The sequence below is a fragment of the Urocampus carinirostris genome, chromosome 8, assembly GCF_059441175.1.
Source record: "Urocampus carinirostris isolate Australia breed hairy pipefish chromosome 8, RoL_Ucar_1.0, whole genome shotgun sequence".
Lineage (NCBI taxonomy): Eukaryota > Metazoa > Chordata > Actinopteri > Syngnathiformes > Syngnathidae > Urocampus > Urocampus carinirostris.
In genome coordinates this window covers 34,021,429-34,261,593 of record NC_142356.1, presented here as the reverse complement: position 1 = coordinate 34,261,593, position 240,165 = coordinate 34,021,429, and the positions used below count along the sequence as shown (strand labels likewise).

At 39.3% G+C, this 240,165-nt stretch overlaps 3 protein-coding genes, 1 non-coding gene and 3 pseudogenes across 7 annotated transcripts; 2 read left to right on the top strand and 5 right to left on the bottom strand.

Moving 5' to 3' along the window:
- Positions 1–40,327: 40,327 nt before the first annotated feature.
- Positions 40,328–59,819, bottom strand: LOC148361739 (HAUS augmin-like complex subunit 8; annotated as a pseudogene).
- Positions 43,504–43,593, bottom strand: LOC148361742 (U2 spliceosomal RNA; annotated as a pseudogene).
- Positions 43,865–43,991, bottom strand: LOC148361741 (U2 spliceosomal RNA; annotated as a pseudogene).
- trnar-ucg (transfer RNA arginine (anticodon UCG)) lies at positions 45,990–46,062 on the bottom strand. The gene has a single exon. It is a non-coding gene; the product is annotated as a tRNA-Arg (tRNA).
- An 865-nt stretch (positions 59,820–60,684) lies between the features above and the next one.
- c8h4orf33 (chromosome 8 C4orf33 homolog) lies at positions 60,685–85,267 on the bottom strand. 3 transcript variants are annotated; one of them, XM_088342503.1, is made up of 7 exons: positions 84,816–85,267; positions 82,918–83,111; positions 80,682–80,742; positions 79,345–79,396; positions 79,059–79,258; positions 78,115–78,211; positions 73,175–73,864 (listed from the first exon to the last, which is right to left on the bottom strand). In XM_088342503.1, exons 2-6 carry the CDS (start codon positions 83,102–83,104, stop codon positions 78,115–78,117), a joined length of 597 nt encoding a protein of 198 aa, XP_088198629.1. In that variant the 5' UTR covers positions 83,105–83,111; positions 84,816–85,267; the 3' UTR covers positions 73,175–73,864. The 3 variants fall into 3 exon arrangements, with proteins under 3 accessions (XP_088198631.1, XP_088198629.1, XP_088198630.1); XM_088342504.1 differs by having other exon boundaries at positions 73,742–73,774; XM_088342505.1 differs by lacking the exons at positions 73,175–73,864; positions 78,115–78,211 and adding an exon at positions 60,685–62,369.
- sclt1 (sodium channel and clathrin linker 1) lies at positions 84,864–122,423 on the top strand. Of its 2 annotated transcripts, XM_088342501.1 has the most exons (22): positions 84,864–85,134; positions 85,295–85,333; positions 90,822–90,889; positions 92,056–92,108; positions 92,254–92,326; positions 92,662–92,717; positions 93,890–94,025; positions 94,280–94,402; positions 94,522–94,587; positions 97,703–97,773; positions 98,701–98,791; positions 101,081–101,172; positions 101,290–101,467; positions 102,716–102,814; positions 105,715–105,786; positions 105,892–105,966; positions 107,946–108,088; positions 108,183–108,375; positions 108,438–108,634; positions 113,731–113,809; positions 114,818–114,913; positions 120,052–122,423. In XM_088342501.1, exons 2-22 carry the CDS (start codon positions 85,300–85,302, stop codon positions 120,109–120,111), a joined length of 2,055 nt encoding a protein of 684 aa, XP_088198627.1. In that variant the 5' UTR covers positions 84,864–85,134; positions 85,295–85,299; the 3' UTR covers positions 120,112–122,423. The 2 variants fall into 2 exon arrangements, with proteins under 2 accessions (XP_088198627.1, XP_088198628.1); XM_088342502.1 differs by lacking the exons at positions 84,864–85,134; positions 85,295–85,333 and adding an exon at positions 86,664–87,346.
- An 879-nt stretch (positions 122,424–123,302) lies between these two features.
- Positions 123,303–231,626, top strand: dnah6 (dynein, axonemal, heavy chain 6). The gene is made up of 81 exons (XM_088342500.1): positions 123,303–123,464; positions 128,086–128,150; positions 129,138–129,317; positions 131,338–131,694; positions 133,791–133,925; positions 134,028–134,106; positions 134,188–134,260; positions 134,336–134,522; positions 139,623–139,724; positions 139,808–139,915; positions 141,572–141,652; positions 141,732–141,852; positions 141,940–142,091; positions 142,179–142,331; positions 143,578–143,826; positions 143,901–144,029; positions 144,845–144,958; positions 145,052–145,195; positions 146,706–146,858; positions 149,147–149,197; positions 149,285–149,377; positions 149,449–149,568; positions 150,799–150,979; positions 151,706–151,802; positions 151,905–152,130; positions 155,883–156,047; positions 157,886–157,996; positions 159,396–159,521; positions 159,641–159,796; positions 160,577–160,738; positions 162,900–163,037; positions 163,102–163,269; positions 163,413–163,561; positions 165,348–165,455; positions 166,510–166,636; positions 167,706–167,918; positions 167,997–168,218; positions 168,298–168,420; positions 169,707–169,889; positions 172,590–172,733; positions 173,002–173,223; positions 173,645–173,792; positions 173,905–174,062; positions 174,204–174,335; positions 174,412–174,583; positions 175,187–175,333; positions 175,437–175,510; positions 176,789–176,943; positions 177,807–178,038; positions 178,106–178,258; positions 179,516–179,656; positions 180,630–180,872; positions 182,040–182,207; positions 183,388–183,623; positions 187,114–187,258; positions 187,408–187,524; positions 189,609–189,732; positions 189,814–190,010; positions 191,693–191,896; positions 192,087–192,212; positions 192,623–192,787; positions 192,919–192,986; positions 193,082–193,262; positions 198,439–198,618; positions 198,721–198,954; positions 205,764–205,899; positions 206,008–206,180; positions 207,920–208,110; positions 210,627–210,787; positions 210,897–210,985; positions 212,519–212,665; positions 212,732–212,870; positions 212,990–213,109; positions 214,258–214,379; positions 216,733–216,862; positions 218,652–218,779; positions 221,494–221,679; positions 223,970–224,042; positions 224,207–224,358; positions 226,944–227,166; positions 230,936–231,626. The coding sequence occupies exons 1-81, from the start codon at positions 123,407–123,409 to the stop codon at positions 231,037–231,039; spliced, it is 12,099 nt and encodes a 4,032-aa protein (XP_088198626.1). The 5' UTR covers positions 123,303–123,406; the 3' UTR covers positions 231,040–231,626.
- The last annotated feature ends 8,539 nt before the right edge of the window (positions 231,627–240,165 follow it).

The window sequence follows — 240,165 nt, the reverse complement described above, 5'->3', positions numbered from 1 at the left end:
TAAAGAGTGCGTGACCTTGTTTAGGGCAAATTGAGTCCTGAGGAGAAAATGATGCAAACTGCCAATGCTGGTTGTTGAGTAAATAATTTAATGTTTATTATTCTGTTTGTTGGCCAGTAAAACAGCTTATAATATATTTCCCCCAATTGCATAACAACGGAAGAATGATAAATAAATCATTGATTCTATTTTCTTACTAACAGACACCTGCAAAGAACTTCGCTTAAGGCCCTGTCACACAGCCTTTCACGGGCGTATCGAGGCTGAATCACGGCCAGAAATTTCTGCCCGTGAAGCAGACGCTGTTGGACGCTTTGAGATCGCGATACAGACGAGATACAGCCGTGCTTTACACGCGGTAAGAAATTCACACGCGGTTGGCCACGCAAAAAAGTTTTGCGCTGCTCAAAACTTTAGACCATGGATAACCGCGGGCTGCACACGTGGTACACACGAGGTAAAGACGCGCTACGAACGTGCTAGGCCGTGCTACGGCCGCGGCTAAGACGTGGTTACACGCGGGTAGGACGCGAAATTTTAGCGGGTGGAGCACGGTCATAGCACGTTTGTTCTGCGCCTGTATCGCGGTGTTATCACGTGCATTAGCGTGTGTACCGTGGGTAAGCACGGTCAAACGCAATGCAGCCGCGGTTACCCGCGATAAGGACACGGAACAGTCACCGCCATCTGTTTCGCGGGCATACCACGGGTAAACAGCGGGTTTAGCCAATTTTGCACATTTTCCACTGCTTCACGGGCAGAAACTTCTGGCCGTGATTTAGCCGCGATACACCCGTGGAAGGCTGTGTGACCGGGCCTTTAGAATGCAAGGGTTGTTCATTTTTTTGACCGTGGTTTTGCACTGTTACTTTGGACTTTTTTTAAAAACAATAGTCACTTTGGGCAATCATGATTCTGTTCTATGATTAAAATATCCCCAAGGGCTAATAAGCTTTTTTTAACCCAGTTTATTTACTACAACGGTACAGGGCGGGGGAAGACCTTTTAGAATTGGTCATCATTTTCTTTTGTGAGGTTTTTGATAGTTTATCCTGTTTTCAATATTTGACCCCCGCAAAGGAGATTGCATAGGATGCCAGCTTTTATTTTGAGTATAATTACACATTCTTGTTAGTTTATGTGACTATTGCGAACTTCCTTCCATCAATGTCACCATCGCCCAACCATGTTGCTGTTCTTTGATTTTCACACCCATTGGGGGGGGGATCTGCCTTTGTAACCCAGAAGATTTAATAAAAAGAAATTCCAACCCTGAGCAAATTTCCTATCTGGCAGATCACTGCCTTATTGTCCTAAGTTTAAAATCCACAATTGTATTAACTCTTTATTTTGAGGGTCTACTAAAGTTAAAACATACAATTTTTATATGGTCCTCTCCTATTTTCCTTGCAAGTTCAAAATGCATTGATGTCTTCTCTCCTTATTTTAAGTGTCGACTAAACGATTAACATATCACTGGTATATAAACCAAGCTCTTATTTTGTAAACAGCAGGAAGATATAAGTGTCACAGACCAGAACGGACACAGGACTCAATAGCGTATATTTCTCAGTTTTTATTGAAAAAGAGAGGGAGAGTAAGGCTTGCTTGCTTGATCCGAGGACAACAGGAGAGAGCGAGGCGGGAGTGACACTCCGGACGAAGACAGGCGGGAATAGTAAGTCGTTTGGCCGAGGCTGGAGATCAGAGGTGATGTCAACAACGGGTCAGGTAACAGGAGCAGGCAGAACGGGCGTAGTCAGGTCCAGAAACGGGTCAAAAACGAAGATCAGGCAGGAGGAAAGTTTAGCAGGAACGGAGTCGGACAGGAATGCTCACTGAGAGGAATACAACAGCTCGCAACGATCTGACAAAGACTGAGAGGAAGCCGGGGGTTTAAAAAGGGAGTGTCCACCAATCAGCTGTCCGGGCTGTTAGCGCCAATCAAGCCGCCGCAGGTGCACCAGATTGGCAATCACAACACGAAGCTGTGTTATGTTGCCTTTTTGAAGGTATAAATTAGGGCTGTTCGATACGGTCCAAAAATGTAATCCCAATCTTAACATTTACTTTGCACGATTAAGATTTGATTTATTGATTTTGAACAATAAACCCTAACCAACATGTTTTTTTCATCAAAAACAAATTATATTGATTAAATTGAAATGACATTCCTGTGTGAAATGTTCAGATAACAATTACTGACTTTAAACCGGTATCAATACAAATTTAACTCTATTTTTTACAAAAAAATATCTACTCATAGCATTTTACTGACTTGCCTATATGCTATTCCTAACTGGTTAGTAACCATCATTAAATGATCATATCCAGCTTCAGGTAATTTATATTCAACTCATGAATGCCTACCATTTCAATCACTATTGAACACGTTTTCAAATTATCAATTTTTCTAAAATGACATACGTTAATTTGAGTATTGCTCTGCCCTAGTATAAGTAAATAAATCATTATACATACCAGCCCCGCCCCTTTACATACACATACCTCCAAGAATTACAATGCTCTTTATTGCATAATTTAATTTGCTAAAATGAACACTGTGAGAGTTGAGTTTCTTTTAGTCTGAGACAACAGGCATAAAACAACCCTGTTATTATAGTAGTAAACGTGTCATTGTATTTGATGTATTGCCATATTTCAGTCCTAGTAAACTCTAAAAGTTCTGAACAAAGAGCCCATGAAGTCACCACAGTGACACAAAAATAGCAATAGTTGATTTTTAAACTGTTTTTACATTGGATTATTTCAAATTGTAATTTTCTTTTCCCTAAAAATGTCAACTATAAATTTATGTTTTTTTAAGAAAAAAAAAACATGTGAAATGGGTTTAAGCTACTGTGCCTCCCCTGCTAGTAAAACAACAATCTAGAAAAGGGTATTTTTTGATTGACAAAATTGCATTAACCAGGTGTACCGAGAAAAGCTTGCACTGTTCGTCTCCTCCTGCCCTTGACGGTTGTTGGTTTAATAACATTCAAACCTTCTATTTCTTTGTACTTATTTGAGAAAAGACAGCTATAAATAGTGTCGTGTTTGACATCCCCTCTTAGTTCACTGGTATGTCCTGTTTTAAGACCAAAATTTGTCGCTGCATATATATATATATATATATATATATATATATATATATATATATATATATATATATATATATATATATATATATATATATATATATATATATATATATATATATATATATACATGCTTTGGGTGTAACAGACTATATGTAACGGCTTTACATAACCAGGATACAGGTATAATTGTGTTGTTAGATAAAAAAGACAGAATCAAATTACAGGTATATATTTTTTTTAGAAATAAAGATTACTTTGCAGGGATAACACTTTATTTAAAAGCAGTTTTATGTTGCACAATATTGAGGTTCAGTGTGCATTTGATTTAACTCTATTTTTCTTTTTTTCCTCGTTCGCAATAGCTTTGTTTAAATTCACCATGTCCTGTCACGCTGCTCCCTCTGTGCCGTCCCACCCACAGGCAACTTGTGCTGCACTCTCAGGAAATCCCCCAACCCCTTCGACCTGCTGAACTGCCCAAGGTGTGACTACAAAACATGACTATATGACCGAAAACATTGCAAAACTAACAGAAAAACCCATGTAATTAAAGTGCAAAATACGAGTGAAATAACAAATGAAATAACACAAAATGTAATAAAGAATGTTAATTAATTCCTGGGAGCATGTCCTCTCTTTTACAGCATCCTTTCAAGCATCCATTCATTTACTTCATTCGCTCATTTCCATGTGTCTGTCATGATTACTCATTACACTCACCTGTGCCTGCTTGTTTGGCGCCAGCTGCTGCAGGTTACCTGATTGGTTCCACGTCCTATTTAAGCTCAGTCCTTTCGCTCGCCTGTTGTCAGTCCGTTAGCAAACCTCTGTTTACACAAGGCAAGCATTTTTTAAATCTCACTCCCCTCGGTCCTGTTTTGTCACCTGTTTCAACTCGTCCGTTCCATATTTCCCCGTTTGACTCTGGCTACGACCCGTTTTTTTGACCCAGACCACGTTTTGATCTCCCGTCCTGCTTTACGACCTGTTTTCCCGTCTAACCATGCTTTGATCCCCCACTCCGGAAGATCCACTTCCGCATTCAGAAAACCCTTCGATCCCGTGAGCGGCTTGCTTCCCTCGTCCAGCGAGCACCGGATCGCTGACGCTGATTTCCGCTATAACTTAATAAACTTGTGAGTAACGTTACGCATCTGGGTCCTCCTTCAGTTCTGGTCTCGACACTGTAACATTTACATATACATAATGTACTAATAGATGAATTTTGTCTATCATAATTTCAATTAGTAACACAGAGATGAAAAGAAGTTCCAGAGTGTGTTTTGAAGTTTAGGAAGTGGAAACTGTGTGGTTTTCATATGGAATAACAATACTGGAGTCAGGCATACCAACACAATAGTATAAACTAGCTTATACAACTCATTGTATTCTATAACTAACACCATTCTTCTGAGGTGGTAGCATGTGTTTGTTTAAACATTTTTTTCTGGGGCTTGCTCCTATTACTATTAATTGTACTCGTAAGCTGTCAAATAACTATTTAATTATTTAGGTAATAACCTCCTGAGGCGCTTATAGTTGCTAGAGTACAATACTGGATCCAGGCAACGCTATCTTATTAATATTGCGGCGACAGATCCTGTAAGGGGAAACAGCAAATAACGATTACAAAACTGTATTGACTATCACGCTCATAAATATTAGATCACTCTCCTCTAAAGGCTTTGAAGTTAATGACCTCATCAGGAAAAATAGTCTGAATAACATTAGTCTTTGTGATACTTATTTACCAATGATTTTTTCCCCAGTATCAGTATTCTCACATGCCTCTGCCCGTCAATGCTGAGATTCTGCTTATCTTTCAAGAGTGAGATGACACTTTACACCAAAAACACATAGCAACCAGATAATGAAGATGCAGATCAGGAGGTTTCTCCTGCAAACACATACCACTAAAAAAACGGCCTGGAGGGACTATACTTGCCCAAGACACACCAAAGGAAGTCGTGAACCAATGACCCTCAGTAAATAACATCAGTGAATAACATAGTAACACCATAGTCATAACCTGATGAGATATTTTAGAAATGCATATCAAACTTGCTCTAATCATTGACAAAAAGTAGCTCTCAGCTTAAAAAATGTTGCTTTACAGGCACTATACACTCACTTCTTAATCAATTAGCAAAGTTTAGCAGCTAGGTATTATGGTTTACTAATCCTTTGTTCAACCATTACTTTGTAAATACATCAAAAATATTTGGGTTTAATAGCATTGGTTCAATCGGTGTGCTACTCACAAATGATTTAAATGTTCTTCCTGTTTCACAATGAACTAAAGGCATCTAAGAGCATTTTGTTGACTTTCTGAGGCTGAATGAAAATGTGACCAATAAAAAGGGTGGCTCACAAAGTGATATTGAACAATATCAATTAAATACTGTAGATACTTAATAGGGCTCATGAGATTTATAACTGTTTCATCACACCCTCTAGCCCACACGTTGCACCATTTTTCGTTCACATTCATTTAGAGGTTTTTTTTGGTATTTTAACTAGAACCTTTTAAGAAATATCAGATTTTTACAGCTGTAAATTGTTCCAGAGTATGGGTCGACTTTGACCAATTATACATTTAAAATATAGAAGTGACGATTGTATTTAATCTGGAATGCTGTAATCTGACCAGCTCTCCAGCCTGTTTATTACAAAATTCACTTAGGTGTAGATGCACAGTTGTCATACTGTGTTTGGTTAGGTTATTCTATATATGGGTATACAGTAAATTTACCAGACTAAAATATACATTCTCAAAGTGTTCCTCCAACATTTGACGGAGTAAAAAAAAAAAGATACAATAACTTTTAGTGGTTTCACACTCTCACACATTCATTTTAGAGTGAATGCAACATCGACAGAAGTAAAATACGTAATACATTTACTAAATTATAATCGAATATGCATTGTTAAAGCATTTTATCTCCTCTGGTGTTTTTCCAAGAATAGACAAAGTCAAAGAAAACACAAAAGTCTCTCGTGTTAGTGAAATAAAAATACTGTTTACATTAGTTTTACACTGTCACTTTCACGTTTAAAATGAATGCAACATGGGTAGGAGTAAAACACCTATCCAGAGCAGAAACCTATAGACTATTAAAAGTGCCACCCACTTTCTTCCTCGTTCCCCCGTAACTAGGAACAAGTATGACTCTGCCAATGCCCTTGTCTTTTTACAAAAGGTTTAAGGAAAGTTGTGACAATCAAGTCATCCGTCAATGCTTTTTTTGCACAAGGTCGAAAGTATGCTACCATTTGCACTTCATTCAATGTTGTGTGCATGTTTTCAATTATGAGTTTGAAATGGTTAGCATGATATTGTGTTGGCAGCTAGGTTAAATATGAGTTTCACATGAAAAACAGGGAATGACAAATTTAACAAGAATGCCGTGACCTGTAAAAATTTAATTGTGGTATATGGCAAATGCTAAAACGGCATGAAGTAGAGGCAACACGGTAAAATGGCCCTCACGTCGACTGATGATCAATTTACATGTGGCAGATATAAGAAGCATTGGTCTGAAAACGTTTTCATTTTTTTGTCTATGGATTCATTGATTTTTAACTGTATGAAGCGCATTGTGTTTTCCCTTTTTAAGGCAGCCCCATCTCTTAATGTGAGAGGGATGTGCACTTGATATAGTTGCTATAGATATAGAGCTGTTCTTAGTTTTGACTTAACTTTATGTTCACTGGACATTTTACAATTTACTCTCTGCAGCTAAAGACCATATCATAACTACTATTCTGGTGTTGATAAGCTTAAATTTCAGGAAACAATTTGGAACTTGCAAGGGAAACAGGGGTAGAGACCCAACTTCAGATAAGAAATTCTAACCTGTTCTAAAGGCACTCCTCTAAATTCCTTATTTTTATTAAATCTCCTAGATTATGAAATCAGATGCTCCCAAAAGGGTTTGCAAGTCAAAGAACAGCCACATGATAGTGTCAATTATGTCAACAGCTCAAATTAGTTGATACAGCAAAAACCAGTGCGCAATAATAGTCAAAATGATAAACTAGGACCTTATTTTGCTTACAACTTTTTAAATTGTATTTTTTCATTGTCTGTACAGTGTCCTTGGGTGGCCTGAAACAGACTTATGTCTGTGATGTAGGGATAATTTGGACCAGCCAATTAACCTGACATGCTTGTTTTCGGAATGTGGGAGGAAACCGGAGTGCCCGGGGGAAACCCATGCAGGCACAGGGAAAACATGCAAACTCCTCACAGGAAGGTTTTGAGCTTACAGCTTCAGAACTGCTCCGCACACGCGCTAACCACTGCCCCACCGTGGTGCCCTACCTGGCCATCCAGTTCCAGTAATATTTAAAAAGTAATATTCACAGTCTCATATTTTTGTTTTGTTTCTCAACAAAAAATATTTGGGTTACGGCACAGAATAGACAGCAACCGCTGCTGTGGAATCCCAGCCTCAAACGCGTGTACGATTGTATCGTCCTCTTGTGTCTGTAAAATTATATGTATTTTTTAACAATGAATCAGTCTGGCATGAGCTGTCACAGGAACCTATAAAATCTATAACTTGTCCTAAAAAAAACCCATCAAGTCTTATTTATTGCCTGGAAATACAGTAAGTGAAGAGAATGGTTAGCTGGAACCATTCTTATCAAGGTCACCCCTCCCCCCAAAACATGTTCTGCTTCTTGATTTTGTTTTTCAGGTTCCCTGGCTCCCACCCAACAATGGCTATGCTGGCTTAATTGACAGTTCCTAATTGCCTGCGGTTAATTGGCCATTTTATGTGTGACTGACAGGTGAGCCTTCTTTTCTCTATCACAATTGTCTGAGATTCTTTTTGGCCACTTGGGTTCAATTTAAAAAAGGAGGATGTGACTATTCCAACCCTCCTAGGATAGCACACAAATAGAGAAAGAGAGGAAAGCATGTGTAATTCTGTCAGAGAAAGATGGGACTCAAAAACAAAACATGTGAAAAAAACTAACTGTATTGCAAATGTTTTGAAGGTTTTATTAAACTGGGAAAAATATAGATCACTATCTTGAAAGCTTTGATATAAAAATAATTTCGCTTCAAGACATTTGAGAAAGTAATATTAGACTCAAAACACATTGGAAATGATTTCTTGATTCAGTCTAGCAGCCGGTTCAAATGTTTTTTAGGTTATTCTCAATGAATACACAGGTCAAATGATTTATTTCTCTCTTGCACAAAAATCCAACCTTCAAGTTACAAGATCATGTCCCCTTTTTGCACTGATGTGATGAGAGTGTGGGTTGGCTGCAAGTTAATTAAGAACAAGTCATGCCCTCGCTGCTAATAAGAATACTGAGAATTGTTTTCTATTCCAAGACACGAAGCTTGTCAACAAAAGGAATTTATCTGTATTGGCTATTTGCCAATCACATTGTGATGTAGCAAACACCCAAACGCTTGAGTAAACACGATTGTATGCTGTGGTTAGTGGCAAAACTTCTAAAAAGGAAAAGCATATAACTCAGGTACAACTTAGAATAACTCTTAATGGATCCAACTCAGTCAGGTAATTACAAAACCATGCATTGTAAGAATGACACAAATTTAGCTAATTCTAATAATGGGTATTTTTCAGTCAGGCATAATAAAAATGCATTGTTGTTTCCCTAGATGGGCAGCACGGCGGCGCAGTGGTTAGCGCGTGTGTGCCACAGTTCTGATGTCATGAGATTGAACCTCCTTTGTGGAGTTTGCATGTTCTTCCCGTGCTTGCATGGGTTTCCTCCGGGCACTCTGGTTTCGTCCCACATTCCAAAAGCATGCATGTCAGATTAATTGGCCAGTCCAAATTGTCCCTAGGTCTGAATGAGTGAGCGAATGGTCTGTCCCTGTGTGCCCTGCGACTGGCTGGCAACTAGTTCAAGGTGTCCCCTGCACACTGCCCGAAGACAACTGGGATGGGCTCCAGTACCCCTGCAACCCTACTTAGGATAAGCGGTGCAGATAATGGATGAATGGATAGACATGATAATAAACAATGAAATATTTAAACATATTTTGCTGTGTACAGACCACAAGCTTCCCGGATAACTTTGCTATTTAAGGGATTGACTGAAGCGAGATAAAGAGAAAAAAATACAGAGAGAAAAAGAATGAGAATGATTGAGAAATACAAAGAGACAAAGGAGAGAGAGAGAAAGACATGAGGGAAAGGGGCAAGGATTGGGAAACAAGAGGAATATGTCAAAGTTAAAGGAAAGAGATGGGTGAAAAGGGAAATTGATTGAGAAGGGGTGTGGTGGAGGTGCAATAGTGGAGTAACACTGGTAAGGAGGGACTATGTGAGAGAGGCAGAGGTAGGCAGAGGGGGTCATGGATGCAGGGAATGGGGCAGTGATAGAAGTAAAATGAGAGAGTTTGGGAGAAAGGGGGAGGGATTTAGGGACTGGAAAATATGTTGAGATAAAGAAGGAGAAAATAAGGGACATGAAGGGAAAGTGAGGGAGATAAACAAAAATACAAAATATGAAGAGGTGTTTTGGAGCTGGGGTTGGGGATTTACAACAAGAGCAAGGGAGAAAGAGAAAGATTGAGGGAGAAAAAACAGAATGAGGGAGAAATAAATATATATAGGGATAGGAAAAATGACAGATTGACAAAAAGAAAAAAGGGGAGAAGGAAATTTGCATTGTCAATGAAAGATAGAAGGAAAGGGGAAATGTGAATGGAAAAGGAGATAGAGAAAACATAAAAGGGATAGAGGAAACAAGAGAGAAACGTTAAGGCAAAGAGAGAGAGCTTGGATGAAATAGCGAGGCGTTATGGGGTGTGATAGAGCTGAGTGACAAATGGAGGGAGGGCGGGAGAGAGAGTGTGTAAAGAGCTCTGACCTCAACACCCATATTGAACTGGATTCACGATTGGGGAAGAAAAAAAAAATGAAAGCGCGAATAAGACGGACCAAGAGAGGCACAGACAGAGAAGGCGGACGGAAATGTAGAGTGAGTGGGTGAGTAAGTGAGTGAGCGAGCAGGCAAGTGAGCGAGAGTGAGCAGGCGAGTGAGAGAGAGAGAGTGAGCGGGAGAGTTAGACTGAGCGGGCGAGTGAGAGAGAGTGAGCGGGCGAGTGAGAGAGAGTGAGCGGGCAAGTGAGAGAGAAAGGGAGTGAGCGGGAGAGTGAGTGAGCGAGTCAGTGAGTGAGCCAGCATGCAAGTGAGTGAGTGAGTGAGTGAGTCAGTGGGTGAGTGAGTGAGTGAGTGATCGAGTAAGTAAGCCAGCGAGTGAGTGAGCCAGCGAGTGAGTGAGCGAGTGACTGAGTGAGTGAGCGAGAGAGTGAGCGGGGAAGTGAGAGAGAGAGCGAGATCAAAAGAATGAGCAGGCGAGTGAGAGAGAAATAGCGAGTGAGCGAGCCAGTGAGTGAGCCAGTGAGCGAGCCAGTGAGCGAGCCAGCATGCGAGCGAGTGAGTGAGTGAGTGAGGTAGGGAGGGAGGGAGGGAGGGAGAGGCTGAGTGGGAGAGTGAGTGAGTGAGAGAGTGAGAGAGTGAGCGGGAGTGAGCGGGCTAATGAGAGAGTGAGCGAGTGAGAGTGAGCGGGCGAGTGAGATAAAGTGAGGGGGCAAGCGAGAGAGAGAGAGAGACAGAATGAGCGGGAGAGTGAGCGAGCGAGTCAGTGAGTGAGCCAGCATGCAAGTGAGTGAGTGAGTGAGTGAGTGAGTGAGTGAGTGAGTGAGTGAGTGAGTGAGTGAGTGAGTGAGTGAGTGAGTGAGTGAGCCAGCATGCAAGTGAGTGAGTGAGTGAGTGAGTGAGTGACTGACTGAGTGAGTGAGAGAGAGAGAGAGAGAGCGGGCGATTGAGCAACAGAGTGAGCGAGAGAGTGAGCAAGAGAGTGAGCGAGTCAGCAAGCGAGCGAGTCAGCGAGTGAGTCAGCGAGCGAGTGAGTGAGTAAGTAAGTGAGTGAGTGAGAGAGTGAATGAGTGAGAGAGAGAGCAGGCAAGTGAGAGAGCGAGAAAAATATTAACAAAATAATCTCACTGAGTTAAATACGTTCCACCAGAGGACTCGGGAGCATCGAGACCTCAGACCACAGGAAACGACAAGTCTCAGCCCAAAGCATCGCCTTATACCTGAAGGACAAAGTCTTCTGTGGATATAAAAACAATATGAGAATGGGTTAAAGCCTTGACCTTAACACCCTCAAATACTTGTTCAGTATTTTCTTTCTTTTGTAATTCAGAAAAATGAAAGTGTAGTCAAGACAGAAAGAGAGTGAGGAGAGAAAGTAAGAAAAAGCACATGGTGCATTGAGAGAGCATAAGTAAGAAAGGGATTGAAAAAAATGAAAAACGGAAAGAGAGAGTCAAACACTGATTTACATGTATGAATAAATGGAGCCACCAGCTTAGTCACGGACCAAATTCAACTTGTAAGTCAGGGCTGCTCTTTGAAAGGCAGTGGCACACACATTCCAGCGACACCGCGCAACAATTCAATGACAGGCTGTCCGCACAAAAACCTCAAAAGTGAAGCTCTACCCCAGGGGTCCCTAATTTTTTTCTTGTGATGGCCACATAACTTTTCTTGACTGATGAGCGGTGGGGTCAGTTTGTAACAGATATATAACAGATCAAATGTATTGTTTTATTATCATGGGGAGAAAAGGAAATAAAAGCAACAAAATCACAATGAAGTGAGATGTGGTCTCTCACAAATGTGCCGATTGACTGAACAGGAAGATCTGTAAACTTCTTTTTGAATTGATTTAAAAGATCGAGCAAAGCATAATTGCCATTTACTGTTGAGGAGTGTCATCGTTCCTCCATTTTTTTCTTATTCTTCCTTTTATTTTGCCAAGGGAAAGCCCAGTAACCCTCTCAAAACGGGTCTATGATCCTTCAGTTAAGAACTACTGATTGTTATCACTGGCACTCCAGTAGTGTGACTCCAGAGCGCTCACCATTGTGACCCGGAGTTGAATCCTGTCACTACCAAAAACGATACGTTTTAGGAACAAAAAGAAATGCGTCTCAAAATACTTGTTCATCTGGCCGGACCAAATGTGGAAGCAGGTCACATCTGGCCTGCGGCCCATAGTTTGGGGACCGCTGCTCTACCATACCGGTAGAAAACCGTCATGGTTACCTACCCTACGGCGACTTGTGAGGCGTGCGGTATGAATGATGAGGCTTCGAACGAGCTTCTTGGAAACGTCCGCTATATTGAATTGCCTCTGCGCTGATTGTAAATCCAGAATGCGGGCCAAGCAGGTGTGAGAACGTGAGACTTTTTGAATTCACGACAGTGTCAACGATTCTCAGCCTATGAAAGCAGACTTGCATATTCAATAACCCCCTCCTCCCCGATGCCCTTGTGTTACGCTGTGACTATAAAACATCGAGCCGGGCTGCATTAGACGATTCCTTTTCTATGTCAACTAGCTCATAAAAATGCACTCCACTAGTTTTAATAATGAGGATTGTGTGCAAATACTGCCACCAATGTTGATAATTGTTGAGGGGGTGGAAATAATTCGCCCCGTGAGCTGAGGCAGTGGTCCGTAACCCTTTCTTTACCCTGGACGGGTTTAATGTCTGACAATATTGTTGCGGCCCCGCCCAGTAATTACATTAGTAATAAAATCGATTAAAAAAAATTATTGTAATAATAATTATGATTATAAGCCTGGACCACAAGGGATCTAGATGAAATATGAAAAGGCATTATATTTGACCTCATTATCGCACGGTTTTTACTCACGGTACCAAGTTGTACAATATGGATTCAGCTGAACTATTTCCCATAATGCTCTGTTGTACAATGTGACACAGTGAGTAAAAATAGTGATGATAAGATAAAATCAAATGCCCCTTTCCTATTTCACATAGGCTGCTTCTCAACTGGTTGGTCAGGACGTAAATGTGAGTTGAACACCCGTGTTCATTGGGTGACGGGCCTGCACCATGGCTAAATAAATAAAGAAGAAATAAATGGAGTGTCGATCACCTTCTTTAACAGGATATGGCGTTAATGCACTGCTCGATCTGTTCTAACTGTTCAGTCAGAAAAGGATAATATCTCATTTTATTGGTTTTTGTTACTTTTATTTCCTTTTTCTGCCTGTTATAACAAAGAACAAGTTAAAGGATATTGCTAAATATGGAAATAGTGTCTGCCATGGAAGCGCTGCTGAAAGGTAAATGATCTATTTAAGGTTATACGTTTAGCTTTTTATCAGTAAGCATTATTAATTATCCATGTTAAAGTAAATGCCCGTTATATCAAAGAACAAGTTAAAGGAAAATTGCTAAATATGGAAATAGTGTCTGCCATTGAAGCGCTGCTGAAAGGTAAATGGTCTATTAAAGGTTATACCTTTAGCTTTTTATCAGTGAGCTTTATTAATTATCCATGTTAAGGTAAATGCTTTATTGATATTTTGGATTTCTTTTGGTGTGTGGCTATTTTAAAGCAGTCCAAGGGGGTCACTTATTTGTAGGCTTACCGTATATGCGACTGTTAAAGGCACTTGAAGTCACTTTGGTTTTGCTGCTTATTTTGTTTTTTTGAAAAAAAAAAAAAAAAATAATATTAATATATTTTTTTTTCTGCTTTAAACTGCACAATCCTCTCATTGGATATATTTGAGAAGTGTAAACGTTTTATTCTTTGGGTAGCAGCTTGTCATTAGGGTGAAGTGTTGGATCCTGAAGTCAGACTAGTCTAGTGGTTAGTATCAGACTCTCTCATTGCAGCAATCTGGGTTAGATTCCCAATGTATTCAAGGCGGAGAAAGAATGGTCAGCAGTTATTGTCGACCGATCAATCTATGCTCAAATACTGTCAAATATTACCGTAAAATATTGTGTGTAACGCGCACCAAAGCTTTGAGTTTTGGGGGGGGGGTAAAAATAATGTGTACATGTAGAAATGTGGTACAAGCAAAAAAAAAAAGGCAACTTTTTTTTCTCTCTGTGCAGCCCAATACCAAACATCCTACGGCCCGGTACAGGTCCATGGCCTGGTGCGTGTGTAAGGTAAATACTTAAATCCTCAGTCTGACAATTCCATTATGAAATCATTGAAAGATAATAAATTGGAGAACAAAAATGCACACAAGGATGTGAACAGAAGTTTGTGTTCTTTTAATAATCCACTGGCATCCATTGGACACTTTGTTTTCCTTAAATTGAGTGTCATTTCCATCAAATTCCTTTTTTGTGCATTCTTCATCCTACAGTACATCCTATGTTTCTGTTTTTGTTTTCTTTGTTTTTTTCATGCTTCTTTTGATTTAAATCCATTTACCCCACTCTGCTGAATTTGTTCCTGTCCTGTCATTAAATGCAAGTTATTTCCTATTCATTTCAAATTCACCCCCCCCCCCTTCTTTGTTTACATAGCTCAAATCCCCTTCCATTCTTGGCTCTCATCTCTCTCGCCTCATTTTTGGAGCATCAGATCAAGCAGATTAACATTCAGCACTGGGGACAGTTCCCGGTGCGATAAAAACGTGGAGTGGCTTTGCCACCTGTTGGTCATCATGAGCACTGCAGAGTGATCCGAGAATTTCAAGTTATTTTTTATTTTTTTTATCAAATGTTTTTATCTAAATTTTCTCTTTAATGGTTATTCGTCTGTTTGTTTGGTCATGCCATTTTACCATCACCAATCACATCCACGTGGACATACTGTATGTCTCACAGTTCAATTTATGCAGGTGAGGCTTTGAGAACATGCCACTGGATGAGCAATTCAATTGATGTCCAAATTATAGCCCAAGGGCCATTTGCAGCCCACCGCTAACTGCCCTAAAAACACTTGCGTCAAAAACAATCTTAACCCAGTCTGGGTCGAGATTTAACTGAATTTTTGATCTGAGTTGCACAAACATCCTCCAAATTAGGGTTGGAGTAGACTACAACGACAACAAAAACTGGGTCAATGATGGTTAAGTATTTTTTTTAATGCACCTATGTATTACAGTTCATGTAGTTTTGCATATGGTTTAAAATATTATTGTATGTTTGATGAATTAGTTTTTTTCCACCTGGAGGCCTTGAGTATACACATTGTCCCTTTAAACCAGGTAGTCCCGGTGGCAGGTAAGGATAATAGCTCATAAGTGATGGCTAATTGTGAGTTCCTAGGAAATTTGATTTCTAACTATTGTAATATGTTTGTGGTTAACTGGATATATTTATTTTTAATAAGTATAACCTGTTAATATCATAGTAACAACATGGTAATAGCATGAGTCATTTTACGAATGTGCATCAAATTGGTAGCCCTTCAAGCTAGTCAGTTACAAAACTCGCCCTCAGCTTCAAAGGGTTTGGTGATTCCTGCTTGAAACTATATGACTTAGTCAAAAAAAGGACACCTTTTGCATGTATAAGTGTGTAAGACCGTATAAATGTTTGATTTTTAGGTAAATCATATTAATACAAATAAATAAATATTGGATCATTTTATCTTTTGATATTGCCAAGGAAATAAGTTTGGTTGCCCCTAGTTTAAATGCAATACAAGTGAGGTGCAGCTGAGCCAAAATAAAGACAGCGTGTCTCATTCCGATCATGGCTGCCAAAGGGAGGAAAGGAAAGCATCTGCGCTCCTCGGAGACCGAGAATTTAATCGCAACCACAGCCGACATAAGATTTGAATATAAAGTAGCCTAGCTGATGTTTGTGTGTGTCTGTCTGAAAGGCTAAGAGATATTCGTGTTGACATTTAACGAGCAAATATCAACAGGGCTGCATGATATAGATACCTGTGTTGCAAGTGTATTGTGTATGTTTACTCATATGTAAACGGTGATCAGAATGAAATCGCACGCGCACGCACACACACACACACTCACACACACACACACACACACACACACACACACACTAAAGCAATCCCTCACTGTATCACAGTTTACTTTTTGCTGTTCGGACTTTCATTGTGCATTGTGGTCTGCATTCTGATGGGTGGAACAGTCGCACCAACCCTTGTCTGCCTTAGTGTCAATAATGATGCAGTCTTAGTTGTACATGTAAGTGAAACAGCGTAACGTACCAACATTACATACTCGCAAATCTTTTTTTAATTTTGAGTATCATGTCAACAAAAGGCTTTGGGCCGATAAGCTCACCAAAAGGCAGAGGAAGATGCTTTCTACACCAACAGAGTTGGACCTTTCGACATGCTAATGGAAGATAAAAGCATTTTTACGCCACATTTTGTTGTTTTCCAATAACTTCCGCATTAATGTGCCAAAATGTATCCTAAAATTATTTCCACTCATTTTTTGAATCAATAGTGCAGCAAGATTATTTTATAAACTAACCTTAATAAATTACAATACTTTTGTTTCTTAAACAAGACCAGCTGGCCGGGGTCTTCGTCAACATCTTCAACCGGTCCCTGTCACAAGCCACCCTTCCATTCTGCCTAATGACATCCGCCATTGTCCCTATCCCAAATAAGTCTTCAGTGGTTGGCCTAAATGACTACAGTACTGTTGCACTCAAACATGTGGTCATGAAGGGCTTTAAGAGGTTGGTGTTCCAGCACTTTAAAGGTTTCCTACCCCTAATACTGGAGTTTGCGTAGAAGAGAAAACACTCCTCTAAAGATGCGATAAACGTCGCTCTTCATGCTGCGCTGAGCCAAGTAGAGAAACAAGAGCTTTGTAGGAATGCTCTTCCTAAACTTCAACTCAACTCTCAACAGCAACATCCAGGAGATCCTGTTTGGTGAAACTGTCCAAACAGGGGCTCTCCATCTGCAAATGGATTATGGACTTTCTTACCAACCACCCGCAGGCTGTGAAACTGTCGGCATGTTTCTTCCTCCCAGAGGACCGGATCCCCCCCAAAGATGTGTGGTGAACCCTCCACTTTTCACCTGTATACCTTTAAATTGTTCACCAACCCACCATTCAAACTTAACTGTGATGTTCAAAAAATAAACTAATGTTCAACACCAAACGAGTAATTCATACTTGACTTGAGGAGGGCAAAGACAAACCCAGCCCCACACATCATAAATGGAGACTGTGTCGAGAGTCTACTTCCCGGTACCAAATGACTCGTGGCCCGGTACTGGTACATGCCCTAGTGTTTGCCTACCGCTGAGCTAAGGTTACTCCTCAGTCTGACAATCACACAATGAGGTAGTTAAGAAAGTACGAAGCAAAAATGCACACAAGGATGATAAGAGAAGTTTGTGTCCTTTTAAGGATGCACTCGCATCCATTGGACACTTTGATTTCCCTAAAAGGAATGTTATACTCCCATCAAATTCCTTTCATCCTACAGTCCACCCTATGTTTCTTTTTTGCATTCTTCTATTGACTACCTGTGGTAGGGAGGGCCCAGCAATGACTTTACTTCTTGAGGGTTCTCAGGAGGAACAACCTGGAACAGAAGTTGCTAATGTCCTTCAACAAAGTCACAGTGGAAAGCATTCTGCTATACGGCATCACTGTGTCGTTTGCTAGAAATACGGCAGCAGACAGAAAAAAAAAAACATACGAAGATTAATTTTTTGCTGCTTTCTCCCCAGTCTAGAAGACATTGTTGGCTTGCGATACAGTAACAGATCCATTTACGTGAGACAAGACAATTCTCAACCCAGCCACCACCTCTTTGACCTGTTTCCCTCTACAGGTCCCTCAAAACTAGGACAAACAGTTTCAGAGACTGATTCTTTCTAGTGCCATCACCACCCTTAGCGAATGCACAAAACTGTGAAAACATATCTTGCGACCTATCTTTTTGTCTTTCTCTCGTTTGTGTTGCTAAATGAAACTGTGAAAAAAAATATTCTATTGCACAGAACTGTATACATGTTTACCTTGTGAATTATGGTGAATTGCTGCTGCTAAATGGTATTGCACCTTTTTCATTGCATTATGTTTCACTTGGGACAGTTTTCTAAGCACCTTGTTGTAATAACTGTATCTGTATAATAAACAGTGCTCCCGATAGACTGCACACCCTCCTTGACGTTGCATTCTTGCACATTACTGTACTGGCCATTTTACTTTAACTATTTTGCACAGCTGCCATTAGAAATAATCTGGTTTTAATTGTTTTAATTTTTATATTTCTAAATACTTGTATATAATTTACATATTCTAGCTGTTATTCATTATTCACTGTTATACTGCTGTAACAAGAAATATCCTCATTGTGGGATGAATAAAGGACTATCTTATCTTAGCTTAACTTTTTTTTTCCTTGTTATCTTGATAATAATTTATCTCTTTTCTCTTCAAAGTTTTTATTACATGTTTCAGCCTAGAGTGCCGTGTCTAATTTTGCTGATGTGTTACGACGTCGATATCAATGACAATAAAGACTTTTCTATTCTATTCTATTCTATTCTAAATGTTTGTGTCTGTAAATAGGTGTTTTTGTTTTTAAATTTGTAATATAATATTTAATAGATAAAAAAATAATATCGCGAGTACAGACGCTGCCTGACTTACGAACGAGATGGGTTCCGGACAATTGTTCGTAAGTTGAATTTGTAAATTGCTTCAGTGCTACATTTTGTTTGTTTAAGGTTTATATAAGTATGTTTAAGGCTTGTATAAGTAACCTATATTTTTTGTACTAAAAAATAAAAATTTCATAAAATAATATGCTCTATAAACATAAATAAAGTTAAGTGTAGCTTACTTTTGGAAGATGTGCTTCATGAGGTCCTCCTCAGTGGTAAAAGGTGGCCAAAAAAAAGCGTTTTGACCATTTTCTCAAATACATGAAGCTTTCTTATTCCACTTTCGTTTCAATGAAACGGCTCACCTCTTCTTTACACTTTACATCAACCATTTTGAATGGATGCACGAGATATTAAAGCAAAAAAGCGCGCTGGAGATTCAGTACACGTAGTATGTTTACACACAAACTAAGTAGAGGAAGCGGATTTCTTCTTCAGGGTGGATGCTGGGTGACCTCTTGCACGCCATACTCCAGTAGCGGTGGAAAGAAGCACTACAGTACTCGGAAAAAGGGGTACACAATAAAAAAATCTAAGTGATAGCAATGTCAGGATATTTTTCGACATCCCGAAGAAAATGTTCATATTTACCATTTTACGTAAGTCGAATGGTCATAAGTATGGGAGTGTCTGTACTTTTTGGAACAAAACCCCTGCCAAAAACAATGGATAACTTTAAAGCGAGAGTGTGCATTATTTCACCACTAGATGTTGCTGTATTTTGTAGTAAAACCAAAAACGAGTGCTACAAAGCATAAGGAAGAATACAAATTACAGAGACTCGAAGTGACCAAACCGTTCATTTTTTCTTCTCATTTTATGCCTAGTTTTCAAAGGTTTTTTTGGATACTGGTAGCAGCTAGATGACTGACAATTACTGTATGTCAGCTCGCTTTAGGTAGGGCTCATGTTACCTAAATCATAATGTTTTTTTTTTTTTTTTTTACCTCTAGTATTGGTATTTTGAAAAATGCTTGTTCATATGATAGTTCATGTGTTTTTCTTTTTTAGTGATTGTTTTTACCAATAGGAGGCGCTAATAAATACACAAAGCCCTTTTTGATAAAGGGGCATCGTGTGTGCGTGTTGTACACAATTTAGCTTAGGCGCGTCAAGATTAGCGTCCAAGTTCCACTTTAATCCAAAACAGAATACAACTAAAAGATACAATGAAAATACAGTGAATCTTAAATCACACCACAAACGGTTGACAAAATCTACAAAGTAATTAGAAGGTTAATACTAATAATAACAAGAATAACAATAATTATAATAACTAAGGTAATAATTATAATGATGATAATAATACAGTGTCTCTTTGCGTTCTAGGAGAGAAAGAAAGAGACGAAGTGAGAAGAAGTCCTCAAAGTTGATCCCCGGCAAAGTTTTGCAAATAATGAAAGTCACATTATCTTTCTGCTAACCCCTTCCCCCTTCTTCCCAAAGCCATCGAAGCAGCAATGTGATGATTACAGAGGTGATTTCAAAGCGTCACAAGTAAAAGGCAGCAAACTAAAATGAGCCGGGCAAGAAAAATAATGGCGCTTCAAACAGCCCGACAGCTTTGGTTTACTGTTCTTTTGGTCTGCACGCTCATGGAGCAATTTATTAATGAGCGTGACCATCACTAACACATAGATGAACACGTGTCACGTATGTAAATCACAACTCTCTGTAGTTTGCTTCCTCTTTTTTGATGCGTTTTCTATTTCATTGATTTTGCCAGTTGATTACCTCCGAAGCGACTTTGAGTTTCTCGTTGGCTATTAAGCATGCCGCCACGAAGGGGTAAAATCAATAACCATTTTAAGCTGCATTTTATGCCATCATACTGCATAAAAAGGAAGAGGAAATTGCAGGTCATCCATATGTACATCAACCAATTAAGGCTGTCCCCTGCCCACTGCCCGAGGTCAACTGGAATGGGCTCCAGCAACACCCCCGAAGAGATCACCCCCCCATCCCCAATCCATTTATCGGATTTATTTTTCACAGAAACTACAAAAAATAACGATGGATTTCTAAGAATGAAATAATGAGGTTTGCGATATTTCTATAGTTGAAAGAACAGAAAGGTAAGAGTTCACAGACATTTTTTCTGTGAATTAAAAAGGAGCCTATTACATTTCAATGCTAACGCAGGGAAATTCAACTCGTTAAGATGCCAACAGGTATCACAGTAGATGTTAAAGGATTTTATATATTTGACTATAAAGGATTTTGTACGATTGACTACAGTATTTTTATTCAGTTCAATAAAAATATTCACTGACTGTGTTTTTATTCAAGGTACATTAGAAGGTTAGGCTGTGTGGAATGCATCAGACGTATTTCTGATAACAGAATTCCTGTAAGTGCTGACGGAGAAGGCCAGACGCACAAGGGCAGATGTCGGGCGCCACTGGTATGCGAAGATTGTGGAGCCCAGCCGACACGCCCTCATGCGAGGGGAAGACCAATAAGAGAAAGCTAACGTTACTTACAGATGACACATAGCTCATAGCCAATGGGATGTCTTTTCTTTGTTTGTGAAATGTATAAATGATCCGGGGCAACTGGGAGAGACACGCGCGGTCTCCTGTTGATACACTTAGGTCTTCTCCTGGTCATTTTTCTCTCAAGAAACGAGCGCGCATAACTTGTTGGATGAATGTAGGTTGTGTTTGGTTAATGGAGTCAGATAACTAATTCGAACAATTAGGTAAACGGTACATTTTAATAAATAATTCCCAACACTGTGCAAACAAGCATTTTGGCAAAACACAGCGATTTGTGTCATTAGACATAGCTAACATGAGTGGCTGGCAAGAGATGGTCATTGAAGGGACAGTGTGTATAACTTGACCACTAGATGTTGCCGTGTATTCTCTCTCTCCCCCCCCCTCTCTCTTTCACTCGCTCTCGTTGCTAAATGAAACTGTGAAAAAAATGTTTTATTGCACAGAACTGTATAAATGTATACCTTGTGAATTATTGTGAATTGCTGCTGCTAAATGGTATTGCACTTTTTTCATTGCATTATGTTAGACTTGAATCGTTTATCTCTTCTCTTCAAAATCTTTATTACATGTTTTAGCCTAGAGGGCCATGTCTAATTTTGCTGTATACAATGATGCATACATTAAAATGGAAGATCACTATCAAATGCTTTAGCTTAGAATTTGTGAGAAAAATAATATAACATTGTGGGTTAATCATTAGTTTAATTGAACATGACCAAATTTGAAATAGTTTTTTAAGATTAGCACATAAGGAAACATTTATCTATCCATCCATCCATCCATTATCTGCACCTCTTATTCTCAGTTGGGTCGCGGAGGTGCTGGAGACCATCCCAGCTGTTTTCAGGCAGTGGGAAGGAGACACCCTGAACTGGTTACCAGCGAGTCGCAGGGTATGAAACATTGAGAAACAGTCAATTTCCATAAGTGATTGGTTTAAACTTTACCAGACACTCAAATTGTAGAGAGAACACTTGGAACAATGGAATTTGAACTTGAGTTTCTTTACTATTTGTTTTCGCTATTGTATCATGTGGGGGAGCAAACTACAACTGAAAACAACGACCTGAGAAGGATGGGCACCACCAGGCTGTACTTGCCTAAGGCACACCGCAAGAAGTGGTGACCTGACGACTAATGTGGTTAAGGGATCATTACGTTCATTGAACAGTGAACACTTTAACACATGCAGTCTCATAAGAATTTCTTGATTTCCAAACTATATTTTTAGCTATGCTCAGCAGCTAATAAAGAACCTCCATAGGATGCAATAGAAAATCACCAGGAAAAGGGAAAAAAGGTTTGAAAATCCATTTAGCCACCTTGGTGCACACTTTACACACCCAGATGTGAAACCTGCTCAGAGGGCAAAAGAACTCGGGGTTTTTTGGTTAGACGGGCATGACCACATTGGCGTTTTGCACAAACACACACACACACGGGCACAAACCCACAAACTCGCACTCACATCAACGCACAGCTTGACCACCCATCACTGCCCTCTGATTACCAGCGGCTTCTACAGCCACCCGCATGCCGTCTCTCCTCCACACCCCACTGATTTGCTCTCTCCTCGCAAATTCCTCCCCTTTATTCCTCCTTCTATCATTTTCCGTCTTCCTTCGTTCTCTCCTACACCCTCCCCGCACCAGCTTCCGCTTTTTGTCACCATAGCTTGCTTTTTTATTTCTTGTCGCAGCACATTCAGTTCTACCTTCCCACATTAACATATAAAACACCTCTGCCGCTTTTTAAGGCTTAAGTACTTGGTGGCTTAATCAGTCAGGTGCAGAGTCACTTATGAGTTCATTTACTCACTGGATTAGTCAGCTGCTTACTCACCTTCTCCTTTATTTCTTTACTTTCTTGTGACTTTGTGTTTGACTCGCCATCCCATTGTCATAAGTCTGAAATGCCTTTAGGCATCGCATCTCTTCCTTACCATTTTACTTTTTGTTCAATCCAACATATCAGTTTTTCAAGTACGAAATTATAAAAAAGCTACCATATTTTCCCAGCTTTAAGATGTCTTAAAAACCCCAACTTGGCCAGAAATTTGAACATGCACATTATGATCTGGTGCGTCTTAGGTACGAAAAAAATTGCGAATGCCGACTGGTGTATTATATTTTTGCAGTTATTGGTCAGTCGATAGTGATTATTGCCCATAATTGCATGCCAACAGTGGCAATGGAGATTGAGCCCAAACAGCAGCAGTAATAGCGCCAAATCGTAACCACCAGGCCACTAGGGACGCAGATGTCATTGAAAAAATCTCACTGGGGTACAAAATCCATCGCGCGGATCCTCCACCATTCAACACTTAAGTCCAAGACTGAATGAACAGTTGCATATTTTAAATGTCGGCTGATGTGACATTAACATTAGATGTTTCCATCATTGAGGATTTTCTTTCAAGAGTTGACGAGAACATGTAAGGCTGTCTGTAATTTTGACGGCTTGGTAAACCACATAACCGGTGTCCACAAGACAGTGGTTCTCAAATAGTAGGGTTCGCCCCTTTCGTCAAGTGGGGCATGGGTGTTTGGCCTTGGGTAACCTTTTCTTTTTAACTTTTTAAGTGCAATTTCACCTCCACTACACAAGGGAGTAGTAACGCTCTCATTGGCAAAGTCCTTTGTTTACATGTAGCCTCCACGCTAGAGGTAAGAACGGGCCTAAAAAATCTGACCCTGCCTGAGCCGTGGGTATGTAAACCAGAACCAGCCCGAATCCAAACTTGATTTAAGGGACTCGGCCCAAAGTAAACCCGAAGCTTTAATCCGACACCCTGTGTACTTCGACTCCAAATTTACACTTTGGTGCCCATTTCGGCAAAGTGTTGCAAAATGAAACGAAATGGCACCAAAGAGAAAATCCTATTCTGCAGAAAACAAGATGCAAATAGTGAAGTATTTGTCCATTAACTAGAAAGAAAGTTTGTAAAGCTTGTAAGCTATTGGCGAGGAACAGAAATTACATCTGATGTGAGGGATGTAGAGGTGGAAAGAGGAAGTGGTGCATCTTCAACCGTGACAAAGATGAAAATGTATTTGGATTTAGTAATTTGGAGTTAAACTAATAGTTTTTGGAGCATGTTCTTTATGATAGGATTATCTGAATGATATATCTTTGGCGCCGTAGTGCGCATTTCGGGGTCAAACTCCAGCGCCAAAGTCTGTTACTTTAGAAAAAAAATATCGTCTAAATAATCACTTGAGTAAAAGTAAGTGCATGCAGTGCAGATCCTCCACGAAGGAAAAAAAACACAAGAGAGAGACAGATGTTTTAGCTCGAGCCCTGCCTGAATTTTGAGCCAGGTTTGGGCCCAGGCCAAGGCCCAGGTCAAGACCCAGTATCTTACCAGTACTCCACTCACTGCAAACAGCAGAATAAGTGTAGCCGATCCTTAACTGACCCCGTGAAAAAAACATTTAACACAGATGAGGAGACAGGGAAGAAAGACAGGGTTAGGAGGAAAAAAAGGCTCCTCTCAAACACTAAGACAAGGAAGTTTCAAGTAGCGTACTGTGCGCTCCATTGCGACCACTGAGGTGGAGATGGGGAAGGACCGTATTGCTTGCTTTGTTAAAACTATTCGAAGCGGACAGCATAAAGCCAAATAAATTAAGCTGTCACTCAGAGATATGCAACAGAAAATAATTGAGAAGCCCTGCCTTAAGACTAAGAAAAAAAAACAAAGAACAAGGATAGGTTAAAAAAAAAGGCAGCAAAAGCAGCGCGGCCAAAACCCGAACTTAATGATTGACATTTAGGGCCAAATCCGTCTCTATAACAGCTGTCAGAGAAAATAAAATAAAAAAACGCTAATGTTGAAATGTTAATGAAATTTTGTTTTACTTTTTTCTATGTAAAACTAAGTATTGTAAGGACAGACGTTGTGGAATCTGTGCAGCCATGTTTTTGTTTATATTGTTTAGAGTGACAAAATCACTGCCCACAATGAATTCATTTTCATTCAGTTTGGATTGACCAAAAAAGATACAAATTTCATGACCTACAGATTCTTATTTTTAGAATGCCGTGGTATATATATATATACAAAGCATGCAATGTATTTGATACTTTTCTCCAGGCAGCAGGGAAGCGCAGTGGTTAGCGCATTTGCGACACAGTTCTGAGGTCATGAGATCGAACCTTCCTGTGTGGAGTTTGCATGTTTTCCCCGTACTTCCGTTGGTTTCCTCCGGGCACTCCGGTTTTGTCCCACATTCCAAAAACATGCTCGTCAGGTTAATTGGCTGGTCCAAATTGTCCCTAGGTGTGAATGAGCGAGTGAATTGTCTGTCCCTGTGTGCCCTGCAACTGGCTGGCAACCAGTTCAGGGTGTCCCCTGCCCACTGCCCGAAGATGGCTGGGATGGGATCCTGCACCCGCGTGACCCTACTGAGGATAAGCGGTGCATATAATGGATGGATGATATCCGAAATTTTGGTAGCAGCTACCCTGAGTAACTGTTATCTCCTTGAACATATACCATTGTTCGCCCGCAGACAATACAATGTTTTATTTGCTGAGCTGATTTGAATTTGATTGCGATCCAAAGAAAAAGCTCAGTAAATGCTCTCTCAGATGATGAAAGTGTGGAGATAAACTGCATGTTGTAAATAACTCCCCTGTGTGGTACCAGCATATGATCTGAGGTTTAATGGATATGCCAACTTTTTTCCCAATGAAAATTTGTATTATAACTGCTCCATATTGTTCAGTGCATTTTAGATAAAATCGAGTGCAGTATTAGCAGGTACCAGCAACCTGTTTTTCTACAGTGTCCTACCAGGAAACACATTCAAGTTCATATATCGATTGTTGATGTCATTTGACCCAGGAAGATTGATGTTTCATGTGTTTATGTTCAGTGGAGCATCCATTTGTGGTCAGTGTAAGGGTTCATATTTGTTGTTTATTGAAGTGTAGAGAATTCAGCTGGTTACATTATACAGCATCCATCCATCCATTGTCTGCACCGCTTATCCTCAGTATGGTCGCACAGCAATAAAACAAAAAAGTATTACCGTAATTACTGCACTATAGAGGCATCACATTTAATGATAGAGGCAATTTAACAAATCAGAATGCACTATGCAAATCTTTAAATTATATTCATTTGGTTTAGAATCTAATTCGGTGCTTTCATATTTGGCCAGCAGATGGTGCTCACCATTTCCCACCCTAATTAGGTGCCAAAATAGCCCTTTTTTTCTCTCTGTAGTATCAAGAAGGAAGCAATCCTCACAACATCTCATCTCTCATCTCATTAGCCGTACCGCTTATCCTCATTAGGGTCGCGGGGGGGCTGGAGCCCATCCCAGCCATCTTCGGGCAGTGGGCAGGGGACACCCTGAACTGGTTGCCAGCCAGTCGCAGGGCACACGGGGACAGACAACTCATTCGCTCATTCACACCTAAGGACAATTTGGACCAGCCAATTCACCTGAAATGCATGTTTTTGGAAAGTGGGAGGAAACCGGAGTGCCCGGAGGAAACCCACGCAAGCACGGGGAGAACATACAAACTCCGCACAGAAAGTCTGGAGCTGGATTTGAACCCACGACAGGTTCCCATGACATGAACTGTGCCGCACAAGCGCTAACCACTGCGCCGCCGTGCTCACAACATATTGTATTTAATTTAGTATCGATTTTGCAGTTCACTTACATTTATAATGATTGATCAGTCCAAAAGAAAAATATCTGGAGAAATAAATAAGTACTGCAACACAGTTTGAGCCTAAGAAACTAGGATTTTTTTACATGACAAGGAAAATGAATTGAAAGCAAAAACAAAGGACATTGTTGAAACAAGAACTCGTGGTATTAGCAAGGGAGAGGAATGGTGGGCAAAATTCTGTGGCAGGAATGAAAGTACCGATGAAAAAGCCCGGTTTTAAGGTAAACAATTCATTCAAATGATCAGGAATTGTTCCATAACGAGTCAAAAGGAAGTATTTATGCCCAGCAACAAGAACAGTTTGTTGTGTTATCTTTTGTTGCATTATCTTTGGTTTGTATTACCATAGGGTCGGACAAAGCATCATGCGGGGGCAGGGGAGACCACTTGGTCCATGAAGAAAGCCGGATCTTTCTCCCCTATTGGAAACTGATCTTGTGAACAGGGAGAGACAGGCAGAGAATGATCCATGGGCGATCCAGGCCTCATGGTTGCCGTGCCCCAGCCTTCCTACCAGAGGGGCCTGTTATGGGTTTTGGCTTTCTTTGTGCCCATTGTCCATGGGCCAAAGGCCAGGCAAGCCCCTATTTTTGGGTTCAGTGTCCAGGGGGAAATGGAAGGGCAGGTGGTCACGCCTGGCCTTTTAAAAGCTGATTATGTCATCAGTCACTGGAGGCGTGTCCTGTGACCTGTTGGAGTTCCTGTCAATGCTTTTCAAATAAACACAATTTTGACCCTGCGGCTTATGTAAAGATGCGACAAATGTACTCATTTTATTTTTTGGGGCGCTGTAATTGTTGCGTTACTGATTTTGGGGTTTTTTTTTTTTTTTGCTGTGTTACAGTACTTGTGTTGCTGCATCACAGTAATTTTCACTCGTGGGTGTTTTTTTAATTAGCCTTGTTCGCACTGTGTTACTTCTGTGGCTGCTTTAATTTTTTTTTGTAGTACGTGTGTTGCTATGCCTTTTCAACGTGTGCGTTTGTTATTTAAACTTTAAAAACTCTTTCTGTGTACGACCCACCTGAAAACATAAAGTCTATATACCTGGTCTATAATCTTTCTCTGTAAATGTCTCATGTTGCAATGTAGGCACGTGTATCTTATAGTCAGGTGCAGGCTATGTATGTGCAAAATGTTTTTCTCCTTAAAAATTGGAGTGGGTGCGGCTTATACTCCTGTGTGGCTTGTAGTCCTCTGTTGCTAAAAGGTCGGAAATTATCAGAATACAACTTTATCCACAAATGCTATGGTTTGGCCCACTTTTAAAGACCACCTTAATTGAACTCTTTGAAGAAAATACAAAACTTCAAACTGTGCCACAGCACAAAACAGCAAAATGTTCATCCCATGTATTTTTGCTCTCAAGTAAAAACTAAACTAAATCAAAACGTAGCTCAAAGTTTGACTATCTGAAAGGGACAGCGGTGTAATATTAGAATCACAATACTACTTCTCCAATTGAACTTTTGCTAATCATTAAAAAAACATTTCAACATTATTCTTCATATGGTAGTGAAAGCTGCAAATAAGAAGCTGTCACATTTTGTTTTAAATACGTACTCTTTGTGTGACTACTATCAAAAAATCTATTTATTATTAAAGATCAAAAATGTCTTCAAGGATTTTGGTGGTGTAGTTAAAATTAACCAATACAAGATACCTGAGTTAAACATCAAAATATGTTCTGACTTACCTTAGCAAAGCACATGTTAGAGCAGGGATGAGCAATCTATGGCTCACGAGCCACATGTGGTCCGTCAGGCTTTTTAATCCGCCCCGCCAAAGGTTAAAAATATAATTATAATATGTACTAAATGGTTTAAAAATGTTAAATGGTAAATGGTCTGCATTTTTATAGTTTTTTTTTAAGTCACTAATAAAAATGGGCTTATTACATTCCACTCTTCTCCCTGGTGTCCCCAACATTCAAATAGCTGGCTACATTTTTCTTTACATTCTATTTTTTAAATCTGATATTTATTTTATATATCAAATTTAATGGAAGAAAACTCAAGTCATGTTGCATTTTGAGTTTTTTAGTGCATATTCTTAAATTGAGTGATTAAAGGGGTCATAATTTATTACCGTATTTTCTGCACTATAGGGCGCACCGGGTTATAGGGCGCAACCCCAAAAACTAGTTTTTGGTCCTATATCATCCATATATAAGGCGCACCGGATTATAAGGCGCTACAATGGGAACGTCCACAAAACAGTCAGATGATTCAGTCCAACTTATTACCCCCTTAACATTCCTCCTTAACATTTGCAAAGAAGCCAATACGTGTCGTAGACACGTGTGGATGCGGTGTCCGTACGATGTCACTCAAATGCATCGTTTCAAATATCATTCGGAAGGTTAAAGTCTTGGAATTTAAGAAATGCCAACCATTCCTTAGTTTCTATTTTCTTTTTCGCTCGCAACTTTACTGTGCATATGACAATAAACACTTGGAATTGAGTTTAATTCACTCAACTCATCACAGCCACATCAAGATCGTTCTAAAACAAGATACCGGGAAAATATAAAGCCGCATAGCTCACCTAAGTTCTCACGTTCAATAATGATACGCAACTATGGTCTTCTTACAACCGTGAGTGAAGTAAATCCAGGAGAGTAAAATATTTACAAATACAGACTAATGAAACATGTTTGTTTATGGCGTACTTTAGCAAGCTTGCTATTCAGAGTCATCTTTTTCGGCCAATTGCGGGGTTTGTTTTGGCCCTCTAGCCTATCCGAGGCTCCGAATAACTTCAGCCAATAGCGATCGATTTAACTGATGATCGACACATCTTTTTCGGCCAATTGCAGGGTTTGTTTTGGCCCTCTACCCTATCCGAGACTCCGAATAACTTCAGCCAATAGTGATCGATTCAAATGATGATTGACACATTGGTTAGCCAATAAAAACGCCGGTATATAAATCCCAGCACATACCGCGGACTTCTCCACGTTCGGGGGAAAATCGAGTCGGCGGCTGTTGCGTAAGTTGCGAGACCTTGCGACTTAATATCGAGCCATATATAAGGCGCACTGTATTATAAGGCGCATGGTCAGCTTTTGAAAAAAATTAAGACTTTTAGGTGCGCCTTTTAGTGCGGAAAATACGATACTTTGTTTGAATTCTGAGGGTTTCAAACACAATTTGATTAAATGGTCTATTTATGTATTTAAGAATGAAATATACATTTTACGTGTTGATGTCTGCATGTTCATTTATCGCTGCTTTTCTGAAAAGACACGAATCTCCATCCATCAATCCATCCATCCATCCATCCATCCATTATCTGCACCGCTTATCCTCAGTAGGGTCACGGGTGTGCTGGAGCCCATCCCAGCTATCTTCGGGCAGTGGACTGCCAGCCAATCACACGGCACACAGAGACAGACAACTCACTCGTTCATTCACACCTAGGGACAATTTGGACCGGCTGCGAGACTTTTGACAAAGACGAAGTTTGACCATATTGCTCCTGGATTAGCTAACTTGCACTGACTCCCAGTCCGCTTATGATGTGACTTCAACATCTGCAACCTCAAAGGAAGTTTTTTAATCTATACATTTGAGACTCCTTGTGATAGAGGGCTATATAAATAAACATGACTTGACTTGACTTAACTATACTTAAGACCCACTTCTACTCAATAGCTTATAATTTATACCTACCTCATTCTTTTCTTTTTCTGTTCTTTTAGGCTTGTCAGTAAGATGAGGGAGAAGGACGTATTGAGACGAGTCAGCAGACCAGCGCCTGGACCTCCATGAAGCATCTCAACGTCTGCATCGACAAGCCTGCAAAGATGGGAAGTTGCGTCGTTGCTGTTATAGACTTTTTTGACTATTTTACAGGCTTGAGGTGTCGTTGCTGTCATGCAGTTTCTGGACAATTTTTTACATCTTACCTGGTTTTCTTGTTGATGTTCACTATGTTTTGTGTATTGTTTCCCAATGCATCTATTGCACACTTATATTACTTGTTCCTTATTTTCCTCATGTTGAGGTTGTTTTCCCATGCCCGCATATTGGTTTAAGATCAGGGGATGGTGTAATTGTAACCTGTACAGTCTTTTGAAACATTTTGTGATTCGGGGCTATACAGATAAATCTGACTTGACTTGATGAAGGGTACACCAGCCTGCAAACTTTGCATTTGCCGCACAGAGGAGAAAAACTGTTTTTTGAACCATCACTTAAAAAAGCAAAATAAAAGGAGCAGAGATGAGGCTAGAACACAGTGAATAATGGGATTAAAAAATAACTGCTTTATTTTATCTTTTTTTTTTTTACTAAAAACAACTCATTCATGTAAAAAATATGATAAGATGTTTGTTAATATTCATGTTATACATTAGATTGTTATGGGGGCCAAGTAGGCAATCAACCCTGCATACAAACACTTGGTTGTTTCTTATATTTTTTAAGACAAGGTAAGTACAGGTACAGAAACCCTGCTCACATCAAAGCCTGATAATGCCATATAGCAAAAAAATTTTAAATGTTCTAAAACAGTCAGGACCAGAACGCAAACAGGACTCAATCGCGATACGTTTTTACAAGTTTTATTGAAGAAACGAGGGAGGGCTGCGGCCACGAGCCGGTGTTCACTGGACGCGGGAAGCGAGTCGCTCTCGTACTGCGGCTTGTGATCCGAACACGGAAGTGGATCTTCCGTAGCGAGCGATGGCGGTGTCAGGGACGGGAAAACTGGTCGGTAGCCGGGACTGGAAAGCAAAAACGTGGTTAGGGTGAGAAACGGGTTGTAAGCCGGGACGGGTGAGCAGACGTGGTCGGGATCGAAAACGGGTCGTAAGTCGGGACGGGAGAGCAGACGTGGTCGAGATCAAAACGGGTCGTAGCTGGAGACAAACGGGAGCAAAAACCCGACAGGCGGGAGTCGGGGTCGAAAAGGGCTTGCCCTGTCAAAACAGAGGTTCGTAGACGGACTGACAAAAGGGGACGGACAGGACTGGGTTCAGATACTGACAGGGAGCCAATCCGAACCCGCGGCAGTTGGCGCCAAATGAGCGGAAACAGCAGAGTCACATCAGTAATCATGACAAAACACTATTTAAAGACTCATTTCTGCATCAGAGGTCTCCTACAAATTCATGTGCAACGTCAAAATAAATGTTGCAAGTTATTTTCTATATCTGAGCTATACAGGGTTAAAACAGCTTAAAGTAAACTCATTTTCTACCTTAGATCGCAACTTCTGTGTGTTTTCACATTTTTCATATAGTATGTCATTTTTTTAACTCTTTTTCTTTCCTCCCTCTTTGTTTGGAGGAACTACTTTCTAGTTCAGTAAAATCTGTAATTTGGATTTACAGTAATCTTTCAACTCTTTTTAATGTCATCAGTACAGCATTAAAATGAGTTGTCGACAATAATACTGTGATAGCCTCACTCTACATGTTATTATAAATATTATTTTTATTTTTATTGTTGTTATTATCATTGGTGCCGCAGTGATGTTTGGTAGCTAGTGGCATTATGACGTTGAGGGATAGGTATTACGAAGATTAGTGTATAAAATATGTGATTATTGTAATTATTAGAATTATTGATATCCGACCTATGTATTAAGTATATCCATGATATTTTGTTATATTAGACACAAGAGAAGAAGTGGATTTGTAAATGTATTTAGTAGGGAAGATAAAGGGGTAGGGAAAATAAACATCTGCTTCTCACTATCCCTTTTCGAAAATGTTATGTAACATTATTTTGTTGTTGACTCATTGTTTTTGTTCTGTTTTTATTTTAGTGTTCGGAATAAAGCTTTCATTTATTCATACATGTTGCCAAACATCAAAATTACATTAACTATTTTTTTGTTAACATCACAAATCATGTTATAGGAATTGAATGAAAACAATGAAGTTTTATATTTTTTTGGCCTTTACAACTATTTAATTTTCTCTTGTATCCTATTGATCCTAGAGTGATACTAGTCATCAATAACCATTAATATCAGTCCATTCTCTTCTAATCAATTTTATAACTTCACTCTTTGTTTAACAGATAACAAGAAGGTACAAACTTGTTGATATAGTTTTGCGGAATTTTTACGCCGTGAGGAGCTTGATAACCAGAACACTGCAAGTATTGTGCAGCCTGGCTCACATTTGAGGTGCGAGCAAAACAGCATATTTTAGCAAGTGGAAAAGTAGAAAACTAAAATGAATGACAGGATCTGCTGGCCTGAGCATCAAAGTAACTGGAACAGCCACAAGGAAAAGTGATGACAGCTCGTATTCAAAATGGCCCTATCAAAATCCGTGTGTGTGTGTGCGTATGTGTGAGTGTGTGTGTGTGTCACTACTGCACACCTGATGCTTTTATGTGTGTATGTATAGCATATGAGCAAATCTCTTTTCAATTCTGCCGTATGGTTGTCCTATCCTATTGAAGCAGGGGTGCCAACCCTATTTGAGCTTCAGGGTCATGTGTTAGGGAGAAAAACAAACTTTCGGGGGCGTACAAGTAGATTAGCAAGAGAGAGAGAGGAAGAGATAAAGAGAGAAAAGAGAGAGAGAGGATGGGATAAAGAGAGAAAGGGAGAGAGAGATATATAATTGGATAGAAAGAGAAAAGAGAGAGAGTGGAATAAACAGAGAAAAAAGAGAAAGACAGACAGATGGGTGGACAGACGGACACACAGAGATGTAGAGCAAGGGAGACCAATAGAGAGAAATTGAGCAAGGGAGAGCAAAGAAAGAAAGAAAGAAAGAAAAATAGAGCTAGAAATAAAGAAAAAGAGAGACAAAGAGGGAGGAAAGAGAGGAAAAAAAAGAGATAGTGACAATAAAACCGAACGAATAACAGTGCACAATAATAGTCACAATAACGAACTGGCATCCTATAAACTCTCCTTCGCAGGTGTCTAGTATTAAAAACGGAATAAACTTATTAGTGTCTCTAATCTGTGAAAATAAATTGGTTTATCTGGAAGGACTAATAAACAATATTTTCCCCTCATAATACAATCTGTTGATTTTTTTAAATTCAACACTGACTCATGTTAAAAGAATCAGAGTTTCCATAGTTCCGTTTGAGTTTCTACAGTTTGGATGTCGTGGTAAACCCTGTTGTGGTGCACCAACTTTAAGTAAGCCTCACAAGGAGTAGGATCAAGACGATGGTATGTTTCTCTGGTATCATTTTATATATACTAAACCAACTTCCAAGTGTTAATTATTATTGTTTAGCAAAGTTGGATTAATGGCACCATTTCTACATTTTTGTTTGAACTTTGATAAATTAATCAGGGTATCCTTTGCAAGGGTTTGCGCTTTCAATTTGCTACTTCAATGGAATCGGGAATTGCTTTTCTGTTCTTATGTGTAAGATTCACAGCGGTGGAACTCTACGCTATCAAAACGTGTGGCTGTTTAAAAAAAAAACTTCAAATGAATACGAAATTAAATGTGTTATGAGACGGCACAACTGACACAAAAAGTATCATTTAACAGTACTTGTGACCATTTGAGGGAGAAGTGGTGAAATTGAGAAGGTACAATATCCTTCAAAAGTTTGGGGTTGCTTAGAAAGCACTGTATTTTCAATGGAGATAACATAAAACCATTCAGAAATACAGCGCTATCGTATAATATAATTGTGTTTTTCAAGAAGGGGAGGAAGTAAAACCAAGATGAATTACAAAAAACAAAGTTTGAGATATTGCGTATCATCTTATCATATAGAGTTCATCCCCCTCAGGTTATTATAACTGAAACAAATCTCAGCAGAAAATGAACAGTGTGACCTGATAAGTGAAATAACAAGTCTGTGAGTCTAGATCAACAGATGAATGGTTGACATATACTGTATATCTGATAGAGGAAAGGACACCTCATTTGTTCCGAAAGATATATAAAGGAAAAAGATAATTAACCCTTCTCGAGTGTTAGTTTTCAGGTAGCAGCCCATTGTCAGCGACCTGTGTTTTAAATCAGCTGTAAAATGCACCAAAAAAATAATACATCATCCATTTTTTCCTCATCTCTTGCCTACATTGGTAGACCTACTTTTCCATGAAAATATTGTTGTTTTTTTTCTATTTCTGCCGATGGTCTCTGGACCTTTTGTCTGCCAGATGCCAGTTTACCATTGTAATCTAAAACATCTGCTAAAAATGTTTTTAATCTTAATATTAACTTTAAGAATTTATAGTGTTGGGGTCGGTTTCGGCTTATAAATATTTACTTCAAAAACAAGGCTAAAAATGCTTTTATTTAGCAATAAAACGATGATACTAACATAAAAGGAAAAGCATAACAGGTCAAAACAGAAATATGTATTTGCAAGACCAAACAAGCAACAGCCCAAAAGGACCAAGATTGATTACTAGTTCCAAGACAAATAAATATCAAAATAAGAGTCGCTGTGTGGAAAAACTTGCATTTGCATGCAAGTATGAGTTAAGATTATTGTGTGGCAAAAAGGTGACATTTTTAGTGTCTTTTTTGCAACAATGTTACTTGCCGTACGATATGTCCAGTCTACGTATGATTTCAGATTAGCTAGTGTTTTATGATCTTGTTTATAAAGCTAAGCTGAAACTGACCCTTGAAGGCGAAAGGACATTCCAATGTCTCGCTGCGTGTTCTTTACCAGGACCAGACCGAGTATTCGGACTTTGGAAATAGAGCAGGAGAGAAGCAACATAGTTGAGGACATTTATTACAAAGTTTCAAAATAAAGATAAAACAGTACTCTGGGCCGATCTGTTTAGGAGTCTGTTCTCAAAAGGCATTGAAAATTATTGACCACAGTTTTTATAGGAAAGGCGTGTTGATTTTCAAAATGGATCATAAAACTTCAACAGGTAAGAAAAAAGGAACTCACATCTTATTCAAGAGCGCTTTGTTAAAACTGGTCGCAGCTGTATTTTGAAGGTTGTATGATTAGATAGCAGCGGCACGGCGGCGCAGTGGTTAGCACCAGTTTCGGGTCTCCCCTGCCCACTACCCGAAGATAGCTGAGATGGGCTCCAGCACCCCCGCGACCCTACTGAGGATAAGCGGCGCAGCTAATGAATGGATGGATGGATGATAAGATAAGGACTGAAGACCATTGCTGGGTTAGTACTGATATGAAAGGAAACAGCAAGTAAATACTTAATTCAAATATGTGGGTTAACATAAGTGCATTCATAACAACTAAATGGGTAACATTATTATTGAAGTAATTCTGTGATGACTAAATAATAAACCTAATATAGTTGGAAAACTTACGTTACAGTGATAGTAAACTCAATGACCCATTTTAATAATCTAACACCCTCCATCCATCCATTCATTCATCTATTCTCTTCCACTTTTTCGGGGTCAGGTCGCAGGGGCAGCAACCCCAGTAGGGAAGCCCAGACCTCCCTATCCCCAACTACTTCATCCAGCTCATCCGACGGGATCCCAAGGCATTCCCTGGCCAGCTTAAAGATGCAGTGTGTACTTGGTCGTCCCTGGGGCCTCCTGCCATTGGGACATGCCCGGCACACCTCCTGCGGGAGGCATCCAATAGGCATCCTTAACAGATGCCGAACCACTTCAGCTGGTTCATCTCAATGTGACTCTTCAATAAGTCTCTCCCAGATGACCAAGCTTCTATCCCTAACTCTAAAGGAGAACCCAGCCAGCCACCCTGCAGAGGAATTTAATTTTAGTTGCTTGTATCCGGGATATTGTTCTTTCGGTCATGACCCACAGTTCATGAACATACATAAAGGTTAATTGAGAGCTTTGCCTTTTGGTTCAGTCCCTTCTTCCCCACGACGGACCGGTACAAAGGCCGCATGACAACAGATGCTCACCATGTCGATCTCCTACCCTCGTTCATGAACAAGACCCTAAGATACTTGAACTCCTCCACTAGTGGAATTATCTCATGTCCGACCCAGAAAGAGCATGCCACCCTTTTACGGCTGAGAAACATGGCCTCGGACTTGGTGCTGATCTTCATCCCGACATCAAGCATACAAATGTAACACTTTCAATAATGTAGTGTTTTTTTATTTTCATCTTCCTAATGTAGACAATGGTGATGTCAAGAAGCCTTCATACAATAAACAAATGTATGTGCTTTTTCTATGCATTTTAAATCCAAAATGAGTAGGTGGTGACCCTAACACAAGTGAAGAGTTTAAAAAAATTGAAGATTCGGTGAAGAACGGATTCATAAAGATATTCCACCAGCTTGTTAATACTATGTTGCAGACACTAGATTAGAGAAGACCAAGAAGTTGAAATGTCAGATTTGGGATGAACGTGCTTGGCTTGTAATTCTTCACGATCCCTTTTAATCACTGGCTCATGTCACCCAGCACGGAACACTGCAGAAGTGTGTACATACGGGTGTGTGCGTGTACTTTTGTGTGTATCTTGATGAGGGAGATGTACCTTTAATGGAACCCCACATCTTTTTCAGCGCCGCTTTAGATTTAAATGAGACATTTTCTCTTCTTGCCTTTTAGCGATGAGGCATATTAATAAGATGGGAAATATGTGCTGAAAGGTGAGACAACCTTTTGCACATGATGTGAAAACGGTGCGTGCATGAGAGCGTGCACGTGCCTGGTGTTTGTGCTGGGAGGCATCAAATGAATGCGCTTTCGGGGAAAAGTGCATCAAAGATGATAGCATGGTCTGGATCAAAGCGAGAAAGGTTGATCAAACATTAGTTAGTGCTTATTTTCCGTTACAACCCCAGACCAACTGATGAGTTATGTCACCTGTCACCAGTAGTGTGTTGAATTTGCCAGGGACGACATTGGCCATAGAATGTCCAAGCCATTTTCAGCAGCATCATTTTCAACCCTGCTCCAAGTGTGCCCGCTTTGAGACTGGGAGGTCGCTGGTTCGCGCCTCGACCGAGACATACCTAATTGGTATAATGGCGGCGCCCTCTGGCTGCGGCTGCATCGACTCGCTACAACGGGTCAGGTGTATCGACATTTCGTTCTGTGTACATTGTTACAAAGAATGACAATACAAAGGAAATTATTATTATTATTATTATTATTAAGTTGTTTATGTCACATATTTTCAGATCATGTGACCTTTCATGATCGTGATTACGGATGTTAGATAAAATAATACTGGAGGTGATTTGCTACAAGGAGAGACTGTCAGAGACCAGAACAAGCACTCGGATCCAATAGCGTCAGTTTTATAATTTATTTGGACAAGGGTCGGTGGAGCAGGCTTGGGACGTCGTCTCTTGGTGGCAGAAAGTCTCTTTGGACGGAATGGCAGCTCCGTGGTGAAACGCGTGACGAGTAACGTAGCAGGTAAGTCGGTGGCCGGGGCGGGAGAGTAGGTCGTAAACTTGTAACAGAAAAGGGTCAGGCAACGAGAAGCAGGCTTGGAATACACAAAGGGATCGTGGGTACCTTGAATGTTGGAGGCTCACTCATGGAAACGAGGAGTACACTCGAACGTCCATCTCTGGACGCTGACAGCTTAAGTAGAAAGCTTCCACCAATCAGGAAAGCGCGTTCCAGCACGCCAGCTGATTACCTCAGGTGGCTCCAGTTAGGTAATCACGACAGAGACTGCAGGAGAAACTACTGATGTGGATGTTAAGGTTTTAACTGGTGAAGTTTCGTGGCGTTCCTACGGACCCCTTCCGCATCCCCAGCAGGTATTTCAGGGTCACAGGTGTCTCGTCCCTTAACCTGTACACCTCTCCTGAGTGGAGCAGCAAGGGCTGAGTTAGGCTTCACCAGCAGAAGGGGACCAGCTACAACTTCTTGACAGCCACAGCCACCTGAAACTGCTTTCAGCTACTGTGGCTATTTCCTTGACAGCCATCCGTACTACTTTGTAATTAAGTACGATCTGTTGCAGGAACTTGTGCATAGATCTGGCAAGGAAACCCCGAGCGCCACCCTCGATTGGGTGGAGGATGGCATGCCATCCAGCCATGGTCACCTCACCCACTATATCCTGGTACCTAGCTCTCTTTTCCTGATGAGATATGGCTATCCCGTCTTCCCAGGGAACAGTGAGTTCGGCTAAAATACGGACTTTGAGCTACTAGAAAGAACTATAGTATCCGGTTAGAGGGTAGTTGCCATTACCTGCTGATATTTTATATTTTGTACTGTGCCAAAAGAAAATGCAAATGAGGGATGTGACACATAAAACATGTGCCCTATACTTCTATAGCTCCATCTATATGTGCCAAGGCAACTACACTGTGGAAAATAGTGCATTGTAACGAAGGCGTGGAGGCTATCTCTGTGTTGTCATTGGTGACGGACCAAATTGCATTCACTTGTCATTGTTCCTCAAAGATTAAAGGAAACACCAGCGACCTGACCAGCTGCCAATTCGAGTAAAATGGAAATATGGCCTATGTAGCCGTCAATTGTATTGAATAAATTATTAAACAGGGAGAAGTAAAATTCTGAATGTTTTTCTTCAATATTTACATAGTAAAATAAACCCAACCCAACATACAAGTATGGCCTTTACTCAAGTTTCATTGGTTAACAAAAAGCATTCTCCACAAAAGCTCCAGGCAAAATTAAGTTATTCTAAATCATTCATATCTTGTACAAAAAGTTAATGATAGCATACGACCAGCCACAATTAGGCATCTACTACTCAAAAAAATACTTGTAAAGTAACCAAATCAGCATTATGCCATTTAGTTCAGTGATTCATCTTCAAATCTCAAACTCCTACCTCACTTTTTTTAATAAAATAATTTAATAAGTTGATATATGGAATGGTGAATAATTTAATTATTTTCTTTACTGTCTATCCCTACCACATAGGTGAATCATAAAAACAAAAGCAGTTCTTATGATCCCCTTACACATGGAAAGGACCGATTGGATTTTTAACTGCCTTAAAAAGATCCTCGTTGCCCAAAAAACACAATCTAACATAGAACATAACACCTAACATACTGTTAAATATGATGTAAACAAACTACAACAATGAATTAACAATGAACGATAGTGGGAGTGTTTTAATCAATTGAATTGTCACTGCTTGTCCCCTCTAGGGGTCATAATTCTGTTGGGTTTAAATTCAGAATAAGTATTGTCATTGTCAAAAAGCAACGAAATTTCATTTAGAGCATCCAGTCATTTTTTTATAGTTAAGACGAAATGCAAAAATCCACAGAATGTATATCGTGACTAAATATTTATAAAAACCCAATACCCATAAATAACTCAATACAAACATAAAGGTAAAAGTGCAGCCATGGTACCATAAAAACTCAATAGCAGTATAATTTAATAAGTCAATGTTAAAGTGCAATTGTGTCCTACCATCATCATCGTTTACTCGGGAAGTGTGATTGAAAAAAGGTGGAGAGTAATGATTGTATGCTGCAGTAGTGCAACCAGTTTAGTTATTGTCAGTTAGTGGGTGTGATTGATGTTCTAAGTGTGTGTGTGGGTGATGGTGGCGGCCTAAGAGAGAAAATGTGGGGGTTCGGGGGGGGTTGGCAAAATTCAATAACTTTACACCCAGTAGATATAGGCTGTTGGCTAGTCTAGATTTTTTGGCCTGCATTAACTGGTATCTCCTTTCTGAGCGCAGTCAGTGAAAGAGGTTGGGAGCCAGATGGAGCTGGTCCCACAGGATGTTGTTGACTCTTCTCAAACAGCCAGTGGTGTAGGCGGTGCTGATCTCAGGGAGAGTTGTTACCATAATTCTCACCGCAGTTTTCACCACCCGCTGTAGCACCTGCTGGTCAGCCTTACTGCAGCTGGAGAACCACACTAAGCATTCGTATGTCAGTACACCGCTTATGGCAAAGTTGTAGACGTTTAACATCAGACATCTGGAGATGTGAGTGATCCTCAGCTTCCTCAGGAAGTAGAGGCGCTGTTGTGCTTTTCCTAGTGCTAAAAATGTATGGTTCCTCCAGGACAGGTCTTAAGTCACTGCTACCCCCAGGAATTTAAAACTTATCACCCTCTCCACGTCCTCATTGTTAATAGTAAGAAGCTGATGTTTGATGTTCTTCTACCTAAATTCCACTACGATCTCATTGGTCTTTTGGGTGTTTAGAACCAGGTTGTTGTGTTTACACCATGTCTCCAGATATTGCACCTCTTTCCTGGAGTTCGTCTCATCATCAGTCGAGATTAGCCCTAAGCACCAATGTTCCCTCTAAGCTGCGCGTGTGCGCAATCGCGCACTGCCTGCACATTCTCAGCCCACAATAAAATCTAGCCAGCGCACAAAAATCAGGGCTTGAAATTGCTAATTAAGAAGCGAATTAAGTCAAAGTTACAGTGCATGAAGGTAAAAATACACGGGTTACCCTGACAATGTTTTCTAAATGCGATATTTTGAAGTCAATGTCGAACGAAGTTGAAAAGTAAAATCAGTAGAGTTTTTCGAGAACCGGCTTCTTCGGCTAGAACAAAAAGAAAAAAGTAACATCTAGGAAAAAATAAACACAATGAGATTTTTTTAAAGGAATTAAAAAAAATATAGAAAAAAAGACAGGGAAAAAGAAGATCAAGTTTGTGTTGCATTCACATAATTTCCAATTATATCAAGGCAATCTTGTTGCCAACATTGTACTTCCACTAAAAAATGTGATTAAATACAGTTCTGTATCTTGCAACCGACTAAATAAGCCCCCAAAAATGTTAGTCAAGTCAAGTCATTTTTATTTGTATAGCCCTTAATCACAAAGTCTCAAAGGGCTGCACAGGTTATTGCACAGACTATTATTTCGGACTATTATTACATCATCCCCTGATCTGAAACCAACATGCGTCAAAAGATACCAGAAAAAAAAAAGGAAATTCTTGTAAAAGAACGTTTGTAGGCAGTAAAACCCTTTGCAATAATACATTAGTCAATTCATTCAAAAGTTAATTTTTTTTTTTTTGCATTGCCGGAAACTCAGAAAAATGTAACGTGATGTCAAGTTTTGGATATGTTTGATAAGGATTTAGTTGCCACACTTGGGATTGCCATTGCTCACTGTTGTTTCAAGCATTGCTCACCGACTTTGTGTGAACGGTCAGACCCGTGAACAATTAGAGGGAACATTGCCGAGCACTATGGTGTCGTCAGCAAATTTGATGATGAGTTTGGCCCTGGAGGAGGTGAGTGAGTCATGGGTGCACAACGTGTAGAGTAGCGGACTTAGAACGCACCCTTGGGGAACACCGGTGTTGGTGACCAGGGTGAAAGAGGTATTTGTCCCCACCCTGACCTGCGGTGTGCCATCTGTCAGGAAGTCCAAAGTCCAATTCCGCAGAGCAGTGTTGAGCCCCAGTTGTTATAGTTTAGACCAGAACGGCCGAAAGGTGTCAAAAGCCAATTTGAAATCCACAAAGAGGTTTACAGGTTTTTCTGTGCTCCATGTGCTCCGGTAATTTGTGCAGCATTGTTTGGTTTTATAATTGTAAAACCAAATAGAAATACAGTTATACATTTTCTCAAACAGCGAATGGTTCTGTGACGGGTAGTTTATTACAAGACCTTCATGACCACAAATATCAGAAAAAGTGGTCTGCAGACTGTCCCTTCTAAAAGTTTCTTATGCCTTTTCGTGTTAGTTTTCTTGTACTTCTTCCTTGAGCTTATTTGGGTTTATGATTTTCATATCAGTCAACTGTAAGTATGTGAAGCCATTTTGTATTTGTTTTGTTTTAGTTTGTTGTTGTTGTAGGTTTTAAGGTAAAGGAGTACTGCCTAAAAGGTATAACACAACTCCACGGGTCTGTCAAAAAACTGAACAAAGACCGGAGCCAGCTGATCAGCGAGGGAGAGTTTAGAATGTGAAAAAAGCTTTCTCACATCTTGTTTGTATACAGCTAAAGAGGGAAGAAGGTCAGTCAGAAGATTGAAGGGGCAGATGTGAAATGCTTAAGTCCTCTTTAGAGATCCAAAGTAGAAGATTCTTGAATCAACAGCTAGTCCTTTGTTGTTCTTTGCTTTGGGGCAATGCATGGGCCATCATCTACACAGATGCATAGTCATTAGTACATTTATTTTTGGCGTGTCTCTGCAAATCATCTTTTGATGTTGTTAGTTTTTGTCAGCTTTTTTCGGGCCTCCATGTTTAGGAGTACTTTGTTTACGTGTTGTTGTTTTTTTAATGAAACCTTTCTTTGCAATGTTTTTCTCATATTGTTTTTCTGTTGTTAGTGGTTTCCTACAGTTACAAGCCACCCTCAATTTTTACTCGCTTCAATGTTGTTGGATAATAATGGTTAGTCATGCATAACTTAGCTGCCCATACTGTACAGCAGGTCAGAAATTAAGATGCCATTTTGAATATGGTCATGTTAAATCCTGTCAAAAGAGGTGTGCTCAAAAGAGGGTTGGTATTAAATAACAAAAAGAGGTACAACGTAACAAAGTGGTCACAAAACAACGAGTTGTCTAAATAAAATCTGACATGACTGCAGAAATATCATGGATATAGCAAGCAGGAATACAATGGCAATGACCCAACACAGTGTGCTGTCAGAGCAGTAAATGTAAAGTCGTGTGATGATTAGGAACAGGTGCAGGGAGATCGGGCACAGGCATGTACAGTTCCACACCTGAGAGAATGTGGTGAGCCAGATACTGACACTTTGATTTTTTAAGGGTTATTGTTCTATCTTCTTTATTCATTATCCATTATCCGTTATCGGTCAGTTCATAACACGCTACATAGCCTAGGAGCCGGAACTCTTACTCTCAGCTAAAAGGCCAAGCTAAGGTCTTAGCCTTAAAGCCTTGCTGCGATCATTGCGAATGAACCGTTCCCGGAGGTACTGCAATACCGGGCCGATGCATGGAGTGGACAGAGCGAGCTCTTATTCCATCTCCGGATTGCAAAAATCAATGATCATGGCTGCGATTGGTCAAGTAGACATAGCCTACTGTACTTCTTGTACAGCCGGACCAGCACATGCTGCCGAAACTGGTTCAAAGTCGATTAATCTAGATTCTCAGAATTTGGGGTTTTTAAGGGTTATTGTTCTATCTTCGTTATTCATTATCCATTATCCGTTATCGGTCAGTTCATAATACGCTACAAAGCCTAGGAGCCGGGACACTTACTCTCAGCCAAAAGGCCAAGCTAAGGTCCATGCCCTAAAGCTTTGCTGCGATCATTGCGAATGCACCGTTCCCGGAGGTACTGCAATACCGGGCCGATGCGTGGAGTGGACAGAGCAAGCTCTTATTCCATCTCCGGAATGCAAAAATCAAAGATCATGGCAAAGGCCAAAGGCCAAGCTAAGGACCTAGCATCAAAGGCCAAGCTAAGGACCTAGCATCAAAGGGCCAAGCTAAGGACCTAGCATTATCCATCTATCTATCTAGTTTAAAAATCACAGTTTTTTTTTTTTTCTAGGGAATTTATTATTTTTATTTCTTTTTTGGTTTGAACAAATTTATTGACACTAAAAACAGAAAACAATCATGACAATCTCAACAGCAATTAAGCACATTCACAATATTTTATTCCAATATTACGTTTTTAACAGCAAACACAAAGTGAGGTTTGAACAAACCTTCTCGAAAATCAAACATATTCACAATTTCATTATATAACATCTTTGTTAGTGTCAATAGATCCGTCCAGGCCAAAGTCGATTGTCCTCGGTCTGAACAAATCCACCGACACCAACAGCAGCAAAACACAGCCATCAAGCATATTCACAATTTTTTTATATTTGACAATATGACGTGACGATATGACTTTTTATCATTTTTTCCCGACATTTTCAACATTAATTAAACAATTTCAGAGTTATTTTCTTTTAACAGTAGTTAACCAGCGTGTAAAAGGCTAGGACAAAGTATTCAGTTCAACAACCACAGCCGGCAAAATGAACAGAAAATGATACCGGAAGTTAATATATGATGAAGACCTGCAGAGTCCAGGTCCCGTTAAAAGTAATCCAAGGAAAAAAAGTGTATATTTCCAAAGGTAAGGGTGGGAAAAATATATATCCACTTTTGTCTGCCGTGTCCACAAACAATCACCTTTACCGGTCCCCACTTCCCGCCATCCCCCGCGTCTGTTACGCCCCTTCTTTTTAATTGGTCAGTGCAAGACTTATCAGAATAAGTGTCCAAAATAAATACAAATAAATACATTACAAAAATATACAGTTGCAAATACATATTATAAATGGTTACACATATTTACAAAGAAAGACGGTACACCGAGAGAGTTTTCAAAGCTTTAATAATAATATTATAACTTTCATCCCAAACTGTTTCTGTGAAGGGCACGGTTAACGGGTGTGTTAAAAAAAAACATACTGTGCATGTAGAAATCACGGTAAGCTTTTCTCATCTTCCTCCCTATAACTGTCGTCATCAACGTTGTCCTCCTTTAGTATGGGAAAGAGACTTTGTCATATAGACGTCATCCCACGCTCCCTTATTCAAAAACACGCTCGCAAGGTAAAGTGAGTGCAGTAGCTCTGTTTCCTTCTTTATGGGACTGTTCGATTGCGTTTAGCTTGTAAGCTGCGTCATGTGCCTTGAACTCGAGCGCCGCTGGCGGCTGTTAGAAAAATTACATAAATTGGCCGCATCACTGAATAAGCTGCAGGGTTGAACGTTTGGGAAAAAAGTAGCGGCTTATAGTCCGGAATTTACGGTACATATAAGGCAAACTGGAAAACCCTAACCAGTGTTGTCAAATACCATCTTTCATGTCCAACATTACTTGCATAGCATTATGATAGACCATAAAGCGACTTGAATTCTCAATCTGAATTCAGAAGTGTAATCCATGAGGAACATGGTTGTTGGAATTCAATTTAAAAGCAAAAGACTTGACTTTTTGCAAAACACGAAACAGTGTTGAAGGAAATCACGTTTCACTGGTAGAAATGGTTGATTTCTTTGAAGACTTGAACCCTTAATCTTCTGATCTGAAGTCAGACGCCTTGTCCATTAGGCCACATGATCAAATGCTTTCAAACTTTAAAGGCTGGAATACAAACATAAGGCAAACTGGAAAAGCTTAACCTGTGTTGTAATATACCTTTTTTTTTGATGCACAGCATCACTTGCATAGCGCTATGATAGACCATAAAGGGACTTGAATTCTCAATCCAAAGTCAGAATCGTAATCCATGAGGAACATGGTTGCGTGTTGGGAAAAATTCAATGATTGGTATTCAATTTAAAAGTAAAATAGTTGACTTTGTGCAAAACATAAAGAAGTGTCGAAAAACCTTGTGTTTCACTGTTTGAAATGTTTCATTTTCTTAAACGCAAACCATGAAGGGATTTGAACCCTTGATCTTCTGATTCGAAGTCAGACGCCTTGTCCATTAGGCCACATGGTCAGATACACTTATACTTCAAAGGCTGGAATTCGAATTAGGCAAACTGGAAAAGCCCAACCAGTGTTGTAAAACAACATTTTTTAACGCAGAATATTCTTGCATAGCGCTTTGATAGACCATATAGGGACGTGAATTCTCAATCCGAAGTCAGAATCAGAATCCATGAGGAACATGATTGCGTGTTGGGCAGAATTCAATTTAAAATCTAAATAGTTGACTTTTTGCAAAACATCAAGCGGTGTTGAAAAACGCAACATTTCACTCACAGCACTATATGACTAGCTTCAAGGAAAACCATGAAGGGACTCAGACCCTTAATCTTCTGATCAGAAGTCAGACGCTAGTCCATTAGCCCAAATCATCTGATTAGGTCAACATTTAAATGTTGGAATGTAAATATAAGGCAAATTGGAAAACAGTAACCAGTGTTGTCATATACCATCTTTCACATTCACATCACGGTTCATTGGTAGAAATGTCTGATTTGCCTGAAGACAGACCATGAAGGAACTTGACTTCCTAATCTTCTGTCAGAAGTCTTACGCCTTGTCCAGTAGGCCACATGATTAGATGCTTTCAATGTTTAAAAGATGGAATACAAACATAAGGCAAACTGGAAATGCTTAACCTGTGTTATAATCAACATTTTTTTTACGCATAACATTCTTGCATAGCACGATGATAAATATAAATAAAATAAAGGGACTTGAATTCTCAATCCGAAGTCAGAATTGTAATCCATGAGGAACATGGTTGCGTGTTGGGCAAAATTCAATGATTGGAATTCAATTTAAAAGCAAAATAGTTGACTTTGTGCAAAATACAAAGAAGTGTTGAAGGACATCGGGTTTTACTGCTAGAAATGTTTGATTTTCTAGAACATAGACTACAAAGCGACTTGAACCCTTAATCTTCTGATATGAAGTCAGACGCCTTGTCCATTAGCCCACATGGTCGGATACACTTTCATTTCAAAGGCTGCAATACGAACAAGGCAAACTGGAAAAGCCTAACCAGTGTTGTAAAATCAATTTTTTCACGCACAGCATTACTTGCATAGTGCTATGATAGACCATAGGAGGACTTGAATTCTCAATCCGAAGTCAGAATCGTAATCCATGAGGAACATGGTTGCATGTTTGGCAAAATCAAAGATTAGAATTCAATCTATAATCATAATAGTTGACATTTGGCACAATATCAAGCAGCACTGAAGGACACCACAATTCACTCGCAGAAATAATTGAGTTGCTTTAAGATAGACCATGAAAGTGTGAAATTATAATTAGTTAATGTTCCTTTTAACCGTTTCTTAATCTTGCTGTCTTTGTTTTAATACATCAGTACTTTTCCACAAGGGTGATCCTTTGTCTTTGTTTAGAAATACCAGTACTTTTCCTGTCTTGTGCTTTCAAATTTGTTTTGGTATAAAAGTACCCCAATATGAAACGGAGGGATTTAATCACAGTCCTATCAGCAAGGTAACAACATCAGCATCTCTTCACTCTCTTCACACGCACTGTTGACTCCAAGCAGTTCCTAGATCCACAAAGTTTCCTCCTGAATGGGGATGTGAAAGGTGTTCCAGCCCATTCCACCTTGCATCTTAGTCTAATGCTCTGGTCTTGTGGAAAGTGCTTGTTACTTTATTATCACTTGGGTGAGCGGATGAATGTGCGCTTAGCTCATAAAGTAAATGTCCCCAAAATACACACACACCACATTAGAACAGAACCATCAAATGTCACAGTGAACGATTTTCACAACCACCAAGAAACAAGTCAGTCACAGCAGGATATCACAGCAAGGCCACACTTCAGACATCAATGCTCTTGACCCACTCAAGTCGAGTTTATTTCGATTCAATTGACAGGATCCATCAATTCAATAAAATTTTGATGAATCATGTAGTACTCGAAGAAGAAAGAGGTGTACCCACAACCGAGTGAGTTAGTTGCCATGATCGTCCGGAAGTTTTAAGCTGAGGGAGGTCACTGCAGTTATATATGACAAACCAGTACCTACCCAGTTCTCCTCGAAATTAATCATGAGGCTGATGTTGGCAGGTCACTCGTATAGCTATCTTCCCTGGATCTAGTGCAGGGGTTTGCAACCCCCAAAAAATTTTAAAAGAGCCATATTGGAACAGAAAAAAATATTTTTAAATAACAAATGTTTAGAGCTGCAAAATATTAAAAGCTTTATATAATCAATATAAGGAAGGCAAGACATACTGTACATAAGTACTGTACTGTATGGTTCTATACTCATTGGAAAATATTAGGAATATTTGTCCTCCTACAGAAACCATACAATTTTCTATTATCAAAGCCAGAGGAAGCCACAAGGGAGCGCCAAAGAGCCACATGCTGCTCCAGAGCAGTGTTGTTGACTCATGATGTGGTGCAAAGTAATTAATAATTAATAATGGTGACGGATTACCAGAGGTTGAAGTTGGTCAGGCAATAAAGACATTGAGTAATTTAACATTTGACAAAAAGGAGCCCACATTCCAGGGATGGGTATTTATACATCAATATTTGTATAGATGAACAACAATTGTTTTATTTAAAAATAAATATACAAAATTTGGAAATAAATTCAAACATAGATTTAAAGTTTCCACGTTTTGATAATAAAAGCATACCTATAAACGTATACGTTTTCAGAGTATTTCCTACGTTTTTGATCATTTCAAATTTGTGTAAATTGTATGACCATTTTTGTACGGAGGATTTATTTATTTATTTATTTTTACTTTTTTTGTTGGACCAATCTTGTCTTGCCAGTTTTGCTTGTATTCTGGATCATTGGCATTTGGCTTTCTGTGAGATTTCTAGCTCATCCAATATCTGAAATAACAACTGTAAATAAAAAAAAGGAAAGTTGATTGTGATGGCCGCCGCTCCTAGGACAAGGGGAAATTGGAGTATTCTTTTTTATCAAAATCAGAAATAACTGTGTCTCACCATTTGCCAGGAGACTGTGGTTGTTTTCAAAGAACATAATATCAATATCAATATGCTGACTACAAAAATCTAACAGGAAACAAATGCTGTGAAAAGGTGAAGTAACTGTAAACTGTTTTAAGGGCACAGCAGCGCTTTTTTTACAAGACCCAGCAGGTCGAATGAAAATGCAACAAAGGTGAGCTACGAAATCGCGACGCTAATTTCCAAGCACTGCAAACATTTCAATGAGGGTAAATTTATTAAATAGTGTTAAAAGAATGCCAGGCTGAATGGTTGGCCTTCAAACATTTACAACTTTCTTTGGACATTTTGGACACCTCTGTAGTAAGGTTTATCATTTTAATTACATGTCCATGTACAGAAGTTCCTATGTTTTACACAACATTGTTCTATTTAATATTTTATGCACTATAGCTGATATTGGTGTATAGCCAACAGGATATTACCATCAATGTTTCAGTCCTCCTTTATAGTATTTATTTTATTGCGTAGAGTTTTGAACTGGTAAATCGGGTATTTCAAATTATGAAATCTCAATAACAGATTGAGCGGGACAAAACAAGTATAGTAATCCCTCTCTACAACACGGTTTACTAATTGCTACTTCACAGATTTGCATCGTCCATTGTATTCTGCATTGTACATTGTATTCTTCACTATGATTGGCTAAACAGTTTCTATGTGTATCATTAATATTTGACGATACAGAAAAAATAAAAAGATTAACAAAAAATATTTTTCAAAATACTGTACTTGTATTTGTTAAGCAAATGTTTGAGCATTGTAAGAGGATTTGTTCTTTGGTTTCAGTGTATGATTATTTCATTGCATAGTCATTGTAAACAATAAAGGCTTCTACTTCACAGTTTTGGCCTATCACAGGTTTATTTTTTAACCTACCCCCCACAATAACAGAGTGATCACTGTATTGTAATTTTAACGTTTCGATTTGAGAAGTGCTTGAAAACTACAGAATAGGTACTGTTATTGAATTATAACAAACTTAGGTGCCTCGACTGCTTTGTGCTATTTTTCAGTTCCAAAATACAAATTCCAAATACAACTTCAGAAGGCGCATGGTATTTTTCAGACAAAAACAAAGCCCCATACATGGAACAGTCTATATAAATACAAAATATAAACAGCATACATTGAAATGCAATTAAAATCTTCGTGTGATGTCATTTTAATGAGAGATAGGTCTTAAGTGAGTGTTTGTTTGAATTCATGGGTTGATAAACATGACGAAATCTGCTCTTCCCACGGGTGAGGATAAATGTGTTGCATATGAAACTATGGACCTTTCAGCTTACGAAAAAAAATATGAAGTTGTTGGGCAGTTGAACAAGTTCTGGTGATGGCAAAAAATATGTTCTGACCCAATCAACAGACAATTATTTATATTATGTTTACCGTAAAATTCAGAATGCAAGTGGCAACTTTTCCCCCAAGCTTTCAACCCTGCGGTTTATGCAATGATGATGCTGATTTATGCATTTTTCTAATGGCCGCCAGGGGCGCCCGACCAGTAAAGGTGAGAGTGAGTGAGGTTTTTTTCAATCAGAAATTGCACTTAAAGTAAATAAACAAAAATTACTGCCCATGCCCTTGCTTTATTTATTTATGTATTTATTTATGTATTTATGTATTTTTTTTTTATTCATTTATTTATTTGTTTATTTATTTATGTATTTATTTATTATCGCATAGGCCAAAGTGACCACCTGATTAACGTGAATAAAAAAAAGAAAGGGCATGCACAAGTGTTTTAACCAAATACACATTTGGGACCTTCTTTTATCTGAAAAACATTTGGGATTAGGGGTATCTGGCATAGTAGGCAGGATCATATTGATTTTTTCGATAGTTCCTCTGTTTATTGGGCAGTTCTAGACTTCTAAAAATGTATTGCAAAACATTGTGTTATGTAAATTCTAAGGGAAAAAAATTCTCCAGTATAAGATTAATATTCAGTTGGACTGTTTGGAATAAAATGAAACAACCGAATCACAAGCATTATCTCCTAAACAAGAGCGTGTTTATATAATATTCCCAGTGCTTGGTCCTGTTAAATTTATGGTTTGAAAACATTCCTTTGCACTGCTTCCCCTTTCTTCTGTCCTCCTCACTGGCAAACTGTTTATCTGGAGGAAGATGAAAAGCTGACTTTTTGCTCATTGATATAAATAAATGGAGCTAGAGAGAGTGATGCGATGGAGCCATGTAGGAGGGCAGATATCCTTGGGGCAACACAACCAGTAGGATAACTTTATGGATCTTACATATGAAAGGAGAAGAAAGTGAATTTTGTTAAAGGACAAGAAAGAAATGGAGAGGGAGTTAAGCAATGAAATGCAGGAATATGAACACGGGTTCAAGACGGCTCAACCAATTTTCATGAAGATTTGCACAGTTGTACTTTAGGCCTACGCAAGTGTCTTCAGCTAGTTTGTGTAAAGGCACCCCCAATTAGTACCAACATAATATATAAACATCTGCTTTATACCTATGGACATAAATATGTTTATTCCTGATGTGGACTACGTTTCAGATACCGGGATGTTGTAATTGGGGCCTGTGCAGTCCTCTGAGACTTTTTGTGATTAAGGGCTATTCAAATCAATTTGATTGACTTAACTTCGGTTTCTTGGGGTGTACTTTTGTGGGATCTTTCACAACTTCTGGCGGCCAAATTACCTACTGCAGCTCCTGAGCAGCTACTACTCCAAGCAGCCGAATCCAAAATAATATGGTAACCAACCGCTTTATTGATGCAATTGTTTCTTACGCACAGGTTTCAACAAACCATGACCCACAACGCCAGGCCAATCTGCTTGTTATTGTATAAACCGCATAGTTCAAAATCTAGGGGAGAAGTATTGTCTTATGGTTCGTTTCTATACAGGATCTCCTGATGGACTTGTATGACGCAGTGGGTCTACTTAACCTAAAAATGCGAAATGTTATCGATGTGATGGTTGCAAGGAACATGTGTGCAATGTACTGTACACTTGATCTCTTACACCTGCGGTAGTTGAAATTCATTCCTTCCAAACACCAGTTAACCTTTCTTCTTCGTCTAAGGCTGACGCGTCATGGCGTTTTATTAACTGTGGCAGGTGATGTATTACCACACTTCCCCTGCAAGATTACATTACCTCTTAACTTTCTCCCCATATTCCTCTTCGCTTCCACTCTCCCTTATCTCTGCTCCTTCTGACTCACTCCCTCCTACCCGTTTCTGGACTCTTACCACCTGTAATAACATGAAAGGGTGGGGGAGGTGACAGAAAAAGAGAAGACACGGGAGCAGCCATATGTTGCACATGAGAATGTTCTCAGGGGTGAGAAGAGAAGATGTCTAAAGATGAACCGGATAGAGAGTGACGCAAGGAAATAGAGAGGGATTGCCTGTATTGACACGTTCTTAAAGCAGTCATTTGGCAGCTCGTAATGGATGCCATGGGACTCCAAGGAAAAGGACGTTCATAACAAGCTTCCAAAATGGAACACAATTAGGGATACATGGCTGAAACCATGAAATTTGGCAGAAAAAGCTCAAAAGCAGGCTTCATGCACGTAATCTTCTACTTTACACGTTTGTTTTTTCTTTCCCTAGTTTAGAAACATGGCATTAAATAGGGATTGCTTGAGCTATCCTTTACAGGTCTAGAGTCTTTGTTTTATCCACCTTTAAAATAACTGTGATCAGTGGCAGACAGTGCAGTCCACACCTAGGTCTATAGTAGTGCTACGTATGATTCAGTCCAACCCTTATCTATGTATGGCTCTAAAACGTTTACCACTGTTACAACTACGACACATATAAAAAAAGTATCAGTAATAACGACATAAACATTCAATACTATTTAAGAATTTAAGCGCATTTTGCTCACCCAAAATCACTTTTATTTTTGCACAAAATCCATCCTCTTTTCTTTCCTAAAGAAGATTTAAATTACTCTGTCGTACATATTCTGTTTGTGTTACAGTTTCATCAAGAAGTTATTTTCTATAGCCATCGAAGCTAATGCTGTCAAATTTGTGGCATAAGGTTTCATTCATTTCAAGGCTGGAAAAGTCAGTTCGATGGAAGCAGTGGACACTGCAATTTTTTCTAGTCATTTTTGTTGTGATACTTGCATTTCCGCTTCCCGCTAGCAGGCTCAAGCTCCCATACTCATAATCTAATCGACTAAACCAACAACTTTATCGTCACTTATTTTAAGTCTAAGGTCCTGCAAAGCTGATTGTGAAGGCGTCCATGTAGACTTCTGACAAGTGAGGGCTTGAATGTGATAGGTTAAAAGCTTAAAATGAAAGCACACATCTGGATGCCGCACAACCAGTTAAAAAAAGTAAGTAAGCTGAAAAACTATTTTGAATTATTTAATAAGTATTCATGGAAAAAATATAATTACCATCACATGATTCGAATATTTTTTAAGCCAGCAAAGAAGGCCTTTCCCTGACTTCCCACCACTGTTTGGGATTCAAAAAACCTCTACATTAGGGTGTGATTTAAGGGAACTTGAACGACTCATGTCCAGAGGACAAATCAAAACCATCCACTTAGAAGGATAGCGACATGTGTATCTAATTGTCTTTTGCTGACACAATATTTATTAGAACAGTGGTTCTCAATTGATCTGACTTCAGGGCCCACCATTCCACTCTATTTACAAGCTTGGTCAGCTTGTGACCAAACAGAGAAAACAATTCCTTTTCTCAAAATTGTTTAATGAAAGGATTGTTCAATTAAAACCGTAGATGGCAGAAATGGCGGGTGTCAACTTGGATTTTCAGGGCATTATCGCCATCTACTCTTATGGATTGTTATTGACCCTAAGTTTTGTTTTTTTCTTAGCAAAATATTGGCTAGGCAAGAACCTGCGACCCACAGGTAAAGGGTCTATGGCCCAAAAATAATTGTGACTCACCAGTTGAGAAACACTGTCTTAAGATATTCTTAGATAATAGAAAGTTATTCAAATACATTGGTACATCTTTGTATTAAATTAATTAAATTCTAGAGACGTTTCAAAAGCAAAAACTTTTTGTCAGTAGAAACTCATTTGAACCTATGACTGGCTAATGCAGGGGCAGGTACCTATGGCCCATGTGGGGCAAACACAGACAATGAGCCTACCGAACAAAAATGGTAAAAATATAATGATAGTATATCATCACACTAATATCATACATGTATCAGTTCCTATCTTGGTCATGTAATCATATTGCAGGTAAAAAATACAGCATTTCTACCTGACTAAAATGTGATTCTTTTGATATTAGCATTTTCTTCTCCAATGTCCTAAAACTCCATCCATCCATCATCCATTATCTGCACCGCTTATCCTCAGTAGGGTCGCTGGGGTCTGGAGCCCATCCCAGCTGTCTTCGGGCAGTGGGCAGGCGACACGCTGAACTGGTTGTCGGCCAGTCACCGGGCACACAGAGACATACGACTCACTCGGTCATTCAAACCTAGGGACAATTTGGAGCTGCCAATTAACCTGAAATGCTCGTTTTTGGAATGTGAGAGAAAACCGGAGTGCCCGCAGGAAACCCGCTCAAGCACAGGGAGAACATGCAAACTCCGCACATGAGGATTCGATCCCATGACCTCAGAACTGTGCCGCCGATGTGCTAACTACTCAAATGCCATGCCACCCTTGTCCTAAAACTGACTTTGGCAGTTAGGTCATTAGTGTGACGATATGGGAAAAAAATTAAATAATAGTTGTTCTGGTGTCAGTCTTGACCCAAGTCTCCATTCAAGTAGGCCTTGTAAAAAAAATCATTTAGCATTTTTCCATATTTGCTAATATTTTTATGATGTATTTATCATATTTATCAAGATATTGATTTAATTTATGCGACTTAGTGAGTTAGGCTATGGTGTTCAAAGCAGCAGATAAAAAAATGACGTACAAGGGAATCCCATCACATATTTTTTCCCTCTCTCACATTTTGTGTCTTTTATATCAGTTCTTCTTATTTCTATCATGATTTTCATGCTTTATGATATTATCCTATAAATTTTGTTTCATTTTCTCAACTGCAATCCAATTTTGATAACATTCTAAAATGAGATAACACTCACAGAGCGTACTAGTACTTTTATGTGGAAAATACATTTTATGTGGGGGAGTTCTTTAATGATAGCGGAAATTATAATTGAATATCATTAGTCTTACACAAAGCTCTTACACAAAACACCGTTGCATCAAAAGTTAGCTCGGGATAAAAATAATTTCAGTACAATGTTGCCATATTTTTTTTTCCAATTCTTGACACATTTGCAGCAACATTATTATTATTATTAAAAACTTGTTCTTATAAAGATGTATTTTTTTATTCTAATGTGGGCAATTTTGCATTTTGAATAACATCAACCTGACAAAGTCAGTGTGGTCATTGCTATACCGTGACGCAGTTGAGTTTGTTGTCTTCCAATTAGGGAAGCATTTTTTTTCTCGCCATGTTTTGTTGTTGCAGCAATTAATGTATGACATGTTTTTGTTATCTCGTCCACAGTATTTATTGACTAGGGATGATTTCTTCCACCCTTTTAATAGCCGACAAAACCAGCGCTGGGGTTGAGCAGTTCCATTGAGGTTATTACTACACAGAATATTCCGGATTTTCATTCTTGGATTTTCATATTTCCCAAATTTTAATTGAGAATCGGCCAGATGCTAATGCTTGTTGTTGATACTAATTTCTAATGCTAATACAGATTGTAACAGAGAGTGATTTCAGCTGCTTGAAAAAAGTTAGTTGTTAGTATTGGGCTAATCGCAGCTAGTGACTATAAAGCAATGAAAATACAGCAAAAACTAATGGCTAAACCTAAATATGTTCTTACTATTTAAAATAATTTATCATTTTTGCGGTTTATTGTGTGCATTCATTTTCAAATTTCAAAAATATTTTTCTAAACGACATGGCGCCAAAGGAGGCCTGACAGCTTCCCACAGGGTCCTTTTATGATTCTATCATGTTTTGCGATAGAAAAAGGAAGGCGGAATAGAGTCAAATGCAATGACCTGTTGCAGTGTATGCGAAGATTGGGATTTATGTGTCCAGTTCCAAACCCAGTTGGCGCTCTCTGGGGGAAGTTGGCGGACCAGATCCTGACAGTTGGTAAAGAAGTTTGTATTTTTTTTTTTACATAGCGTGAAATTCACCTAGAGGGAGCTAACTGACATGATTACTCATTGCACTCACCTGTGCCCACTCGCTTGGCGCCAGCTGCTGCAAGTTGCCTGATTGATTTCCCTCCTATTTATAACCAGTACTCCAGTCACTCCTTGTCAGTTTGTCAGCGACCCTCCGCATACGCAAGGCAAGCACTTTGACTCTGGCTCCTGTCTGTACCATCTTCATCCGTATGCCACTCGTCTGTTCCTGATTTCCCGTTTGTCTTCGGGTTTTACCCATTGACCACGCTCTGATCTCCCGCTCCTGCTGACGACCCGTTTTTGACCATTTGACCACGCTCCGATCTCTCGCTCCGGCAAATCCACTTCCGCATCCCGATCACGCTCCGATCCCGTGAGCTGCTTGCTCCCCCTGTCCAGCGAGCACCAGATCGCTGGCGTTTGTTTCCTCGATATCCCAATAAACCTTTGTGTGAAACGTATCGCGTTTGGGTCTACCATTTGTTCTGGTTCTGACACTAACAGGATTATCCACCATCTTGCTGCTACATGTACCAAAACCAAAAACAATGCGAGAGGGTGTGTAAAATAGTAAGAAGAAAAAAATGGTGCGGTTTGGTCATTTTGAGTCTATGTAGTTTGTGTAATTTCTTGGAATTTGTAGTACTCATTTTCAGTTGCACTTTACAATACAGCAACGTCTCACAGTTAAATATTAAACATTGGCCCTTTAACATTATAACGCACATAACCCAATGTTTTAACTTATATGCGAAATGTGAAAATCTCTGTGGTTCTTTGATTTATTCTACTTCTCACTCCAACGCATTGCATCCAGTGCCTCCCTCAATGTTTATTGGCTCAAACTGCAAGGCGGCAAAGTCTGATAAAATCCGTAATGCGAGATGAATGCGGAGATGCATGTTAATAGCCTGATTGAACGGCCTCTCAACACAACTTCTGAGCGGCAAGCCTGAGCCTGGAAGATTCCGATGGTCTCCTGCATCCAAATGTGTTTTCATCCCTCCTCTTTCAAGAGAGGATGTAATGTGTCACAAGTGATGGAAGGCAGCGAAAGACATTATAGCTTTTTATCTGTTTATATTGCAGCATAAGGAGCCGTGACACCTAACGCAGATAAATACTATCATTATCAGTTCTGCCTCTCACAACTCACCCGTCTGTCGATTATCCGTCATATCCATCATGCCCATACTTTTGACTCCTCCTACCGACACATATCCACACCCACAATCTTTAAAAAAAAAAAAAGTCATATCAGTATCCATCATATTCCGTGCTATCAAGTCAAAGTAAGATTTAGTACTGTGGTTTGGATGAATAAGTGCACCGTGGGTGAGTTTATATTAAATTGCCGACTGATGTGAGCCAGATTGCGTTTGGCCAGTCGATCCATTCATCTACGCTAATGCTCTTTTTGCATTCATCCATTTCAAGAGGAGAGACACAGAGAGAGGACGACATGGCTGGGGCTGGGAAAAAAGGGCAATTTTTTTTCCGTTTGGTGCAAAAGGTGCCTTTTAACAGGCCAAAGGGAAATATCTTGTGCACTTTTATCAGTGGGTATTTTTTGTTTTTTATGTACATCAAATTATCTCTTTTTTTCAAACTGGTTTGGGACCCTGCCTTTATTATGATTTTATAATGCACCCACATCAAAAATGACACAACATCAACAAAAATAAGGTATTGAGAGGGTCATGGTGGTGATCAAAAGTGCTTGTTCTACGTATTCCAACTGTAAGTGACATAATTTTCCAGGGAAGAAGAGCTCCCGGAGTATAGCAGAGCCCATTTCCTCCATAGTTTGCAGTGCGAGAACCGTGTGACAGGAAATCGTCTTTTAGTCGTAGTTTGGTAACCAACCCAGACAACTGCTGACTCATGTCTCACGAAGACTTCTTCACATCTTTGAGGCACTCCAAGATGACACTGTTATTCCTGTGATTTCCTCCGTGCACCTTTTCAAATGTCACTCGCTTTCCTTTCAATACACCTCAGCTTTATTGACAAATTCCAAGCCGTTGCTGGCAATTTGAGGGTTTTGACGGGCAGCTCATGACCGGTATTGTCCACAACTGATGCCAAAGTTGTATGATTCTGTAAACTGGTTAGGGGCTTTAGCCAAAGGAGTGAAAGCAGCAATCTGCAGATCAAAGAGCTCATTGGCCTGCCTCCGCTTCTCCAGCAGGAGATACTTGCGCTTCTTCTTGGCCACCTGACGGCCCAGCGCCCCCTCTCTCTCCATCAGCAGCCTAGACTCTACTTGTGGATTCTGCTGGGCCATGTTATGCTGAATTTTTGCAATGAGGTAGGCCAGGAGCAATGTTTTCCTTTCAATGTGCAGCTTGTCATCTTTTTGGCTAGTCTCTGTGTTTTAAGGCCCGGTCACACAGCCTTTCGCGTCTGTATCGCGGGTAAAATTTTGAGATTTTTTTTTTTGCCCGTGGTTGCCCGCGGTGGAAAATGTGCAAAATTGGCCGGCGACTGTTTCGCGTCCTAATCACGGGTAACCGCGGCTGCATCGCTGTGCCGCCCGCGGTTACCCGTGGTCTAAATTTTTGAGCAGCGCAAAACTTTTTCGCTGAATTTCTTACCGCGTGTAAAGCACGGCTGTATCGTGTCTGTATCGCGATCTCAAAGCGTCCTACAGCGTCCGCTTCACTGGCAGAAATTTCTGTCCATGATTTAGCCTCGATACGCCCGTGAAAGGCTGTGTGACCGGGCCTTTAGCCCCAATGTCCAAAATATCTAAATCTGGCTGTAGGCGGTGTCTGTCGGAGAAGGTTGATTACAGGACCGTCCTTTGTAAGATTGATGGCTTATCGTGATGCTTTGGATAGTCAGAAAGTTGGTGGTACGCGTAGAGTGCACTTAGCATGGTTGGGTATAGGTGACAATAACTTTTGCTGGAAACTGCCAGAATTTCTTTGAGGGGGGTTTAGTCTCAGATAGACATGACCTCTCAGCTGCTTGAAGGACAATTGTTGCATTTGTGGTTTTGAAAGCTGCCGAGCCCTTGGAGCATCATGAGGAGGTGCCGGCTTGCACCTTTCACTGTTTTAGCTGAGGAGGATTTCAGTTATGAACTAACTGAATCGTTTTTCAGTGAGTTACTCTTTTTAGCTCTGTTAAATTTACACAAATTGTAAATGATGTGAAAATATGTCTTTGGCATTGAGTCTGCACACTGTAGGTAAGCTCTACTTACTGTTATGGTTTATATACTGTATATTGAAGTACTTACGTATTAAGTATCAAAGTATTTAAATAAAGTATATTTGTTGGGTGTCGATAATCATGACAATTTAAGAATACGTTTTGGGGAAATGTATTGTATTGGAAAGTTTTATGTCTGTGTGAGATAGCAAAACTTTATATGTAACTTTAACATCAACAAAGTTTGTCAGTTTCAATTGTCTTGTCATTATTTATTTATTTACTTCTACTTAAAACATGGGTATGGATGAATTTGTTTACGACAAATTGATGTATTTTCCGGACGATTAGGTGGCCCCCAAATTGGCCAGAAATTGCGCCTTGGATGTGGATGAAATTGGAAATTGGCATTACCTGTCTTGTCCTGCACGGTTGTCATGGCGCCCAGCTGGCCCCACCCCTTGACACCGGCTGAGATGCATTGGACTGATTGCTTTTGGAGTACTTAAACTCTCCTTTTGGGACTGCCCGTTGCCAGACCATTGCTTTACCTTGTTGAAGACCAGTTTATGCCTGTTTGATCAGTGTAGTGCCTAGTTTGTAATTTTGATTGCCTTTGAACCTGTTTTGTTTTGTCTTTGGTCCGTTCGTGTGTTGGACAACTTTTATTTCCTAATTAAAGTGACAGATCGTCTACGCATATGAGTTCCGACTTCCCGCTTCCCGGTCCGTTTTGTAACATTACCATGTTCGTGAAATTACAGTTTAGTCAATTAATTGTATTGCTGCCAACAATTGGATCTATGGTGGCACCGGGTCGTCAGGCTGTACTTGCCCATTACACACCACATGAAGTGGTGCCCAAACGACCCAGGCAGTCAAGTGATCTCTAAATGTGAAGTTAAATGTTATTTGATATGTAAAGCCAAAATGGTAACTAATGTGTGTAAAGAAATGCAGCGTTAAAGAAACAAATTATGTTGGGAGAAAATATCTGTCTTTTTTATAGATGAAGGGTAGTTTTTGTGTAGTAATGGTATTGGTATGTGGTATCAACATTGAGGACTACTCCTGATTTGGGTGTCACTGTGAGTGTTGAAAAACTCTCCATGTTTTAACCGTGCAGGGCACACGGAAAAAATAATGAACACAGCGGATTTAAATAGGTATTCTTTTCCAATTCAGTCTACGTAAATCTGATTTGTTGCAACAAATTTCAAGAGCATGAGCATACATTATTCACAAAATTACTTCATTCGTTTAACCCAAAATCACAATTTGTAAGTCACCCAATTTTTTTTATTTTTATTCTATTTTTTAAAATAGCTTGATTTTAGCTTTGTGTGCTACAAATAATTAGTTTAAATAGATTAATCCTCTAATCTCAGCCTTTTTTTATTCATTATCCATAGCATTAGAAATACTGGATGGCGTAAGACTCATACGGCAGGTGAGAATACAAAGGAATCACTCAGTACACTCATGATTGGTGGCAATGAAAGTTAGTTTTTCTTCATTGTATCATTTGTTTACTATCTTCTAAATTTTGTGCAGGAGTAACATTCATCATACGTTATTTGTGGCACATTAATAAATCATCTAACATACAAAATGTAGGTTGATTTGTTTTTATGTGCAGACGTTATGGATTTATGTTCGGTTAAAAAGTTAAAATACATTAAGAAGTTGAAATACTTCTGCTCAGCCTTTTTGAGGAGAACTGATGTTATAATTTAAGATATCTGGTTGCGATGAAAAACTATAATTTCTACACCACATGATCTTACTGAGGCTTTAAATCAGTGAACTTGCTTGAAAAATATTTTCTCATGGGTAAAAACTATAAAAGCACATCAAAAAAGCATTATCTAAAAATAACTGCACATATTATATCAATGTTTTATGTTCTTTGTCCGTAGTATTTCAAAGAATCAAAAAGAATCCATGCTCATCATGCATTGCTGAAAGTGCCCAGGTCAAAATATAAATGATGGGATGGCCGAGCCTTTTCTGTTGCCGCCCCCATGCCCTGGAATCAGCTCACAGTCTTGATGTGTCTTATATCTGACCTGTGCCTCTGTAAATGCGGGCTAAAACACACTTCTTCAGAAGAGTTTTGAATACTCGGTAGTATGACGACACGTTTACCTTATATCATTTTATTTGATACTGTTGTATTTTATTGTTTCTACTGTCTTTTATTGTTTTTATTTATTTGTCTGGTTTTGCTTCTCTTTTGTTACTCTAAAGCACATTAGTACACCAAAAGGATTGTTGTAAGGGCTGTATAAAAAAAGTACATGTATGTATTATGTTTTGTTTTTCCTGTTTTTGCTGACAAATAAATAATGTAGCACAAATGAATAGATATTTGCTACATAACATGAAGTCAAAATGGTCATATTAATACTAAAAATTAATGCAGTCTGTTTCCAATGTATCCACTACATTCCAAATCAGTTTAAGAGGGTTATCAAATGAGGTTGACCAGATTTTCCAACCCACAAACTGCTTCAACTTTAACTTTGTTGTGAAATGTTCTACCTGCACAACATACAGCACAGAAGAAACTTAATTTTCCTCATGTGCAAACATGGAAGAAATAGGGCAGATTACAAATAACAAATAGTAGCAAGCTCAAAAAAATAAAAAATAAAGTATACGTATAAAAATAGGTTTCCAATAGAAATCATGCAAAGAATAGTCGAAATCTAAACAAAACAGTTTTGCATTGGTTTGTCAGAAGGCGAAGGGTGGGAGGGAGTAGGTTAGGGAAGAGTTCAGAGTCCAGGCAGTCTGATGGAAGAAGCTGTTCTTGAGCCTGCTTATTCCGGACCCTGCAGTCTTTTCCCTGATGGCAGCAGGTTGAAGAGGCTGTGAGATGGGTGGGTGCGGTCACCCGCAATCTTGGAGGCTTTGTGGGTGAGGCTGGAGTTGTAGATGTCCAGGAGAGGCAAACTAATGTGATAATTTCTTATGTTGCCCCCACCTAAAAAAGCAACTCTTGAGTCAATCCAGTCAGATGCTGTGTTATTCCTTTATCGAATGCTAAATGATATTTCAACCAGCGCTAAATAAGTCCCTTTCGCTCACAAATTAAAACTGTAAAGCTGCTTTCAAACTTGAGTTAAAGCTATAAAACTGCTATAACACTCAAGGTACCTTTTGACAGGAAATTATGACATTATTTTAATAATAACTATAACTTTAATACTTAATGTTAACTGTTAGGGTTTGGTGCACCTAGTGGGGCACCAAGTGGGTTTGGAACTGGGCAAAGGTCAAGTCATGTTTATTTCTATAGCCCTTAATCACAAATAGTCTTGAAGGGCTGCACAGATCAAAGACTATTGCAAACTACTATTATGACACCACTCCCTGATCTGAAACCTACATGAGGGCAAATAATACACACAACTGTCCCCAATAATCCTGACCCTTTAAAAGGACATTTCGGAGAGCACACGTTTTCATTTGCTCTGTCATTGCTGCCTTAGGTTTGGGCTCTGTTTGTTTTATGGGCATCTTCTTAGTTTGTCTGTGCCCACTTGTTTATTACTTTTGTCCTGGTATTTATTATTTATACAATCTTCATTTTGACCACCTCTGCCTCCAGTTCCTGACTCCCACAGTATGGGTCCACCCCAAAAATTTAACAAAACGACCCGACCACCAAAGGACCCAGAGGGAGGCTTCCACATCTGTGACCCGGCGGCGGCGTTTAAATTCCTATGTCAGCAGCGAGGAAAAATGAAAAATGCGAGGACCATCAAGGTTGTTTCACTTTCATTGCCTTACTAATAATGGGGTTAAGTGATAAATCATGTAAATTTTCTTGAAGCTCTTGAAGGATGATCACGATATTACTGATTTTCTTTTTCTATTTTATATTAAAGCCGGTTTCATTATTGGTTTAGATAAGAGCAAGCATCACATTGACTCTCATGTTGCGTTTGTTAGCATTGCTTGCTAACAAATCCATCCATCCATCCATCCATCCATTATCTGCAACGCTTATCCTCAGTAGGGTCGCGGGGGAGCTGGAGCCCATCCCAGCCATCTCCGGGCAATGGGCAGGGGACACCCTGAACTGGTTCCTAGCCAATCACAGGGCACACAGGGACACACAACTCATTCGCTCATTCACACCTAGGGACAATTTGGACCGGCCAATTCACCTGAAATGCATGTTTTTGGAACGTGGGAGGAAACCGGAGTGCCCAGAGGAAACCCAGGCAAGCACGGGGAGAACATACATACTCCGCACAGGAATCTGTTCTGTCAATTGTTTATCAAAGCTGTTGATTTCCTGTTCGTTGTAACCTTGTGTCTGATGATAATTTAACAAAAAACAAAATGTGAATCAATCAATCAAGCTAAATTAAGATATGTTAAAGTATCCACACTTTAGACATAACCATTGCTTTGCAACCTAGGTCATTATCACGATGGACCGTTACCCCAAGAAAACTGGTCCAGTCTGGCAAAAATAAGCCAAGCTAATAGTTTTTCCATGCATTCATGGAATGTGTGGGTTGATGTATTCCTCCCTGCTATCTCATTTTGCTGATAACATACATACAACAGTAACCCTAGGTGAAATATAACTTCGCGATGGTTTTAGTCCAGGCTGTTTCAGTAATGATATAGTGCTTTGGAAGATTAAGTCCCACATTCACACGGATCCAAGTTTACTTTTGTTTGTGGAACAAATCATGTTGGACTCAAGCCAAGTTGGGCTTGTGTTTGTGTTGATAAATCCAATCACTGTGTTCAATCTCGTACTCTCTGCAAAGGCTACACAATGTCCCAGTATCTTACAGGTTCCAGCATGAATCATTTATATGGGACAATATCAAAGAACTTAAAAAATGAAACAAAGTCACATCTTGTTCTGCATTTCGGTTTCCTAGTTTCATGTACTGAGACCACACCTTAATCCCTCTTGTGATATTTCTCACAACTTGATCTTCATCCCCCAGCTTCAAACACTTCAAATTTACAGAAATGAGACCCACAAAACCTCAAACACAAGAGCGAGGTCTGGGCCAATGCCAGGAAGTTTCTAAAAAGCCAAATCGCCCCTAAGCTGATTGTGAATGTTTTAGAGGAGGCAGGGGGTTTCTGCGGAGGATGAGAGCATTCTCGTTCCTGCCCGTCTACCACGGATTTGGAATTAGACTAGCGGCTACCTGTTCTAGCACAACCTTCTCATCTCCTCAAACTAATTAGAATTTGAATTATTCCGGGGGAGACACATCGGCTTTATGTTCATGCGTTTCCAGATGTTATGTGTGTGCGGAGACAAAAAAGGATGATCAGGAGTGGGATTTTTTTCACCTCTTCGCTCCATGTATTTCTAAGCCAACGTGTCAATTAAAACTGATCAGACTCAATCTGAGCTTTTGGGCTGTAACAAAAAAGAAAAGCACACATCCAATATCAGAATCAATCGGAATTTCCTTGTTTCGGTGAAGTCTGACGGAAACTCACTCAACTACAAGGACAGGTGGGAGTGGATTTTGCGGGATTGTGAAAAGAAAACAACAGATATTTGTCAATCAGTAATCCTAACTTTTATTGTGTTTTTCTAACTGTCCTTGCCAGCTGTATTTTGGCAGGATAAACGTCTAACTTAATTGGCTTTAACTCTAAAAGCAAATAAAAACAAAAACATTCACACGTGTAAAATTTAAATGAGCAATGCATAAAGCTAAACCAGAGCGGATACAATGGCTAGCAAAAATACTGTAAAGCACCACTCAAAGTTACACACTGAAACTGTATCTTAAATGACTTGTATCTTTTGATTTTAAGCCTTCTCACATAAAACTATGGTCATGAATACAAATATATCACTAGTTAGTTTTTTCTGACAATACAAACCATTTTGGTTTAGATAACTCCTGTGACGTGGTGAGGTTTGAGTCTGGTAAGGCACAGACAGATTTAAAAATAAATCATTGTTTGATCGGTAGAGCAACAAAGCGAAGTATAAACAGGAAAAAAAAAGTTGAACTGCCTTACGTTACCGTAACTTACCTAACCTTATTAAATAAGTCTATACACTGCTCCTTTTGAATACATAAATAATCCCTCATTATGAAAAAAAGACCATGCAACAAGGAAAAAATACTAAATAGCTTTACTTATTATTACAGTAGCTTGCTAATTCTACCACCTAGTCCAAGGGTCGGGAACCTTTTTGACTCAAAGTGCCATAAAAGCAAAAAATATTAATTTTATTTTGGGAAAGAGCCACACCATATATTATGAGACAAATTTACTAAATTGCTAAACCCGCGCCCCAGACAAAAGCTTAGTTTTCAGCACATTTATTTTTGATGATTTGATAAAAATTATGAAAAGAGAATAATGCCAGAGCCCCTGTCCCAAAATCAACAAACATACCACTTTAAACTTGTCTCTTTCTTGCAATTACTCAAGATCGCTTAAACTCCTTTTGACCCTTTTTTTCATACATATTGGTTTCAAAACCAGATGCAAGCAGTTATTGTGTAAAAACGTCACAACATTCTGCAAATAGGGAGCCTGATGAGCTCACTTTTGGCGCAGACGGCGTAGGGCGAGAGATGGGAGGGAGTGCTTGCACTTTTTGCATAGCTACACCCATCCCTCCCACTTACCCAATCAAATGACTAAGTTCTCTTCCGGTGTTTTGGCGTATTTACAGTTCTGTGGATTCATCATAAGGTATCTGAACACTGAACACAGATTATAAAGTGAACTTTTATATAAAGGATTCTTTAGCGTTGTACAGCCAAAATGAGTATTTTTTTCCCCCTTTTTTTGTGTGACACCTTGACTGTAAATTGTAGTGAAAAACGTGCCCTATATATACTGCCAAGTAATATCGTAGTATTCAGCTTTGGTTTGGCTTTGCGTGTACCTGAATAGGATAGACTACTCAAGTTTTGAACAAGATGGAGAAATTTTGCATGCAATCAAATTTGTCTCTGAGCCACAGATACTCATAGAAAGAGCCATATATGGCTCCCGAGCCATAGGTTCCCGACCCCTGACCTAGTCTATTGTTTGTGGCTGAGGTGTGATGTAATTTGAAAATTTTGCAATTTTAAAAAGAAAATACACAAATTGTGACGTTCAATGAGAAATAACTTTAACACTGAATAAATTTAAACATTTGATGTATTTTTAACTTATTTTTAACTTATTTCAATGATGATCACGGCAGCGCAGTGGTTAGCGCGTGTGCGGCACAGTTCTGAGGTCATGGGATCAAACCTTCCTGTGTGGAGTTTGCATGTTCTCCCCGTGCTTGCGTGGGTTTACTCCGGTTTTGTCCCACATTCCAAAAACATGCATTTCAGGTTAATTGGCCTGAAATATATATATATATATATATATATATATATATATATATATATATATATATATATATATATATATATATATATATATATATGTATGTATATATGAAATGAAATGATCTGCATTTACCGTAAATTCCGAACTATAAGCCGCTACTTTTTTCCCAAACCTTCAACCCTGCGGCTTATTCGTGATGCGGCCAATTTATGTAATTTTTCTAACAGCCGCCAGTGGCGCTCGAGTACAAAAGGTAAGGTTTAGACCGGTGGAATATATGCGCCGAGGAAGACTGCAATTTCTTAGCTTGTGCACAAATTAAATTAGCGTAGACATGTCCTCATCATGCAAATTGCAAAAAGAAAGGCACATGACGTAGCTTTCAAGCTAAAAGCAAACAAGCAATCCGATAAAGAAGGAAACAGAGCTACTGCACGTAAACTTCACTTAGCGAGCGTGTTGCTAGCGTGTTGTTGAATAAGGGAGCGTGGGACGATGTCTATATGACAAAGTTTCTTTCCCATATTGGAGGAAGATGACTTTGATGACGTCAGTTATAAGGAGGAAGATGAGTACGGTTTACCTGGTTTCTACAAGTACGGTATGTTTTTTTTAACATACCCGTTCACTGTGTTGCGAGCGTGTTGCTAGTAGCGTTTTGCTACCCTTCACAGGCACGGTTTGGGATGAAAGTTATAATATTATAATTAAAGCTTTGAAAACTCTCTCGGTGTACCGTCTTTCTTTGTAAATATGTGTAACCGATGTATAATATGTATTTGTCATGATTGCCGAAGTGAAGACACCTGCGGCAGTCGTGTGGCGCGCTGGAGCGTGCTCCCTGATTGGCCGACGTTTTGTTCTTAAGCGGTCAGCGCCCAGACGAGTTTGTCCGAGCGTACCTCTGTGTTCCTGTGTGTTTATGCCAGATTATCAAGTACTAAAGACTACTCTCTGTTTTGATTCCTGCCTTCGGTTCCGACCTGTTTTCTACCCCACGTTACGACCTTCTCTCCTGCCCTGGCCATCGACCTGTCCGCTAAGATTGATTCTGCTTACTTGTCACGGAACGCCCAACGCTGCTAGCGACATACGTCCGCCAGCTTCCTAAGCCAGCTCTGTCAACTAGTCAATAAAGATTCCTTTCAAACGTACGCATTTGAGTCCGAGATTCTATTCTGGGTTCTGACAGTATTTGCACCTGTATATTTTTGTAATGTATTAATTTGAGACACTTATTCTGATATGTTTTGCGAATTAAAAAAGAGGGGCGGAGCAAACGCGGGCTGACAGGAAGTGGGGTAAAGGTGAGTGAGACCTGTTGTCGCGGCGGACAATAATGGATATATATTTTTCCCACCCTTACTTTTGGAAATATAGACTTTTTTTTCCTTGGATTAGTTTCAACGGGTACCCGGACTCTGCAGGTCTGCATCAAACCTTAACTACGGTATAATTTTCTATTCATTTTGCCGGCTGTAGTTTTTGGACTGTGTACTTTATATTCAGCTACAATCGCGGGACTCAAAGCCGGGTTTGGGCTAATTTTGTGATTGTGTTACATGCTTTAATGTGGGCGCATGCGGCTTATATACAAGTGCGGATTGTGTAAGTACAAAATCGGTTATCCTCTTAAAATGTGGTGGGTGGGTGCGGCTTATAATCAGGTGCGCTCTATGGTCCGGAATTTACGGTATATGGTGCTTTTCAAGTCAAGACTTCCCAAAGCGCTTTACAGTGTGCTTCACATTTCCCAATAGCGGCCGTGCAGCCATGTAAGGCGCTAACCTGCTTATTGGGGGTATTCGGGGTTCAGTGTCTTACCCAAGGGCACTTCGACATGTAACACTGCGATCTCTTGATTCCAAGACGGGCGCTCTACCTCTTTTTTCTTTTTGATTACATCGCAATTCAACATACAGACAATTCCCGACCTACGAAAGTGTTCCGGACGATCGTTCGTAAGTTTAATTTGTTTGTAAGTTGGTTCAGTGCTATAATTTTTTATCTTTATGGTTTATATAAGTATGTTTGAGGCTTGTATAATTAGCCAGTATTGTGTTTTTTTTAAACTAAAAAATAACATTTAATTAAATAATTTGCTCTATAAAGATAAATCAAGTTAGGTTTTACTTACTTTTGGGACTCGCGCTTCAAGAGGTCCTCCGCTGTTCCGACCATTTTCTCAAATGCATCAAGCTTTTTTATTCCATTTTTGTTTCAAAAGAAATGGCTCGCCTCTTCCTTACACTTTACACCAACCATATTGAATGGATGCAAGAGATAATAAACAATACAAACGTCAAAGTTCTTAACATGCTAGCGATACAGTACATTTTGTTATGATTACACACGAACCAGAAAGTAGAAGCCGAATTTCTTCTTTGGTGTGGATGCTGGGTGAACTATCACAGCGCCAAACGGAGGAAAGAAGCGCCACAGTACTGTCCTCTACTCGGAAAAAGGTGCAAACAATACAAAATCTAACTCTAAGCAATTTCCTGGTATTTTCCGACATCCCGAAAAAAATGATCGTATCTGCCGGAATCCGTAAGTTGAATGTTTGTAAGTCGGGGAGCGTCTGTAATCACACCCAAAATTAGATTAAACTATTTCAATAAATGGTTATATGTGTGTTCCAGGCAAGCTTTTTCATTATTTTCAACATTCTAATAGAATAAATTATATAAATTGCTGTATGCGGAATTTTGGAATTCTATTTTGGCAGTGTTCACTTCTTGTTGGAGAAAGACGGTAGCAAGGAAGTAGGGCTAAATAGACTTAGTTAACCACAAAAAAAAAATAAAAAAGAATACAAAATCACAATGACTCAGCACTGGTGAGCGTTTTACAGAACAAGTCTGCGGGCACCTCAGCTGCCCTCTCGGGGGCACGCTGGAGACCCCTGACCTACAGTCACTGGGAACTTACTGACCAAAGATTGAGGCTGGAATCAAACTTATTTGATGATTACTATGACAAGCACGAAATCCTAACAGACATCCAGAGGTCCCCAGGATCTCTTTGGGTCGCCGGCCTGCCGTATAACCAACGAGGACAGTGGAAGAAAGACGGGGCTGCCAGTCGGGAATAGAAAAATATGATAGAATGGGGGGAACTTCGCTGATGACACAACCTTGCTTGGACTCGTCTCCGATGGGGAGGAGATAGCCTTGAAGATGGAGGTGGAGATGCTGACTAACCAAACTCAACACCACAAAATCCAAGGGGGATCACAAACCCAACCCTAATCATCATAAATGAAGACTGAGTGGACAGAGACCACTTCTTCAAACTTCTGGACGTGTGCATCTCCTACGACCTCCCCTGGTCCGCCAACACCAGAGCTGTGGTAGGGAAGTTCCATGAAGCAATTACACTTCCTGACGGTACTAAGGATGGCAACAGACAGTAAAAAAAAGATACAAATAGTAATCAACATAGCATAAAAGATAATTGGCTGCTAACTACCCAGTCTAGGAGACATTGCTGGCTTGAGATGGTGTAGCAGAGCCATTAACATAATAAAACACAATTCCCTGTCCTGGCCAAAACCTCTTTGACCTGTTGCCCTCTTGTAAAGGCCCGGTCACACAGCCTTTTAAGGGCGTATTGCGGCTGAATCGCGGCCAAAAATTTCTGCCCGTGAAGCAGACGCTGTTGGACGCTTTGAGATCGCGATACAGACGAGATACAGCCGTGCTTTACACGCGGTAAGAAATTCGTGAAAGGCTGTGTGACCGGGCCTTAAGCGCTAAAAAACCCCTCAAAACTAGGACTAACAAGCCCAGGGACAGCTTTTTCCCTATGGCTAAAAGCACCAAACGCACATAACTGTGAAAACATATATGGGACTTATTTGGGGTTTTTTTCTCATTCTGCTGGTGCTAAATGAAACTGCGAAAAATATACTATTGCACGAAAATGTGAAATTATATACATAGTGAATTATATTAGTTTTCTTAAGTTATTGCTGCTAAATGTTATTGCACTTTTTCATTGCACTACTGTTACGAATGCACTATTATTTTTCATTTCAAATTTTTTATATCTTTGTCCCGTTTTTTAAGTACTAGGTTGTACTTATTTTCTATTATTTTTTGCCTATTTATTCTGATGGTCAACTCAAGTTATGCTCATCTGTAAAGCCCTTAATAACAAGGAGTCTCAAAGGGCTTCACAAACCACAGAATGTCAGCACCTAATGTGTAGCTTTGCTTTTCAATACTATGCTTCATTATTCATCCTTCTTTGTAAAGTTATAAAGCATAATATTTTATTAAATGATTATTTTTCAGTTTCAAAACAATACAGGTTACTCATACAAGCCTTAAACATACTTATGGCTATAATCATAACGTAAATTCCATACAAAATATAGCACTGAAGCAACTTACGAACAAATTCAACTGTATATAATTTAAAAAAGTAGCAATGTATCTAAACTGTCCTTTACTGTAGAGTCATGGAAAGGAATCTAATATTGTTCTTTCAAATACAGTTCTTTTGCAGGACTTGGTGAAAAATTGAATATTTAATCTCAATCATAAATAACTTTTCGATTCCTTTTCAAAATGTTCTGTATGTTCGTGACGTCCCATGCAAATGTCCTTATCTCAACGGATGCCCCCTGACTGCTCCTTTATCTTTTTCTCTTCAAAGTCTCTATTAGGCTACATTTTTTTTACCTTGGATCGCCTTGTCTAATCTCGTTCAATACAATAAAACGTTGATATCAATGACAATAAAGATAAATCAATTATAATTAATTTGCAGATACCCTTAATTTGAAAAACTCTATTAGTGTCAGATGTGAGAGTCAGAAAACTAAATCACAATGAATGGTTCTGAAATGTCAACCTACAAAATGCACCCAAGCCGTTTTCACAAAAAGGAAGTGAGCACAAGAATGTGCAGCAATTCTCACAGATTGAAGTGCTTTTAGTGAATAACTGACATTTTAGAAAATACAGATCTGTCAATCAATATGTCGTGGAGAATGTTCTTTAATTCTATTTATTTTTTTGACACATGCGTGGACTTTCCACCTCAAGCAAGGAAAATCCCCTTCTCATAAAAATCCTTAATCAGCAAGTATTTGCCGCCCTCTAGTGTACACAATGGAACAATTCTGCAATACAGTACCCAATTTTAAGACTATTAGATCGTGTCTCATAAAAATATATGCAGAAAATAAGATTGAGTATGTGAGGTTTCAAATTATTTCTATTATTGTTGTTGCTATTGGAATGTCACTTGACAAGATCACAATGTCAAAGACGTTTTCTTTTGCAATCTCTCAAAGTGTAATCCATGTCAGAAAATGGACTACCTGAAATATGTGAAACTAACACCCGATGGTGTGTCTGAATGGAGACGAGTTCATGGCAAATTTGATTTGTTATCATTGCCATCATTAATTAACATAACTGGCTTGCTCTTTGCTCTGTGCCAGTGAGCAATTTCAACTATTGCCCTGTTAATGTGAGCGTGTGTCTGGTAGCAAGAAAGAGGCAGCTCAGTGTTTTTGAATGGCTTATGCAATTGAGCTATTAACTGACCCAGAGCTTTAGCACACATATCCACCCAGCTTTGCATAACTATCACAGCTTCTTCTGAATAGATGAAGATTTCGAGGTAATTAAGGCTCTTCATTGTTTAATATTGCCAGGGTTCTGCACTTCCCTGGTCTCGTTATGAAATTGTATGCAGAGTAGATGCATTTGAATGTTTATATCTCTAGATGAATTTGAATAAAGAGCAAATTTAGGCAGTGGGAAATATTGTAGTGTAGAGATTCAGTTGTGTATGCCTTTATTCACTACTGAATTAAGTCATTGTGCGTCATCCATTTTTAAGATGGTGAAGTAAATTTGACTCCATTCTACATCCATTATCTGCACCGCTTATCCTCAGTAGGGTCGCGGGGGTGCTGGAGCCCATCTCAGTGGGCAGGGGACACCCTGAACTGGTTGCCAGCCAGTCGCAGGGCACACAGAGACAAACAACTCGCTCATTCACACCTAGGGACAATTCAGACCGACAAATTAACCTGACATACATGTTTTTGAAATGCGGGAGGAAACCCACGCAGGCACGGGGAGAACATGCAAACTCCACACGGGGAGGATGCGGTAGTTGGGACTTGCACCCTGACCCTCTGCATCGTGGTGCTGCGCGCTGACCACCCACTCCCCGTGCCGCCCTCTATTCTACATAAGATAAAAAAAAATCATTGTGTCATTTTTTTATTGATAATTGCAATATGCTAATCCCAAGAAAAATCCAAGTCCATGCACACTTTAAAAAAACTACATTTTAGTTCTGAATGCTGTCTCAAAAGGTTCGAATCAACTTCTCAAAAACCTTTAATATATGACAATAGTGAGTTAAAAACTTTACAAACATTATATCTAATTGTAGAAAAATGCGGGTGGTTACAAATGTTTTTGAACAAATAGTTTATTAAACAATTCAACTAAAGAGCCAAGTTTATACTTTTCAAGACTCATTTTGCCTTTTTGAGCACCACATTTGTTTTTTCAGATAATTATAACAGGGAAACAGAATGAAAAATGTTTTCAGTCTCATAATTTGAAGAAACAGCTACATAGCAATTATAAGGGAATTACTTTTTAGAGATTTTGATAGTTCAATATACTTTGATCTGACGCACATACTCTCCGATTAATGGGATTTTATTTTACTAACACTACCGAAGACACTTGAACACCAAATTAACGAAGACAGCAAAATGAAACAAAACAATAGGATTTAGGATCTTCCCTGCTACCATGAATAGGTAAGGCAATTAGTTTAAAACATAATTATCTATTTTGCGGTCCATAAAATCGATCTATCAGTCCAAATGCAAAATGTGCAGGTACGCAAACGAATGAAGAACTCGCAGTGTTAAATCATAAACTTATTTAGAGGACCTAGAATTCTTCCATAGCATGTCAGAAGTGACATATCATTTGCCCCTGCCCCAAAACGGTCTGCTGCATTTACTTCTCTTGGTTAACCTCACAGGAAGAAAGGCATCTTGTTGGAAGAGTTGAGAAAAACGGTGGAACAGAAGATGCAGACCTTATTCTTCCAGTCCTTGGCCGCATGGCTTCAGCCTTCTGGAGACTCTTTGTGATTAAGGGCTATACAAATAAACTTGACTTGACTTAACAAAGACCAGACCGGGGCTTGCGTTTCAAAGAGGTCCCGCGATAATCAAAACCCACAGAGTGGATACCTTTATTTATTAATTTATTCATTCATTACATAATATATTGTACATTGAAATTGAAGAAGAAACTCAATTTACAGACTCGAGAATTTGTTCCATAATTTATACACACTGACAAATTGTAACTTTAAAACTAATCTTGCTCCATGTATTGCATTAAAGGGCGGAAATGAGGACACCACCTTTTAAGTCCAGATGATATTTTGTCCCCATCATATGGACATTATGAAATACTGCTTTTACCTTAATTAAGGCAGTGGTTGACAACCCTAAATGTTGAAAGAGCCATATATCTAAAATTTCTGGAACAGCAAAAAAAAAATAAAAGGCTTATATATATATATATATATATATATATATATATATATATATATATATATATATATATATATATATATATATATATAAGCCTTATGTAAAAGGAAACACATTCTGTATCTATCTTAAACCAGTGTCTGAAACTAATGACAAAACGTTACCAGACAACTCTGAAAATTTGCCAGCCCCATTTTTTTACAACTTGAAACACAATAAGACGACTAATTGCAAAAAAAAAAAAAAACAATTGCTGCAAAGTATATCCCTGTATTTATTCATCTTCATTCATGCGTTCCGTCGTCTGCTACAAGCCACGCGGACTCCTCTTTCCACACTGCTTTTAATGTTCGTTTACATTTTGTAGCTTCATAAATGTTGCTTCTTTTGAATCTTTCTTCTGGGGCTGAGGTTTAGGCTTGATTAACCACTTATCGATTTTTCTTGTGTTCTCTGTGCGTCTACTTTGGAAAATGGTGTGCAAATGCACGACCTAATAATGCTCGAGAAAGTCCGGAAGCACGAAGTTATTCGATGCGGGCTTCTGATCAGCTGCTGAGTATGCAAATTGCTAAACTAACCGGAATTCCAAAATTCCAAGATTTCGAAATTGAAATAAAGCAAACGTTTGATTTGAAAAATAAACTTTTTTTTTTTTCCTTGAAAAACTTGTAGGCCACCCGGGCGGAAACGTTTTGTATGTTGTACGCCCGACGTAAAAGATGCACGAAGTTATTTCAGACACTGCTTATATTTTTTTCCATTATCAATTATTTTTGAAAAGACACCAAAGAGCCACCAGGGAGCACCAAAGAGCCTGATGCAGGTCCTCAGTGACTTTGGTGGGTCAAGAAGTCTGACTATGTTGGCAATAGAGATAGTCTTCCTCAGCCTTTTTGCCCTGGCCGCCAGTGCTTTTGTTGGTCCTGAGCATTTTGTTGACATGATGGCTTTTAGAGAAACTTGAGATTGAAAAACATTTGCACATACGTAATGTAAGTTGTAAGTCAAGCTGTTTTACGTACCGTAACTTCATTGATGCTCAGAAAGACACAGGCAGAGAAGAGGTGGGGCAACAGTTTAGCCAATCAGATTTACAAACACAATGCACAATGAAAATCCGCAAGTAACAAAACCACAATGAGTAAACTGCAATACAGCAAGGGATTACTGTACTGAAAGTAACCAATTACAGAATATCATTTCTATATTTTGTCCAGTATAAGCAACAACTTACAGAATTACAAGAGAAAGCCAGTCGTTTCCAGAGACTACTCACTGAAGTTGAGCAACGCACAATGACGCCATCACAGCAGGTATGACAACCAGGATTACTCACACATTGAGTCATGTTGATGCAATTGCATTGAGTGTTGCACACAACTGCTTCTTACATCAGATAAGATTTTTGGTGGCAGAAACCGTATTTAAGTTTTCATCAGTGAGGATATTGCGATAATGAAAGCACAGCTGTGTTGTAAAACATACTAAAAAAATGAGAATGACATAACTACTGTTGTATGACACCGCCCCATGTGTTTGATAAAAGCGAAGAAATGCAATCAAGAAAACAAATTTGTATGTCAGGTTTTTTTTTTGGGAGGATTGGAAAAAATAACAAAAGTGCATAATGTGCCTCTTATGTGGCCAACAAAAACAGTGCAGTGAAACACAGCATACATTTCAAAAGTTAAAATATCCATTAAAAAAAAGTCAAAGTAAAGAAAATCACATAATACAGTTTAAGTTTATTTCTCTTTTTATCTTTGCGGTCCTTAACGGATCACAAACACACACACACACACACACACACACACACACACACACACACACACACACACACACACACACACAAAGGGCTTGAGTCGCAAAGCTGGCTCCCACAGGAGGGGACACGTGAGAAAACAAAGGAAAAATGCGTGATCTTACTTAAGTATAAGTAAAAGTGTAGTGATTTAAAAATAATTCAAGTAGTATAAAGTGTCCCAAAACTTACTAAAGTAATTGCAATTCGTTACCACCAAACTTTAATTATTCAAGTTCCGAGAAATTTATATATATATATATATATAAGACTGTACAAAAAACACGCAAGATGCAAAATTCCAATCTGTTCTAAAGGTACTCCCCTGAGCCCTTTCTTTTTATTACATCTCCTAGGTCAGTGATTTTCAACCACTGTGCCGCGACAAACTAGTGTGCCGTGAGAGATCGTCAGGTGCGCCGTAAGAAATTATCCAATGTCACTTTTTAAAATTTAAAACTTTATAAAACATTTATGAATCGTTTTCTGCAAATATTATGTCATTGTCAAGTGTCTGTGCTGTAAAATCTGGAGGTATTATAAATTATGTTGTAATTAAACATATTTAAAAAAGGAGAAAAATTAATTTGCGGCACACCATTAACATTTTTTGTTAGTGGTGTGCCGCAAAATTTTTCCAATGTAATAAACGTGCCCTGGCTCAAAAAAGGTTGAAAAACACTGTCCTACGTTACAAAAAGCAGATCAAATCAAGTCAAGTCATGTTTATTTCTATAACCCCTAATCACAAAGAGTCTCAAAGGGCAGCACAGACTAGAGATTATTGCAACCCATAGACCAGGGGTCGGGAACCTTTTTGACTCAAAGAGCCATAAAAGCAAAATATATCAATTTTATTTTGGGAAAGAGCCACACCATATATTATGAGACAAATGTACTAAATTGCTAAACCCGCGCCCCAGACAAAAGCTTAGTCTGCAGCACATTTATTTTTGATGATTTGATAAAAATTATGAAAAGAGAATAATGCCAGAGCCCGTGTCCCAAAATCAACAATCATACCACTTTAAACCTGTCTCTTTCTTGCAATTACCGTCACAACATTCTGCAAACAGGGAGCCTGATGTGCTTATTTATGGCGCAGACGGCGCAGGGCGAGAGATGGGAGGGAGTGCTTGCACTTTTTGCATAGCTCCACCCATCCCTCCCACTCACCCAATCAAAAAAACTTTAAGTTCTCTTCCGGTGTTTTGGCGTATTTACAGTTTGTTCTGTGGATTCATCATAAGGTATCTGAACACTGAAGACAGATAATATAGTGATGTTTTATATAACGGATTATTTAGCGTTGTACAGCCAGAACGAGGTTTTTTTTTTTTTTTTGTGACACCTTGACTGTAAATTGTAGTGAAAAATGTGCCCTATATACAGTATACTGCGAAGTACTGCTTTATTGTTAACTTTGGTATGGCTCTGCGTGTATCTGAACAGGATTAGTAGTTTATGTTTTGGACGAGATGGAGAAAATTTGCATGCAATCAAATTTGTCTCTGAGCCACAGGTACGCATGGAAAGAGCCATATATGGCTCGCGAGCCATAGGTTCCCGACCCCTGCCATAGACTATTATTACACCATCCCCTGATCTAAAACCGACATGAGGGCAAGGGAAAACTCAAAAACCTCAACATGAAGAAAATGAAGAAACCTTGAGAAGGGACTGCACATGAGGTAATCCCCCTTCCAGAATATCAGCAACACTAGTGGCTAATAGTACCAATGATGTGATCAGTGCATAATAGTCAAAATTACAAACAACACCAGCATCCAACGGAAACTCCAGTTTTAAAAATAAAGTCCAGTTTTAAAAATAGAAGCAATCAAAATAAAAAAATAGCTGCTTAACATGTAACTTTTTTTTTTTTTAAATCCAGAAGAGTCATATAATAATTTTCCAAATTAAATTAAAGAACTTAGCCCCAACCAACTTGACTAAAGGCAGACCATTGTGCAAATGATTGAATGGAAGTAAAGGAAATGAATCGACATGTGAGTTTAAAGATACTTAGGGTTTCCCCTTCCACAGATCAGACTCCAGCTGCTCCCAGCCATCCCCCATAATGCTTTGGAGGCAGAATTCGTTAAAGTACTTCAGGGCGTGGCTACAAGAAAAAACAAAAAGCATAAAACCTATTCAAAATTGCATACATAAGCTACTGTTTTAATCTTTTTTTTTTTTACTTTTTAGACACTAAAAGTCCCTTAAAACAAGGACTAACATGCTCAGATATATTTTCTTCCCCAGGGACATCACCACCTTAAACAAGCGTGCAAAACTGTAAAAATACATATTTCGCAACTCATTCCGGAATTTCATGTTGCTGCTAAATGTTATTACACTAATCTTCGTTATTGGTGTGTGAGTGTGTGTGAGTGGGTAAGTGTGAAGCACATTGTAAACCGCTTTGGGAAGTCTTCATTGACTTGAAAAGTGCTATATAAATGCAGACCATTTACCATTTACAAATTGCATCATTATAACTTGGGCCAGTCTCTAAGCACTACTTTGTAATTATGCCTGTCCCTTTATCCCAACAGTCTTTTATCTTTTATCTTATTTTTGTCTTCAAATAATTTATAAGATATTTACCCTGAAATGCCATGTCTAATCTTGTTGAAGACAATGTTTCACAACGCTTTTCAATGACAATAAATACAACTCAATTAAATTAAAAATGTGGTCTCGAGTTTCCCTCTGCTGGATCAAGGTAGTACTAAAAGTGTGTCCCACAACAAAATCCTGTGCACTCTTTTCTGAGTGGCGCCTAAATCGCGTGACACAACGAATTAATAATGTCGTTAGTTGCCAACACTTTTAATAATCAAGTTCAATCGATTGTATTCATACTTATTGCAATGCATTTGAATTGATTGTATTTAAAAAAACCTGTAGTGCTTTAAAATAGTGATTATTATTATTATTATTTGACCATCTAATGGCATACTTACAAGTTTGGCTTTTGTCCTTCGACAATCTCATCCCTGGGAATTGAATAAAGTGATTCGTATGTGCGTTTCTCTCCAGAACCATGAATAGCATAGGAGTTCATCTTGTTCACATTGGGAGGAAAGTAAATCCAGGGAATGAAAGCTTCGCCAGTCCATCTGTCCCCAATGACGGTTGCATTAAAAACCATTGGCAGTTTTTGCTAGGAGCAGGTACATGGGAAATATGTTAAAGCCTGGCACACCATATTAATAACACTTTATGATTCCTTCCACTCCATCCGCCTACCTGAAAAGCTTGGCCGACTCCCGACAGCAGTAATATCAAGTGCTGACCATGTCTGCGTGATCAAAAGATTAAACAGAAGTTTAAAAATCACGCTTTAATTTAGGGGTCAGGAACCCATGGCTCACACGCCAAATGTGGCTCTTTTCATGAGTATATCTGGCTCAGAGATAAACAAAACTTTTTAACCACAGGTGATAGGAGCAATGCAGGGCACATCTACCTTCAAGGCTGATAAGAGAAAATGTCATTCGGATTTTTTCAAAATATCTTAGCCATATTAAAATATAAATGCAAATGTGACAACTACCTTCTACCGCTTCATCGATATTTATCAAGCATATAGTTTGTGCATATCATTAAAAAATGACGAATGATCAATGATGCCCATTAAGAATGTTTGCATATATGAAAGATGTACAAGATTAAGAAATGTAAAACTGAATGGAGGTGAATAATGACCACTCGATTCCTAAAGTTAGAACAGTGACTAGAGGTAAATACATCTGTATTCTTCTCGTTTGCAGTATTTTCTTACATTATTACAAAATAAATGCTTGCACCTTGCTTTCAAACCATTATTCACAACAAAAATGGCATTCAAATTGAAACTCAACGAGCTTAAAAGTGGGGTATGTTGTTTGAGTTGTTTTAAAAAAAGTTGAAATGTAAATATTTTCTCTATTAAGAATGTCTTTACAATGCCCAACAAAAGTAAAATAGCCTTTAAGGTAGGAGGAATGGGGCTGGAGGAAGTGATGGAGAGTGACAACATGCTCGCGCCCGCAGATTTTATTTTTTCTATTTGTCGGTGTAGCATGAAAATGGTGAAAGTAGGAAAAGGCCTTCTTCAAGCGTCAACCTTAACCCAAAGAAATAATTTTAAAAAAAGAGTTTATTCAAGCGTATCTAATAAATGCACATACTTCCACACACATCATAAAAGAGCTGCCTAAGCTGCAATGACGACACAAGATGGCGACAGCAAGTAAAAAAGTTCCAAATTCCATAAAGCTCCTATTAGTAATTGCGAGATGGAGAAATGTTTTAATTTGGATATGTGTTGATATTGCACACAGGCTGGCATTCTTATTATTTGATAAATGTTATGAAATCATCAAACGTCACAATTAAAAAAAAAAACTTTTGTCTGGAGATTAGGCTTGGCAGTTTCATTTAATTCTGTCTTCAAAGAAATGGTGTTGCTCTCACTGAAAAGAAAATCAAAATAATTTGCTTTCATAGCTCTTTAAGTCACAAAAGGTTCCTGACCCCTGCTTTAATTCAATAGATGCCTATTGGTGTGTGAAATATTAAAGTGATTTAAAATGTTTACTTACGGACAAACCTCCACCTCTAAGTAGTTTTCTGTGGTACTATCAAGAAAGAAGGACTCAACAACTAAGAGAAGTAAAGAGATGCTGTATTGATTATTTCACGAGCAGATGCATAGACATAATACAAATGCATGCACATGATCAAAACATCCACATTAACTAAGAACAAGCACCTTACTCTGAGTTGTTAGTACTAGGGCTGCACGATTAAACGGAATCGAATCGACATTGCGATGTGACATGGTGCGATTGTGAAATCGTATAATTTTTTTTCAAGGATTTATAAACAGCAAACCTTCACAAAGCTCCCCAAAAGAAGGCGGTGTTTACTTAAATTTTATCTTTTAATACTGTAAAATTCACCTAAAATCTCCATCCAAGACGTACCCTATTGTAAATGGAATTGTGTTTGTTGGATCGTTTGGAAAATCTGGACAGTTTTGGTCCCTTTTGAAAAGTAACACCCAAAGGTTTTGTCACTTACTGAAATAATCACTTCAAGTGCCATTAATATTGAACAATCTAAGTTGGAACACACAGAAATGGGAGGCTTTAATTCTCGCCTCAATTTTTTTCTCTCAATCACATGCCTGCAAATGAGTGTAGCATAGGCAGTTTAGCTGAAAAACAGCTGGAAAGATAGCATGAAGCCTTACCTGGTCCGAGGTCAAAATTGATCACAATCTGAAAAAACTAAACATTAGTATTTTGCACATTTTTCTCAGGGTATGGTTAGGCGTGTCCAAAATTGGCCATTTGAAGACTTCAAAAGGATCAGTGACTGGGGACATCATACAGACACCTCTTTGCTTCTCAACAGTCTGACGGCTCGCAGACGGGTTAAAGCATATCACTAGTATTGACCCTTGGATGCATAACTGGTATAGTAAATGCCTGCATGGGGTTGTTATTCTTCAAAATCTTTAAAAATGAAAAAGTTTTAATACTGTCGTATGTGAAACATAGGGGCTGTACATCTGACACTGTGGTCAGCAGCACGGGAGCGCCTCAGGGGACCGTGATCTCTCTGGTCCTATTCACCCTGTATACGTCGGACTTTCAGTACAACTCTGAGTCCTGTTGTGTGCAGAAGTTTGCTGATGACACTTCTATCGTGGGATGTATCAGAAGTGGGCAGGAGGATGAGTACAGGAAATTGATCCAGGACTTTGTCCAATGGAGCGACGCTAACTACCTCTACCTGAACACCACCAAGACCAGGGAGATGGTGGTGGACTTCAGAAGGACTAGACCTCACCCAGAACCTGAAACTATCAAAGGAGAATGTGTGGACGTTGTCCAGACATACAAATACCTGGGTGTGCATCTGAACAAAAAACTGGACTGGACTGCCAACACAGAAGCTCTGTGCAGGAAAGGACAAAGCAGACTGTACATCCTCAGAAGGCTGGTGTCCTTCAACATCTGCAAAAAGCTCCTGCAAATGTTCTATGAGATTGTTGTGACAAGCGGCAGCGTGTTGGGGAGGCAGCGCTAAGACGAAGAATGCCACTGGTTTTAATAAACTGGTGAGGAAGGCAGGCTCTGTTGTGGGCACAGAGCTGGACAGCCTGACAACTGTACCTGAGAGACAGGCACTGAACAAGCTGCAGTCAATCATGGAGAATTCATTACATCCACTACACAGCATCATCTCCAGACAGAAGAGCAGTTTCAGCGACAGTCTTGTTTCACGGACAGACTGAGGAGATAATTTCTTCCTCATGCCACGAGGCTCTTTAACTCCACCCAGGGGAGTAAAAGCCCACATTAAACCCCAACCCCACATTTGCATACAGGTATTACCCCATTTTTATTACAGTGTGTATTTTACGTAGCACTATTTAAATACTATATGGCTATACGTTATATTGGGTATTTTTGTATTCTATATCTTTATTTTATTATCTTATTTTTCAACCAAGGATACTGCTGGAAGTGTGAATTTCTCTAGGGGGATGAATAAAGTATCTATCTATCTATCTATATCTTCCAAGTATTGATCATGACACATGTGTTTGACATATTGCTATCAGTATTTCTATTTTTCCCCGCTTATTATTGACCGCACTCATGGAAGAGTGTATGAACTGGTAGGTCATGCATCCAAGGGTCAAGTACTTATGCAAAAAAAAACAAAAAACTAAAATCCACTTTTCATTTAAAATTGCATTGAAATACTGAAAAATCACAATTAGGTTTTTTTTCCCAAAATCGTATATCCCTACTTAGTGCCCACCTTCATAATCCCACAGTTTAGGAAAGGGCTTGCCAGGTGGTCCTGCAGGTGCCTCTGGGTCATTAAAGAAGGGTGCAAAGATTTGCATTTTTAGCCCTTCAACGCCAGAAGAGAAGATGATCCTGATGGGCTCATGATGCACAGGCTTGCTGTCCCAAGTGTGTAGAATCTCAAATTGTGCTTGCATACTCGAGCTGTAAGTAGAATCGCATGGCTATGGGGTTAACCTCATATCTTTCAGATTTAATTTGCCACTATGTTCCGGTCCGAAGCCTTCGCTCTTAAAATGGTGGTCCACTAGTGATCCCAAAGGCCAAGAAGAGAACAGCAGGTTTGACAGCGTTCTCCATTAGGGCCCCGGTTTTGTGGAATGCGCTGCCCCCTGAGATTCTCCATGCAACCTCAGTGGAACTGTTTAAATCCAGGCATAAAACACACTTATATTCTATAGTTTATGAATGACCTATATTTGATGTTGAGAATATCTGAGTATTGTTTGTTATTGCAACATCAGTTGCAGCCTGGTCATCCTGGAAGATTACCTCATGTGCGATCCCTTCTCAAGGTTTTTTCATTTTACCTCATGTTGAGTTTGATCCTTGCCCTCGTGTAGGTTTTAGATCAGGGGATGGTGTAATAATAGTCCGTAGTTTGCAAAAATCTGGTGTGTGCAGCCCTTTGATACTCCTTGTGATTAAAGGCTATACGAATAGATATGACTTGACTTAACTCTAGAAATAAGCACAAACTTAGTCATAAGACAGAGTCATGCAGATCAGTGTCAACAGCTGTGGTGCATGGATTAAATTTATGTTGTCCTGTGAAGAGGTGTGCATTGATAGTGCACTCTTAACAACTTCAACTTTTTCAAGTTGTCGTTTATTACTTTATATAATTCTTTATCATAAGTTTTCTTTTCTTGCGCAATGCATTATCATACTATTAGTTTAATGTCCAACGTGTGTATTTACATCTTATCAAGAGAAAACAAAAATGTATTGTTTCGACTTGTAATAATTGTCAAGTCAACTAATGTTTATTTGTACAGCCCTTCAACACAAGAAGACAGAGCTACACGGACCACCATTACACCATCCCCTGATCCAAAACCTACTTAAAACTTAAAAACACCCTAAGAAGGGGCCACACATGAAGTAATCCCCCTTCCAGGAAGACCAGGCTGTAAAAGTTGTTGCAAGCACATCAACAGACAATTCACAGACATCATCAACATGAAATATAATAATAATAACAGAACAGAAGTTGACCTCTTCGTGTCCCAAAATTGTAACAAATAAGCGGGTTCTAGATGATGGCATGCATCAGGTCCAAGAGCCAGCACGAAATGCACACACGGGAGAACATGCAAACTCCACACAGGAGGTTTGAGCTCATGACCTCAGAATTGTGCCGCACACGCGCTAACCACTGCGCCGCCTTGTACTCCTTTGCAATTTAATTTGTCCAGTTAAACAACCATTTATTTTACTCCGTGCATGTGGGTCTTGGTATCATTTTAATCACTGTCTGTCATGACATGTATTCTCCACATGACAGCGCAATAGAACAAATGAAGCCTCATGGTGCTTTGGCCCAGGAGCAAACTAGTTGGACGGAGTGCCTCATTGCTCAACTTACGTTAACCATCACCAGTGACAACGAACAGTGTAGGTTAGTTAAAATCGGGGCAATGTGATAAAAAAAAATACTTGTCCTAGTTAAACGCCTTTATGCAGCATTTTGTCTCAGCTACAAACTTTTGATGCTAGAGTAGTACATTACGGTCATCGAGACCGGAATAAAATGGTAACAATAACATAACCAAGCAATAGTTACTCTTACTGGCTATTAGTGTATGTGACGCAAAATGGTTTTGAGGCAAGTAACATCACCAGTACCTTACTTCCTCTTGAGAGCGGAACTACTTCGTTAAGCAGCTTTGACACATCGGAAGCATTTTACCGCGCACAGCTTAGCTGTCATTGGCTGCTGTGTGTTGTCTTCAAACAGGACGGCGCAACTCGATTTTTCATGTTAGGCTCTCGTTATTATCGTCGTTATTGAAACCAATTGTCAGGTGCAAAGTTTAAAAGCGAATGATATTTCATGTATTGAACTAGCCAATGTAGAAGTTGTTTCAACAGCTAACTGAATGCTAGCGAAAATTGGTTAGCTTGCTTCCTGTGTCTGTCATACTAATTGAAAAAGAAACACCAGGTCAGTGTTTTCTCTAAATACAATTGCTAACGTTTATCATTTAACACGTTTTGGATGCAATGTCAATAATACTTGTCACGGTAGACACAAGCAATGTTGACGTTGTCCACTCATCCCTTTGAGCAACGAGCATGATGATTTCAATTCGCTTCCGTTTTAGGCAACATGGAGAAAGAAGTTGAATTTCTTCGAGACCAAGGTAGGGCCCATTTTAAGGAATAGCGCTTCCTAGTGGTAAAAACACAAAAAAATAGTGGAAAAAAAAAGGATTCAAATCATCCATCCATTATCTGCACCGCTTATCCTCAGTAGGGTCGCCGGGATGCTGCAGCCCATTTCAGCCGTCTTAGGGCAGTGGGAAGGGGACACCCTGAACTGGTTGTCAGCCAGTCGCAGGAACCTACAATATACTCGCTCATTCACACTTAGGGACAATTTGGACCAGCCAATTAACCTGAAATGCATATTTTTTGGAACGTAAGAGGAAACCGAAGTGCTCGAAGAAAACCCACGCAAGCACGAGAAGAACACACAAACTGGCTGGAAGCTGGATTTGAACCCGTGACCTCAAAACTGTGCTGCAGTTGTGCTAACCACTCAGCTGGCATGCCGCCATATATTCAAATCAGTGTTTCATTTATGAAACCAAAACGACTACCTGATATACCGTATTTTCCGCACTATAGGGCCCACCCCCAAAAAATAGTTTTTGGTCCTATATCTTCCATACATAAGGCGCACCGGATTATAAGGCGCTACAATGGGAACGTGGACAAAACAGTCAGATAGTTCAGTGAAACTTATTACCCCCTTAACATTCCGAAAGCTTGCAAAGAAGCAAATACGTGTCGTAGACACTTGCGGATGCGGTGTCCGTACGATGTCACTCAAATGCATCGTTCCAAATATCATTCGGAAGGTTAAAGTCTTGGGATTCAAGAAATGCCAACCATTCCTTAGTTTCTATTTTCTTTTTCGCTCTTAACTTTACCGTGCATATGACAATAAACACTTGGAATTTTGTTTAATTTAAAAAAAGACCCATCACAGAAACATCGAGATCACTCTGAAACAAGATACTGGAAAAATATATAGCCGGAGTAGCTCACTGAAGTCGTTGCGTTCAATAATAATGTGCAACCATGGTCCTCTTATATTCGTGAGTGTAGTAAATCCAGTAGAGTAAAATATTTACAAATACAGAATGGTAAATCATGTTTACTCTATGCCGAAGACAACCAAACTTGCTATTCACATTCATCTTTTTCGGCCAATTGCAGGCTTTGTTTTGCCCCTTTAGCCTATGCGAGCCTGTAAATGATAGAAAGGATCCGCCCCCTTTACCTCCGAATAACTTTAGCCAATAGTGATCGATTCAAATGATGATTGACACATTGGCTGGGAAATGAAACGCCGGCATATGTATCCCAGCATACACCGCGGACCACATCGCCTAAGAGGAAAAATCTAGTTGGCGGCTGCTTGCCTTTGTTGCGAGACCTTGCGACTTAATATCAGGGATGTGATTTTTCCGCTAATTCGCGGAATTCCGCTTTTTTTATCTCCAAAAATAAAATTTTAAAATTTCCGGTGTTTTAATTGGTAAAAAAAAACGATTTCGTCTCGACAGCATGCCATTTGAGTGTTTCCGTAACTGAAATGAAACGTACTTGCGATTGGTTGAAGTCTCGTGTTGACCAATAAACGCGCTTGTTATAGGAGTGTGCCATTGTTCATTTCTCACACGTTTTTGCCGGGTGTTTAAAGAAAGATGTCCGTGATCGAACGCAAAGATGCTCCGCGAGCTAAAGAAATTGATAAGATTGTAAAAAACAAGTTTCGATGGGACTGGTTGGAGAAGGAATTATCTACGAATGTTGGAAAGAAGACTGTGACGAATTTGTTCAATGACTTTATTCGGAAGATCGATCGTGCCGGGAAAGCACTTTGCATTTGGTGTCATGATACCATCGACTATGGTGGGAGAGGTTTCAAAGCTCTTGAAAGTCACGCAAAGAGCAAAAAACACGTGAAAGAACTCCAGTCAAGAACGACAAATTATTCCATCGCTGGAAGTTTCGGTGCCCAAACGAAAACTCCAAAACTTTACGGCCTCCATCCCTTATTGACATCACAATCGGAAGCGGTAATAAAGAGACGTGATCCACCCCAACAACCTGTACCAGTTGCTGATAGAGTCGTGAATTTTGAGGTAGGTGGTAAACTTTTCAAATTTATTTTAATGTGACTGATTTTGAGTTGACTTAAACTGTAATTTTATATGGGATAGTTCAATATACATTGAAAATTTATGCTGTTGTCTTGTCTATTTCTTTGTCATCTGAGTGCATTGAAAGTACTTAAAAAAACCCATGAGCTCCGGGGGGGGGCTTCGCCCCACTTTTCCCCCCACCAGGGCACTGCCCTGGTCCTACCTGGTTCCCCCCCCCCCCCCCCCCCCCCCCCAGCTAGCAATCACCCCCCCCCCCCCCCCCCCCCCCCCCGCTAATTTTCAGATAATTTCACTTTGGTCAAATCACATCCCTGTAATATTGATCCATATATAAGGCGCACTGTATTACAAGGCGCATGGTCAGTTTTTGAAAAAAATAAAGGCTTTTAGGTGCGCCTTATAGTGCGGAAAATACGGTACTCGCAATTTAGGCTTCATCGCGGTTAAGCTAAACCTCCTAAAACTGCTTTAAAATAGCCAAATACCAAAAGAAATACCTACTCAAAATATTTAAAAGAAATGTGTGCCTAAACAACAGTAATTATGCAATTACGTAAATAATAAATATTAATATTCCGATTAAAAGAAAAAAACATTTACTAGACCCTCATGCAGCGCTTCCTCAATGGCAGACACTCGTACACCATTTTGGTACTTGCAATAATTTCCTTCTTTGACTCGATTATTGCGGTAACTGTTTTCCATTATTATGGGCAGAAAAGGGACATAAAACACAAAATCACAATAAAATTATATGTTTACCCTTTTAAAAAAAAAAAAAAACGGGACGGCGATGATTGACTTAACAGGAAGAGATCGAGCAGAACATTATCACCACTTACTGTTAAAGAGTGTAATTGACCCTCTTCTTTTCTAAGCATATTTTGCCTAGGCCAAGGCCCGCGACTCACTGAAAAGAGGTCATCATTATAGGGCTGCACGATTAATTTCCTTTCGATTTTAAAAGAAAAGGGCATTTTCTGTGTTAGGTTTTTTTTCCCGGGGAGAACATAAACCTTGTGAAACTTGAGATGACATACTTTGAGACAGAGTATATGAAAGTAACGAAATATCAAGTATCGATGTAGACATAAAAAAACAGAATTGCAGTTGAGTAAATAGTCTTTATTGTAATTATACAAAAGGAAAACAAAATTGGAGGGCTATTCCTTTCAGTGTAAGAAAACGATTAAGAGGATGGCAAGCTACACGCTAGAGTCGGGTCCCCCCGACTTCTGCAATGTCTTTGTAATGATTACGATACTAGAGTCCCTAATGTAGCTCCAAGTCTTTAGCTTTATTGGTAATGGATCTGGCATTTGGGACTAGCCACGTTCGGCAGTGGTGGCATAACAGCCTAGCTGTTAGCTTTCCCTTCCAACACCGACTCGATCAATTCCCGAATGCGATAAAAATACAGGATATCCTCTAGTGATCAGCTTTTCCTTGCACTTTTCTCAACTCACTCAAGAGTCCAATTTAGTTAATGAATTAATTTTCAATGTAAGCCTTCAGGCTGTGGCGTTTGTCTTGTTGGCCATTTGTGCACGCGCTGCATGACTGACTGGCAGCGTACACCAGCCTATCAAATTTCTCCGCCCACGTCTTGCAAACTTTGCTTTTACTTTATTGGTTGGTGCCATTAAAAACCTGCTTCTGATTGGCCGGCGCTGTTAAACCATGAAATGTGATAATTTTTGTTGGCCAAACACTCCGTCAATCAAATAAAAAACTGAAACTATAAATCCTTGAAAAAAAACGCAGATGTTTGCAGTTACACTATCACACTATGTCACATCGTTATATCGATCGGATTTCGGTTAATTGTGCTGCCCTCGTCCACAATCCATTAAAAAAAGGTCCAGGGCCCACTTTTGGTTCCTGAACCACCATATGAGAAACTACATGAAGTATCATATTATTGTGCATTTTCTCAAATAGTCGTAGGTAGGGAAATTTGTATTTATTCTACATAACATGAGCCTCACTTAGAGGGAGCTGACATGATTGTCCTCATTCTTACTGCCACGGGTACCCAAACACCCAAAACCTTGTGAAAGTCGCAATGCGTACCGTATTTTCCGCACTATAAGGCGCACCTAAAAGCCTTTATTTTTTTCAAAAGCTGACCATGCGCCTTATAATACAGTGCGCCTTATTTATGGATCAACATTAAGTTTTCCAACTAACTTGCAGCCGCCAACTAGATTTTCCCCCGAACGCCAAGTAGTACGCGATGTATGCTGGGATTTATTTACCGTCGTTTCATTGGCTAACCAATGTGTCAATCATCATTTGAATCGATCACTATTGGCTAAAGTTATTCGGAGGTCAAGGGGCAGATCCTTTTTATCATTTACAGGCTGGCATTGGCTTAAACGGCAAAACAAAGCCTGCAATTGGCCGAAAAAGATGAATGCATATAGCACGTGGCTGACGGCACACAGAAAGCATTTTTTTCTATTCTGTATTTGTAAATATTTTATTCTCCTGGATTTACTGCACCCACGGATATAAGAGGACATTGGCTGCACATTATTATGAACACAACGACTTCAGTGAGCTACTCCGGGTTTTATATTGTCCCTGTATCTTGTTTCAGACTGAACTCCATGTTTCTGTGATAAGCGGGGCTGATAATGGATGGAATGGAGTGTCTATTTTTAAATTCAACTCAATTCCAAGTGTTTATTGTCATATGCACGGTAAAGTTGCGAGCGAAACAGAAAATAGAAACTAAGGAATGTGTGGCATTTCTTGAATCCCAAGACTTTAACCTTCCGAATGATGGAACGATGCATTTGAGTGACATCGTACGGACACCGCATCCGCACGTGTTCTCGACACGTATTTGCGTCTTTGCAAGCTTTTGGAATGTTAAGGGGGTAATAAGTTGGACTGAACTATCTGACTGTTTTGTCGACGTTCCCATTGTAGCGCCTTATAATCCGGTGCGTCTTATGTATGTCAAAAATAGGACCAAAAACGATTTTTGGGGGGTGCGCCCTATAACCCGGTGCGCCTTATAGTGCGGAAAATACGGTATTTTATATTTAAAAAAAATTGCTTTGCCGCTTTTGTTTTTTTTCCAGGGATAAATTAATACTGAATGTGATTGACTTCATCACTTAAAAGAATAATGGAAGTTATATGAGATGACATTATACCTATGTACTTGTTGAGACAGACAAGGCTGGGCTGGTATATTCAAAGCAAAAATGGTGATGTTTGGTCACTTTGAGACGAAGTTTGTGTTCTTCCTTGTGCTTTGTAGCACTTGTTTTGTGCACTGCACAATACAGCAACATTTATTGCTGAAATATTACACACCGTCCCTTTAAACAAATGAATAACTTTTTGGCCGAAAGATTTCAATTGAAATGGCACCATTCCAATCTATATCATGTGACAAGTAACGCACATACGTGAGTCATATGCAAGTTTGTGCTCTCAGTCCGCAGGTTAAATCATTCTCTCAGACAGTACCAACGTCAAGAGCAAGCACACACCAATCCATTGCAGGTACGGACACAATTGATAGCTTTAGAGATGGATGAATTCAAAGTATAATTTTTTTTTTGTAACACTTGATGGAAATTAATGGGAAACTGTCCTCATGGATTAAAGGTAAGCATGGGCAGATTGGCCCATGCCAGTGTCAGTGTGTCACATTACCCAAGTGTCAAACTGTGTTGACACAGAAACACTGTTAACAGCTCTATCTTCTGGATTTGAAATGCAATTGAATGCAATTTCAGTAAATATCTGGAATGGACCAACAAATAATGGGGTTTTCTCTGTAAACAATAGCATCTTTAGCATTTTAAGAATGAGGTGACTGCTTTGGAGATGACTCGTTCACAGGACACTGATAATGATATTGGCATGGTACATATATAAATGTTAATTTAATTCTGATGGATTTTTCTATTAATACTTTGACATCAACAAAAACAATAGAGAGCATTGCCTCTATTTGTCCATTCTTAATATGTCAAAGTACTTTTGTCAGTCTCTGTGTTTATAATTATTATTGTGTGGTTTATTTTTTAATCATACACGACTTTGAAAAACCACCTAAAAATTCACCTGTCAAGTTTCAATAAAATAAATCTAATGTAAGTCAGTAAAAATCATCCTTGGTAAATAGGGTTGCATTTCAGGACTGGATTTTGTATTAGAGCGCAAAGAGCTTTAGCAGCTCTTGGTATCCCTTGTCTTCCACAACACGACTGTTTATAATTACCAAATTCATTCTAAGTTTAATCAATTTCTTGCTTTCTGGAAGAACCATAGTTTATCACAGAAATGTAATTACTAGTCAGTTATTCCCTGTCACACCCGGCATAATATAAAATAAACTTTATTTGTATACAGGGTTCAACAGTTTCTTGGAATCCTTAAAAATGTCAATGAACACAACTCATTTCAACACATAAATCATGTGTTGTCACATTATCTGCTCTTTATACACAAGTTTGCGCATCTGCAACCGAACAATGCAGAAAGCCAGTCTGTTATGTGTTTTTTTTCTCCCTGCAACAAGACGGGGTCTCGATTCCTATGCCCAGCAAAAAAGTTTCCAGTGTCGTTTGTTATATCCCTATATGCTTTAATTCTGTGTAAAAGAGGTATTTAACCAAATTTTCACTGCCATTTTTATTGACTTTCGTGTTTTGTTTGTACAGGTTGAATATGAAATGAAGACTGAGTTTGATGCTCCCTGGCTCTCAGATCAGAGGTCTGATGCAAAAATTATATTTTCTCATTTTACTTTTTATTGTAGTCACACTGAAGCATCATTAAGCTCTGTAGGTTAAATTGTATCATACAATTGTTTTACTTTCCTCGTGACTAAAACGTTGATTTTTTTTTTTGTATTACAGTATAATGGCTCCTTTAATAGCAGAGTATGACCGGCACATTGACGAAATGTCACAGCAACTTCAGAAATACCAGGTGAAAAACACATTGGCTTGTTTACAAGGCACTCAAAGTAATAAACGAGATCTGATTTATTGACTTATTTCTGATTGAAGGACACTGCACAACAACAGCTGTGATTAGCTTCTCTTATATCTAGAATTAAGTCATCCCCAACTTACTCAACTTATTGTATTATATAGCTTTTAAAAACAACCATCAAGTGCTGCCCGTTTTATAAATGAGGTCTAAGAAACAAAATTTAATAAAAAATATAAACAAAAATGTAACTTTTTATCAAAAAGTATTCAATGTGTGTAATTTTCTTTCTTTCACTGTTTGTATTTTTCTTTTTCTATTGATTTTTACAGGTGTCAATGGCAGATGTCAAAGAAAAGTTGGAGAGTGTTGTGGAGGAGAATGAAAGGTATCTAGGATCTGTTTCTGTCTGATATTTGTGGCATGAAACTAAGTGTGGGCCACAGATTTACCGCAGTTTAAAGAGTCAATGTTTTGACTGCCAGCAATAAACATCTCTTTTCGCTGTGCAAGTGCAACTGTCACAAAAGTAACATGTAAGAAATGACTGTTCTTGTCTATCATTTTTAATTAAAGATAGTCTCGTATTATTTCTCAACAAGTCTGCTTAAAAAGGACGGCAACACTGCTCTCTGGTGGCTTCGCTTTGCCATTGCTTTTCTTCTTCCCTCGTGACTAACTGCTGCTGGCGTTAGTTTGTACGTCATAGTCCTATGGATCTGCCTAAAATGAGCACTATTAAATGTCTATTAGTGCAAAGATTTTGCATTCATTATGGACATTCATGAAGGTAGGGTTTCCCAGTGGAACGTTTTATTGGGGGGAACTTCCTGCAACTGAAAATGTAAGCTAAATATAACTGTAATTTTTACCCAACTCCTGTATGGGTAGAGATTTGGCTCAAAATCAAATATGTTCGCAATTTACTCAAGATCTAAATATGACATGTCTTGATAAATGCACCCGTAAAATTAAAAATCACATAAGTAAATAAGATGTATATTGTTGTCCCTGCAAAATACACGATTCATACTGTGTTTTCTTTTAATGGTACTGGAGAAATGGGAAAATTGGCTTTGAAAGTCTTTAGAAAGTGCTTGATATCGGCGATGAAAGACGTGTACAAAACCTGCAGTTTACTGGAAGATGTGACACCATGACCAGTCAATATTCAGATCGCAGAGAGGTCAAACTCACCATTTCGCTAACAATTGACAATGTCAGCCTTTTTCCAATTTAAAGAAAAAAATATTACTTAACCTAGGACTGTAGTTGTAGCAATCAGCAATGCAGCTCGTAATGCTGTACCACACCATTAAAGGGCAAGCACAGTGGATGAGTAGGAGTCCCATTTTCCAAAACTATTCACTTTTAAGTCTATTTCATTTACCTTTTTAAAATGTTTTTTCAGTCACATGAACTTTACCAAACATTGCAGTCAGAAAATACTACTGATCCAGTTTATCACTGTTTACATGGGATTACCCATACTGTATATGTATTAATGTGCTTGTTTGAGTGATTTTATATGTTCCTAAGCCCTCTTTAACTCCTTGGCAGGCTGCATGCAGAACTAAGGGAATCGGTTGAAAAGCAGCTTCAGTCACCCGCTAAAATCTCTGGAGAGGAGATAAGCACATTGGACGAGGAAGCACTGGTTAAAAACCTCCAAGAACAAGTCAAGTTGTCAGAACAGGTTTTAATTCTGTATCGCCAGTGTTCTTTGTCTTGACTAGAAGCATGGTGCATGTTTTTGAAACTGAAAAAAATCTGAATGTTTACATTTTGAAAATGTCTGCAGGTTAAAATTATGTATTTTGGTTTGCTAGTAAAGGTCGTTGCTAGTAAATGTCTGCCTGCTTTCTCCAAGAATAGACAAAAGTGTAATAAAGTGCAATGCATCATGTTTGAAACACACCATTCGAAATCTGCTTCACTATATTTGTATAGGATCGTCTACAGGCAATGGAGTTGTGGCAGACAGCAGCTCTGGAGCTTGACCGGCTTCAGGAGTTCTACCAGAAGAGCCTCAGTGATCGGCAAGGCGCCGACGCTAAAGAACAGCAGCTCAAGGTGCTGCTCATACAGTGACTGCCAAAGGCATTTTACGCGGCAATTTACAAATTGATTTGAAAAATGTCATCATTGAGGCTGATCATTATTATATTGCTAAATGGTTTGTGTCTTAACAGGATCAAATCAACATTACCCATCAGCACACGCACCAACTCCAATTGGCCAATCAAGAAATACAGTTGGTATGTAATGTGTAAGGGAAAATTCCGTCTATAAGCCACGACTTTTTCCCAAGCTTTTACCCCTGCGGCTTATGCAATAATGCATCTAATTTATGCATTATTTCTAACAGATGCCAACTGCTCAAGTAGTAAAAGTGAGACACGTGGAAATTATGTGTCGAGGAAGACGCAAGTTTAACGTAACTTCGCGCTTTGTGCGTGAATAAAACTAGCCTGAACAGACCCTTATCATGGAAAATGACTCAATCGAAAGGGGAGGACTAATTACCATATTTGGTTAATTTTACGAGTCTGTTCATTTGTAAACGGAAATAAAGAGACAAAATAAACAGATTCTAATAAGCAACGTCCAACGAAGAAGAAATGTTTTTAGCAGATTTCTATTCATCTGTCGGCATTATCGTGTGTTTTGGAGTCAATATTTTACACGGTCCGACTCTATGGATTGGATTTGATGTAACGAAAGCATTTTCGCAAACATTCAGAAAAGTTGAAGGCTGCCAGGGGAGATGATGGTTGGTTGCGCCGGCTTTATAGTTTATGGGTATTTTGCTTTGGACTGATGTTTCTCTGATGTCTATATTTTAAAATTGTCATATCTTGAATTCGAAGAGTTTAAGCTTTCCAATGAAATGTGGTATGACATAGTTCAGTAACTGGTGACATTGTACAGACACTTATTACTTTATCAAAAGACCGATAGGCCGTCGGAACGTTAAAGGGTTAAAGTACCGTTTATGATTAAAATTATTTCTGTGTGCCGTCTTTCTTTGTAAATATCCTATGTTGCTGTCATGCACTTTCCGGACATATTTCAACATGTTACCTCGTGTTTACTATGTCTGTGTACTGTAATGCTAAATCTATTCCACCCTGGTCATCCTGGAGGGGGGTCTACCACTTGTGAGGCCCCTTCTCAAGATTTATTTTTTCCTTACGCTGAGGTTTTGAGTTTTTCCTTGCCCCCATGTTGGTTTGAGATCAGGTGATGGTGTGATTGTAATCCTGTGCAGTCCAGACATTTTTGTGATTAAGGGCTAGATGAATAAATGAGACTTGACTTGACATGTTTCAATGTGGGCACATGCGACTTATAGTCAGTTGTGGCTTATTTACAAAATGTTTTTTCCTTTTAAAATGGACTGAGTACGGCTTTTGATCAGGCATGTTCTCTAGTCAGGATTGTATGGTACATTATTATAATCCTTAATTAATATCTTCTTGTACTATATGTGATTGCTCCTGCACATGACCTAACTACGTACAGAAAAGTATTGTCCTATTTGTAGGTGAACCTGCTCCCCATTCTCAGGTCTTTTAGATAGAGATAGATAGATACTTTATTCATCCCCGCAGGGAAATTCACATTTCCAGCAGCATCCCTGTGCTGAGAAACAATACAATAATAAAGCAAAAAGAATATAATATACAAATACCCAATGTGACGTGCTTATACCCACTAGCGTGTTCTATAGAGTATCTACATAGTGCTACTCAGAATACATATTGCAATGTAGGGGGTGTTGTTTAATGTGGGCTTTTATTCTGCCGGGTGGAGTAAAAGAGCCTCATGGCATGATGAAGAAAAGATCTCTTCAGTCTGTCCTTGGTACAAGACAGTGAGAGCAGTCTGTCGCTGAAGCTGCTCTTCTGTCTGGATATAATGCTGTGTAGTGGATGTGATGAATTGTCCATGATTGACCGCAGCTTTTCCAGTGCCCGTCTCTCAGCTACTGTTGTCAGGCTGTCCAGCTCTGTGCCCACAACAGAGCTCGCTTTCCTCGCCAGTTTATTGAGACAAGAGTCTTTACTGCCACAATCACCCCTTATTTGGCTCTCTCCATCTTCTCATCAACTCTTAACAATCTTCCCAGTCCCTTCTGAAGTAAAACAACCCCATGCGTGATGCTGCCACTACCACGTTTGACATTTGGATGGTGTTATCAGAGAGATGTGCATTGTTCCTCATATGTCATAAATAACTCTTTGCATTAAGACCAAAAAGTTCTATTTTGGGTGTCATTTGACTAGAGAACCCTTTTCCACATGTAAATGTGCCTCCCATGTGCCTCTTGCAAGCGCCAAACAGGCCTTTTCAGAAAAGGCTTCCCTCTTGCCCCTCTTCCATAAAGGGGACATTTATACAGAGTTCCACTAATAGTCGACTTATGCACTGATGGCCTCACCTCAGCTATGTATGCCTGCAGATCATCCAATGTGATCATTAACCACTTGGTTGCTTCTCTGATCAGTTTCTCATTGTTGTGAAACATTAGAGGGAAGGCCAGGTCTTGTTAGGTTTGCTGTTGTTCTATGCTCTCTCCATCTTGATATCATTGCTCTCTCAGTGCTCCGGGGTTGTTTAAATGTTGCAAAATCTTCTTGTGTCCCATTTCTCCTTTGAACATTTACACAACTTGATTCCGGACTTGCTTAGTGTGTTCTTTGCTTTTCTAATGCTGTCTGTTCTCCAGTTTCTACTTTCTAGCCCATCACACTTAATGACACATACCAGTATGTGCACTCTTTTTGTCATCGTTAGACATTGGTTCTTTCGGAAATCACCAGGGAACCTCTGGAGTCAGTTGGCTGAGCTGAGAGAACAGTGGGCAAATATTTTTGCAACATTTACAATCCAATCCAATTCAAGTTTGAAGCCTGAAATTTGGCAATTTGACCAAGAACTTTCACTGTAAATAAGTGTAAATAAGCGAGTGAGTTGTCTGTCCCTGTTTGCACTGTGACTGACTGGCAACCAGTTCAGGGTGTCCCCTGCCCACTGCCCAAAGACAGCTGGGATTGGCTCCAGCACCTCAGCAACCCCACTGAAGATAAGTGCTGCAGATAATGGATGGATGGACTTTCACAAGGCATTATGCAGTAATACACGTGGGGAATTGACAGGAGTGGAATGAAGAATACAAGAGTAATTCTATACTTATCTAATGTATTTTTAATGAGAGGACAAAGCTATTGGTCTCTGCCGAGTGCATTTGAAAAGTAGAACAGTTGGGAATAGACTTAATGTGAAAGTCTACAGGTTTAATTTGAATCATTGGGTCCAATGAGAATAATGCGATACAAATGGCAAACATGTGTCTCCTGTCACTCACAGACCAATCAGCAACTGCTAAAAACAGTGACGGAGCAAAATTCAGAAATGGAATCGCTACGCAGCCAGCTCAGGTAATTCAAATTTATTTTCAGTTACAATACCTGTCTCTGAAGCCAATCCTCTACATTTGGGTTGTGTTGCTGTGTGCAAGATCGTCAATCACAAACGCCGATGTTTAGGGGTGGGAATCTTTGGGTCACCTTACAATTATGATTCAGAGGGTACAATTGGGATTATGAAAAAATTGAAGCATTTTCAAAATATTTTCTCCCCTATCTAAAAATGACACATATTATATCTAGTAACTGTCCATTTGTAAAAAAAAAAAAAAGAAAAATGATTAATTCTACTTAATTTATACAAACTGCTTACTCACAAAATATCACACATACACAGTCCAATCCAATATTACCAGAAGCTTTAAAGTGTTTCCTTATCTTTAATTTCAATTTTTAATTGTAAAAAAAACTTTTCTGTGAAGAATTTCACTTTTAAATGTTGAATTAGCCTGAGGCTTATTAAAACCTCTGCAAAAACACATGGGTGTTGTTATTCTTTTTTTATTTCGGTTTCAATCTTCAGATACTAATAAGCAATGACAAAGCACAGTGAGAAATGATTCGGTGGAGACGTCTATGCTCATCGTGCCGGTGAATGTGATCGTGGTTGTCTTTAACAGCGCATTCCTTACTTCCAATGTAAAAAAAATCATGCCAGTTGGTGTCTCTTATCTGAGCTTTTACAAATTGTGTGTATACTGTTGATCAATCGTAGATGGCGAGGCAGCAAAATACATACCAGCCGGCTGTCACTCAAATGCCTCCGTCAGGGCTATATTTTAGCATGACACAGCCTGCTTTTTTTAAATTTTGTATTCTGCAGTCGAAATTGCTGAAGTTGAACTGCTTTGGAGAATTTGAGAAGCTGTTTACGTAAGCCTTAATATGTATGTATGCCGCGTATTAATTGTGCAAGTGTATTCGGATCTTATCCTGTAGAACAGCAAAAGGTGATTTGGGGATAGCCACAACCAAAGTAGAAGAAATGAACAAACAGCTCCAGCGAGTTCAGCATCAGCTAAAGAGACAGGTGAGATATTTAATAAAAATACTCTTAGGGACGGACACTGGTGTTAAAATATATTGAGAAGTGTATATTAATATGTATTTTATTTACTCATGAATTTCAAAATGGTTCTGCTAATGTCATTGCACTATTTTCGTTTCATTATTTTCTTGTGTACTTAAATACTTAGACCAGTCGACATGCCTTGTAACTATTGGCTATCCTAACATTATCTTTCATTTATTAATGTGTGTGTGTGTATATATATATATATATATATATATATATATATATATATATGTATGTATATGTATATCTCGCTCTCTCTATAATTTATGTGATATAGCTGTAAATAAGTGTTTGAACACCTGAGAAAATGAATGTTGTTATTTGGTACAGTAGCCTTTGTTTGCTATTACAGAGGTCAAACGTTTCCTGTAGTCTTTAACCAGGTTTGCACACACTGCAGAAGTGATCTTGGCCCACTCCTCCACACAGATCTTCTCTAAATCACTCCTGTTTCTGGGATGTCGCTGAGAAACATGGAGTTTGAGCTCCCTCCAAAGATCGGGTTCAGGTCTAGAGACTGGCTGGGCCATGCTAGAACCTTGATATGCTTCTTACGGAGCCACTCCTTGGTTTTCCTGGCTGTGTGCCTCGGGTCGCGTTATGTTGTGTTGGGAGACCCAGCCACGGCCCATCTTTAATGCTCTGACTGAGGGAAAAAGGTTGTATCCCAAAATCTCACAATACACAGCCCAAGTCGTCCTGTCTTTTGTGCAGTACACTCGTCCTTTCCCATGTGCAGAAAAACAACCCCAAAACATGATGCTACCACCCCCATGCTTCACAGTAGGGATGGTGTTCTTTGGATTGTACTCTTCCTCCAAACACGCTTCGTGGAATTATGACCTAAAAGTTCTATTTTCGTCATATCTGACCACAAAACTTTCTCCCATGACTCTGTATCATCCAAATGGTCATATGCAAACTTAAGACAGACCTTGACATGTGCTGGTTTAAGCTGGGGAACCTTTCATGCCATGCATGATTTCAAACCATGACTTCTTAGTGTGTTACCTACAGTAACCTTGGAAACGGTGGTCCCAGCTCTTTAAAGGACATTGATCAACTCATGTCATGTAGTTCCGGGCTGATTCCTTACCTTTCTTAGAATCATTGATACCCCACAAGGGGATATCTTGCATGGGGCTCCACTCCGATTGAGATTGAAAGCAATGTTTAGCTTCTTCCATTATGTAATGATTGCCCAATCAGTGGACATTTTTCACCAAGCTGCTTGGCAATTGCTCCGTAGCCCTACTGGAGGTGTACGATTTTGTCTCTGGTGTCTTTGGACAGCTCTTTGGTGTTCACCATGTTACAAGTTAAAGTCTTACTGATTATATGGGGTAGACAGGTGTCTTTATGCAGCTTACGACCTCAAACAGGTGCATCGGATTCAGGATGATACATGGAGTGCAGGTGGACTTCTAAGGTGTGGACTAACAGGTCTTTATCTCGCTCACAGTGGACATGCAGTTATTATTATTATTTCAAATCGACTACATGTTTATCCTAGGGTGCCAGGTTTAATTTTATTAACCAAAATTAATGATAGTAAAGTCATCTTTAATTTTTTTTCTCACTCAAATTTGTATAATGGCATCAACACACCAAGTGGAAAACTGACCTTTTAGCATGTTTTGACATTTGAATGTTGTTAAATTGCTAAATTCCAATAACTTCTCAGTCACTAATCACTTCCAGTTGGCATTATTGAATCTTTTTACTTGCAGCAAGTGATGGAAAATGGAAACTAATGGTTTTGTCCCAATCCAATATTCATATTGGATAACTTTTTGATATTAGCCAAAAAACTGAAACAAATTTTATCCCACGTGTTTTATATCACCTGCAGTTTTTTACGGCATGCTCTTACTCTGTGATGAAGAAACCAGCTTTAGATGAACTAAAATAAGTCGAATTGTCGAATTTCAAACTGCTTTATGTCCAATTACGAATATCTCTTTTTTTCCTGAATAGGTAATATTCGATATCGTAATTGGAACAAGTTAAAGTCTTACTGATTATATGGGGTAGACAGGTGGGGAACCTTTCATGCCACACATGATTTCAAACCATGACTTCTTAGTGTGTTACCTACAGTAACCTGCAACATTTTTATTGTATTAGAAGTAAAAAGGTTGTATCGAGACAGCTCTTGAAATGACTAATAGTGTTTTCTTACAACCTAACCCTGAATTAGTAGAAGTATGTGGGAGCTTGCAAAAAATCGTTTTTTGTTTCCAGGAGAAGGATCTCACTGAGGCCCGCAGTCGAGAGGAAGCAGCAGAAACACGAATTCAACAGCTTCAGTCCACCATTAATCAGAATGAGACTATGTGAGATCAGATGAATGCTTAATGTGACATAGCTCGTTCCATCAACTTGTGTTATTACCTGTAAATGTCCATTTATTCAAGTCACAATCAGTGTCTTCTTTCATTGCATTTGCTGAGGCTTAAAACAACGTCGCAAGAAGCAGAGGAAGTTCTAGGGGAGCAAACTATGTGGGAACAAATGTCAGGGAACCTTAAAGCCCGGTGCACTGCATTAGAGCAGGATAAATATGATGCTCTGGACCAAGTTCGAGAGAGCGTGCAGGTGGCTGAGGAGGCAGTCCTGCAGAAGAATGAGGTAACCTATCTATTCCTATTACCACCACAAATGTTGGCACTGTATGTATATATCTGTTTCTGGCTAAAATGAATTTCTTTGGAATTGTTTAAAGGCTCGTATTAACTCAAGTTAGTAGAGACAGAACTGTTGACGATTTTGTCGCATTTTATTCAACTTAAAAAAAAATATCTAAACAATCGTATTTAAGGAGTCAATAGGATTTTAATTTGCCATGTAGGTTTTTTGCGTATGCTTTAGATGTGCCTGCTCATAAACAGGATTTTTCTTTAAGACACAGGTTCCTTAACAGGTCTGACTTGAGTACCCACCATTTAACTCTAATTACAAGCTGCAACCCAAATTAAGAAAAAAAAATCCACTTCCCAAATGCTTCTAATTTAAGAATTTTGCGTATTAAGTAGAAATAGCAGAATATATTCACTTTCCAAAACCACACATCTCGGAAAACAAAAATGAAAGTACCACATATACTCGCATATAAGGCTATGTCACATATAAGCGACCCCATAGAACTGCTTAAAAAAAGCCACATATCAAAATAAAATTAAAATGTTATAAAGTGTGTAGCTAAACATAGATAGTTATTCAATTATATTTTCAATAAACTCCCTTTTAACTCTTTTGGGGCGGCAGTAGCTCAGGAGGTAGAGCGATCGTTTTAGGATTGAGGGATCCTAGTTCGAATCCCGGCTTGTCCGTGTTACATGTCGAAGTGTCCTTGGGTAAGACATTGAACCCCCAATTACCCCCATTAAGCAGGTTAGCGCCTTACATGGCTGCACAGATCACGGCCGCTATTGGGAAATGTGAAGCACAATGTAAAGCGCTTTGGGAAGTCATTGACTTGAAAAGCGCTATATAAATGCAAAATCATTTCATTCATTTTAAGCTGCAAGATTGACTTTGTTAATACAATACTTCATTTCAAAGTTAGGAATTTCTGACTTTGTTAGGTTTACCTGGTTTTCTATGTCACTTTGTATTTGTTAGTATTTAGCGCACCTTTGTAGACATTCTGTCATAAAGGTCTTTGTGGTTCTAATGTGGTACAATTAATTCAAAGGTTAGATTTTTATATTTCCCCCCTCATTTAATCCTCGCCCCCAACCTGCAACGAAGAAACAAATAACCTAGCAATGCACATGATTCATTCATTTTGGTCACCTCACCATTTTTTATGAACACTAGCATAGGTCACCTTCCCTCTATTTCTTTGGTAATATTTTTTACATTGTTTTTCTACAGGCCTTATTAAGAGAGAAACAGATGATGGAAGAGCTGGAGAAAACAAAAAAGGTCATACCACAGCTGATTGAGGATGCTGCTATGCGCACCAGAAAAGAGGCAAGCATATTTTGAAATGGTGTTTTAAAGTATAATTTCCGGTGGGGTTTTTACCTCACATATTTATATAATGTTCCTTTTGACCTGTTTTTTTTTTTTTTTATACCCAATCCTTTTTTAATCCCCTCATCTAGCAAAGTTGTTCTCTACTTCATCAAATAAATGTACAGTGACACTCTATCTGTTCGACAGATTAAAGTATACGAGCAGAAATTGATTCACTTTCCACCTGGTGTCATGAGAGTAATCTGTTATTGAATGTAGGTAAAACTAAGGAGGTGATAATAGATTTCCGTACTAAGCCTCCCCCGCATGTGCCACTGTCAATTAATGGTAGTGAGGTGGAACTGGTCCATTCATTCAAGTTTCTGGGTATTTACCTGTCAGCTGACCGCACATGGACTGTCAATGCTACTGATGTTCAAAAGTCAGCCAGACAAAGGCTCTACTTCCTTCGTCAACTCAAATCTTTCGGAGTCAAGCCATTCTACTCAATTTTTATCGTGCTATCATTGAATCCGTTTTAACTAGGTCAATCACAGTTTGGTTTGGTTGCGTCAATCAGAAAGAATTGTCAAAGATGGAATCAGTAGTGAGGACGGCAGAGGAAATATTAGGTACTGGCCTTCCGTCCCTGCAAAGTATCTACATCGATCGAACTAGAAAACGGACACAAAAAATTATAGACATCCCAGTCACCCTGCTCGCAGGTACTTTGATTACCTGCCGTTGCGTCGCCGTCTTCGCTCCATTGCGAGCAAGACTTCACGTCTTAAAGAGAGTTTTTACCCTTCCGCTATCCGTATGTTCAACGGGAATTGATTTAGGTTATTTTGTATAGTATTATTATTAGAAACAACGGCGTTCCTCTGACCTATTCTACTCTCGTCTTGTTATTTACACATTATTTATTTTTAAACTATTCTATATAATTACCTTGTATTATACACTACTATATATTTTTTACTCTATTATTTTTATTCTTTTAAATCTATTATTTTATCATTATTGAGTGTTCGTGTGTCAAATGATTTCTTGTATATTTCATGTTTGTACTGGCTTAATACAATACAATACAATTTATATTAAAAGGGTTTTGCTGCATTATGCTGATTAATCCTGCTAAAGTTTGTGTAACAAAATCATGTTGGATTTGAAATATCCATCAGGTCTGAGGAAAATCAACTCAGAGTATTAAAATCCTAAAAATTGTTTTGATTGATTTGGCCTTTCCTCACCAAAATACATCAATACGAACAAATGGGCTTATACTAGAAATTGAGGTTGTTTTACCAAGATTATCAACCGATCAAGTAAAAAGATGGTTGCATTTGATGAACCAAAAGAAAAACCTTAATCACAAAGTGTATCTCGTCAGGGTTCGATGGGTGCTCGAAATCCTTGAAAATGCTTGAATATAATGTTGTGTTTTCAAGGATTGAAAAGTGCTTGAATTTTGAGTAAAGCGCTTGTAAATACTTGAAATGGATTCTCTACAAGTCGGCTTAAAAATAACTGCAACATTGCTTTCTGTTGTTTTAGTTTTGTCATTGCATTTCTTCTTGCCTCGTGAATAACGGCAGCGCAGATTAGTTTGTATGGCATTGTTCTATGAATCTCATCACCCTTTATGGGCCGCGCCCAAGAGGACTGGTGCATACTATACCCAAACAGGGCACTATGAAGTGTGTATTACTGCAAGGATTATGTATCATTTATGTCCATTTATTATGGGCCATGTGAAAATTAAGGTACCATTTCCTGGTGATAAATTGTTATAGTGACAACTTCCTGCAACTGAAAATATAGCGTAAATATTACCCAACACCTATTAAGGGAGAGATTTGTCTCAAAAACAAATATATTCATGATTTACTTAAGATCTAAAAATCCTATGTAATGACAAATGCACATGTATCTTTAAAAATGACATATGTAAATCACATATATATTTGTAGTTCTGCAAATTACATGATTCACACCAGATTTTTTCTTTTAATAGAACTGGAGAAATTTAATAAAATTGGCGTTAAAAGTCCTTAAAAGGTGCTTGAGAATTTAATTTACTATATTATTATTCCTATTATTTAGGTGGATATGCGAGTGTGTCTTGTTTGTTGCATTAATTATCATTATCTGTTCATTCCTCCCATTTTCTTGTCACTATTCACTCTCCTGTCCATTAAAAGCTAAAGTGCCCCCAAAAATGTTTACTTAAAAAGTGGGAGAGCGAACATGTGCAATGTAGCGGCAGCAACAAGCTATTCATTTTTTTAATTATAAACACTTAACTACAATGAACTTGCTTGTGATTGTTTGCAGTACAGATCTCTCACTCATCACACTTATCACTTTTTTTTCTGAGAGGTTTTTCCTAAGCATTCAAATGCATTTTTTGTTTTATTAAAATGTAATTAAAAGCTTACTGATTGGCATATAGTAATATGCCTGTTAGTTCTTTATTATTTTATATGGTATTTTAACTCAGTGAGAGAAAAAAGTACACTTATTTCATTTCTTTTTTTTTTTCAGGGTTTTATTTTTGTATTTTGGCCATTAGTTTCACATTTTAAGTTTTTGTTTTGGCCCAAATATTTTCATTTTGGTGCATTCCTAACAAAATGTTACAAAAGCAGAAAGATATTTTACCATATTATGCAGATTTCTTTCCTCCTGGTTAGTCCTTAGGTTGGTCGTATAAAGTTAATCTTCCAAATGTAATAGTTCAACTGCACTTTGATTGCAAAAAGTAAACCCCACTAAAATTTGATTAATTTCAAATTCCTGGAACAGAATTAGGTCTTGAACTGATGGATTCTGTACCCTATCATTACTGTTGGCTCTTTAATCCATTCATAAAGTGCAGGATTAAGGTGGCGTGTCACATTTTTGTTTAACAGGTGGATTATATCCGCAAGCAGTGCAATGTCGAACTCAGTCGAATGGCTGAGGAGCTGTCTTTATCTCAACTGGTAATGGCACACACAAATGTTTTAAATGAGCTCAACTCCAATTTGCTCTTTACTACTCATCCAGTCTCTCACTTGCACTTTGTTATTTCCCTGATCTACTTGTAGGGGTTTGCTGAAAAAGAATCTGAGTGTGAACGGTACAAGCGAGAGCGAAAAGCTTTAGAGGAGGAACTGGCAAAGGTATTTTTATATTGATAATTATGCCTAAGTCAAAACACGTGATTGGAAATTGGGCGGTGTCACACATTTGCTGACCCAATCATTTTCAGATGTGGTCCCCTACTAAACCAACTTGAGCTGCACAATTTTGGAAAAAAAACCCTGATTTAGATTTCTTTAGACCAGTATTGCGATTTCAATGCATCTTTTTATTTAATTATTTATTTATTTTTAATTTATTTTTTAAAAAAAAGTGCCTTCTCTGTGATATTTTTGCAAATAAATGATAATGGCAGTGTCACGGCTGTGTTAGTTTGCAATGTTACCATAGAATTTTGCAAGACCCCAGTGGGTGGAAAGTCTTAGGCTGGGTTCTCTAACATACAACCCGGGGGGGGGGCAATTGCGGCCCATGGGATGCTCGTTTGACCCCCCCACCGTAATATGAAAGTTTAAAGGAACTGTTGCGTTATTTAGTGCCTCCCAGTAGAATAAGGTAAGTATTGATTTAAAAAGATCAATGTGGGATCACACAAGAATCCAAAATACACAAACTATGATATAAACGTGCATTAAAAAAAGTAATTACTTAAATAATTTGCAGTTATTTAACATGTCAGCCATCTTGCTGCTAAGGGTAACTAAAAACGTCAAAAAGGCTGGGAAAGAAAAATGAGTGGTAAAATCATATTTAAGTTTATCCTGTTAAGAAAAAAAAAAAGGTTTAGAAAATAATATAATTTTTGAAGGTGCTGAGGTTGAATTTGGGGGTGCTCGGTGTTTAAAAGTTAACTGTAGATTGAAAGATAACGCCATGGGTCTTGCATCATTCAACTACTAACCCCACCCCTCCAGGGAACGTAGGAAAGTAGCATTGAGACAAAACCATGGTTATCTTTCAATAAACTATACATAAACATGTTAATTAACCAATAAACCAATTAAGCTAAATAGCGAGCGAGAAGATGAAAAAAGCCAGCCAGCAAGCGAAAACACGAGCGTGTTCGCTTTATTATATAGCGCCATTCTAGTTGGTCAAACACTTCATCAATCAAATACCAAACTATAAATCCTTGAAAAAAACAGTGTCTTTCGTTTACACAATCGCACTACTGTACGTCAAATCGCGATATCAATTACATTTTGGTTAATCGTGCAGCCCTAAAACCAACGATTTTTTTACATGACTGCAAGAGTATATTGCATATACACATGAGCTTTCATTGCATATATCTCATTTCATGTATGACAAACCTCTAAAACTGCTTTAAAAGAGACACATACTTAAAGAAATGGAATCAATTGTGGACAGCTGCCTGTAAAATCGTGAACACTTAATATTTCTTGGCTTGTGCAATCTTGAGAGTTTGAAATCGAACACTGAGCTGAGACAATCCATACATGTTTTGATTCTCTGCTTCCAACCACTCCAAGATCTCCTCTTGTTTACTGTCCATGTTTTGATCCCATTTGCACGTTTGACTTTAGTTGTAATTTCCAGCGATGTATCAACTTTTAATCTTCTGGCATTGTTTTTATTGACATAAAACTGTCTTGCTGCTTTCAGGTTGCTTTTTTCTTCAGCAGCCTTAATCACTTTTAGCTTGAAGTTAGCAATATAGGAACAATGTTTTATTTTTTTTCAAGGCATGGTGTTTTACAAAAATAATTTAACCGAAATAATAGCAATTTATCATATTCTCTCGCTGCGTGCTCTCGTTTCCCAAATAGGCGCAAACGTGTCGACTTCCTTATTTCACTATTTCATTTTATAGTTCTAAATTATGTGACCATATCCAGTATGTATTTTTAATTAAATTATGAATCTGATTGGTAATGTTTTGGAGTTGTTTTCAAATAAAATGACTCAAATTATGGGCCCAAAAATCCTGATCGGACATCCCCAGCTACAATGTCTGTCTTTTTCAGCTAATATCATCAACAACCAGAACAGTGATGTATTTCTGTTGTTTTTTGTTGTTGCTCTGTTGGGTATGAAGGTGGTTAAGGAGGGTCGGGGCGAGCGAGACCTTGGGAAATTTGATGCCCTTCACCAGAGGTGCCTCAATGCTGAGAGGATGAAAGACGAAATGAGCATCACTTTAGAAAGTACACAAAGCAAATTAAAAAAGTTGGAAATCGGGTAAGTCGCTTGTTGGAATTTCCTCCAATTGGCTAAAAAATTGCTGTAATCGGCATAGTGGTAACTTAAGTTTTTCGTTTTGCTTTTTCTTTAGCTACAATGAAGAATTGACCCGCTGTCAGGAAGAAGTGCAGCAGTTGAAAGGTTTCCTGGCTTCGGCAAGAGAGGACTGTGTCAAAATCAGCGATGAGCGACTGCAACTTCAGCAGGAAAACTTGCAGATCCGTAAGGAGATGGATGAGCAGCGCAAGGCCTCCTTGCTCATCCAAAAAAAGGCTAAGCAACAAGTAAGTGGGGGTAGAGATAACATTTTCATTGATTTGAATAATGATGCTTAGTCTTTTTCCAGGTGTCACAGATGGAGCAAGAGTACAGCTTAAAGGAGAAATCTCTCACTGCACAGATGAGTGACTTAGAGGAGACAAGTCGCAACTTCAGTGCTGATCTCATGCGACTTCTTAACGCGCAGACCAAAAGCATTCAGCGCTGGAAAGACGAGGGCAAGAACATGGCCAAAGCCTTTGAAATAAAACTGAAGAATATGAAGTAAGAACTTATGTTGTGATCAAAGTGAATTGTGTAGATCCAAGGAGAAAAAGCTTTGAGAGGATGCTATTCATTATGAGCCATGCAAAAAATTAAGGTAGCGTCTCCCAGTGGTAAATTATAAGTGGAGGAACTTCCTGCAACCAAAAATGTAGGGTACAAATTACCACCATTTTACCCGACACCTTAACGGGGAGAGATTTGTTTAAAAAATATTCACACACGTATTGTTCAGATCCACAAATGTATTCACTATACTGGACTGTCTCAGAAAATTAGAATATTGTGATAAAGTTCTTTATTTTCTGTAATGCAATTAAAAAAACAAAAATGTCATACATTCTGGATTTATTACAAATCAACTGAACTATTTCAAGCCTTTTATTATTTTAATATTGCTGAATTTGGCTTACAGCTTAAGAAAACTCAAAAATCCTATCTCAAAATATTAGAATATCATAAAAAAGTATACAAGTAGGCTATTCAACTAATCACCTGAATCATCTAATTAACTCGAAACACCTCGCGAGGTTTCCTGAGCCTTAAAAACACTCAGCTTGGTTCAGTAAACTAAATCACAAGTATGGGGAAGACTGCTGATCTGACTGCTGTCCAGAGGACCATCATTGATACCCTCCATCAGGAGGGTAAGACACAAAAAGAAATTTCTCAAAGAGCAGGCTGTTCACGGAGTGCAGTTTCAAAGCATATCCACAAAAAGTCTGTTGGAAGGGAAAAATGTGGCCGGAAACGCTGCACAACCAAGAGAGATGACCGCAGCCTTAACAAAATTGTGAAAAAGAGCCGCTTCCAGAATTTGGGGGAGCTTCAAAGACAGTGGGCTGAAGCTGGAGTCCAGGTATCAAAAGCCACAGTTCACAGACGTGTCCGGGAAATGGGCTACAATAGCCGTATTCCCATGGTCAAGCCACTTCTGAACTCAAGACAACGGAAGAAGCGTCTGACTTTCAGATTTGAATTTGAATTTAATGGCCCTCTATGGCTGCGGCTGGATCTGCTCCCGACAGTTTCTCACATTCTAGTCAAAAACCCCAATCTTCGACTCAGTTTATGAGGGCGAACAAAGACAACTCTAACTGCAGATTAATATACGATCGCAGTTTTTTGCTGGATATGCGAACATCCAGAAATCCAGCGCAAATTTCGACGATCACTCTGGAGTGTTTACATAGCCTCGGAGTGCTACGTCAACAGAACACAGCGGCCTACAAAGCAGCGAGTAAAAGTGGCAAGCGGAAGCGCTGTGACCGGGGAAGGAAACGAGGTTGTTGGGCCGGGCTAACGGCTCGGATGAAGGCTAAACCCTTCAAAACGCCTCTACCATCCATTTTCCTATCCAAAGTCCGCTCCCTGGACAACAAACTGGACCATTTACAAGTGGAATTCTCATCGAACCGCGAGTTGACGAACTGTTGTGCTTTAATTCTGACGGAGACATGGCTAAACTCATCTATCCCGAATGACGCTGTTAGCATTGTGGGGCTAACTGCTTTCCGCGCTGATAGAAACGGCAAGCTCACCGGCAAAAGCAAGGGTGGCGGTCTATGCATTTATACAAACAACAACTGGTGTAGAAATGCGAAGATAATCTCGAATCACTGCTCACGAGACATTGAACTTTTGACGGTGATCTGCAGACCCTTCTACCTACCGAGGGAGTTTAGCGCGACCATCATTACTGCCGTGTACGTGCCCCCCAGCGCTAATACGAAGGAGGCAATGGACGTTCTCTACCGAACTGTGAGTGAACTGCAGCATGCTTACACCGAGTGCATTTTTATTGCGGCGGGGGACTTTAACCAGGCCAATATGAAAACAGTTCTCCCGCATTTCCATCAGCATGTAAATTTTGCTACAAGAGGTAGGAACACATTAGACCTGGCCTACACAAACATCAAAGGTGCATATAAAGCAGCCCCCCGCCCCCACCTTGGCTCATCAGATCACCTTTCTGTTATGCTAATTCCAGCATACAAGCCCCAGCTGACCAGAGAAAAACCTACAGTGAAGCAGGTGAGGGTGTGGTCTGAGGGGGCAATGGAGGCACTACAGGACTGCTTTGATTGCACTGATTGGGACATGTTTAAATCGGCTGCCACTTACAACAACAAAATAAATATAGATGAGTACGCCATTTCTGTGTCAGCCTATATCAGTAAATGCGCAGAAGACGTCAGCAATACCAAAACTATATGCACCCGTGCCAATCAGAAGCCCTGGATGACTGCTGAGATACGCAAACAACTAAAAGTACGGAACCTTGTCTTTACCAGCTCAGTAGCCTAGATGGTAAGGCGCCCGCTTTGAGACTGGGAGGTCGGTGGTTCGCGCCCCGGCCGAGTCATTCCTAAGACTTAAAAAGTGGTCGGCGGCGCCCTCTGTTGGCTGCGGCTCCATCGGCTCGCTACAACGGGTCAGGTGCAATCGACATTTCGTTCTGTGTACATTGTTACACAGAATGACAATACAAGGAAATTATTATTATTATTATTATTAAATCTGGTGACAAGGAGACGCTGAGATCAGCGAGGGCTAACCTGAACCGTGCTATCAGACTAGCAAAGCGAACGTAGTCAAAAAATCCAGGAACGTTTCCTCAATAAAACCAACACCAGGGATATGTGGAAAGGCATTCAGGCCATTACCAAATACAAGCCAACCACCGCACCAGTGCAGGACACTAGCATGGACTTTCTGAATGACCTCAACAAATTCTTTGGAAGGTTCGAGGCACAAAACGGCACCACTGCAGTGAAAGCGGTTCCAAATCAGGACGAAAGAGCACTCCACCTGGACTCATCTGACGTGAGGAAGACCCTGAGAAGGGTCAACACAAGGAAGGCTCCAGGCCCGGACAACATTCCGGGGCGGGTACTTAGGGAGTGCGCCGATCAGCTGGCTTGTGTACTAACAGACATTTTCAACACCTCGCTAGACCAAGCCAAAGTACCATCATGCTTCAAATTTGCCAACATCATCTCAGTGCCAAAGAAACCCCAGATCTTATCATTCAACGATTACCGGCCCATTGCACTGACTCCTATCATAATGAAGTGCTTTGAGAGACTGGTTAAAGAGCACATCACCTCCAGTCTCCCCTCCTCATTCGACCCCTTTCAGTTTGCCTACAGGACAAACCGCTCCACCAGGGATGCCATCTCCTCTGCGCTTCACCTGAGCCTGACACATCTAGAGGAGAAGAACACCCATGTGCGGCTGCTGTTCCTGGACTTCAGTTCAGCATTCAACACCATCATCCCACAACATCTGGTAGACAAAATGAGACTCCTGGGTTTCAACACCCCCCTGCGGAACTGGCTGCTGGACTTCCTCTGTGACAGACCCCAATCAGTGGGGATAGGTCAGAACAGTTCAGATGTCATCTACCTCAGCACGGGCTCCCCCCAAGGCTGCGTCCTAAGCCCCTTGCTGTTCACCTTGATGACACACGACTGCGTCCCTAGGTCCGCCACAAACCACATCGTGAAGTATGCTGACGACACAACAGTGGTGGGCCTCATCAGGGATGACAACGACCTGGCCTACAGAGAGGAGGTGGAGCAGTTGGTGGGCTGGTGCAGGGACAACAGCCTGGTCCTGAATGTTGACAAAACTAAAGAGATCATTGTCGACTTTAGGAAAAACCAGCCCAACCATGCCCCACTTTGCATCAACAACAAGGCTGTGGAGGTTGTCAGCAGTATCAAGTTCCTAGGGGTGCACATTACAAACAAACTCACCTGGTCCGTGAACACTGCATCACTGGTTAAGAGGGCACAGCAGCGCCTGTACTTCCTGCGGAGGATGAGGAGAGCCCACCTGCCCCCACCCTCCCTCATCACATTCTACAGGGGCACCATAGAGAGTATCCTGACCAGCTGTATCTCTGTGTGGTGTGGAGGCTGCAGTGCTACCGACTGGGGTAGTGTGAGGAGGGTAACGAGGACAGCAGAGAAAATAATCGGGACTACACTTCCCTCCATTCAGGACATTGGCCAGAAGCGCTGCCTATCCCATGCTAAGAACATTACCGGGGACCCCTCTCACCCCCATCATGGACTGTTCACTCTGCTAGCCTCTGGGAAGAGGTACTGCAGTGTGCGGTGCAGGACCACCAGGCTCCGCAATAGTCTAGTCCCCCTGGCCATTAGACTGTTAAATGGTCAATCTAACATATAGTTAACTTAAATTTAAACGGCTGCTAATCTGACTTTTTGCACTACTGGCAGTTTTTTTTATAGCTTGCCACTCCTTGCACATTGCTCTCTGCACTATTGTAATTACAGCGTTATTGTTACAGTGTTAATGTTACTGTGTACCTGACTTGTTAACCTGACTGCCCATTTTGCACATCTGGTTAGCTACTCTTCTTGCACTATCGGCACGATGGTAAAATACTATACGTAGCCTAAATACAATACAACTTTATTTATATCTGTACATTCAAGGAAACTGTGGGGGTCAGATGCATCGACATTTCGTTCTGTATACACGTGTACTAGAATGACAATAAAGTAGATCTGAATCTGAATCTGAATAACACCTCAGCAATGCCACAGGCTGATTGCCTCCATGCCACGCCGGATTGATGCAGTAATCCGTGCAAAAGGATTCCCAACCAAGTACTGAGTGCATCAATGGACATTTTCAAATGTTTGATTTAGTTTTGCTGTTATAAAATTATTTTTTTACTTGGTCTGAGAAAGTATTCTAATATTTTGAGATAGGATTTTTGAGTTTTTTTCAGCTGTAAGCCAAAATCAGCAATATTCAAATAATAAAAGGCTTGAAATAGTTCAGTTGATGTGTAATGAATCCAGAATGTATGACATTTTTGGTTTTTTAATTACATTACAGAAAATAAAGAACTTTATCACAATATTCTAATTTTCTGAGACAGTCCAGTATACTCAAGATCTCTAAATCACATGTCTTGATAAATACACACGCATGATTAAAAAGTGCATATGTAAATCTCAGATATATTTGTGGAACTGCAAAATACATGATTCGCACCAAATTGTTTTTTTAATGGTTTTCAATATTCAGCGACTCTGATTTATTTTGTCTTTCAGGGCTGATCTGAATCAACACAAGCAGAGGTCTCGGGAGTTGGAGCTCCAGCTTGAAAATAATCTCAAAATTATTGAAGAGGTTTGAGAAACACAAATAATCTATATTTGGAGTTTAGCATTGCTTTTTGTTGGCTATCCTTTAAACAATAACAAATCTGTGGTAAATCACAGCTTCATTTATTATCTAAAACCGATGAAGTGAATCTTGGAAAATAGTAAATATGATCTGACTTGAACAATTTGGTATACTGGCACAATCTGATACTATCCATGGCCGTATAACCTTTTACGGTTCTCATGTATGATTTTCAGTTCAAAGAATTATTATTATAATAATTATTTATGTACATGACTATGAATGTCTGTCATTAAACTAACTCACTCTGTGGCATAGACGTATGTTTTGTTTAGAAAAGGAATGGACAATTCGCCTATTTTAATCTACAATCTGGTTAAAACATAGAAAAATTATACCTAAAATAATAACGATAATTTTGGATGAAAAGTTAATTGTCTGACAATGGAGTAGGTTTTTTTTTTGTCCCCAAAAAAATAAATGTTGTAAAATTAAGGAAAAATAACATAAAATTAGAAACAAAAGATGAGTGACAAGAGTACAATTTTTTTTAATTAGTGCATACTTGTGTGATAGATTACATTACAAATATCGTGAAACTAAAAAAAATGAAATAAGCAACAATTTCTGACAATCAGGTAACAATATGATTTTTCCTTCAATATGAGTGTAATTTTGTTATCAGTTAAAGTAAGAATATCATAAAATTAAAAGAGACAAATCAGCAATGTTTTCTGAAATTGGTAATGTTTTTTTCTTGAAAGGTGGCAATACTTTAGTTATAAATTGAAGTAAAAATGTCATATTTACAAAAAATGAGCAACATTTTCTGACAAGAGTGTAGAACTGTTTTTATTTCTATTTGCGATGAGGAAAAAACGCTATCGATGTGAAAATATGTCTTAAGCAGTATATGAGTAAAAAGCTGTAATTTTGGACTTATGAAGTTTTGACACCTTCTAAACTCTGAAACATTCATTTCAACATGTACTCCCTGTATTGTCTTTGCAGTATGAGAATCAGCTAGCAGAATATAGAGAGAGGACCAGTCGCCTTCAAAGACGACTGACTGACGTTGAGCAACGAGCAACTGCAGCTTCACAACAGGTTCAACTTACATTGTAGAAGTCACAATATTGTACAGTGCCTTGCAAAAGTATTGCCCCAAGAACCTTTTGACATACTGCCATATTTCTAGCTTTAAACTTAGATAAAATAAGTTCCTAGAATCAACAACATATGAAACATAATCGTGAAAAGAAGTCAAATCTATTGAACATCTCGCGTTGCGCTAACAAATAAGAAACTGAAAAGTAGGCGTTTATATGTTAACCCATTTTGTAACAATGACAATTAAGGTATATTCTATTCTATTCAAAAATATTGGCACCCTTTGAGTTTATACTTTGTTCAACCTCTTTTTGCTGCAATCACAACTACATGTCTTTTTGGGTATGTCTATAGGTCTTGCACTCCTTGAAACAGAAATATTGGTCCATTATTTTCTTACGAACAGCGCCTAAAGGTTTGATGGTGATCGTTTGTGCGCTAGATGTTTTGGCCATTCTAACACCTTTAAACTGTTAGTTTAAACCATTCCACTGAAGATTTTGTTTATGTTGAGGGTTGTTGTCCAATTGGAAGGTGAACCTGCACCCCATTCTCTGGTCTTTTAGTATTTTCCTTGTTTGGGCCGAAAGTTTATAGGAACAACTAGGTCTTCGTAGGTTTGCAGTTGTTTTATGCTTTCTCCATTTTAATATTATTGCTCACACAATGATCTAGTAGATGTGTAAATGTTGCAAAAGTTTCTTTTATCCCATTCTAATACTTCGCTAGGCGCCGTAATCCTCCAAATTTACTCTCTTAGGGCTGGGCAATAAATCAAATTAATTCAATTAATTTTGCATTTTGAAGGTCATTCATTTAAAAATTGTCCAAAATCAAGTCAGAATTAATTTGAATTACTCCTAGTTGTAGCTGATTATTGAACAATTGCTAATATCAGGTGAATGATGGCATCTAATCAAATTATGCACAAACCAAATTAGCTACTATTAATCTTGCATGAACAAGTTCTATGTGCGTATCACATTTAAAGGGACATTGTGTATTTTTAGTGCCTCATAGTGGTCAAAAAAACTTAATTCATGAGAAAAGATTGATTTGAATTAGGAAAAATAAATAAACTATCATAAAAACTTTTTCCATTAATTGGCATACGTCAAGAAATTGGTACTGATTTTTCATAACATGACCCTCATCTAGAATAGAATAGAATAGAATATGCCTTTATTGTCATTGTTACAACATGGGATATGCTGTGACAGCGAAATTGGACGACTCCAGGTCCACATTTACAGTGAGGATAAGGAAACAAAGACACAAAGGAACAAAGAACTAACTGACTTTGTTGTCCTCCGGGGGGGGGGTTGAGGGTCAAACAGAGTTGCCGGATACAACCGAATGTTTGATCTTACATTACACATAGTCCAGTGTTTTTCCGAATTGCTCAGTCCACAATCTAGAGGGAACCGACATGATTGCTTTCTCTATTGCTACTAAGGGTAAACCAAAAATAACAAAAACCTTGCAAAAAAATGAGGAGAAAAAATGTTGCATTGTTTATAATCTTCCCTGTGCTTTGTAGCTTTTGTTTTAAGTTGCACAACACAATATAGCAATATTTAGTGGTCAAATATTAGTGTGTCTCTTTATACGGTATTTAGACAGAAAGTTGTGCGCATGATGCATTTTTACACAACAAATACTGGCCTAACATCTGTTGGGTGGGGTTGATATCCATCCATCCATTGTCTTCCGCTTATCCGAGGTCGGGTCGCGGGGGCAGCAGCGTCAAAAGGGAAGCCCAGACGTCCCTATCCCCAGCCACCTCCTCCAGCTCATCCGGCGGGACCCCGAGGCGTTCCCAAGCCACCCGAGAGACATAGTCTCTCTAACGTGTCCTAGGCCGCCCCCGGGGCATCCTGCCGGTGGGACATGCCCGGAACACTTCCAGAGGGAGGCGTCCAGGAGGCATCCTTATTAGATGCCCGAGCCACCTCAACTGGCTCCTCTCAACGCGGAGGAGCAGTGGCTCTACACCGAGTCCCTCCCGGATGACTGAGCTTCTCACCTTATCTCTAAGGGAGAACCCAGCCACCCTGCGGAGGAAACTCATTTCGGCCACTTGTATCCGGGATCGAGTTCTTTTGGTCATGACCCAAAGTTCATGACCATAGGTGAGGGTAGGAACGTAGATCGACCGGTAGATCGAGAGCTTTGCTTTTCGGCTCAGCTCCCTCTTCACAACGACGGACAGGTACAGGGTCCTAATGACGGCAGACGCTGCACCGACCCGTCTGTCGATCTCCCGTTCCATCCTACCCCCACTCGTGAACAAGACCCCAAGATACTTGAACTCCTCCACTTGGGGCAAGACCTCCTCCCCGACCCGGAGGGAGCATACCACCCTTTTCCGACTGAGAACCATGGCCTCGGACTTGGAGGTGCTGATCCCCACCCCGGCCGCTTCACACTCGGCTGCGAATCGCTCCAGCGAGAGCTGAAGATCATGGCCTGAGGAAGCCAACAGCACCACGTCATCTGCAAAAAGCAGTGACGCAATGCTGAGGCCCCCAAACCGGACTCCATCCCCGCCAAGGCTGCGCCTAGAAATTCTGTCCATAAAAGTTATGAACAGAATCGGTGACAAAGGGCAGCCCTGGCGGAGCCCAACCCTTACCGGGAACGAATCTGACTTACTGCCGGCAATGCGGACCAGACTCTGGCACCGGGCATACAGGGACCGCACAGCCCGGATAAGACTGTGCGGTACCCCATACTCCCGAAGCACCCCCACAGGGCCTCCCGAGGAACACGGTCGAATGCCTTCTCCAAGTCCACAAAACACATGTAGACCGGACAAGCAAACTCCCATGCACCCTCAAAGACCCTGAAGAGTTTATAGAGCTGGTCCAGTGTTCCACAGCCAGGACGAAAACCACACTGTTCCTCCTGAATCCGAGATTCGACTTCCTGGCGGACCCTCCTCTCCAGTACCCCTGAATAGACCTTACCAGGGAGGCTGAGAAGTGTGATTCCCCTGTAGTTGGAACACACTCTCCGGTCCCCCTTCTTAAAGATGGGAACCACCACCCCAGTCTGCCAGTCCAGAGGCACTGTCCCCGATGTCCACGCGATGTTGCAGAGGCGCGTCAACCATGACACGCCCACAACATCCAGAGCCTTAATGAAGTCAGGGCGGATCTCATCGACCCCCGGGGCCCTGCCATTGAGGGTTTTTTTGACAACCTCGGTGACTTCAACCCCAGTGATACGAGAGTCCTCAGGCTCTGCTTCCCCAGAGGAAGTTGTGCCGGTGGGATTGAGGAGGTCTTCGAAGTACTCCGCCCACCGATTCACAACGTCCCGGGTCGAGGTCAGCAGCGCCCCATCGGCACTATACACAGTGTCGATGGCACACCGCTTCCCCCCCTAAGACCCCGGATGGTGGACCAGAATTTCCTCGAAGCCGTTCGGAAGTCGGCTTCCATGGCCTCGCCAAACTCCTCCCATGCCCGAGTTTTTGCCTCGGCAACTGCTGAAGCCGCATTCCGCTTGGCCAGCCGATACCCGCCAGCTGCTTCCAGAGTCCCACAGGCCAGGAAGGCCCGATAAGACTCCTTCTTCAGCTTGACGGCATCCCTCACCGCCGGTGACCACCAACGGGTCTGAGGGTTGCCGCCGCGGCAGGCACCAACTACCTTACGGCCACAGCTCCGATCAGCCGCCTCGACAATGGAGGCGCGGAACATGGTCCACTCGGACTCAATGTCCCCCGCCTCCCTCGGGACATGGGCGAAGTTCTGCCGGAGGTGTGAATTGAAACTTCTTCTGACAGGAGATTCTGCCAGCCGTTCCCAACAGACCCTCACAACACGCTTGGGTCTGCCGGGTCGGGCCGGCATCTTCCCCCACCATCGAAGCCAACTCACCACCAGGTGGTGATCAGTTGACAGCTCCGCCCCTCTCTTTACCCGAGTGTCCAGAACATGCGGCCGCAGGTCCGACGAAACGATGACAAAGTCGATCATCGAACTACATATGGACACCCTTATGCCTGAACATGGTGTTCATTATGGACAAACCATGACGAGCACAGAAGTCCAATAACGAAACACCACTCGGGTTCAGGTCAGGGGGGCCGTTCTTCCCAATCACACCCCTCCAGGTCTCACTGTCATTGCCCACGTGAGCGTTGAAGTCTCCCAGCAGTACAAGGGAGTCCCCAGGGGGCGCGCTCTCAAGCACACCCTCTAAGGACTCCAAGAAGGGTGGGTACTCTGAACTGCTATTTGGTGCATAAGCACAAACAAAAGTCAGGACCCGTCCCCCCACCCGAAGGCGGAGGGAGGCTACCCTCTCGTCTACCGGGGTGAACCCCAACGTACAGGTGCCGAGCCGTGGAGCAATTAATATGCCCACACCGGCTCTGCGCCTCTCACCACCGGCAACTCCAGAGTGGAAGAGAGTCCAACCCCTCTCGAGAGGACTGGTACCAGAGCCCAAGCCGTGCGTAGAGGTGAGTCTGACTATATCTAGTCGTAATTTCTCAACCTCACGCACCAACTCGGGCTCCTTCCCTGCCAGAGAGGTAACGTTCCATGTCCCAAAAGCCAGTTTCTGTAGCCGGGGATCGTCGCGCCAAGGACCCCTCCCTTGGCTGCTACCCAGCTCTCTGCGCACCCGACCCCTTTGGCCCCTCCTTCAGGTGGTGAGCCCATGCGAAGAAGGTCCCACATCGTCCCTTCGGGCTGTGCCCGGCCGGCCCCCGTGGGTAAGGGTCCGGCCACCAGGCGCTCGCCAGCGGACCCCACCTCCAGGCCTGGCTCCAGAAGGGGGCCCCGTCAACCCGCGTCCGGGCGAGGGAAATCGAGGACCAAAGTTTTGTCTCATCATAAGGGGTCATCTGATTTGCGTTTTGTCTGGCCACTCACCTAGGACCTGTTTGCCATGGGTGACCCTACCAGGGGCTTAAAGCCCCCGACAACATAGCTCCTAGGATCATTGGGACACACAAACTCCTCCACCACGATAAGGTAGCAGATCAAGGAGGAGGGGTTGATATGTTAAAGTAAATTTAAGTCTTTTAATTGTCCAGACCTTTTGATTAATTGATTTTATATTTTGAAAATATGGTATTATGTGCAAATAATGTTGTTGTGTTTTTGTTGCCCCCACAGATTACAGTCATGGCATCCAAGCAAAGAAAAACATACCTCAGCGAGCCGAAACTTGAGTAACGACGCTTCACAGATCTGTTGGAACTTTGATGGGTATATTGTGTGTAACCTTGATTTCAGCAATTTGCTTCAAGCCTGGCTGCCAAACGACTATTTCATCTATATTTCTACCTTAAGATTAACATATGACCCTAATGGTGATATAGGACACATCAGATCAATGTGTGTGTTTTTTGCAGGTCGCCACATGACTTTGTTTTAAAAGTTTATTTTATTGTTTATTTTATATATATATATATATATATATATATATATATATTGGGGCTTTAAAATTCAAAATTGTTCACGTGCAAACCCGGATGGTAATGGAGGGTATGCATCGTTGCCAAGGAAATTGCAGAAATGACCAGAGACGCCTGAAATATGTAGTTTAAATGTGTTATGGATTTCAATATGCTCCAATTTGAATGGAAAAAAGATGCACTAGATTATTTGTATCAAATATTGTGCAGTCATTTATATTTTCTCATTTTCCTTCATATATATTTATGAATGAATATTATATATATTCATTAAATTTGGTGTTTTCACTTATTTAGAAATTTTGCAACTGACGAAATGTACATAATTAAGAAATGTAAATAATCAGTTTTATATTTTAGAATGGGGGAGGTCTGCGTTATTTATTCTAATGCAGTCATGTTAAGATTTTTTTTTTAGTGTGTGTTGGGTGTGATATTGATATCTTCTAAACAGTTATGTCAAATGGTCTTCAAAAGCATAAGGCAACAATACTTGCATAAATTGTTAAATTCAAGGGCGTAGGTTTGGTTGGTGTAGGCAATGTCTGAAATAACGTCTGCCCGGACGCCAAGGGCGTGCATCTTTTACGTCGGGTGTACAACTTACACAAGGTCTCTGCCCGGGCGGCCGACAACTTCTTCAAGAAGGAAAAAAAATCTTTCGTTTTTATTTAATTTTTTTTTCAAATCAAACGTCCGATTTCGAAATCTTCGTCCGGTTTGGAATTTTGATTCGTTTGGCTGCCGAATATGCAAATTGCCTATCAAAAGCCTGCATCAAATAACTTTGTGCTTCCGGACTTTCCAGAGCGTGATAAGATCAGCGTTATAAGGTCGTGCATTTGCAAATCATTTTCCAAAGTAGACGCACAGAGAACACAAGAAAATGTATAAAAGGTTAGGAATCAAGCCAAAACCTCAGCCCCACGAGAAAAATTCAAAAGAATCTAACAAGATTTATGACGCTACAAAACGTAAACACATTGAATGCATCGTGGAAAGAGGATTTCACGTGGCTTGTAGCAGACGACGCAACGCAAACATTGCATGAATGAAGATGAGTTATTACAGGTACATACTGATGGCAGATGGAAAACATGCAATGAATGTTATAAGTAGATTTATAATAAACTCAATTTTAAAGTGTTGCTCTGTTATATATTCTGATTATCAATCCTTAATAGTTCGCAACAATGGGTTTTTTTCTTTTGCGATTAGTCGTCTTATTTTGTTTCAACTTGGGAAAAATGGGGCAGGCAACTTTTCAGTGTTGTCGGCCCTGGTGTCCAGTAACTTTTTGTCATGAGTTTCAGACATTGGTGTAGGTATTGGTGGGGACAAAACAATGTTTGCCTGATATTGGTTTAGTGGTTGGTGGGCATATGTCTCTGCCCATGCCTTTAACGACACCCTTGCTTTATTTTATATATATATATATATATATATATATATATATATATATATATATATATATATATATATATATACAACAATTTTAAATTATCAAAAGGATTCAAATAAACAAACAAACCTCAACAACTATGTTTTTGCGATAAATAAAACTGGCAAAAAATTCCCAACATTTTTATTGTTTTGTCCTTTTTTTGTAGAAACGAATGCATGTGTTTTCTGTGTGTACAAGTGGATTATGTTTACTATATTTCCCACACAACGCCTTGTAAAGGGATTTACTCTGGCAGATTTTTTTTTTTTACTATTTATGAGCTGGTCTAGATCCCCTGGATCTTTAGAGTCCACTATAATATATGTGTACAGGACTCTGAATATTTCATTTTGTTATCCATGTCCTCTGCCTACATTCGGGGAAAATGTCTACTGACCAATTCCTTACTTTGGCAACTTTTAAACTGATGGAAAATACCAATTTCAAAGAAACAAAGTTGGCATTAGGCCCTATGCGATTGTTTTATTAGTCTACTGTTGGCCCGAAGGTCCATTATTTTGATGTTTAAAAAATGTTATTTGAAAAAAAATGTATCAAATGATATTTGTTTTTCATGCTGATTTGTTTTATGTATTTGGAAATAAACAGTTCACCTTTGCACCAGTTCATGGGGTGTATTTTCTTTTAGTTATTGTTTTGAATTGGTACATTTAATTTTGTTTTCATCAAGTACAAGGACAGTTTTTAGTTTGAACAATTTTATTGACATTTTTAACAGCAAATAAAGAATGTGAGGTTTGAACAAATTTTCTCGACACTTTTAACAATTAAACATTCACAATTTCATTATATCATTTTCTAACTATATGAGGTGTGAACAATTTTTATCGACACTTTTAACAGCAGTTAACCGTACTCTTGTAATTTATCTTCTTTAATTACTAAGACAGGAAAGAGGTTCCATTGTGTTCCTTTTAATGCTGTTTGTGTACTCATCATGTCGGGAAAACCTCATGTTGCTAGGAGATTGTAAACGTAAACGGCTGGCACTGCTTTGAAGCGATACTTGACGAATTATTTTAAAACGTACAGGTAGGGTAGACTACACAATATTATTACGCAATGCCAGGTTGAAGCTGTGTGTGTGTGTTAAAATTATTATTTTTCTTTAATTTTAAAATAAATCAAAATTGCTCACTCGTTTACGTTATGGAGATAAACATTCAAGAAAATATGATGAGTGTGCGTTTTATGATACACATTGTGTTCTACCCACCTATTTAATTTGTGAATTTGTTACCAGAACAAGTTTTTCCCCTTAATATGGTGGTATATATAGCGTCACCCTTCGGAACATGTTATGTCCACGTTCGTACACTCGTGAAAAGTGAAAAAAACGCAAACTATATATAGCAGAAGTCGTCACTCGCAAACTCCACTTGTTTGTTTGCTGCGCGTGGAAGGCTCCATAATTGATGTCATTGATATTGGCATAAATGACGTGAACGTCATAAATCACACACTCAAATGTCCAAAATGGCCGTTTTTGTTTATGCAAGAATGGAGCGGCAGGGTGGTTTGTTAATTTATTGAGAGTTATGTGAGTTTTAGGCAATATTTTGTGGCGAGGGAGGATTTTTGACGAAAGATGGCATCGACATCGTCAAGCTGCTCGTCCGGGCACAGCTCGGATGATATTAGCATGGGTAATACTTAAAATGTCTATTTTTTTATATTTGTATGATATGTTTAAATTTTGACGATCTTGTTGAAGTAAGAGTACTATATTCACCCTCCTGTTGTCTTTGGGTCAAAATTACCCTCTACTGTGTTGTTAAAAGCCCAGAAATCCTCCCTAAATTATATTTTATTTAACTTACTATGTTACGACTTTACCTTGATTGGTCCCAACGGTAGAAAAAATAAATACTGTTTTTTTTACATTTCTGTCTTATCCCATTAAATTATAGACAAGGTCCTTTAAATAAGGACAACACGGGGGCTCAGTAGATTTTAGTGTCAATTTTAAAATGTTTTAACTCATTCAATGCCAGACGTGTCTCTCAAATAGTAAGTGCGGTTGCTAACCATTTTTTTTTTGCAATTTTGACTCATTATACAGAAAATGTAGTACTGTAGCTTTATAGGAAAACTTCAACCATCATTTTTCATTAGAATAAATGTATGTGTCTAGCTTTTACGATTGTCCAGTAAACAACAGGTGAGCATTGCCAAGTTTCTGGAAATGTCCAAGAAACTTCTGAGAAAAAACGCTTTTTGGAAAAAGATGCATTTCAAGCAGCATTTGTAACACCTCCAATACCTAAACAATTATTTCTATAAACACCAGGGCATTTTGCGTACAAAATAACATATTGTTGCAAGAACTTTTAGCGCCCCATGTTTCTGGGGACTTTATCACAATTTTGGTCACTCATGGGCCACCCACACACTCTCATTTTCTGGATAGAGTAGGCAAAGCAACACAAAGAAGTGGGGACTCCTCAATGTGTGGTCAAAGGTTTGACCAATGCCAATCCTGCCATCTTATTTATTATACAGAAATCATCCCAAGAGGCTTGATACTTACTGGTAAGCAGTGCCAAAGCATTTACAATAGTTTTTTCAATGTATTTTTAAAAACCCAACGTATTTTTACTGTTTTGCACTCGGGGACACTGCTTCTGAAAACATATTTATACGTTATGGCACTGAATAAGTTAAAATAAGGACAGGATAAGGGTGTTTTTTTTGTGTTCATTAACACACGTTTAAGTATTACACAATTTTGTTGTTTGGTTTAGGATATGCAACCTTCATGAATTTCACATACATGTATGTCAAATTCAAGGACTGCAGGAAAATATCAGTCCCCTGGTATGATCATGATTTGCTATTGAATTATACACCAAATATCCTAGTGGGTTTTTTATTTTATTTTTTTACTCTTTGTGACTTCTCCTTAAAGAACCTGTTTTTAGTTATTTTATTCCTGCTCTTCATTCAGCGTTCGTACAAGTGCTTGAAGCCTTGAAAATGATTATTTTTTATGTTGTGTTTTCACGTTTGGGTGAAGTACAGTGGAACCTCGGTTCTCGACCATAATCCGTTCCAGAACCCTGTTCGAGAACCGAAATCATTTTTCCCATTAAAAATAATGTAAATCGTTTTAATCCGTTCCAACACCCTGAATGTTTACCATGAATGTTAAACATAAACATGAAGCTAACCCAGGCTAATCGTACGTTCGCGTTATCGTAATCTTCTGTACGAAAGATTACGCTAACATGAACATATAAAAATAAAAAAATCAGGTCGTTTACAAGTCATTTAGCACCACAAGTAGCTAGCGCTTCATTGGAAAGGGGGCTCCGTTCCAACACCCTGAATTTTGGGCTCAGTTCCAACACCCTGAATGTTTACCTTGAATCATAAAGCTAACCCAGGCTAATCGTACGTTCGCGTTATCGTAATTTTCTGTACGAAAGATTACGCTAACACGCACGTGGAAAAAAAAAAAGATAAAGAAAAGAATTATGAATAGGATTTCTTACCTTTGTGGTGGTCAGCAGAAGGCGCATGCTGTATTCCCTAGCAAGATCGGAAACTCGCACACCTCTTTCATATTTAGCTATTATGTCTTTCTTAAAGGCAATAGTTGTACGAACAACTTTTTTCACCTGTCCTGCTTGCACCGACCTTCTTCGGAGGCATAGTTAGGGGCTAAAACACTCAGTTCACCGACATTAAAAGCGAAAGCAAAAAGAGGCAAGTGCGCACGTGATAACAGTTGGTCACGAGGGGTGGGGGCGATCTACACCCGTACGCCGCTCAGCATTGCATCCTAGCGTGCGCACTCACGCATTACCGGCGTTCGAACTCAGAATTTTTGACCGAACAGCGAAGCAAGAATTTCTCGAAATTTTTGGTCGAACTCCGATTTGTTCGAACTAAGAGGCGTTCGAAAACCGAGGTTCCACTGTACTTGTAAATACTTAAAATTGTGTCCATGTTTTTTTTAACAAGTCTGCTTAAAAATGACTCTGACACTGCTCTCTGGTGCGTTCGCGTTGGTATTGCATTACTACTTCCCTCGTGATCAACTGTAACGGGCATTAGTTCGTATGTTATTGTCCTATGAAGTGTCATCGCACCCTACAGGTCGCATCCAAGGGGTAAATGCTGCTCCTAAAATGAAATGTGCATTAGTGCAAGGATTACCTAGCACTTATCGACATTTATTATGGGCTATGCAAAAGATTAAGTTAGCATTTCCCAGTGATAAATTGGAATGAAAATGTAAGCTACATATTCATTTTTACCCAACACCTTAATGGGGAGAGATTTCTCTCAAAAAATTATATAGTAGCGATTTACTCAAGATCTAAAAATCATCTGTCTTGATTATTGAATACGCAAGATTAAAAATTGGATATGTAAATCGCAGATATATTTGTGGCTCTGCAAAGTACACGAATCACACCGGATTTTTTCTATTAATAGTACTGGCGGAATTGTTAAATTCACTTTGAAACTTGTTACATAGTGCATGGCTTTGGCCATGAAAAAGATGTACAAACCCTATTTATTGTATTTATATCCAATCAATTTGAAAACTATTTTAGTCGAGTAAAAGATGGAAACATACTATTTTTTTTTCTTTGAAGTAAATTTAGCTATAACTGTCCTAATAATTGTGGCCCCCTGCTCCCTTAGGCTGATGTCAGGCAACGGGTCTGAATGTAGCTTACTTTCGCTAAAATATAAATTTTATTCTACTGATGGTGCCTGAATAATAACGGTTGCTTTCTTTTAGTATTCATGTTATGGGATTTTTTTTAAATGTTATGAGGATTTTAACACAATATTGATTTTTTTTTGCCTGTTGAGAATTGAAGAAAACTGACGAAGCCAACAAGTAAAAAAGAGTACATATACGTGTTTGGACATTAAGAAGCAGTAGATGTTATTACGCACTTTATCCAAAACACGGAACGCAAATAGTCTCCAGAATATTATAAAAACAAAACAACGGAAAACCATTCATATTATTTGCGATACTTTAGCTATGAGTGCCGTAGACTTAACTCTGTGCTTATCAGAATTGGAATGCATGCGCATAATTTTATCTCTGAGCTTTATACAGTATTGCTCGGAAATACATCAAACGTACCTCGTAAAAATGTTCGCCGCAAACCCTGCCTCTGTTATGACTCTGCACAACACCAGTCCCTACGTTTGACTGCAAATAAGTATTGTCATTTTCTGTATTTAACAAAAGGAACAAAACTCCAAATCGGGCTTCGAAGCTTGCCCACTGTACAGGAATTAATTACTTTGGTAAAAAGTGTCAGTTTTATTCTTCTGTCGTGGTTAATGTGTTTTTGTTTCAACTCAACTGCCATGCGATCAAGTTCTCTTGCTGTCCGTCATGGCTGTCATTCTGCCGGCAACGTGACGTCCCGTGTAAAGGGTCAATATGGCCTGGAGCCATAGGTTCCAGATCGCTAGCATTAAATGTCAGAGAGAATGCTAACACCTTCATGAATTTGTTTATTATTTTGGTGCATATGTGAAAGTATTGACTACCTTGTTAAAGCGCAGTGTTACATTTTTTTTTATCATATTACCAGTAGATTTATTAATCTTTATTTTTTTTATTTAAATAATTACTGTTGTTTAGGTAGTCTTTTAATTGATATTTTGAGTATGAATTTCTAGTATGAGGTTATTTTAAAGCCATTTTGGGTATGGCTTACATGTGAGTATATACGGTACTATCAGTCATTTTGGTTTTTCTGGTCTTTAAAAAAACATGAATATACAGTATTATACTATCTCTGCTTTAAATCTTTTCATTGGATGAATTTGAGAAGTGGATTTTTTTTTTTTTTATGTTTTGGGTCGCAGCTTTTCATTAGGACGGTATGATGGTTCCTCAAGTCAGACCAGTTGAGAACAACTGTTCCAACTAACCTTATCTTATTAAAGCGCAGATGTACTAAATTCATGCTCTTTTCTGCATGTCAGTCCGTCATGTGTGTGCATGCATCACTGTTGCATTTTGGTAAATGTGGTATTTATGCATGTAAAAGATCGACTTGCTGGTGGCTTGCTGCAGTCTGCGGGTCAGTACTAATAATGACTTTGAATCATCTAAGGGGCCGGAGAAACATTTCTTGTGGGCCGGATGTGGTTGGCTTTGACATATGTGCGCTAAGAACAGCTAACATGATAGCAAAGTCGTCGGCCCCCTCCCATATATTTTTCATTTACCTTCAAGATTTTCTGATTCTGACCTATAGATCAAGTCATTTTTTTTTCCAGAGCTCCAGTTCCCGGAGGTGCAAAGTCCCACCATGCTACCTCCAATCTATGATAAAGGCACACAGGTATGAGCAAATTACATTTATGGGATGACACCAAGAAAATTTCCAAATCGCTTTAAAGTGACAGTGTTTATTATTAAACCGATCCATCCATTATCTGCACCCCTTATCATCAGCAGGGCCGGGGGGTGCTGGAGAACCATACCAGCTATCTCCAGGCAGTGAACAGGGGACACCCTGAACAGGTTGCCAGCCAGTCGCAGGGCACACAGTGACAGACAATTTGCAGGCTCATTCACACCTAGGGACAATTTGAACAATTAACCTGACATGCATGTTTTAGAATGTGGGAGGAAACCCACACAAGCATGGGGAGAATATGCAAATTCCACACAGGAGGTTCGATTTCATGACCTCAGAATTGTGCCGCACACGTGCTAACAACTCACCCGCCGTGCTGCCCCTTTAACCGCTCCTTGTGGTAAAAAATAAATGCCATTGATTTAAAAAGCAATTTTGATTTCAATTTAAGTACAAGTACATCAGGGTTCATACTTGTAGGTCCACAAATTCGTATTTATTTTACATAGCATGAGGATCACCTATACGGAACTGACCTGATTGTCGACTAGCTTACTGCTGTTGGTACCCAAATAACAACAAAACTCACGAAAGGCTGGGCAAAAAAGCGGGGAAATGGTGCTGTCTGAGTCACTTTGGGTCTCAGTAGTTGATATTCTACCTTTGTATGTTTTTAAGCAACATCTAGTGGTCAAATAATACACGTTGTCTTTTTAACCCAAATAATGTCGTTTTTGCTTTGTTAATTGAGTTTTAGTGGCCCAGCCTAATGATTTGCTAATGGGGTTAAAACTGGCCTCCGAAATTCCTGAATGTGGATATTCTTCAAGTTTTGACATAGCATTCTCGGTTTATTCGTGAAAAACAACCAAATGTTTTTAACCGAATGTTGCAATGTGCAAAACTATCACCTGGTGTTTCTTTTGTTTTTCTTCATTTCATTTCTTATTTCTGTGCTTTACAATCTAGGCTCTGCTAAACAGACGTGTTAAACGGAAACTGCCAATTGAGGAGCACTTCAAATCCCAGGAGAGGAGGTACTTTCCCGGCTGGCATTCTCAGGCGCCTACTTCCCCAGATGAAGAGCCACCACAAAGGCGCAGCTTACCTTCGCCTGTGAAATTGCCTCCATTGCAATCGCGGAGCAAGGTCAGTAACAATCGGGAGTGTTGGGTAGAAGATAAAAAAAAAAAAAGCATGGACTCCCTATGGAAGAAGGCACTAGTGGCATTACTGTGATCATGCTATCTATCCACCATGGTTTTTCACACAAAATGAAGTACTGTATTTTTCGGACTAAAAGGCGCTCACAAAAACTTCAAACTCTCCGCAAATTTGAACATGCGTCTTATGATCCGTTGCGCCTTGTGGACAGAAATAAAATGGAAATACGGGACAGTGTGTTATGATTGTGCAATTATTGATCAGTCAATTTTTATTGCTGACCGCATTTGCACAACAATGGTGGGAACAGGGATTTAATTCAGATAGCGATGGTAAGAGCGCTGAATTTTCAAGCCACTAAGGACATAGATGACATAGGAAAAGATAATAAGTCTTATTTTATTATCACACTATTTTAAGTCATGGTATCAGATACAAATGTTTGAGAACTGAGAAAACAGAAAGTGAATCAAAATTGGAATAAACAGTACTTTCACTTTTTCTAAGCTTGAACTAAGCATTGTAAGGGACAAATCTTGTTAAATACGGGTTTATTTGTATCTTTTAGGACGGCCAAATTATTTCCCACTTTCTCTTCTTTCAGGTCAGAATCTCATGTGATTTATAAATACTTTGTGAGTCTGTGATATCATGCTGTATTTCAGTGGTCCCCAACCTTTTTGGTATTCTTACCACGGACTAGTTAATATTTTCGCAGCCCGGCCCAATAATATCAACAACGTGGCACAGTGACTAAGAAGAGTGTGAAGATGACATAAAACTTGATGCCTTTTTGTGTGTCATCTGTGTCCCTTGTAGTCCAGTGCAGTGGTTTTCAACTGGTCTGACATGTGGACCCACACGCCACCCTAAAAACAAGCTGGGACCCAAATAAAAAAAAAAAAATCAATTTCTCAAATATATCAAATGAAAGGCAATTCAAACCAAAGATAGTATAATCCGTACACGTGTTTTTTCAAAACAAAATGGCCATTAAAACCAAAGCAACCTCAAGTAATATTAAGTATGAAATGCTCAATTCTCCTCATTTTCAAATAAGTCCAAAATACTTGAAATGCAATAAAAAAAAAAACATGAAATGAAAAAGTGCAAAATTTTTGTTGGGCATGTTGATCTTCTGCTGTCCACCAAAAAGTGAAATGCACTCTTGCAGCCGCGATTGATTATCTGCAATCGTAGATCGTCGGGAGTCAGGGCTGAGAGCAAGTTTGTATTGTGCCTGGCGGCTCTTTTTTCCCGTTCTTTCCGCATAAAATAAACAGCACCCGCATGGCCGCAATCCATTATCACTGGTCGACTATTGCCGCATTCGAATTGAATGTTAAAATGGGGTGAAGGGGGAGCTAATTAGGGCATATTCAGATATCACATGGCGTTATGGCCCCCATGGACCACAATTAGCAGATTTCAGTATCTAGGTTTCGCCATGCTCAACTTTTGTAAACTTTTTTTTCTTTTCTATTTTTGTGATGTGAAACTCCGAGTGTGATCTGCAGGGACTTATCACCATCTACTGTTAAAAGTTAAAATGATGCTCAGTTATTTTTTTTTTCTAAGCATTAATTTGCTAAGGCAAAGCCCTGTGACTCAGTGAAAACCGGTCCACGGCCCAATTTTGGGTCCCAACCCACCAATTAAAAAACACTGGTGTAGTGGATAAGATCCATCCAAATTTTGCAACCATTGTATTTCCCCTGATAAATCACAATTGTAGTACTTATTTATATTTAGTTCAAATTTAGCCCTCACCGTGGCTTAAATCCATGCACCTTATAGTCAGATGTGCCTTGTACAAAAAAAATAATCTCAAAAGACTCATTTTTGGGGGTGCGCTTTCTAATCTCTTGTGCCTTATAGTGTGGAAAATAAAGTATTTTTTTAAATTGTGTATGAAAAATGCAGGTTCTCATCCATCCAAATTTCCATGTTCCCTTGAAGTTTTATTTATTTATTTATTTATATTTTGTTCTTGCCCCATATTCAGAATCAACTTTCTTTAGGTAAAGCCTCCACCTGTTGTCCCGCCAAAAGACCCTTTTCCCTAAAGAAAGACGCAAACATGGATACTCCGTCGGAAGTACGAATCTTTGAGCACAGCAAGGACGATTACACAATGGTCAGCAAAGACGGAGTATTGTCAACATGTCGGGAAAACTTTGACTTTGTAAGCCTGGAGCGCTTTGAGGAGGAATATCAGCTCCACCGCAAACTGGTTCTAATCCCCTTCTTTGCTCACTTCAAATTATTCAAACCATTTTATATATGGCACAAAAAAGTCTGCGCCAAAAAGATGCACGTGGCTCAAGAGGCGCTCAAGGAAAACTTGTTTATGATTAATCCGGTAAGTAGAGACCTTTTCTGTCAGCTTGGTTGTAGTTTACAACAATTATGCCAGAAATAAACTTCAAAATATAAACTTCAGATCCTTTCGAAATTTGATTAATTTTTAGGGTTTTTTACCTTTTTTTAACCTTTAAACCAGGGGTGTCAAACTCATTTGAGTTCGGGTACCACATGGTCGGAAAAACACTCTTACAGGGGCCGGTCTAGTATATATAAGAGCAGGAAAGAGACAAATAGAGACAAAGACAGCGAGAGAGAGAGAGAGAGAGAGAGAGAGAGAGAGAAAAGCAAGAGAGAGAGAAAAGAAAGTGAAAGAGGACAGAAATTGAATAGAAGGAGGTAGAGATAAAGAGAGGGAGAAAGAGAGTGAGAACACAAGAGAAATGAAATGAAAAGAGAAGAGGATAGAAAAACAGTTAGAAAGAGAGAAAAAACAGACAGAGAAAATAGTGATGTAAATAAAAATATATAGAAAGACAGACAAAGAAAGCAAGAGAGTGAAAAAGAGAAAATGCGGAGAAAGACAGAGAGGGAAAAGGAGAGAGAAAAGTGAAAGGGAAAAACAGACAGACAATGAGGAAGAGAAAGAGAGTATTAGAGAGAAGAGAGAAAAATAAAGAATGAGAGAAAGAGTGGAAACAGGGAGAGAGAAAGAATAAAAAGAGAAGGATAAAGAAAGAAGAGAGAGGGAGAGAGAGAAAGATAAAAAGAGAAATAATGAGAGTGAGAAAGAAAAAAGAAATACAGCTTCAATTGCTTTTGGAGTCGCTTGTCCTTTATTTAGCGACATCCAGTGGACATATTTAAAACTGCAGCTCTCTTTCACTTCTCTCTGTGTTGTCTCGTAGTCCAGATTCAATCCTTGGTAGGCCTGATTTGGCCTGCGGGCCGCATGTTTGACACCCCAGCTTGTAACCATAGTGTATCAAAGAACCTTTTTAAATTTTCAGAACACACCGGTACGTTTATAAGTTTTATACTTTGTAAAAGTACCTTGAACACACAAAATTAGCAAGATATTGTGAAGCTGTTTAATTACACCAAAGTTGGAGGTAACTGTATACCTCAACACCCTACGAGCAACTAATTTATTGCTAATCGAGGAACCCTCTCAAATGCTAACTGAAATTGGCATCTACACTGTTCTTTTTTAATCAATATTGAATAGTCACAGACAGAAAAAGATGCATAAAAACATACCCAAAGGTCAGGTAGAACTACTTATGTGAACACATTTTCCCATTCAAGAAAAACTATTTATTTTAGTAGAATTCAAACTCAACTTTTTTCCTGTTCTTATTGCAAGTATGCCCGTATGAATGCACAGTCAAAACATGTTCAGTAGTTGTACACAGTACTGTGTTCTCTTTTACTTCCTTACTCATTCAATCCTCACTTAAGTTATAAGTATCAATTCAAATTAATTTACCATGAAAAGAGTAGGCTAATGCAATGCTTTAGTTTAAAAAAAGGCAAAAGCTTTGAATTTCACATGGTGGGGTTTTTAAGGGTTATTGTACTATCTTCGTTATTCAGTATCCATTATCCGTTATCAGTCAGTTCATTATACGCTACAAAGCCTAGGAGCCGGGACACTTACTCTCAACCAAAAGGCTAAGCTAAGGTCCTAGCCCTAAAGCCTTATTGCGATCATTGCGAATGCACCGTTCCCGGAGGTACTGCAATACCGGGCCGATGCGTGGAGTGGACTTTGTTGTTTCATACATGAAAAAGTTGTTGTTTGAATCAAAGTCAGATCAAATGCAATTGTCTAGCCATAAAATGTACTTGTTATTAATGGTGAAGTGAGAATCAAGGTTCCATACAACATACTATTTTTATAAAAGTTTGGATAATTTGTCTTCAAGTTCTAAGTCTTTGTTAATTATTATTTTGAATAAGACCTGTAAAAAGTTTGTGTTCCATTAGTCAGTTTGAGTAACCTGAAAATCGTAGCAGATTTTAAGGAAGATCTCCGAAAACCATTAAAACTCTAAAGTGTTTGTATTTCGTCACTACATTTATTGTTGGAAAATATCTCAAAATTGATCACTTTGCACTCTTCATGTACAACTGATTTGTGCCACTTCACAGGATTTAAGCCCTGCACTATTAGATGTCTGGAAAATGTGTTACCAAATACGAACAACAAACCTGTGTCATATTGAAAAGAAGTACACTTACACTCTCCACGAATTTCACGAAGCTCAGACCACTCAAGTACAAGAGGTATAATTGATTTATCCTGAAATCACAATTTATCAACGTTTGAATTGCTTTTTTATTTGGTTTTGGTTGAGACAATTTTCTATCTTGTTTGCTTTTCCTTAGGCACTAAGTGACCTGGAGAATTTCCATAACCTGGTAAAGGATGTGACACTGTGTTCCTGTTGCCACTTCCTGTCAGATCGTGTGTGCATTTTCTTTCATCTTGGTACAAAGTTTTTTTTGGGTTGTTGGTTTGTTTTAGACACATATCTGTCTGTTACAGATAGCGACACACTGAGTGAAATTCAAGTTCTATTAGGAATTAACAGAGGTTTCTTCTGCCGGCGCCTCAACTGGTAATATTTGATGTCTGTTTCGTTTTCTTTAAGTAGTTTTCTTGACCATCTCTATCACATCCCATGCCCACATAGCTTCATCCGCCTTGTTGACTATTTGGTGGTCAACACCCTGCACACGTTATTTGTGAGCGCAGTGGACAAATTACTGGCTGCGTTCAAAGAGCAAGTCAGTCAAACCCCCAGCCTTGATATCATTCAAACCTGGGGACAGAAACTGGAAGCAGAGGCCAGCCCTCCTGAAGAAAAGGCAGATCGAAAGGTGCGGCATGTCTTCTTTACCACTAGTTACCAGTGTTGGGCACGTTACTGGAAATGAGCAATTAGTTACCATGACTAGTTTATTTAAAAAGTGATTGTGTTACTCAGAATACTGACACCCAAAAGTAGCATGTCACTGTGAAAGTAACTACTCTTTTACAAATTACCGTTAACACTCCCATTGAAGCCAAAATAAAACAAATCGTGTACACCAACCTGTGGAAGTGGTGAAGTCTTTGGCCCAAACCCATTCCTCTCACTTGGCCCTGAGAACCCTCCAGTGAGGTCCCTCCATAGGGAAGTGCCCTCGGTGAGTGGAGTGCAAAGTGAAGATGGTTTCCTAAGATATTGGACGAGACTTGCAAGGTTCCACCCCTGTCCAGGAAATGGCGGTAATATTAATTGGCTGTAGACCTTAGTGACGTATAGGCCTACGTCACATGTAAACAACTCGAGTCTCAACCTGTGGTGTGGCAGTTGGAGAGTTCGTGCAACGTTAAAAATGCCCACTACAGCTGTGTTATTACCGATTGCCTGAAAGCTCATCACCTTTTCCGTGTCTTCAATCAGCGGAGGAGAAATGTGCTATACTGAAGACAGCTTCGGCACTATGTAGCGCTGATTCATCTTTACAAGGTACGTACACTCATTAAAAAAATGACCTGTTCGGTCAAATACAGTAAGGGTTAACATACAACGCACGTTCAAATAATACCCTATGTTTGTGTAGACATAAATGACAACCTACTTATTAGTATCTTAATGCCATTTTATGACATATAGTAGGGGTCTTTAATGTGTGACATGATGAAAAGTAAACAAACACAAAAACAGTCCACCTGACCCTTAAGCTGACATAATATCATCACCAAACTTCCCTGGGCGACCCAAACACCTTAATTCATAAGGAATTTAATTCAAAAGAGTTGTCATTGGATATAAAAAAGGTCATTTCAACATTTTTTCATGATGCTTACATCACAGTAAAAGCTGTCTTTTTCTTTTCTATGCCCACATTTATGTCTAAATTGTTTATGTTATCTATTGTGTTCCAGAGTGGCTGTCCCATAAGCGTGGACAGGTTGGACAGGAATGTTCCCATCCTGTGCTTATGGTTCTATGTGGAGTCAGAACTCATTCAGGACTTAAGGTTGCGCAAGAAGGTCATGTGGGCCCTGCAGGAGCTGCTAAAGAGGGAACAGGAACATGGCTGGAGGTCCTGATCTACGTGTACTGGCTGGCCCACGGTCTGTCCTACTGTGTGGTGTCACGGGCCCACCGTACACAGAATTTTCCACAGATAATATGTAATGAATTGCCCAAAAGCCATGTTTCAGGCTCTGAAGGTCAGACCCACATTTGCATCCTGTGCTTTTCTGCATTACTATTCAATAAACATCTTTATTTTGAATAACACCTTGGTGGTTTATTTCAAAATGACGTGAGCTACTGTGTGTGAACTATGTGACTGTTGGACAGAAAACAACTACAAATCACCCCAGGTTGAATAATAGTTTACTTTCAGAAAAACAAACTCACATTGGGCCGAAATACATAATAGTAAATAAATAATTTGTCACAAATTGTAACAAAAATATACCAATACATCCATAAAGCTGGAAAACACAAACTGGAACTTCAATATTTTCCTTTTATAAAACAAAGGGAAACATTGCAGAGATGTCACTGTTCTGGAAATTTGTCCACGAGCTTCCCAAAAAGGATCGGGAACCGCTCAGTTTTGGCCTCAGTTTCCTCGTGCCTTTTCTTCACTCTGGCAGACTCCTCTTTTAAAAAGTCAAGGAGTGTATCGTGCTTCCTTTTTTTTCTGGGTGATTTGGGGTTTGGCGCCGGATTGGAAGATGCCGACGACGTGCCCGGTCGCGTGGATGGTGTGGTAGCTGTGATGGTGACCAGAGGCGTGTTCAGGAGAGTGGTCAGACATGTAGTCTCTTGTTAATTGCTTGCCGCGCACTGCTGAACAAGTTGTAATCGCTCACTGTGATTGCCTTACTGATCCAAAATGGCCGACGACAGTACAATGGATTTCGTTCTACAGCTTGCTTTGAGCGAGTTGGCTGATATGAGCGACAGTTCGCATATTGACACAGTTAAGGTTATCCTAAACGCAGTGGAAGGGTCATACCTGTCTTGCATTGTTCACAAACATTACCAGGCAATGTAAGACGATATATTACATCGCCAACAGCACTCGTCAGGGTGAGATCCTCCATCTTCTGCACTGTCGACGCCATGTTGGAAATCAGAGTAAGCGGTCTTTCTCCCGTGATTACTCGGGCACGCGAGCGCTCAATAATCACTGGCCGTTCAGAAGCTAGCGATAGCTCGCGATAGCAATCACCCACTCTCCTGAACACGCCTCAGCTCTTCCACGGGACGTTCTCCAGTGGCCTTTAGGTTGGGTGGAAAAAACAAGAATTACTTAATGCTGGTGTATTGTACAAAAACAACTGTGTATAGGATGCTCAACAAGTTGATGTGAGACAGGAAATTGTAGGATATGTTCTGGATAATTATTTGATCGTGAATAGATACACAAAACTGACATGTTATTCTTATGGCTGTAAGAGCCTTCTATTGGCGAGCATCACATATGCTTTAGAATTGTCTCCACATTTGGACAACATTTTAAGAAGGTAATTAGTTTATTTAATATGTGTTTACAGAGAAGGCAGTGGACTGTGTGATACTAATTTGTTTCAACTGTATTTCCACGTGAAATTCGGAGACATTACTCACGATGCATGATGAAAATAATGTATTCTGATCTCACATGGAAGAATCATATTGTAAATAAAACACAACATCCAAAAGTGTGTGCAGTAAACAAGCGCATATATCCAGAACGTTATTGTGACTATGCTGCTTTAGAGTCTGGCCATGTAGATGTAAAAGCAAGACTCGTTCAAAAAAAAACAGGGATAGGCTGAGCCGTGATTTTCTCCAGTTATCCAACTCTACGGTTTGTAGTGTGAGGATTTTTTTTTTTTTTTTGCGGCTCCCTCGGTAAATGTATGCACTGTATAAAGTAGCGATTTTGCAATGTTCATGTTTAAACGCGAAAATACGATTTAATATTGCATTTACGTCTAACTAAGATATTTTCAATATAATTTGATGCAAATACATGCGTTGTTGTGGAAAACTACTTACATTGGTGCGGTTCCTTTCCAGCCATGTTTGTTGATATTGAGAATTCGCATAGCCTTCTGGGTAGTCACTTAGCTCCCAAGGGAGATACCGACCTCCCTCGGTCTGAAGTGGTTATGACGTGGTTTGAGGGCACTTCTCTCTCGGTTTTGAGAGTATCGGGACACACCCCATTTTCACGTGAACGCGCAAAACCGAGTGACTAGGGCAGATAGCGAGTGAAAGTGCGAAGAATGGGACTCAGCCTTAATATTTCTTTTGCAAACTTGAGAGCTTGCAAACTAACAGATGAGACACTCCATATCCATTTTCGTCTCCAAACCCTGGAATATCTTCTTATTGATTTTTAGGTAATTTTGTCCACCGCTTATCCTCTGTAGGGTTGCAGGGTGCTGGTTGCCAGCCAGTTGCAGGGAATGTCCGATATGTTTTTTTTTTTTTACTTCAGTCATGATGCATTGAAAAGACAATTTTACCGATAATATACCAAAATCCGGCACTCTTTTACCATATATTCTGTGCTCATGTTAGCCCCATTGATATCGTTGTCCCTGTATAAACCTCACCCCCTTCACACGTTTTTCCTACTATTCGCTACTAATGACACACAACCAAATCCATATGCTCAACAAAGTGATTGCCATAGACTGTGTGATTCACAATCTGCTTTTAACCCCGTAAGGCCCAGGTCAAGAAAATCCATTGCAAATGTTTTTTGAATTTTCAGATATTCTTGTAGAAGACCTCTGATGCAGAAACTACAGAGTTTTCTTTAGTAAGTTTTTTAAAAAATGGCATTATTGGGCTTTCAGGTGAACAGGATTACCTGTACTCGCTTTGTCCAAACAACTAAGTGTTTATCTGCAGGGTTGATTGACTATTTGGCCCCTTAACAGTCTAATGTACAGTATAACATGAATATTAGCCACACATCATATCATTTTTTTAATGAATGAGTCATGTATTGGTCAAAAGCAAGGTGAAAATCCGTTTTGTTAGTCCCCTTTGGCTATGTTCTTGCCTTCTCTCTGCTCCTTTTACTTCACTTGTTTTGAGTGAACGGTTATTTTCCTCTGTGTGGCAATGGCGAACATTGCACTTGCTACACTGCAGTCAGGTGCACCATTTATCACAACGCCTGCAGCATCCTTTCATTGTTTTCAGTGGAAAATGTGCCATTAGGCCCTTGCAGACATCCAATTGAGGATGTCCACATGGCTTCTTGGATGGCCTCCCATTCACTGGCTTTTCTCTCTTTGTTATTAAATCAAATAATATACATTTAAAAAGACATAAATCAAAAATGTTACAAACCAACACATATAGAGAAATACTACAAACAAAAATGCACTCTCATCACTGTCTATTCCTATCCCAAAGTCACTGTCACCATCTTGGATGGCAGAATTCACATCCTGCACACTGAATTGATGACTTTTCTCTACTGATTTCATTATGAAACCGAAGCAGTACATTATAAATTAGCATACCAATGTACCAATCCTATTTGCACACCCCACATTCAAACAGTTGCATACATCTTCCCCAACCGAACAATTTAAACTGCATCTCAAAAGCATTCCACTCGTCTGGCCATTCATCTGGCCAATGATGCCTTAACATAATTGACTAGAAATAACATTTGTTGAATGTATCTCATGGAAACTTAATATGAACATGCTCCAGTCACGGTAATAACAAAAGCACATTTAAGGCTTTTCACTCTCCTGAATATGACAAATCTAGTCCAATGAATCAAAGGCATGTTGAGGTTCAGACGTTTTGCAGGGTTTGTGACTTCAGGGCCAGATGGCTTGACTTATAAACTCAACCACTGTTCCTTTGTAACGCGTTACTCCCAACACTGCTTGTTGCACTCTTCCAGTATTAATAAACAGGTAAAAGTTTGAATATAGGTGTGTTTTCACAGGAAGGAGAATCCCAAACTCCCCAGAGTAAACCAATGTTGATGAGTGAACTTATCCTGGACACAGAGGCGCTGTCTTATAAACCCTCTGAGCAGGATTTTCAGGTTAAGAAATCTTGGTGACGGCAGATTTTTTTTTAACCAAATTACAGAACATTTTAAAATCATTTTTTTTCCCTTTCTAACAGGAGACTATTGCTGAAATCATAGGAAAGTACCAGAAGACTGTGTTGGCTGTTGGAACTCTAACAGCAGATCGTGATTTCATTCTAATGCTAAGTCACGAATCTTTTCGGGTAAACAGTGTACATTTCATTGTTATACTAGTAGGAATGTGTAACGATATGTTTTTGTTTTTTCTACCGATACGATACCTATCGAGTAAAATCCTCACAATAAATTAGAAATTATAATGAAACTGTATTTCATGTACATAAACCTGTACAGTGGCCCCTCTACATATGAGATTAATTCGTTCCCAGATAATGCTCGTATCTAGAATTTATTGTATCTCTGACAATTTTTCCCGTAAAAAACAACTGAAAACCAGGTAATCCGCTCCTGTGCACCCAAATTCATCCAACTTAACCTTAAATTAGCTATAAAACACTTCCCTGTCACTGAAAACAAAATCAAATACTAATGAACATAAAAATGTACTGATAAGATAAATAATATTTTATTAATGAAATAAAGAGTGAGTTCATACCCTGGAGGAAGTCAAAAGTTTCTAACTTTAGGAGTCTTAAATGCTTGTTGGTTCTTTGAATGATACACCAGCTGCGGCTTTATTTGGTTGTCACCACTGGTATTAGCACGCAAATACTAAGGTTATACCAGGTGGGAGGCGGGAACTGGAACATACAGCCAAGCAGGGGCTGTTGGTGTGACACCTTGACTGTAAACTGTATACTGGAACCCGTGGAACCCCTTATTTAAATAGTGTTGCTTTGGCTTTGCATGTATTACTGTCGGCTGAGCACACATAAACATGGAATGTGTCGGTGAAGTTTTGCCTCATTAAAATTTTATTCTCGAGCCAAATGCACTCACCAAAAGAGTCATATATGGCGCGCGAACCTTAGGTTCCCAAACCCTGGCTTAGACGTTCATTTATGGGCTTGTGGTGCGGCAGCTTTTCCTCCTCAGTGGTCATAATCTTCCTGAATTACAGGTTTTTTTCTTCAAAAAGGCCCATCTCGCAGATAAATGGGATAAAAACTTCTAAATGTGTGTACCAAAGCACTGTGTAAACTCTTCCGTGGCATAAGTATTTGCAGCCGCTTCCCCATGCCGTACCACAGAGTGTATGGTAGTCCTTTTCAAGCACTCGCCCCTCTACGGGTAGCGTCTTGAAATTCTCGTAACTTGGTTTTCCTCTCTTATGTTGAGCAAGATTTTTGCTTAAAAGATATCTCTTATCTCAATTTTCTTGTAACAAGAGTAGCTTGAATGTAGAGGAGACACAGTACTTATCATGAGGAACTCCAGATAAAAATATAATTTTGTTTCATAGGAATCTCTTCTTAAATGTAAATGAAAAAAAATATTATATTAGTTATTGTTTAGCAGCTTACTTACCCACATAGCTATTGCATTCATCTGTCCATCCATCCATCCACGTTCTTTTTTCTTTTATTAATCACTTTTAAAACAGCGCCAACCGTAGTTGATTTTTCTTTTTTAATACAATGTTACATGATTATAGAAAAAGAGTATAATAATTTGGAGAATAAAACCATTATTTAGCCAATTGTTTTTACTAAGAGGAATATTAACTTGAGAACTGATGTTGTGCAGATACGTGGTCAGCAACAATGTCGTGTCATTGTCTATTTCTAGTTCATTGAACCTTTTTTCATGATTGAATATATTGTTGCAACCTTACTGTTAATAGTTTACTCATAATTGAAATGTCGCAATTTAATTCCATGTTTTATGTCATCTTCAAGAATCAATACAAAGGTGCTCCAAGTTTGGATTCGGTCATTGAAAATGATGGATACATAAAAAGTATCCGTCAAAACATTTCAGTGAGTTACGCTTCACATCACTTTTGGATGGATTTACCACCCCAGAAGACACGTGTAACTTGACATGTTTTTCCTCCAGGAATGTTTGCATTTCACATTTGAAGCAGCGCAAGTGTGTGCACGCATGTTTGAACGTTTTCAGCTGTTTTACAAGGACAACGAAAGTCTAGATCTGGTTGCTCTGCGACAAATTGATCACGGTACAGGCACTTTGTATTTTCCTGTTAAAAAAAAATCACGTCCATGTATTAAATTGAAATGCAAAATCACGATACCATTTTAAACAGATTTGGAGTTTTTTAGAACATCTCTGGACTTGTACAACCATGAGCATGAGGAAGCCGTTGCTCTACAGCCACAGCGACAACTTGGCCTTCTCCTTGTGGACAAAACAGAGATGAAAGAGCAGCTAATTTCTTCTCCCCTCCGCTGCCTTAAGGTTTTAAAAGAAACTTTGTACCCAAACACAATGACTGTTATATTAAACTTGGATGTAATAACACATTTTGAATGCTCCCTTTTATAGGTCATCAATGAGATTTTGACACAGCAAGCCAAACGGAAGCTAAAAGCAGTCATGGCGGAAGCTGGTGAAGCTCAATTCAAACTAGAACTAAGTCCCACTAATACAACTGAGTTAGCGAGCTACCTCACATTCCTTGATGAGATTCCAGAGAGGGTAAGATGTAAAAACAGGAATTTGTGTTAAATGCATTTTTGTGCACAGACAATTTGGGGCCAAGTGCTCATAGAAAACAAAGGCCAAGTCAATCAAGTCAATTTTTTTTTTAATTACTATTTCTCAAAAGGATGCACAGGCCCACTATTATTATATTAACAGAACCCTCAGATGTAAAACCTACATTAGGGTTAGGGGGAAAAAACCATAGCATGAGGAAAATGGAGAAACCTTGATATGGGCCACACTTGAGGTAACCCCCCTTACAGAATGGCCAGGCTGCAGTAGTTGTTGCATGGGCACCAATAAGAAAACTTTGTCAACATCAACAATAAACATGAATAATAACTCAAAGTATTCTAAAGTCCGAGATAGCAACAAATAAAGGCTCACATCTCAATCAGCCGGTTGATGCAGCCCACATTAGATGATGATGGATTGCATCAGGTCCAGGTACTTGTCCACTCATTTAGAACGCATGCATTGTGCCTTGCTCAGCCACTAGCCAGGTAGCAGGGAAGACAAGAAAACAAAAGTATGAGGTTAAAATCAACGATAGTCTATTGAATATAAATATGTCTTAAGTCCAGACCTAAACACTTTTGGCAAGGTTGTAAATCTTATTTTCAAGGAAAGAGCATTAAGCAGCTCTGGTGCACGGATGGATAACACTATTCAGCCTACCTATTTCTTTTTGTTTCTTGAAGACACAAGAAGTCCAGTATTTTCAGAGCAGAATCTTCGAGCAAGAAGATTCAACACAACTTAACCAGAAACATGAGAGAGGGGAACACCATGCAAACATTTGTATGTTAATAACAGAGCTTTTAAAGTCACATCTTAAATAGACTGCTAGTAGCAGTCAACTAAAACTGGGGTGATATGATTGAACATTACTGCCCTAGTTAAAAGTCATTTTACACCAAATGCAAACTTTTGATGCCAGAGTTCAGAGAGCAATATATTTCTGTAAACTAGGCGAGAAGTAACAAACGCCTGAATTATGATATCAGTATCATTGAGACAGCATCGGGTGGATCTTCACACTATTGCAAACATTAAAAAGGGCTATTGTGGTAATATTTATCGCTTGTGACTGAAAAGACAGATTATAATCCAAAATGACAACAAGATTTTCACCAGGTGCACTTTATTTGGCATAAGGCAGCCGTTTTACCACAAACTACTGTATGTCTGTGTAAAGCACTGGTTAAATTACAATTGTAAATGTTTTTTATGTTCCCAGATGAAAGTGCTAGAACAGGAACAGGAGACAGTGTGCCAGATGTACAATCTGATCAACCAATCCTCACTTCCTGTCACAGCCGACGACGTAGCTTTTGCCTCCATGGAGCCTTACATGAACTCGTTACACAACATGATCAACGATGCAATGTTTGATAGGTTCAAAGTGATGGATAAGTTCTCGAAGTCTCTGCTGGTGGACATTAAAGATCTCAACCAAAAAGTCAAGAAAATCAAAGAAAAGTCACAGGTCTGATACAAAATGCCTTCTTGTGTTGGTTACCAACTTGGGATGGGATTTCCTGATGTGAGTATTTTGTGCAGGATCCACAAATATTAGAGGTCACTGCTGACTTTGCCCAAGTGCGTCTCCTGCTTGGGGAGCTTCAGATTTCCATTGATGAGCTGCAAGCGCAGGCCTCAGCATATACTTCATATCAGAAACAGTTCAAGGTAATGCAATCAATAACAGAAATGTTGGAAAATTAGCTGTTTGTTTTATTTTACTTGCTAGGGTGCCAATGTTACTCTGATAAGTAATTAGATTTGTAACTTTCTGAAGTATTTTTTTTGGATTTACAATATTTCCTTCATCTATTTCTTGCTAAAGAATCCTTTGATTTTGAAATACTTTTTCTTGTTCCCTCTTCAAATGGCAGCCTCTGGCTCCTCACTTGTTTCTCCACATACTATTTCTGTGTGCATTTAAGTCAATTTAAGGTTATCATCAGGACTCTTTAATGAGACACATTGATAAGGTTTTAGTTTAGTTGAAGCTCAAAATAAGGGGAGAATACATTAATGAATTTTACACATGCAAGGAGAACAGGAGAGCGCCCAACCCTCAGTTAAGGATTTCCAACCTGTTCTAAAAGGTCATTCCCCAAGCCCTTACTTTGTATGAAGTATTCTGAGTTTAAAAAGCAGATCCGCCCTAAAATGTGTGACAATCAAAGAACAGCAACCTAATTGGCAGATAGTGACAGAATAACAAATTCTCTGCAGGTGTTTAATTTTAAAAACATTACACTTATCAAATATACTTTGATAACGATGAATATAATAACTGATATCACCTCCAATTTGTATATTTGTAATTAGCTAGTGATACTAAAAGAATTGTATTATACAGTTCCGAGTAAGTAATTATCGGCAGCTTTTCTTTTCTAAATGTGTTGTTGTTCAACCTCAATTTTGACGCTAAATTCTAACCAAGCACCATTCCAACAAACTTCGTACCACATTTTTATGACTATTTTGTAATTTAGTTGGAGGTGACCAAATTTGACGACCTCGATGACCTCAAAGCAGAGTTTAGGCTGAAGAAGCTTCTTTGGGACTCTATGCAAGAATGGGACTTATTACAAGAGGGATGGCGGCAGGTAAGGCTTTCTCAAAATGTATGCAGCATAATGAATATACCACAAATGCTAGCTAGCTACTGTACTTCCATGCAATTATTTGATTGATTTTAGTGCACGCTTGAGAAACTGGACATGGACCAGTTAAACTCCCAGGTCAACAAATACATGAAGTACATCAACCAAATGGAGAAAGGCTTGCCACGCAATAATGTTGTTCCTTGCCTTAAGGAAAAGGTTGAACTTATGAAACAAAGGGTGGGTATCCGTCTAAATCTCTTTGAAATTATGCTATTTACTCCAAAGCCAGTTAGATTGAAAATGACAAATTTGGCTCAAAATAGAATGGTTGGCTGTTCAGGAGAATTTGACCGCACTTCCTGGGTTGTTATTAAGTTTAGAAAAAACATAAATGTATTTTAAACATGCAAAAAAGACGGGGAGAAAACCTTCCAATTAGGAATTCCTTTATCTTCTGAGGTGTCCCTCTTTTTTTTAATCTTCAAGGTTACAATTTCGTTGTCACAATATGTTAGCCCATTTGTAACAATGACAATAAAGGTATATTCTATTCTATATTCTACAAAAAGCAGATCAGCCCTAAAGGATATGGACATTAAAGAACAGCAACATGTTTGGCAGATAAAATACGACGATGTAACATTCAAAACAGCGAACAACAGTGTGCAATAATAGTCAAAATAAGGAGTGGCATCTTATCAAATCTCCCTTGCAGTTGTCCAATAATTAAAACAATAAATGTATAAGTTGTTTTGCAGAAACAACTCCAAGAATATATTGGGTGGTTAAAAATGTTTTCCCAAAAATGTGGGTACTGTTGTTAAAATATTCAGAAACATAAAAAAAGTCTAATGGTTGCGTTTTTTTTTAATCATTATATTATAACTGGTTTGTTTTGTAAAAAGTAATCTACAAAAAAAAGTCAACCTTGCACACCCCCCAGAAAAGGATAACACAAACAAAGTCAATTTTAAAAGCCTGAAACAATTCTCATATTTCACATACCCCCCAAAATATTGATAATAGCACCAAAACTGCGTAACACATTGAAACAATTCTCACTTTGTCAAACCTCAACTAAATTGTTTCATTCCGTGCAAAAGAAGTCCTCAGAAATATGGTATTTTTGATAAAAATAACCACATAAAACTGGGTCAATTTCAATGTAAAAAAACAACTCAACAATGTTTCTCAGATGATCCAAAAAACTGGTTTGTTTTGTAAAAAAAAAAATTGACCTTTCACCTCCGTAGTCACTTCTGAAAAAGCCAATTTCTTAAAATCCAAACAATTGTCATAATGTATTTATAATTATATCCAAAATGTAATAAGAAAAGTAAAAATGCCAGCCCATCTTATGAAACTACACCCACCCCAAAGTCAAACCTTTGAAACGATCCCAAAAATCATGTCACAGTCCTAATTCAAGAATATGTGCCATTTTGTGCAAGGGAAGTCCTGAAAGATATTTTGAGACAAAACCAGCACAATTGTCCCCCAAACCCAAAGTGGGTCAATTTGTTTTAAGCAAACGCCAAAATTGTGGCATTTTGTACAAAACAACTCAACAATATTAACAACACCCAAGTATTAGGGTCATTTCAGACAAAACAACCCTGAAAGTTTTTCTCAAACTGTTCCTGGCACTGGAGTAGTTGATTTTTGCCCCTACACATGCTTTTAGAGTTTTGTGTACACTTTTAAGATTGTGTACTTCCTGATGATGATTAAGATGTTTTCTCTTTAGGTGCCTGTGATCACAGATTTGCGTAACCCATGTATGAAACCGGAACACTGGCGGACCCTGGAATCCGTTGTGGGGAGCGCCTTAAGTGTGGAGCTCACTGTGGCCGTTGTGGAGGATCTTAATGTCTTCTCCTTTGGCACTGAGATCCAAGAGGTATTCTTAAACTTCTTTGATGTTTTACAAGAATTTGTTATATTTGTTTCAAAGTCACCAGATTCACAATTGTTGTTTATTTGTTTTAAAGATATCCCCAATTTCTAAAACATGCAAAATGTGAAAAAAATGTATATTTTTTTTGCATGAAATCTATACATATACAGGGTTCATTTTACCTCTGAAAAGTGATGGGTCCCGGGGACCCGTATGCCCAAAAATCTATGGGTCCCCAAAATTTAATGTTATCGAGGTTGAAAACGGCGACAAATATATAAATAAATATATAAATCTATATATTCATTCAGTTTTAATCATCACACTTAATTGGTAATACAAAGCCGTTATCACTTCAGATTTTTCAGTTCACAAAAATATTGTACATCATACAAAATAATATTGCAGAAATATTAGTCTATATATTCATGCAGTTTTAATCACTTCAGATTTTTCAGTTCATATATTCTTCGTGGTTTGCTGTCCCGCCACAGTTGTAATGCCTTCTCAAGGTCCAATTGCAGCAACGGAATTTCCATAGCTAATTTGTGGTTTTCATTGTCGTTGTGCTGATCCAATGTGCTTTTCTGAAAGTTTGTATTGCGAAATGATTTATGCAATCCATTTTTTTTGTCACGCTGGGTGCACGCATCACAGAACATGTAGCCTCCATTATCATCCTCCTCATGGCGTAATCAGGAATATAATTGAGTCCATTTTGGCAGAAAAGTCCTTTTCTTGCTAGGATTATTCTTTTGTTTATCTTTCGTCGAATCGTTCGCTTCAAAACACGTGTTTTCCTTGCCATCGCGGTCTTCTGAAGAATTTCTCCGCCGTTTTTTCATGCCGGAATTATTGCTGTTGTTACCACCTTTCCTGACGCCGCATTACATCACCCTACCTCATCGGATGGAGGACGCTCTCGAACCAGCAGACCGGCGCTCTCAGAACGAAGGCTTCGGGCCGGGACATAGGGGGAAATCAGATCTGAAAGTTATGAGGGGGAAAGTCCATGTATGATTTTGTATAGTAATAGGAGAACCTTAAAATTGCATCTTAGGCTAACAGGGAGCCAATGCAGGTTAGCCAAAATTGGGGTGATGTGATCGTACTTTTTGTCCTAGTTAAAAGCCTCGCTGCAGCATTTTGTACCAGCTGAAGACTCTTGAGTCTGGTCATCGGAAGACCGGAAAGTAGTGCATTACAGTAATCGAGACGGGAGGTAACAAACGCGTGAATTATGATTTCCGCATCCGACTGAGAAAATATAGGACGGCCCATCCCAGCCATCTCCGGGCAGTGGGCAGGGGACACCCTGAACTGGTTGCCAGCCAATCGCAGGGCACACGGGGACATACAACTCACTCGCTCAGTCATACCTAGGGACAATTTGGACCGACCAATTCACCTGAAATGCATGTCTTTGGAATGTGGGAGGAAACCGGAGTGCCCGGAGGAAACCCACGCAAACACAGGGAGAACATACAAACTCCACACAGTAAGGCCAGTAGCTGGATTTGAACCCACGCAGGAGGTTCCCACGACCTCGGAACTGTGCCGCACACGTGCTAACCACTGCGCCGCCGTGCTGCCCACACTGCATATTTGTATATCTATATTTCATTGGTTTATTCCAATTATTTTCAAAGATGATGTAATTTGAAGACAGTCTGTCTAATCTTTGACTCCCTGAGCTGTGACGTCATGTGAGTAACATCAGCACCCTGGCAAGTAAAGGGATCGCCTGAACCTAGGCCTGGTTCCTTTACCTTAGATGCTCGCTATATTAGAAATTAGAACCAGGAGACTGCAAATTTTTCTTAGCTATATACTGGATGCCAGAAAGATTAATTACACGGCTGTAGAGGCTCCTTCAGCATGACACAGAAGTCTGGCTTATAAAAGATAGGGACTAGTTTTGTCAGAGGGGCTTAATCTAACACAAGCCAGTCACCTATATAAGTTATGTGTTGATTAGTCATAGATAAAGGTAAGATTAGGCTTAAACAGTACACCCCGACCTGGCCAACGGGTTAAAAAGCCTGCTTCACCCCGCGCCCGACGAATTAACCTGACTTGAGGATGGGTGTTTTTGTCCACGTCTGCTTCAATGATGTCACAGCTCTTGAGGAGCTAGATTGATCAACTTTGAGACAAAATTTCTTGAGTCCCCCGGCATGTGGAATATTTTGTATCATATCTGCAAAATTATGGGGAGGAAGACTACGTTTTGTGCCTAATTGAAAAAAACTGTTCTTTTTAAGTACCTTAAAAGCTCAAATGTATTTTAGGTGTCAGCACAAGCTTCAGGGGAGGCATCAGTGGAGACTATTGTTAATAAGGTTGGTCAAAACAGAACTTGCTGGCTTTTTTGTGTGTTTTTACATTATTGAATTATTTCTTGATATTGAATGATGTCCCAATGACAGGTGGAAGACGTGTGGTGGACAACTACATTCACTCTTCTCCAGCATGGTGACTCCAAAGAGGTCTTCATTCTGGGCGGAACAGATGATATCCAAGTATACATCAAGCCCTTCCAAATATGTGCCATAAGTGTTAGATTTTTATCACTTTTTTGTCTTGTCCTGAGGTACTCTTGGATGACAGCATCATCAATGTGGGCACAGCAGCTTCGTCTCGTTATGTTGCTCCTATTAAAGCCAGGGTGGACAAACTCCTAATACGGTTGATCCGCTTCAACCAAACTCTGGTAAGGGCTTTGAATTTAAATGAAGCTGTTTTACATGGTTTTAGCTTTGCATCAAATGCAAATACAAATATACAGAGTTGTTGCAAAAAAAAAAAAACGACAACAAAAATACGTGAATATGATAAAAGTTATTATCCAATTTGTGTTTTTCTGTCACTTTTTTGGTCAATTTTGGTAGTTATTTGGTCATTTTTTGGGGTTGTTCCAGGTCCATTTTTTTGTATATCTTTGGTCTTTTTATATTGGTTTTATTTATTTTTTGTCATTTTTAGGACATTTATTTTATTTTTTGAGTTGGCCTTTTGATGTTTTTTGTGTTTTTGATCACTTTTGGTAGTTTTGAGGGAAAATTGGGATATTTTTTGGTTTTGTTTTCTGGTCATTTTTTGTCGTATTTTAGGTCGTTTTGGGTGACTATTTTCTTATTTTTTATAGTTTTTTGTCCTTACTTTGTCATATCCGATTTTATTAAATTAGGAATTATTCAATCCAAAATCTCCAATATTTGTGTTTATCTATGAGAAGATCAGTGCTCCAAATTAAGGTTGAAATTCATGTCGGCTGACCCAAGAATATGTGTTTTAAGACTTTCATTTAGACCATGCAAGATTTTTTTTTTCTTTTAAGAATAAAATTGACATTTTTGAAGAGAGAAACACTAACTGCCCAAATTCAGATGCTAATTATCAACAAAAAAAACTAAAACAAAAACACAAAAAACATGTATTAATTCCTTTTTTTAACTCTCGTAATTTTAATGATAGAAAAATATAAAAAATTAAAAGAGCACATTTTTAAAGGGACATTGTGTATGATTTAGTACCTCCTTGTAGTTAAAAACGCTTCATTAAAATAAAAAAAAATTCTATCAATAGTCGGCCAAAAAAACATATCATATAAACATGCATTTGTTTTTGTAGATTTTTGCAAGTCGATAAATATGTATTTGTGACACAACATCAGTCTCACCTAGGCAAAGCTGACATTTTTGTCTAACATCTTGCTGCTACGGGTACCCAAAAACTTCAAAAAGACTGGGCAAAAAAAGAAAAACGGTGTAGTTTAGTTTTGTCATAATTCTCCGCAGTTTGTATTCTTTTTGCTTTGTCACGCTCATTTTGAGTTGCACGACTCAATACAGAAAGGTCTAGTCGTCAAATATTACACAGTGTCCCTTTAAAAGCCATTTGTAAATTGAGCTCCTAATTTCAACCTCCTCTTGCTACACAGGACGAGTGGCTTAATTGCCAACGAAACTGGCTGTATTTAGAAAGTATTTTCCTGGCCCCGGACATCAAGAGGCAGCTCCCTGCGGAGTCCAAAATGTTTCTCAAAGTGGACAAGTCATGGAAGGCCATCATGGCGAAGGTCAAGAAAATGCCTAATGCACTCAAAGCGGCCACACAACCTGGTATGTAGCCATTGGATCATTTCTAGGATTTTAATCGGCAAGGTTCGGAAATGCTTGAAACTTGATGATTTTGAAGTGCCTTTACATGCTTGATATTGTTACCATGTTTCTCCTTTAAAAGGACGCAGAGACTACTCTTTAGTGGCTTTGCCTTGCCTGCTGGCATTAGTTTGTATGGCATTGACTCATTAAGTGTCATCGCCCCCTACTGGTCGTGACCAAAAGGACAGGTCCACACTACACTGTTAAGTGTTTATTATTGCAAGGATTATGTACCATTTGTTATGGGCCATGCAAAAAATTAAGGTAGTGTTTCCCAGGGGTAAATTGTAATGGTAAGCACTGCAACTGAGAATGTAAGCTACATGTTACTGACAGTTTTACCCAACACCAAAATCTACACACAAATTCTTTAGATCCACAAATATATTTACGATTTACACAAGATCTGAATATCATATGTCTTGATCAATGCAAATGCAAGATCAAAAATCATATATGTAAAACTCAGATGTATTTGTCGCTCTGCAAAATAAATGATGCACACCCGGATTTCTTCTTCTAATAGTACTGTAAACATGGAAAATTGGCTTTGAAAGTCCTTAAAAAGTGCTTGAATTTGGCCATGAAAAATTCGTCAAACTCTGAATAGACTCACCTATATAAAAGAGATACAGTTATACAATAATTTACAGTGCAACCTCAAAGTTAATGTTTTATATACAGATCTTTTGGAAACGTTTCAAGAAAATAATGTTCTGCTGGAAAAAATTCAGAAGTGTCTTGAAGACTACTTGGAGTCTAAGAGAGTTATATTCCCCAGGTATGTTATATTTCTTACAACATCACGCTATTATGTGCTCATTCTTATTGATTGATCAGAATTCCAAAAGAAGCACTTTTTTCATTGTTTTGTGTCTTTCAGATTTTACTTCTTGTCCAATGACGAATTGCTTAAGATTTTGGCCCAGACACGAAACCCCCAGGCAGTTCAGCCTCACCTGCGGAAATGCTTTGATGCGATAACACACCTTGAGTTTGCTTTGGTGTCTGATCAACCAACTACCGGTCCTCCCACAGTGGAGCCCGGAGAATCGGAGAAGGTCTACACTAAGGACATTTTGAATATGGTTTCCCCTGAGGGAGAGAAGGTCAGCTATGGTTCCATTGACATTTTCAATCCTTTCAGTTTGATTCTGCTCTCGCTTTGTTTCAGATTCAGATTCAGATATACTTTATTGTCATTCTTGTACATGTGTATACAAAACGAAATGTCGATATATCTGACCCACACAGTTTTCTTGAATGTGCAGATATAAATAAATGTTGTACTGAGTTAGAGTATTGGAGTACTGATAATATGCTAAATAATTTATAGCTATGTATAGTATCATACAGCAGTGCTAAGAGTGGAAGGGGAGCAGCTAACCAGATGTGCAGAATGGGCAGTCAGGTAAACAAGTCATTATACAATAACAGATCGAACTATTGGAATGTTCCACTTGAGGAGTATTTGATGTTTTAAACTATCTTAGAAAGTAGCAGTGATCCAAAATTAAAACACTTTCCTCCCCTCCAAACTACATTGCAAAAATATTGTCCTATTGAAACACACATTTGGGTAATCTTAAAAATATATTTTCTTTTTGTTCTACTATATTTCCAGTACTTGTTAAGTACTGTATGACAAATATTAATCAAAACCTCATGAGATTTTGAAAACAATTTCTAGTAAATTAAGAAATATTCAGTAGATAAATAATAAGGAATAGGAAAATCCTTAAAATATTTTAAGGGTTCTTTATTCTCTTTAGTTTCAGAGTTTTTGTATCTATTATTAAATTGTCTTTATTGTCATAAAAGACAGTAGCGTATATTGTTTCAAACAAGAATTGATATGGCACTCCAGGATAAACATATAATAAAGACTCTAAAGCACAGGTGTCAAACAGGCGGCCCGCGGGCCAGATCAGGCCCACTAAGGGATTGAATCCGGCCCGCGAGACAACAAGATGCAGGTTGAAATATGTCCACTTGATGTTGCCAAATCCAGGTGCCTCGAACAAAAACACTGTACTTGTATTTATTTCTCTTTCTCTCACTCTCTCTTTCTTTACCCCCTTTTCTCCCACTCTGTCTCTTTCACTCCGTGTCTCTTTTTCTCTTCCTTTGTTGCTCTTTGACTTTCTCTCTCTGTATCTTTTTTAACTTTATTTGCTCTAACTTCCTTTTTTCCTTTTCTCTCGTTTCTCTTTCTCTCTTCCTACCCTTTGCGCTTTCTTTTCTCTTTTCTCTCCTTCTGTCTTTCTATTTCTCTTTGGATTTCTTTGTTCCTCTCCCTTTCTTTTCCCCCTCTCTCACGACTTTTTCTTTTGTTTCTCACACCCTCTCCCTCTCTCTCTCTCTCTCTTTTTTTTATTTGTCCTGCCCTCTCTCTTTTTCCCTCTCTCTTTCTCTTATTTCTTTCTCCTTTCTCTTTCATCCACTAGTCCGGCCCCGACAGAATGTTTCTTCTATGGTGTGGCCCCTGAGTTAAAATGACTTTGACACCCCTGCTCTAAAGAAACAAACATGAGGAATAATAAAAAAACATTTTGATAGATAGGTCATATTTAAACTGTAGTGGTTGTGGACTAGCTTTAGTTGTATGTACATTAGTGGCCTTAGCAGCAACATGCAAAAATTAGAATAAGTAATAAAATATGAACCTAAATTTCCCCATCCCCACATTCCACATCCATACAATTCATCAATTGATCGATTTCTCTATCGATTTATTTCTTGATCGACTGATTTATTGATTGGTCGGTTGGTTGGTTTGGCTAAGTGAGATATTGAGTGAGTGAATCAGTCATTTGTGTATTAGTTGGGATTGCTTGGTTAAATGATTAGCAAATGTTAAAAATCGTTAATGGAGTAGTTGGCTTAATAAATATTAAACCTGTTACATAAAGGGGTACGGTGTAGATTTCACCTAAATACTTTTGGGGGCCCTAACACTGTTGACGAAGTGAACTTCAATTTCTATACAGGACTGTCTCAGAAAATTAGAATATTGTGATAAAGTTCTTTATTTTCTGTCATGCAATTAAAAAAACAAAAATGTCATACATTCTGGATTCATTACACATCAACTGAACTATTTCAAGCCTTTTATTATTTTAATATTGCTGAATTTGGCTTACAGCTTAAGAAAACTCAAAAATCCTATATCAAAATTTTAGAATATCATGAAAAAGTATACAAGTAGGCTATTCAACTAATCACCTGAATCACCTTGCAAGGGTTTCCTGAGCCTCAAAAACACTCAGCTTGGTTCAGTAAACTAAATCACAAGTATGGGGAAGACTGCTGATCTGACTGCTGTCCAGAAGACCATCATTGATACCCTCCATCAGGAGGGTAAGACACAAAAAGAAATTTCTCAAAGAGCAGGCTGTTCACAGAGTGCAGTTTCAAAGCATATCCACAAAAAGTCTGTTGGAAGGGAAAAATGTGGCCGGAAACGCTGCACAACCAAGAGAGATGACCGCAGCCTTAACAAAATTGTGAAGAAGAGCCGCTTCCAGAATTTGGGGGAGCTTCAAAGACAGTGGGCTGAAGCTGGAGTCCAGGTATCAAAAGCCACAGTTCACAGACGTGTCCGGGAAATGGGCTACAATAGCCGTATTCCCATGGTCAAGCCACTTCTGAACTCAAGACAACGGAAGAAGCGTCTGAATTGGGCTATGGAGAAGAAGCACTGGACAGTTGCAGAGTGGTCCAAAGTCCTCTTTTCAGATGAAAGCAAGTTTTGCATTTCATTTGGAAGTCAAGGCGCCAGAGTCTGGAGAAAGGCTGGAGAGGAGCAAAATCCAAGTTGCTTGAAATCCAGTGTGAAGTTCCCACAGTCAGCAATGGTTTGGGGAGCCATGTCAGCTGCTGGTGTTGGTCCACTGTGTTTCGTCAAGTCCAGAGTAAATGCAACTGTGTACCAAGAGATTTTAGAGCACTACATGCTTCCATCTGCTGAAAAGCTCTATGGAGATGAGGATTTCATTTTCCAGCATGATCTGGCACCTGCCCACAGTGCCAAAACCACAAGTAACTGGTGCACTGACCATGGCATCACTGTCCTTGATTGGCCTGCTAATTCCCCTGACCTGAACCCCATCGAGAATTTGTGGGCTATAGTTAAGAAGAAGATGAAAGACACCAGACCTACAAATGCTAATGAGCTGAAGGCCGCTATCGAAGCATCCTGGGCATCAATAACACCTCAGCAATGCCACTGGCTGATTGCCTCCATGCCACGCCGGATTGATGCAGTAATCCGTGCAAAATGATTCCCAACCAAGTACTGAGTGCATCAATGGACATTTTCAAATGTTTGATTTAGTTTTGCTGTTATAAAATTATTTTTTTACTTGGTCTGAGGAAGTATTCTAATATTTTGAGATAGGACTTTTGAGTTTTTTTCAGCTGTAAGCCAAAATCAGCAATATTCAAATAATAAAAGGCTTGAAATAGTTCAGTTGATGTGTAATGAATCCAGAATGTATGACATTTTTGTTTTTTAAATTGCATTACAGAAAATAAAGAACTTTATCACAATATTCTAATTTTCTGAGACAGTCCTGTAAGTGCATAGTTAAAACATTCCAAAAGTTAGTATTTTACAATAAAAACCCATGTTATTCACAAACAATTTTATTCATAGTTTTACATTTTAAACATTTTAATACCATTAAACTATTTTTATGTCATCCTGTTACACATAGAATGCCAGGTTTTTTTGCATTTTAAATAATTAATGGGGAAAAAAAATCTGTCTTATCTGGCATGAGTGGAAGCTTCAACGACAATTGCTGTGTGGGCAGTGTCATTTACTACAGTTTTAACTGCTGCTGTTGTCCAATCGTAGGTGGGCTTAACAAAAGGTCTGAAAGCAAGAGGCAATGTGGAAGATTGGCTCTGCAAGGTGGAAGAGGCCATGTTTAACTCACTGAAACAGCTCAGCAAGGCTGCCATAGCTGAATACCAAATGACATCGAGGGAGGAATGGGTAGTGTCTGGCTATCCTTCTCAGGTACACATTCATACATTCATCCCGATGGGAATTTCAGGTCCAGAAAGTAACAATCTTGTTGCAGTTTGGCATACTTTCAACATTGAAAAGCTGTAGATGTTATCATGCGTTTTATTTTTACACACAAAACACAGGCCCTCTTCAGAATATTATGAAAAACAACATATGCTTAGTTGACAAACTTTTACCGAAACCTAAATACAATGTGATCGTTGGAGACTTAAATACTAGTCTCAAGTCACATTTTTTGTTGTTTACATTTGAAAAAACATTAGATTTTTTTAAATTGGTAGTCGTTTTTAAGGGAAGAAAAGCTGCAGTCAAATGCATAAAACTGTTTGGTCAAACAACAGAAAACATTAAAAATAAATATATATATATATATATATATATATGATATAAATAGCGACCTGTTCGCAAAACAAAACTACTTAATCTATCGATATTTTAAATTTAAAAATAAAGAATTTAGAAAATGATATATATATTTACAATTTTTTTTTTTCAATCAACCTTTTTGTTGAGTCAATTAAAACGGAATTAACAATAATTAGTTGTAATTTTTTGCTTACCAGATACTAATGACCAGTAGTGAATCATCATAACCTTGATCAAATTTAAATTATTTTAGATTATTTTAAAGTGCTTGTCGTCAAGTGTTTATAGTTTAGTAGACATTAGATATAAGGAGAGATGTAAATTAATTTAGAAATTGCAAGGAGAACAAGAGAGGACTGCACAACAAATATCAAGATAAGAAAATGTTAGGCTGTTTTAAGGGTCCTCTCCCGAGCTTTTACTTTTTATTATTTTCAACATGGAGTTGATTTGGAACATTTCCAACATTCATTTTTCACAAAATATCCCTGTTACTTAAGTTTTTGCTGCACAATATGATTGATACGTTCTGAGGAACAGTAACCATCCCTTTCTATGCCTAAAGCAGTGGCTTTTTCTTTTAGACTCAAATCTAGCGCCATGTTTTCTTTTCTTTTTTTAATTACACTTTAATTATTATGATTATTATTGTTATTTGTAAATTTTATTGTTTGTTAATGCAACATTCATTAAAGCCTGGACATCCTGGAAGGCGGATTACCTCATGTGCGGGTCCTTCTCAAGGTTTCTTCATTTTCCTTATGCTGAGTTTTTCCTTGCCCTCATGTAGGTTTTAGATCATGGGATGGTGTAATAATAGTCTGTAGTTTGCAATAAGCTGTGGTTTGTGCAGCCCTTTGAGACTCCTTGTGATTAAGGGCTATAAAAATAAACTTGACTTGACTTGACTATTTCCTCCATACCCTTCTTAGCTTTTTAAGCTCTGACCTATCTTCATGCTTCATTATTGGCCGATTGAGACATTGATGTATGCAGCGCACAATACTTAAAGTAATGAACAACAGTGGGGAATAATTTTTAAAAAAACTTTCAGGCAATTTCTTTTGCAGATGTCCAATACTGAAAATAGAAGTAAGAAGAATTAACCCATAAGTCCTTAAACATTAACCTGAACCAACGTTGTAAACTTAAAATAGATTTGATGGTATATTTAGTAAGAAAATTACCCTATTACTAAACTTCCAAATGTGACACTGCAGTCTTTAAGATGAGTAATGAAAAGTTACTTCCTGCAGTTGTCTTGTGTTGCGCCCTTGACAGTCTTTGCTATGATTTATAAAGCCAACGCTCAGACACGTATTCACTGCACGCCCCAAATGATCTCTCGATCAGATCAGCCAATGTCCTTGGCAATAACAATCATATTCTCCATGTCGTCCTTCACATTTTTTACGAGCTCTCGTTTCTTTACAACAGTTTTTGTTTCGTGTCTCCATCAGGTGGTGTTGACCATTTCCCAGATGATGTGGTGCAGGGATATGGAAGCTTGCTTGGAGGGAAATCATGATCACTTTGCTGCCTTACAGCGATTTGAATTCACCAACTTTGATGTATGTGGTATTCACATTTTTCTATTTACATACCGTAACCTGCAAAAGTATTGCCTCACCCTACAACTTTCCTACATGTTGCCTTATTTCAGCCTTCAACTTTATAGACAATAAACTCGAAATATTTTCTAAGAATCAATATGTGAGATACAATTGTGAAAATAAACCAAATGTATCCAACATATTGTATTGTGTTAAGAAATAAAAAAATGAAAAGCAGGCCTTGCAAAAGTATTGACCCCCTTTGAATTAATACATTGTACAATTTTATTTTGCTGCGATCACAGCCACAAGTCTTTTTGGGGATGTCTTTATATGTTTTGCACATCGTGTACCAGAAATATTTGTCCATTCTTTCATACAAAACACCTCAGCTGCGTATGTCTGCAATATAATCACGTGCCTCTTGGTTGCTTCTCTGATCAGTTTTCTCCTTGTTTGGGCCAAAGGTTTAGATGAACTGACAGGTCTTGGTAGGTTTGCAGTGGTTTCATGCTCTATCCATTTTGATATTATTGCACGCACAGTGCCCCGGGAGATGTATAAATGTTTTGAAATCTACTTTTATCCCATTCCTGCTTTGACCTTTTTGACCAACTTTATCCCGGACCTGCCTCATAATGCTTCTATTCTCCGGTGTTTTCTATCACAGAGCAGTTGCATTTAAACTGAGACTTGATGACACACAGGTGCACACTTTGTCATTCTCAGTTATTTGGGTAGACTTTGGGTCATTCGGTAGTCACCAGGTAACTTATGGAGTCAATGTGCTTAGCTGAGAGAACAGGCGTGTCATATTTTTTTAATATTTACTTTTCTCTTTTTTTTCATTGTATATATAATATGAAATGTTGAAATGATTTTGGGGCGGAACGCAACTGAGTGGTAAGCGTGCAGCCCCACGGTGTGGCGGTCCAGGGTTCAATTCCAGCTACCGCGACCCCATGTTCTCCCTGTCCCTGCATAGGTTTTCTCCGGGCACTCCTCTCACATTCCAAAGAAATGCATGTCAGGTTAATTGCCCAGTTCATATTGTCCCTAGGTGCGAATGAGCAAGTGAGTTGTCTGTCTCTGTGTGCCTTGTGACTGGCTAGCAACCAGTTCAGGGTATCCCCTTCCCACTTGCTGAAGATGGCTGGAATTGGCTCCAGCACCTCCGCGACCCTACTGATGATAAGCGGTGCAGATAATGGATGGATGGAAATAAGATTGTGTCTCACATGAGTTTCACTCTTCGACAATATTTTGAGTCTTTGGAATGTTTTTTTGATATGTGGCAATATGACAAAACGTTATTGGGTAGGGGTGAGGGTTGTCAGTACTTTTGCTAGACACTGTAAATAAAAGTATTATTCAGTATTAATGCTCCTGTATTTTTTTTTGTCTTCTTGTTTTCAAGAGGTTAAACGCTCTGGCAGCTCTGGTTAGAGGCAAACTACCAACGTTGCACCGCAATATCATAACTGCCCTTATCACCGTTGATGTGCATGCCCGCGACATTGTGACAGATTTAGTGGGACAGAAGGTGAAGTATTGTCAGACACTCACAATAAAGCATCCTCCTTTTTTACTGGGCAGCGTTTTTGGCTTGTGGCTTTTCAAAGCATACACTTCTTCAGAAGTAACTTGAGTTTTCTTTCTCAGGTGGACCAGAGGACTAACTTTGAATGGCAGAGACAACTACGCTACTACTGGGATCTTGATATCGATAACTGCATAGCCTGCATGGCCTTATCCACTTACATTTATGGCTATGAATACCTTGGAGCATGTCCTAGGCTGGTTATAACTCCTCTTACGGTAAAATTGGCTAGCTAATGCACAAAGTAGCAGCAGGAGGCAAATATCTTTTTAATGCAGTGTGTAAATTACACTTAAGTTTCAATGTTCAACTGGCCAGGCATTCATAATACATACCAATTGTAAAATACAAACTTGATCTACTGTTCTAGGCATGGCTTGTAAGCTGATTTTGATCAGTATTATTTATTCGAGAGTCTTACAAACTTGTTTATTGATGTACGCTTGCTAAAAAATTTTAAGCCAAGTACCATTATATATTGAGAAAAATATTATACAATTGGCAGATATTTAATCACAATTATTTTAATTTCTGCTACATTTTTCTTGTAAAATCGTGGGAACAATACTAATACATTAGAAAAATTGTCTCTTGTAGATACATTTTCTTCTTTAAGTTTTCATTCTTTAGAACCAAAATAATATATTTTTGTGATAATAGAAGCTGATTTTTAATTCAAACAACATTATCCTCTATTTGCCATGTCAGATAGTTTTGCTCATTTCAAATTTGTCTTATTCAAAATACAAAAATATTAGACATATCGTAATACAAAAGAAACAAATCCTTCAAATGAACTTACAAGTTTATAGTTGAGTAGACACTAGAAATAAGAAAAAAATACAAAAAGAACGAACACAATTAGCTAAAAATCGAACAAGAACAGTTCTGCAGTGAAGTTATAAGTAAAAAAATGTCTCTGATTTTGCTTTATTGCTTCTTTTAAGATATTTAAGAACCACATTAAAAAACAGATCATATTTCAATTTCAACATCAGGATCGTTGCTACTTGTGTCTGATGGGAGCCCTCCAGTTGGACCTTGGAGGTGCTCCAGCTGGACCTGCCGGCACTGGCAAAACTGAGACAACAAAAGACTTGGCAAAAGCATTGGCAATCCAGTGCGTGGTCTTCAACTGTTCTGATGGACTTGACTACAAGGTGCGATGTGACGACAAAAGAAAACACATTTACTCTTTTGCTGGTAGAAAACAACATGGTGTGGTCTATTGATTCTTGCTGGCTTGTGTATATTATATACTAGAGTGCTGTTAGATGGCACTGTTGCCAAGGTAATCAAATCACATGGCTTTCTCCATTTCTTCTCGGTGAACTATACAATATGCTGTTGTGTATTTCAGCCCTTAACCCATCCAATTATCAGGTCAACAAAAAGTCATGCTATCTTGTGTATTTTAATATTGAGCATCAAACTCATCCCCACGACTCAGATACTATTGCCAACATCAAAGCATTTTGTAAATTCTCAGACATTGGCTGTTTTATTGTTCTTCACTGTCAGATGGATTGACTCTTTTTGGGGGGTCATCAATCATAAAACTGGACTTTTTTGATGAGGTTACATATTGAGATAGGGCATCCTTTTTCTCCTTGGCTAGAAAGCATTACAGGGTGTACTTTGTGTCTCACCTACACCCTCTTAAAATAAGCTGTAGCTAACCTGTGACCAAAAAACTGCCAGCGGAAAAGAGAATGCATTGAGGGATTACATTTCTCATTATCTGAATTTGTTTTAAAAACCTACCAAAATAAAAACAAAAATTGAATAATCAGCGACAATTTATTTTTCCCTGCCTGTATCTTATTTGAAAATGTAAGTGTTGCCATTTATTTGTATATTACCATCCAATTTTACATTTTTATTGAGTTTAAGCTTCAGTTGTATTGAAAGTGGGGTGAAGTGGTACGTGTCGTGAACGATGAGTCTCTTTTCAAGATACATAAATTTGTAGAGGCAGTTTAAACAATCAAACAAACAAAGCATCTGTTTTGTTCAATTTTATATTTATTTTAGAAATGGGTGAGTACTGATACCACGTGTCTGTATAGGTACCGTGACCTGCTTTTTGTAAGGCAACGGTACTGATGATGGTGGCAGGTACCGGTATCGGCTCTTTCTTTCGTTTTTTATTAATTAAATGCAAGGTTAAATGTTGCAATTTAAAGGTAAATCTTTAAAATAATAAACTTTTTTTGCAAATGAAGAGCTACCAAATACTACGAATCTTCAGTGGTTTACTATTTCAATTTATTGCAAAAACATTTGCATTTCCTTCTAAGGAAATTAATAAAATATATCTAGCAATACTTATTTTTTGGATAGGCAATGTAGATTTATACAAATACGTTGATTGGTATGAATACTTTTCAGGATTTGTAACAAACTGTATAATAGTTATTAGTGATTGCTTCTTTGCTGTTTGCAGATTTGTATTTGATAATGTTGGCTAAAACCAATTTCCAACCTGAAAAAAGTGCCCTTAATTGCTATTATTAAAACATTTTACAAATCTGAAAATTATGATAATAATAATAATAATACATTGTATTTTGAAGCGCCTTTCAGGACACCCAAGGTCGCTGTACATATAAGTAGGACAAAACAATAAACGAAGAGTAAAACAAGCAAGTAATAAATAGCCAATAAAACACATTCTAGATGAAAGGGGTAGAATGTGAGGCAGATGGTCAAGAATATGGAAGGCTGAAGAGGTGAGCTTTGAGTCCGGATTTGAAGGTGGACAGGGTCGCAGAATTTCGGAGGTCAGGGGGCAATGAGTTCCAGAGCTGGGGGGCAGAGCGGCTGAACGCTCTGCTCCCATGGAGCTGAGGCGGGCAGGGCGTATAGTGAGATGGAGGGAAATTCTCTTTAGCCATTCTGAAATACTATTTTCAAAATCGGTCACCTCTGGTGGTATCAGCACCTGATATAGGCATCAATTACTTTTCAATAGTTTAGTAGTAATTGGCGAAAGCATTGACAATCCTGTGCGTGGTATTCAACTATTCTGATTGACTTGGTTTCGTATCGGGCTGAAGAGTGTGGCATCAAACATTAAAATAATGAAATTATAATTTATGTATAGACTTATTTCTTCTCTATACAGCTTTAGAGCTTACAAGTTCTTGCCCACCATTGACCATTTTGTGGGTACCCTGGAACAGCATTGGTAGTTCAGTTAAATACATTTCAAGTCATAAAACCTAATAAGGAAAACAACAATTAAAACATTTTTCCTATGCTCTGGGTGTGCTAACTTGTCATTTGAATAAAAAATAACAAAGCATTTTTGTGCATCAGATGATGGGACGTTTCTTCAGTGGACTAGCCCAGTCTGGAGCCTGGTGCTGTTTTGATGAGTTTAATCGAATCGATATTGAGGTGTTGTCCGTAATTGCGCAGCAGCTCATAACCATTCGAAATGCCAAAGCTGCTAAGGTATGTAAACATTTTCACACCTATTTCACCACAGCATTTAAATCTCACTCCATCCCCTTATTAGATGACAAAGTTTCGATTTGAGGGCCGAGAGATCAAGCTGGTGATGACCTGTGCGGCATTTATCACCATGAATCCAGGCTATGCTGGAAGATCAGAGCTACCTGATAATCTTAAATCCCTCTTCCGGCCGGTAGCAATGATGGTGCCCAACTATGCGCTCATTGCTGAGGTAAATGATGACTTGACTTGACTTGACTTAACAGTTATACTGCCTGGACATATTCTGTACACTAAACTACATTTCTATATCTGATACAATAACATATGGTCTACAATTTCTTTATACATGACATACACCCTTTCTCCATGCAGGTTATTTTGTATTCGGAGGGATTTGAGTCCAGTAAGACTTTAGCAAGGAAGATGACGCAAATGTACAAGCTATGCTCTGAGCAGCTGTCCCAACAGGACCACTACGACTTTGGAATGAGAGCCGTCAAATCTGTGCTTGTCATGGCAGGGTCAGAGTCAAACTTGCAGTATTTAATTGCTTTTTTTAAATCCTCCTTAAAAAGGTATAAGATGAAAGTGTTATGAAATTGATTGTTTTTGTTTCAACTAACACATAGCTAGCATTATGTTAACCAAACGTAGAAAAATGATTAAAATCAGCAAAATTATATGCAGAGTTTTTACTTTATTTGATTATTTAGTAGCGCAATCTTTAACATCTTCATCAAACAAAATAAGTTTTTTAATATATTTACCTGTACAACATCTTGAGCAGATAGTTAGGATTTAAAAAAGGAATTTACTGACACCCACTGATATGGATGAATGTTACAGTTACTCGTCTGAGCACTGGAGACGCCAAAGACAGTGAAAATGGCATGCTTTTTTTTTATGCAAAGTTACAATTGGGCAAAGTCTCATGGCACACGAGTATGCCCTGGCACACTTGTTAAAAAAACCCTGTTGTATGCTACTGCAGTACTGCTACAACACATACAATTTATTCAATTTTATGTATGGGGCCAACAGAGGTATAAAATCAGCTTCAGTATTCATTACGTCAGTTTTAGCTGAACAATTTCAATCTTCCATTTGAAAATGAATCGTTTTATGTCTGTGTATAACAATCAGCATTCATTTTTGTATCTTTAGGTGTCTTCTTGTTTTATTGCCATCACCACTAACAATCGATTATATCTAAAAAATAATGCTTTTATTTTGGTCCAAAGAAGTTGTACTTTCTGTTCTATTTCAATTAAAACTCCTACAAAGTCTAGTATGAAATAAAAGATTTCAAGTTCTATGGGAATAAAATGCTCAGCAACCCAGCTTCCTCTCGTAGTACTGTAGCTAACAAACTATAGCGGGATGGTAGGAAAGTTTCTCCTTGCAGCGCACACTTCATAAATGACAAAGTGCTTTAGAATGTAACTTCTTATGTTCGACTCCTGTCCTGAGGTAGTACAGGCAGTGGTGAGGCGTGCATTTCACACCTAGGCCTTCGGAAGTGCTATGTTTGAATCACTCCAAACCTCAATAACTATTTTTGGCTATAAAATGTTTACTGCTGGCATATCTGCAACACATAAAATGTGCATCAACAAAAAACCTCAAAATATTGCAATATTAGGTAGGAATGTAGCTGAATTTTACTCACCCAAATCTTTTTTAATCTGTGCACAAAATACACTCTCCTTTCTTTCCTCAAGAAGATTTAAATTACTCGGTGGTACAGATTATTTATAACTACTGGTGAGAGTCGAGCCTGTTCTGTCATATTTCTGGCATACGTTGTTGTCCGATTTAGGGCTGAAAAAGTCCGTTCAACAGAAGCAGTGGACACATTGATTTTTTTTTCTTTGCTTGTACATTGTGATACTTCCGTTACCGTCTCCTAGCCAATCATAAACCGATTTTGAAGGCCTCTGTTTAGATTTCTGACTTAAAAAAAAGTAATGGCTGAAATGTGATTGGAAAAAGCAATGAAAAGAAACTGACAGTCAATTTTGAATTATTTAATAAGTATTCATGGACAAAATATTATTGTTATCACATGGTTAAGATATTTTCACCAGAGAAGGCCTTGCAGGCCCTGAAGTCCCACTACTGTTAGAGGGCCATTTCTTTGAGAACAGGCTTTAACCTTGTTGACAGGTTCTTTTGCCTGACTAGGGCCCGCTAACTCATAAAATCACGATTGTTCACAAACTTGAAATTTGTCCATGGGACATTACAGTTTAATGCAATCTATAGAAACATGCTTATTGTGCTTACATAGATAACTTCTGTCCCCAGGTCTCTGAAGAGACAGAATCCTGACCTGATTGAGGATGTGGTTCTGATCAGAGCGCTCAGAGATTCCAACTTGCCCAAATTTCTAACTGATGATGCAGACCTTTTTGGGTAGGCTATATTTGTAAATCGTTCATATTCTGTCATAATCTGTTTTGCAAAGAAGGTGTTTCTTGTTTTTTTTTTTTAAATAATGATGCCTTTTTAATCACGGATTCGCACTAATGATGTCAAACTTATGGCCTGTGTGCCGGATCTGGCCCGCCCATGGATTTAATCAGGCCTGTGAGACAACGTTGAGGGAAGCATTCACGTCATAACAAAAATTAACTTGAGGTTTTAGAATTGTCCGCTGGATGTGGCCAAGCATCCCCCCAGCCCCCACCGTAGCTGTTTTTGCTGACTATAATTTAGTAATCTAAAAACATTTGAGGAAACCCCCATCCCGATGTAATCTTACTCAAAATAAAAGTCATGGACGCGCTGTTTAAGACAATCCAATTGTGCTCTCATGTGGTGCGTGGATGTCCCTGTTAACCAAAATGATTCCCTACGAAACCACTTTTTATCCCCCATGTGTGGAAATTATTGGTTAAAACCTGGATTTAAAAATCTCCAATTAAAAAACAGCACCTAGGTGTCTTTTCAGAAGTAAAAAGAAGCTTTGCTTCATTTTTGTAATAGATATGAAATATGAAAACAAAGTTCGCTAATTTAGTTTAACATTTTTATGAAAAAAATAAAAAGCAGAAAATAATTTTAAATCAATACATCAATAAATTTATTAATTTGGACTTAAAATAGTGTTTGTGTGCTATTTCTGTCACTTTCCAGTTTGCGAACAATTCCCCACTACAAAAGAATACATCTTAGTGAAGGAAAAAATATTTAGGAAAAAAAACCTCAATAATCATTTTATGATTGAATCTTACACCCCAGTATAAAAATCATGATATATTTGTGAACCTCCAAAAGATCCAACCCTACGGCTAAGGCAAACTTTTTATGCAATTAATTTACTAATCTGCCCCCAGTGAGAGTGATTTTCCTACCATGAATGACAAAATACCATTTTTATTTAGGATAAAAAGATGCAAAATACCAAAATAATTCAAAATATTTGTTTATTTGCTGCATGGACTGTAACTGCATCCAAATGATCTAGCGGCATCCTGTCTGACTTGTTCCCCGGTGTGACCATCCCTGAGCATGATTACGGCGTACTGCATTCAACCATCGTGGAATCTATTGTGAACCGAAACCTGCAGCCTTTGGACACCATGATTAATAAGGTAAAACATATTTGACCTATAGGATAATAAATACTCTAAATTCTGGACTACTGCAGATTTAAAATCAGTGTTTCTTATTATTTTTATTTTTCCTGGTGGCACCTAGAAAAACAGCATTGCTCTTTAGGTGTGATTCTTGGATCTGCAGATTGAAAGCAGAGCGATAAGTTTCTTTAGCAGGAATGCAAAAAAGGGGGAGGGGTTTTCTGTACCCAGACAGGGATCCTCTCTTCAATATCAATGTTGTGAATCATTGTGAACATTGTATGCAAGATATTAGATATGGCTCTCCAGGGTAGACATGTAAAAATCCTTTTAAGACAAAATAAGATAAACCCTCAGGATAAATAGGCAAAAATATTTGCAAAGTAGTGCCGAAAGATTGACCTAAGTGAAATGACAGAACAGTGCATCATAACAGTAGTGTAATAACATTTAGCAGCAATCAGTGTGCTTGTTTAGGGAGGTGATGGCCCCGAGGAGGAAACTGTGAGTCTATCAGTCCTTGTTTTAAGGGACCAATGAAAACATAGACGACTTCCACGTTTGTGTTACTATCTGGCACTGTTTTCCACAGGATAGTTGCTAATGGTGTCTAGAAATATAGGGCTTACATTTTATGTGACGCAGCCTTCATTCACGTTTTCTTTCCTGCAGTGGTAAATATGTGCTTGTATTTTGCCACCATGAATGGTCACATGTTCTGAAAACAGGTCAGGTACACAACTTTAAGTAGAACAGAAAACACAACTGAAAATGGCATCAGGTAGGTTCCGTTGGCGTTCTGCAGCCAAATGTGTATACGCCAAATCCCTCAAGCGATTGGCACCAGACGTTTGCTTGGCTAAAATGTACGAAATGGACTGAATAAGTTCATCTTAAAGGCTGTTTAAACCTGCAGCTATATATCCGGTGCGGTTCATAGACTGACAAAATTAAGTTTTCTTCTTAAAATTGAGCATTAAGGTGTGCTTTCTAGTCTAGAATTGACCTAACAGTCATTTTCGATGAATCGGATACTGTTCTTCGAAACCCATTCATCCTCATGATACTAATGTTGAACACAAAGGTCATCCAGCTCTATGAGACCATGATCGTGCGTCACGGGGTCATGTTGGTTGGCCCCACCGGTGGTGGAAAAACGGCGGTTTACAACGTCTTAGCAGATACACTGGATACCCTTTATGCTTCGGAGTATAGAGATGACAATCCTTTCTACCAGCCTGTGAAGACCTACATTCTCAATCCTAAGTCCGTCACAATGGGAGAACTTTACGGAGAGGTACAGTAAGGAGTATGAACACAACGGGATCCCTCACGCCTTTACCAACTTTTCCCTTGCTTTTCGAATTTGCTTTAGGTTAACGCACTGACCCTTGAATGGCGTGATGGGTTAATGGCGCTGAGTGTTCGTGATGCAGTGGATGACACCTCCAATGACCACAAGTGGGTCATTTGTGATGGACCGGTAGACGCCCTGTGGATTGAGAACATGAATACTGTGCTTGATGACAATAAAATGCTCTGTCTGGCTAACAGTGAACGTATCAAACTTTCACAGTCCATACACATGGTGTTTGAGGTAACATTTTACACCTCTGATAGCACTTGGCATAATTATTCCTTTCTTTCAGCTTGACCTTTATTTGTATATCTTTCAGGTCCAGGATTTAGCTGTGGCATCTCCTGCCACAGTCAGTCGCTGTGGGATGGTCTATATTGACCCAGATGAATTAAAGTGGATGCCTTATGTACGGACATGGCTCAGTGGTCTTGGGTCCAGGGTAAGAAATAAATACTATTTACATAAAAAGTAATCCAAGTGGATTAACTCATGTGCAATGTCTTCTTAAAGTGTTTTTATATTCCCCATGCTGAGGTTTTTTAAGTTGTTCCTTGCACTCCTGTTGATTTCAGATCCAAGAATGTTGTAATGGTGGTCTGTGTAGCCCTTTGAGACTGTTTGGGATTGAGGTTTATATGAGTCATGTTGGACCCAAAAAAACAAAACAAAAAAACATATATTTGGAGAAACAAAAATAAACGCTATATTTACTTATATAAAATCCCTTGACCACTAGGGTCATAGGGGAACCATTTCATTGTCCATTGTGTCTTGGCCAAGTACAGCCTGGTAGTACCTATCCAGGCCAACAAATGTTTCCACCTGGTCTTGAACCAAGGACCTTTTGTGTCTTGAATGCAGCGGTTTCCCACTGATTGTAGGTCCTGGTCACCCGTTTCATGGGTATTGGATCCGGTTGGTGCGATACAGGCTCGGCAGTGGTGGCTTAAAATAATTGTTATGTAGCCTAACCTTAGCTATAGGCCAGACCTGCAGGCTTGCTATTGCTTTCTTCCCGACGCTGCCTCAGTCCCTTCACGGACCTAATAACAATCCATTAAGCACCCGCTGGTCATCAGCATGTATTTGCATTATTTTGACTTTCCTCAAAGTCCAATTTATTTGATACAATATTTTTGCTAATTGCTAGAATACTAGCATGCGGGCTGCTTCGCAGTTTGTTTAGGTGGTAACATTGACTTCTGCGCCCACTTTGTTGTTTGACTGACAGCGTACGCCAGCCTATCACAGTCGCACACACACACCGTCACGCCCACCCAAAACATACACCTAAAAGCCCTACCACCCTGTCCCCGTGATAGCAATGCTGTGTGCTGTCTGCTGCAGAACATGATCCACGATACATTGGTACCCCTGATAATAAAGGCAATTCAATTCAAAATCCGCAACGTAGCAAAATCGCAAAAAGTAAACGGCCAAACAGCAGGGATTTGGTGTATATCACTGTATTTGATGTAATCGGGCTTAGGTGCCATTGTATGATGGCCGCTGGTGGCTTCACATTTTACTACATGGTAAGTACTCGCAATGCCGTATGTGATTTGGACCCATGAAGCACACTTAAATCATTTCAGGATAATTAAATTGTAAAGATTTATTTGCCCTTTTATATTTTAAGCCAACATACAGTTTACACGTTCAAAAATGTTTTAAATTGACCACTGATAGTGTGTTCTTTTACATACTGCTTTCCCATTTTTTTAGCTTCCAGACACAGTGAAGACAATACTTCTTGAGTTGTTTCAGCAGTATGTGGAGGATGGGCTTCAATATATCTGGAAATATTGCATCCAAGCAATTAAACAGGTGGACATCAGTAAAGTCACCACTCTGTGTTCACTGATGGAGTCGCTGCTGCTCGGCAAAGATGGACCAGACTTTAATATGGTACTTAACCCTTAACACATAACACAAAACGGTGGTAGCTCTTCATAAAAACTGAATTCGTTCCAGTATCGTGCTTGTAGCTCGGATCTCTTGTGCAACGAGCAAATCTTGCTGATATGAAATTATTTAAAATTAACTAGTCTGTTCCTGTCTAAGCTTCCGATTGCAAGCTCATGGCTATAAATCACATCTTCCTTATCACTAAAAAACACATTTGATTGTAATCAAGAGAAAACAAAATTAAATAACAAGATAACATTTACAAAATAAAATGTGACTTTATTATGAGCACTTACGATGGAGACACCGTAACGAATGTCTGCGCGTGGTGCTGAGGAAGGAGCTGGTTTCGGGGGGTTATGCATGGATTATTGATGGACATTATACCTGTCAATATATACGTTTTCCCAATACTTTATCATTGTAAATTGTGTACACCGTAGAACAATTTTTGTACGGGAAGAAAAACGATTTTAAAGAGGAACGATCTATTCTTGCCCATTTCGGCTCCAATCCACATCCTTACCGGTCACTGGTAGCAGACGGCAACATCATTGTAGATAGATAGATAGATAGATAGATAGAGAGATAGATAGAGAGAGAGAGAGAGAGAGAGAGAGAGAGAGAGAGATAGATAGATAGATAGATAGATAGATAGATAGATAGATGCTTTATTCATCCCCGAAGGGAAATTCACATTTCCAGCAGCATCCCTGAGCTGAGAACAATACAATAATAAAGCAAAAAGAATACAATATACAAATACCCAGTGTGACGTGCAAATGCCCACTGTACCGTGTTATATAGAATATCTAAATAGTGCTACACAGAATACATATTGCAATAAGATTCGGTAATATGCAATGTAGGTGGTGTGGTTGCTAATATTGTCACGATAATATACATAGTCTGTCTTGCTCTGGGTAAATAGGTGCCGCATTGTGTTTGTAAGGTTTATTATCACTTAATAAGGGAAATTGCAACCCTAATACATGGAGCAATTCGCTGAGGTTGACAGATATGCGATCCAGAGACTGTAGATCAGTCAACTTACGTCAACTGGAGGGGTTGGGACCCAAAAGTGAGTTGCAGACCATTTTTTTTCATGGGTCGTGGGCCTTTGCCTTGGCAAAATAATACTAAGAAGAAGAAAAACAATTACACTCCTTAACAGTATATATTTCAGGACCAGGACAGGAAGCAGAACCCAATTGCGTAACGTTAATCACAGTTTTTTGGGGAGAAAAGGAATGAGCGCACACTCGATCCGTGGATCGCTGGTTGCAGAAGTAGATTGATCGCAACGAGGAAATGGTCAGAATCAAACAGATCAGGTCAAGAACAAAACAGGAGCAAAACACAGGCAAAAACGGAGATTCACAGGGCTTGACAATACAAGAGCAAAAAACACAGGCAAAACGGGGATTCACAGGGCTTGGCAAAACAAGAGCAAAAACACAGGCAGAAATGGGGATTCACAGGGCTTGAAGTATCAAAACAGAGTTTAGCAGGGGTTTCGCAGACGCTCCAACACCAGGCGACTCACAGCAAGTAGTCAGGGAGCAATATGCGTTTCAGCTGGTGTCCATGGGCGGGGCCAATTGGGCGCCGTGGCAACCGTGACAGAACCTGGCGCCACACGGCGAGGACCAATTGGGTGTCATGGCAACCGTGAGAATATAGTGATAATGTTCTGCTCGATCTCTTCTTTCAGCTCCTTAAATCGGCGCATTTGAGAGGGACCACATCTCATTTTATTGTGATTTTATTGTTTTTATTTCCTTTTCTGCCCATAGTAATGGGTCCCAATAAATTTAGTGATAGGGGGGAGTAAAACTTGAAAACGTGGTGTGCAACATTCGATTGAAGAAAAAAATCTATTGCAAAATATAAAAAATAATGTACAAGTGTCTTCCATTGAAGTGCTGCTGGTAGGTACACTAAATGATTTTAAAATATATTTTTAGCTTTCTACCAGTACTGTATATTTTTGTTTACCAACTACATAATTAAATAGTTATTGATGTTTATGTACATGCTTTATTAGTGTATTGAATTTATTTTGTATGTGGGTATATTAAAGCAGTTTTAGGTAGTTGCTTATATGCAAAGTAGGCTTATATGCAAGTATATACGGTACTTCAACCACTTTAGTTTGTATGTTCATTTTCTTTGTTGAAAAAAAGTTAAATATTTTATAACATTGCGCAATCCTTTTTTCTGATACTCTTGAGAATTGAAAGCTGCTTCTTGTTTTGCTCAGAGCTTGTTATTAAACTGGAATGGTGGGTCAGACCAGTCGAGAAACACTGCTTCAGATGATACGTAAGCACTTAGTGTACACTTAAATTAAAAGTTACTGTAACTTTAAATGAACGCAGAGAGAAAACCTTTTTACAGCACACTTTTTTTGCCTATAGTAGTTTGCATGTGCAAACTCAAATGCTAATTGTTAGTGAGTGGTCTCGAGCGATCTCTAGTCGTAGTCTCTGGGAATGCTCGTAACCTGGGTTTACCCTTGTAGAGCAAGAATTTTCTTTCGAAAAAACTCGCATAACAAAATGCTTGTGTTTAGAGGTACAAAAAGAGGTGCCACTGTATGTATAAATTAAACACAATTAATCAGTCAAGTCGTTGGGTGTTTGTGGTAGGATTTAATATCTACCTGACACCGTGTTATGTCTGTGTTTTACATGGCAGGACTCAAAGCGCCTCAACGATATACTATGTCAGACCTTCATATTTTGCTACTTATGGGCTGTTGGAGGTAACCTGCCCTGTAATCACTGGGATGAATTTGACAACTTTATCAGAGAGCAATTCAAAGACAACAACAGTGCAAAGGTAGTGCAGAACATATTCACATATAGTCATTAGTTTAAGAATCTGGATTTAAGTTGCATTTGGTCAAGTGATTGAATTGTCAAGTATGTTGTTTATTGTTATGTTTGTATGGTAAATATTAGAATGTGCACATAATAATTGAGCAAAATGAAATGCAACATGATGAAGCTTGCACCCCAAGAGCATTGAAAAAGAAAGCTTCACTAAAGATAGGATACTTTGAAGTATTTGCATGTGATTACATTATAGTATTACTGTCTTTTTCTAGCTTCCTACGAATGGAGGCCTGTGGGATGTGTTCATCAACTTCAGCAAAAATACATTTGTTCAATGGGAGAAAATAATACCTTTATTTTCATATGACAGCGAGCAAGCCTTTTTTGAGATGCTGGTTCCCACTGTAGACACAGTCCGCTATGGCTATTTAATGGAAAAACTGCTCTCTGTCCGCCATTCTGTGCTCTTCACTGGTTCCACAGGAGTAGGGAAGGCAAGTAGTGAGGCCAAAAATATTACACTGTTTAATAATATATAAATGACCTTATGAAAAGGTTATTATAATGGGGGATAGAAATACCGAAAATTATGATGTTTCAGCTACCTCCTTGAAGCCATTTACTGATCAGGAACCTGAAATTAAATAAATAGTAAATTATTGTTTGATAATTAAAGTGCTAAGGAGAAAATATTTATGTGCTATTGAGAGATATTTGTTTAAACATATCTGCAATCGTTTGCATAAGAAAATGAATTTTACTTACTAATGTCATTGGTATGTTTTATCAATATCAATGATGCCTCAGTATCAGTTTTGGTCTATATGTGTATTAATGCCATACATGTACTGTATGTATGTACCTGAAAATCTATGCAAAGATCAAAGAAGTGAGTATATTTTTTGTCTCTTGCAGTCAGTTATTGCTCGGGGCCTTCTAAACACTATTCAGGAAAATAGTGGCTACATTCCAGTCTTTATCAACTTCTCTGCTCAGACATCTTCTGCTCGAACTCAAGAAATCATTGAGTCTAAACTAGAGAAAAAGAGAAAGAACATGCTTGGTAGGACGCACCGTACTTGCTACTGACTCTTTACCTAACCAAAACATTAACGTTCATTTTATTTTAACTTATGTTCATGTATATTAATTTGGTTCTCTGTTAATATGCATAGGTGCGCCTAAAGACAAGAGGATAGTGGTGTTTGTGGATGATCTGAATATGCCCAAGTTGGACAGTTACGGCTCTCAGCCTCCCATTGAACTTTTACGTCAGTTCCAGGACTTCTCTGGATTCTATGATAGAGAATTTTTCTTCTGGAAAGAGATACAGGTATTATTTTGTGTTGGTACCATGAGAAACTGTACGTAAGTCCCAGAATTGTAACTACAATAAAATCTAGAGACGTGCTTTATTCTACCATAGTAGTAGGTAAAGTATAAATTTTAAATGACAATTTGCTCTTTGTTACAGGACATGACTGTCGCTGCAGCATGTGCTCCACCAGGAGGAGGGCGCAACCCGGTTACCCCCCGGTTCATTCGCCATTTCAGCATGCTTTGTCTGCCTACTCCTTCAGAGCAAAGCCTCAAACAGATCATAATTGTCAGGACACTTTTAAAAACAAACCAAAAACCTCTCATAGTTCATTTTGCTTCACTCTGCTTCTCTAACTCCACAGGCGATCTTGTCCGGTTTCCTAAAGGAGTTTGTCCAACCCGTGAAGGACTGCGCAAAACAGATTGTGGATTCAGCCGTAGATATTTACAACCGATTAAGTGTGGATTTGCTCCCCACTCCAGCTAAGTCTCACTATGTCTTCAATCTCAGGGACCTTTCTAAGTGTGTCCAAGGTGAGAAGGTTAACAAATACATCCAAGCTTGCAGTGTGTACATAAATGTTCCTTTTCACAATATCTTGAGTTAAAGCTTCAAAGTTGCTTAATCTGCAGATAAATCTGTAACTCCATCAATTTTAACTCCATAATTAAAGCATCTTTAAAGCTTTAACTTAAAGGAAAACGGTGTAATATTTAGCGCCTCCTTGTGTTAAAAAACAATATACATTTTAATAATAAGCAAAAATACACAATCGTGCGGTTTCTTTTTTTTAATATTTGTTGGTTGAGAAATAATCATTTATTTTACGTACATGGGCTCATCTAGAGGGATCTGACAAAATTGTCTGCCACGGGTGACCAAAAACCTAAAAAAGGCTGGTTAAAAAAAAGAGAGGTAAAATGCTGCGTTATGATTACTTTGAGTTTACGTAGGTTGTCTTCTTCCTTGTGCATTTTTGCACTCATTTTTGGTTCCACTGAACCATACATCTAGTGGTCAACTAATGCATACTGTCCTTTTAAGTGGAATATTCAACTTTTATAGCACACAGGACTGTACTAATGCATTGATTATAAGTAGGATATGATGTCTTAACTCACTGCCATCATTTTAAGGTATGCTACAATGTGAAGCAAGTCAAGTGAGGGATAAGACTCAAATATTTCGCCTATTTTGCCATGAATGTCAACGGGTTTTCCACGATCGACTCATCAATAACCAGGATAAAGAGTATTTCAACACTATCGTCTGTGAAACAGCCAGTAAGAACGGTCAAATATTGCATTCTGCTGAAATAATCATTTTGAAAAAGGTTTTGGCAACACATGCAATATGCCACCTCTGACGCATGTTTATTTTGGTTAGGCAAATTTTTTGGGATTAACTTGGAGCCATCATACTTTGTGACTGAGCCCATTATATTTGGGGACTTCATTAAGGTAGGATATTTCACACGGACTCCGAAAATTTAAATGAAATTGGTTGTTTTGTTTTTGAGGGTGAGGGACTCATGTTTAGGAAGCAGGGACTGGAGGCAGGGGTATAAGTCTAATAGACCTGTCATGTCCAGCATGGTCGCCGTGGCGACCGGCTGGCCCCATCCCCTTGGCACCGGCTGTAGCAGATTTTCTAATTTGCGTGTGTGCTTCTTAAGGGTTTTGGGGATTGCCGGTTGCGGGTTCATTGCATTATTCTGTTCTGTTTGACTTGAGGAAACCTGTACTTGCTCGTTCTGAGTAAAAGCCTGTTTTGTGAGTATTCCTAGTCTGAGTTCCTGTTTGCCTGTAAGCCTGTTTTTGTTTTTGTCCCTGAGTGTTGGACGACTTTTATTTCCTTAATAAAAGTAACTGATCGTTAACGCAAATGAGTTCACCCTTCCTGCCTCCGATCTGGTCCGGTCTCGTGACAAAACCAGAAACTAAGACAGAAACTGGAAATGGAGAACGCAAGGAACAAAGTAACAAACAAGTGGGCACCACACGAAGAACAAAACATCCACCTCAAGGGCCGGAAACCATACAGCCCAAAAGAAAAAGAATGTCCTGAGGCTGTGGCAACGGGAAGGCTGAAGGTCCTTCCCCCTCGATGCCGAGCCCGGACACCAGCCGCGCCTGAGAGGCTTTCTCCTCACCGCCAGGACAGGAAAACAGTCTCGGCCAAAGGGGGCTTCTCGCCGCCAGGACATGAAACCAGGTGCGACCTAGAGGCTTTCTCCTTGTCGCTGAGACAGAAAACCAGGCGCGGCTAAGGGGCTGGCTCCTCGCCACCGAGACACAACCAAAAGCCACTGAACAGGGATATGGAGGCCTCCCCCTGGATCCTTTGGTAGTCATGGCATTTTTATTTCCACCACTGTGCCAGGTTTGTTTGTTTCTAGTTCCTTTGTTACTCTGCACTTTGCATTTTCCACTTCCAATTTGGGTTTTTGGTCCGGGTTTGGTTTGGACAATTTGTTGTTTTATGAACCCTTGTTTCTGGGTCACCTTGTACCTCCTTTTGTTATTAAATACCATCCCTCTTATTAGCCCCCCTGCCTCCAGCTCCTGCTTCCCACGTGTTGGTTAGGGCTAGGGTTTCAAAGTTGTTTTAAATCATAATCCATTTATTTGTTTGAATGAACATCCACAAGAAAAACTTAACAGAATATATACATTCAAACTTAATCTACTTTTAAAGCTCTTGCTCTGCTCCATTTGCATAAAACTACATGCTTGTAGGTGGGTGCAGAAAAGGAAGAACGCTTATATGAAGATCTTACAGACATGGATAAGATTCAAAATGTTCTTCTGGACTATCTGTGTGACTACAATGCAACTTACTCCAAGGAGAGCAAGCTTGTGTTCTTCCAGGATGCTATCGAGCATGTTTCCAGGTATTTGTTCTGAGGTCATGAGCTCGAACCTTCCTGTGCGGAGTTCGTATGTTCTCCCCGTGCTTGCGTGGGTTTCCTCCGCGCACTCCGGTTTCCTCCCACATTCCAAAAACATGAATCTCAGGTTAATTGGCCAGTCCTAATTGTCCCTAGGTGTGAATGAGCGAGTGAGTTGTCTGTCTCTGTGTGCCCTGCGACTGGCCGGCAACCAGTTCAGGGGGTCCCCTGCCCACTGCCTGAAGATGGCTGGGATGGGCTCCAGCACCCTTGTGACCCTACTGCGGATAAGCAGTGCATAAAATGAATGAATGAATACATTCCCGACCGCCTAGACAAGGGGTTGGGAATGTATGGCTCGCAAGCCAGGTACGGCTCTTTTTATGAGTACATCAGGCTCGGAGATAGAACAATGGCTAAGCAATCTTCCGTATCTCTCCAAATGTTTTTTTATAAGAAACCGAAGCAACACAGTTAGCCATTTGTTTGGTCCAATTTATATAAGGAAAGGTTTCAACTGAAGCAAGGGTGCCAAACGTGGTGCCTGTGGGCACCAGGGTGCCCTCTACGGATAGCTCAGGTGCCCGTGGACCTGTTCTAGATAGTGCTCACCAGTGCTGTGTCATTTGGATTTTCTGGTTAAATTATTTTTAGTGTTTGACTGACTGTTTAACCCTAGTTTCAATAATTAACCTGGCAATGGCATAGTAACAACAGAGTATTAAAATTACGTTATTATTTTTGAATATATGGATAATCTTTTGTGTAAGGATGTGAAAGTAAAAACGTTGTTTTTTCACTTCACTCCTAAGTTATTGACCACTCACTTGAAATCTAATCCTGAGATTGCCCATCAAACTTTCCAGAATCGCTCGCATGGTCCGCTTGGAGCGAGGCAACGGCCTGCTGGTGGGAGTCGGTGGCACAGGCAAACAGTCGCTCACTCGATTAGCGTCTCACATTTGCGAGTACCAATGCTTTGAGATTGAGCTGAGTCGAGGATACAACTACGAAAGCTTTCACGAAGACTTGAGGAGGCTCTATCGGATGGCCGGGGTGGAAAGGAAAGATACCGTCTTCCTTTTTACAGACACTCAGGTATGACTGAAAAAAATGAGGTAGAAATGATGCACCTTATGAGCAGTGTGAACCTGCATTCTTGTAGATTGTCGTGGAAGAGTTTTTGGAAGATATCAACAATATGTTAAACTCTGGTGAAGTGCCCAACCTCTTTGAGAAAGATGAGCTAGAACAAGTGCTAGCTGCAACCCGCCCAAAAGCCAAAGAAGCCGGGATCAGTGAAGAGAACAGAGATGAGGTAATCATACGATATCACAGCTTCAAATAGCATTCAGCAATCATTCAGTGAGTCGAGATTTAATTTGTTTGGAAATAATTTATAACGTTACACAATTGTTCATAAGGTGAAAACAATGCAGTCAGGTTCACGTCTGGTAAGGCACAGTCAGATCTCCAAATAAATGAACCTATTGTACAGCTTATTCATCATTTAATTGTCAAAACTTGTACTTTGTCTGAAAACCAGCATGTTTTCTATAAGAATACACAATCTGTAGCATCGATACCAGCTTTAATAATCTTATTGTCTTATCTTTAATTATAAATTAAGTCCTTACACCGCTCCTTTTGAATAAAATAATCAATAACTTGTTGGTAAAAGTCTCTCGTTCTCAATGGAAATGATTGTTCCGAGTGTATGTTTTCAGTCTTTCCATTGCAGACAATTATTGTTCGACCGATGCTTGCGAATTATTGTTCGACCGACCTTTCAAAACTGTAAATAATCTCCAAACGGTTCAAGAACAGCATTTAAGTTATTTAGGGTACGTCTTGGTGATAGTGAGGTAAGTGATTCAACCCAACCCCTAGCTCTTCGTTTTTGAACGGTAAATTAGTTTTTGGCGATTTAAAAAATTAAATAAATGCTAAAATAGTCATGTTAAATTAAAAAAGAAAGACAGAATAAATGTAAGCATTTGATATATGTTTAATTTCATATTTCCATTATGACACGGGGGGAAACGCCTCCCTTGACTTCACGCCACTGGATGGGCGAGCAGCAACACCACCCTTTTTTGAAGTATCGTTACTCGTGATGGTGGCATATACCATGGATTCATTCGCTTCCCTCTTGTTGCCCTTAAACAATCACAAACTTTGAATTAGGGGAATTATAAATACCAATAATTTGCTGAAATGGGCTCCAGCACCTTTGCAACCCCCCTGGGTATAACAGGTATAGATAGACGAGTGCCCTATTGAGGAAAAAACATCTTTGGATTAAAAGGAACAATTCGCAGTCTCGCTGAATACTCGAGCTGAGTATTGAAAAATATGTGCTATTGAACACCCTAAAACAAAACATATATCATTATAACTTCCTTTATTTTTTCACAGTTAAAACTTTACATCTTAATTGTGATTAAGGGCTATACAAATAAACTTGACTTGACCTAATAGTGTTGATGTTTGCAGCAGTGAAATACATTAAACAAAGATAATTTGATATCTTATGTACTGCAACTTTGCTGCATTGTGTGTTTGTGATTTTTAGGTGTTTCAATATTTTATCTCTCGTGTTCGGGAGAAGCTGCATATCGTGCTGTGTATGAGTCCAGTCGGCGATGCCTTTCGGTCCCGCTGTCGAATGTTCCCTTCGCTGGTCAACTGCTGCACCATTGACTGGTTTGTGGAGGTATGCTGAAGGATTATTTTTTTCTTCATTTACGAATGCGTTTTATGGCTGGTGCCAGACAATGTTCGCCATTTTTCCTCATTTTTGAAGGCTTACAGAAATTTTGTTTTGTAGCCATGCTAGAGATCAAAATTAGAGAACAGCTTTTAAAAAAATTGAATAATTTAGAAATCAATTTGCTTTGCTATGGCTGATATGGTCCTCTCTTTCGTTTTCATTTGGACAACCTTCTGCTCGACGCTTTAAGTAACTTTAGAACAGCTTACGATCTTGCAAAGTCAGTAAGACTGGCAGTTAGAAAAGCAGTTAAATAGGGGTTGATACTTAAGGAAACTAGCACCATGTGCTAGATTTGCACCATTAGGTGGGAGGCACCTGAAAGTGTTCTCTAATTTGAATCTTTACATTTTTGGAAAAGTGCCGTTTTTTTTTGTTGAAATGCCTTACGCATTTTGTGAAAAATTATTGTAGTAGCATGGTATAGACACAACAACATTTCTGTAAACTGTTGAGCAGTGAAGAAGGTATTTTTTCGTCATCTTTTTTTAGAAAAAAAAAAACTCCGCCCATTCTTATCCATATATTCGCCTCTCTCACACACTGCATCACTACCTATTTGCCCTTTGGGACGCCTACACACTTCAATTGCTAGATACAGTAAACAATACTAGGAAGTGAAGGCAGAGATCTGATCAAAAGTACTCCTGTCATCTATTGATGATTTATCATACTGAAATAATTCCCATATATATATATATATATATATATATATATATATATATATATATATATATATATATTTATATAGTTTTTTATTTTTTTACATTTTGTCACTCATGCTTCTAAAGAGATATGATATGAGATACGTTATGGCACTGAATGAGTTATTTTGCATTATTTACAACAACAATTTCAACTATTGCTACTGTAAAATGGGAAAATAAATGTATTTATTCTGTTTGTTTTTTTTCAGTGGCCTCGCGAGGCTCTGCTTTCTGTCTCTCAGGCCTTCTTTCAGAATATTGATTTTGGTTCCGATGAACTCAAGGAAAGTTTCTGTGATTTGTGTGTGGAGACGCATGTCAGCGTCAGCGACATGGCCGAGAGATTCTACTTGGAATTGAGACGTCGCTATTACACCACACCCACATCATACTTGGAACTGATCAACCTGTACCTGTCCATGTTAGACAACAAGCGGCAACAGCTTGTGATGGTAAGGCCAAAATACATTGACAATAGTGTGTAGAAAATAGCATCATTGTGTTCACCGTTCACAGACCCTTTAATCGCGAGGGTCATCAGGGCACCAATTCCTTTGGTGTGTCTGGCAGTGGACGCCTTTCTCCAGGCCATTTAGTGGGGTTAGGACTTGCTCCACCACATGAAAAAAAAATTAACAGGTTTCCATGGGTACCAGTAGCAGGAGACGCCTCCTGATCTGACTCGGATACATCACCTTCATCCGTCCGTTTGCGTTTTTTGGTGTGTAAAGCGTCATCCCACTTTTGAGAGATGAGCCGGATAGCAGTGTGTGACAATACTGATACTTGAGAAAAAAATATTTTGTTCCGAAATGTTGAGTATCAGATCATACAATACGCATTGCATCACTTGTGGCTTTTATATTTTTCGTTGAATAACAAACGTTTTGGCAATGATGTTATATCCCTTGCTTTAGTGACATATAAAAGGCTCAAGGGCTCTTTGTCCGTTAAGGACTTAGCATTTCGTATATTTTTGTATCTATATTCAAAGAATTTTTGTATTTAAACAAATAACAAGATGTATGAAAAAAATAATTGGCTCTTTTGACAATAAATAAATGAGTTGACTTTTGTATAATGAAATCAGAAAATTATATTAGTAAAATAGCATAGTAAATACAAAATTGTTGAAAGCGCCACTGCTCCCTAGTGTAGTGGAGATACTATTTCACTTGATTCTTTGGAAAGATTGAAAAAAAAAAAGTTCCCCGAGGTCAAACACACCTGCTCGCCCCCTTGACGGAGGCTTGTTGACTCTTTTTTTTTTTAACATTTGTGGAATGCTGATCATGGGTGTATGGGGGTTGTTGGGGTTGTGGGCCCGCACTGGTGGTTGTGGTTCGATGGTTGAAAATCCTTCCTGCGGCCATTTGCTGTCATCTCTTTAAGTGTGAATAAGCCTCCCTCAGATCCCTCTCCTTACACTCTATGTGCCTTTCCATGAGTGTTTTTGTTTTATTATTTCATTTTTATAATTATTATTATTTTTTTTTTTATGTGACTGTGTATTTTGGGGGGTTGTGTCAGGTGTCCATTCATTTTTACCATTTTTAACCTTTGTTATTGAAAACATCAGCCCGTTACATATAAAACACTCTTCATGTTCATTTCATTAGGCACGGGATCGTGTTAAAAGCGGTCTGACTAAGCTCCTGGAGACCAATGAGCTTGTTGCCACAATGAAAGTGGACCTTTCTGCTCTGGAGCCGCTACTCAAACAGAAAAGCAGCGATGTTGATGCTTTAATGGAAAAACTTTCTGTTGACCAAGAGAGTGCTGATGAGGTATTTTGCCTTTTTTTTTTTAAGTTGCCAAAATTGCACTTGTCAATGTATATATTCCCCCCGTATTTCATATATTTTTGGATAATTTTATGTTTTCCATGTAACAATTCTGTGCAAGAAAAATATAAAATATGTTGGTATTTTTCAATACTTGTTCTCCATTAGACCGATCTCGTCTTGCCCATTTCGGATTCAATCAGAATTCTCTCGATCGCTGGTCGTAGATATCGTAATTGAAGATTGCTGCTATTGTCGCAGTCGTCTGTCTTGCTTTGAGTAAATAGCTTAATGTATTATTTTGTAAGGTTTATTATTGCTTGGGAGGAAAATTGCAATCATTAGATGGCAATGTTTGTACAGGTGCTTGAAATCCTTGAAAATGCTTGGATTTCAATGTGGTGTTTTAATGGATTTAAAAGTGATTGAAGATTGGGTGTAGTTCTTGAAAATGCATGAAAGTGCTGCCATGTTCTTCAACAAATCTGCTTCAGAATGGCACGACTCTGTGCTCTGGTGGCTTCGCGTTGTCATTGCATTTCTTCTACCCTCGTAATTAAAGGCAGCTGCTATTTGTTTGTATGGTATCTTTTATAGCGTATCATCCCCCCTGCAGGTCACGCCCTAGAGGACTGGTGCATACTACACTTACACAGGACACTATGAAATGTGTATTAGTGCAAATATTACATATCAATTATGGACATTTATTATGAGCCATACAAAAAATCAATGGAGTGCCTCCCAGTGGTAAATGGTTTTTGAAAGATCTTGCAACTGAAAATGTAAGCTGCATATTACTGTCTTTTTTACAAACACCTAAATGGTCGGGAGATTTGTCTCAAAAATGTTGACACACATATTGTTCCGATCCACTAATATATTCATGATTTACTCAAGATCTAAAAATGTCTTGATAAATGCACAGTTTACAGAAAAGAAATCACCTATGAAAATCACAGATATATTTGTGGATCTGCAAAATACATGATTCACAACGAAATTATTTTTTATGGTTCCTGAGAAATTGGAAATTTGGCTTTTAAATTCATTAAAAATGCTTGAATTTGGTCATGAGAAAAACGTCTACAAACCTTTAAAAAATTGGAGCAATTGGCTGAGGTTGACGGGTATGCACGACTGTTGCAATAAAATCCAACACAAAACCTTTTTCAACTTACAGACGCGTCGGGTTGTGAAAGAAGAGGAGGCAATTGCGAAGGTCAAGGCTGAAGATACTCAGGCTATCGCTGATGATACTCAAAGAGACCTGAATGAGGCTCTGCCGGCACTTGAGGGTGCTAACCAAGCACTTAATTCTTTGGACAAAGCGGACATTTCCGAGCTGAAAGTGTTCACCAAACCTCCTGACATGGTCATGACAGTCATGGAGGCTGTCTGCATCCTTCTCAACTACAAGTTAGTGTCCTTTTTTTTGAAAGTAAAATCATCAATCAATCTGGTTTTTTTTTGTTCACTAGCAAATTATTACTAGTCTGAACAACCAAGTGTTGAATCATTATTCCATTTAAAATTGTTTTATTAATGGACAATTTAGGCCGGTTATGAAACACTTATCACTTTTGAAAGAAACATCTCCTGGATGCAGCTGGGACGCATCATCCGTGATGTATGTATCCTGGGTTCATTGAGTGTTTCGGGTCACGCAACATCAGACGCTCTCGCCCAGGTGACCCAGCCGAGGTTGATCAGGCCCCAACTTGCGTCCCAGTAGCAGTCCACAGATCTGCCCTTCTGAGCCAAAGCCACCTGGTGGATTTTTCTGCAGCTTCACTAGCTTTCTTCTTGGCTGCCCCTGTCACACCCAACCATCCTATGACTTTGCAGTAGGATCAGCCAGCAAAACCCCTGCAGCCGACCTCTATTGGCTCAAAGACAACTTTCCATCCCCTGCCCCTGCACTCCTCCACCAGTTCCTGGTACTTTACGCGTTTCCTTTCATTGGCTTCCTCAATGCGCTCTTACCACGGGACTGTGAGTTTCACCATGATCAGGTGATTTGAAGTCTCAGAGGTGATTATCATGTCTGGTCGGAGCGATGTTGCTGATATGTGCTGGGGGAACCTTAGTTGTTTCCCAAGGTCAACATGCAACTGCCAATCAGAAGCCATGTGGAGGAGTCCTGATGTTGTCTGTGCACAAGCCCTGGGTTTCTCTCCTGCCTTGATGAAATTAACTGCCTTGCTTGTGGCTTGATGGTGTTTGCCCCTGTTGACTGCTAGGGCAATGCACTCAGCAACTGCTTTCAGAACCTGGTCATGGCGCCAGCAATAGCGACCCTCACCCAGGGCCTTTGGGCAGCTGCTGAGGAGGTGTTCCAAGGAGCCCCACACGTGAAGGTTCGCTGGGCTTGGTAGGACATCAAACAACGGACACGGTGGAAGTCTGCCTGCATGATGCTCGACCAGGTCACCTTGCGATGCAATGTGTTCTCCCACCTTGTCCATGCTCCCTGCTTCCGGAGTCCGACTGCCCTGCTCACCCGCTCGTCCTCCACACCTGTTCGGACCTGCTTCTGGAGAAGATGGTGTCTCACCTTCCCTTGGGCCTGACTCACTTGGAAAGAAGCCCAGACCTGCTATCCCCAATGCCAGGACCCCAACCAGTGTCTTCTGCCTCTGTCGTGACTCTGCCACCTCCAATTCCTTCTGAGCTCTCCACTTCCTTCCGGTTCTCACTTCAACCCCAGCTGATGACACCTTGCTGTCCTTTGAATCCCTATACTGAAGAGCCTCGTTAGTACGTGCCACCTTGAACTCCTCAGTGAGCCCGCTGAAGGGTAGCTGGACAGTATTGCATTTTGCAAAAAGCAGCGCTGGTAAGGCTGCGGGGAAGCCCCAGCCACTTCTGGAGAAAGCTACTGATCTTCCTTTCGAGGATTTCCACAGTTGATATCGGTATTGCATAGACTAAGAGAGGCCACAAGACTCTGCGAAGAATAGAGTGCTGGTAGATCCAGGCTTTAAATCTACCAGGCAGGCCGGACTTGTCCACCTTGGTGAGCCATGTTGCTAGTTCTTTAACAGACTCTTGGATGGCAGCAGTGTCTTTCAGAGTTGAGGCAAAGAGTTTCCCCAGGCTCTTAGCTGGTTGTTGCGAAATGGTTGTGATCTCAGTTCCAGAGATCGAAAACCTGAACTTATCCACCACCTTCCCCCTCTTCAGAACCATGGATCTTGACTTTGAGGGCTTGAAGATCACTCTCACCCATGTTATGAGTCTCTCCAAACCCTGGAGGACCCATCTACTCAGAGGGACAGATGTTGTGGTGATGGTAAGGTCATCCATATATGCTCTTATTGGAGGCTGGCGCACACCTGATCTGGATAGTGGCCCTCTGCATTCCACTTCTGCAGCTTTGACTACCATATTCATTGCCAAAGCAAAAAGGGTAACGGATATGGTACAACCCGTTATTATGCCTTTCCCAAGGTGATGCCAGTCTTATGTTACTGACCCGGAAGGGAAGACATGCTACTGGACACTGGGGACAAAAGTGCTATCAAATAAGAATAAAAAAAGTTTCGAAATAAATTTTCGCATTTTCGTTTGTCGGGCCCAACCAAAAAGCCTGTCGGACAATATAGGGCCTTAGATTGCCGAACACGGGTCTACTTATTTTATATATGTCAACTTCTTTTACATGAAAAGAAGATAATTTGGCTTAGTTTGATTTGTTTATTTGTTTATTTATTTATTTATTTATTTTTATGATTGATTTTATGTTTAGTTTCTTTGTAAACTTGGAAAATATTTTTAGAATGATCAGAATGATTTGCTTTCTACCTGACCTCATCATTTTCCTTATTTGTTGTATTCTATTTCTTATTTTACTTTGAAAATGCATCAGAATACTAAAAATTCCCCCCCAAAAAATTCTTGCTTAAAATGTCATGATTACCGATTTGGATCACCGCTGATTTTGCACCAGCCGCTGCGGGCTATCTGATTGGCTCCCTGTCCCTTTTTAAACCCGGTCCTGACACTCTCCGGTTATCAGTCCATCTGCAAACCTCTGTTGTTACAAGGCAAGCCTTTTTGACCCTGACTCCTGCCTGTCCCGTTGTTGCACCCATTTTTCCACCTATCCGTTCCTGATTTCCCCATTTGTCTCCGGCTACGACCTGTTTTGATCCCGACGACATCTGCTCTCCCTTTTGTCTCCGGCTGCTACCTGTTTTGATCCCGACCACGTCTGCTCTCCCTTCTCGGGTTACGACCCGTTTTTTATCCCGACCACATCTGCGCTCCCGTTCCGGCTTAAGACCCGTTTTTTATCCCGATCATGTTTTTGCTCTCCTGTCCCGGCTATTGACCTGTTTTTCCATCCCTGACACTGCCATCTCCCGCTACGGATGATCCACTTCCGTATTCGGATCACGATCCGATTACGAGAGTGACTTGCTTACCACGTCCAGCGAGCATCAGTTCGCGTACGCTGCCATTCCTCTCTCTAACTCAATAAACTTGTGAAAACGTTACGCGATTGGGTCTAGCCTTTGTTCGGGACATAACATAAAATGAATACCTAAATGGAACTTTTCAAAAAAAGTTTTTCTTATTTTATTAGATAAGCAAATTAAAGTATATTGAAATGAAAAATAAATCTCGTGAAAAAAAATGTTCTGCCAGTGGAACAGTCGTTTATTTTGTGTTGTGTTTTTTTTCTGCGTACAACAAATACCGGATTGAAAGATTTTTAGCAAGAGATAAACGACAGTCTTTAATACACTTGTCAATATTATGGTTTTATCTGACTATGTGGTAATATTTCTTGCAACCTGATTATTGTTAACAATGACATAGATAATCAGTGCTACTTTCAATATATTTTCTTTGGCATCTGTTTTAAATTGCATTTTGACTCCCTTAATTTTCGCTTGCACAGGCCAGACTGGCCCAATGCCAAAAAGTTACTGGGTGATTCCAATTTCACACGATTCCTGACTGACTACGACAAGGACAACATAAAGCCTCAAGTCCTTGCAAAGCTACAAAAATACATTAACAACCCGGATTTTATACCCGAAAAGGTTTGTTTTCATTCAAAAACCTTGACTTAGATTACATTTGCAATAAATGGAATGATGTTTACGACTTCTTGGTTGCATATAAGGTACACGTTGTTTCATTTCACGGTTTCATCCTTTCCCTTTTTGCTGGTTTTTGGTTTGGTTCACAGGTGGAGAAGGTATCCAAAGCATGTAAATCCATGTGTATGTGGGTTAGGGCTATGGACATTTATTCCAGAATTCTCAAGGAAGTTGGTCCAAAAAGAGAAGCATTTGCCAAGGCACAGGTCGGTAATTTAATCAGTTGTCACTGACTCAAACATTTCATTTCCGTTTTTTAACTTAGAGGTGTCAAACATTCGGCCCTTGGGCCGGATAAGCCAACGTATTAGATCTGGCCTGCCAGACAATGTTAATATAAGCACAGGGGAAAAGTTAACTGCATCTCGTCAACAATGAACTGTAATTTTAAACATGTCCCCTGGATGTCACCTGAGCCAGACTCCACTCCCAAATGTATCCACCCAGTGTAACTGTACTGTATATGCTGACTCTACCATTTATCAACTAGAGAACATTTGATTAAACACCCATCCTGATGTTATTTTACATAAAATCAAAATTATCATTCTCACTCAAATTTATGTTGGTGTGCTACTTTCTTCACTTTCCAGTTTGCATAAATTTCCCTTAGTTGAGTACAGGGTTTGTACAGGTGTTTAAAATCCTTAAAAATGGTTAAAAAAATGAATTGAAATGAGCTTGAATTTTGTGTGAAATGGTTGTTCACGGTTCATGGATCCCTTAACCACTTGGGTCCTAGGGGCATCCCTCCTGTGGTGTGTCTTGGGCAAGAACAGCCTGGCGGTGATTATCCCTCTCCAGGTTGTTTTTGGGGCAAGAGTTTGCTCCCCCACATGAAACAGTACTGGGTTCCATGTTTACCAGCAGCATGAGAAGCCTCCTGATTTGAGTCAAATACAACACCTTCATCATCTGGTCATTGTTGGTGCAAAGCTCTAAATTGTTGCTAATATTTCTCAAGTCTGCTTAAAAACACAGCATATATATATATATATATATATATATATATATATATATATATATATATATATATATATATATATATATATATATATATATATATATATATAAGTTCAGCACGGCGGCGCAGTGGTTAGCGCTTGTGCGGCACAGTTCATGTCATGGGAACCTGTCGTGGGTTCAAATCCAGCTCCACCAGCTCCAGACATCCTGTGCGGAGTTTGTATGTTCTCCCCGTGCTTGCGTGGGTTTCCTCCGGGCACTCCGGTTTCCTCCCACGTTCCAAAAACATGCATTTCAGGTGAATTGGCCGGTCCAAATTGTCCCTAGGTGTGAATGAGCGAATGAGTTGTCTGTCCCTGTGTGCCCTGCGAGTGGCTGGCAACCAGTTCAGGGTGTCCCCTGCCCACTGCCCGGAGATGGCTGGGATGGGCTCCAGCCCCCCCGCGACCCTAATGAGGATAAGCGGTACGGTTGATGAGATGAGATGAGATATATATCTATATATATATATCTATATATATATATATATATATATATATATATATATATATATATATATATATATATATATATATATATATACCCGCGACCCTACTGAGGATAAGCGGTGTAGATAATGGATGGATGGATATATATACATATATATTTATATATGTATATATATATATCTATATATATATATATATATATATATATATATATATATATATATATATATATATATATAATTATATGTTCATACGTACACTATATGATATGGCTTTTTAATTGACACTTGGTTTAATAAGAATAAAAGCATTCTATACGTAAATAGCAGTTATATTTGTTACTCTGCAAAATACACTATATACACCAAATTTCTTTTTTTAGTGGTAGTGGAGAAATTGGAAAAGTCCTTAAAACGTGCTTGAATTTGGCCATGAAAAAGTTATATGATCCTTGTAAATAAATTGGAGTGGACATATTCAATTCTTGTTTTGCCCTATATGGACAATTCACAGTTGAAGAACGCACTCCTTAAAGTCTAGGCTCTTGGGGGACCATTTCCTGCAGTGTGTTTTGGGCAAGAGATTACATTTTAGTGAAAAAAATATATATATTGGAGGGGGGACTTTATAATTGAGTATCTTATACCCCTGAATCATAATTGTGATTCAATCATGAGCCTCTAAAGATCCTTAGCCGTACACCTGAGGCACACTCTTTATGCCTTCAATTCACTATTCCAGCATTTTTCTATCATATGGCCCCTGCACTAAACGAGTTAGAAACCCCTGGTTTAACTCTTTTTAATCATGAAACTGCACCTAAACATCCCATATAGGCGGAGCTGGAACTCACAATGGCAACGTTGAGAGAAAAGCAACAAATGCTCCAGAGTGTGGAAGACAAGATCAAAGTTCTTCAGGAATCATATGACAGCAGCCTTAATGAAAAGCAAGAGCTAGGTGAGGAAATTGTTTCTCTTAATGTATTAGTTCAAATTCAGTTTTTCTATCACTTTGACTGACTCCGATTTTTTTCTGCAGTAAACACAATGGCGGTGACACAAGCTCGGCTGACCAGAGCAGGGAAACTGACTTCGGCTTTAGGAGATGAGCAAGTGCGCTGGGAGCAAAGCGTGGCCACATTTGATCAACAGATCATCGATGTGGTCGGAAATGTCTTCATCGCTGCTGCCTGTGTGGCCTACTACGGGGCCTTTACCTCACAATATCGAAAAGAGGTAGGAAAAGTCTCCTAACGCATTCATTTTTGTTTACAATTTGGTAGCTGTGAAAAGGTTTTGTGTTTGTTAGTCCTGTTTTATTTTATATTTAAGGATCACTCATGGTGAGTCTGTGTTTATATTGATATTACAGAAAGTGTCATGATTACAGATGTGAATCACCTGTGCTCGCTCAATTGGCGCCAACTGCCACGGACTCTGATTGGCTCCCTGTCCCTATTTTAACCCACTCCTAGCTGTCCCCTTTTGTCAGTCAGTCTTTGAACCTCAGTTAACACTAGGCAGGCCTTTTTCGACCCTGACTCCCACCTGTTTTTTGCTCCCGTCTGTCCCCCAGCTTCGACCCGTTTTTGATCCTGACCACATCTACTCTCCCGTCCCGGCTTTCAACCTCTTTTTGTCCCTGACCACGTCTACTCTTCTTTCCTGGCTTACGACTCGCTTACGACCCCTACCACGTTTTTTCTCTCCTGTGAGCTGTTTTCCTGTTCCCGACACTGCCGTCGCTCGCCACGGAAGATCCACTTCCGCATTCAGAGCAACCTGCTTCCCGCGTCCAGCAATCACTGGATCGTGGGCGCAACCCTTTCTCTTTCTTTCAATCAAACTTGCGAGAAACGCAACGTAAGTGGGTCCTCTCACCGTTCTGGTCGTGAGAGAAAGGATCTTCCCCAAAAAATGTGATTTTTTTTTTAAACCAGGGGCCACCAACTTTTTGGAACTTTTTGTTATGGATTGGTGCGAATAGCTACCCTTTTGATAAACATTTATGTAATAACAACTTATGACATTAATATATTGTTACCATATTGTTACTATGTTATTACATGTTGTAATTATTAGAAGTTAAATAAACTACTAAAACATGTCACTTAAAAATCAAAGTTACAAGATCACAATGTACAATTACTAGCGAGCTATTTTCAGAACCTGTTCGCCGGTTACTCCGGTTTTCTTAGAAGGCTACCCGGTGGTCATCATGTAAACCAATGGTTCTCTATTGGGGGTATGAGGACCTTTTGGGGTACCTGAAAGCACTTCAGGGAATATTTTTGATATGAAATAAGTGTATTTCTTGACACATACATAAATCTAAACTTTTACTGACGTTTTGCCAAATCTAAAAAAAAAAATTGAAAAAATGTATTTAGGTTTTTTTAGTTTTGTATTTTTAACATTACAACTTATTATTCTAAACTGAATACTATTTGTAAGTATTTTTTTGTTTTCAAAAATATCCTCATTAAGTCATTACTTATTAGTGTTTTTTATTTGGCCATATTTTTATTAGAAAAAATGTATACTCTTTCTTTTTCCTCATGAAAACCTGTCTAAAAGCAAATGCAAATACTTAAGAGAGAAAAATGACTTGAAGAAAATACTAAATTTGGATTTTAATGTATTTCTTCAAAAATATTGGTAATATTTGAGAATTTGGTACTAAAATGGTACCGAAAGTTTAAGTTATGGCGAATTTGTTTCCAGTTAATCAAAACAATAGTAATGGAAAGGACATTGCACCCCAAGACTAAAGTCTGAGTTAAATATAAAAAGGCAATTTCAAAAGGTTATTTAATCATATATATTGAATACCTGTAATGATGAAATCATTTAAAACTGTACTAGATGAATTCAGCTGTCTTGCTGATCTCGCACCTTGATTTTATGTTTTCCCTCAGCTTGTTGATGCCTGGATAGTTAAGTGCCAGATCCTGCACATTCCCATAAGTGCCAGCTTCAGCCTGATCAACATTTTGGGGGACCCTTACGTCATTCAGCAGTGGAATAACGAAGGTCTTCCCAGAGACACTGTCTCCACCGAGAACGGAATTCTGGTGAATGAGGGTCGACGTTGGCCTCTCATGATTGATCCCCAGGATCAGGTGAATTCAAAAAATTAAATTGCTTAGCCCACAAAAAAATAAAAACTAAGACACCCAGTCATGTCACTTTGTAACTATTATTTAGAGCTACTTGTGCTTCTGTTATAATTTTCATGTACATATCTTCCTCAGAAGTGTAGACTTGTTTTGTTATCTGCTACATGATTTCATGCCTTGTTTTGTTCTTCAGGCTAATCGTTGGATACGCTCAAAAGAAGCCAAGAATGGTTTAAAAGTGATCAAGTTGACCGACCCAAACTTTCTTCACAAGCTCGAAAATGCCATCCGGATGGGCATGCCCGTTTTGCTGGAGGAAGTAGGGGAACACATTCAGCTAACACCCGATTATGTCAGACTGAATCTGACATAAATTATTAGGCTTATATTTACATTGCACAAGACACAGATTGAAAAAAATACCGTAATTTCACAACCGCAATGCGCCCAGTAAAATGAGGCGCAGTCGGGGTTACATGTGCCATTGCTGTAGAGTATTCAACACACACATAAGGTACCATTTAACATTCTCATGGTGTCCTCTACTACATCCTTCTTACAACAACATTACACACACTATGAGGTGCGCCACACATTTTGAAGAAGATCTTATCATTTTATCCGAGCCTTATAATACTGCAAGTCATTCATAGTTGTGCATCCTTCTGTGCATAAAAAAAACAAAACCTTGACATTTCTACATGTGTGTGTTTTCTTCTGTGTGTGCAGCTAAAGGAGAGTCTTGATCCTGCTCTAGAGCCCGTTCTGCTAAAGCAGACATTTGTGGCTGGTGGACGGACTTTGATTCGACTTGGAGATTCGGATATTGACTATGACAAAAATTTCCGCTTTTACATGACAACTAAAATGGCCAATCCACACTACCTGCCAGAGGTAGCTAATGCAACTATATTTACCTGTTGATTGATGAATTTTCTCAAATGATAAAAATACCTTTGTGGGTAATATGTCTGGCATTTTTTTATCTGAATTGATGTTTTCCAATATGTGTTTTTGTGTTTCAGGTGTGTATCAAAGTAACAATCATCAACTTTACTGTGACCAGGTCTGGCTTAGAGGACCAACTGCTTGGGTATCATACAATATATATTATATTTATTTTCTGAAAAGTAATTAATATCACATATCACTAAACAATATAACCTTCTCCAAATGTTCTCATCTCAGGGATGTGGTGTGTCTCGAGAGTCCGCACCTGGAAGAGCAGAGGAATGATCTGGTTGTGCGGATCAACAATGACAGGATCCAGCTCAAGAACATTGAAGATCGCATTTTGAAGCTTCTGTTCACATCTGAGGGAAACATACTTGATAATGAGGAGCTTGTGACCACTCTCCAGGAATCAAAGGTAAATCTGATTTGGGAACAATAACTCAGTTTGACTCGATTTTAGACTCATCGACTTCTTGGTAGAGTCAGACCCAACGTCCTTGTTTTGACCAACCAACCCACCAAAAAATGAACCAAAAACCTTTATTTCTAATTAATTAGTTTGTTTATTTATTTATTTGTTTGCTTGTTTGTTTGTTGTCTGTTTGTTTGTTGTTTGTTTATTTATTTATGTATTTATTTATTTGTTTGTTCATATTTTTATTTGATCTGCTTGTTTCTATTTAAAAAAATGGACACTTGCAAAGAAGAGTACATACTGTTATTCTCAAAATTTTATATACACTTATAAATAATGTCATGTCTCTCTTGAGTTTCCAGTTAGATCTACAACTCTGATTTTTTCTGACAGAGTGATTGGAACAAATAGTTGTTTGTCACAAGAAACATTCAAAAGGTTTTGTCATGGTTGCCCATTGGCCTCACTTGGCCAAGCCCGTTTGGCGCCAGCCGCGGCTCGTTGCCTGATTGGCTTCCCTCCTATTTAAGCCCAGTGCTCTCACTCACCTCTGGTCAGTCCGTCAACGAACCTCTGCACCCGCAAGACGTGTGTTTTGACTCTGTCCGGTATCCTGCTTGTGAATCTTGTCTGTATCGATTCTGTCTATCTCGTCCTGTTTGATATCTGACTCCAGACCCCAGTGTCTGGTATCAATCCTGTCTGTCTCGTCCTGTGATATCTTGCTACAGTCTCCGGTATCCGGTATCGATTCCGACTATCTCATCCTGTCCGATATCCTGCGCCAGTCTCCAGTGTCCGGTATCAATCCTGTCTGTCCCGTCCTGTCCGGTATCGACCCCGCCTGTCCTTTATCTGCTCGTGTATCTGGTATCAATCTCGTCGACCTGTGTCTTCCTGTTTTTTCCACGACGGACTTCTGTCTTACTTCTTCCGCCCAGCGATCGCCGAATCACTGGCGTTTGTGTTCACGCGCATGACTTTCCGTAAAATAAAGCTTGTGTGAAAACGTTACGTATCTGGGTCCTCATCCTGTTCTGGTTTTGACAGGTTTGGTTCTTTAATTATTTTATTATGGGTTAACAGAAAACATGTTCAAATCTGCTGGGTCAAAGATATACGTACAGCAGCGGTAATATTTGGTAACATGCACCTTGGCTATTTTCACTTCAATTAGGCACTTTAGTTAGCCAACCACAAGCTTCTGGCAAGCTTCTGGTTGAATCTTTGACCACTCCTCTTGACAGAATTGGTGCATTTTAGTTTAATTTGATTGTTTTCTGACGTGGATTTTTTTGTTCAGCATTGTCCACAAGTTCTAAATGGGGTTTACGTTAGGACTTGGTAAAGGCCATTAGAACATTTTGTAATTTTGCAACGTGAGGGTATTTGTGTACAATCCTTTCCTGCTTGCAAGATCAAAATTCATTGATGTCTACTTTTCTCATTTTGAGTTTCTACTAAAGTTTTGTAAATTATCATCGTATATATAGCTCGAGTTAACGGGTCAATCAATTTAAAAGAATGTAATCAAAATATTTTACTTTAAAAAAAAATGGTGATAAAGTATAGATAAACTCAAGTACAGGGTCATTTTATCTAGAACAACCCTAAAAACTCATAAATATAATAGATTCAAGTATTTGATGGTTCCATTTGTTTACCTAAGTGTTTTAAGAGTACAGTATACTCTATATGAAAAATCCTGTGTGTATTGCCCTCTAGCAGTGACACATTGCATTTAGAATATTATTACATGCTGTCACTTTAAGTTACTGCATGTCCATGGCCATAAGGCATAATGCATTAAAGGCACAGTCTTAATTGAGTGTGCCTTGATTGTATTTAGCACACACATAAAATGCTTCTTATACGGTATGCGCCTTACATACAATCCACTATCGAAAACTTCACATTGCAGAAAAGCTCTTCAACCTTTAATGTTATCATGGTGTGCTGTACACTCAGGGTGTCCTCTACCACGCCCACTCTATACTAACAACACTCACAACAGACACATGCGTGCCAAAAGAGCATAGCAAAACTGAGTTTGGTTTTACTTTATTAACTTTTAGGAGTTCACACCACTAAGCATTGTTAGCGGGTCAATTTTGACCCGGGATCTAACTCAGTCCAGGCCACCAAAAAGGGTATCCCTCAACATAGTTAACACACTATCCTAACAAACATTAAAAGCATTCCTAACCGTATTATCCTATGTAATTTGATGTTTTGGCCTCTGTTGTTTAATTTTATAATCTTGAAACAGATCACTGGAGACCCTAACACAACAAAAGGTTAAGTATTGATGACAAAGTGCCAAATAATTTGTCAATAAGGGTGAGAATCATAAATAACACAGATTGAACAAGCATGCAATCAAACCCATCAAACTTCTCATCCTCTGTTTCTGCTGCACTTAATCTACATTAAATGTCCCAGGTTTACGCTCTCCACTGTCAGTCACTCTTCGTGTCCTTGGTATTGAGTTTGGCTTTTGCGAACGCTAGAACAACAGTACAATCAGACATATGTGGCTCTTTTCATCTGACTCTGACCTAAAAGGACAATAGTGTTTTTCTCTGTAATTTTCCAAATATAGTGTATGTGAAGCCAAGGCAACAAAGTATATTAATTATTCAGTCAAAAGTATGTAAGGCAACGTTTCAACTTCACTTCACAGTCACGGTGTTTTGGCTGTACGGCTCTACAGAATCCTTTATATAAAAGCTCATTAAAACGTGTATGTTCACTGTTGAGATACTTTATGATGAAAACCTTCAGAACAAACTGTAAACACCCAAAAACAACAGCCAATTGCTCCGAGCTATTAGATTGGGAGAGCAGTAGGGGTAGGCGGATCTTTGTACATACAGTGCATCCGGAAAGTATTCACAGCGCTTCACTTTTTCCACATTTTGTTATGTTACAGCCTCATTCCAAATTGTATTAATTTAATCTCTTATCTAAAAATTCTACACAAAAAAAGTTTTTTTTTTTTTACTTTTTTTGAATTTATTAAAAATAGAAAACTAAGAAATCACATTTACATAAGTATTCACAGCCTTTGCCATGAAGCTCAAAATTGAGCTCAGGTGCATATATTTTCCACTGATCATCCTTTAGATCTTTCTACAGCTTAATTGGAGTCCACCTGCAGTAAATTCAGTTGATTGGACATGATTTGGAAAGGCACACACCTGTCTATATAAGGTCCCACAGTTGAGTGTGCATGTCAGAGCACAAACACCAAGCATGAAGTCAAAAGAACTGTCTGTAGACCTGCGAGACAGTATTGTCTCGAGGCACAAATCTGGGGAAGGATACAGAAAAAATCCTGCTGCTTTGAAGGTCCCAATGAGCACAGTGGCCTCCATTACTCGTAAATGGAAGACATTTGGAACCACCAGGACTCTTCCTAGACCTGGCCGGCCTTCTAAACTGAGTGATCGGGGAAGAAGGGCCTTAGTCAGGGAGGTGACCAAGAACCCGATGGTCACTCTCTCGGAGCTCCAGCATTCCTCTGTGGAGAGAGGAGAGCCTTCCAGAAGGACAACCATCTCTGCAGCAATCCACCAATCGGGCCTGTATGGTAGAGTGGCCAGACGAAAGCCACTCCTTAGTAAAAGGAACATGGAAGCCAAAAATGCACCTGCAATTTGCCAAAAAGCACCTGAATGACTCTCAGACCATGAGAAACAAAAATCCCTGGTCCGATGAGACAAAGTTTGAACTCTTTGGTGTGAATGCCAGGCGCCATGTTTGGAGGAAACCAGGCACCGCTCATCACCAGGCCAACACCATCCCTACAGGAACTGGCAGACTAGTCAGGATAGAAGGAAAAATGAATGCAGCAATATATAGAGATATCCTGGATGAAAACCTGCTCCAGAGAGCTCTTGAGCTCAGGCTGGGGCGAAGGTTCATTTTTCAGCAGGACAACGACCCAAAGCACACAGCCAAGAGCTCAAAAAATTGGATTCAGAACCACTCTGTGAATGTCCTGGAGTGGCCTAAACAGAGTCCAGACTTGAATCCGATCGAACATCTCTGGAGAGATCTGAAAATGGCTGTGCACAAACGTCTCCCATCCAACCTGATTGAGCTTGAGACTTATTGCAAAGAAGAATGGGCAAAACTGCCTAAATATAGGTGTGCTAAACTTGTGGGATCATATTCAAAAAGACTTGAGGTTGTATTTGCTGCCAAAGGTAGTTTAACAAAGTATTAAGTAAAGGCTGTGAATACTTATGTAAATGTGATTTCTTAGTTTTCAATTTGTAATAAATTCAGAAAAAGTAAAAAAAAACTTTTTCACATTGTCATAATGGAGTATTTTGTGTAGAATTTTGAGATAAGAGATTAAATTAATACAATTTGGAATGAGGCTGTAACATAACAAAATGTGGAAAAAGTGAAGCGCTGTGAATACTTTCCGGATGCACTGTATAGCACACTCCCCTAAATACATGTGTATTCTTCTCGTCTGCGGTATTTTGTGTTGTTTTTACAAAAGAACTCTGCTCGCACTTTGTTTTGAAACAATTATTTTTGACACAAATTATGGTCAAAATGAGCCTCAGCGGTTTTAAGTAGCTTTGAAAGAGACACACATTTTAAGTGGTATTTTTATCTACTGTGCATGGAACACAGCCTCTGGCATTATCATTTTTCCATAGACTTTTTCAGACCACCTTATGTCACTGAGTGACATCAAATGTACTGAAGAATAAACTTTTGTCTGGTGAGTGGGTTTGGTGGTTTTGTGTGGCACTCAAACATTTTGCTTTTACTTCTCTTTCAATCAAAAAGGTTCCTCACCCCTGCATAAGCCCAAGAATCTACAATGCATTTGCAAACTGGCATGATTCAACTGGTGCGGCCCTCTAGCCTTAGTGAGACTGTGGTCTTCATCAGTCATGCATAGCACCTACGCTGCTTGCAGGCTTTCCTTCAACGGCCAATTCGCTCCAATGTTGGAATTCTTATGTCAGGCCTCCTGGAATGCATGAGTTTATTTACATCATTTGTTTTTTCTTTCACATAAGCTGTGAAGTAAAGTCCGAGATTGCATTTCCAATGTAGAGGTGCATGTACAGTATGTGTGATTTTTTTTTAATCTTAGATGTGACAAATATACGATGCTGCTCCTTTATTATTCTTTTACCTTTCTCAGGTGACATCAGCAGCTATCAAAAACCGACTTGAGGAGGCAGAGGCCACTGAGAAAATGATCAATAACGCCAGAGAGGGTTACCGATCCGTTGCCACCCGAGGCTCCGTCCTGTTCTTCGTCATCGCTAGCCTTTCGGAAATCGATCCTATGTACCAGTTCTCACTCAAGTATTTTAAACAGGTGCGAAAGATTATTGACGTCTTAGGTATAAAATGCAATCTGTGTTTTATGAGGAATCCTTCAGAATGATGTTTACCCTGTGTTATTTTGTCTTTTTCACAGCTCTTCAACACGACCATCGAGACTTCTGAAAAGAGTGACGTGTTGGAAGTGCGTCTCCAGATCTTACTGGACATGATCTTACTCAACTCGTACATCAACATTTCCCGGGGCCTGTTCGAGCAGCATAAGCTCATCTACAGCTTTATGTTGTGTGTTGAGATCCTAAAGCACAGGAAAGAGATCTCGGAGGCCGAGTGGCAGAATTTCCTGAGGTCAACTGCAGGCATGGAAAAGGTTAGCTTCGAGATGATTATACTACATGTAAAATTTTCAGAAATATTTTCTCATATAAGTTTACGGTGTCAAATCCGATAAACCCTGACTATTCAAGGATGGATTTGACTCCCTTGTTCGTTTATTTCAAAAGTTTGATGTCCTCTCCTGTTTCAGAGGGTTTACCTGATAGTTAACAGTGTCTCTGTAGTCTTAAATATACTCCTTAGGCAATCAAAGATTAACTAAGAACACTAAAGGCACAGTAAAATGAAATGTTTTTCTTCTTATAGAGTTCTGTACTAATTAACCTTGCAGCTTTTTTGATGAACTTTAGGATTAAGGTTGAGTAACATTCACATTTTAACCACTAATCTTCCAAATCTCCATACTAACTAACCGGTACTGACAATGATCTCCGATGAGGTTCATGTCTGGTCAGTTATTACAAATAAATTAACCTACATCTTTCTCATTATTTGACCGGCTGAGTAAGAAAGCAATATATAAGCTGTAGCATACAATAGTCAACAGATGCTCTACAGGATTGGAATCTGGACTTCTAACAACTTTATCTTGGTAGTTTTAAACTATTCCATTGTAGATTTGGATTTATCATTATCCTGTTGGAAGGTGAACCTGTGCCCGATTCTCAGATCTCTTGTAAACTCCAAAAGATTTTCTGACTTAATCATCCTGTATTTAGCAAACCAGTGTTCTTCAGTGGTCTTCATTTGACAGACCTTTAAGCCCATTACACAGCAGGTGCATTTAAACTAAGACTTAATGACACACAGATGTACTGTTTGCCCTTGTTAGTCGTTTAGGTCGACAGTGGATCATTTAGAAGTCATAGGGGCACTCCCGAAGTCAGTTGGTTGAACTGAGAGAACACTGTTTGCGCAACATCTAGGACTCATTTGTTTCGCCGCAAATATAATATAAAATATTTGAATATTTTGGTTCCACTTCATGACTGTTTCTCGCATGTTGTCGATTCCTTTCAAATATTTTGAGTTTGTTAGGCTAAGGTTTGAAGCCTGAATTAAAGGTCCACCATTAAAACTATTCTACACAGTCTCAGCTTAGAAAGCGTTGGACCCAAAGGATGGCTCTGTTTGTTTAACTTGGTATGAATGAGTATTAGGTAATACAAACCCAAATCAGTCTATACGTCAAAAAGTACTGCTTTTTATACCCATCCCTATACGGGATGACTTCCTGTTCTCTATTTGCATGTGAGTATAAATGATTGGCAGCTTCTGATAAAGATTTTCTCTCTTAAATTTGTTGTCGTTCAGCTGAGGTTGTATTGTCAAAGTGCTGTTCCACTTGCTGCCTTTTGCTTTTAATGCATTTTATCATCTCTCCTCAGGCTTCCATGCTGGATAGTAAAGAAATAAATTTGTTATGCTGATGAGGAGCGCTAGAAGGAACTTGATTTTAAAATGGAATTGATTTGCTGCCACAAGTGCCAGCTACTCTGCTTTTTGGATAATCTTTCATGAATCTGATTTAAACCTTCATTTTAAAAAATCTTTCACAACAGATTTTCTGTGTTTTTTAAAAATGTAATGTTCACCTTGATTTGCTGGGGTCATATAAAGAATGCATGTTTTACATATTATAGTTCCCTCCCAGTAGCCCCCTCTTAAAGATTAATATGTGCAAGTAAGAGCCTCTGGTAAGAACTCAAGGTAGTGAGTATAAAAGCATAGAACTGTGTTTCCCAACCTTTTTTTGAGCTGAGGCACGGTTTGTTGGATTAAAAAAATGTTGAGGCACAACAGCCATCGAAAACAATTAATTCCTTGCGCCAATTTCTTCTTCTGTTAAGGTTAAATAAGTTGTTCTTATCATTTGCGGTCACCATGGCTCAGCAGGTAGTGCAGGTTATATATTGGGTGAAAAACAGAGCTGTAATTTAGGATTTTATTGTATTTTTAAAGGGTAAGACTTAATTGTATCTATTTTTTTCTAGAAAATTTACTTGAAATAAACATCTCCTGGATACAACTGTGACGCATCATCAGTCATGTATCCTAAGTTCATTGAGGTTTTTCGGGTCTTGCAACAACATAAACTCTCGCCCAGGTGATCCAGCTGAGGTTAATCATGCCTAAGGGCCCGGTCACACAGCCGTTTGCATCTGTATCGCTGGTAAAATTTTGCGATTTTTTTTTTTTTGCCCGTGGTTGCCCGCGGTAGAAAATGCGCAAAATTGGCCAACCGGCTGTTCATCCGTGGTACGCCCGCAAAACAGACGCCGGCGACTGTTCCGCTTCCTCATCGCGTCAGTTCCACATCCTTTCCGCGTGTGGACCACGGGTATAAAAGCTGCCGAGCCGGGCTGTAGAAATCATAACCGCTCAAGACACAGTCCCGTGAAGATAAAGATTTCAAGCTATGGCACCGAAGAAGAAGCCAATATGTTATTATTGTAATAGTTTTTCTTTTTTATTTTATTATCTTGCTATGAAAAGAAATGTCAAGAAATAAAAATGGATTAAGACGAGGTCACTACGGTGACGGGGATCCATGTTCACCCCTTGATGTCTCGAGCACAACTGACGTGTGCTCGGCAAATCGCGCTGAATATACGCGGAGAAAGGCGTTTGACCGTCACACGCGTTACACACGCTAACTCACGTGATAACGCCGCGATACAGGCGCAGAACAAACGTGCTATGACCGTGCTCCACCCGAGATTACCCGCTAAAATTCCGCGTTCTACCCGCGTGTAACCACGCCCTGGCCGCGGCCGTAGCACGTCGTTCCGCGTCTGTAGCACGTCGTTCCGCGTCTGTACCGCGTCATATCCGCGTGTGTACCACGTGTGCCGCCCGCGGTTACCCGTGGTCTAAAGTTTAGAGCAGCGCAAAACTTTTTCGCGCGGCCAACCGTGTGTGAATTTCTTGCCGCGTTTAAAGCATGGCTGTATCTCGTCTGTATCGCGATCTCAAAGCGTCCAACAGCGTCTGCTTCACGGGCAAAAATTTCTGGTCGTGATTCAGCCGCGATACAGATGCAAACGGCTGTGTGACCGGGCCATTACCTTGCATTCCAGTAGCAGCCCACGGATCTGCCCTTTTAAGCCATAGCCAACTAGTGCCTTTTTGCTTTCCTGTTGGCTGACCCTGTAACACCCAACTGTCCTAGGCCTTTGCAGTAGGATGGTTCAGCAAAACCTCTGCAGCCGAATTCTCTTCCTGAATGCTCTTCCCACAGGACTGTGAGTTCCAGCATTATCAGGTGTTTTGTAACCTCAGAGGTGATGATCATGTCTGGTCTGGGTGATGTTGCTGTATTGTCTTGGAGGAACCATAGTTGTTTTCCAAGGTCAACGTGCAAATGCCAATCAGAGGCAATGTGGAGGAGTTATTTTGTTGTTTGTGTGCATGCCTGATGTTTCTCTCCTGCCTTGATGAAAGGGACTGTCTTGCACGGGGATTGATGGTATTTGCCCCTATGTTGATTGCCAGGGCGATGCTCTCAGCAACTGCTTTTAGAACCTGGTCTTGGTGCCAGCGATAGCAACCATCAGCCAGGGACTTTGGGCAGCTGCTGAGCAGTAGTTTCAAGGGCCCTCTTCTAGAGCAAAGGGGACAGGAGGGTGTCTCTCTCATCCGCCACACATGAAGGTTCGCTGGGTTTGGTAGGACGTCGGAAACTGCCTGCACAAAGAACCTGATACATTTGAAGTCTGTCGGCATGAAGTTTGACCAGTTTACTTTGCGCTGTAATGTTTCTCCCACATTGTCCATGCTCACCCGCTCTTACTCCACACATGCTCTGACCTCCTCTTGGAGAAGATGGTGTCTCTCCTTTCCCCCTGCCTGGCTCACTTGGGTCTTTGGGAAGAAGCTTTCTCTTCCCGTTGCCACAAACCTTACTCGTGTCTTCATCCTGAGGGTGTCATTTACTTCTCATTTCTCCAGTTCCTTCCGGTTCTCACTTCAACCCCAGCTGATGACACCTTTCTGTCCTTGGAATCCATATATTGCAGAGCCACTCAAGTACGTGCCACCTTGAACTTCTCAGTGAGCCCACTGAAGGATAGCTGGTAGTTGCTTGTCTTGTACAGGCTGCGGGAAAGCCCCAGCCACTTCTAAAGAAAGCAACCGATCTTCCTTTCGAGGAGATCTACAGTTGATAGTGGGACTTCATAGGCCAAGAGAGGCCACAAGACTCTGGGTAGAATGGAGTCCTGGTAGATCCAGACATTAAAATCTACCAGGCAGGCCAGACTTGCCCACTTTGGCGAGCCACATATCCAGTTGTTCACCAAACTCCTGGATAGCAGCAGAGTCTCTCAGAAGCTCTTAGTTGTTACAAAATTGTTAGGATAATGGTACGAGATCAAAAACCTGAACTTACCCACCATCTTCCCCCTTTTCAGAAGCACAGGTCTTGACTTTGAAAACTTAAAGCTCTTCCTTGTGAATAGTCTCTCCAAACCTTGCAGAATCCACCTTCTCCAGGGACAGATGTTGGCATTATGGTAATGTCATCATTATATGCTCTTATTGGAGGCTGGCTAACACCTGATCTGGATAGTGGCCTTCCGCATTCCACCTCTGCAGCTTTGACTATCTTGTATCTGACAAACCAAAAAAGGTAACGGAAATGGGACGACCTGTTATTATGCCTTTCCCAATATGATGATGCCATTCTGATGTTACAGACCCCGAAGTGAACCTGAGCCTAAAATTAGCATGATAATCCAGGAACAGGTGCTTGATCTTGTTGGGGACATGGTGGAGGTGTAGTGCAAGCTCAACTTTATTTGGCCCCAAGCAACTGCATAGAAAAATGAAAGGGATTGGCAATGAAGGCCGCCCGCTTCCTTGCTATTTCTCTTCCATGTCTCCTGTGCCTCTCTGCGCTGTGTAGAGTTGTCCGATTATTTCGCAGAATGTCACGCAGCTCTGCTAATGGTTGCTTCTCCTCAGTATCTCTCGTGAACTGTTTTTTGAGGGTTAGGAGCTCTTGACACGGTTGATTTATCTTTGTGGCTCTGCGGTTTATTATGTAGGGGGTGGTTTCGGTGTTGGCCTCCTCAGTCCAGCTGAATTTTTCTAAGCCATAGCTGGCGTTTATGGTAGTCATCGCTTGCAGTCTGCTCTCAACGTCAAATTAGGCTGTGGCTTGGATGATTTACGACATGTGCTCGTCTAACTGTCCCCACTTGCTCATCTGTTTGCTGGAGGCCTTTTAATCCACTTCTGTGGAACTACTCTGCTGGGCTTGGGAGACTCTGGCCTGTGGAGGGACTGGGATCTGTGGGTTGCCTTGTGTCCCAGCTCCTCTTTTGTCTTAACAGGTCCAGGACCAGTGCGTTGTAGCTCGCTCTCCCACTCCAAACACAAATAATTCTTAAAATGCGTAAAAGTATCTGCCAGTTAAACATTTTTATTACTCGACATTGTTTTTTTTTTGTTTGTTTTGTTTTTTTTGTTTTTTTTAGTAACACAATACATTTATTACAATTAGATGCAAGATTTTTTTGGGGGGATTCTTTTTTTTTTGCAGTCCAATTTTAACAGCTTTTTCAAACAAATTTGTATTTTAATATATTTATTGGATACTACTTTATAAGCACATAACTATTACTGTCTTTTCTGGACCATAAGGTGAATCAGACGACAAGCACACCATAGACTATTTGGACTAGTTTACACGCTGGGGGCGTCGTTGCTGTCATGCACTTTCCGGACAAATTTTCAACATGTTACCTAGTGTTTTGTATGTTTGTGTTCTGTAATTCTAAATCTAATTCACCCTGGTCATCCTGGAAGGGGGATTACCACTTGTGAGGTCCCTTCTCAAGGTTTCTCTTTTTCCTCACGCTGAGGTTTTGAGTTGTTCCTTGCCCGCATGTTGGTTTAAGATCAGGTAATTGTGTAATTGTAATCCTGTGCAGTCCTTTGAGACATTTTTGTGATTAAGGGCTACACAAATAAATATGACTTGACTTGACTTGACTAGAGGAAGGGGTGCTCAGAAAGAGGGATTGCATTTAATTACGAAAGGGAGTACAAAGTGACAAACAAAATGGCAAGCGCACCTTCGAAAATAGTCCTTGGTGAAATAGGTTTTCATATACAAGGCAAACTGGACTATAAGGCATATGGAAATAATACTAATGTAATGGCTAAGGTTGCATTAAAATAACATTATAAAATAATCGAAACTTATTCTTAAGACATAAACTATCATGAGGAAATCTTGTTTCACCACTGAAATACATTCATTCACAAAGGTTTACCGTATTAAGTACAATTCCATTGTCGTGCATTTTTTTTATTTATTTTCCTGCCTATAAAAGTTCCTGCAAAGTTCATGTTTTTACGTGCACCTTATAGTTGGTAGAAAATATGATACATCTAAAGAAAAAAATCAATCTGTATAGTCCTTCAGCAAATCATTGGAAGAAAGCAACAATACTGAAAAATGGCAGGATTTTTTGCCAGAATAAAACTGGGCAATTTACTATGGCACATTACACAAAGTCTCACAGCACACCAGAGTTTCCCTGGCACACTGATTGAAAAACTCGCAAAGTCACAAAAGGATCTTGAATTTCATAGAATGGTTTGGGGACCACAATGCTGACCGGCCTGCGAGTACGTTGCCTGGAATAAAGTGTTTGTTTTTTATTTAATGATGGGAAATTGGGGTACTCTTTTATAACATGTTTAATTATCCCCCTTTTTTGATTGGGAGTGTTCCATCCATCAACTTGTCTTGTAGGTGGTGTTTTTTTGTTATAAGTTATTAGTTTGCCCGCACCAACTCTTGTGATCATGACGGGTTTCATATCTTACCAGGAGGTTCCAGAGCGACCAGATGTCCCGTGGCTAAGCGATTTTTACTGGGAGGCATGTTGTGACCTGGAAACAACAGTGCCCTGCTTCAAGGGCCTCGCCACTGAAATCATCACGACGCACATTCATGTCCAGCTCGGTAAACTTGCACCTCACTTACTGACCAAACTTGCTCCAGTATTTTATTTTCTAGATTTCTGATAAAAAGCATCTATGCACTATGAAGTCTTTTTCTATCTCTATTCAGGAAGTTTCGAGACATCTTTTAATCCCGAAACTTGGGAGGGTTATGTTTCAGCATTGCCACCTCTTGATATGTCGGAAGAAGGACAGAAAAAGCCTGGAGTCAAAGGCCACTGGAATGAAAGGCTGACTTCTTTTCAAAAGTTGGTCTTCATCAAGAACTTCATGGAGGAAAAAGTAAGGTTTAAATTAGAAATATAAACTGTGAAATAAAAATAAAAACAGATTTAAGTCCTTATTGGGGCATTGGGCAAAAATGACAAGGGATGATTCAGTTCTAAACATTCAATCAAATAGAAGACATCTTAAATTAGGATTTGTGTAAATAAGTTCAATTAAACACATTTATGGAGGCTTACATATATATTATATATTTATTATTATTCAGCCAGTATCAACCATCAACATGATATCTACCGGAAATCATTTTGTCACGCGAAGCTATCGACGTGACTCGTCGCCTTCGATCGGCGCCGGGTTTTTAGACCCAACTGCTGTGTTGGGAGTCATTACGTGACCAAACCCCCCAATTCCAACCCTTAAAGCCGAGCGCCAAGCAGGGAGGCAATGAGTACCAATGTTGTATGACTCGGCCGAGCCTTGAACCAGCGACCTCCCAGTCTCGGAGCGGGCGCCCTACCATCTAGGCTACCGAGCTGGTAGAACATTAATTAAACAACTTAATGTATAAGAACTGCTTAAATTCGTCAGATTTTGTACATGAAGTCCAATAAATTATTTGGGAAGTTAGGAATATTTGTATCCATTCTGACTTACGTATTATTATATTTAATTTCATTATTTTCATACCAATACCCTTAACTTATTATAATTTTCTGACACATTCAGAATAGCACTTTTTAATTTTGTTGTGCATATGACATGTTACAGTGACCATAAATCATATTCTAAATTCTAACTTCTAGTTGACTGATCCAATTCTCTTGTTATTTTGACCCAACTTCACTAACTGTTTTGCGCAAACAACCCTCCCAAAAAGGCATGGTTAATACTAAAATGTGGCAGGTTTGTCCAAAAAAAAAAAAGAAACACAACTCTTACAAATGTGTTAAATTTGTTGAACGCGAGCGTTGGGGAATTGGGTTGTTCTGTGAAGAAAAATGGTCAAGATGGCGGACAATCACGTCAGGTGAGCCTCATCGTGTGTAAAATAAAGACAAACTTCTTACCTCACCGATATTTACAAAAAATGCACGTTTATGTGATCTTTCATATATTTTGCTTATAATTCGAGTCAATTTGGATCCATTTTGTTAAATAGTTACCACTAGAAAGTGCTAAATAATACACATTGCCTCGTTGATTATTAGTTTGTTTTATACAAAAAAAAACAGATCCAAGTCAGCCAAGTCATGACTATTTTAGTCAATTTGGGTTATTTGGAGGTGTTTTGGGAGTTGAAATAAAGGCATGTATATTTGAAAAGTAGTAAATTTAATAAGAGACTCTAATAGGAGATGTGGGAGAGAAGGCTTTAAGAAACGTAAACACATCCTGATTTTAATGATCCTCAAAATGTCTCGTCCTTAGCAACAATAAAACCTGTTGATTACAAGCCCCAGACAAGCTTTGTTTGAGTTAAGACTCTTCAGCTCTTCTAGTTCTTCCCGCTCAATTTCTGTTGTTACACACGATTAAATTTTATCAACTATTTAATGAACTGCATTACTTTGAGTTCCACGCACTCTCGATTATCATTTTATTTCTCTGAAGACTTCATAAAGAAAATCATAGGGCGCAAGGATGCTACCTGCCCTTTTTGTGAAAGCGCAAATTTGAACAGCTTTTTATAGGCAAACGGGTTCTAAATTTGTTTACTGCCCACCACACAAGCAAGGATACCAAAACGAATATGGACACGAAGTTTGTAAATGTATTCATTGTTCTTTATACAGGTTGTTTTTGCAGCCACGGAGTTTGTGATTGTCAGTTTAGGAAAGCAGTTTGTAGAAAACCCTCCCATTGATCTTGCCAATCTCTACAATGACATGTCCCCATCCACACCACTAGTCTTCATCCTCAGCACGGGATCAGACCCAATGGGCGCCTTCCAGCGTTTTGCAAAGGAGAGAGGCTGTCTTGATAGGTAAGAACATGTAACATATGGATATAAAGAGCTTTTGTCCTATGCCTGGTCCAAACATTTGTTTACTTGCTGCAAGACACTAAAGAAGGAAGGCAGAAATTATGGAAGTCAGGAAGGATAAAATGAGGAAAGGTCGCTAGGGAGGGAAATGAGGTAGGCAGGGAGGGAGGAATCATACAAATTATTAACTTTATGTAAGTAAAGCTTTAAAATGATTTGCTGGCGTTTCCCGATTTTCTTATGAAGATTTCGAGAAATTCTTATATCGATAGACTTATGGTTTTATCTATATGATTTTAAATCTCACTAACCAGCTGGTTTCCCTTGAACTGCCTCCATTGGAGAGCCACTCCCTTTACTCATGCATACAATTTAAAGTTTGGTATTTTTTAAGAAAAATATGTTAGAATTGAATAAAATGTTTTTAACGAACAATTTAAACTCATAAAACAAATAGTAAATGGTTGCTAAAGCAGGCATGTCAGACATACGGCCCGCAGGCCCGATCCGGCCAATTGGATGATTTGATCCAGCATACCATACATTGTTTTTATTAATGCAAATCAAATTCTCTCTTTGGAAGCGAGTAAAGGACATACTGTCAGCTTCAGGTAGGCCCAGTCTAGTAGTTTGATCTGATGTTGTCTAATCATATTGCCATTGCACTGCTAAATATTTCATTTTGTATATCTAAGTCTGACATCCGTGCACTAAAGGCTTCAATATCATAAAGCGGAAAGTCTGGAGTGCCTTTATTTCTGTCATATTGCCACGTAATGAAAATGAAAATGCCCAGAAAATAAAAATGCACAGTGCATTAACAGTGGGAGAGGCCTAATTAATGCATAGGGGCCATATATAGTGCTCCTTTAAGCCACTCCTCTAATCAGAAAAGAAACTTTTAATTTTATATCTAAACATTTCTGTTCTCTGTTGTTTCTTACTATTTGTATATTTTAAGGTTGTTATTTCTTTAAATCAAAATGATTATTTTAAGCACATTTCGGGAGCAGTGCCCTTTTGTAATACAGTAGTTAGTTTTCACAATATCGGCGCTACTAAATACTAAGAATCTTCTGTAGTTTACTACCCCACTTTATAGCAATTTTGATGAAAACCACAAAGAATTTTAAATAAAACGAGATGTCAAATGTCTTGCATTCATATAGCACTTTTCAAGTCAATAAAGACGTCCTAAAGCGCTTTAAAATGTGCTTCACACTTTCCCTTTTACACACACTAACTAACCGATAGCAGTGTCAGCCATGCAAGGCAACTACCTGCTTATCCGGGGCATTAGGGATTCAGTGTCTTGCCCAAGGACATGTTGACATATAACATGGAGGAGCCGGAATCAAACCTGCGACCTTGTGATCCTAAGACGAGCGCTTTACCTACTGAGCTACTGCCGCCCCCTTAACTTATACAAATTTAGTTGTGGAAATTATCTATCAAAAACACTACACTTCTCTTTTTGTATCATGAGCGTCAATGTCAGGTTGCGGATTTTTATCCTTCAATCCTTGTGGAACGAAAAAAAGCAAATGCAATTTTTTTTCTCCACAGTATGGTTGCCCTGAGGCTGTCATCTAGAAATACTAGGCTCACATTTTACGCTACGTAGCCCCCTTTCGCGTCTTCTTTCGGCGCAGTAGTAAATATGTGCTCATTTTGTGATCACAATCTTTAATGGTCACATGTTTCGAAAACACGAGATGTAAACAACTCGGAGCGGAACAGAAAACAGCTGTGCGATGTGCTTGAAAGTGAAGTGAATTATTTCATTTTTATGGCTGTTTAAGTCTGGGGCTTAAAATCCAGTGTGGCTTGTTCAAATAAATAAATTAACTTTCCTTATTAAATTTGTGAAAGCAGCTTTAAATTTCATTTTTGTTTTGTAAATATTTATTTTTACAAATACCTTGATTGTAAAAAAAAACAATTATACTCATACCAACATTTTACAATAAAGTTATTAGTGATAACTACTTTGTTATTGTTTATTTACCTAAAAATAGTGTTCTTAAATGCTATTAGAAAATATCAAATCTGAAAAAAAAAATTGTCAGGTTCAATTTATTTCTTCTAGTATGAGTGGTTTTCTCTCATTAAGGCATAAATGAAATTTTTCCCGACAAAAAAAGTTGCATAAAATCGGCAATATGATTATCTATCTATCTATATTGGGTTTACACAATTGGATTCCAGGCACAATTGGATTTTTTATCCTGCCATTTCTGGATATGGCCATTTTGCTAAATGACTTCCACTGAAAATAACATCGAAATCGGTAATCAGGTAATGACCAATAGTGGGAAAGATAGTTAAAAAATGATTATTTAAACATGTCTTTTTGTGTACTTTTGTTTTGATGGATGGACAATAACATTTGTCTACAATCGTTAGGGGAAAAAAACATAATGATAACAGGGTCTCTAAGAAATGTGATGAAATGATGATGATGCTGAAATGATATTTTAACTTTTAGTGAATATTCCATTCTATGTCACCATCAGGGTGGAGTCAATTTCATTGGGTCAAGGACAGGGACCCATAGCTGAGAAAATGATCAAATCAGCATTGGAGGACGGAGGCTGGGTTTTCTTGCAAAATTGTCATTTAGCAGTTTCTTGGATGCTTCCTATGGAGGAGATCATTAAAACCTTTGCAGAACCTGGTACTACAAAATATAACATTTTTGAATATATAAAAACCTAAAAATGTAAAAAAAAAAAAAAAAAGAGGCTATGCATGTTCATTGAGTGAGGTGTTCTTTCTCGATGCAGATACATCCATCCATGAGAACTTCCGTTTGTTTCTCAGTTCCATGCCCAATAAATGGTTTCCGGTTACCGTGCTTCAGAACTCTGTAAAGGTAAACTTCATCTTGAATATTAATGACATGACAGAGATAAGTTCGGAGTGAAATATTTCATCCCAAATTGATTTAGGATTTTCAATCAGTTAAATTTCGGACTACAAGCCGCTACTTTTTTTTCCGCCTTGCAATGCGATGTGGTTTATTCAATTTGGTTGGATTGGTCGCAAGGGGTGTTGGCGGCAAGTTCAGATGCGCACCAGGCCCTTCCCGCAGATGTACCCCGCTGTGGTGCCCATTTCACCACAGCCGATCCCCGACCACGCTTCGTTCATGAGGGCTTCCTGCTTCTCCTGCCCAGCGGGCACCGGATTGGTTTTTTTTTTTTCCCTCTTGCCCTGACTTCCCAGATCCCTCATTAAGAATTGTGTGAAACATTACGCAATTGAGTACACTGCTTGTTGTTGTTGTAACACATACAGGCAGGAATGGGATGAAAATATTCTCAAAACAAAACTCAAGTACCGTACTGACTAAAATTCAGGAGCCAATATAGATAGCTGAATTAAGTACAAGTAAGTAAATCCACAACAGCCTGTACACTTGCTGTGCCATGCAAACGGTCTAAAGCGCTCCCTTTCCTTGCGGACATGACAAAGTGATAGAGAGGAGACCAAGTATTGCTACTACTACATACAATAATCGTTATACATGAAGACACTAGTTATTAATTAAGGACGGGTACATGATAATTATCTGACAGTTATTAGACTGATCACATCCAATATGATGTCACAGTATGAAGAATATACCGGATAATTAGTCATAGTCACCTGCTGCCACACTGAAATTTTCGATCAGTCAACACTACTTGTTAAAAGATTTTAAGCATTTTTATAATGATTTTTTTTAGCATTCCTGCTGTCACAAACCAGGGTAGGAAACAGAATTTAGAACCCAATAGCGTAACATACTCACAATTTATAAGGAAGAGTAGGAATGCGCGCACACTCAACCCGGGGATCGATGGTCGCTGAAGAGGATTGAAATCCAAACAAAAGAGTGGTCAAGATCAAACAAATCAGGCCAAAAATAAAACAGGATCAAACGCAGGCAATTCACAGAATTAGGCTTTTCACAGAGTTTAACAGGAGTCTTGCAGAAGTTTCACAGACGCTCAGACAACGGCTCAAAGGACCGTGTTTAAGTACTCCCAAGGAGCAATCAGTCAACACGTCTCAGCCAGTGTCCATGGGCGGGGCAACTGGGCGCCATGGCAACCGTGACACCTGCGTAAATTTCAATGCCAATTTAGTTTAAATTGACTGTTGCGCAAGTTGAATAAGATTGCTGCGGACACAGTCTGCAAACTATGTCTTAATCACAGCTCAATGTGTTACTTTTCTGTACCAGACATTTTGCCACATATTATTTTAAAAAGTAAGAAATGGACATGAATGAGTTTTGCCATTTGTAATGGTCTGTGTCTTATACAAAGTTGAGTTTCTTCCTTAAATTTGCACATGGAATTGATGGTTGTTTGCATTTGCATATTACTGAGCTGTGTTTGCCTGTATTTGCATGCTCAAGGTGACAAATGAACCTCCTAAAGGCCTACGTGCAAACATCCGTCGAGCTTTCACTGAAATATCGAACGACTTCTTTGAAGAGCACGCCCTGGGGCTGGAATGGAAGAAAATGGTTTTCGGACTGTGCTTTTTCCATGCCGTCATTCAGGTTGACACCGATTAGATCGTGCAGTATTTTGTAATTTCTTAACTCACCGTTTACCTTGCCCTTCAGGAGCGTAAAAAGTTTGGCCCTCTGGGCTGGAACATTCCTTACGAGTTCAGTGACAGTGACAGGGAGTGTGCTCTGCTCAACCTTGAGCTATACTGCAAAAACGCCAACATTCCGTGGGATGCGCTCACATACATCACGAGTAGGTGGACCCGAATCAAGAATTTGATTGAAAGAGTGAAGCAAATAAAAAGAGATTAGCAGTTATTGATCCTTCACTCGTGGAAAACTGGTCAAATGTGATTTTGTATCAACCCTCAGGTGAGATCACTTATGGAGGCAGAGTGACAGATACCTGGGACCAACGCTGCCTCAAGACAGTCTTGAAAGGCTTCTTTTCCCCCAAAACCCTGGCTCCTCGCTACACCTATTCAGAATCCGGTACCAATACTATTTACATTTATTCTCAGGTTATTTAACCTGCGTGTATATATTATAGAAACATAGTGCAAGTTTTGCTGTCAAAAGTTAAAGATGTATTGCTGAGGTAAAACTTTTAAAGCTGTTCTAACTCTTGATTCTCTAAACCTGATTAAATGACAATATAAAACATTAAATTAAAGCATTTATTGGGGGAGTATAGCTATTATTGAGCTTCAAATAGTTAAGGCAGTCATGTCAAACATCTGTTCTGTTTTTGGATGATTTCAGCCTGCCATACATTTCTGAGTATCTCAAATAAGCAAGTCTGTAGGGTCATTATTGTAAAACTAAATGCAAACCAAATGCTTATTCTGACTATTGTAGGGCAGTAAATGCTATAATACTACTTAGGTATGCCCAGCCCAGTAATTAGATCCGATGCTGTCTAATCTTATTGCGCTATTAGTATTTTATTTGTTTAATATTATAATTATATTTTTTAGTATGTATAGCGGGGTGAGTTGGTTCAGGTGTGAGACTGCATTAATTCAACTGTAAACCAGTTAATGCATTCAGTTTTGCCTACTAATGATCATCTTAAGGGCTGTAGAAAACTTTCTCGTAGGTTGGATGTGTCCCGCGGGTCTTGATTTTGACATAAGGTAAAGAAGCTGTAACTCTGAGGTCTAAGCTATGTTCTGATTTATACAGCACTAGTTTGATATAATTGGGGTTAAAGTCAAATATTTTTATGTTTTTTTTATTCAATACATCAAGAAAGCTATGTATTTTATTCAAAATGCAAGCATGATTTAAAAAAAAAAAAAGAAATACTGTATGTCTTAGGGTTTTTCAAATTGGCTTTTCCTTCTTAGTCTTATCCACCGCCTCATTAAAAAACGTGCTTTCTTCATCCCTTCAACAGGCAATGTGATTTACACCATTTTACCCATAAAAACACCTAATTAATTGAACTCCACACTTGTTATCTCAGACAAGGTATTTTAAATGAGGCTTGTAATTTATTGACTTTATCTTTTGGTGAAATATTATTCCATATAGTAATATAATTTTGACTAAACCAGGGATTGATCTTGGTAAATTGAGTCAGACAGCTTTTACTCTGTTCTAAATTGTTATAATACTGTTGTATTACTCCTCACAAGGTGTGTATTACGCCCCTCCATTGAGCTCCATGGAATTATACATCGACTATATTGAGAACCTTCCGATCATTGATGACCCTGAAGTATTTGGCATGCATGAAAATGCAAATCTGGCCTTCCAGGTATGAAGTTTAAATCTGAGATCTCCAGTGTTATGGAGTCTGTTATGTGCAAAATATTGCCATTTTTGTTTTCAATGTGCAACATTGTACTCTACTTGTTGTTTCTAAGATACTTTGGAATAATCTTTGATGACAGTGGTTGGAAAAAAGTAGGCATATATTAATCCCTTGGTTATCGCGGGTAATGGGGACCATAACCCCCAGTGAAACGTGAAAATTTGTGAGATAGTGACGCCCCTTCATGAAAGCCCGCAATTGCCCTCGAGATAACGTCCTTACCGACTAAGAGTATATGATTGTAACTACTGTATTTTCCGCACTATAAGGCGCACCTAAAAGCCTTTATTTTTTTCAAAAGCTGACCATGCGCCTTATAATACAGTGCGCCTTATTTATGGATCAATTTTAAAATTGCAAAGTTTTCCAACTAACTTGCAGCCGCCGACTAGATTTTCCCCCGAACGCCAAGTAGTACGCGGTGTATGCTGGGATTTATTTACCGGCGTTTCAATGGCTAACCAATGTGTCAATCAGCATTTGAATCGATCACTATTGGCTAAAGTTATTCGGAGGTAAAGGGGGCGGATCCTTTTTATCATTTACAGGCTGGCATTGGCTTAAACGGCAAACAAAGCCTGCAATTGGCCGAAAAAGATGTGTCAATCATCAGTTGAATCGATCACTATTGGCTAAAGTTATTCGGTGGTCAAGGGGCGGATCCTTTTTATCATTTACAGGCTGGCATTGGCTTAAACTGTAAAACAAAGCCTGCAATTGGCCGAAAAAGATGTGTCAATCATCAGTTAAATCTATCACCATTGGCTAAAGTTATTCGAAGGTCAAGGGGCGGATCCTTTTTATCATTTACAGGCTGGCATTGGCTTAAACTGTAAAACAGAGCCTGCAATTGGCCGAAAAAGATGTGTCAATCATCAGTTGAATCGATCACTATTGGCTAAAGTTATTCGGAGGTCAAGGGGCGGTTTTCTTTTTATCATTTACAGGCTGGCATTGGCTTAAACTGTAAAACAAAGCCTGCAATTGGCCGAAAAGATGTGTCAATCATCAGTTGAATCGATCACTATTGGCTAAAGTTATTCGGAGGTCAAGGGGCGGATCCTTTTTATCATTTACAGGCTGGCATTGGCTTAAACGGCAACACAAAGCCTGCAATTGGCCAAAAAAGATGAATGTTTATGGCACGTGGCTGACGGCATAGAGAAAGCATTTTTTTCTATTCTGTATTTGAAATTATTTTATTCTCCTGGATTTACTACCCTCACGGATATAAGAGGACATTGGCTGCACATTATTATGAACACAACGACTTCGGTTAGCTACTTCGGGTTTTATATTGTCCCTGTATCTTGTTTCAGACTGAACTCGATGTTTCTGTGATAAGGGGTGCAGATAATGGATGGAATGGAGTGTCTATTTTTAAATTAAACTCAATTCCAAGTGTTTATTTTCATATGCACAGTAAAGTTGCGAGCGAAAAATAAAATAGATACTAAGGAATGGTTAACATTTCTTGAATCCCAAGACTTTAACCTTCCGAATGATGGAACGATGCATTTGAGTGACAGCTTACGGACACCGCATCCGCACGTGTTCTCGACACGTATTTGCGTCTTTGCAAGCTTTCGGAATGTTAAGGGGGTAATAAGTTGGACTGAACTATCTGACTGTTTTGTCCACGTTCCCATTGTAGCGCCTTATAATCCGGTGCGTCTTATGTATGTCAAAAATAGGACCAAAAACTATTTTTTCGGGGTGCGCCCTATAACCCGGTGCGCCTTATAGTGCGGAAAATACGGTAAATAACAACTATTGATCTACAAAAAAAAATACAGAACACTAATTTAAAGGCTTCTCTTTTCAGTGTCAGAAAGTGGCTAAGAGGAGAGGTAGATAGCTATTGGTGATTAGCATTTCTTTGCACTCTTCTGACTTTGTTAAAAGTCCAATTTAAGTGATGAATTTATTTTCAATGTAATGAGACGCTTAACTACTAGCTCTTGCCATGGTTGCAGTTCATTTTCGTGGACTGATTGACTTCTGCGCCCGACCAGTGTGGCTGTTTCACTCACTTAGACTGAAAGTATACACCTGCCTATGACAGTCGAGCACACAGACAGCCACACCCACCGAACACACACAGCAGAACACAATGTACGATACGGTGATATTAATGACATTAAACACTATTCAACTCATAATCTCCGAAGCAGAGAACCAGCAATGACTGAAGCGTAAAATTTACGAGGTGCCTCTGTATTAGAAATAACAACATTTCAGAGTTTTAAAAACAAAACAATTGGTATGCCCAATGCATATGAGTGTGTTTCCACAGCGCAGAGAAACCATGAATCTCATCAATACCATTCTGGATGTAAATCCTCGCTCTTCAGCCCAGCTTGGAGCCAAAAGCAACGATGAGATTGTGTGCGAACTTGCCGATGCTATACTCGCAAAGCTACCTGGTATGCAGTTATCAAGGACAGATTCTACCAAATGTAGAAATAAATACATGAATAAATAAATACAGTAATCCTTCGTTTATTGTCCGTCTATTGTTCCAAAATGAACCCCTATTAGGCAAAATCCGTCAGTTTGAAACCTTGACTTTGTTTTTGTTTTTTTACAAATTTTAGACAATTAAATATTCTTGATCCATTGAAATTAATGAACAAACCTTTACAAGCCCAAGTTTTTGTTTTTAACACAAGTATTGTATACTGCAAACCTTTGGTTATTATTTAACAATAAACACTATCTTCTGGGCCGTTTAGCTAATTAAAATGCAGAACACGATGCACTAGACAAATCTGGGAAGTAGTGAAACCGCGAAAAGTAAAACCGCGTTATAATGAGAGATCAATGTACCAACAAATATATTCCATATACATAAATGAGCACGTAAATAAATCCTGTGATACCCAAATATATGACATAAATGCAAGTTATTCATATGTTAATTACTTCTTCACTTTTTTTGGTCATTAATTTCTTTTGTCATGTATTTTGCCGAGTATTTTTTCGTATGTTTTGTTAAATAGTTTATGTCTATTGTGTAATGTGCTTTGTCAGAACAAAATAGTATTCATATTAGGAGGCAGCCCAGTTGTCTGAGATTTTCACCTATTGGTTAACCAGTGATAAATGAATCGGCGACTAATGTCTTGCTTCTTGGCTCACGGTGGCTTCCAGCTAGCTGAGGTAAGAAAGACATTGCAGTTGATCTGTGCACTTCTTTATCAACCAATGGGCGAGAAGCTCAGCCAGTTTGATCCGCCCCCTCATATGAATTACGTTTTTTGTGAACAAAAACACAACGAATGTATGACAAAATAAATGACAAAATACACAATAAAATACATTACAAAACAAATCACAAGATACATAAATGTGTGAATTAATCGCATTGATGTCATATATTTAGATATTACAAGATTTATGCTTGGTGTACTTGGGGGTAGGGCGCCCGTCCAAAGACTGGTAAGTCCCTGGTTTAAGCCTCGGCTGAGTCATACCTAAGACTTAGAACATTGTATTGGTTGCTTCCCTGCTTGGCGCTCTGCATTAGGGGTTAGAATTGGAGGGTTTGGTCACTTCATAAGTCCCACGACAGATGTTGCAATAAAAATGTTGTGTTGAGACAAGGGGCTAGGAATCCCCTCCTCTGTATCAATCTCCCAGAAAGAGTCAAGAATTTAAGCGTGTTCTTGACTCTAGCGAAATCCAACTAGGGGGATATGGCTCCGGTATACAGTATACATATATACAAACATGATTTATGTGCCAAATTTATTTGTGAATGACGCTCACTTGTGTGTAACGCGCACTCCTAACCGTTGTTTAAAAATTGGGAAAATTGAGTCAGACAGCTTTTACTCTGTTCTAAATTTTCTTAGCTCAAACTCAGCATTGTAAGTGACAAATGTTGAGTACAGGGGTCCAATGTTTAGTAATTTCAGTCAGCGACATTTTTTCAACTTATTGATCATTGCACAAATACGTTCCTATACTACCCTAAAACCATGTGTATAACGCGCACCCAAACATTTAATTATTTTTAGATACAAATAAAAGTGCGTTATACACTAATATATATGGCATTTGCTCATTTATTTAAATGAAAATTATTTCTAGGTACTTATTTGTACATGTATTTCTACAAATGGCAGGATTTGTCCTTAGTTACAGAGTTGTGTCTTCAGCAGTAATGTGCATGGCTGACCTTGTGTGTTTTTTTGTTTGTCTTGCTCATAGACCGACTTGACATGGACGAGGCGCTTGAGTCTATATTTGACAGAGATGAGAATGGCCGCCTCAACTCCCTCACTACTGTATTGGGCCAGGAAGCCGACAGGTTCACAAAACTGGTTCGCTTGCTCAAGGTAACGAAAAGAAACATTTTATCATTATCAGACCAAGGAATTGATGAAAAATATCCAAACTTGGGGAGTAACCAAATACATGTAACGCCCTTAGTACTTACTCAGTACATTTGGTAAAAATAAGGATTACTTTGCAGTATTAAAATTTTACGTAAAAGCTATTTACCGCATTCTCACGACCATTAGGGGCACTTTGTTAGAAGGCGCAGTCTGCATAGCTGGTTCTTTTATTGTGTTTAACACATACATAGGGCGCGCCACCCGACAGGGCGCGGTGCCCTTTGCTAGGCCGTCTTACAACACAGACAAGCATACAAGTATGCATATTTATAAATATAGCAGGAACAAAATTAGTTTAGTCGTGTTTTATTTTAATTGAACATTAATTATTACGGAATAGAATTCATGGAAAAAAAACTTCTCAGAATTCGTTTTTCAGCTTCCTCCCCTTGCAAACCTCGCGGTTGCTCGATTTCCATGTTCTTCCACTTAGGGTAGAAATCAGCACGCCCATGGCGGACGAAAAGCATTCAATGGAGGGAAAGTGAGGATTTGGATTTATTTTATATTTAACTTTGAAATTTCTAGATACGCTACGGCGTTAGCATCCATGAGTGTTTCCACAAACAATAGATGCATTGTGTGTGACTTCACATGTCCTCTCCGGCACACGCAGGACATTTTTCTTTTCTTTTCCTCATTCCCATTCGTTTTGTTTACGTTTCTCATGTGGGTTTGCACCTCTTTTTGTATCGGTCTCTGTCATCTTATTAATTTTACACACACATACATGTTATGGTGCACTTTCAAGTCCTCCCGCAGCTCGCCTAGGTGCCTGAGTATATAACATGACTATATCACCAAAAACTTTAACAAACAAAAATGTGCCATAAAATGAAAGTGCAGCCAACAAGACATTTTTAATAAACAAATATGAACATATAAAAGAAATAACAATAAATGAAATTATTAATGCTATTTAATGCCTGGGAGTGTGTGCCCTCTTCCACAGCATCTTTTCAAGCATCCATTCCTTCTCTTCATGCACTCGTTCACACGTCTTACATTTACATATACATAATGCGCTGATGGATGAATTGGGTCTCACATTTTCAATCACTGACACCAGAAAAAAAGAGAGGGATGACAGGACAGTTTGGGGGAAATTTAGAAAAGTAAACATTTTGTGTGTTTAAAAAGAAAAATGGGTTTGTAATGTGCTCTTAATATGAACTTAGACAGAGCAAGTGAATGAGAAAAGTTTCAAAACATTTTCTCAATACATAATACGTGGTTAAAATGTGAGCACCCTTTTGTTGGTCCGGTACTTACTGGACTAACCCGATCTTGGTTTACTCTATTTCTTTTTCATGGTTTTAGTGTTCCTTTATATTAACCCTAAAATATATAGTATTTTTTTATTTATATTCATTTTATTTTCATTAGCATTTAGTAGTATTGGAGTAATCCAAAAGTAATTGTAAGTAATTAAGTTACAATAATGTAACTCAATGGTATTTGGACGACATTAGTAAATACATTCTCTAACAGGGAACTTTTAACTGTATCAAATGACACTTTTAAAGTAACCCTCCCATCACTGAAAATATCTAATTAACTACAACTAAATCAATAAATATATAAAGTTGGGTCTTAGTTAAAAAAAGTATGCAAATTTGAAGTCTAAAATAATTGCATTTCAGAGAAGATAGCTGCAAAGGCTGTCACTATTATTTGGGTCATTGGCAAATAATTTGCATTTGTGTCAGATGCCTGCTTGAGTTTTCAACACATGTATAAAACATGTCTGAGGTTGACAAACAGTGATGGAAATCTGCCAGCTTTCGTCAGCCTAGCTGTTAACATCCTCAGGCTTCCGCGCACCCAATTTTATTTATTACTTTAAGACAGTTATTGCCGCGTACACGGACAAAATGACATGTCCTAAATTAAGTAGAAAATGAAAAGTGATCGCAGGTCTTTATAATTGGCCATTGCACAGCTATTGCATGCTAATCAGAAGACTTTATAGCACGTAAAGGTGATTCCACTATCTTTTGAACTGATTCAAAGTTAATTTTCCGGGCTAATTTGTCTTTGTCTGGTTACTTCCATCTTCCTCTACGCTTGCGAGACATGGACTCTCGCAGCAAAACTGGAAAAGAAAATCCAGGCCATGGAGGTGCGATGCTACATGAAACTTCTAGGCATCTGCTACTTAGCCCGTGTGACAAACGATACTCTGCACAACACCATCAGAGGGCACATTGGCCTTTGAAGAACTGTTGTCAACTGTGCAGAGATGTGAACTTCAGTGATATGGTCACTTTACAATATCATCAGGACTGGCCAAGATAATTCTAAATGGCAAACTCCAAGGGGGCAAAAGGAGAGGATGACCAAAAAAGAACTGGGCCGACAACGTTAAGTAATGGACTGGTGCCACAACCCAACAGGCCAGGAACAGTTAAGATCCTTATTGGTGCCCCGACAACCCCTGCGGTTAAGGAATCTGTGAACCCCTGAAACTAATAGATTTGATGCATTTCCATGGATGACTCAAGATGTCAAAGACACATTTAAAATGAGCTGGTTTGAATTTGATAGATGGAGGAAAATAGTGGTGACGAAGAAACTCGATTACTGATATGTGTAATCCAAATAATGCAAAATTCTTCAGTTTTAATGTGTCAAAACAATTTCTGTGTTTCCAGGTGTCTCTTATAACTCTGCAGAAGGCCATTGCGGGTTTGGTGGTGATGTCTGAAGAGATGGACCGCATTTACACTAGCTTTGTAAACAACACTGTTCCTGGCCAATGGTCAAGTGCCTCGTACCCATCTCTTAAAGCCTTGGCATCCTGGGTCAAAGATCTCTACCTCAGGATTTACTTCATTGAGGTATTTTTGTCTCATACATTTTCTTGATTCCCAGAGGGTAAATGTGTGCCTTCATTTGTGTTTTGACACAAGTACGACATTTTCGATCTGTTTATGAGGGGGGGTGATGCGTTTATAGTTAAGAAGAAAACTTAAAAGAAGGAGAGAAAACAGCAATGGATGTTCAACTTCTAAGATTATCAGGAGAGGGCTGTACAAAAAACCCTCACAATGCCAAATTCCAAATCTGCTCTTGAAGCCATCCCTTGAGACTTTTCTTTTTATTAAATCTCATAAATTACAAAAAGCAGATTCGCCCAAAAGGGTGTGGTTATCAAAGAGCAGCAATATGATTGGCTGATACTGACAATGATGTAATCCAGGGGTGTCTGAACCTTTTTGAGCAGAGAGCTACTTTTTGTTCCTATTTAGCGCAACGGGCACCCAATTCTATATGAGTTTCTAAAATACCAAATTAGCTAGATGGATTGCTAAAAAGCGAAAAGCTAGCTTGATAGTTAGCTACAGGTAAAAAAAAAGCTAGATATGGGTTGTTCATATAACTAAAAGAGTAAAAAGCCATTTAAATAGCTAAAAACAAAGCTAGTTACCACTCTAGAAAGGAGGTTAAAATTTAGCTTGATAACATTTGACCTTTTTGCTGGTTATTTAGATAGCAAAAAAAATGTAAAAAGCTAGCTAGATAGCTTGCTAAATAGCTAAAAAATTAGGAAGATAGTTAGCTGGCTATAAAGCTAAAAAGGTAGCCGAATAGCTAGCTAATAAAATGCTTGATCATTTGCTTTATAAAACCCATAACTTGCAATATTGTGTGTTTTTTACCTGTAAAATCAATAAAAATATAATTATATTTGTTTAAAACAACAATAGATTCTCACTCTTCTCTCTTAATTAATTGCTAAAAAATAGTTGTGAATACTTGAATTCATTTTTTTGTCCATAAAGCCCATAAACTGGAATTTATTTATTTGAACATCTAAAAAAAAACTAAAAAAAACTTATTATGTTGTTACTATGTTATTACCAGGTTAATTATTAAAAATAAGGTTAATAGACCAGGTCAACCAATGTAAAAATAATTTTAGTAGAAAATCACAATGGCCCAGCTAATTTTTGAACAGGTTTGCAGGCACTTCAACTGTGCTCAGGGGGAACCCTGGTATCTGCGGGCACAGCATTGGAGACGAGACGCCTGATGTCAACGGTTCATAATAGTCCAAAAAAACAAACAACAGTGAGGAATAATAGTCAAAATAACAAACTGCAATAACATCTATGGAATCTCCTTTGCAGGAGTCCAATATTAAAATCAAAATAAACTTATCTTATTGTTTTCTTTAAAACAATCCAGGGAGCCTGATCAAATTGACTAATGGCGTGGATGAGGACCAAAATTGAGTTATTGTAATTGTGAATCACCACCAAATGTGAGTTTCCATTATCCTCAGTTTTGTACACAGTGCTATTTGCAATGCTGGGATTTTGAAGAAAAAAAAAAAAAATCAGGAATCTTGAAAAAAGTTTTTAAACTGATTCTGATGAGGTGGTTTTTGTAAAGTGTCAAAAAAATAACTCACACTTTCTGATGACAAATGTGTGTCCGAAGTCAAAATGAGCACTCATATTTTGTTAAGTACTTTATTGAACACTTACAGGATAATAACTTATACATTTGATTAACCCATTACTTTTTCAATTCTCTTTGCATTAGAAACTTTTATTTTCCCCTGTATTTGTAAATAATTGTCAGGAATGATGCACCCTTCCAAAAAAGAGCCATGTAGCAACTACCTAATATGGAAGCCTTACCTTGTCTCCTTCAATTGCAACTCAGTATTTGCTAGCAAAAAAAGCAGTTTAGTATAGTATTTTTCTATTGTTTTTGTCTCAAGACTCTGGAATATGCCGTTTGAAAAAACAAATGTGTATTTCATTTATATCTAAATTGCTATGTGACAGGTATATATATATATATATATATATATATATATATATATATATATATATATATATTATATTTGGCATAAGATTTGAACTAAAAACATGAGTGGATTTTTATGGTACTTTGAGTGTTTAATACAGCACTTTGAGTTTCAAATTGTTGCTTTAAATGGGCTTTAAAATACATTTTTGGTTAATTGATTGATTCAATTTTGAGTTTCAAGTTGAGTAAAGTACTTTTGTCTTTTCTGCCGAAGCTGTTTTTTCTACAATGTTACCCCCCCCCCCATTCTATCACAATTGTCACTACAAAACAAGTTTAATGACATTTGTATTTATATTTAATTAGACTTGGATCACACGTGGCCATCCCAAGTCTTTTTGGGTATCTGGATTCTTTTTTCCTCAGGGATTTCTAACAGGTATGCATTGTTGCACTTAACTATTTCCTTTTCATGTTTATAATTCATCATGTTGGCACAAAAAATCTCAAAACAAGCAGCATATCTTAGAATTATAGCCCATTTTACAGAGTGGTATGGTATAATCCTAATAAAAGTATTCTTTTGCAAATGTTGATGTGTAGCGGTCCTGCAGAATCACGCCCGACGATATAATTTGCCCATCGATGAGCTGAACTTTCGCTTCAACATGGTGCCCGTCTATAGGGACCAGGTGGCTGTGGCCGAAGCTCTGCGCAACCTCAACAGCAACGCTAAACTTCCCATGGACGAGGAGGTACTGCAGTTCCAACATGCAGTCCACGTTCTTTTCAGTCATTTTGGGGTTTTTAAAGTGTGTTGTTTTATAGAATAGAATAATTTGCTATTTAATTATAACTGCAAGAATCTAAAAAGACAATACAGAGATCCCTCGGTTTTCGCGGAACCACCCGTGAAAAGTCAAAATCCGCTAAGTAGCATCGCACTTTCATAGAAGCTCCCAAAGGGTTAGACTTACCTCAATATGACATCATTACCGACTGAGAGTATAAGACGGTAACAAAAAACAATTATAGAACTACCAATAATAACACACAACATATAATAACATGAATGGTTTTATTTTATTGTCATCATACAAAATTAGATGGCTTCTCATTTCAGTTAATGAAAGCAATTTAGAGAGCGGCTAGCTAGCTGCGCACGCAATGGTTAAAAAAATAATGTCCTGAATGTAAAGGTTGACTAATAAACTTGGCGTTAGCAAGATACAGGGTCCGCAGTGGTGGCTTCGGAGAGTAGTTAATTTAGCCATTGGAACTAGGCCAGATCGCTCTTGTTCCTCACAAATGCCCAAGTCGCTTCTGGAACCCGATAATAATCCACGCAGGACTCGCTGGTGAGCACCATTTTTTCCGATCTTCTGACTATCCTCAGAATCCAATTTAATTGATGAATTTATTTTCAATGTAACTGACACCATACACCAGCCTATCACGGTCACGCTCATAGACAGCGCCCTTCCTGATCTGTCCCGCTGAACACAATGCAGATACAATGATATTAATAACATTTATATATATATACCGAAGCCATATCCCCCTAGTGGGAGGTGGCTAGTCTTTTCTGACTCTTTCTGTGAGATTGATACAGAGGAGGGGATTCCCAGCCCCCTCGCTCAACCCAACTGATGTGTTGGGAGTCATTAGGTGACCAAACCCCCCAATTTCAACTCCTAATGCCGAGCGCCAAGCAGGTAATGAGTACCAATGTTGTAAGTCTTAGGTATGACCCGGTCGAGGCTTTAACCAGCAACCTCCCAGTCTCGGAGTGGGCGCCCTACCCCCAAGGCAAAAAAGACAAAATCAATTAATTTAAAAAAACTGCAAAGGAGTGAACCAGCAATAAAAACGCCAAGTAGCGAGGGGTTTCTATAATTAGCGTATTTTCCAAACTGTAAGGCACCCTAAAAACCCCAATTTGGCCTGGATTTGCATGTGTGCCTTATATTCTGCAAAATATGGCGGGGGGGGGGGGGTTTAAGGGTTATTGTTCTATCTTCGTTATTCATTATCCATTATCCGTTATCGGTCAGTTCATAATACGCTACAAAGCCTTGGAGCCGGGACTCTTACTCTCAGCCAAAAGGCCAAGCTAAGGTCCTAGCCCTAAAGCCTTGTTGCGATCATTGCAAATGCACCGTTCCCGGAGGTACTGCAATACCGGGCCGATGCTTGGAGTGGACAGAGCAAGCTCTTATTCCATCTCAGGCCAGATTAAGGTCCTAGCAATAAAGCGTTGCAAAATATGGCGGATAAGATTGGAAATCCATACAGTAAATATAGTGTTGCAGTATCATACAAGGTTTTACAGTATTTGACAAATGATTGTGCTATAAAGCAGGGGTGGTGAACAAGTTTGACACAAAGAGCTGAAATTTTTAACTGAGAGTCAAAGAGCCCCACCACGCACTCACCTGCCATGACAGAAAGACACACACAAACTCACACAATTAATAACATACAGGTATTATTTCCCATAACACACTCCTCTCCTTACAATATAACAAGTATTGTTCTTGTGTTGATTTCAAGGAAATTGTCCACCCTTAATACACACAAAAAACTAAACATGAAACAAGGCAAAGAGCCACAGTATATAGAAAATATGATGAGGTAAAGAGCCGCATTCTTATTGGCCAAGAGCCGCATGTGGCTCTAGAGCCAAGTGTTCGCCACCCCTGCTACAAAGGATCAAATCGCTAAACATTTCAACCTTAATTGCAAAACAGTGAATGCAATGGGAATTTGACCTGAGAAATAACAGCGAGTGCTGATTCTCCCCCACTGGTATGACAGCCTTGTAGACCTAAATTCATCACACTATTTTTACTCCCGGTGCCACAAACACTGATTCTAATAGTGCATTCTTAGTTAACAGTCTCTCAATTTCTTCACCACTGAATGTAAAACAGAAAGTCTTTCAACAAAATACTATGCAAGCTCTTTAACATACACATACATATTACACCAAGAGGTTGTTGACGCACAGGTAAAGAAGTGGAGAGACAGCACTATGCAAATCAGTTTTGCTGGCACCGTGAGTAAATATAGTGTAACAGTGGGATAAGCCTATATTGACATTCTGTATTTAATTTGTTCCACTGGTAGTCTGATACTAATGTTGAAGCACTCTCACGCCACAATTTTGGTTTTATTTCTGTATTACACAGTGTTTAGTGAATCTGGTCAACGGCACATATTGATTTTGCACTGTAGAAAAACATATTACTATAAATATCACTTAAATACTGCAAATGATCTTTTGGATGCCTCATCAATGCTAAACCAAGATTTTCAAATGTCGTTTTTGTGTATGCAGTTGCCAACACCGGAAAACGGCGTGCTCGTGCACGGCATGTTCATGGACGCGAGTCGCTGGGACGATGAAAACATGGTGATTGAAGATTCGCTACCCCGAGTGATGAATGCCGTCCTTCCCGTGGTCCACTTCGAGCCACAGCAAAACTACGAGCCCGAACCCGAGCTCTACCACGCGCCGCTGTACAAAACTTCGACTCGAGCCGGAACACTTTCTACCACAGGTGCGTTCTTCATCCCAGTCTTTCATATACCACAGGTTCCGCTCTACAAGCTGCTACTTTTAAAAATATATATATTTTAAACACCGCAGCTTTCAGTACGGTGCTGCATATTATTTTGTTGAGGAAAGAGGCGAGCTCCTCTTTTACACAAAGCATGCGCTCTAAAACACTGTGGTGATGTCTTCAAACATTTATGATGCCCTTCGAGAGACATCAGTCCATGTTTTTGCCTATATTATTCAGTCTAAACATAAAAGGAGCAAAACAGGAGGTTTAACAGTACTTTATTGAATATTTACAACAGAAAAATATACAGTGCATCCGGAAAGTATTCACAGCGCTTCACTTTTTCCACATTTTGTCATGTTACAGCCTCATTCCATGTGTATTTGATTTATTGATTCAAAATTCTACACAAAATACTCCAGTATGACAATGTGAAAAAGTTTTTTGTTTTACTTTTTTTGAATTTATTAAAAATAGAAAACTAAGAAATCACATTTACATAAGTATTCGTAGCCTTTGCCATTAAGCTCAAAATTGAGCTCAGGTGCATCTTTTTTCCACTGATCATCCTTGAGATCTTTCTACAGCTTAATTGGAGTCCACCTGCAGTAAATTCAGTTGATTGGACATGATTTGGAAAGGCACACACGTGTCTATATAAGGTCCCACAGTTGAGTGTGCATGTCAGAGCACAAACACCAAGCATGAAGTCAAAAGAACAGTCTGTAGACTTGCGAAACTGGGTTGTCTTGAGGCACAAATCTGGGGAAGGATACAGAAAAGTTTCTGATGCTTTGAAGGTCCCAATGAGCACAGTGGCCTCCATTATTCGTAAAAGGAAGACATTTGGAACCACCAGGACTCTTCCTAGAGCTGGCTGCCCTTCTAAACTGAGCGATCGGGGAAGAAGGGCCTTAGTCAGGGAGGTGACCAAGAACCTGATTGTCACTCTGTCAGAGCTCCAGCGTTCCTCTGTGGAGAGAGGAGAGCCTTCCAGAAGGACAACCATCTCTGCAGCAATCCACCAATCAGGCCTGTATGGTAGAGTGGCCAGACGAAAGCCACTCCTTAGTAAAAGGAACATGGAAGCCCGTCTGGAATTTGCCAAAAAGCACCTGAATGACTCTCAGACCATGAGAAGCAAAAATCCCTGGTCCGATGAGACAAAGTTTGAACTCTTTGGTGTGAATGCCAGGCGCCATGTTTGGAGGAAACCAGGCACCGCTCATCACCAGGCCAACACCATCCCTACAGGAACTGGCAGACTAGTCAGGATAGAAGGAAAAATGAATGCAGCAATATATAGAGATATCCTGGATGAAAACCTGCTCCAGAGACAATTCTCTGGTCTGATGAAATGAAATGATCTGCATTTCTATAGCGCTTTTCAAGTCAATGACTTCCCAAAGCGCTTTACATTGTGCTTCACATTTCCCAATAGCGGCCGTGATTTGTGCAGCCATGTAAGGCGCTAACCTGCTTATTGGGGGTATTGGGGGTTCAGTGTCTTACCCAAGGACACTTCTGCATGTAACACGGACAAGCCGGGATTCGAACTGGGATCCCTTAATGCTAAAACGATCGCTCTACCTCCTGAGCCACTGCCGCCCCAATGAGATGAGACAAAGATTGAACTCTGGTGTGAATGCCAAGCGCCATTTTTGGAGGAAACCAGGCACCGCTCATCACCAGGCCAATACCATCCCTACAGTGAAGCATGGTGGTGGCAGCATCATGCTGTGGGGATGTTTTTCAGCAGCAGGAACTGGCAGACTAGTCAGGATAGAAGCAAAAATGAATACAGCAATATATAAAGATATCCTGGATGAAAACCTGCTCCAGAGTGCTCTTGACCTCAGGCTGGGGAGAAGGTTCATTTTTGAGCAGGACAATGACCCAAAGCACACACCAAGATCTCAAAAGATTGGCTTCAGAACCATTCCGTGCATGTCCTGGAGTGGCCCAGCCAGAGTCCAGACTTGAATCCGATGGAACATCTCTGGAGAGATCTGAAAATGGGTGTGCACAAACGTCTCCCATCCAACCTGATTGAGTTTGAGACTTATTGCAAAGAAGAATGGGCAAAACTGCCTAAAGATAGGTGTGCTAAACTTGTGGGATCATATTCAAAAAGACTTGGGGCTGTATTTGCTGCCAAAAGTGGATCAACAAAGTATTAAGCAAAGGCTGTGAATACTTATGTAAATGTGATTTCTTTGTTTTCTATTTTTAATAAATTCAAAAAAAGTAAAAAAAAAAAAATTCTCACATTTTCATAATGGAGTGTTTTGTGTAGAATTTTGAGATAAGAGATTAAATTAATACAATTTGGAATGAGGCTGTAACATAACAAAATGTGGAAAAAGTGAAGCGCTGTGAATACTTTCCGGATGCACTGTACTTTACAACCACAAATCAAATCTTCAATTTATTCATCATAATTGAGCAGCAGTTGAAATTCATTCATTCATTCATTATCTGCACCGCTTATCCTCAGTAGGGTTGCAGGAGTGCTGGAGCCCATCCCATCTATCTTTGGGCAGTGGGCAGGGGACACCCTGAACTGGTTGCCAGCCAGTTGCAGGGCACACATAGACAGACAACTCACTCGCTCATTCACACCCAAGGACAATTTGGACCGGCCAATTAACCTGACATGCATGTTTTTGGAATGTGGGGTGAAAGCTATGCAAGCAGGGGGAGAACATGCAAACTTCACACTGGAAGGTTTGATCTCATGACCTCAGAACTGTGCCACACATGCTCTAACCACTGCGCTGCCGTGCTGCCCCGCAGTGGAAGTTATTAGTCAAAGACACTACACTTGTCTTTCCGTACTATCGCCATCAATGTCAGGTCTCCTGAAGTTTCCTTTAATCCTCAAGGAACGATAACAAGCGAATACAATTTGCTCCGGTATTCTGATATTTCTTCCTACCCTTTAAGACATCCTACCAATGCTCAGCGCACATGCCCACGCATGTGAACACCCTGATAGTGATTTGTGCTTTTAAAAGTGGTGAGTACCTATCATTTTAATTAGTCTTATTTGACTCACTGCTTCGAAATACTGTTCCCTGAAGTAGCTCTCAAGCCTGAAGTTTTTTTCTGTTGTAGCTTTCTAACATGGTGTTTGTTGACGACAGTAATCACGCAGTGTATGTATAAACCCTCATTTTATATCACCAAAAAGTTGTGTTTGCACTAATTCGTAGCTTCAGTGTTTCTGTTTTTACTTGGTTATGAAGTAAATAAAATTGCTCCTGTAATGTCAGCCTCAAGTTAGGACAGGTACAGTGACCACCAACAACAACAACAAAAAAAGACACGTCTGCGATGCAATCTGGCACTATTCTCCACAGTATTGTTGCCCTGGCACTGTCGTGTAGGAATACAAGGCTCACATTTTGAGCAGTAGTAAATATGTTCTTGTCTTTTTAATTGCCATCTTGAATGGTCACATGATCCGAAAACATGTGACATAAACGACATGGACTGGAACAGAAAATGGCGCAGCCGAAAACAGCTCCATGTGTCCAGGGGCACGGCAACGTTGCTTTTCTGCAGCCTCATAAATACGTTTATTTTTATGGCATGTAAAACTTGCGGCTTAAAATCCAGTCCTGTTCGTTGACAAAATTGAGTTTTGCATGCGGTTTTTTATCAGGGTTGCTCCGTTGTCCGGAATTTACAGTATATGAAAAATGTCTCATTGGAACATGACTATTTTATTCCCTCATTCTTCGTTTTTCCCTCTTCACAGGACACTCAACAAATTTTGTGGTGACTGTAATGCTTCCATCGAATCGACCAAGCGATTACTGGATATCCAAAGCATCCGCTCTATTGTGCCAGTTGAATGATTAAGTCTATTTCAGTCTAGCCCAATTTTTTTTTTTAGAGTTTGAAATAAATATTTTGTCTTTCAGTGTTGATTACATTCATTTATCTCATTGCACTCTTTTAGTTTTAATACCAAGTGAGCCACAATTGATTGGAATAAGCGCATCATGAGCAGTGGTTTCTGTCATGATTACTCATTACATTCACCTGTGCCCACTCGTTTGGCGCCAGCTGCTGGTTACCTGATTGGTTCCCCGTCCTATTTAAGCTCAGTCCTTTCACTCGCCTGTTGTCAGTCCGTCAGCGAACCTCTGTTTTCACAAGGCAAGCATTTTTGACCCGTTTTGTCACCCGTTTTCCACTCGTCCTGATTTCCCCATTTGTCTCAGGTTACGACCCGTTTTTTGACCCCGACCACGTTCTGATCTCCTGTCCTGGCTAACGACCTATTTTTCCGTCTAACTATGCTACGATCTCCCGCTCTGGAGGATCCACTTCCACATTCGGAACATTCTCCGATCCCTTGAGCGGTTTGCTTCCCGCGTCCAGCGAGCACCGAATCGCTGGCGCTGCCTTTCCTCTATATTTCAATAAACTTGTGAGTAACGTTATGCATCTGGGTCCTTCTTCCGTTCTGGTCGTGACATTTTCTGGAAACTAGTCAAGTCAAGTCAAATCATGCTTATTTGTATAGCCCTTAATCACAAAGAGTCTCAAAGGGCTGCACAGATCAATGACTATTGCAAACTACAGACTATTATGGCAAATAATACACATATTATCGACATAAAATATAGGTTATAGTAATTAGTTACAGTTACTAGTTACTTCATTTAAAATGTTATTCTGTCACTCCCAAGATTACTGACACCAAAACAAAGTGTTATATCCTCGCCGAAAAGCTGACCCCTAAAACTGTTTTAAAATAGCCACAAAATAAAAGAAATAGAGGACGAAACAATGGAAGTAGTGAACTCTTCACATTTTTTGGATTGTGCAACCTTAAGAGCTTGAATCAAATACCGTGCCGAGACATTCCATATCAATTTTGTCTATCAGCTTCAAAGGTATCCGTTTCTGGCCACTATCCAAGACATTTTTTTCTTTATCACCAGCCATGGTGTATCTAAAAAAATAATTTCACAAATAAAAACTCCAAAATTCAACACACTTTCTCTGTAAATTCTGTACGCATGTTTGCTCCATTAATTTTGCTATATAAGCCATCCCCCCTCCCCACACATTACCTTCCATTCGCTACTGGTTACACAACAAAATACAGTAATATTTTGTTTTTCTCAGGGGTGCGTTCCCAAACCGCCCCTTGATTAAAACCCGCAAATTAGAAACTTTTATTTATGTATTTATTGCTCGAGAACAAAACCCAATTCATTTGTTTTAGAAATAAAAGAACTAAGAAATATATATATATGTATATATATATATATATATATATATATATATATATATATATATATATATATATATATACTGGACTGTCTCAGAAAATTAGAATATTGTGATAAAGTTCTTTATTTTCTGTAATGCAATTAAAAAAACAAAAATGTCATACATTCTGGATTCATTACACATCAACTGAACTATTTCAAGCCTTTTATTATTTGAATATTGCTGATTTTGGCTTACAGCTGAAGAAAACTCAAAAATCCGATCTCAAAATATTAGAATACTTCCTCAGACCAAGTAAAAAAAATAATTTTATAACAGCAAAACTAAATCAAACATTTGAAAATGTCCATTGATGCACTCAGTACTTGGTTGGGAATCATTTTGCACGGATTACTGCATCAATCCGGCGTGGCATGGAGGCAATCAGCCTGTGGCATTGCTGAGGTGTTATTGATGCCCAGGATGCTTCGATAGCGGCCTTCAGCTCATTTGTATTTGTAGGTCTGGTGTCTTTCATCTTCTTCTTAACTCTACCCCACAAATTCTCGATGGGGTTCAGGTCAGGGGAATTAGCAGGCCAATCAAGGACAGTGATGCCATGGTCAGTGCACCAGTTACTGGTGGTTTTGGCACTGTGGGCAGGTGCCAGATCATGCTGGAAAATGAAATACTCATCTCCATAGAGTTTTTCAGCAGATGGAAGCATGTAGTGCTCTAAAATCTCTTGGTACACAGTTGCATTTACTCTGGACTTGATGAAACACAGTGGACCAACACCAGCAGCTGACATGGCTCCCCAAACCATTGCTGACTGTGGGAACTTCACACTGGATTTCAAGCAACTTGGATTTTGCTCTTCTCCAGCCTTTCTCCAGACTCTGGCGCCTTGACCTCCAAATGAAATGCAAAACTTGCTTTCGTCTGAAAAGAGGACTTTGGACCACTCTGCAACTGTCCAGTGCTTCTTCTCCATAGCCCAAGTCAGACACTTCTTCCGTTGTCTTGAGTTCAGAAGTGGCTTGACCATGGGAATACGGCTATTGTAGCCCATTTCCCGGACACGTTTGTGAACTGTGGCTTTTGATACCTGGACTCCAGCTTCAGCCCACTGTCTTTGAAGCTCCCCCAAATTCTGGAAGCGGCTCTTCTTCACAATTTTGTTAAGGGTGCGGTCATCTCTCTTGGTTGTGCAGCGTTTCCGGCCACATTTTTCCCTTCCAACAGACTTTTTGTGGATATGCTTTGAAACTGCACTCTGTCAACAGCCTGCTCTTTGAGAAATTTCTTTTTGTGTCTTACCCTCCTGAAGGAGGGTATCAATGATGGTCCTCTGGACAGCAGTCAGATCAGCAGTCATCCCCATACTTGTGATTTAGTTTACTGAACCAAGCTGAGTGTTTTTAAGGCTCAGGAAACCCTCTCAAGGTGTTTCGAGTTATTTAGATGATTCAGGTGATTAGTTGAATAGCCTACTTGTATACTTTTTCATGATATTCTAATATTTTGAGATCGGATTTTTGAGTTTTCTTAAGCTGTAAGCCAAATTCAGCAATATTCAAATAATAAAAGGCTTAAAATAGTTCAGTTGATGTGTAATGAATCCAGAATGTATGACATTTTTGTTTTTTTAATTGCATTACAGAAAATAAAGAACTTTATCACAATATTCTAATTTTCTGAGACAGTCCAGTATATATATATATATATATATATATATATATATATATATATATATATATATATATATATATATATATATATATATATATATATATATATATATATATATGTATATATATGTATATATATATATTACAAATAATTTATATACCGGCAAATTATAATTTAAAAAAATATTTTGCACAACTCTACAGAGTTAGGAACCGATCCACTTTAATTTACACAATACTTTGCCGCCATGATGTGGACTTATTGGAAAACTGCATTTACTTTCTGATTCTGTCTAACGGAAACGATATTTGTCCGTTATCAAACATTTTTCATAGGTATCAGGGAGCCACTAGAAAATGCCAAAGAACGACATGTGCATTTTTAGCGAATGTAGAGGTCCAACTTTCTTTGCGATAGAAAGCATTTTCATCTGTTTGTCCAGGAAGAATGCAGAACACACAATGAATGATGTATATCCGCGAAGTAGCGAAACTGTGATAAGTAAACTGCGATACAAGAAGGGATTACCTTACAGTATATGCATATAAGATTACCCCTTGATTTCAGTATTTTATTATATAGTTGCAAATTAGGCTTGGATGCGAGTAAATACATCTATCCATCCATTATCCTCACCGCTGCTGAGTAGGGTCGCAGGGGTGCTGGCGCCCATCCCAGCTATCTTCGGGCAGTGGGCAGGGGACACCCTGAACTGGTTGCCAGCCTTTCGCAGGGCACACAGAGACTGACAATTCGCTCGCTCATTTACACCTAGAGACAATTTGTACCGGCCAATAACCTGACATGCTTGTTTTTGGAATGTGGGAGGAAATTCACCCTCCTTATTCTCGGTACTTGAGACAGAACAACCCGAACATAACTGAAGTCAGTTACCTTTATATTATGCTTGCTGACAGATTGTGGGTTATATGTGACAACGTAAATGATGTAGGCAAACTTAGTCATCATGTGACACTACAATGCATGATTTGCAATACGTATCGATCTAACGCAGTAATGCACCAGGTTGTAACGACAGTAGAGTTATATGATTTTATTATTAATGCGTAATTACAGTACTCCTTACAGAGAAATGTAATTGCATTTCAGGAACGCATTATCAAGTCCTAACACTGAGTTTAGTACTTTACTACCAAGTCAAACCCTGTAAGCAGTACCTCCTGAATCTCAAATGCTGCTTACACGATTTATACTGAAATATCCAACATTGGGCAATCAGGAAAAAAATAGAAATCGAGGTTCATGGAGTTGTAATAGAAAAAGCGAGCTTACATAGCGGATGCACCAATGTTCACGGTTAAAAAGCAGGAGCACTTTACTGGACGGATCATCAAATTAAGAACTGTTTCCACCTCAGACGCATACTTGCACCAGCCTCCCATTTGTCACCTGGAGCATGCTGCACAAACACATCGAGTATATTTATCCACCTCAGTGCCACAGCTCAATCTGTCGTTTACACACTTATTCTAGTCTAATTAATATGCAGCCTAGGGTGAGAGGGCCAACCTAGTTCAAATAGGGACGCTAAGAATTTCCTCTCAATGGTTTACCTTTCTGATTATGTGTTTTTTTAGCATTATACCAGAATTGCAGAGTGGCTGAAGGAGCTAATGAGCCAAAAATTTCAGATAGGGTTTCTTAGGGTCTGGTGCACCCCATTCCATTCAGGAGGCGCTGAGCATGTTTGGAACTGGACACAGGTGTCTCCCATATCTACACACCTGTCTCAAAATACCCTCACCCCTTTGTGAGGACTTTTTGAACAGCACACGTTGTCGGGTCACATCAATTTCAACCACCACGCCAGGTTTGTTTGTGTGTGTTTGTTTCCCGTTTCTTTTTTACTTTGGTTCTTGCATTTTACATTTCCAGTTTAACAGTTTAGGTCTTTTGTTTTGGTTTGAACTTTTTTAGGTTTGGTTTTGTGGCATTTTGTACATTTTGTTGTTTTTGAAGCCATTTTGTTTGTCACTTTGTACTCCCTTTCGTAATTAAATGCAATCCCTCTTTCTGAGCACCCCTTCCTCTAGTCAAGTCAAGTCATTTTTATTTGTATAGCCCTTAATCACAAAGAGTCTCAAAGGGCTTCACAGGTTATTACACATAAGCAGTTTAGGTTTTTCATATGCTATAGTTCTTGCTTCACTCACATGGCCCGTCATACCCACCACAACAGAATGACACGATCCCCAAGTGACCCAGGGAGAGGTTCCCACATTCCTGTCCCGACGGCGCCTTTGGTTTCTGTCATGGCGGCTAGGAGAAATCCCCTCGGCTGCGCCTGGTTTCCTTGTCTGACGGCAAGAAGAAAGCCCACTCTTCCACTTCTGGTTCTCGCGAAGGGAAAGACCCTCGGACGTTTCTGGTTTCCTGTCCCGATTGGTGAGAAAGCCCCTTGGCCGTGTCTGGTTTGCTCTCTCAGCTAAGAGGGGTGCTGAGCATGTTTGGAACTGGGCACAGGTTTGTCTAATATCGCTACACCTGTAATTAGTTATCGTCACCCTTTTATAAGGACAGCATACCTTGTCGGGTCATTTTCACCACCCACCTAGTTTGTTTGTTATTGGTTTGTTTGTTACTTTGGTCCTTGCATTTTTCATTTGCTGTTTCAGTCTTTGTTCCTCGTTTTGTTGTTTTGTGAAACCCATGTTTGTCGTTTTGTGCCTCCTTTCGTAACTAAATGCAATGAACCGACCCCCAAAAAACCCAGGGGGAGTCTCCCACTTCCCTGTCCCAGCTGCGTTTTTTGGTTCCTATCCAGAGCAGCGAGGAGAAAGTTACGTGGCTGCACCTGGTTTCCTTGTCTGCCGGCTAGAAGAAAGCCTCTTGTCTGTGCCTGGTTTCCTATGCTTGCGGCGGGGATAAAGCCCCTCAGCCGTTTTCTGGTTTTCTGTCCTGGGATTTGAGAAATCCCTTTCGGCCGTGCCTTGTTTCCCTTCCTCGAAGCGAGGAGAAAGCCCCTTGACCACGCCTGATTTCCTGTCCTGGCAGCGAGGAGAAAGCCCCTCGGCCGCCCCTGGCTTCCTGTCCTGGCGGCAAGAAGAAAGCTCCTCTGCGACGCCTGGTTTCTTGTCTCAACGGGAAGGAAAAAGCCCCTCGGCGAGGACCTTCAGGCATCCCGTTGCTACAGCCTCCATAAAAAATGTGTCTTGTATCCGGCACTATCTCCTTTCGTTATTAAATACAATAATTATTTTTGAACACCACTGCCTCCAGTTCATGCTTCTTGCACATGAGTCCATATTCCCAATACCTGACAGGGTTTGGGTTTTTTTTCATTTGTTGTTTGTCTAGGAAAATAATTGCAGACGGGATCAGGCTTTTCCGGAGGCTTGCCCTTCTAAATATTTTTTTTTTATCTGCGCCCTGAAGGTAACGTGAATGAAGTATATGTGTAGTGGGTGAGTGATATCCTGAACTATTGTGTTTCCCAGTCGGATGATGGACCAGTTATTTAAATCTGAGAGGTTGGGTGTGGGTAAGCTGATGGTTTTAGCTGCTGTGTATGTGATACCATCATGTTCCGATTTGAAAGCATAGTGAAAAAATGTGGATGTGGAGCAGTACAGGAGGAAGGGTTGAACAGTGGTACAGTAGTAACAGGAGTTGAGGTGCAACATATAGTCCAGGCGTCTTCAACGCAAAGGGCACCCTGTTTCACATGCATTTCTAAAAAAATGACAACTTATCTTGTAACTACTATATTGTTATTAAGTTATTACCAGGTTAATTATTGGAAGTAGGGATGAATAGACTGCAAACCACTGAAAATCAGGAGCTTAAACCTTAGTTTCGAACCCTAACTCCAACCCCAACTTTTTTCGGAACCCTAAAATCATTTTATAACTCCTAACTCACAGCCCAAATCCTTGCTCCAAATACTAGCCCTTCATCTATATCTAGCTGTAACCCTAGTACTGATCCTGTTCCAAATCGTAACGCTAGCTCTAATCCCATTTTTACAACCCTACATTCAGTATGGAACCATAATATAGAGCTCAAACCCTAGTTTCTAACCCTAAACCTACACCTAACTCTAGCTATAACCCTAGCCCCAACCATATTTCAGAACACTCAATTTGGTTTAATACCCTAATGAGAAGCCCACCCATTAGTTTCTAACCCAAAACCCAGTCCTATTTTGGAATAATAAAATAAGTTTGAAACCCGCATTTAAAGCCCAAACCCTAGTTCCTAATTTTAGCCTAACACCTAACCTAAGAAACATGGCAACAATTTCAAGAATTTACCTAAATTGTTTTCAAATCCAGCACTGGTGAGCTATTTTCAGAACAGGTCATCGTGAACTTCAGCAGTCCTCAAGGGGCACCACGTTGGAGACCCCTGATATAGTCCTTTGGGTTTACGGATGACTGACAGTCTTTGTTGACGTCTTTTTTGAATGTTTGTGAAGTGCTGATCAAAGGTGAGTGTGTCGTCTTTGACTTTTTTATAACATGGCCTGAGCAGAAGAACAGGGAATTGTATATAAGTACATACTGTTTGTACATGTGCACAATGAGTCTAAAAAACCGAATGAGCTCTAAGGAGCAGGTGTTGGAACTTCCCATTACACGCCACTAAACCTCTAATGAGGTTCTTCCAGATGAGAGGGCGACAACCAGTGTTCCCTCTAAGCTGCGCGCGTGCGCAATTGCGCACTGCTCGCACATTCTCAGCGCACAAGAAAATCTAGCCAGCACACAAAAATGAGGGCTCAAAAATACTAATTAAGAAGCCACTTAAGTCAAAGTTACAGTGCATGAAGGTAAAAATACACGGGTTCCCCTGACATTGTGTCCTAAATGCGTATTTTGTAGTCGAGTCGAAGTAGAACAAAGTTGAGTAAAGTTAGTAGGGTTTGTTGAGAACCGGCTTCTTTGGCTCGGCTCTCTAAAAGGAACCAGCTCTTTCGGGTCCTAAACGGCTCTTCAGGTTGTTTTTGCTTCTTTAATCTTAACATGACCAAATATTATGTACAAATATGCACAAAATGACTTAAAAGAAGGGGGGAGTAGAACAAAAAAGAAATACCAAAATGAAAAAGTAGTGAAAAGCTGAGAAAAAAAGGAAACAAAAGGAAGAAAAAAAAGGAGGAAAAATTTAGAAAAAATCAAGTGAATCTTGTTGCCAACGTTGTACTTCCACTAAAAAATGTGATTAAGTACAGTTGTGTATCGTGCAACCGACTAAATGAGCCCCCAAAAATTTTAGTATTATGCAAAAAAATATATAAGGAAATAAAAAGAAATGGATATCTTCTGAAAGAATTTTAAGAACAAACGACATTTGTAGGCCTAAAACCCTTTGCAATCGTACATTAGTCAATTCATTCAAAAGAGAAAAAAAAATTTGCATTGCCGGAAACTCAGCAAAATGTAACTTGATGTCAAGTTTTGGACATGTTTAATTATCTTGCCACACTTGGGATTATAGTTACTCACTGTTGTTTCAAGCGTTGCTCACCGACTTTGTGTGAACGCTCAGACCCGTGGAAAACTAGAGGGAACATTGGCGACAACTGTCCAATTAAAAGGACCTGACAGTTACCCAACAGTTATCACTGGGATTGTGTGATTTTTTTGTTGTTGAAATTCCTAAATGATAAAAACCTATACCTTAACTCTGATACTGTCAGTTGTTAAAAAGTATTCACAGCAATTGACTGCACTTCAAAGTATGAGGTAATTCGAGGGGAATGGGGGGGCTTTCGGTGAAACAGTTGACAAAAGTACTGTTATTAAAATGTGTCACTGTCTCATGTTATATGATCGCATGAGTTTTCCAGCTATATTTGTTTTATCATTTAATCAGCACATCATTATTTTATTCATCTAATTCGTTTAGTTTGGGGGTGGCAAACAAGTTTGACACAAAGAGCCGAAATTTTTAACTGTGAGAGTCAAAGAGCCACATCACAGACTTGAGACTGTCTTTTTACCTGGATTTTCAAGGTGCTCAGTTTTTGCTTGCGTAGTTCAGTACCTTTGGGGAATTCCGTGTCAATATTAGCATGGGCTATGCTAAAATGATGCTCAAGATTTG

What these genes read in the sequence shown, in the direction of transcription:
- c8h4orf33 (XM_088342503.1), bottom strand. Translation starts at nt 83,104, where the DNA reads ATGCAAGCACAATTTGAGATTCTACACACTTGGGACAGCAAGCCTGTG. An exon ending in TTAGAGGTGGAGGTTTGTCC is followed by an intron (nt 79,397 to 80,681) that starts GTAAGTAAACAT and finishes TTGATCACGCAG; the next exon opens with ACATGGTCAGCACTTGATAT. An exon ending in GAGTCGGCCAAGCTTTTCAG is followed by an intron (nt 79,259 to 79,344) that starts GTAGGCGGATGG and finishes ACCTGCTCCTAG; the next exon opens with CAAAAACTGCCAATGGTTTT.
- sclt1 (XM_088342501.1), top strand. Translation starts at nt 85,300, where the DNA reads ATGGAGAAAGAAGTTGAATTTCTTCGAGACCAAG. An exon ending in CCAATCAAGAAATACAGTTG is followed by an intron (nt 94,588 to 97,702) that starts GTATGTAATGTG and finishes TGTCACTCACAG; the next exon opens with ACCAATCAGCAACTGCTAAA. An exon ending in AAAAAAAGGCTAAGCAACAA is followed by an intron (nt 108,376 to 108,437) that starts GTAAGTGGGGGT and finishes GTCTTTTTCCAG; the next exon opens with GTGTCACAGATGGAGCAAGA.
- dnah6 (XM_088342500.1), top strand. Translation starts at nt 123,407, where the DNA reads ATGGCATCGACATCGTCAAGCTGCTCGTCCGGGCACAGCTCGGATGAT. An exon ending in GTATCCGTCAAAACATTTCA is followed by an intron (nt 141,653 to 141,731) that starts GTGAGTTACGCT and finishes TTTTTCCTCCAG; the next exon opens with GAATGTTTGCATTTCACATT. An exon ending in CAACTGCAGGCATGGAAAAG is followed by an intron (nt 198,955 to 205,763) that starts GTTAGCTTCGAG and finishes ATATCTTACCAG; the next exon opens with GAGGTTCCAGAGCGACCAGA.